Source organism: Psittacula echo (genome assembly GCF_963264785.1).
Source record: "Psittacula echo genome assembly, chromosome: 2".
NCBI lineage: Eukaryota > Metazoa > Chordata > Aves > Psittaciformes > Psittacidae > Psittacula > Psittacula echo.
Window position 1 is genome coordinate 24,574,614 of NC_137737.1, and position 288,358 is coordinate 24,862,971.

At 40.2% G+C, this 288,358-nt stretch overlaps 2 protein-coding genes across 2 annotated transcripts; one reads left to right on the forward strand and one right to left on the reverse strand.

Moving 5' to 3' along the window:
* The first annotated feature begins 84,362 nt into the window (after window positions 1–84,362).
* TGFBR2 (transforming growth factor beta receptor 2) lies at window positions 84,363–140,789 on the forward strand. Its single transcript, XM_080610915.1, has 7 exons — window positions 84,363–84,891; window positions 110,261–110,432; window positions 111,487–111,677; window positions 123,825–124,624; window positions 128,434–128,575; window positions 136,196–136,323; window positions 139,781–140,789. The coding sequence occupies exons 1-7, from the start codon at window positions 84,798–84,800 to the stop codon at window positions 139,958–139,960; spliced, it is 1,707 nt and encodes a 568-aa protein (XP_080467041.1). The 5' UTR covers window positions 84,363–84,797; the 3' UTR covers window positions 139,961–140,789.
* Window positions 140,790–155,601: 14,812 nt separating this feature from the next.
* GADL1 (glutamate decarboxylase like 1) lies at window positions 155,602–229,224 on the reverse strand. The gene is made up of 14 exons (XM_080609869.1): window positions 228,660–229,224; window positions 227,819–227,945; window positions 226,118–226,208; window positions 225,296–225,402; window positions 223,777–223,892; window positions 217,806–217,885; window positions 217,636–217,690; window positions 214,248–214,364; window positions 208,021–208,085; window positions 207,678–207,759; window positions 200,725–200,924; window positions 196,286–196,337; window positions 193,167–193,256; window positions 155,602–156,536 (listed from the first exon to the last, which is right to left on the reverse strand). The coding sequence occupies exons 1-14, from the start codon at window positions 228,804–228,806 to the stop codon at window positions 156,363–156,365; spliced, it is 1,503 nt and encodes a 500-aa protein (XP_080465995.1). The 5' UTR covers window positions 228,807–229,224; the 3' UTR covers window positions 155,602–156,362.
* Window positions 229,225–288,358: the final 59,134 nt, after the last annotated feature.

Sequence of the window (288,358 nt, forward strand, 5' to 3'; positions counted from 1 at the left end):
TGAAATTATAATCCAAAGAAATTAATAATGTGGAGTGCCAGTTCCATTTTCCCATTCCTCTGTTGTGAGGGGGACTTAGCTGACTCCAAGCTCTCCATTTTGAGGTCAGAGGCTCAGGCATGAACAAAGCCTCACTCAGGCTGTGCTCCATTCTTGCATATTTAGGCTCCAAAGAAGAAGATGGAAAAAAAATTAGCCTTCTAGATCTCCTACACCCAACTGCTTCATGAACGCTCTGAAAGGGCCTTGCCCTTTCCAATTCAAGTTAGCATCTCTCATTCAAAAGCCCAGACAAATGCACGATTGTTCCATAGATATGTCTGCCTTAGTTGAATGTCATTACTAATACTGGAATGCTGTCAGAATAGATATCCTGTAGTTTCCTAGAGCCAGATGCATTCTGTCTTTGCCAAATGTATTGGCAAACACACAAACACACACAAGTACACACTTAGGCAAATACATTTGCAAAGGGATCCCAAGCAGTATAACTGCTTGCATATATGAAAGATAGCAGGACATACAATAACCCTGGGCAACCCCAATGGATGATGTGGCTGTGGACAGCAATGAAATTCTCTGGGTCCCTCTACAGACGTGACACTTAACTGTGAGAAAATAATTTGCAGTCCTACAGATCAGTGAGGTTTGGAGAAAAGTGAAACTTGCACCTCCCCTTTAGCTAACAGTTTTCTGAGTGTTTTAAAGCCAAGTAAAATATTCACAGTTACAGACCTTTCAAGTTTCTTTCATGCAAAAAGTACTTTAGTAATTTCCAGTAGTCATAAACCAGTATGAATAAACAACCATGTGCTTGCTCCATAAGAGACTGTTGCAGTTCTGGTTTTGTATGTGTTTGGATTTTGAGAGGAAATGCACTAAATGGCCTTAGTTACCTCACTGTATTTATCACATGTTGCTTTTTTCATCCTGTTTCACATTTTTCACCTGTTAATTAACCTTGCCGAGGTACTAAACATGATGGGCTTCCCCCGGCCCCAACCGCCCCATTTGTGATTTCATTATGACTTAGCTTTTCGCAGTTCTTTCTTCCTTCAACACCATCATCATGATTTGATTTCTGTTCTTCTCTTCATTCCATCTTTCCCTTTAGTACCCACACATTCCCTGGATAGTAAAGAAAAGGTAACAGAAAGATTCTAGGCAGCTCTGTGGCTTACAGGCTCTGCCTGTCGTTCCAGGGTTCCTCTGAAGAAATTTTTCCTCTGGAGAGCTTCAACTAGTGTGAATTGCTGAAACCCTGTTGCCCTTCTAGGCTAGAACTGCAATGGTGTACACCAGCAACAGATCTGGTGGCCTTCAGCTTCTACTTACTTCTTCAGCTACTAAATCTACAGGAGGCCTCTACTGGGACATAGATGAAGTGAAGAGCAGCAGCTCTATAGTCATAATTTCATGATCCATTTTAACAAAACAGACTGGAGCCTCACTGTGGTATTAACATCAATCACATTGTCAATCTGGGGCTCCGTCCTGCTCCTGTAAACCAGAATCAAGCCCTAGCTGAGGATGAGCATAACTACCAGTCCAATCCTTCAGTCAGTCCTCAGACCATGACTATTTCAGTAGTTTCACTGATGTCAGTGATAATGATTGTACAGTCAAGAATCCCATCTGTAATGAACACAGCTCCTAAGTATGGCAGATTCATTAAAAATCAATTAATCTTCCTCACCAGAATTTTGTCCTTAGTCAGGTGACATAAATTACTTTTATGCTAGCTAGGACCTATCTGAGGATAGGTCTGTTATATGGTCAGCCATCTACAGCAGTCCAAAGAAAGAGGAGATGCATGGCTCATAGAAAAGGAAGATATAATTCCCATCAGCAATAAAATGGAGGGTAGATGTTAAATTCATGGAATGCAGTATGTTTCAGGAAAAGAAGTAAAGGCTAGAACTTTCTTGAGTTTTATGTTTGGAGAAATCTTAAAATTGTTATTTATTGTCCTTCAGCAAAACTGTCAATTATTCCAAATACTTCACAGCTACTGAGGAAATTCTATACATTTCTTTGACTTCAACAAAGGCGAGAATGGTACAACCTAACTCCAGAGAAGAGGAACAGTTTATTAAACCAGCTTCTTTTTCTGAATTGTCAAACCTTTGACTGTTACATGCTTTGAATGATATTTATAGACCAGATCTTTCTTGCTGCTACCCATATGAAAGGCTTTGTTGCTTCTACCAGTGCTTGGGCATAGATATTAGAACATGGTTGTGGATAAGGTGGTTCTGTGTAACATGCTGATCACCACAGTATCTGAAAGTCCACCTCCACTATTTAGCAAGATCATTAACACCTTGCACTGGAATTCTAAAGGTTGCAATACCAACATAGTCAAAAAACACAGGTTCTGTTACCTTACCACAGGCAGAAAGCTAGAAAGCAATGCATCTTAACATAACCTCAGGAATGCACAGCTTTATGATTTTTCTTTCTTTCTTTTCTGTACAAGAGAAAAACTTCTTAATTACTTGCCCACAATTGAAAATCAACTTTTCTGTTAAGTTTTTTGCAACAGTGGTCTCATTAATGTCATGAGCAGTGGCATAGCATAGCATAGAGGTGTTCTGATCTATTATATCTCAGAATACTTTCTGGCACAAGTAAGAACAAAGGTTTTGTGGGTTCTTCAGTTTGCAAGCAGCATCCTGGATAGCTATATTGCTCTACCTGTTTTGCAGTGAACAGTAAAGCTTTAAAAACTCTCTGAGAAAAGTTTTCAGTTTCTCAAATATCAGTGCTGATTTTACTAAGCCAAGGCAGGATTCATTTCAGTGGTTTTGTGTTGGTGCTCATCTTTTATTGATTTACATTTAGCATAAGCATTATAGCCACATTACAAAGGGAATTATATACCACACAAAGGTTATTGGATTTACTTAAAGCAGCTGTAAGGCTGTTCAGTGCCTGCTTCCACACCATGCTCCTGCCTCTTGCTTCACTTCATAAACGAACATCCACGCTTAACTTCTAGAGGTCTCATTCAGTGGCGAAAGTAACTACAGAGGCTTCATGTTCTTCATTACAGAGCTGTCTGAGAAAGACTACTCAGATTTTTCTTCTCAGCTTTACCTATTCTGTGTCTTGCAATCAGCACTTGCAAAAGTGCAAGTGTTTCACAATATCGTTTAATTTAAGCGTAATAGAGGGAAAAAAAAATATTTTGCAGTCTGAGAGTTTGGAGAGTGCAGAGACTGGTAGCCAGCAGCTGCCAACAGCCCAGACCACTTATTATGTATGTTTTAGATCAAAAAATTAAACTCCAATGAGAAAAGCAAGGCTTGAATTTTCCAGGTTAGTCTAAATAACCAAAAGAACTAGAATGCTCAGCCTCACTAAATATACTACTTTTCACAGTCCTCTACTTTTACAGACAGCCCTGGTTACTACATCCAAACCCACAAGATCTTGGTTACTTAAATCATAACTATCAAATTGTATTTCATTTTTTTTTTTTGATGAAACCTCAATAAAGTACACAGTCCTAACTGAAAGAAAAGCAGGTGAAGAATGATGATACAGCTAATTTTTACCACCTGGAATCAGAGAACTCTTATGAAATTTTTATGTGATTTGTGACAACTGAAGAAATAACTGTCTGTAAAATTGAATCAATACATTAAGATCAGTCAGTGAAGTTAGTCTACATGCAAAATAAGCTAAAAAATAAAACGACCTATACTGCTTCTGTGTGGATGTTTGTATTAACTGCTTTTAGGATTAGGGAGAAAATTCTCTCTGCATAAGTCAATATAATTCCCTAGAAGCTAACTGAGCTTCCCAAAGACTGAAATCAGTCCTCTATGTTTGAATACGGGGCTCAAGTTTTAGTCTGGAAAGTACTGGTAGCTACCACAAGGATTTTCCATTTGCATATAGCTGCCGTATCTCCTAGCCTGTAGCATCTGATAGGGCCCGGCTGTGACTCTGAGGTCTGAACTTGCCAAGGAGCTGTACTGTAGGAAAAGCCCCAGGGAGAGTTCTGTCTGACTCAGATAGGAAACTCTTTAGCAGCATGTGCTGCAATGATGGCTCTGCAGCCAGCACGTTCCCTACAGGCACCATACATCCCACTGGCAGCCCAGGAGCCTACACTCACTCAACAGCCAGGTGAGGAAATCCCGAAGCTGTTCTCAGTTGGAGGACTGAGAAGGTCCTCACGATCTGACAGAGGATGTTCAGCAGTTCAGCCTTTAAGTTCCACAGGGAAAGTATTTGTAAATTCAGCGGATGAAATGGGCTGTTATGTGATAGTAAGGCACACTAATAGTTTTTAGAATATCAAGCATACATACTGCCACTTTCCAGATGTGGACTGTAGAAGAAATAGAATATTAAACTTATTATGTGAAAGCTTCTTCATTGCTGCAGTGAGATCTCTTCCTTTCCGTTCTGTCCACTGTGTAAATTCATGAGTTTCCAAATACTTTCAATGCCTCCTTCTCCTTAACTCTCAAACCTAATCTCCTTAAACTATCCAGAAGGTATCCAGGTGATAGCCTCTAGTGATGTGCAGTGATAGGGAGGTATGTATATTTGTAACTTCATGATCTCCTCCTAAAGCAGAAATTACTACTAACTACTTCGCGCCAGCAGTTTAGACATCAGTACCAAAGGATGTGAGGCAAATTCCTCTTCACCTGTCAATGGGAGGATCATCTATAAAGTAAAAAGCTGTTTGAAATGAGCAAAATCAGCAGCACTGATGAATATGGAGTGGACAAACACATTCTCTCATGAAAATTCATTGTAAAAGATGAAATGCCCAACACACATCAGAGTCAATGTCCATTAATCACAGAGTACAAATCATGTCAGTTGTTAAATGTATTGGTATACAGTGCTTATTTTCTGGGGGCCTCAGCACTGTAGCATAGTTTTTATGCCTCCGCCCTGAACTTGCTTCTTTTGTTCTTGCTACTTACAAATTCTATTTTAAGCTACATATTTAATCAGCTACATCCCCTCCAAAGGGATTAATGTGCAGCTGGAGCAGCTGAGATAGTAGGACAAGCAGTAGAGCTAGAGGAAGAGAGTACATTGCAACCAACAAGAGGCCTGTATTGACACACCCAGATTGCCTGGGGCCTTATCCCTCTAGGTCTGCCCCTTCTCTAGTGCTTAATTATCCTCACAGTAAAATTACTTTCATTATATCCAGGAAAAAAAAACAAACAAACAAACAAACCTTGTTCCAATTTATGATCACTGTCTCTCATTCTGCCACTATTCACCTCTGCAAAGAGCCTGACTCTGCAACTTCTATACGTACTGGGGGCAGCAGGTGCCCTGAAGCCTTCCCTTCTCCAGGTTGAACCATCCCCGCTCCCTCAGCCTCTCCTCACTGGGCAAGCCATGGCTGCCTTGGGAATTCTCTGCTGAAATCACTGCAGCTTATTGACAACCTTCACATACTGGGGGGCCTAGAACTGAACCCAGCATCCCAGACATCTTCAGACAAATGCTGAGCAAGGAGGAATAACTTTCCTTCATCTCCTGGCTGTGCTCCTGCTTATGCAACCCGGGGCGCTGTTAGCCCTCATCACTGCCAGGAGCCTGCTGGCTCAGGCTTACCAAGCTGTCCCCAGGACCCCCAGGCCCTTCTCTGCATAGCTGCTGCCCAAACAGACATTCCCAGTCTGTTTATTGTTGGGTGTTGGTCTGTCTCAGACACAGGGCAAGGCTTTTGTCCTGGCTGAATTTCATGAGTTTCATGTCAGCTTGTTTCTCCCATCTAAGTCCTTGTGAATGGCAGCCCTGCCCTTGAGCGTACCAGCTACACTCACTCCCATCTCCTTCCATTTCAGATCATTGAAAACTTGATGATGTCTTCTTCTCCAGACCTGGGACAAGCCCCTGAACAGCTCCACTTGTAACCATTTATAAATATTTGTGTGTAACTTTTTTCCATCCATACTTTATTAAAAGCTAAAATTGTTGCAAGTTGTGCGCTAGAAAAAAAAACCAAAACAAACAAACATTAAATCTGTCTAAACATGCTGTTTCCAGCAAACTTGTTGCAAGATGGTCTAAAGAAAATGAAATTAAGCTGCCAAATATTTTGTAAGGCAACAGGAATTGATGGAGTAATTTTTCACATTATTTTAACATTTCCCTATCTAACAAATTGATGGGGCTGGTAAGAAGTGACTTAGAGACTTCAGTTATGGCTTAGCTCCAAAGTAACTCCAGAAACAAATATATAGGAGTACCAGTATGGTCAAAACTGAATTGGGGACCAATATAACAAAAGGATAACCTGTGTGTATGGCACAACACTGTTCAGGAAGCTAACATTAATTTTGGTCTAATTTTATTATTGCTTATCTTTGAGCCCAACTCTCTGATGTTCATGTGGCCCTGACCTCAGAGTTTGTTAGCAGGGTATTGTACTACTAAAAGCAAAATGAAACATTCTTTAAAGGTAGGATTTCTTTTCACTACTAAAACATACACACACAATGAGGCAAAATGCCAAAAATGTCATATTTAAAGCAAAAAAAGATTCAGATCCAGAAATTCCCTGGCTTAATTAGAGGTGTGAATATTACTATGTAGTTTTTACTCTGAGTTTTGGCTCTGTTCTCACTCAGTTGTCGTCTTTATTCATAAGCTCAGAAATTCTGTTGGGTGTATCAAACTCCTCTTTTGCTGCTGCGGCTGAACGTGCATTCTTCCATTTTTGGAGTATTCCTTGCAGATCTTATCTCTGGCAATAAGTTCTTGTACATTTGTTGGCTTGATTTTGCTGAAAAGGTGGGACAGGTAAGCTTGCAAGGAAAATAGTCCTTGCTCTTAACTGTTCCATAGTTTTGCATTTGCTATCTTACCTGCATGATTAACAGATTAGCTGATATGATAGTTTTTCCCTTTTTTAATAGCTTCAGGCAGAATTTTGTGACTGTGTCCTATTATTCCCACTTGAGTGTCTGTCAGCTTCAGTGCAGTTCTCTGGACTTCTAAACCATGGAATAAAGTGCTGTGTTAGAAACTCCTGCCTATCATGAATGACTTGGTCTGTACACATTACACAGCTCATCTCTGAGCAAACATTAACTTCAGAAATGGAAGCAGCAGAGCTGCATCAGCCCAGCACTAAGCCCAGGTAAATTAGCCACCCTCGCCCCCACATGAAGCTTACCTAAAGCTTTTCAACATCTTAGGTTACACCTTGTTCTTCCTTCTCTAAATATGCGGTATGGCTGCATGATGTCTGAGCAGCACTCTTGAGCATCACTCCATTGTGTTCTCATTAATCATAAGTACGGAACATCTTCCTGACCTTTGTAATGTAAAACCTCCCGCTCTTGAAGCCCCTTTGCTTTTGGCACATGGGTTGTTATTGGAGTCAGTGTACTTAGCAAGAGAGAGACAAATTGAAGCCATTGTCAAAAGTATAACAAGAACAGGCCTGTTATCTGTAGATCTGAATAGGAAAAGTATGACACCTTTAACAGTGAGCTACTACACACAGAGTACCAAAACTACCTTTCCCAAGGAGACTTGATACAACACCATGTGATGATGACACAGGATTTATTTGAAGATATCACCATCATCACAAGTTTCCAGCTTGTACACTCTGTCTACAAGCATAATAATGTTTAATCATTCATGATCTGACAGGTCCAGGTATTATCCACAGTGACTTTAAGAGCAGGATAGGAGGAGGGCAAAACTGGAGTGTCCAGTGTGTTTATGGAGAAAGAAAATATTACTGTGAAGAGGACTCAGACAAAGTGCAGAATTGAGAACATAGGAATAGTATTAAAGTTTTGTGTCCATTGATGTGAGAGAGACCCTTGAAACAAGGCGTTTAGCTCGCTTATCTATCACCATGTTACAGTGTCAGATGCACACATCCTCCAGTTTTAACTGATTACCTCTTTTTAAAAAATATTTAGGGTGAGCAGACACACTACTTACTTAAGTACTGCAGAAGAAATCATTTATCAAAAAGAAATAGGTGCCTTTTGGCACCTGCTGTAATTGCTATGATGGAAAGAGCAGTACATAACTATCAGAAGAAAGGGTGCCACACTTTTAAAAAGCTTAGAGCTATTTTATGTATTTCTAATGGCCAATGAATAAATAATGTGGCATATATTTTACATGTCTGTGAAGTAATGAATTTGAGATTAAATCATACATAATGATTTTAAGGTGCTAGACACATTTAATATACTGAGGAAAAAATTGCTTTGATGTGAAGTATGAATATAATTACAAGTATGTTGAATAGTTTCTGGAGGTACTTTCTATACCTGAAGAAAATTATTTGGCTCCAGCAGTGGACCCACCATAATACATGAAAGGCAGACCTATAGCCCTCATCCCAGCTGTTTAGCTCATCTTGCAGATGTCCAGTCATTAAATACAAGTTCTAAATATACTTGATTTTACCTGATCCTGCCACTGCTTGCTACTGTAGTCTTCAACATGAGCCATTACAAGGGACACATGAACACAGCTGAACACGTCCATAAATGGGTGGGGAGGAATTAAAAAATAAATAAATAATTACAATGAACCAATTATATTACCTTCTTCCTGCAAAAGAAAAACCCTCTGTTCATCAGCTACAAGTATTGTTCAAATAGTAATAAAAAAGTATATATTTTTTTTCTTCCAAACAAAATAATGTCTGTTTGTTCTGTTTTTTCGTCACTGGTAGGAAATAATATTTTAATCATGGATTTTTTTAATAATTTGTTTTAACTCTTAAGGAGAAAGTGCATTGTCTGCCAGGCAGATGAATCTTCCATCAAAGAATTTCAGATGTGATACTTTTTCTTAGTGTAATAAGACACTATGCATTTCGCCCTGTTCTCTGGAAGGAATCTCAAAGAAGCAATTAATATCAAACTGAATGACTGACCAACCGTCTGCCAATTCCAGCACATTCAATACAACTGATGCTTTATTCAAACACAGAGTCAGAGTACGGAATCTGCCACCAGAAGAATTGATTTAGCTCAAATAGGAAGGCAAGAATGATATGTAATTATACACACAGTGAAACCTGCTCATATAAGACTTTGATGCAGGAAAAGTCTTTTTCTGCTACAGTAAAGAAGAGATAACAGGAAATATTCAGTAACTTGCAATGCATAAGATTCAAGGCAAGTCATACCAAATCTTTACTTGTCAAGAAGTTGTCTGGGGAAGGGGAAGAGTTGCCTCATTACAGGAGGTTTTGCTGTTTAAACTCAGATATTCAGAGATGCTGAAAGGATTAAACACTCAAATCTGATTTATTTTGGTGGACTTGGGCAACACAATTCATGTTTTGACATCACAGAAGGCAGCTGCAGGGACAGGAAGCTATCCAACAAAGGGAGAGGAAATCCTGGGTTTGGTTCAATAGAATATAAATGAAGAAGACATGATAATGAATAAGGAATCAAAGCTTGCAGAAGACATTTTGTGTTAGCTTCTGCCCACTGATTTGGTGACAGCCTATAAATCAACTGCAAAGTCAGATGGAAAAGCCATGTGAGTTTTTCTACAACCTTGGGAGAACCTGTAGGTCTGAACTATTTTTTTCTCAACTAGATTGCGTAGCTACAGGGGACAGGTTAGAATCTTGTCTGGAAACAAGGGCATAAAATCCTCACATGGGTTACCACTTCTGTGTTTACACAGAAAGTGTCCTCACGTCACTGTGCAGGATGCATAATGAATTTAGAAACAGGACTTCTCAAAGTAGGACTTTCATAGCTAGTTTTAGAGATTGCAGAGAAAAATATCATAATAGGGATCAAAAGTAAAGAGGATAGTTCAGAGAATACCTATTTTTCCTTTTTTTTTTTTTTTTTTTTTACCCTGTTAAAATAATGCTACTCTGCTACGTGACAGAAATCAGGAAGGGTCATATCAACCAAGCTTATCTGTACAGCACGGAGTTCTGGCAACAGGCACAAAGTGCTCAAACTTTTGCAGAAGTGAAAGTGCTAGTTTATTTATTCTTGAGACTGTTAGAAGCTCTGCTTTGATATTACACAGAGCCAGTCATTTAGGAGAAGTTGATTTTGAGTCACAAACAGCTCTAGGATATGAGTAAGTTGCAATTCAGGCCTTCTATGAGTAGAGTTTGAAATAGAGCTTGCTTCTTGACCCAAATGATCAGACTTTTGGATTAGCTAAGTATCTTCATTGTTGATCTGTTAATTCCTACATGAAGCACCCAGAGAAAACACAGTTTGCACACTTCAGATATCATAGATAATCAGCAATTCCTCCTAAAAAATGCTTCTAAAATTGGCTGCTCAAACAGTGCATGCTTTGCTTGTAATACAAATTGAAACTGATTAGCAGCATGTGAAAATGCTTGCTAGCAGTTAAGTCACAGTTCATATAGCCAGCCATATTGCAAAGCTGTCAGAGTAGGGTTCTTGTGGTTATCTGTGGGAGAGTGATATATTCATTTTTAAACCAGACCTTTGCCTGTTATATTTTGCATTTTACAGGTCAGTGAGGATTTATTTGTTTGTTTAAAGTAAGGAAAATGAATTGACATTAATTTTCAGTCTCATTGATTTAATTTGGTGTGGGGGAAGAAAACTTCCTGGGACTGAACATCAACCGCTTCTGTGTAATCTGAGATTCTTGTTGTATCTACCATCTCTTTTTAAATATTGCTGCTGACATTTGTCAACCTATTGAGCGCAAGGAAGTGAAACCTAGTAGATTTAAAATAATCCAGATTCCTTAGCACTTTTTACAGCTGCTGCTATTTTCTGCCACTATTGGGAATAAGGGTAGAAGATTTCTAGACCGGTGTCCAGCTTGTCCGCAGTCAAATCTGCTTCCTATTCAAGGTTCTTGCTTCACTCACTCCTCCAAACCAGTCTGCAGATAAAGGTACTGTGGGAAAGTTGGTTGGAGTTCTTAACACTAAACTTTACTTGCCCTGTGTACAGCTGCCTCAAAGAGAAGCTCTGTTTTGCTTTCTCAGCACCTTTGAGAGGCAGCTGCAGCCACTAAGTTTAACCACCTTGTTATATTGACAGAGTGATATCTTTGATGGCTGTTTACAGGTGATGGGGTAATTCTGTATATATGCCTGTTTTCGCTGCATTTCTAGATAGTGTTTCCTCCTCTGTGCTACTGAGTGTGTCTGCTCAACAACGTACAGTGTCTGGGGAGGAAGTTTTAGTTGTTTCTATGGGCTGCCTTGTGCAGTTTTGTTGTAATATTGAGACCTGCCTTGATTGAAGTATAGCCGCTATCCAAAATGATCCACAGCACTTTTACTCTGTGACCCCAGAGGGTGCTATCACAGGAGGACTTGCTATCTTGGAGGGAAACAAGGGCACAGGCAAATCTTCAGGCTACTTTCACTTCTAAAAATTGAGTCAAAATGCAGATAGAATAGATTTCTCTGCTCCAGTTTCTTTCCAGCAGCAAAGAGCTCTGTGCAGACTTAATGATTTGGCTGCCTGCTGAGAGATGTAAGATATGCAACTATCTCCCAATAGATTTCTACCCTAAACCATACTTTTTTCATTTCCTTCTGCCACCTAACATTAAAGTAGAAAGGGCAAGAATAATTTTAAGAGACGTTTCTTATTGCAGATGTGAAACTCTTAGTGGCCCTAGTAAGTTAGTACACACCTAAATACATAATCAGACCATCAGACCCTGGGTATCCCAGGAACAGCTGGTGTATTGGCTGCTAAAGGCTAATCTTCATTTAAGAGAATCTGATTGCAGTTGAATCGAGTGAAAAGGTATGACTCTGAAACCCCCTGCTGCTCAAAATGTTCTGTTTCTATTCCTGCTATTTGAGGTCTCAAAATTGAAAGGCAACACGTAGCTTTATGAAAATTAAATTTTTATTTTATCTTGATAGTGCTAAAGTTAAAAAATATTAACCTTATGTTTCTAATTCTCTTATCTGAATTTCTGAACTTTGTTATTTATTATGATTCTTTGTTAAATAAAACATGAAAATCCTGTATCTCCTTCAGCTATAAAGATGCTTAATCATTTCTGTTGTCTCAAACTAAAACAGTAAAAAGTACAAACTGTTTTCAGAAGACAAAGAACTAAATACCTCTGGTAATCCAGCAAAACAAATTGCTCAATATATTTCTTAACAGCTCTGAGCTCTGTGATATAAATTTTTACTTTAATAAAAAAATCACAATTTCTTTAAACAATTTATGGTATTTATTTTATACTTAACAGTTGTATTTAAATAGCACTCTTTGAAAACTGCTTCCTTTTATGCACTTTTCCTCAAGAGGCTGCATTGTATCAGTATTTACCATGCTTATAGGATAGGTCTTCAAGTGTTTTTACTGTTTCCTAATATCTGTTTAGTCCTTGTACTTTTTTTTTCTGTTTTTTTTTAACTAAATATTTTAAACTGAAATTTTAAACATTTTTTACATTTGTGCAAGATTTTAATCAAAAATATTTGCCAAACTTTGTGACTAGTAGAATACTTTCAGTTGTCTCATTATTATTTTCTTTGATAATGTCATTATTCACAAAAAAAGATGTATATGAGTTCTTTTACAAAGGCTACTTTGTAGATAGTATTACAAAAATGCAGAGAATGATTTGGGTGAACTTGGTGATCCTGAATGTTCATTTATGGGGAAACATAAAGACCAGAATTGTTTCAGTGGGCTATATGTAAAACGGAGCTCTAGGATGCACTGAGAAAATAATAGCAATATTATTTCATCTCAAAAGGAAATGCCACTGTAGGAAATGAGAAATCATGCAGACAAATGATAAGTCAGTGCAGGAATGCTTCACTGTAATGGAATGATGAAGCTGAATACATTGTGAAACATTTTATTTTATTTTAATTGAATGTTGTGGTTACTGTTTCACAGTCAATACCACAAAAAAGACTATCTGTATATAATTTGGAAACGCATTTAATCACCACTTCCTTTGCAGGCTTGAAAACATGAAAAAAGTATTTTTCAGGTATCTCCTGAAGGAATAGGTTTTCCCCTGGTTACACACAGGGATATCATGGCAACTTGAATTAAAAATTAATTTTAAGGTGATTAAAATTTAGTACATTTTGCTGGTTCATGATATGCATAATATTAGAGTAAAATAAATATCATGTTTGTAATTTCCAGCAGAGTACAGTTGCATGTTCAGTTTCTTCAATTTTTAGGTCATTAGCATTGAAATGGAGAGAGCGAAAAAGGCTAATGATTGCCCTTCAATCTCACCTCAGAACCCCTAGCCAGAGCCTGAAGAATAGCCTGCTGCTCTACTAGCATTTACAGGACTTCATGCAGTACTTGGCATCATAATAGCTTAGTTTGGATAGTCCGAAGTTTATTGTAGCACTTGTGAAAAGATCTCAATTGACAGCTCTGTACAGTGAAGTGATCTGTTATTTGGTCCACAGAAAATTTGCAGCAGTTGGTGTGAGGTGTCTGCGCATGGGAACCACCACCCTACAGAACTGCCTGGGGGAGCAGAAGAAAGAACCTCATTTCTCTGCCAGTAACATCGCTGGGATTAAAGGTTCTGATAGTTACAGTTGTGTAAAAATCGTCAGTGTGCATAAAAGGAGAGCAAAACTCTAAAGCAGAAGGAACCAGAAATGGTATATGCCTTAACAAACCTGCTTTTTAATTGAAAGCAATTTGGCTTCAGTGTGAACAGTAGTAAATTACAACGTAAGACTCCTACAAGAATGTTGCAGTAAGCAGAAAGTTATTTATACATGCATTTTTAAAGCCCAGGAAATTGAGAGGTAAGGTTAAATTCACAAGCTATAGAATGCTTGAAAGTTTGAAAACTCATAGTTAAGGTGCGCAAACTTACTTAGCTCACTCTCATAAATGATAAAAGCCCCTATCACCCAATTCTTTATCTGCATTGTAGTGAATAATAGGGTTTGATCAAGCATGTTAAAAAATATTTTAAGTAGTCAGCAAATCTGTAAAAAACATTGCACTTGTACTTCGATGGAAAACCCAGGAAGGGTTTGTGTGTGTTTATATTTTTGGCTGGCTCTTCTCTGCTGATGAGCTAAAATTAGAATGTCAGGATGGGTTGCTTGGAAGTAATCACTAGTAAAATCTGGTTCTGTGCATTTAGCTCTGACTGAGATATCCATTGAATCATGATGTATGTTGCTTTTTTGTCATGTTTTTGCTGTGAGATGGTGAAAACTGAGGGTTTCTTGTTTTGTCTCATAAATACTGACAATTCTGAAAAACTGCTTGTCTTTGAATTTCTGGAAGGCACAGAATATTAGAATAATTATAAAAATCTCTATTCAACATAACTACAAGCTTAGGGGAAGTTATATCTTACCACTTGCTTTGAAACTTGACTTGAAGATGTGGGGGAGTAGATGGGTAAATTATAGAACAAGGGCAAAATAATAATTAAAATCATAGATGAGGCATTATTAATGCATGGTGTCCAGAATGATGTATATATAAATGAGGAATCTATTATGTGCATTGAAAATACAACTTATCATCACATAAATAATTTATGCAGTGTAGTGGTGAGCATTTCATTTCCAGTACCTGTGTGTTGTTACTAAGCATGTGTGCCTCATGCAAATCCCAAAGTAACAGAGGCACACCAGAGTTCAGAGTAGAGCTTCCAGAAGCTTAAACAATGTCAAACTTCACTGATGCCCTTTCCAGTCATGTGGATCCTGCTAGCTTTTCTTCTGGGTACAAATCAAATATAGAAATGTAGAAATAATGGAGAAATACATTACCAGTGTTTGATTTTAATTCTCCTTGACCTGGACAGCTTATGAACAAATTTGGAAGCCTAATTAAAATTATGCATTGAAAGCTGTCACTAGATTTGAACACAAAGGGAAGAGGTAGTGACAGGTTTTTGATTTAAAAACAAAGCAAGTTGGGAATCAGAGAATAAAATCCTCCCTTTATTCGATGTTTCTCAGGGATTAAAATGTGAACACAGTGGAAATGTACGGAGAAGTCTCATGTCTCAGTTTTCCATTCCTCCTTCTTGCGTATTGCAAACACTTTTATACAAGAACTGCAGATAACATTGGCTCTAGGAAACAAATGGCTGACAGTTTTCCAAGCTAGCAGCAGAGTATTCCTTACACTGCTGGCTGGTGAAGAAGACCAACGTGTTTTTAACAGCTTACAGAGATAGATAGCACTGTTTTGATTTAGAATCAGCACAGAGTATGCCATTCCCTGCCTATCTACAACACACATCTGTTTTAACATTACAGTACTTTCTATAGAGCTGAAAAAATGTGTTGACATGCTGTAAACTAAAGGGAGGTGGAGCTTTCAGTGTGCTCACACAGGATACTGCTCCCACCAAAGAAAAAAGCAAAGCTTGCTGTGACTTCATGTACATGAAGGATTCAGTTCCAATGTCTGAAACAAATACCATGAAAAGACAAGGGAGAAAATATAAGGGTTGTGTAATAACCAAGTCCTGAATCAAGTTACTAAGAACAAAGAGTCAACTTCTGACCCTTGCCAGCCAGCCAACTGTTTGCCTGGATGTAAGCAGTTTCTTACTTGGGTTAAAGCCAATTTAGCCTTCTCCCATGCCACCCCTTTTGAGGAAAAGGAAATGTTGATGTCAGCATTCAGCTCTGTAGGCCTTACAGTGAAATGAAAGTGGGCATATCATGATGCAGTTTGGCTGTGAGAGAACGTATATAAGTAAGATGATCCACAGCCACCAGCCTATTGAGATTTTCTCCTAGATGGGTCTCTGTATTAGTATGCTTTTTTTCTGAAACAAGGATTTCTTATTTGATGTTATTAACATGATATATGCAGAAACACGTATGCACACAGTTTACTGTATGCTGTGGAAGGAAATACTAATTTTGAACCTTAGAATACCGAAGATCAACAAGGAAAAGGTTATTTATTTTATTCTTAAAACTCTAGGTTAAATTTAATAGCAATTAAAAGCCTGGTGATTCGCCTGTTTTATTCTGTCCTGAGTTCAGCTGTAACAGTAATTTTTCTCCTTAGTAGCATATTCCTTTAGAAATAACCACTGCTTTATAGTTCTCTATCCCATCAGTTCTGTATTTTACATTTCCATTTTTGTAATCCTGAGTACCAAGTAGACAACTGGGAGTGCAGGGAAAATTTCTCAGAGGAATGGTGTTCATTTCTTTTGGAAGGTTATAGAAACTTTGAAGGGATTTAGTAGTGCCTTTCAATCACTGCAGAAACAATCATCTTAGTGTGATCGAATTTGATTATGTGCATTTATATTCTCTGATTTGAGAATGTCTGCAGAGAAGTTTTTGTAAGAGGTAAAGGTAAGCAGTAGTACGCTCTTTGTTAAGAAACTAATTTAAATGGAGCAGTTTCAGTGCAATCAGTTTAAATATGAAGGTGCTAGCAGGTATTACTTGTCAGTTGTAGTTTATAACATAAATATGCATAGTACAGAATTGATAGAAATTAAATCTTCCCTACTTTTCTTTATTTAGTCTTAATGCCTAAAGATATTGAAAGTAACATTCCCCCAAAATGGATTATAAGCTTATTCCAGCTCACAACTCAGTAATTTGCTCTCCTCCCAGCCAAGCCTAAAAAAGCTACCTCATTATGTGTTATTTAGCTCTTGGACTGAGTTCCATGTGATTCCACTCCTCTTGTCTTTTTGCTTTTGTAACTGAGGGTCTATAAAGATTGATGCAACTTGAAGAGGAGAACTGGCAAAGTCGTACCTGCTGGTAGCTTGGTAGGGTGCTGCTGAGCAATCTCTGTTTCAGACATCAGTATTAAACCTTTGCTTGTGATTCCCCTTTTGTTGTAGTTGGGAGTAATGGCTGCTTCTCAGATTTCAGTTCCTCCAGTGTGGCAAGTTTGCCTTCCTATTGTGAAGAGTGAATGTATAAGTATGAAGAGACAGCTGTTAATGGTAGCCACAAGTAAAGTGGCTTTACTGGTGATTGTGGCCTCAGTCATGGTTTCTGAAATGCCCCACACAATAAGTATCCTCATTATTTTTCTCTACAGCAAAAAAGACTTTTTTTTTTTTTTTTTTTTTTCCTGTATGACTGATAGAGAGGAACAGAACTGGGAGGTAATAGTATTTATTGACTGAAGTAACAGAAATTTGGCGCACAGGGAAATGTTGTGAATAATATTCCCTTATTACTTCCTTGACTGAAAAATCTATACAAGAAAATACCTTGACTTTGTTCAGGCTGTAAAAATAGCATGTGTTCTTACTGAGGCTGCCACACATGTTCTGTGAGACTTGCAAGTTCTGATAAAGGACTACAGATGTGAGAAAAGCAGACCACATCCATCAGCAAGATGACAGAAAAGGAAAGGGGGTTTTCCCACTGTTACATCCAGTGTTTGGTTCCTTGAGGCTTCTCTTGATGTGTCTGTCATGACTAATTACATAATCTAAAGATTTAAACCACATAGCATACGGAATGGCAAAGCTCTTATAAAACAATAACCAGCAATATATAAACTCCATATTAATTACATCACTTGAATTAAAGCTACTTGCATGTAAGCATTAGCTGGATAATACAGCAAATTGCTGCTCTCTGTAAGTGTTAAACCAACCCTAGGAAATCTTGCACTGTTATGAACTCTTGTGATTTATATTGGCTATTAAGAAATATTAAAAATCTCTAACTATGCAAAAGTGCACTATAGCTGGAGGGGGACCTGGAGATGCTTATACTGTGAAGTGATCCCTTATAAGAAAAGCGGGTTTGTTTTTTTTTTTTTTTTTACTTACAGCTGTGTTATTCACCCTACGATATGCTTCCAAAATATTTCAAGCCATGGATTAGTTGCACTGTTGTAATTACTAAATGCAGACTTTTTTAATGAACCATGATTCTAACGCCTGAGGAATTTGGCCAGTCCTTTGGTAAATGTTAAGTCTTTGTACTGAAAGGCATTTGAAGAATAGCTCAGTAGTCTGAGGGCTAAAGAAAATCCATATAAAACAAAGATATGTTTTCCTTTTTCTAGTTCTGCATATGAAAAAAAATGCTGATATGCCATAAACTATGTAGCCTTCTGCCATTTTTCTAACCCTTGGGGAATGCAGTGCAGAATGGACACTTGTTCGGTTACTAAAACTTCTTTTTACCCTCACAAAGACTTGGCTTCCCAACCTGATGAAAACATTCTTAGGAGTTTATATATAGCACTGATTCTTTGAGCAGTATTGTTTGGTGACAATAATAACATTATTGTTTTAGCTTCTCAAAAGCTCTCTTCACAGCAGTAATTGAATAGTAGCAGACTGAATGCCACAGTACAGTCCTATGTGTTGTACCATTTTCTTCTGCACCCACAGACACAGAAGATGCAGGTGTTGGTTTGTCTCACCAAATGCATATTGTTTCATAGTATCCATGGACATAAAAGTGTTACTGCATGAAATATACTTTCACAAATATGAATACAATTTCATGTTTCATAAAACAGAAGAACAACTGTGATTTTGGGGGGGCAAACTCTCAGCTGATATCAATTAACTCAGATTTGCTGGACTCTTTCTTTTGTCATATGCCACCATATAGTTTAAGGGAAATATTTCAGCAGTCATGTTATCCTAGCTTAGGATTCATCTACCTAGAGAATGTGATAGCCTTTTCAGTGATATGAAGTCAATACAGAAGTTGAGTGCTTCTTCTCCCACTCCATCAGGGTGCTTTTGTTTAGAAGCAGACTACTTTTCATTGCAATTTACACAGTAGAGTATTTGAAGTGCTCTAAGGATTACTTTTTTCAGCTTCAAACATTAATCCTAAACTTCCAGAATGCCTCTGGATAGATAAGCAAAAAGAGTTATTGACTTGCTTAAGCAGTTTAACTGTGTATTTCCTTGGTTCCTGTGGTTTCTTGTGGTACCACAACTCATTCATGTAACAGTAATTCATAAACCAGGAGATGTCTAGTTTTCTAATTCACTGTTTAGCAGCCATTCTTGTAAAGTTTCCATTTTGCTTGCCCACAGTTGTGAGAAAACCCTACTCTCTCAACCCCAGTTTTACATTATGCTCACAGATGTAGCATAACCTCATGCAATTGATACAGTCCCCTGTGAGAAGTTACAATAGGCCAGCTGGTTAAAGTGGAATAATGAAGAAACATAAGTAACTGTTGATGTCAAGATAGGACTGATGTGAATGTTGTGTTCTGGCCAAATCCCAAATTAGAGCAGAAACCACAGCCAGCTGAGATAGGTATGTTTTGGAACAGCATTCAAAATGTTAACAACCCATAGCAATGTGCAAAAAACCTCACTATCTCACTAACTTTCAGAGGAACTGAGGATTCTCACCACCTCTGAATGAGGCCCCTTCCTGAAGAGTAATTTAGGGTAAAGTCAGAAAGCATGAGAAAAGCTACTCTGCAGAAATCCCTCAGCAAGAACAGTGGTGCAATTTACATCAGTCCCAGCCGTACTTTCTGAGAAATCATATAATTTTACAACCCAGGCTTTTGAGGACGTGGGCACATTCTTACAGTATTGCTCCAGAAGCATTCAGCTAAATCATATTGGTAAAAAAGAGCTGTGCTTGATTGATTGTGCTGAAAGATACAGGATGTGCACTGGCAAAAAAATCACTGTAAGATGCTTATCACACTTGGTATCTTGGGAACAGAGCTACGCTTGTATGTACAGCTGGTCAAAATTCTTTTTTTATAAATGTTGACTTGAGCACAAAAAATATTGGAGTTTCTTCTCCAGAATATTCTTGAAATAAGAAGGGGAGACTTCATTATCTGAAAGAAGAAACATTAAGAAAAAGAGCCATGCTCCACAAAAACTAGATTTCTTCCTCCCCTATTTGCAAATATTCCTGGTTAATTAAAAAATCACTTTCTGTTTTTACTTTTGCCTTTTTTCTTTGTTTTTTTCTTTGTTTTTTTCTTTGTTTTTTTTTTTTATTATTATTTTTTTATTTTTTTTTCTTTTTTTATTTGTTTTTTTTATTTGGTTTGTTTGTTTGTTTGTTTGTTTAATGGTGCTCTGACTTGGAACACACCAAATTTCTTGCCTAGCTTAGTGATAATGTTACCAGCACTGGAAGTTAGAGCAGCCCACTGGGAACAGTAACTTCTTACATTTTTCAACTGGTGTTTAGAAACAACCCTGAGACCCAGAATGCTCAAGGTTTTGCAGCTTCTTTGACCTCACTCCTGTGCTAGTCTTCTAAGGGAGTAGCTTGAGGTTTCACATACAAGTGTAGCATCAATCTTGCAACATGGAAAATTTACTAGGAGGCTACTGAGATTCTCTTACATTATTGGACAAGTTCAAAATCTGATCTATAATGTTTGATGGGAATCTGAGTATGAGTGTGCTCAGAAATGTTACTTGGAGTTTAGACATTTTTTCACTCTGAGTTCAACAAATAGAGGCTCTATCTCTTTAACCCTGATTTTGTTCAAACTACTGAAGATTAGACAGTTTCTAATTTGGAACCAAACTGATCTTGTCAGTGGAAATAACCAAGTGCTTAACATGTTCAAATAGGACCTAGTTTCCAGACATAAAACTTCGTAAGCATTGAAAAGTGAAACTCTTAAGTCAGCTGTGTAGCATCCAAAGCACAACTTTTTGATGTAAGTTTAATGTTTGCCATATTTCTCCATTTCTTAATGGAATAAGATGGACGAAAAAGGCAGAGATAGCTAAAATTTGATGTTGGAACTGATTCTTTTTTTTTTTTTTTTTCAAGTTGGAATTGACAGGTGAATGTGCAGGCACCCAAAGCTGCAGTCTTGTGGCCCAGGAGAGAATACAAAAGGTACCTTAGGGCAAAGAGCAGTCTCCAGTTACTGTGTAGTTCATAAGGGAAAAGCTTTTTAGATGCTTTTATTACTAGAATGGGGAAAATAAATTAGAATGTTGCATACAAACCAGCTTCAGAAAGTTTCATCTGATGGTGGTGAGATGGTAAGGTCAGCTGGAAGAACCTAGAAAGCCTGTATTTCAATAGAAAATACCTGCTTACTTTTGAGGAACTGATCATTCACTTTGATTTACCAAACTGTGTAGTTACCTCAGCTCTGCAGTCAGTAACAGGATAAGGTGAACTCAGTGTTTTGCTAGGGAAAAAACTGACTGACTACAGGCACAATGTGGATCTGAATGACATGCCTCTGTTCATCTTGGTCATAACCAAGTGAGTGGTTCTCAGTCAGTTCTGTGGAGGAGACAAGGAGAAAGTAGACAGAGATGTTGTCAAATTACAGAATTACAAAGATGACCTTAAGCATCCATGTATAGAGAAATGAACAAAATGAAACAAGGATTTTCCAGTTCTAAGAATGTGCCTTTAAGCAAAAATCTCTCAGCTTACACAACTCATTACTTTTCCTGTGTAATGGAAGAAATATTTGCCTACCTCAAAGGAATTTATGAATTGGATCCTGATTCTGATTTGATGGTCACATAAAAGATAATTTTACCAATGAACATTTTGGCTGGTAAAAGGACAGGAAAAAAGTCTTTTTGCAAAAGAGAGACTTTTGCGGGCGCAAAGCAGCAAGCATAAGTATTTCCTTAATAATATTTGACACCACATAAAATTATAAATAGATACCAATCTCTCCAGATTCTCCCAAGCCACTAGTAACAATGATATAAATAAAAACTCTTTTGTGTCATGTTTGGAATTGGTAGATTGGGCTGTTAGATCGATCTGGAAATTTTAAAAATAAATAACCTTAATGTAGTAATATTGTTTTTTCACTACCTTGACAATACTGTCTGGATTTGAAACAGGATTTGCCTAGAAATGCAATGCATACATCAAAACAGAAGTTTGCATCTAAAAAACTAGAGGAAAATTAGTGTAATGGGGTTCTGAGTTCCTTATCCTCTGGGAGTGAATAGCAAAACTCTTGCTGACTTCCAGGGTTGCTTTAAATGTCTGACCATGTCTGGTAAATTAGTAAAATTTATAATCCAACACTTCCTCAAGCCTCAGATCCTTGTAAAGTTGCTGCTTCCTCTTTCCTTCAAGCCTTTTTCCTTATGATTCTTTGTTGCAGGTTATGCTTCCTTGTCTGTATCTGTTCCTTAGATATTTAGGGTGGCAGAAAACAAAAGCAACTTCAGATATATAACAGTCACTGCTCTGACTTAAAGACTGTTTTTGCTGTTATATGAACTGCTTTCTCCCTAATGTGTTGGTATATTCCCTCTTCATGAAAACGTGAAGATTTGAAATTTTAAATGCTTCATTGTCCCAGACTTCCTGCCACTGGCAAAGGAGGGAAGACAGTGTCAGTAACCTTTGTGGTTTTTTTCAGTCAGGCTTTTTCAGTAAATCCAAACACAATCACATAGATTTCAATATAAAAACTTTACAAGATTGCCAATTCCCTCTCAAATCACTCTCAGTGATAAAGTAAATTATTTGATTGCATTGCACATTATAAATTATTATGAAGGATGTTTCCAAAAGGTCCTAACTTCTAATGTATTTAGGAGCACAAGTCATGACCATAGTTTCCTTCCCTGCTTTTACTCCCTAATGTATAAATTGGTGCTACCAGATTGTACCATGTTGGCAGTTCTGATAAAGGATGGGTCCAGGCATCTGTGCCATGACTTCAAGGAGGCCAGGAGTCTGCCCTAAAATTTTCTTCAAGAAGTCCAAGATGCAGATGAACACAACAGAATCCCTTTCTCATGTAGGCAGTCCAAATGCAGTTGACGGTTGCTTCACTTTTTGAGTTCTTAATCTCTTACACCATTACCCTTAATTAGACATGTCAAAGCTTTAGTGTCTTTGAAACAGCTGCATCTTCTGTCCTTACATCAGAAGATTAAGAGATTCTGCTCTTAATGTCCAATTCTGTCTGGTTACGGTAAAATAAGTTCTGAAATTAGGGATTCTGGTTTCAGGTTACTTGAAATAAAAAAATCTGATAAAATTACATCAGCTGTAAGTTTTCTTGAGTCAAAATAAACATATTTGAATGGAAGAAAGTGACACATTTCCTTTAAAGGGTTTTTCTGGAATTCACCTTCTGTTCACACTGGCTGTCGCACAGCGTATACATTGCTTCCTGTTCATACTCTCTGTGGTTCACATGTGCATTGGTAAAAATAGTATCTTAAACAGCTTTTTATTTGTGTACTAAACTCCATGTGGAACCATATGTACCAAATCCTAAGTGAAGTAATGGCAAAGTTTGTATACATTTTCCCCCTGCTTTTCTGCCTGTCTTGTAAAACAGCTCATTTTTGCTCAGATTTACATGGCTACTATTTAAATCATCATGTAAAAATCAGTTTTCTGAGAATTTACAAACTACTAACCATTTGTAAAAACGCACACTAAGGATTTACTAATTATACTGCTAATTAAAATTAAATCTCTATAAATTATTCGCCTTATGCTATATGCCTGAGAAGACTACAGTTTCTCTTTTTTATGGGAAAAGAGTTTGAGTTTATTCTAAATGTTACAAAGTTGATAGAAAATACAATTTAAAATGACATTTTGATCATAATCATCCTTTCAGATATGGTATGTAAAAGAAAGGATATAGTTAGTAATGGATCATTTCACATAAAGGCTTAAAATGTCATTGCTAGCCGTATTTTCTACCTTTGCCCTGTGTGTGTACATAATCACTTGTTCCATTTGCCACCTACACACTGATAAAGCTTTAAGCCCCCTTCTCCAAGTGAAAGGATAATCCAGTGGTTAGACTGAAATTTGAATTTTATGAGCAACCTTGCTATGGACCTATATCTGATGACCTGCCACAAATCACTTATTGCCATAACAAAAGGCAGTAAATGCTGCAATATCAGGTCTTTTCTGGTGGTTTCTGGCTAGTGCAGACTTACCAGGCCTAGACAGGATTGCAGGACCCCTTACTTAGAGAAAGCCACCTTGAAATGGAGGAATATTCAGTCTGAGGGATCAGGCTAACTCAAGTCTGAAGTAAAAGCATGCAAAAAAAATTAATTGCACAGGATCCTCAGTATCAACTGCTTTCTAGTGTGATTAACTGCTATGTTTCATCATCTTATTTTCCTGACTGCATGCGCCATCTACTTGCTGGATCAATTCTGAAATTTCACCTGGGATGGAATAACTAGGTCTCTTTCAGGACAAAATTAGCAACTACATAGGGTTTGAACAAAGATTGTTCCACTGGGCAGGAGAGTCCTCTGGTGCACGTCCTCCAATCAGTCTGGTCATCCACTGTCATTCCACAACAGCACATGACTTCCTACAATAGCATTGAGAGACTGATGCTTAGAGAGCCTTTAAAAAGTTTTTAAGATGTCTCAACCCAAAAAAGGGACCATGAGGGACTAGGAGGAGAGATCTTTAGACCAATGTTCCTCAAGCCACATGAGGTAAGTGAGTTCATGACTGTGATAATGGGTCACCTACATGGATGTGAAGTGGTTTCACCTAGAGAAGTTTAAAAGCAGCATTGAAACTAAATGTGATCTATACTATGGCCCAAGGAGCGAAACTGCTGTGTTGAGCACAGGCCAGACAACTACTGAACATGGCATGAGCCATGTGCTAGAAAAGCCTTTGACAGAGTTAAAAATGGAGGTGCATGGATCAGCTATAGAGCCAGGGTTTGCATTAAGTGGTGCGCAGTGTGGAACTGACTGGCTGGCGCTGGTGTTATTAGGCAAAAGCAGTGTTGACGTGAGCTACTCTGAACCCCTTGGCCAAGGCAATAGGCCCACCCATAGGTGGAAACTACAAAAAGGGGAAGTGTATATTCTTTAGTTCTCCAGTGATAGAATGAATATTTTGCTATCAAGTCTGTTGTGAAGTGAATGATTCAGAGGCACTTGGACACTATAAAAGACAGTTGTATAAGCAAATACTAGATACACAGTGGATACCATCTGGCTGTTGAGTCAGCAAGACAGGTGTTTAAGTGTTCTACTAAGCAAGGATGGATTTAAACAAGAGCATAAGGTCAGACTCTTCATTTTGTTACTTTTTTCTCTTTGGTTCAGCCCTAGCAACATCTGCTGCACTGCATCATCCTGCTAAGTACATCAGAACAGTCCAGACAACACTTCTTAAAAAAGCCAGTTGTCATTTCATGCTAATTTCCTGACAGGGATGAAGCTAAATTAGTTAAATTTGGGGGGGTTTAAAGGAACATCAGCATTTGGCAAAGAAGGATGCATAAAAATTATTGAATATACTATACATTTCACTAGAGCAGGCTCAGACAGTTCTTGCACTAAATTACATATGTGAATCCCACTGTTTCATCTGAGATATCTCAGCAGGCATGACTATGGAAATGCAAATTTGCAGTGCTGCTGAGTACTTGCAGATTTTACACTGTGTGTCAGTAATTTGCTGAAGGATCTTGGAATGGTTTGCTTGCTTTCTTAATGTTTAGCAATTCAAACATTCTGCTCTCCGAATTAGATGAAATTATTTAAATCATAATGGTCTTTACAATATCCACTCTGGGCCTCTTCTCACTTGCTGTGGGGGGTTTCTGGCTTCCCTGTTTCTCCTTTGTGCAGTGTATGAGTATGTCCATCACTTCATCTAAAATATGGAGATGACTTTGTGCCAGAAGTCTTTCAAAAAGTGACAAAATGTTCGGTTTTCATATAATTTTTTTAATGCGTCAACACAGGTGACAATATTGCTGTTCACATAAAATCCTAGTTATTCTGCCACCTATTGTTTTTACAAAGCTTCCTTCAAAATCACTTGCAAGCTATGTCAATGTAAAGACTGATGAAGCATTTTCTGTATGGAGGTGTTAGGTATATTATTACACTGACTGATAGAGTTGTTAAAAGCCAAGTTTTTGCCTGTGTGAGCTGTTTTCACCTTGTCTCACAAAGACTTGTCGCAGCCAGATTGACTTAAAGTCTGTAATTATCCAAAACTGGCAAACTTCTAATTGCATCAATGCCTGTAACTAAATGAGAAATAGCAAATGACCAAGACTGATCTGCTAAAAGTTGGGGGAAAAAAATAAATCTCCTAATAACATTGTCTTGCTTTCTTGCATTAGTAAAGTCCAGTCTTTCCGCAAGCATCAAAGGGAAGGAAACTTACTTTCCTACAAATTTATTTTGGTGATTGGCTTCACAGCCTAAGATGCAAGGTCTTACTCAAGCCCTATCAACAAGGAAATCATTTAGAGGGGCTTTTGATATTGGGCTACTTGGTATCTAATAAGCACCGCACCTTTTTCCTTCATGGGAGGCGCTGATAGCATAACTTCTGTCCAGCTTTTATGGAACTGCTAGGAGCTTCATGTCTCTGAGACTGCCATCACTCTGTCATGCTTGCTTGAGCATATTACTGGGAACTGGATAGACAGATAAGCGCAGCACTTAACAAGTCATATGAGGGTAGGTACCCACTAACAAGGGTAGAAACCAGTGTTTGTTGTAGCTAGTCAAACTCACATTTTGGGGCATACCTGTTTTTCAGATGATCATTATCTTTCTTCCAGTTTACTGTAAGACTGACACATGCTTCTTCACCTGCAAAAATTCAATTGCAGAACAAATTTAGGGTTGTTTAGAAAAAAAACAGTCATTCTCAAAAGTAAACTGTGTTTGAATGAATTCTCGTAATATAAATGGGTCTTTCTGTAATCTCTGCTCTTTAACTCTCTTTCTAAGGGAAAAGATTTTTGGCAGTTGCAGAGAAAGGGGTAGCATGTTTGTGTGGAAGTGCTTAAAGGTGCTTTTAGTGTAAAACTGGTGGTATTCCTTGAAATGAGATACGCGTGGGAAATGTGCTTGGAGGCCTGACCAATTGAAGCATGCTGCTCTGGGCTCCATTAGCTGTGGCACGTTTTGTCGCAGGTCAAAGAACAAGAGGAAGTCTAGTACGATGGAATTTCCACGCATTCCAAGAATAGAATGGGTTGGATGTTCTCCAGTCAAACCACTGTTATTTTTTTGTCAGAAAATGAACTCATCCAGACTCATCACATCTGGAATGGTTTGTGGGACTCTGTCAGTTTTACCAAACTCACAGCAAATCGCAAAGAGGTTTTCATAATTTCATGCTTGTTTGCCTGGCAGGAGCTTGAGGACCCCAGTAACAGTTCACTTCTTCAGCATCATGGGACTTTTATGGGGTTTTATAGCTGCCAGGAATTGTCACAGGCATTTGGATGCCAGAAGCCCAACAAATTTTTGGGTTGCTTGGAGTTTGGCCTGTTGTTGTGCAACTGAGAGCTCATGCTGGGGGCCTCTCTCAGGGCTTTCATGTAGACACTGTTGAAGTTTTCCAGACGTAAACTGCTTTATCCCACCCTAAAAAGAAAATAGCTATTTATATCAATACGAGTAATTTACAGATACTTTGAGTGAAAAGAGAGTCAATGCATTTCTTTCTTAAATTGACTTAAAGTTATTAAAAACCAAAACCCACCACAAATTCTCAAACTCCAACATTTCATTCTGCTCAGAACAGTCTTCTTTCCGTATGTGGGAGAAAGAAAGACTGAGACATTGTTTTCTGGTTTTTTGATGGTGGTTTGTGTGGAAAGGAGGACTTAAATAAGCCAACTAAAAAGCCTGCTCTGTGTAAAACCCCAGCTCTGAACACCTTTGCCAATGAGCTGGAATATTCTCGCATTCCCAGTCTGCTGCCTCAACTATGAACTCCTGGGGCTGGGGCTTTACTGTCTCAAAGTCCCTGTTGTTACCCTAGGGGGTGGGCATTAAGCTAGAGTCTGTCAAGGTCTTCAGTTTTCAACATTTTTGAAAAATCAGTCATTTTGGCTATTTGGAAACAAAATACTTGGAAACTTTTCACTTTCATGGGAAACTCTTGAAATTTCTATCTTTTTATTCCAAACAAGGGAGAAAAAAAGTCTTTCCTACAGAGAAGAAATGTCAGCTTTTAATGTGGTATTCTCAAGGATATCCTTGCTAGAGTCCACAGCATTGCAGCCTTAGGAACAACGGGAGCTGGACAGACTACGTGGAGGCAATCTGAAGTGCCTGTTTTCTGTGATGTCATTTTATTTTTATTGGGAACAGCAGAGTGCTAATGCCTTGACAGCCAAAATCACAATAAACTCTAGCTGTAACGTAAGTAGGGATGCAGATTTGCTTGCAAATCATAAGAGGTGTGAGGCTTGGATGCAGTCATCTGTACTGCCAAACCTTGCCCACATGTTATGGTGTTCTCTCATTGGGATTTTTCAACTGCTACTTCTATTAAAAAACAGCAGCGCTCTCAGAAATTACAGAAAAGTATTTGGGGAAAAAACAGGGCATTTTTGAAATCTTATCTCTGCCATCCCATTCCTATCATCCTATTGTCACCTTTTCCTACCATAAATGGCTTGGAATAATCAGAGCTTTATAACAAATCTGAAATTACCTGTTTATCAGTGGCACTAGAGCTCTTCAATAGTGCTTATTCGCAGCGAGATGTTGATTAGCTGGTCATCCACAGTTTCTTTCCTTTCTTAATCTTGGGAAATGATTCTAGCGAGATCAAAATGATATTGAATATGCTGTTTTCTAAAGAACAGGCTTTTGGTTCCATGGAATGAGAGTTGTCTCTTTCACTGTGCTGCCAAAGTTTTTCCTCTACACTTTCAAATTAGTATGAGTCATTTTTGCAGAGCTGTATATCTGCCTGCTAGTGGAGCTGCAGGTGTTGGATGTAATTCCAAAAGTCCTCTTCACATTCCATGCATGCTGTTGTGTTCCCCCAGCACTGCTCTTGCCTTTTTGCTTGTTTGTATTCAGTTCTTGCTAGGCCTTTGTTGCAAAGAAGCTCTGATACTGGTCTTCTTCAGTAACCCTGACAATGAAGTTGTCTGCATGTTCTCTTTGAAGCAACTATGAGCTTGACGGGAGAGGCCATAGTTTGCATTAGATCAGCTGAAACACTTGAACAGAGACAAGTCTTCATGCTTTCAAACTTTTCTTCAGACAAGCAGAAAGCAGTCTCACGCCAACTAATATTGCTCAGTTATCGTAGCTACAGAAACATCACTACTTGTAATACTTTCTGCCAGAGAAATAGAAAACAGAAAGCCAGGGAGGGGTACTTTAAGTTTTTAGTATTCTGCATGAGAAATGGTTCCTCAAACTAAAATAATTTTGTTTAGCATTTTTCCTAGATCTGTACTTGCACAAATCTAACTCCAAAGTGAATATGATCACTTAACAGGGTCACAAATGTATTTATCATTAGGCATCTTTAAGATTGCCTTCCTCTTTTTACCTTGTTTCAATTGCCAGGCACTATTCCCTCAGCCCAGCAGAGTTTCATTTCCCGTGTAGCCTGAAGGCTGGTTCTCTGGTGTCTATTCATATCCATAATAATGCTTTCATGTTTACCAAATCTTAGGACCAAGCATAAGATTTTTCAGTTTGCAAATAAGAGCAAAATATATTAGGCAAGCAAGGAAGTAAGAAATCATCATTTAAATCCCTGATTAGAAAATAAGGTTATAAAAACCTGCTTGAAACTCTACCCTGCATTAAAAAGAAAATAGATCCTGTATTTATTCACTTGAATTTACATTTTTTCTTTCATGCCAGAAGTGGACTTCAATACGTAGGTCATATTAATTGCATCTTAACTTCAGCCATCTTAAGGCTTGCTCTTTAATCTACATGAGTTGTTTTTGTATTGTCTGGAGAGGACAGAGGCAGACAGCTCCTGAGAGTAATTCAATTCACCTATCAAGAAAGGACAGGTAGCCCTGTGTGAATGTCCTGGGTTGCCTTTCTTCAAGATAGCTGAAGCTAGGTGAGATAAGCCCTATTTCCCAAAGTGAAACCCTAGATTTTTCCCTGTCCTCTCTTTCTATTAACAGATCTGTTTTTCTCAGAAGCACTAAAGAGAAAAAAGCATGTATAGATTCAGTTGGCAGGATCCCTGCAGACTAATCCCTGCCTCTCTTCTTATCATATATGTATTTTATATGAAAAACAAAAACAAAACCTGCATGATTTTGTACGATAATATGAAGCATTTCTGCCTATATTGCAACAGGCCATAGAGCTGCAGTAACCAACAATTTATACAGCCAACGAGGCATTCTAGGAGACATGGTGTAAAGCAGAGCCAGATTCAGTGGCTATGCAATCCCGTGTCTGTGGTAACATTCATAAAGAGGGGATCATTGTTCTGCAAAAAGGTTTGGATATTTTAATCCTGGTAATCCTAGTGGTAAAGACAATATTTGTTTTAAAGCCTAGAAGAGCATTCTCCATGCTGACAGAACCAGTGGGGCACAGGGAGGCTTGTGTTTTGCAGAATAACTCCTTTATATATAGTTCTAGTTTATAAAGAAAATGGTATGAGATAAACTTCCTTTTTAAGGCCAGTGAAGTATGACCAAAACAGTCATTTTTGAGGGGAGGATTGTCTTTCAATTCAAAAAAATATTTACTATGATGTGGCCTCATCCTAAAGTGAACTAGGGAGCAGTGTCTCTTCAGATTATGTGGAGGTGCCCTACGTAGAGCTCCTGAAGGGGTGCTCTCTCCATGCAGATTGCATCGTCACCTAGTCATGGGACTCTGCAAAAATGTTTCCAGTCAATACACAGGAACAAGCTTTACTGGAGAAAAATGCAGTCTTGCAGATCCCATCAAAAGACCCTTTCCTTCAGCTTATATCAAAACTGGGGAGTGACTAATTTCAGTACTAAAGTAGAGCCTATTCTGCATCTCTCAGTCATCTAACCACTTTCTAGGAGCCTCAAAACCCACAAAAGTAATTTCTGGGTAAACCTTCATCTGGGTATTTTGAAAAAGATGTTTTCCCCAAACTAAAGGTGCCATTTCCACTGATCATTCTACCCTACATTTGTATTTCTCTTTTCCTTAGAAAAGCCTGTAACTGCAGTAATTACACTGATGCTTTTAAGCATAAATTTACCTGGAGCCACTTCTACAAACATGAAGTCATTAGACTTTGGCCTTTGCTCCAGATTTTGCCAGGAAGCCACTTCTTGTAGTCATCTCTATTCAGCCAAAAATAAAACTGTTATATAGAAATACTATTCAGCTGGATGGAGTGATTGGAGTGTTTATGAGTTTTGGGCCAATTTTCATCATCAGTGAGTACTTCATGTCACTCTATTCAATCTAATGGAAAAGAGATGGATCTGGTAGAAGCTCTACTTATGCTTTCAAGCTAAGGCTACAGGCAACAAATCCAAAGCATGTTGATTTAATGTATACTGATAAAGCCAATGTCTTGGCAGAAGAATTCAGGAATGTGCTGAAGTGAGCAGGACTAGTAGGCTAATATGTGCATGGTGCAGTAGAAACCATTGTACCTTATACTGGCAAAGTATGATTAGTAGGAATAAGAAATCTGAATTCTGGCAAATAAATACTAACGTTTGTTTCACTTAGTAGTTGTGCAGCAACAGATATGGAAGAAAATGTTATCCCCTGAGATGCTCAATACTAGTTTTGTTAAATTTCAAGCACTTGGATGCCATGCAACTGAACATACTGGAAATACTAAACATTTGGGAACTACAGACCAGTCAGTCTCACCTCTGTGCCTGGCAAAATCTTGGAGCAGATTCTCCTGGAAGGCATGCTAAGGCACATGAAAAACAACAAGGTGCTTTGTGACAGCCAGCATGGCTTCACTCACGGGAAATCCTGCCTGACCAATTTGGTGGCCTTCTATGATGGGGCTACGGAACTGATAGACAGAGGTAGAGGAGCTGACATCATCTACCTGGATTTCTGCAAAGCATTCAACACTGTCCCACACGACATCCTTGTCTCTAAATTGGAGAGACATCAATTTGATAGGTGGACCACTTGGTGGATAAAGAACTGCCTGGATGGCCACACACAAAGAGTTGTGGTCAATGGCTCAATGTCCAGATGGAGACCAGTAACGAATGGTGTCCCTCAGGGATCAGTGTTGGACAGGTCTTGTCCAATATCTTTGTCAGTGACATGGACAGGGGGACTGAGTGCGCCCTCAGCAAGTTTGCCAATGACACCAAGCTGTGTGGTTCGGTTGATACGCTGGAGGGAAGGGATGCCATCCAGAGGGACCTCGACACACTTGTGAGGTGTCCAATGCCAACCTTATGAAGTTTAACCATGCCAAGTGGAAGGTCCTACACCTGGGTCGGAGCAATCCCAGGCACAGCTACAGGTTGGGCAGAGAAGAGATTCAGAGCAGCCCTGCAGAGAAGGACTTGGGGGTGCTGGTCAATGAGAGAATGAACATGAGCCGGCTTCAGTGTGCGCTCGCAGCCCAGAAAGCCAACTGTATCCTGGGCTGCATCAAAAGGAGCGTGACCAGCAGGTCGAAGGAGGTGATCCTGCCCCTCTACTCCCTCTCTCTCTCTCTCTCTCGTGAGACCTCACTTGGAGTATTGTGTACAGTTCTGGTGTCCTCAACATAAAAACGACATGGAACTGTTGGAACACACCCAGAGAAGGGCCATGAGATTGATCAGGGGACTGGAGATATGAAGATAGGCTGAGAAAGTTGGGGCTGTTCAGCCTGGAGAAGGCTGTGTGGAGACTGGAGGTCTTCCAGTATCTGAAGGGGGCCTATAAGGATGCTGGGGATGGACTATTTATCAGGGACTGTAGTGACAGGACAAGGGGAAATGGGTTAAAACTTAAACAGGGGAAGTTTAGATTGTGTTTACGGAGGAAGTTCTTTACTGTGAGAGTGGTGAGGCACTGGAATGGGTTGCCCAAGGAAGCTGTGAATATTCTGTCCCTGGCGGTGTTCAAGGCCAGGTTGGACAGAGTCTTGAGTGACATGGTTTAGTGTGAGGTGTCCCTGTCCATGGCAGGGGGGTTGGAACTAGATGATCTTAAGGTCTTTTCCAACCCTAACTATTCTATGATTCTATACCATAGAATATGTGCAAGCATCTGAGTAGTCACGTGGAATTATTAGTTCCATTGCTTTTTCTCCAAATGGATAATCAGATTTAAACCTGTACCTCTTTTACTGGCTGACACTTTGAATCTAACTAAGGTTCTGTGTGCCTCTGCCTGTATAAGTGGTTAAGGACTTCCAAAAGGCTATTCACTGAACACAGGTGGTAAATATGCTTCTAATTTCAGGCTCTCACTTAAATGTCTGGATTTGGATGGAAATAATACCAACCATAATCTTTTCAGAGGAATATCAAAAGCCAGTTACATATAGTCAAGAGGCAAATCTCTTTTTTTAAAATAGGTTAAAATAGGTGGGGAAAGCACAATGAGATATCATCAGCGTTCATGACATGCATTTGGAATTTCTCATCCAGAAACAAAATCTGCTTCTGAGGAGGAGAATAGTGCTGGGAAACCAGACTGCAAAACTACACAGCTAAAAGAAGCAGTTAAGCCCCTATGTGGCCTGAAAGGCATTTTGGAGCAAACGAAATGGGAAGGCACCACCCATGAATGTCTTAGTGTTAAGTCTGAAGTTTTATGATTGCAAAGGAAGGAAAAATAGACTATGTAGACCTCTTCACTATGATGGTAGCACATGTAAGAGGTCAGCTTTCTGGAAGCTGGTCATTTGAAAGTCATTCTGATCTGCATCTTCTCATTTGAACTTTACTTCCTCTTTGTCTCCTGAAACACATGAAGTTAACATAAAATAACATGAAGTTAGTTTCCTAAACAGAAGACTGATCAAAAGCTCCAAAAAGCTGTTGTCACTTGATTCTTTCCACTGGTAGATTTATTGTTACATAAACATCACAGAAACACAGAAAAAAAGATAATTGGGAAGGGACCCTTGAAAGTCAACTGACTAAACTGCTGCTCAAAGAAGGCTAATGAAAAAGCTGAGAATTTCTAACTCCCAAATCTTTGCTGGCAGTGGCACAGACCGTGTTCTTTGATTTCAGCCACTGTGGTTAGTGTAGAGACTGGGGAAAGAGAGACAGATTTTAAACCACCTCTTTGTTTTTCCTGTATTTTTGTGCTCTTAGGTCTGCCTGGCTCCCACTGTAAATTAAGACCTCTCTAAGGTAGACATCTAAAAGATGAGGCAGGAGATTTGGGTGGAATAGGGTCATTCCCACAACCAGTGCTGATGGGGGAGGCTCCTTTGCCTAGTCCCACAGCACCTTTCATGCTTAAATATCAAATGTAAACCTTTCTTATGTCTTTTGCTGTACTCAAAGAGACAGCACAAAGGACTGATACTTTTGGGTTTCAAATAGCCATGTTTGCTAATACACAGGGCCCAGATGCATACAAACTTCTGCTATGTGGAGAGAGTTGGAATCTGTCTACATTTGCTGGATTTCAAATTGGTGCTTTATATGTATCTCTCAGAAAAACAGTAAGAGGCATGTAAAGAAATGAGATAAATTTTCCAGTTCGGAATTTCCCTGTAATTAGAAATATTTCAAGTCCTCTTTTTCTATTTCAATAATCTAAAATGGAAAAACTCATCATAAGCAAAAGGCAAGCAATTTTTAATCTGCATGTGAGACATTTATCATTAGGAACTATGAGAACATGACAATTATTTTTTTCCCAGGTCTGTCATATCTTGTATTTTTTAACTCATTTTTGTATTACATTTTTGAATGATAAAGTGTTCAATTCACTGCTTAGAGATTGTTCTCAAACTCTTTAATATCAGCCACATACATACAATATTGAAGAATCTGACTTAAATTAAATCTACAGAAGAAGGCATATCCAAAGTTCTTTATTTTTATGAGTGTGTCATTCATCTTCATCTGTCACATCAGTGTCTCTCTGTACTGTAAGACTGTGCACTTGTCCATTCAAAATTGCTTGGATATCCTTGAAAAGCCAGAAAAAAAGCAGAAGCAGTGTGCATTTTGTCATCAACTTCATGGAGCTCAGAAGTGAGCCTTTAATGCAAGGAGTAATACTTACATGGAAGACTCTGCTCAGTCACTGCAGAAAATAAAGCATCAGGTGCGTGAGAATATGGAAATGATGCTCACCTTAGTTATACAAGTGTTAATCGAAACTAAGCAACATGGGTTTAAATAGATGTGCAGCAAGGTTGATCAGCTGGCAGACAAGAGCCAGGTTCAGTAAGTGCTAAGGGAGTGACTTCCACCAATTTTCCAGACATCGCATTTTCCCGTATCATTGCAGGGTGAATGGGAAGCTATAAACAGCAGTAAATACCAGAAGAGGATATGATAAAGTAGGTGGGAGGTTAACCGTAACCTTCCAATGAGTTGTTTTCCTGCTATGCATTGCTTTCCCCTGTAGTTGGTTTGCCAGCCCACAGAATGTCAAAATGTTGCAAAACAGTTTTAGCACATCTGTTAATTCTCCAACCAGTGTTTACTTGATATATGTGTAACCTGGCTTTCACGTGCCATCTAAGAAGGCATATGAACATGAAATGTTGTTCATGGAGACTTTAGGTGGTCTGGCACGTTTGCAAACATAGTAAATTATCTGATATCTGTGCACCAAATTGTGTAGGAAAACTTGCTCCTAAAAACACTTTTGGTAACAGAGTTTCAATTCTAAAATTTATCCATGATCAAAAGTAGGCTTGTACAGTGTCTGCTACTTAAGAGTAGTTGTGCAGTGTATCTGCTGTAGAGAACATTCACATGCTTTAGATTCAGTTTAGAAACAGATTGTCAGAACAACATATAATCCTGTATAATCCATGATAAGCAACCTGGATAATCGTAGAATCATAGAATAGTTAGGGTTGGAAAGGACCTTAAGATCATCTAGTTCCAGCCCCCCTGCCATTGGCAAGGACACCTCACACTAAACCATGTCACCCAAGGCCTCATCCAACCTGGCCTTGAACACCGCCAGGGACAGAACATTCACAGCCTCCCTGGGCAACCCATTCCAGTGCCTCACCACTCTTACAGTAAAGAATTTCTTCCTTATATCCAATCTAAACTTCCCCTGTTTAAGTTTTAACCCATTACCCCTTGTCCTGTCACTACAGTCCCTGATGAATAGTCCATCCTCAGCATCCCTATAGCCCCCCTTCAGATACTGAAAGGCTGCTATGAGGTCTCCATGCAGTCTTCTCTTCTCCAGGCTGAATAGTCCCACCTTTCTCAGCCTATCTTCATATGGGAGGTGATCCAGTCCCCTGATCATCCTCGTGGCCCTCCTCTGGACTTGTTCCAACAGTTCCATGTCCGTTTTATAATATTATAAAATATTTATATTTATAATATAATATAATATAATATAATATAATATAATAATATTTATATTTATAATATAAAATATATAATTTATAATATTATTTTTATAATGTTTACAGCTTAAATGCTTCTTCCATTTTTTAAAGTTCAAAGACTAGATTCACTTCTCTATACCTTCTCTCATGGAGAAACACAATCATGCATAAGTCATACTACCTCAGCTCACAGTTCCAGGAGCATGCATAGATATACATCAACAGTATCCTTAAAAATAACTATGTCTCTTATGAGCCCTTTTAAATGAATTTGTTACTATTTATTATAGGGACTGTATTTATTAAGAGATTTTATTGAGAGTTTTGGACTTTCTAGTTAAAGCAAATAAAAATGTTATTTCCTTTTCTTGTGCTGCTGTAACTCATTGCTTTTAGTGTTCCAGCAGCCAGCACAATTCAAAGGACAATCTGACTAGGTTTTTCTCAGTGATGTCCAGTGGTAGGACAAAGGGTAATGGGTGTAAACTGGAGCATAAGAGGTTCCATGTGAACATCAGGAAAAACTTCTTTACTGTGAGAGTGACAGAGCACTGGAACAGGTTGCCCAGGGGGGTTGTGGAGTCTCCTACGTTGGAGATGTTCAAGACCCAGCTGGACAAGTTCCTGTGTGATGTACTCTAGGTTACCCTGCTCTTGCAGGGGGGTTGGACTAGGTGTTTTTTTGAGGTCCTTTCCAACCCTTGGGATTCTGTGATTCTGTGATTTATGTTCATAATGAAGTTAATATGAAATTTCATTTCCATTTCCCTAATTCCCAGATGAGTTGTCATGAGAAAATAAGTTCAGGGCAATACCATTTGGTCACGATGTATCTATGAAATCCAAAAGCTCGGATTTCAAATTGAAAAAAAATCAGTAACCACAAGTGATTTTTGTTTACTCTTCCCTGCCACGTCACTGTTCTGCAGTGGACAAGTGACGGTTTTTAACATTCTGGTCTAGTCACCTGCAGCTCCCATCTTTGTTAACAGCTTTCAGGACTCCAAACCTCCATCAAGGAGAAATGTCTAGTTGCAGAGCTGTGTACTTGCTGCCTAGCTGATGAAAGCTCTGCTTGACTTTATCATCTGCCTCCACCAAGTGCTTTTAAGAACACCATGCACTGGGGTGACTAATGGGTGAAACATTCTTGTGGGAGGAGTTAGCACAAAATACAAGGAACCTGAAAAGAATGAACTCACTGTGTGGTTAGGGGGGTGTGTATGCACGCATGAAATTCAAACCAAATGTCTTACCGAATTAAGGCTGGTTTGCAGAGAGACCTCCTGTGTTAAGATTGTAAGTTGATCATGTTCTGCAAACAGAAAGAGACGAAAAATGATTGCTGGGGACCCTGCAGATTTGTAGTCACCTGGGAACTTGGGCATGTGTGAAGCTTCTGACAAATAAGCAGCTGCGCTGAAGTCAGTGCCTGCGATTAAGCCTCTTCCTGAATCGGGACCTGGTTGTGAATTATTGGCTTAGTTCTAATTCTTGCCACATGGGCCTGCTTTTAGATCTAAATTCATTCATTAATGTTTATAAGGCACACTGAGATCTTCCAACGTGTATGGCACTATTGAAATGTTAAGTGTTGTTATAACTCATGCTTGCAAAAGCAGCTGAAGATGGATTTACTTTACGTGGCAGACAGTAATGGCTCACTTGGAACAGTTACACGTTCTATTGGGTAAATAACAGGAGTGTTATAAATTGTAGTAGTGATATGTTTACATAATAGATGGTAACCACTCCAGAGGAACCATAACAGTCAGCTTAATAATATGCATTTTAAAAATTATGTAAATAGATGTATATGTGAGGAAGCAAAATGGCTACAAAAGAGAGAGCTGACAGTTCCTGGTAAATGCCACGTGTTTTCAATGCTGTTTTTTAGTGTTTTTATGCAAACATGTCCATCCAGTGGCTTAACATGATAGCAGAGCAAAAAATTAGTTGTATTACAGGGGCTGTCACTAATGTATACAAGAGTGCTATTAGATGCATTATAGATGTGCTATACAGTGGACTGCTGACTTTGCAAGTCATGTGGCACTGCTAAAAGCTTTCAGGCATGTTTGTTCCCAGGACAGCTCCCACCATCTTCTCATCCCACTTTTGGCTGTGTACCTTCACATAAGGTTCCTCCCACATTTTAAAAAATGTGACCACTTCGTTTCTGCCAAGCACGTTGACTGTCCTCCATCTCCACAGCGTCTCGGGGAAACATAGTCCTCACAGCTTTGTTCTCTGCCTCTGTAGCATTTACCTGACTGTTTCTGACTTATTTGCCTTAATGTTTAATATTCTGGGTAGTAAAGTTCTGGTAAGGACTGTTGCTCTATGAAACAGTATGAAATTATATCTTCCATATGTTATAACCACTCCGATAATGGCTGTAGTGACTAAATTTGAGGGGTAATAATGTGGTAGTATTAACTGGAAGAGTGCAACCAAATTCTTGACTGGGGCTATTTTACTGGTGTTTGTGAAATAATTTTACAACAAAGGCAAAATTTTTTTTTCATGGGAAAAGCGTATTTTGATCACAGTCATTCATTTTGGACAGGAAAAAGGAGGGGGATCATACAAAAAAGGCATCTTAATTTCTAAAAGAAAAAAAAAGTAAGGAGGAAAATCATGATACAACTTTTATTTTTCCTAAATATCCTGTCAAAAAAGGTCATATCTAGCTCCTTTATTCCAGAGCTGTGTGGATACACCTACCATTACAAAATTCATATAAGAGCTTTTCCCATATATCTTTCACCATTTTAAGAAAAATACCTGGGCTGTATCACTCGCTTTGTGTGTACTGAAATAATTTTTGAAGTATTAAGAATAATCTAAGGACACTTTAAAACTTCTTTTTAGGATTGAAACTTTTTTAGTACCTTAAAATAACAAGCCTAAAACCAGGAAAATTTGTTATCAAGGAGCTCTGTTAATCCCTTTGCTGTGGTGGCTGTTTGACAGACCAGGAGAACTGTATTCTTACATCTTCAGCACAACCCATGCTGGGGGTGCACGGCAGAAAGCCCTGTCACATGTGAAGAAGTCCTCCATTCCTCGTTGCCCCATCTGGCACAAAGAATGTAAATCCTCCCTCCCCTTGGCTCATCTGGGGTGACACATGAGAAGGAGGAAGCCTGGTGGAGCTGAAGAAAGGAGAGTTGAATGAGTAGTCCTTGGGCAAACTGAGATCAGTTTGTCAATTATGGCTAGCAGCAAAAAATTGAAACATTTTCTTGGCTGGGGCTGAGAGGAGTGCTCCACTCACATAAAAGTCTTGTACATCCAGTTTATTCATTAGGCATCTTTCTTCACCAGAGGATGAACTTGGACTGCAGTGTTAATACCCCTTTGCAGCTTAGCCCCAGTGCATGCTCCTTGCCCCCTCCCCTCTGCTGTGCAGCTCTCAAGACTCTTCCTCTACATGTATAGCAGGAAGCCAAGGAACATAAAAGTCTGGGCATGAATCCTGTGTCAAAGGTGAGAGAGAGAGGGGCAGCTTTGGAGATGATATGGCTTTCCTAATAAGGATTGTTTAGATTTAGAATTAAACTTACAGTAGAGTTTTGATTTGTTTGGGGGGGTTTATCTTATTGGCTTTTAATAATTTCTAGGAACTAAGCAGATTTCTACTATTAGCTATTTCAGATGCCTTTTCTAAAATCAGATATAATACTTTGATCCATATTTATCCATGATTTTATAAAGATTTTGCTTCCTTGAGGATTCTCTTCCCAACATACAAGTAATATCTCAGTGCTAGAGAACATGGCAGATCTAGAGGTTTGCAGTCATTTAGATGAAGCCTAGGGGAGGTGGGAAGTTTGGATTTCATTCTTATCTCTGTGTGCAGCAACTAGGTTAGCATTAGGACATGTTCAAAAGATTGATTTTCTTTTCCTGTAAATACAATGAAGGGATGAGTCTTTTCAACTACAGAAAAACCCCACCCTGCCATAACAGGATCCCCACCCTGTCTCTGCTCAATCCTTTTGGTAACAGCCTTGTGCTGTAAGCAATACGAATTAGTTTTAAATGAAACAAGCTGAAGAGGTAAGGATGGGAGGTGGGGGTGTCTCTGACATACAATGTTGTTCATTCTAGCTATCAAGGAAAATGTCTAATGACCACACCTCATCTTACCCCAGCAATTTCTAAGAGCTGTGTCTCATCAATGTTCAGTCCTGCTGTGGGACTGGGACATTTTCAGTTTGCATATGAAATGGGCTTAGCTATTCTGAGGCACATGATTTTAACAAAAATGTGGTATTTCCAGTATATCCTTTTCTTGTTTATTTTGCAATATCAACTCTCATTAGAAAAAAAAAAAAGGAAAAACAAAAAAAAAAAGAAAAAGAAAAAAAAAGAAAAATAAAAAAAAAAATAAGATACTTACAGGAAATATTAGGGGGAAAGGCGAAAGTACAAGAGTTTCCATCAGCAAGACACTGGGAAAGTGAGAGATACACAGACCAGAAAGGAAAAAGGAAACTATCATGCAAAACAAGTTGACACGGGTTGGCATTATTCTTCCCAAAATCAAAATGTCATAGCAGTAGCAAGGAGTGACATGTATAGTGCGATATTTTAACTGGGCTGGTTTGTTGTAGACTCACAAAAGTTGCAGAGAGACAACCCCAGTGACAAAGAAATTTAAATCAAGATGCAGGTCTTTCTCTTTCTGTTTTTATTGTAAAGACGCATCATTAGCCAAATTGATTTCTTTTTCTTATTCAAGCAGTAAGAGAAGGTGCAAAAGTTCTTAAAATCTGGATTTTGAACAACATATATGGGAGTGTTAATTGGGTGACAAACCATTACAGTTTTTTCCCTGCAAGTTCTTCAAGGTCCAGTCCAGTAACTCCAGTTAAGATGTTCTGAAGAACAGTTTATCGTGACCAGAAAGTACCTGTCTTAGTATCCAGTGAGGAATGGGATTGACTCATGTGCATTATATCTAAACACTTCATCTACCCTATGTCTCTCTCCTCTCTTCCTAATATGCATTTTGTGATGAGGACTTGATTGTAGCCTATATTTTGTTTGTAGCATTTTTGGTTGGGAGTTTCAAAATGCTTAGCAAATCCAATACTTCAAGCCACCAAAATGCAGGGTTAACTGGGAATCATAACTATTTTTTATTAACTTCAGAAATTTGGTCTTTTATTTTTCATCTGTTACTATTTTTTTTATCAGACTTGGTTTTTAGAGGTGTGGAAAAGACAGACCAATTTTATTGGGTTTTCACCTGCAGAACTTGACTAAAAAAACATCTTTCTGCACGGAATACACTCAGGTTTTGACACAGTGGTTGGAGAACTCTTTCAAATCCTCATGTAGCAGGAGACAGATTTAGTACACAATCCAGATTTTAGTATGTAACTTTTTTTTTTTCCAAGCTGTAACACTTTCTAATAGTTTTGGTGGCAGCATTTGTCATCGAAAGAAATATATACATATATGTATATGCATGTGATTCTAGTGTGTGAGAGAGAGCATGGTGCTTTATGGAGTTACTTTATGAAGAGTACATGCAGACATTTTATATGTCTGCATTGTAAAATGTGAAAGAATGTAAGCTCACTATTGTGACACTGAGGGAGAGCTGGCAAATGAATAACTACTTCCTTGCATGCCAAGATGTACAAGGGCAGCAGGGCTGGTGGGCTGTGAGACTGGGTAGGACCCTGTGGTAATGCTGCTTAGTTCCTAAGACATCTCTTCCTCTCACTGCCTTTCCTTGTTTCTATATTGAGCAAGACAGTTTCAGGTTTGTATATTTTGGTTTCTTCCTTTCAATTTCTAGAGGCATTTAAATAAGCCCCTTTTGAAGAAGCTCTTTGGCCTGGGTGCAGGAATTGTTCCATAGAGGAAGGCAGCCAGCAAAATACCCTAGAAACAAAAGAAGAAAATGAGAAAAACAGTCCTGATGGGAATGACTTACAGGCAATCTCAGTGAGATTAGCAAATGGAGTAAAAGCCAAGTCTACAAAAGAAGGCAATGCAGAAATGAGATACTGATCTCTCTGCAAGAGACACTTTCCCAGAATTTGGGGTTAGATCAACTGATCAACAAAAACCAACCAACCAACCAAAACCCAAGAAAGCTTACAATAGCTAGGAGCATACAAAACTTAAAACCATTCTGAAAGCCCTATTAACACAAAGCTAACAGGAGAAACGCAAAACTTCTGGGTAAGATACAGTATACTGCACAAGAAAATTGTTACTTCCCCTCCACAGTATCTAGCATGAATATACGTTATGTTACAAGATCTCCTTAGCACCAGCTGACCACATCTTGGTATTTTGCAAAGCACGTTGCATGCTGGGCCTTGTTTCTGTTCAGCTATTTCTATTTGTAGGTGCTTATATTTGCTCTTCATCCCCATCCCTTCTTGAGAAACATGGAAACCCAAATCCAGTGTCTCTGGTCAGTTCTTGGTGGTTTGGGATCTTCCACTGATTTATTTTTTTTTCTTTTTTATCTTTTTTTTTCTTTAATTTTGGGTCAAAAAACCACTGAAACTAAAGTTTTTAAGGATAATGTATCATTTATAACAAAATTTTAATTGGAAAGTTCCAGGAATTTGTGGTTGAAGTGTGAGAGTAACAAATTGTTTCAGCCTAGGTTTTACTATCTCCTGTTTGGAAGAGATCATAGGGTTTTCCAGATTTAAGGCATGGTATCTGTTTTGTTTTCCTGATCTGTTGGAGGAACCTGACGATGTATTTGGAGTAACAGAAAACTTGCTGTAGACCTCTTGGTGTAAATGGTGAACTAGAATGACCATATTAGCGAAGTGCAGTCAAGACATCTAAAGCAATACTCGGTGCAGCACTATGGTGGATATTTCTGAGCTAACAATCTGCTCCAGCTCTGGGAGCACTGCACTGCATTGTACAGCAAAGGTACAACAAATTCAGGCTTTAAAGATTTTGCTGTGTTTCATATCAATTATGTTTCAGATCAGATTTCTTCTCACATTAATAATGACTGCTCTTTTATTACTGATGGAGCCCACTCTTGAATGGTTCTAGTGACTTGCCGAATCCCTATTCATAATCATGTAGCTAAACTTCTTAATTCAGTAAAAATAAAATCAAAACACATCCACAACTTACAATCAGCACATCCATTTTGTGTTTCAAGAACAGATTGTTCAGTGCCACAAAGTACTATTCAAGATGGAATAGCACGGAGGCATTTCCCATACTACAAGCTGCGATCTTTTAACTAGACTCAAGGGATTGTTATTCCCTAGCCTGCTTTTTCAGCTCAAGAACATGATGGAAAGAAGTTCAGCCTGAGAAACTCATGTGGCGCCTTGCATTCATTGGAAGCTTTGAAAGCCTCACCTGCAAGGCCAAAACCTGCACTGTCTTGGAGTCAGTCATGACCTCTCAGTTGACATGTTGTCTGTGTTGATAGAGCTAGCTCACAGAGAATTAAGACATGAGGCATAAAGGCATCCAAAATCCAACTTGTTCTGCTTTGTATAGTGGGGAAGCTAAGAGCAGTCACCTGGGGAGGTAAGATGGAGAAGCTACCGCTCTTCCTGTCCTCATCCCTAACCCCACAACATTCCAAGAGAGCTTGAGGAAACAGTGTCAGGAAAACTTGCTGCAATGCTGTCAGAATTCAGTGTTTGCTGCAGAAAAAGGCCTTTGGTCTGCAGCCCTGCTCCAAGCCAGCAAGCATTCCATTCACTCCAAAAGTGTTTAAATTCTTTTTTTTTTTTTAAGGAAGATAAAAAATATTTTATGTAGTGAGTAAAGGGGAAAAAGAAAAGGGGCAAAAAAGAAAAAAAAAAGGCATAAAAGTTAACTAAACATAATTACATAATTTGTGTGATATGTACCTAAATGATAGAATTTTAAGAAATCAAAACATGCATTTCTCTTATTTCAGACTGAAACTACAGTATCCAGTATCTGGAATCACTAAATAATTGTGAATCCATGTTGGAAGTGATTCTGAGGTTATTCGAAAACAAAGAGAAAAATAAAAATCAATTAAATAGAATGGTTTAGAAAGACTTTTCCTGGAAGAGAAATATACCTTTTAGGGTAGTCACGATCCAGTGGGACAAGTTCTTGTTCTACTGCTTTGATAAATGACCTTTTCTGCTGCTTCAGACTCAAAGGGAGAACTGCTTTCCAGAGTGAATGGAGCTGGGTGAATCACATGTTCTACCGCAAGCTTCAGAGTGCTTAGCAAATGAAGTCATCCAGACAGGATTAAACAAAGTTATGTCTCCGTAGCAGAGCCTTGTTTATGGAAAACGAGTTTGGGTGATTGGCTTAGCCCAAGCACATACTGTTCTTTTTCACCTAGGCACATACAGCTTTCTTCAATAAAGTAGTCCTGTCCCAGGCAGCAAACGTTCCTGGTTTTAGTTCATAGATGTGGAACTTGGGAGAAGGAGGCTGGCCTATTCTGATCCTCTGATTTCCCATAGCTTTGGCAAGCACCTCAATATATACAGCAGCCTGTGCTGCTCTTCTTTTTTTTTTTTCTTTCCTAATGAAATGCTACACTTTTTGAGGTCCCTGTATCTTTTCCAAATGAAGCCAAGAAACACATGAAGCATACATCAGCTGCAATTTGAAAATGGTGGTTTAAAATCATGTCGGTATTTTAAAGCACAAATATTCCTATTCATACGCATCTAAAATGCATAAACGCACCAGCTGTGAGGTTTTTCCTTTACATCAGCCTATGAAAAGCTCCAGGAGATCAGGAAATTTAGAGCACAAGAATGGTTTATTTTTATACCCGTTTCCCTTGTCATTTCCTTTTCCCATTCCAGTCCCTCTGAGAAGAACCAATTAACTTGAGACATTTTCCACATTCATTAGTATCTTCATTAAAAAAAAAAAAAAGACAGAATTGTTTCAGGACTGGTATTTTATGCCAACTAAACTCTGATAATGTTGCCTGTCAGAGTGCAGCAAACTGGGGAAGTGCTGAAGATGTAAAATCTGTGAATAAATAAACTGTTAAATTTTGCATCTGCACTGGTATCAGAATGGAAGAGACACCATTACAAAACAGCAGGTTGCTAAACAAAATGTACTTGTTGCTAAACAAAATGTAAGAAAGCAGGTTAGTGGCCATAAGCAAAAAGGTGATTGTTGATGCTGTTGGAGCTTGTTGCTGGAAAAGAACCTGATTCACACTTTTCAATAGAAAAACAAACTGCTGTGACATCAGCAAAAATCTTTAACACATCATCCATGTAAGGAGTTACCAAAATGTCACCTGGGCTACATGCCACAATCAGAGAGTGCCTCGTTTGAATGCCATCTAGGGAGTCCTGGACCCAGAAGGCATCTGCTGCTGCTACTGCTACATGTTGCAGAATCACAGAATCACAGAACATTAGGAACTGGAAGGGACCTCAAAAGATTATCTAGTCCAATCCCCCTGCCGGAGCAGGAACACCTAGATGAGGTTACACAGGAAGGTGTCCAGGCGAGTTTTGAATGTCTCCAGAGAAGGAGACTCCACAACCTCCCTGGGCAGCCTGTTCCAGTGTTCCGTTACCCTCACTGAGAAGAAGTTTCTTCTCAAATTTAAGTGGAACCTCTTGTGTTCCAGTTTGAGCCCATTACCCCTTGTCTTACCATTGGTTGTCACCAAGAAGAGCCTGGCTCCATCCTCTTCTTCCTCTCCCTTCTTCCCTTTCTCCTCCTGCCATTTAGATGCCACAACCACCCTGCCGTGAGCACAAGTAGCAGAGGCAGATGATGGGGAGAGGAGAGGATCACAGTACATGGAGGGGGTGAGAGTTGGTGCTTTCACATGTATGGTCTTCTCACTTGATTTGGCTGACTGGGGATATTGCTCTTGTCCCAGAATGCTCCTTAGATGTCTGCTTTGGTTTGGACCTCATGCTTTGCTCCTTTGCTTCTTGGCTGCAGTAGAAATACACTAGGTCAGTAACAGTGTAGGAGAGGGTTACTTTTGCTGTGTATATACAGTTCCCTGCTGTTTATCACTGTATGTCTATGGACTATAGTAACATCCCATTTCTTACATTATTATTATTTCTAGTGAAAAAAAGTAACAGGCTATTTTCCACTGCTGTTTTTGATTTTTACTACTAAGGGGGCTGGAACTGGCTTAAGATGTCCAGCCAAAATTGTATATAACATTCAGAAATCTTCAGATGGCATAAGACCAAGGTAACGAGTTCTTACACACATGCATCTTAATGTAATCTTTTGTGAGGGAGATATGAAGTCCAGTACAGCTTTTCATGTCTTTTGAAGATTTGTCAAATGATGTAGGGTGAACTTTAGAAACCAAAAATTAGTGTACATTGGAGCAACTCCAACAAATTTTTGGTTTAGGATTAGAAAAGCCTATGCATAAGCACTATGTCACATTTCCTCATGCTACTCTCTGTATTCTTTCCTTCTTGCCATGCTGAGCAAGTTGTCGTAGAGCTATCAGTTCTTGACAGACTGTCGTGGTTTAAGCCCAGGCCGTAAATTAGAACCACGCAGTCTACTTCCCCCCCCCCCACCCTTTCTTCCCCCCGCTCCTGGAGGGATGGGAAGGAGAATCGAAAGAATGCAACTCCCATGGGTTGAGATAAGAACAGTTTAATAACTAAGGTATAACACAAATCACTACTGCTACCAACAATAATAATGATGATAAGGGAAATAACAAGGGAAGAGAATACAACTGCTCACCAACCGGTACCTCGCCTCCACCCTGCCATGATCCCGCCCTTCCGGGTAGCTCTCAGTTACATCCTGGGCATGAGGTGCTGTGGTATGGAATACCTCTTTGGCTAGTTTGGGTCAGGTGTCCTGTTCCTGCTTCCTCCCGGCTTCCCCTCCTCCCTGACAGAGCATGAGACTCACAAAGTCCTTGGTCAGGGTAAACATTCTGACCAGCAACTGAAAACATCGGCTTTATCAGTATTATTCCCAGGCCGAAAGTGAAAACCACAGCACTGCACCAGCTACTAAGAAGGAGAAAAACTGACTGCTGCTGCTGAACCCAGGACACAAACTGATAGCAACCCTGATCTGACCCAAAGGGCTCTACAATCTACAGTGACAGTTGCCCATCACAGACAGGTCTGGCACTGGTTTTGCTGAAGTTCCCCCAACTTGCCCTATAATTCCATGCTGAATCTGGTTTTTTCGTGTTATTAGGGTTTTCAAGTTGCCAAGCTCAGCCAGTATTTCAGACTTAGTGTTTGTGGCTAAAGTCAAGTACAATCAATTGTGAGAGCAACTAGGGTCTAGTTGCTACTTGGATAAAGTGACTGAATCTTCAGTAGCTCCATCTGAACTATTACAGTTAGAGAGAAAAAAAGGAAGGAAAATAAAAGCATTTGTGATGGAGCAGAACTGGCACCCTAGAAATAAAGTGCAGCAGCCTTTCACAATTCTTAAACTGATCTCCCTAAACCTCTAGTAAGGTTAGAGAGGCTTTTTGGCCAGATGCCTTTAGTTCTCAAGCGCCTGTTTTTTCAGGACCCCACTCAGAAAATTCAGTGTGCTGTTATGTGAAAGATTAAAGTTTTTCTGACCAAATTATCCAGAAGGATTAAAACTGCCTTCAATAACTGCTTCCAAAGTATTGTTCCTCTGGGATTAAAAAAAAAAAAAAAAAGTACATTTTTGAGGAAAGGTCTTTGAGTGCACCTGCAGAGGTTTAAAGATAGAAAAGAGAATTTTAAAAGCAGAATTTAATATGAGAAACATAATAGCTGTTTGAGTTCTTAGTGTGCTTAATATGACATCACAAACAGCACTGAATACAGCCTCTAGTTCTCAGTCATATTTGCTGAAGTAATTTAGTATCTGTTGTCATGTTGTCTAAAAGGTTTAGTTGCACAAAGAAGACAATTCTGAGCCAAGTATCTCAAGCATCTTTCAAGATTTGTTAGCACAACACCTTAGAGTCAAAAGCATTTCAGTGTCAGAGTGCTGCAAAAATCTCATGCTCAAGAATATTATGCATAGGACAGTTCACCTGGGAAATTATGTTTAGCTTTTTAAAATAACATTTTTCCAATTTTAATAAGCTTAATTCTTCAACCTCCTGTACTTAAAAATACAGGAAACACGAATTAGACAATGGATAAAAGAGCTTATAATAACTAAAACAAAATTTCCTCCCATGAAGTCAGAGCTCTGAACCATGCATGAGTATCAAAGTACTGCATATATTTTCTGTGCACTAAACTAAATATTTTAAAATTCCACAGAGGTTTTTAAAAATAAATACCTTCCTTAGAGCACTGTTCTCCCTAAAAATATTTTTAAGAAACACAATTATGGTTTTGGTTTCTATATTTTTTAAAAGAAGAAAGTCTGATGAAGCAGAAGACAGAAAACACAGCAAATGCTGGAGTGTTCTTGGAGAAAAATAAACAAACAAACAAACAAACCACTATGTGGGGAGATGTACTGAGCTATTCAGGGCATGATTGTAATAGCAGTGAAGGGAATCACATACACCACATCAGGAAACCAGATGTAAAGTTAAGTCTATATAGCTATATAGAATAAAAAAGATAACCTGAGCATACACATGCATTCTGTTGGCTTTACTTGTCCCTGCCACACATTCTATGGATTTTAATGGTTTATTTAGGATTTGGAAGGTTTTTACATCTTCATGGGTCTGCTACTTTCTCAGGAATATAAACTCTTGCTTCAACAGTACTGTGTATGAAAGATGTATGTTTGCAAAAAGAAATGTCAAACATCCTCAAGCCAAGTTTAGAGCTCTGCATTTCAGTGTTGTACAAGGATCTGGTTGTACAATACTCATCCTGCTCTAGTCATTAGTCATATCTATGCCTGTGCTATAAAGAAGATGGAGTGTTAGAGCCATAGCACCTTACATGAAGATGTCAAAACATTTGTGAATGTTTTCTAAATGTTCTGATGGTGTAGGTGCCTTTACAGTGAAAAAATCATCAATAAGTGTTACCTAAACCAATATCTGATTAGTGCAGGAATAGCTGCAGCTAAATTTTGTGAGCCTTTTGTCTCACAAATTATGACTTTGTGTTTGATTCAGCTCCTACTGAAGTCAACAAGACTTTCCATTGACATTCAAGAGAAGACAGACCTACAAAGTCCGTAGTCTTCAGACAAAATTCCTTTGGCTACAGCTGGAGAAAAAGCAGCTCAAAAAGGCTGCAAATATTTCAGGATGGAGTTATATACTTGTGGTGATGCAGCAGACAGTTTCTTTTTATTTGGACATGCAGACTATTTAAGCCAACTTCTGGATTTTAATTGGTTAGAGCAGTTTGAAAATTCACAGAATACTGCATTACAAGTGGCAGATGTATTCCTCACTCCTGTGGGTCAATGTGAAACAGTGGAGAAGTAAAACAGCTTGAGAGATCTTGCCGTGTGCTGTGTTGATGGACGTTCACTGACTGGCTGCATGTTAGTGGGTGTTATCATCAACTTTGTATTTGAACATTTGGCACATCCATGGGTGAGCAGAACTCTAATGTAGCCTTTCTTGGAGTTATTGCATGATTGGACTTGTGCGGTGTGAATGATTAATACAGACAGGCTGCGCCTCGTCCCTATGCCTGAGAGGATCCTTTAGAGAGCCGTTTTCCATGTTTGTTCAAGTTTCCTGCAGAGATTGAATTTGTGGAGTGAGGCTGTTACTGCAACTAGTGGCAGAATCTTACAGATTTTCACACCCAGAAAATTGCTACGAGCTTCAAGTTCTCCAGCACAAGGACATGTCAGGAACAGGCCAAAACCAAAGGTGTGAACAGATCTCTGAAACCTTCAAAGGGTCCATATGGGATCTGAGCAAATGAACACTGAGCTACCCACATGTGGAAATAAACACACTGCATGGGGGAATAGAAGTATGTGCAGGATGGGGATGGCAGGAAATTCAGTTTCCCCATTAGAAGATCTGGCATCTGTTGTGCATTGGCTGATGTTAATGAAGCAGACTATATTTTCATCATTGCCCAGTAACTCTGGCCCTTCCAGTGTATCTGTGCATGCTAAGTCTGTGTGTGTAAAAAGGACATTTTTCTCTGCCTTTTTTCACCTCTTCCCTTCAGTGGACAAATCTGGCAGGTGGTGACTGCCTTTACCCTTGCATCTGTGTGACCTCTCTTGAGAACAAACACTGTATGTGAAAGCTTTGGCCTGCAAATTTTTATAGGTCTACTAAAAATATTGTACATACACACTTAAAAAATGTCTTATCAGCATAAAATAATGTGGAAACCCTTTTAGAGTAAATTACCGCAGGAAAAATATATCCTTCCTCTCCTCACACAACATCAACACATACCACTATTACGTATGTGTTCCTGTCTCGAGTGCAACCACGTGTACTCTACATATTGAAATGTCCTTAGAGAGTTACTTACTTTGAGCAGCTTCAAAAATTACAAGCAAATTTTTAAGCACATTCTGTGCTTCGTCCTTATGGCCCAGTTCCCATTATCCATCAAGTCTGTTTTAAAATAGGACACGTTTTTGGTACTGCAAAGTCAACAGTGCTGGAAAGTTGGCAGGTACTCTTGTTTAAACAACATTCCCAAGTAGTCTCCTGGCAGGTGTTTCCAGAGTACTTTGAGCACAATTCTTTGGATGGGATATCTGCCAAAGTACATAGCAACAGAGGAAAAATTGTTTTCCTTTTGCCACAGTTGGGACAGTGCAGTGTTTTAGATGCTGCACTGTGCATCCATTTCAGGAGCTTATTTTGGCACAGGATCAGAGCCTATACAATGGTATACACAGCATCTTCCTGCCTTTTTAATGCAAGTGAGTTTCAGAATACCAACTGGTAGGTTATCTTCATGGCAATGGGCCAGCCTTCTGACATGTCTCTCTCACCGATTTCAGCTGTATAGAAACCCTTCACCTCGGAACTACTTACCATAAACTGTCATGCTGCAAGGGTGTCTGCAAGTTTAGAGCAAATGTTCATTTCAAAGCTGGCCAAAAGGGCAAAATAGGACCAGTGGGTGACGCAGGAGAAGGATCAGAGAAGGCTTGTCTGTCTGGCACTGACTTCTGTTGCAGCTGAACCTAACTTTGCTTAATTGAAACCTGTCCTTTAGATTTGAAAAACACACAACTGGTTTTATAATCCTGCTGGCAGCCTGTCCACTTCTGTGTTCCAGACCTAAAATTATCCTCTGTATTACCCATGCAGAAACAGTCTTTTAGATATATGTACTCTTAGATACATACAAATGCTCTCTGACCTGAAACAGAAACAGGTATGTGGTACAGTAAACAGTCATCAAAGGTTAAAGGAAACATTAAATGAGGGATATGCTGTTTTGAAATTTAGATTTCAATATTAAGCTGAAATAGTTCATAATACTATGAAATAGATCATAATGCTATGCTGACCCTGTTCAAAGACATGGTCACAGCATGTTTTGTTGTTACACAAGTACTTAGTAGTCTCACACCAGAGCTGCAGCTGCAGGTGACCTGCACTCATGCAGCCTTGGCACAGGTTATAAGGAGTGTCCTATGGTATAAAACTGTTTTCCAAAATAAGGTCTTTTCTCTCAAATCCAATTCTAGCTCTTGGTTATAAAGAAAAAGACCCAGGTCAAACCAAAGCACTTGCATTTTCCTGGGTGTGTAGCCAGACTAAAGCAAAAGTTTCAGATGTGACCTACTCCAGTCACTTCAGAACCTTTCACCATTGAAGCAACTGTGTAAACATCCATACTGCCAGTTACTTCACTTTGAGCTGTTACTGTGCATGTGACACACTCCATACTGCCTCATTACTCAACCCGCTTCCTCTCCCCTTTGCTCATCTGTCCCACCAGCTATATGGGGACTACTAATACCTTCAGCTCTCTCATTTGTAACTTCTGCAAGTTGGCATAGGTGCAGAAACATGTAGTACCCTGTAAGCTGCAAATGACAACATTGTATGGTAAATACTGCAGGAAGGCAAGCACTGTGGGTGGTAACTTTTTTCTGTTTCATTTTGTAAAAAATCTCAATGTCTCTATTGAAATTTTTTGGCACAGTATTTTCAGGTTGCTGGAGCAGGCTGCCATAGAATCCAGCTGGCCTAGTTATAAAATGTGTGGACTGGCAAGGACCATCCTTTGTCCTCTAACTGCCAAACTTCCTGTTTCACTGAGCCTGTTCTGTTTCCCACCTAGAATTCACCTTGGCCTGGACTCTTCTCTAGGGGCTAGGCTTCTCTAGAGAGTTGTGACTCCACCTGTCTTCAAACCTAACTTCAAAGCTTTCCTTTCCTGAAAATTTATAGGGAACTATTTTCATTACTTTTCTTTGCCTTTTATGGGTAAGTAGAAAGGGGAGTTTGGTTTTATTATTGTATCTCATGTAAGTTAGAGATCCAAGACATATGCATATGGACAGGCATGCTGTGGGACTAGGCACTGTGTGAACACAAGACAAACACAAGACAGCCCAGCATCAGACACCTCCTTGTCCAGGTTTAAGGAGTGGATGAGCATGGGTGCACAACCAAATGCTGCAGGGTGGCATGGTAGGTCTCAGCAGCCCTGCTCTTATTACACTGTGCCATTATAAGCATTGAAGCAAATTAAAGTTTTCAGCAAGCTTTAGAAGAAAAAATTACTATCCAAAACAAAGCAGAAGTCAACACTTGAGGGGAGCCCAGTCCAGATAAGATACTTAAATACTATTATTCTGGGGAAAAGTACACAGTATATTCTTTCTAATAACTAATGAATTGCTTAATATTACTGTGTTTAATAACTGTTTTAAAGAATGGAACAAAGAAACACGAAACAAAGAAAATATGTAACGGATCCAGGGGAATCACACATTTAATTCCTAGTTTTGGTGTTTGACTTACAAAGCCACTTCTCAGTGGCACACATAAATACTTGAGTCTGATTGGAGCATTATAGTCACATTAACTAAGCATCCTTTTCTCTTGCTTTGTAGACGTAACCTAGCTATCAATCATTTAATATTCTTGGAGGATGACATTCACCCTGATGCTGGCTCTGTCCCTAGGGAAGAAAGTAACCCAAGAAAATAAATAGAAATGCTTTAAGTCTGGATGAAGCAAAATTTGTGTGAGTATCTCCAGAAATGTTTATAGTATTTGCCAGTCTACATTGTTTGGATTAAAAATAGAGTGAAGCATACTAGTACTAGTACTGTTTGTAAAAAAAGCCATATTCTGAGTCGTTATGGGAATCCTAAGCATTTCCAGGTGTTGTACATGGTTTACAATAGTAAGGATGAAAATTTTCCCAGCCTCCTTTTCCTTTTTGTTTTGAGTTTTTCTACAGTTGTGAAAGATACTACAGTGACAAGTCTAGAGAATAGTCATTTGTCTTGCCACAGATCATATGCAGTCCTGATGTTTGGGCTTTTCCACTCTGATCTATGATTATATTTATTGTTTGACTTGATTTCTTACATCTGCCTACTCCAGATAATAGAGACCACCACCATTTTTCATTAAAAAACAAACAAACAAACAAAAACTTACTCCAAGTTGCATAAACTGACCATGGACATCAATATGAACACAATCACTTTCACTGATGATAATGATTTCTTGTCATTACCAAAGCAGGCCAGATGAAGGCAGTGACCTATAGCCCTCAGAATTACTGTATTAATCCTATATGGATTCTTCAACCAGAAGGTAGACTTGCTGCATCTGACCAGTGGTCAGGCTGACAGACATGCCTGTTCAAGGCAGTAAGGAATTTTTGGTTTCCTAATAATTTGGACTAGTCATATATTTTCAAACAACTTGCCTTCCACTTCTGGGGTTTCCTGAAAACTATTATTTTTGAAGAAGCTTCCTTTAGCTAGTAAGTGCTCCTGTTGGAAAGGGTGCGTTTTTGGTGTGGTTTTTCTTAAGGAAAATCTTCCAACATTCTTTAAATCTCTTTAAATCCTTAAAATCTCACAGATGTGCATCAGTCAGACAGGGCCTTGAAGAAGGATCTTTGGAAACTGTAACAGACATTTCGGAAGAAGGCATTTCAGAGGTTTTCCAAACCTTAAGAGACCCTGACTGCCATTCTTACAAATATTTTTTGAAAGAGGAATATTTTACTTCCCTCACAGTTCTGGATGTAACTTAACTCCAGTGCTGGCATAGCTTTCTATAGAGTGGGCAAAGGTTTTGCAACCGAAATGGAATTTCTTTGAGTATGGTTACTATGTGCTTCCTCCAGAGAACCTGACAAGGAAAACAGGAAAGAATGTGCTGAACAATCAGTGTGGGAACTGAGAATATTTTTTTTTGCCAAGCATGCTAATGCCTGTCATTCTTATTGAACAGTTGCATCTGAAATTTGTAGGTGTTTATCAGTAGCACTGCCAAGTTACAAACAAGGATTCAGTATTAAATTGAATGTTCAGACTGCAAAGAAATTACCATGTATTTTCCTCTGCTGAGTGCAAGGTGCATAATAATAATTCAGTGGATATTTTCCTTTAGAAAATAGAAATCACTAAAAGCTTTAGAACAAAATGTTGCCTAAGTCTAGCTTGAATGGTCACCAGATTGCCAAGGTGGAGCCAGTTTCATACCCCTGTTTATTTGGAACTGTTTAGGCACAGTTTCTAAATCAGCTTACCAGCACACCTTCATGGAACAGATCCTCTGTCTAGTATCTCTCATCAGCATGTGCTGCCATGGCATTCAGCTCCCAGTGACCCAACTATTCAGTTCTGACACCTCCCATTTCCTTTACTCATCTCGGTGACTATGTCCAGAGCTCTATTCTTCAGATTTTGTGACCAATTAAGACAACATTAGCTTGCTGATAGTCTGTTCCATTGTAAGGATCACAGACTTGGAAATCTCAGCCTACACAGGAGAGAAATATGGAATAACAAAATCTAAAACCAGGAAGGGCAAGAAAGGAGTAATGCATTAATACTGCCTATTAGGAGGCAACTCACTTTCTAGCAAGACATGAGGACAAGGCTAGGAAGGCAAGAGAAAACCTGGATTCTTTGGAAGGCTACTGTGGTAAAGACTTTTAAAAATGAATCCTCAGTGAAGACACTAGGGAGTATGTAAAGAAGTATGTAGACTGTTTTCTCATAGGCTATTGTCTCCTGAGCTTTGTCAACAAGGCATCTCATTGTAACAGTTGTTACAATTGTGTTCTGTTCTATGAACCACCTAGTTCCAACTATTCTAGCCTTGTTTTAAAAATAACTGCAGGACACAAAGTTTGTTTGCCAAGCCAAAACCTGAAATTATCTTCAGACTTTAGACTTCTATATACAAGCAAAAATTGAAAGGCTTGAAATGGCCACTTCCTTTTAACATCTTATAAATACCAGAGACAGGCAAATGATTGTCCATATTTTCTTTCCAAATAAATTTACTTCTTTTAAGGCAAAACCAATTTAACATTTCCTTTTTTTTTTTTTTGTAAAACCTGTTATTACTTCAGTGTTAATTTTCAGCTTCTAACTGGCTGAACAAAAACAGTGAATATATTTCCAATATATTCTTCTCCTTTACACAGTCTGTTTTGCTTTGTTTTGTTTTTTTTTTTACTCCAGGAATATTGTAGCAAATAAATTCACTAATAGCTTTCTTAGAAACTATGAATTTTAAGTGCATACTAGGACTCATTTGCAGAAAATAAATTTTTGACCTACAAAACCTAATTTTTAGACAAGATAATCTCAAGCAATCATGTTTCAGCAGTTTAAATAATTCCATCTAAGCTCAAAATGATTGCCATGCAATCAAGTAATTGTAACGGACAATCACCATGCTTTTAAACGAGTGTTGATCAGAGCCAAAACAGTTACTAGCTGTTGTTCTGTCACAAAACAGGAGAAATACTTTGTGGTCAATGTATCCAAACCAGACAAACTCACAGTCTTTGAATTTTAAATAGTGAATATCCTTGCCCAACTGTCAGCAAAGACATAATCACTGAATTTGAAAAGCATTGGAAGAAATTGCACAGAGGTTATTTTTTTTTTTCCCCAGAATTTTTATTTCATTGAAGTATGTGATTTGTTGCAAATTATTTAGCAGTTCCATTAGTGAGAGAGTGAAGAAAAGGAAAGTCAACAGCTCCAAATTATGAAAATGGAAAATGGAAGTAGTATTGAATGTCTTAGGCTACAAGTGTAAGGAAGAGATTCATGCACACAGATCAGGCTTCAGCTGATGCAGCAAACCATGTAAGGTGGAATTCATACCACATCACTTCAGTCATCTGGAATGCAGACGTTTCATCTAGTAGAACCCTCAGTTCATTCTGTAGCCAGTAGTAAGTAGGTACCTCCCGGAAAAAGTCATCTGCTTCAGATGGGTTGAATACTTCTCTACGCTATTACATAGGAAGCCTCAGGAACCAGCTCAATAGCTCACACAACTATCTTTCAGTAGATTAATGACAGGTGGGATGAATTCTACGTAAAATAAGGCTTAGCTTCCAGTCAGAGCCAAAATTGTGAGTCAAAGGTTATCGTGTGCAGTAAATGCATTTACATTATGCAAACATTATGCAAGGGTCTCCAGCTGGTGAGGGCCAAACACATTCATGACACAGTTGTCCTGTCTCTGGAGTGGTTCTTGCTCTGTGAAGCACAACACCCCTGGTGCTGGCAGCACTGGAAAAGAGCAGTTCAGAGAACAAAGGGCTCGTAGCTGAGCCATGCACAAATGAGAAAAGGAAGCCATTTATCGTCTCTAGGCCATAATGGAGAGCCACTTCCAATTAATTAAAGAAACGGAGAAATTGAAAAAAGAAAACAAGAAACTTATGTTATATGATCTCAGAGCTGGCTGATCTACTAATGTAAAACACAGGGTGGAAAAAAAAAAAAAGGCTGATAATGTGGAACAGTAGGGCATGACTGCTGATCTCACAGAAAAAACATGCGGAAAATACTATTCAAAACACTGGCAAAATGACTTCATGTGAAAGGCAGATTTCTTCTCTTCCAGTGGGCAGAATGTTCCAAAGGAACCTGCATGTGTCTGCCTCTGCTCTTTCCATTGGCAGGCACCCAGATGGCTTGGATATTGCAGAGCCAAGTAGGCAGTGTTTGGTGCACGTAATGAGTGTATCTTTGTCCTAGATTATGAACCTGTTAGATTGCATTTGAGATATTTTTTCCCACTTGAGCCTTGACTGTAAAGCTAGAGCATTTTCTGTGGTTTTGGGGGTTTGAGGAGCAAAAGAAAGTTCTTTATCAGATAGTCACTCACCTCTAGTTCTCTAGACCTGAATGGTAACAGAAGCAGAATTAACAGCAGGATATGGTAACAGAAGCAGAATTAACAGCAGGATATGACCACTCCATGGTTTTTAAAACTGGAGTCTGGAGCAAATGACCCAGGAAAACTCACTACTACTTCAATTTAGTAACCACATACACTTTTTATTATCTTTGTAGTAGTTATGACTGAGATAGTATATTGCAGTAACATAGGAGATGTCCAGTATTTTGCTTGGAAGGTGTTATTCAAATTTTTTGGTAGCTCCTAAAATAATTTCTCCATGTGCTTATGTATTCTAGCTCCCACTATTACTCACTCAAGCACTACACTCTTTTGCTTGGGAAAGGAGTTTGACAGGAGTTGATCAGAGGCTTGAGAAACAGAATTGCTGGCCTGTTTCTCATGCTGTTTTTCCTGCCCTCACAAAATTTATAATAAGCCTGGGCATTGAATGAAATTCCACACATGCTAAGAAATGATCAGCTAATAGAAAGAGACCCCAGATGTCCCTTTGGAGGTGAACATGATCGTCTCTTGAACAGGTATCTCTCCATCATTTGACTGGAGGTAGACGTGCCACATCAGCACTAATCATGTGACCACAGTCTCTGAAATCTCCTTCCTTCCTAGCAAACCTATGCTTCCTATCTTTGTATTTTTGGAAACACCAGAAAAAGGACAAAACTGAAGTTTTAACCCTTGCCCAATACAAAAAAAGCTGTGGGGTCCTTTTACTCTGAGTACTAGGTGCTTGTTTGAGCATTGGTGTATTTTTTTGTCTTTAGTTGTCAGCTTCTCTGACACATGGTGCTGTGACACACAGGCACCTCCTAATCCCTTGACAAGCTCAATGGCAAAATGAATTATTTTATTGCTCATAACTATGGCATGTACCATCTTGCCTTGGTAGTTTATCATCTGACTTAAACTAGTAGGCTTCATGTAAAAGCAACTAGGAGTGCCCAGGTTTAGGCAACAATATTTTGGTAGGTCAGGCACTGAGCTGACTCAGATGCAGCTTATATTGGCTTTTGGTTCTTTTTAAAGAGCTATGCAAATGCCATGGCAACTGACCCAGTCTAAGAGAGGCAGGCTGGGCATTACTGAGGCTTTGAGCTTTTTAGTGCAGTTCACTGGAGAAAAGCCTGAGCTTAATCTATATGGCACTCAATCAGGCTTTTAAAGTATTTTATTTCATTAAGAAAATGGTTTTGCATAATTTCTGTCCTTAGGCAAACCAGCCTTGGCATTTGAAAAGGCTCTAAAGATTGTTAATATTTGAGTAGTTCCTATCACTTCAGCAAACCAGGCATAAGAATGGCATAAGGGATATGGATGGACTAGATGATCTTTTGAGGTCCCTTCCAACCCTCGGGATTCTGTGATTCTGTGAATGTATCAGGAGTTTGTCTTTTTCTGTTATTCATATAGGAAACATACACAGTGTATAATAGAACTTCATTCTGTGTCATTTCATTTACCAAGAATAGATCTAAGAGCTGCAGTAGTCCACAACAGAGATCAGCAAGAAAGGCAGGAAAGCCAAAGATGGCACACAGGCATTTTTTCATGCTATGTGGTCTAGAGCTAGGAGCAATGTCATAAAAGAGAGATCTATAAAAGGTAGCACCTCTATGCTTCTGTTTAAATCTAAATTGAGCTGGAAACCATTGTCTCATGAAGAAATGAGATACCATCAGTAAAACCTTCTCTCTTAGAGGTGCAACATGTCCTGGATTCTGATGTAGAACTAAGGCAGGTTTTAATCTCTATTTTTGGGAGAAGAAAATTACTTCCTAATGCAAACCTTTAAGATGGGTTGTTGCTTCATGGCACAGAGCACTGAGCAAAATACCATACTGCCTATATAAGGAGGGGTTTGTAATGTAAATTGTGCCCCACATTCTCTCCTAAGAAAACTATCTTCTCTCGATCATTTTTAAAACAGATGAAAATATGTCATGTACCTTAATATAGGGTTGAAATCTTAATCCCAGTTTTATGAGGTCCATTAAAATGATATGTATTGTGCAACGTGGAAATTAATCCCAGGTGACCACTAGGCAAGCACAGCGTCTCTAGTTATCAAGTACTATACAAGTATGCATGTGGTCTGTGTTTTTTCCAGTGTGTGCAGTGTATTCTGTGTTACAGTGTAATGAGATAAAGGCAAGTGGATTGTGCACACTTAATCAGTTCAACTATAGCATTCCCTAACCCACATCACCAAGAAAGGATTGCAGCTATTCAGGCTCATTCTGGTGAATAGCTTTCAAAGAAAAATGAACCACAAAAAAAACCAGCAGAAATCAAAATGTAATTAGAAGCAACTGGTAACCTTTGTGTCTTAATTAGAGCACTGCAATTGTCCTTACTTCAGAGAGAGGAAATCCTGTGAGAATTTTACCCACTGGGTTGTCCAGGGGAAAATATGAAATTAAAAATATTGTCCATTTCCCTTCTGTGTGGTTTCTCTCTTTATACTAAAGGCTATCAGGTTCATGTCCTTTTAATTTCATTTTCTGAGAAGATGTTAGCTGTGGTATGGAAGTGACAAAAAGAAATTAAGGGTTTCTGAAATCTTATGGAATATTTAGGAAAAGATTTAAGAGAGCATGCTATAGAAACCGGTGATTTGTCATTTTCAAGGAAATACGTTTAGAAAGTACTTGAAACTAATTTGATGGCGTGGGGTGTATTACTTCATCTCTTTTGAACTTGGTGGATTGTACATATTTCTCTGAATTAGATCCACCCTCTCCCTTTGCTCCTCACCCTTCATATCCCCTTTCCAGGACAAGTTTTTCTAATGCCTGGTTTTGCTCTTCACCTCCACTGTTATCTTCTCTTTTCTTTCCTATAATAAGCTGCTTAATCCTGTGGGGTTTCTAGAAGAGATTGTTGTGGGTATACCCTGTCTTCTCTAGGACTTGTCCTTCCATCTCAAATGTCTCTCTGCTCACCAGATCCCTCCTTTCCATTGCTTCATTTGACTGTGAAGGTGGGATTCGCTCACCTAAACATAGGTGTCCAGAGACATTTCAATGCCTTAGGTTATTCCCTAAGGCCTTCACTTGTCTGTCTTGAAACCTCTCATAGGGCCCCTGTTATACAGGCATGTCTTAGATACTCTAGGACATCTAAACTGCATTTGTTGACTGTGTTTAGGTAACTGAATTTTTTCCTTTCAGCTCCTCTTCCTCCTGAAGAACAACATTCTCTGTGACAAATACACTGTCTGCAGGCACAAGGCAGCCTGTCAAATGGCTCCTCTCTGGCATATAGATTTCCTGGGAAGCTCCAGCCATGGTTCCCCTTGAAAAATATTTGCATAGTATCAATTTCCAATACTTGAGAGTTATATAAAGATGAGTAAGTCACTGTGCCACATCAGGCTTTATCCCTTGACAAACCACATTTACCACCAGGATGTTGAAGAAGGACAGTCAAATTATTACCCATACTTGAATCATATTGTGGTTTATCTCACCATATTTTTTCATAGGAGGCTTGACAGAGGGAAATGCAAGATTTTATTCCACTTGTAACACTAAATCCTTATTTCTCAGTTTGTGATTTTCACTTCCTAATCTCTGACAGCCCTGTTTCTCTTTTCCCACAAGTTTCAGTGAAAATACAGCCCAGTCAGGAGTATTGGTCCCAAGTCTGAAAGACTGAACAAGAGCACCACCAGGTCAGGTTCTGATACCTTTTTTATTGACCCTAACTCCATACAGAGCCTCTAGAATAACTGTGAAGCTCAGCACTACTACAAATAAATAGGGCTTTGAAAATGGTAGCAACAGACTAATTCTGCACTCACTAATATCTTCAGAAACCCCACTGAATTCAGTGTAATTCTCCCACAAATTTGGCTGGCCTTTTTCTTTTCTTTTTGGGGTAAATATTTGACTTTAAATGCCAGATTATGAAACAAATTACAGAAAGTGTCATGTGTTTCTAAGAAATTAATCCAAGGAATAGAATACGCTTTGTCAGTCTGGATTCTATCACCCTGGGATTTTCTTATATGTGCAAGTATTACTGGAAGGAGTCAAAAGAACTGACCCTTGGGAGTCCTTTCTTACGGGAAATGAAAGTCAGTCAGCACCATTTTTCTGAGAGGGTTGAATGGTGTTTCTGAAAGACATTCTTAAGTGAGGTAGAAGAACAATTGTCTGAAAATCAGTTATTTTGACAAATTTTGTATCTCCTCCTCAATATCTTTGTAAAGTCAGACTGAGGCAGTTGTTACCAGCAGTAGTTTTGCTTACTTTCCTCTCCAAAATATCCATTCATTTTAACCTAGTTTCTTGCCTTCAGACAGACACCATTTTAATGAACACTGCAGTACACTTAACCAGTATATAATGCTGTATATATAAAACAGTATATAATGCTGTTCTTGTACTTCGCAGGGCAACTAAGATGATTCAGGGAGTGGAGCATCTCCCTTATGAGGAAAGGCTGAGGGAGCTGGGTCTCTATAGTGTGGAGAAGAGGAGACTGAGGGGTGACCTTATTAGTGTATATAAATATATAAAGGGGGAGTGTCAGGATGGAGCCAGGCTCTCCTCAATGGCAAACAATGATAGGACAAGGGGTAATGGGTACAAACTGGAACACAAGAGGTTCCACTTAAACTTGAGAAGAAACTTCTTCTCAGTGAGGGTGACGGAACACTGGAACAGGCTGCCCAGGGGGGTTGTGTAACCTTATCTAGGTGTTCCTGCTCCGGCGCGGGGATTGGACTAGATGATCTTTTGAGGTCCCTTCCAATCTCTAACATACTGTGATACTGTGATACTGTGATACTGTGATACTGTGATACTGTGATACTTGTGTGTGCAACAGGAGTCCCTCTTGATCTCTCTAACCAATAGCTTATGCCCTGAACAGTGACTATGAAGAGAAACAATATTTTTAGGTCATAGGCTGATCTTGTGCGGCAGTAACACAAGTTGGTAGAAAACAGGCACTTGGCTGTGGAGACAAGTAGTCAGGCTTCCTTTTAGTTGCTTCCTTCTCATTTTCCTTTTTTTTCTTTTTTTTTTTTTTTTTTTTTTTGTTTTTCCCTTTTTTTGTGTAATTGTGAAGTATTAATCACTGTTTTGTCAAGCACTGTCAAGGACTATGATACACATTTTTGCCATAGAGTCTGGGAGCTTGGATCTTTTAACTTGTGCTAACACAGGGCAAGAATCATAGAATCATAGAATAGTTAGGGTTCGAAAGGACCTTAAGATCATCTAGTTCCAACCCCCCTGCCATGGGCAGGGACATCTCACACTAAACCATGTCACCCAAGGCTCTGTCCAACCTGGCCTTGAACACCAGCAGGGATGGAGCATTCACAACTTCCTTGGGCAACCCATTCCAGTGCCTCATCACCCTAACAGTAAATGAGAAAGTACAATTTATTTATTTTTTAGCATAACTGGTTATGAAACAAAAAGTGCTTAATTAAAGAAAGAAAAAAAAAGGAAACATTAGGAAAGATTTTTGGTGTCTTCCCATGGCAACATGAAGAGCTGAAGTGAGAGTGAGCCTGCCTCTGTCCCGCACCATGCTCAGCAGCTACTTGCTATCATCACAGAGCATCTCCCCACTTTCCAGGTGGCCAGCAGTCGGTCAGCTCTGTCAGAGGAATGACTGAACTGTGCTTCTTTGCAGGGTTTGACAACTGAGACATCCTTCAAAAGAACCCTGAACTATCATTGCATTTATAAAGCAACCTGAATCATTTCTTTGTATTGCTTTCCCAGGCTTTTCCAGCCACACAGCTCTCTTAGACCACTTTTCCTTCTCCTTCATCTTAATTTTCTCAGGTGCTTCAAAAAAATTCTTTCTGATTTGCAGGGCTTATATCCCTGCCCATAGTACAAGGCCAAAAATCAGTTTCCAGTGAAGGAGGAAGGCTCCCCCTTAACTGCCTTTTAACCCTTTCCTTAAATAAGGAAGAAGGCTCCCCCTAAACTACCTTTTAAACCTTTCCTTAAATAAGGCTTTAAAGCATAAAGGAGATATGAAAAACCAGTTTCAAAACTCTTGAAAGGATAAAGAATGCAACTTTGCTGGGAAAAGCATCCTAAATACTTCAGTTCCAAGTGCAATGATTAAGAATCAACAGTAGGTTTTTATACATTCTTACACCAGAGTTAAGCAACACCATTCAGCAGGAACTTTGATGTCAGTGATTGTTGAGTCAAAATATTTTCACTGACAGGTCACAAAATGGTTTTGCAGCATTTCCACACAGCTGGAGAAATACCATACAAGCAAAAGGGCAGCAGCTGTGAAATTTCAGTCTTACCAGGAAAGGAATTCTGGAAATGTAACAACTATTTAAAAGTGCCCATCATCTGTCCAGTCCCCTGTCTCTCTTCCTTTCTTTCCTACGTATGTCTTTAAAACCAAGTAAAAGAAACTATTGATATGGTGTAGTTCTGATTTCCAATTTATACTATCTAATATTTGCAAAAGCCTGTCCATAAATAAATGAGAAGCTTTTTGTCTTAGGAGTTGGATATCTCAGCTTTAGGAATTAAATTGTTCTTTAAGAACCCATGAAGTGTGGATACCTATTTGGATCCAGTAATTCCAGTCTGTGAAACAAAGGCAGAAAGGAAACGTCTAAAACTGGAAGCACATGGCAGCCATTGACTACCTTTCAGCCCACCAAACAACTGAACATACATCTTGCCTTTTCCAGCATACTTCTAAGTCTCATAGAGAATACTGCTTACATGCACTGTGGAATGAGCAGTTTCTTGAGCAGCAAACACTGACCGTCCTGGGACTGCAAGTTTGAAGAATATGGATGAACTGCAGGAAGAGAAAATTAAGTAGTAGGCAAGTGCACTCACTGTAGTAATTTTAGGGGCAAATTTTTCAGGGACTTGCTCCCTGAAATAACCTGAGTCTGCAATAACCTGAGTTTGTGTGGATTTTCTTGAATGATTCCAACCTTGACAATTTTTTGCTCACACAAAAGGGACACTATCTTCAGTCTGCAAATCTTCAACTTAAGCAAAATAAGTGTTTATTTAGTGCTCTTGAACACTCATATGTATTTCACACGCATCCTCTCAGCAATAGTATCATGCAGAGAAATACTGGCCAACATATATTTAGTTGTCCCTAAACCCTGATCTTACTTCTTTGATTCAATACGAAGCAGCTTTGCACTATGGGTGTTCAACTCACCATCTTCTGTAGGTACATTCTCTGTGGCCACCTCTAACAATAAACTCCTCTTGACCTCAGTGGCATGTGTTAGGCAGAAACAAAGAACAGCAACCAAGCACTCAGAAAGCAGGAACACTGGGCAGACAGCATTCTCAGATTTACAACCAGATTTCATCAATATCACATAAATAGCTAAATGCATCTGGTGGTGATTTTGTCATACCTAAGTATGGGGCCGCAGCAATGAAGGATGTGTCCTGGAAGGACTTAGCAGCCCTGTGTGAGGACATATTCTTGGAGCTCAGATCTTTTGGGCCATTTCAGTCACCGACTTTCCAAAATTTCTATTGATTTCATGGGTGCCAAAGTGGGTTTTGTTTTATTCAGTTCGGAAAACTTCTTTCTGGTTCCTGCATGGGTGCTGAGGCCTTTGAAAATCTGGTCATTTATATGAGATGCTCAGCCCTTCTAAAAGGCAAGCTTGTACTGCAGTGTTTTGCATACATATTCATACAGGACAGAAGCATGGGGAAAAGCTTCTTTTAGTTAGCACAACAGTTAGAAACCTACCAACAACACAGGGTAGGCATACTACTATACTAAAGCAGAGGGTATCTTCTGATGTATTTTGTGTCATGAGGCGTTATGCAGAAGGTCTCCACTAGGAGGCTCTGCCAATTCATGAGCCCAGTTCTGCTTCAGTTTTCTCTTGTAGGTGAGCTCCTACTAGGATGCAGGGGTTGGCACATTTTGCTTAAGTGTTCATAGTACATGGCATGGCTATAGATTTTGCAAGGATGCTAGTGAAATACCTAGAAGGGAATTCCGCTTTAATGTAAGTTACCTCACAGTTACTGTGAAATCTGTCCACCCAAGCTTACCTTGTCTTGTTTGTCTTCCTGTACATCCACTATCAAGCAAAGCAACGACCATCACTTATACCATGTCAACAGGCCTACTACGAGCTATCTCGATGAAGAGCTCAGCTCAGGCTGAATCCAGGCAAGACAGAAGTGTGTCTGGCTGAAAGGGGAAACACTTTGAAGAGGTGGCCAAAATATTGTCACCACCTTTCATCAAAGGTATACAGCCCTTATTCATTAAATTATACTGACTCCTCACTAGACTTGGATGACCAAATTTGCAGCAGTTCCCAGAAATTCTTTCTCTCACCTTCAGCGCACTAGGAAACTCTGTCATTTCCTTGTAGATGGGCATCTCACTCCAGTGATTCATACAGTTGTCACCTCCAGCCTGAACTCCTGTAACAAAAGGGGAATCCAAAACCTGTGAATGGACACAGAAGGTGACTGCTGACTTTTTCCATAGTATAAAGTGCTTTTAGCACCATATGTCTGAACTCAAGTCCCTCAGCAGGTTTCCACTTTCAGTACCTGCTTACAGGTTTGGCCATAATATTCAAAGCAACTGAAGAAATGTCAGGGACAGCTGCATACCCCAGATGTGCTTTAGATCATGAGGTTCAAAAAAAAAAATGTCAGAACTACTCACAATATGAATCTGTTTCTACTTTGCTATGTCTGCACCTCCTGCCATAGTAATTCTGCTGTGGAATGCTCTGCTGGATTCTGATCCTCTTCATGAAATATTACAGTTTTTCCTATACGATTGGGTAGGTGGAGAGGTGGAGCTTATTACCATAGATGACATAATTCAACAGCTGGTTTTATTCCATAGCCCTTTACTCCTTTCTCCCAGCTTCCTCCCACATAAAAAAAAAAAAAAGAAACAACCCAAAACTTCATGAATGTTGATCCTACAGATCATATGCAAAAAATACCACTGAGGCAACCAAGGACTTTGCTATTGGGTTTGATGTCCCGTGGAAGGCATTCAGATAGTACCTTGTTCTGTTTAGGATTTGAGTCTTTGTAGCTATTTTTTCCACCTTCGAGCTCTTTCCAGCTTTGGTTACTTTTAATTCGAGGAAGGCTATACAGGTTTTCAAGTACAGAGTTTTAAAACAATTTGAATTCTAAAGTTCCATGAGTGAGACCTCCTGAGGGCAAAAGTCAGTTCATGTGGTTTATTCACTTGCTATCTGTGGAATACAGTTTGTTTGAAAATGCTTAAATACTGAGATGTTCTCTGGTGCTTCAAACTTGATTTGAGGTTGTTAAGATATTCTGTTTCTGATGTAATAATAAAAATGTTGGAATTAGTCAAGTAAAGGTAACTGTTTCATTTAGTATGAAAACACAGGAGAGTGGAAGAAAGTAGTATTTACAGCTTGCTTCTAAAACAGTGAAATAGTTTGATATTAGGATTATTTTGATAAGTGATTAAATCCAAGGGTGTACAGGTCAAACCACAGTACAGAGGGTAGTTTTCATATGATAATAAAGAATGTGAATAAAAGTAAACTAAACTAAAAGGAATACTTCATTAAAAATGCACATTTCTCTTTGGAAAAGAAGGGCAGTAAGGGTTGATGCAGAAGGCTTGGATGGAAGTGAGGATAAGCAGACTTACGGCACTGAGGTCAAGACTTCAAAAAGCATGCAAGAGTATATAAATTGCATAGCCAAAAAGCCTTTGGTCTTTAAAGTAGAAATCATCCTTGAGTCAGTATTCCCACCACAAGCAAAATTCATGGGCAAACAGGCTTGCCTCCATCCTTTTACATTTTAGAATACCTTGTAGATTTATAAAGCTCATGACCAAAAGTTTTACCTAGCTGTATGGACCAGACTCAGAATTTGGAGACAAGCTTGAGCCCAAGTTGTGAAGCACCAGCTGGGAAACAGGGAGCTGCTTTGAATTAAACCAAGCAAGAAATCTGTCTGGAATTCACACAACACAAAGCCAGCTGTAAATTTGTGGCTAACGCAGATTTATATGGAGAAGAAGATTAAAAACTCATTCACACCAATCAGGGGTTGTTACCTTGGTTGTTCGTATAGCAAGAGAGTAGTTGTGTGTCTGTAAAGCAATCCCCCAGTTTCTTTTTCCATCACCATTCTGGCTGCATTCATATCTGGCTAAGAGATATACACTGGGAAAACAAAGACTTGTTATGCTTGGGACAACCTCACAATCTAAACTGAATATCTGATGAATGTAGTTAGTTCACAAAGTAGAAAAAGTAAAAGCTGGTAGAAGATATGTATGTATGTATGTATGACTGTCAGTGTTTTGGTTCTGTGTATTCAACTGAACTCCGTCAGATGAACTTTTGAGGTCCCTTTCAACCAGGGCTATCTGTGGTTCTGTAATTTAATGAATGGTTGCTCTACCTCATGTATGTCACAACTGCAAAAAAAAAAAAAAGAAAAAAGAGAAAAACTCATTCCAAACTGTCATAGTTGTAGAAAAACTGGGTGGGTAGGTAGGCAGGCAGGCCTACTTGTGGGAGCCATTCATGGAAAGAGCGATTTCTCATTCACAGTGGTTATTTATGGGGAGAATGGGCAGCCAAAAGAGTTTAGACAAGACATTTGATGTGAGGTTAATTAATAAAACTCACACAAATAATTCAGCAGCAACTTCTGTTTCCCAACCAGACTGAAATTTTTTGTCCCAAGGCAAACCCCGTGAAGCTGAAGCCACGGCTCTTCCTTTCTGCAACATATTTGGAGGAATTTCTACAAGAAATTTCTACATGAAATCCAAATTTCTACAAGTTAAAAGAGCCTGGTACCAATGGCAGAGAAGTTCACAGAGAAGAAAAGATTAGTCTGACTCAAGAAAGCTAAAGAATCTCACTTTTCTATTAGCTAAGGATTAGAGAAGTGTTCAACCCTGAGCCTGCAGCTGGTGAGAAGAAGCAGCTGGAGCTAGACAGATAGAGCTGCTGACCACTCTCTTTTATTCTCACACTCTTTCAGAGATTTCTGGACTTTGTGGTCAGAAAGGACTATTAGTTCATTTAGTCTGACCCCTATTTCTTTTATTCTTGCTCCAATAACTTCTGTTCAGTTGCAACACATCTCAATCAAAAGACATCAAGAAATGCAGAATCCACCACTGCTTGTACCAGTTTGTCAAATGATTGTTAATCCTCCAGGTTTTTAAAAGTCATCTTCCTTAAGTTTATGGTCAGTATTTTCGTGGTCAATATATTCTGGTATTTTCTGCAGATTAGGCTAAGTAATGGAGATGTCTCAGTCTTATTCTAGGTAGCCATTTCCCACTTGTGAGGGTGACTTCCCACCTGAATTGATCTGTAACATAAGCCAGGAGTAAAGTTATCTAACAATGTCCCTGGAGACACAACATTGGTTTAACTAAAATAATTCGGTTTAGGTTTGTATTTTGCTTAGCACAGAAGACTCTTCCCCATCACCGTCATTGTGTGGAGACTTTGAACATGTCTACAATACAGTTAATGCATGACCATGGACATGTCATTTTGTCCCTCTCCATTCATCCAGCCTTGGGAGACTTTTTTTAACAATAGCTGTGCTTTCACTGTACTTACATTTATTTTTGTAGAATGGATAGCATTCAGTGTCCTGATCTCATTTGTATGTGTAACAGTGAACACTGGTAATACATGAGAAAGCTCTGAAGAGAGCAAGGAAGTGCCACTGTTCTTCATTCTCTGCAGGGGGGAATATACAGCAGTTCCAATGCTTTGTAGGCGCTTCAAATCTGACCACTGGCCATACATTTCATTTACATATGATCACTTTTATTGGATGTGGAAAACATCAACAAGAAAAATAACTTAGGAAAACAAGCTAATGTGGCAAGTTGTTTACAGTTATCTGTCATTCTTCCTATCTCCAGCTGTTCTAATTTATCTTTTGAACCTTGTCACAAAAGCTGCTGTGTTCCTTATAGCAGGATAGTAATAACAGTTACCACAGTTATTGCCAGTACTTCTAAAACCCCCAAAAGTTAATGAAAAAATAAATTGCATGTTTTCTTTAATGAGAAAGTTGAGTTATTTTGAAAATTATGTTTGTGGGTTTTTTTAATTCAAATCTGAAGAAGATACTTCAGGGCAGTCTGAAATTAAACTTTAGTGGTTTTCTAATTATTCCTCCATTCAGTCATTTTAGGGGCAAAATGGAGTGTGCAGGGCAAAAAGGAGAGGCAGCAAAACCAGAAAGATCAACACTCAAGAAAATTCTAAATATTTTTCCAAGATTTCAGAGGAAGATGTTTCCCTTTCAAAGCATCCAAAATATGTATTTCTTTAAATTTCCTAAAAGGTCTTTGCCAAATCTCAGTCCTTTCTAATATTATGGACAAGTGGAACCCCTGGGGAATATAGGGCTAAGCTGGTTGATCCAACACATCCTCTTAGGGAAATCATAAAGAATGTTTCTTCTGCAACTTCCTCAGATCAGGGAAATCTGCTATATTTGCTGCTTCCGTGTTTTCCTTCCTTTGTGCAACAGCAACACAGAGGAGTCATTTCTCAGGGGTGTCACAATAAATGAATGCACGGATCCAATGGCTATAGCTCACACTGAGGGAAAATAACATTCCTGATCAGCTGAGCCATATGAATTGCTTATGCTCCCAGTGTGAGAGTTCTTGCTACCCAGTAAGACTTCAGTCATTTAGGATCACTGACATTAGAAATTATAAAATCACCTGGAGTAAATAACAGTAAAGTAGTTACAGGCCCTGGGGAAAGGTTTAGTATTTTGCTTTAGTATTAAAAGCTGCACCTTGCTAGTTGTGCTGAAGGAGCACCAATATCTTCACCCTTTCCAGAAAAATTCGCACTGAGCCCCGATTGTCCAATGTAGATTGATATTAGCAAAAGTAAATAAATTCACAGATCTCTCTCTGAAGACACTGATTTAATCTATTTGGTTCTGATTACAATTCAAGAACCTCTGAGAAAGGCATGGTTTGTTCAAGGAAGAAGGATGAACACCTTTCAATTTGACTGCCCATATTTTATTCTTTGCCACAACTCAGAGGAGACCCAGTCACCTGTGGAATTCACTGTGCTAACAAACTGCAAAAGTGCTCAAACTTGAACACGAATCTCATTACAGATATCAGTTAGTTTTAAACAATGCATTTGTGCAGTGCTCCATCAGAACAAGTCATATGCATATAACACTCTCCTCCAAAGAGAGGCCAGATGGCATTGCTGCAAAAACTCTTGCTAACTCTGCTAATCTGCTTGTGTAAACTGGTAGTCCTTGAAGAACTGCTTATTGTCACTGGTGAGCCATTTCTTTCTAGTTGTCACCAGTAAAAATTGCTTTCCTGGCTTTAATCTCTCTGTGAAACCATTGTAGGTAAGTCTGCAACCACAGCAATCAAACAGAATATTGTACAGTGCCAAGACGTTATGCTACGAATGAAGTCTCAGCACATAACTCTCCAAGAACATCTTTCCACCCAGTTAAAAAGGGGTGGCACTTTTCTCATTTCCCTTGGCAGTCTCTCCAACAATTCTGTACCTAATTAAAAAAATTCCATTGCAGATTATTCTGCCTGAACTTACTTTACTGAAAGAAATTCTACATTCTAAGAATTTCAATGCACATTTGGAAGGTACTGTATAGAAAAGAAAATACATGTAATGAAGAGGCAGGACAAAGTAGTTTGTGAAAATAAAATGAGGTAAATATCAGCTTGTTCCCAAATATCCAGCAGCTCACAGAACTTTTAAATTTGCTGGTTTGTTTGGGTTTGGGTTGGTTTTTTTTTCTTTTAATTTAAAGAATGGGAAAGGTTTTTCCATTAATGGGTAGCATACTGAAGTATTGCCATCAGCTTGAATAGTCTTTTTGTGGTAGAAGAATTAGATACACTAATTCTCATAGAAAAGGCAATATACAACTGAAAGACAAGCTTCACTGCCTGGAAGAGGGTCACCTCTCCCTCTGCCCTGTGGTGCTGGCAGTTGTTCTCCAGAGGTTATCCAGTTCTGATAACTGTGGAAGGGGCACACAAGGGTGTGCTCCTGTTTTTCTTGAGGAAATAACTCAACCCTCTTAGTTTTTACAGAATTCAATTCTTCTCTTATTTAAGGACTACTTCATGTAGACAGTAAATATACTAGTCCCTTGAATGGCAAAGAGAGTCCTCATCACTTTGATAAATACCTACTTCACTTCTGCAGGCACTCTAATAAGCCTGAAGCATTTCGCTATGGCTAGGGAATTTCTGCTTGTAAAAAAGCTGATATGTGGAAAGGTTAAAAACATTGCCTTGCTAACAAAGGACTTCACTTTATCCAGGTAATTCTCTGACCACTTCCCAGTTGCTGGAAAGTGTCCTTAGTTACATGAGCTTCACAACACTGGTATTGTAAGGCTGACCCCTTCACAAATGCTCCCTACCCCTTTCATAAATGCAGAAGTATTCTAAGTGTCTTATTTTCCAACATGAACACTTAATAACTTGTTCCTTGCAAAATCTTTTTTTTGTGTATTAAAATCTTAAATGTCTTGCTTGTACTCACATGGTAGGAGCAGTAACAGAACTGAGGCATGACCATAAGTAACCACATGAATTTATTGTTCTTTCCTTCCTCACACAGCCTAACCTGCATGCATAGTAGCTTGATGTGACAGGTGCTGCTGGAACTGCAGATTGTCCCAGAGCTCTGTTCTGGTCTGTAAAGTCTGATAGAGTCGTTTTGCTCTTGCTGATTTTCTAAGCACTTAAAAACCAGCTGTCATTACTAGGCATCTAAAACAAAACTCAGATATATGATTTCCTTTGTCCAACAAGATGAAGTTTCATACAGACTGAACAGAAACCGCTGGTGTGTTTCAGGGAATGTCAACAGCCCAGAAGCACTGTGCAGCATTGTGGAGGAGTGCTAGGCTAGTAACCAGAGATCACTGAGACTGCTGAACAGTGACCACAGACACCCACTGCTATTGATAGTGTTTCTTTCTACACAGCTGGAGAAGAGGCTGTTTATAATCTTTATCATTCTTTTACCAGTAAATTGCTTACCATGTATCTGAAGCTGAGCATGTTTAAGTTGAGCTCATTTCATTTCAAGGCAGCTGCAGTTTTTGTGCTGCTCAGTGAGCACAACCCGTTCAATTTTAATTCTGTTACAAACAAATACAGATAAGTAATAACATATGCTTTAAAAAGACTTTTTTTTCCTATAGCAAGATGTCTTCCAAAGCCCTTTCCGGTGCAGGTCAGAGCAACAGCTGTTCTAAAAACTGCTGTGTGAGCCTCAGGAGTGCTGTGTTCTCTGTACATTGCTGTTCTCTCCTTTGGACAACCAGTGTTCTGAGCCATTCTGTGCATTATCAGCTCTCGCCTGCTTGGATCGGACCTTGGGTTTACACGACGGCAGAAACGTAGAAATCATTGCCATAGAATAACTTGGCAGTCAATTCTCATCTATTATCCCATCTCAGTGCTAAATCTGTTGGAGAAAACAACTCACCACCCCAGAAGAAACTACTAGAACGCATGAGATCAAACCAAACAAGGACTTTTTTTTGAACATGTTTCTTGAGTTAATTCTAAATGGAGAAGGCCCTGTGTCTAATGAAATAAAATGTAATCTCAAATGGAGATTTCTACAGATCTAAGGTGTCTGATGGGCAACAAAACATTAGGTGTATAGCAAAATTCCAGAAAATTCCAGTTGGCATTGATCTTACTTATGATCTAAATGACTTTTTTAAATCAGTGTCAAGAAAGCAAAACTGTACTGACTTCAACGGGACAAAGGTCTGTCTTTAACTTTTCTACGTATATGTTTTTCAAAAATATCTAGAAATGGAGCTAAACCAGAACTACAACCCCAGACCCTAAAGCTTTGATGGAGTTTTGGTTGGAAGACAAGCTTTGCAGCTGGGCTTTCATCTGAATGGAGCAAACCCAAATCTAGGATGAGATCTCCTGTGATTGCTGAAGAAAATTGTGTTTGGATCCAGATTCAGACTTCACAACTTGGGGCCCATCTCCTAAAGTGGTGTAGATGAGGGCCAGAAATGGCTGCCTGCTGCAAAAGGAGGCAGAAAGCCCCCCACTAGCTGCATACGCTGAGCAGCCTAGCTGCCTGTGTACAATAGTATCAACACAGCAGGGGTAAGCCCACAAGGAAGTCTCTGTGGTAAGCTGGTTTGCAGAAGCTAAAAGTGGTGTGCATCCTTTGTAGCACAATAGCAGATGGTTATTCTGTGGCTGCTGCAAAACAACCTCTAATTCCTCTCTAGGGCTGCAAATGCAGCCTTTGCAAATGTGCGTTAGGCTTTGAAACCAAAGTTCACACTGGTTCCTGCTTATCGCGTGTTGGCTCACATGTTTTATCAGCACCTGCCAGCTCTCAGTTGTCACCACTTCTTTCACACCTGGAAGCTCACATTGCTGGTCTATGACTAGCATTGAGTTGCAAACAGTAAGTGTGATGTTAGCATGCCCCAGATGAATCAAATTTGATACTGCAGATGTCTACTTAAGAGTCACCAACACGAACACTGCAAAAAGAATTGCACCTGAAAGGCCATGTAGAAGAAAACATACTAGAGTTATGAAGTACTCTAAATATCATCTAAAAATGAAGTAAATGTAATCTAAATATGATGCACATATGTATGGTGCTTTCCACCTGGGGAGTAAAGTCTGCCTTATATGCCCAAATAGATAAGTCTCATCCACACTATGGGTTAGTAGTTCTTACTTCTATGTAACACATGAGAAAAAACATGTCCACAGAAGTATGAGTTATCCCCCATCTTGTCCCTTCAGATACCACACACTAAAGTCAACAATAGAAATAATAGATATACATCCTTGCCTAAAAATCTACTCAATGTTGTAAGCACTAACATTTTTGGATTTTTATTTTTAATGTCATAATGATCACTCCTGAGAAAAGAAATTTGCCTATGCTTCCCAAGGATCTCTTCCTCCACCATGCATTCCAGCTGAGGATCTTCAAGCACTTCACAGGGAGTAATATGTCTCTCACTCTGTAAGAATCATTGGGTTTCCTCTTAGGATTCTTAGAAAGCTTGTATGGCTCCCTGAAGAGAAGAGCAAGCTGTTGGCATGAATGGTGCAACTCTGCAGCTTTAGTGGTTTATTCTGATGCGAAAAAACACAGTTTTTTTGGTGAAAATCAACGGGGAGGGAAAAGGGGGGGAAGACTTAGGGCCCTCTAGTGGTTACTTCCAGCTGTTTTCTCCAGTGGAAGATTTTAAGGTGAGTTATACTTACAGTTACGTGACTTGCAGTTCATTGAGGTGAAGGTCTACATGTCTATGTAGGATAGGCAAAATGGTACCTTGCTCTCATCACCTCCATAAGCTGCCTGCTTTCTGGTTGCCAGTGAAGCCCCTTCAAAGACACGGCTTCCTTTGCCATGAGGTGGGTGAGCAGTAAGCAGAAAACAGGAAGGCAGGAGACCTTGGCTCTGTGCTCCAGCTATATCATACAATACAAGCACAGCTGGCACCATTTGTTATGGTATGTGGAAGGAATTGTGACTTTCAGGGGATGTTCTGCATGACTGAAGACTTTGAGGGCCTGTGTGCTAGATGATTGGGCTGACAGCTGTGTCTGGCTTGGTATGGGGAAGGGAAGGAAAAATACTTGAGCTGTCTGTATAAATTTGTTCTTTACCGATTCTTATTGTTCTCACTGACACCCAAGAGGACAAACATCAGAACTCATCAATAAGCAGCAGCCAGATATTCAAATTTTTAGAGTCCGAGACAGCACTTACTCCACATTTTCTGTGTAGAAATTCAGTGATGAAAAGCCTCGTCAATGATTATATGACTGTGGCACCAGCAAACTTTAACCGAAGTATTAAAAGCAATTTAGTTCTAATAATCATATTTGCCTTTTAAATTCTCTTGTCCACAGCAACTAAGCATGGAAAGAAGTTAAACAATGACCTAATAGGTGTTTCAGATTACAGATTGATGTTTTTCTTGAATCCTTATTGTTTTTAAGAAACTGTACATGAAATACCACGTAAAAGCTTCCACAAGAGCCATGGAGGGTGACCCATACAGGACGGGCAGGGACACATCAAGGGGCACAGCAACCCAAAGCAAGTATGTCAAACCTTGCCAGCTGGTGCTGCTGCCCAGCAAGCCAGGCTGAGCAGGCAGTGGCAGCAGCAGGAAATCAGGGAGGCTAGAAAGAGCATCAGTGAGACAGAGATCTCAGGAACTGGAAAGAGCAGGTGAAAGAATGCACTGATGGCAATGGGAAAGGCAAGACAGAAAAGAGAAGCTCTGAGACTGAAACACCCTGCTACAGCTCTGGGTTATTGTAAAAATCTGCTTGTGTTTAAGCTTCAAGTTTAGTTACATGGAAGGTAGGTCTTCGCTGCAGTCAGCATAGGCACTGGTAACCTGGATCTGGCTTGTTCGTTAGTCTAATCTACCTTTGTCTCCTCTGGGTCTCCTAGAAGACTACCAAGCAAGTCTGGGAGTAGTTCTCAGTGCAGTGTTCATCTGAGCTAACGATCCAGTCCCTGGGAAGGACTGAAGAGCTCACAGCCAGGGCAAACTGTGGGACAACACTGGAAGATGTTTGGCGCTGTCATGAGCCAAATGCCCAGTTTTGCAGTGAAAATAGGATCTCTACTCCCCAGTATGCTTCATGAGCAGATTAGAGAGGAGTGGAAACAGTTTCTGTACAGGAAGCCAAGCTCACTCTGCAATGCCACCCCCAGCTCAGCTACACTGGTAGAAAAATCAGACGTCAGTGCCATGGCTTTTTTCAGGGCTTTACCTATCAGCTTATCAGCACATCTGACTATAATTAGAAGAATTGTTGAGTGCAGTAATGGAATGAGGACCAGCCTGGGCTAGGACTCTTCACTATGGTTAACAGGACAAATAAAAGAGCTGTAAAGTATATTATGCCACACCCATTTCACAATGCCATTTATTCTGGGCTTTGACTAAAAGACACTATATGACAGCCACAATTTTTACCACTGATAAATTAACTGAGTGGTGGTGTTATTGCTAGTTGTGAAAGTAACAGTCAGAAATTTCTCTTCTGAATGAAATGTTAATGTGCACCCAGAAACACACAAGCACTTTTTGGAGAAATAGCTTGCTAAATCTATCAGTACCACAGTTTGAAACAGCAGTAATTGCAAAGACATTAAAGAAAATGATTGATTTTTAATAGCAGTGTGTAATTGACACCCTGAGGACAAGTTAATGGAGATAGATTAAAACGCTCAGATTAAACTGAAAGAAAAGAAGGAAAGATATATTAGAGTATGAGAGAAATAAGGAAAAGGAATCCGAGGAAAGAAGGCAAAAAACCCGCAACAAAATGAAGAAAGGAAAGACATGCCAATTCAGAACAGCATGCCCTTTAAAGGAAAAACACTGAAAATAATGCAAGAATAATTTCATGCAGACAGCTGTACATTACTTTTCATTTGTGATGAAGGTTATTGAAGTTGATTTTTCAATCTTTTCTTATTTTGAATCACAGTAGAAAATCTTCAGAAAAGGACAGAGATGAAAACCAGGCCAATATTTATGGCAAGCAAATACATGGATCAAATAATAAGTACTATAAAAGCTTTTCAGAAAATTCAGTCTGACTTCAACAGGATCTCCTCATTCACTAATGAGCATCACTAAATTTCTCTTTCCAGCATCCCACCCCATTGCCTGGCTGTCTTGTTTACCTCCTCATAAAGCCTAAAAACTCCTCAGTTTCTAAGCAGTTTTTATATTAGATGGGCAGTGGTCCCTCAAGACAGGAGGGCTCCAACTGCTGTATCAGATCAAACTGTGGTAGCACTGAACAAGATGTGTCCTTATCTATACTTCAAATCATGCAAATAGACAACTATTCACTCACATTCTCATCCCTTACCAGTCTCAATTGCATGTCAATTTGTAGTAGGCAGGGGAATTGCCAAATCATTTTCTCCAGCCATAGGTCACCAGAGACATGAAAAGCATTCTTACAGACTGGGCAAAGTTGAGCGAGAAATGTCATGCACCTTTGTGTAGAGAAGACTGACTTTAAACCAGCAATGCTTATTTGTTCCATTACTGCAGTCAATGTCTGGACATAGAACCTGGGGAATTGACACTCCAGAAATGTCAGATTGACAGAAAATGCATAGTGTTATTTCTCCATAGACAGTGGATTCAATCATGCACCTTTTATTAAGTGCAAAGCATCTAATTCTCAGTTATGTTAAGGACTATTTAAAACACTTTAATATTGTAAAAGGATAATAAAATCGGTGTAAATTGCACTAAAGCTTTCCCTAATAGCCCCAATATTGTTATAGTAATGCAGAGAGCCTTGAATATCACTGAGGCTGTGGATTAACAAACTACCTCTGATTCTTGCAGAAGTCTTTAATGCCCCCAAGACTTGTACCAATATACCAGATGCAACCGGCATCCTTCACACCTACTGAGAGTTTCAGGTGAGCACTATGTAATATTCACTGTCCAGTATTAGACAACTTTAGACAAGAATCAAAACTACTGACAGTAACCTGGCTAGTGTAGCCTGAGTTGTGAAGGGAAATGCCTGCCCAATGTTCAGAGCCAGCAGGATTGCATGAAGAGCATCTTCCAACTGGGGACATGGCATACCAGCTGGAAGATGCAGGACACTGTGTGTGGAAAGCCTGAAAATGGGGCTCACAGGCTATTTTGGTGATGGGCTCAGTCACAGAAAAGGAAAATAGCAAAGTGAATTATATTAGCCGTGTTATTTGCAATCCACAGTTACCCCATTTGTTCCAGGGTCAGCTTTGTTGGAAAAACATCCAACTCCCAAGGCATTGTGGAACCTCCTGTACTGCTTGCTTCTGACCTCTAAAGCACAGTAGCCACTTTCTGTGACCACAGATCATAAAGTTGCCTTGCAGACAAAAATTATAGAACCATGCATTTCCTTCCTGAGAGGAACAGCTGTGTTATCTCAAATAAATTTGTTTAAAGATCATGGTCAAATAAGTCAGTTTAACATCATCAGTGTACTGAATTCCTGAATAACACAGACATGATCCTGTGCTTGGTGGGGTTGGAGGATACTTTCCTCAGTTCTGGGGCTTCGTGGTTGAAGTATTGGGATTCTTTCAGATTAGATTTAGGGATATAGTCTATCATAGAGTCACAACTCCCTTTTGTTCCAGTAAGAAAAATGAAACAGAAGGGCCTCTGTGTCATGCTACTTAGGTTCTTTGATAGCTTCAGATATTTTCCAAGGCTTGGCATCCCCTGTTCAAATTTTTCTAAGGAAGAGCCTAAAATAAAAAGCTTTGATGACAATGGATACTACAAATTATGTGGTAATGGAGACAGGTTCCACACGTTGCCATGTTTTTGAGCAACTCAAATTATCTCACAAGTGTATCTGTAATAATTTGGTTCCATGTCTTTTAAAAATGCCACTTCATCTACACTTAGTAGATGTTTTACTAGTAAAAAAAAAAAAAAAAAAAAAAAAAGTAGTAGTTTTACTACTTCTTTGTACGTGTAAAACAGTTAAGACAAAAGATAAAACATGCTTATGGAAATGTGCAAGTTTGCTCATTGTGAGAAGTACAAGAAACCTTAGAAAACTGTATAGAATTATCCAATGTAATTTGCTTTTGAAACATCAGAATGGAATTCTTCATGTAAAAGGTTGTGTGGTGAGATTAATGCTGCTTCCTGTGAAGCACTGCAGGAATGGTATCTCTTCTGACAGTAAGGTACTTCTGGTTTCACTATTAGGGGTATTTATACATCCACAGTAAACCCAGAATAAGTCAGTTCAGTGAAGCTTAAAATGGTTGATTTGCATTACAGCTAAAAGTCAGAGATCATGTGAACAGCAGTGCCCTGAGAGTGTAGTGCTAATCTGAATAATATTTCAAAACTTTATTTTCCTAGGTATCATTCATGAGATTTGTACAGAAAGCATTACTAAGATAAATCTTGAAGATAACATTATTCTTGCTGCCTCTGATGTATGCAGGAGTTGATAACAAGCTGATTGCCTTCTTCTGACAGATGATTACACACAGCAGATGTTTTAATTTGATTATATCTGTGAGATAAGCATAATGCTGTGTTAAGTCCAAACACTTTATATGAGTCTTTCAAAACATTTTGCAAGGAATGTAACCTTTTGTGAATGCCCTTGCTTGAAGCTGTGTGTGTTCTCATAATGCTGTAAATTATTAGTAACAGGTTGAAAACAGTGATTATGCAAAAGAAGAAAACTGCATTTAACAGTAGCTATAATTCTGTGCTCTATGATAACCTAAATTAAGAGGGAAATATAATGCAAGCAGTGATACAGGGCACAATAGTTTAACACTACTCTAAAGAAGACTATGTGTTCTTCAGTGAATTACGCACAAGACAGGCAGAACTTTTACCAAGCACACTGAAAGGCCAATACTCCATGCCAAGCACCCTCAATTTGAAAATTAGCAGGCAAATGTCAGCTTTGTGAACAGAACACTGTGGGGTACAGAAGTTTCGGGCTGCAAATAATACAAGGTTACAAAATTTGACTTTGATTTGAACTGAAATACCAGAATTTCCCTGAAAATAAACCTCTTCCTTAACTGCAGTGAAATCAAAGTGTTGTACATTGCTCCCATGTTTTGTTTTTATATGTAACAAGGAGACAACAAAAAATTTTCAAAACTAAATGGACTGCTTCAAAACAAAATCTGATCTATATCATACCAAATACATCAAAATGGGAAGTGTCAACTTTTTCAAAGCAGATTTCCTATTTTTCTTTTTAAAGTAAACAATGACAAAACTTATTCAGTTATCAAGGTTTTTATTTCAGTCAAACTCCTTATTCCAGCTACATTGTTAGTAGTTTTGTCAAGGTAGTATCGGCATACTATGTACCCAATCGCTGTATTTCGTTCACAACAGAAATCACAGGCAGTAACTCCAATGATTGCCAGTGAGTAAACCACCTTGTAGCCTACATTTTATGATGTACACAATTCAAAGAACATTTTCTTTAGGATTCATGTAATCTAACATCAGATACCTAAAAAGTAGATGTCTGAGCTAACTATACTCTCTGCCGTCAGCTCATGTGTCTAGAGGTTTTTAAAATACCTAGACTCTTTTCCATTCTCTGGTGACTGAGGGAATGTAAGTGACCTAATAGCTTGCTGCCACTGTATTGGCAGTTCTATTCATCCAGCCTTCATCCTTTGGCCCTTGAACCTGATCAGGGACTAACCCACTACAGTCAAATGAAACTGTTCCTTTAGATGGCAGGAAAGGTGTTAGGTTGTTGCAGTCATATCCTGGAATTTCGATGGCAGGAAAGGTGTTAGGTTGTTGCAGTCATATCCTGGAATTTCACTCTAAAGCTAATTCATAGACAGCTAAAGTAAGGTCTTCACCCTAAACCACATATGTCAGCTTTATATAGGCACGAACATTACATTCTGTTAGTGCAGCTGTATAGGCCTTGTTTAATTTTGAGTCAGTGGACCTGGGAAGTAGGTTGCTGTAGAATTCTTAAAGAAAGCAGCAGTGGAGCTAATGAACTAATCAAAATAATGGTTTTACTTCAACAATTCTTGGCTGTAGGTAGAATGATTTTGGGCTAAAAGTGCATGTTCAGTACAGTGAAATACAGACTTTTGTTAACATTGCAAGTTTTGTACAAGCTTGAAAGTGTTCTTCATATGAAAATAACGCTGTTGTTCACATGGGATTTTGACAGAAATATGATACTGCAAGCTGAGAAATGGTTGGAATAATAGAGAGATCATTCATAGTCCATAGTTTTTATGGACTGTTTTAAAAAAGCTGTAACTGAAACTGCAGCAAGAAGCACTTAGCTTGTCTTCGCCTGGAGGCCCTGAGGTACAAGAGGTGCTAGATTGTTTGCATAATGGGTATCTCTTTCTGGGGGTCAGAAAGAAAATACAATATTCAGTGCTTCAATATTTTGCTTTTCTAAGGAGCAAACTGAAATTAGCTGACCCTTCCTTACCTTGTAAGGCTGGAGTTAATTATTTGCAGCTTTAATCTGTGACTCTTTGAAGCCAGCTCCTTCTTACCTCAGGATGAGGTTAAATATTCAGAGTTTCAATCTAGAAGTCAGAAACTGCCATCTGCAAATAGGGATCTGGGATGTATGAACAAGGAAATGAAAAGAAATGACCAGCTTGGTCTTGTTCTATATATTTTGGTTGTCCAGGAAATCCTGATTAAGCTGCATTTTGGCCTCTAGCAGGGAAGCTTGTAATACTCAAAAAGGCAGGACGTGAGCTTTTGTTAATAAGCCTTTCTGGGACATATCTGTGAACCATTTTGGGTTTACTTCAACTTCCACCTTGATCTTGGTCACACTAAATACTACAAATCATATGGATATCCAGGTAAGATATAATCCTTCCATGCAAAAACTTTCTAGTAGCATCTATCACTCTCAGGGGCTCTTTGAACATCCCAAGTGCAGCTGTAGCACAATCCAGCATGATGTCTTTGGAAATAAAACCAATGCTTATATGGAGATATCAGACTTCTGAAATCCACCTGTTATAGACTCCTAACTTACTGTGTAACAGGCACCATATCCTCTCACATGAGAGAGAAACTGCGATGTCAGGCTGCAGTCAGGGATGTGAGACTACTGGGGACCCAAGTACAGCCCTCCCCAAGGCCTCCATATCCTGCAAGTCCCTCTCCTATAGCCAGACCCTAACTGAGAGGCTGGTAAAAAAATGCCTGTGTGGGAAAAGAGCCATGGCATTCATGGAAGGGAAAGAGATGTAAGCGAGGCGGAGGCCAGCTTAGCAAGTCACGCTTGGATCATGACAGGTTTGATTAGTGACATTAGATCTGTATTTAATGGCTTTTAAGCTTCTTTTCATTATTGGAAGTCAGTCACCAAAAACTAAAAGGAGAGATCAGTATACACAGACAACTTTCCAAGCAAACAGCAACTCTTTGGTACCTGCAGCTTGACAGCTACAAGGAGGGAGAAGTGTATACAGCATACAGAATATACTGATGGAGGCTGAGAAATTCTTTCGCTTAAGTGGATTACTGAAAACACAGCCAGCTTCTAGCACAGAGCTGGTGCACAGGAACTGATAAGAACACTCTAGTCTGTGCTCAAAGGGGAGTCCAACATTTTTCTTAACTCTAGAAGGTGGCGACTGTGTTTAAGCGAATATTGACTGTATTTAAAGGGGGTGGAGAGAGGAAAATGCTCTTGGAGAGGTTTATGAGAATTTGCCCCATAAACTGGGACTGCACTGTGAAAATAAGCATTTAGGGAGTTTTTAAACCTAAATTTACATAACATCACAATGAGGGTTTTTTTAATGTCTGTTATAGGCCAATCAAATGCATTATGCAAACATTTCCAAATTCACACAGAGTTGATCTGGGACATTCAGAGCATGATTACATATATTTCCCCTGAGGACTTAGCCTGTTTTCTGAAATAGCCAGTTCGGTATCTCTAACTCATAGAACCATAGAATCATAGAATCGTTAGGGTTGGAAAGGACCTTAAGATCATCTAGTTCCAACACCCCTGCCATGGGCAGGGACACCCCACACTAAACCCTGCCACCCAAGGCCTCATCCAACCTGGCCTTGAACACCGCCAAGGATGGAGCATTCACAACCTCCCTGGGCAACCCATTCCAGTGCCTCACCACCCTAACAGTAAAGAATTTCTTCCTTATATCCAATCTAAACTTCCCCTGTTTAAGTTTGAACCCATTACCCCTTGTCCTGTCACTACAGTCCCTGATGAACAGTCCATCCCCAGCATCCTTGTAGGTCCCCCTCAGATACTGGAAGGCTGCTATGAGGTCTCCACGCAGCCTTCTCTTCTCCAGGCTGAACAGCCCCAACTTTCTCAGCCTATCTTCATACAGGAGGTGCTCCAGTCCCCTGATCATCCTCGTGGCCATCCTCTGGACTTGTTCCAACAGTTCCATGTCCTTTTTATGTTGAGGACACCAGCACTGCACGCAATACTCCAAGTGAGGTCTCATGAGAGCAGAGTAGAGGGGCAGGATCACCTCCTTAACTCATACTGCAACCTACACAAAAGCAAATCATCAGAATTTTAAGACACCCTCAAATTATCCCCAGGTGCATCAGTCTGCCTTTCAATCAATGCCCAGACACTTAGAGAGGAAGGAAGATTCTGAATCTCAAGACAACTGCTGGCTTTGCAATGGCTGGATTTATAGTGGCAGAAAGCTCAGGCCTTATTCAGATTGAGAGTCTAGAGGTTCTGTCTGGGCCACGCAAAACTGGCATCGCCAGTCTGGTCCTGTTCCCTGAATCCTATGTGCAATTTCTCCCTTCTGGAGAAGGCAAAATCTCTTGTAAATCTGCTCGAGAGAGGGTTGGAGAAGAACTTGATCTTGTCCCAAGTGCTGCATATGTGACCAAGTGCTGCATATCCAGCCCATCTGGGAGCAAAATGCAAAAAAAAAAAAAAAAAAAAAAAGGTGACAAGTTGTCTCAGTCAGCTTCAGCATGTGCAGGTTGAGTGCCCAGCTAGTCTGTGTGAACATTTCCTGTTATTACCCTGACTTCAGCCTCCCCTGGCCTCTGCTTTTGTTTATCTGGGGCTTATGTCCATCTTTCGATACTACGTCTGCAGAGGGAGAAACAGGCTGCAGCAGCATCCGTAAGGTCGGGAATACGGATGCAAGGAAGAGCCTCCATGCCCTATATGACAAGACTGGGCCCTTGTCAACTGGTCAGGAGGAGGAACCGTTCTAGCTGACGTTTTTCCGTGGACCCTGAGCCCCCTCGCAAGCGACGGAGCCACTCCGGGGCCCGGCAGCGCAAGCTGCGGCTGTGCCAGGTCCCCGTCTCAGGGCGGAGGGAGGCAGACAGCCAGGCGCAGGGCTGCGGGCTGCACGTCGAGGCTGGTCCTGGCGTGCTTGCAGGGGGAGAGCCGGACCTGAGAGGGGCTGGCCTCTGGCAGATGATTGACACCAAACTGGGTGAGGTTTCATGTTAAATAAAAAAATAAAAAAAAAGAAAGAAAGAAAGAAAAAGGGCGAGCGCAGGGGAGGGGGTGGCTGTGGGAAGGGGGAGAAGGAACTACTGCAAGAGTAAGAAAGTCCTGCCCAGCTGTTTGCGAAGTTTAAGATTTCCTGTTTCCCCTGCAGCGCCGAAGTGCCGTGTTCAGTGAGTCACCCGCGGTCCCGAGTCGCGGAGCCGCGCAGCTCGTTCCCAGCCCTGCCGCGGCCTCCCGCTGCCTGCCCAGCCCTGCGCCCCCCTCCCGTGCCGATCCGGCTCCGCGATGACTCCCTGTCTGCCGAGGAGCCTGCGGCGGCTGCTTCTGCGCCTTTCCCTCTGGGTCCTCATGGGCTGCTCGGTCCCCGCTCTGCTTCGGGGTAAGTGCGCGCCGGGCCGGCGCTCCCGCTTGACAGTTGCTGGGGCCGGAGGCAGGAGGCAGGCGTCCGCAGCGGAGCAGTGGGGAAACGCGGTTGCTAAGAAAGTTTTGAGGCTGGAAACGTTTCGAGAGGATTGAGCGTGTTTGTTTATAGCCTCGCTGGAAAAGTAAGCGGGGAAGAAAGACTGGGAACCCGAGGGTCCGTCCGTGGAGGGAAGAACGGGGAGAACACAGAGGATTCGACAGGAAATGCAGCAGAGTCTGGTCCGGCCGGAGGAGCCCAGGGAGGGCAGCTCGGAAGCTGGCTACTGCCCCCGAGGTAGCGGTTGCCCGGCCCTGCAGCTGCGTCTCCTCACCTGGTGCCGGCCGCACCATGTGCCGGGGGGACGGCGGGCCCTGGGGAACCGGCCGGCCTCGGCCCGTGCTTCCCGCCCGCTCTGGTGCGTGCTTCTGGTGCAGGATCCAGCCCCCGGCACAGCTTCTGCGATGCCCTCTGGGATGGGGACCAGCTCTGCCTGCCTGCCTGCCCGCCCGCAGGGAGCAGGGCGAGAAGAGGGTGTCACCCGAGGCACCATGGCTTGAGCCGAGGCCACAGAGCTGACTGCTGTGCGGGTCAGCAGTTGCTCACCAAAAAGTTGTTTTACATGGGAGGTTTTGCCTACGGTGTAATTAAGCCATGAGTGTGAGCAGCTGGACTGAAAGTAGCATTCATTCGTGTAGCACTTGGTGTTCGTGTTGTTTGATTCACTTTTAATGACACTTCACAACCCTTATTCTATTTTTACCAAGACTCCTTTAAATATGTTTTTGAGACTGTCTTGTGGTATTCTTCATAGGATAATCTGGAAGGTACCAAGAATTTAAAGTGCTGCTGCAAAAATAAGGTCCCTGCCCTGAGGAGCTTTCAGTCTCCATCCTACCAGTACTAACCCACATACATGAACTAACATCTGTAGCTGCGATATTAGGCCCTAAATCGTGTTGCAGCTCAACTGGTGAACCTAAAAAGAGAACATCAGATTGTAGCAAAACTACATCTGCAATCGTTTTGAAGAATTAAGGAGATTTTTGAGATGTCTTGTGACATCACATGACTAGTTTTCATCTTCAGGTAAGAAGTGTAGACACCTGAGCTTCTACAAACTTTGCACTGTGCCCTCTGATTCTTCCTTGTTCATGGTCAATAATCTCAAAATTGCTGCTGGAACATAGCAACATAAAATGGATAGCTCGCGTATAGCTACTGCCAATAGGTCTATGCAGTATGAATAACTTCATGTTTCATTCATGATCCTGTCAAAGTCAACAGATTTTACATACCTGCAAAGTTGCTCATGGAAGCATGGGACAGATAAAAAAGAACAGTTTGAGAATAAGACACCATGGTCTAAAAATATTATTATGTTAAATGAGGTGTGCAGCTTCTTCTTGATTTTGATTTCTATTTTTATTATTTCCTATTAATATACTCAAGTAGTGATGGCTTGTCTTTTGATCCTAGTCTAATTTTTTTTGCAGATTCCCATCACAAAAAGCTTTAAATGAAAAAAATCCATTTTTGTTAATATGGTGTTATTTATTATTATGCTTTTTTTTCACTCAACTAGTATAGACAGTCTCAAACTACAGGTAGATTTTAAAAATGGACATAGTTTAAGAGTTTGTTCTTCATTCTTGTTATAGGTCCAGTGAGGAAAAACTACATGAATTGCTTACAATTCATCATTTTTCATGCTGATCTTCATCTACACCCTAGGATAAAACTGGGTAGACCTGCTGTCAGATAATCTATAGCTCCTAAAGTTGTTTTAATAATCATGGCAGGATTCTGTTACATGTATAACAAAAAGAGTTGGTCAGAAAACAACAGTTCTGTAGGGGCAGAAAGTGTGAGGTTTGGGTATTGGTTGTTATTTGGCTTTGAAATGAAAACTAGAGCTGCCAAATATTTTGGGGAAAACAAAACAAAAAGAGATCCTTCGTAAAAATCAACAGCTCATCAGTTCAATGAGAAGGAAGCAGTAGAGATACCAGTCTCAATTCCCAGGTATGCCTACTAACCAGCTGGCTTTTGTTGGTGAAGAGGTTAATAAAAGCCTAGCTAAAATTTCATTTTAATATTCTTCACAGCAAAATATTAGATATGGCACATTCCCATAGAGATTCTGGACAAACCCACAAACTCATGAGCAGGTCCAATAGGAACGATCTACTTTGAAAAATGTGTTCTCATATCCTGTCCTACACACAAGTAATTAATTTTTTTATTCCATGGAGTAAAGGGACAAGGTGCGATTTTTCTGGAATTATTATGAATGCTGTATTGAGTGTTTAATCAATCAATGGCATGCAAACTAGCAATTGTCCACATAAGAAATTGACACTGTTGTGTCCAACTGAATATGTGGGTTATTAAAACCAGAAGTTTGTTCCTTGGAATGATCGGTGTAATAATAGTTCATTTCTCAACACCAGGAACTTAATTTCTCCATTCAGCCAAACTCTATTTGCATTATTGTCTCCTTATTTTTTTAAAGCCGTATCATAGTTAATTTTATAGTAACAAAATCAAAATTTAGAGCTTCAGATATTTGCAAGAGGGACATATGGGAACAAACATCTTTGTAGCATGGTGGAACATGTTTGTAACAGAATCGAATAAAAAATTTCTGCCCCCATCAAAACTGGCAAATTTCCAATTACTTCAGGAGGGAAGTAGGGATAGAACAGAGATATTACTGCATTTCTTCTATTTATGGGGTATCCTTGAATTCCAAGACTTTTATACCTGAAACTTTGAAAATCATTTTTATTTGATTGCTATTTTGAGCTCTTTGGTATTAACATTCAGCTGGTGAATTCCATATAGGAATAGTTTCTATTAAAAAATGATAAGCCAGATCTTAAGCTGCTGCAAATGAATATAGTTCCATTAGCATCAGTAAAGTTATACAGAGTTATCGCATATATATTTTCTGAAACAGTTTCAAAAGTAATTTCAAAAAAGGGCAATGGAATAATTCAGATTTTTTCATATTCATAATATTTTTTACTTATATTTTATAAATACTATTATATGACCTACATTTAGCCAAAAAGCATTGCTTTAAAATTAAATACTTCTTGCTGGGATGGCAGTTTCAAAGACGTAGTGTGCTATAATGGTGACTGATAAAAGTTGTCATTGTGACAACGTTACTTCTGAACTTAGGAGAAAAGATAGTGTCAGGCTCTTAGCAGAAAGAAAATTCTTCAGGGTTTGGTTTTCAGGGATGGGGGTTTGTCTTTTGAGGGGAGAAAAAAGAGGGTGGTATCACTGTAGCACCAGTTGTTGGAGTTTCCTATGGTTATATTTCCTTTGTAGGATATTTTTAAGCTTACATTTTTGCATTTATGGCATACAAACTTTTTTGTCTTAGTAAGGTATGTCTATGGTACAGTATTTTGCTAGCATTCACTGTGTATCGCTGTAACTCCTCTAACCTCAGAAGACCTGTGACTCACTTTCTGGTATAGTAAGAATGAGCAAAAACAACTAGTTTTTGGTCATCTGTTACTTTCTTGGGTACTACATAACAGGGTGGATTTGTATCAGCTAGGTATGAAATATTATCACTAGTGCTTGATCTGAAAGTGATCCATGCAGCCTCCCCACTAGCTGGCACAGCTACAATTGAGCGTTGATGGCACAGTGAAAGGCAGGGCTTCCAGCCATTTTTGTGTCCCCATGGTGCTGGGATCAGTAGGAAGGTGAGTTGTTACAGTTCTGGTCTGCTCGTGGTCCCCACAGTGCCCCTGGTACCTGGTGAGCAGAGGAACAAAAAGATGTCCTGAGGCATGTGGGAGACCAGTGGTGCAGTGTCTCCTTTGCCATATAGGGGCCGTTTGACTCAGGGGAAATTACCAGGTAGGCACATCCTAGGGACATCAGATAGTTTGTATTGCCAATGCGTTGCAAACTTGTTAAAATGGACTAAGGTATCAACCAGTCTGTGCAGATATTGAAGAATTACAAGAGATTTCCAGCATGGAATAGTGAGAGCCAGTCCTGTTATGAAATAGAAAGTTGGCTGAGTCCTTCACTCTTGCTGAAGACATTTAGCACTGAGATTTTGGTTTACTTAATAGGTCTTTAGCCTTAAATTTTATTGTGGTTAGAGGGGATTTTGTTGTGTTGGTTTTTTTTTTTTCCCATAGGATATTGGAAACTGTTTTTTAAACTCTTATAATCAAGAATAAAACAAAAGGTTACAACAAAATACTCATGCTTTCTCAGGAACTCTTATATTTGAAGGTTAAAATAGACCAAAATAAGTCAGAACGAATATGCCTTGGTTTTGACAGACTACTTATAACTCCTTTTGAAGTTTAACTTCACTGATAGGTGGAAGTGATAAGAGTTGTATTAAGAAACAGTGGAGAAACCTCTTAGTACAGGAGATGGATTGTTTTTACAGCAAAGAGTGAGCTTACATACTGGGGCATGGCATTGTAATTGTGGCAAATGCCACTGATCTGTATGCCACTGTAAGCAATAGTTAATAATAAATATTTGCAATATTGGGTTCTCAATGACCCATCTTCCACACTTATTTTTCACAGCACGTCTTCATTCTGGCATAAAGACAGAGCAGCAGCACCGGCATTGGTTGAGTACAACCATTTATATCCTAATGCCTGAAAACATAGATTTAGTTAGTGTACAGATGTTTAGGGTAATACACGTATAGAGCACGAATTACTTCAGACACCATTCAGTGATGAAAAACTCATCCAAAGTAGTAGTTAGAACTAACAAATTTCACCAGGAGTTGCTTAATTCACAAATTGTTTGTGTCCATTAACTTCTAGGGATTTAAGCAGAATTTAAATTAGAGGGGTCTGCCCTGCAGCCCATATGGATTTCTGAGTCTAATGTCTGTTTGTTTGCATTGCTGCAAGATTTAGCAATTGTTTCAGATTTTATGGAACAGTGAAATTGGCAGTGGCAGGAGAAATACTAGTTGCTGATTTGTCCATGTTTGTACGTATTTTATTTTTTTGCTTAAATATGCCATTTCCTTGCCTTTCTTTTGCTCTGAATGCCATTGTGGTTGCTACAGCTAGAACTACCTGCCCCTTTTTTTAATTTCACATGTGTTTAAAGCCTTTTCACCTCTGGGAGGATCGTCTAAAGAAGGAATAGTTTTCCTTTACTCAAACAACTGGTATTTAGCAAGAACTTCCTGCTGGCATTCATCCCTGAGTTAATCTGGTTAGAATTAGAGCTGGTTGAGAGTTTTTGACACTGTTTTTCATGGGAAAATGCTGATTTGTCAAAACTGAAACAATTTGTGGAAATGTACCAGTTTCCATTCAACTTTCATCAGGAAACTTTTTTTAATTCCTTCCTTTGTAGTCCACAGTGGAATTTCTGATGTAGGAAGATAGAGAGAGGAAGAGAAATCATCATTAATCAATAACTAGAATAATCAGCGGTGGAGGACGGTAGAAAGGCAGGATCAAGTGCCTGGCCTGACTCATAGAATACACATTTGAACCTGGAGCTCCCCCTATCCACTCTCCCCAGGATTTTGGAGGGCTGTCACTGTTGTGCATGTACAAACACTCTCACATCCACCTCTTCAAATAATTTTGGTTTCACTCTCGTTGGGAATATGAAAATCTATGAAATGTTGCATCACTTTGTGGGCAGGAAAAGCATTTTGCTGATAGTGATTTTTAGGTCAACCTGTAGCCATGTGTTCATTTTCTCCTTGCTTGATGGGAATGACAGTGCCCTGAATGACTGATTTCTTCTGATCTTTGTTTCATACCATAATAATAAGCTGTATTCGGAAATTGCTGCCATGAAAAGGAACCACAATTTTGATTATTAACAGTCCTGATAGTCTGATTCCAGTTCTCTAGTCACCTAGAGTAGTATTTTGGCAAAAACTTGACAAACACTAGTGGACTTCAGGAACAGATAGAGGAGTCTATTTCCTAATGCTTAAAGCATCTTTCGGTTTACAACCCAGCAGATGACATGACTACAATGACACATAGGGTTAATATTGTGCCTTTGAAACTAATCTGGAATTGAAGGTGTTAGAAAACTGTCTTCTGTTTCCTACATACCTTCTGTTTCTACCCAAGGACTTTAGCCCACAGCCTCAAAAGAGCTGTTGCCCTGCTCTATAAGTAGACATCTGAGGTTTAAAGATAAAAAAGAAAGATGTATCAAGCAGCCAAAGCTGTAAGCTCAGACAGTCATTTGGAAGTCACACCACATTCTTTCCAGCTTGTCTGTAGTCACCACTAATACAAGTTTTGAAGGATAGCCTCTGCCTTTTGTGCAGTTCATTGGTTCTTCCAAAATATTGCATTGGTATATCCATGGGCTTCATTTAATTCAGTGTTTAAACTCAGTTAAAAAACTGGTCTATGCAGAAGACATTAGAAAATTTATCATGTGTACCCAAGGTTGCGATGGTTTTGTCAGGGCTTAGAGGCTTCCTTCTGTTAGAAAAGCAAGTGAATCTGAACAGTACATACTTGGAGAGCAGCGGGAAGGTTTCACACTCTTACTCCTCAAAGGGACATTTTCCAAGTAAAGACCCAAGAGGTCTTCTTACGTGCCTGCTGCATTTCAATTTGCCTCTTTAAAAACTAGCATTGTGCAAGTGTAATGCATGCAGGGCCAGATGGTCAGCTGGCATAACTCAGCTTTACTTGGTTGAAGGCAAGGAACCTTACCTGATTTATACCAGCTGAGAATCTGGCCACAGAATAAATAATAGGCAACTGTATGTTATGAGGCTGTAATTCCCTTGAGGGAGGTTTTGTGATACCAGTCTTACAGAAGCCAAAGTGATACGGTTCTCTTTCTTGGAGCAGGAGTAATATGACTGCAGTATTTTTAACTCCTCAGAATGATAGGAAGGAGAGATTTCAGACAGTTGAGGGAAAGATGTTTCCACACTTCTGTAATGTATCCTTAAGGATTTTGCCCAGGAAGAATCACGGGAGAAGAATTTGGAAGTATGGAGATGAATTGGTTTGGGATAGGTAGTCCCAAGGAAAGAGAAATGAGTAAGAAGAATGATTTCTCATTGAGACCAGGCCTTTCCTTCAGAAACACTTGTGTATATGTCCCAGTCTGTATGGAAACTGAAGCTCCCTCATCACGGATAAGCTACTAATGTTGATTTAAATAGTAAGGAAGCAAAGTGGAGAGTGGGAAATGAGGGGCAAGCTCCTCCTTAGTATGTGAATGTGGTTTTTAATTTTAACATTTCACTCAGAAGGGTCATAAGTGAGCTGGTACTCATTCTATTAGCTTAGAAAGAAAAGGGGGTTCAGTAAGATTGTTCAAGAGTTAATCTGTAGTTCTCCTGGGTCTAAATATTTTAGGCATGAATTGCAAGTGAGCCACCTCCCTCTGGTTTTAATCCTGCTGTGGATTCTGCAGCCTAGAACAGGAGTAAGCACATCATGCATATACATCACCTGTTGGCATGGTTAGGTGATGCCTGGGGCTTTTGGATGATAATGTGGTAATTTTGTAGATTTCATCTCACTAACTAATATAAGCACATTTTTAATGTTGCTGTACAAAAGGGTGAACTTTGAAATAGACCACAGATGATTAGTAATGGATTATGACTTGTGGTTATTTCCAGGGAAGGAAGCAGAAGCAGCTGTCCAGGATTCTTGTGTGTCTTGAGATGCTGATCTGGTCTGATCCTTGAGGTCTAATTAGTAGCTCAGATGCTATTGACAACTCACCATATAAAGCTTCAGAACAGCAGTGGTTTGGATAGCGTGGCTTAGGCAACAGTGTAAGAAAGGTCTTAGCACTCAACGGGGGCTGTATTTTCTTACCATGTTGACTGCTCCCCGGTTCTCAGTGTTACCTAGCTGTCCTGACCAACATTGATATGCTTTGGAAGCTATATGGCTGGAGCAAATCTGAAGTCATAGTTACATCAGGTCTTAGCACAACTTGTGCACTTAGAGTGCTCCAGAGGAGCGTAAATAACTTCTGCCTATTAAAGTGCATGCATGGGGAAATATGGTAGATGTAACTACACTTTTCCCTTCGATTTTTTTTATCTCCAACTGTCTAGTCTCTTAAAATATTCCTTCATTAGGCAGTATCCCCAGTGAAATTTCAGACCACTGCTAAAGGGAGGTCTGTAGCTACCATGTTTATTTTACTTCAACTCACTATAAAGCTGCTAATTAACATGGAGTAGCACTTCTCTTTTATCCTGAGCAAGACATTACATAGGCTTTTTTAAAAAAACTTTTTATCCTAAAATGCACTGCATTGTAGAAATAGAGATAAGAAAGACTGTATCCTTTTTTTTATGTTATCAATAGTGATAAGATGGAAAGACAATAAAATCGCATGCGGGAGTTCAGCATCTGATCAGTACTGACTCGCTTCTGGAGTTCATATGATAGTTGGTTACTTCCTGCTCTCAGGATGCTGCCCTCTCAGCTCCCTATCTTAAGCTTTCCTGTAACATGACTGAGTAGTGACTCCAGGGTGTCTCATTCTTCTTGAGAAACTCATAGAAAGAGTGCAGGAATCAAGAAGTAAATCTTTGTGTGTTTCACTAATGCGAAGAATTTAATGAGGTTCTGAACAGCACAAATTTGTCAATTTGTGATCAGGAATGCATGAAGATTTCAAGAGAAGAGCTGTCATATGCAGGTGGTGATTGATCCTTCATTTGGCTGGTTCTGCTCTCAAGCATGCAGCAATTACCCTTCACATTTGTCTCCTGCATACAAGGAGATCTGTGACCACACAGCACAGTGACTGTGCTGTGGCAGGTGGCCAGCTGCCCTGCTGTATACCTTCAGCCTCCTCACAGATCCCGTTACCGATTTTCACGGTTGCATTGCCCTCTATTCCTACAGTGGCTGGAGCCTTTGCCCAGAAATTGGGAGGCCCATGGTCACGTCATTCCTCAGCCTGAGAGCATCTAAACTCCATCAGAGGTGGGCTCTGAGAGGAAGGATCCTTGCTGGCTGAATCTGTGCAGGGCTTTCAAGGCAACACTCTACAGAGAAAGGGTTGACATGTGTGCGGGTGGTCCCCTGAAGCATGTCAGAGGAGAAGAAAGCCTGTTCCCTGATGGATTCATTCATTATTCCAGCCCCTGCAGGGTGACTGATACTCTCTCCAGGGAGTTCACAGCACAACAAAGAGAGACTTTACATACAGATTTTTTTTTCCTTTTTAAACTGAAAACAGCCGTTTCTCATCCTCATGAAAAGATCAGAGAGGTCCATGTAATAGTCATGACTTCGTAAGGCTCTTTGTTGAAGCTTTCACAAAGTAACTAGGTCAGGAATATGTGCTTCTGGGCTATTGAATTTCCCCTTTTCTTCTCAGTCTGTTCTTCCATTTCCTCACCCAGATTTACCACAAAGGAATGCCTTAAGTCAAAAATCTGGGAAGCTGATCCTTTTATTGCATTTGTAGTCTTCTCATCTGGTATGACAGTGCCAGGCCATCAGGCTTGCAAAACTGGCATAGCCCATGTTTGCATGTAAACAGCAATACCACATTGTCTGGTTGTAACTAAAGCCATATCTGCTCTCTCTTTGAATCTGGATAATAGAAACAGGGAGACATTCAGCAGGAGGAGATTGATGAACTATTCTGGAAAAGAGAATACAACCAAAAAAGTGTTTCTTCATCTTTGTTTTCCTTTCTCCATCAACTCCTTTCTCACAAACTTCTTTCATCTCACATTTTTAGACTTTTGCCTTGAAGTTTCTGCCTGTCTTGGGGGGGTTTTGCTGTTCCCACTCTGAGGCCACACTGATACTGTGACTATTAGTGCAACAGGGAGCCTAGAGCTTCCTATATGCACGTCACCTGCCTTTAATGTGTATAAAGGAAGATAAAAATGTGATTCAAATTAAATCACCAAAATCCAGGAACATGGGATTCAGAATGAGGACTCAGGCATATCCCATGTAGATTTTGAATTGCTTAAAAAATAGGCACTTGACCCTAGAAGAAAGATTTCAAAGTACGTGTGTTAGGCAGAGAAGCTCCTCCTATATGTGTCGGAAGGGGTTAGAGGCTCATTCTTTTACATGGGAGGAGGAGGAGGCAAGACTTGTTGGTGACTTGTAACTGACAACAGCTTTTGCATCTTGACCTATGGTTAAAGCATTGAGTTAAGAAGTGAGAAGCCTGGGCTCAGTCTCTGGAGACCCAAACCCAGATCTCCAGCTTCCCACTATTTCATCCATTGTCTTTTTGATGCCACCATTAAACTTCAATGCAGTTATTTGTATAGAATTTCCACAGCTTCAACTAGTTCTACTTAACATGTGGCAAAAATTTAATGCAATGATGTATTAATTACAGTTTCTATAGACAATTATAGAACTTGTGGGAAATGAACAGAGATTGTTTCAACACTCGTCTGTTGTGATTGGGAAACTGAGATTCAAAGACAATCATAACTGTTGTTATTTCTCAACAGAAAATCTGGATTAAAGCCCTCAGAACAACTAGAAATTCTTGTCAGCCTTAAATGCCCTGCCAAGTTCAATAAGTTGCAATTATCATTTTTTTCTCCCATTTTTCTCAGGTTAAGAGGCTGTGTGCTAGGAGCTGCCAGGGAATGGTTAAGGCACAAAGAAGCTTTGGTAGCTTGCTTGATTTGACCATTTAAGGCCTAACTCTTCCCTCAGTTGTCTACATATATATTACTCACCATTCAGCCAACTTGCACTTCCCCTAAATTTGCTTTTTTGTTCTGGTGACTTACAGTATGATTGTCAGGCACATACCTGCTGGTGGTTTGAATTCAGAAACATACTGGCCATCTCATGGGTGAAAGTGGATAGCAAATGCTAGAAGCAAACCAGTAATTATTTGAAGTGAACTGTTAATCATCAGCTAGTATAATTCAACATAGCAGCACTCAGAAATCACAGATTAGCATCTGCTGAAGATCTTATCCATATTAACTAATATATGTGACAGTAAATATCTTTTGTCCTGTGGTAGCAGGATGAAGAATCTTATGCTATTGCCAGAAATGAACTGCAACATTTAAAAGTTTATGAAGCGTCATCATATTTTGCTTTTCGTAGTTCTCAGTTGTTAGAAAAAAAATGTTGAAGTAATTGAATGAATTTTAATTCAAATGAAAATTAAAAGGCAATGGAAGGTTTGCTTCTGAACTGCTGCTTCATGTGCTTGATCTTGTGTTTCTGTCTTATCTCTTCTCAGCTTTCTCCCTGAAACAATCCTTTCAATAGACATAATTGTTTCATAGATACTTAGAGTAGTTTTTTCTTTGCAATGTTTCTTCTAAACAAGCTTGTAAGTATAGATGCTGCCAGAGTGCTGGTGAAAGATTATGCTCTTGAGAATGATTTAAGATCTAGTTTGAACACTGAAATAGTGGGTTTACAGAAACGCCGACTATAACTAGAGTAACTGGGAAGGGAAACCCCTAGAAAGCCAACTCCATGTGTACATTTCACACTTACAATTTTGTTCTGCCTCATCTTAAACAAAATGTAAGAGCCTGCTGTGTCTCATACATCTTCAGGCAGGTAGGCTAAACATTTTAGGCTGGTGAGTTCCTCTCCACTAAGCTGCAGCTAATATAGGAATGTCACTTCATTTTGCAATGGCAACCCTGCTGGGGGCTGGCTGCTGCAAGCAGTGAGTAATATATTGTCATATGGAGCAAGAATTGTTGCATTCTTACATGCAGATTTTTTAGTGTCTAATTTTTTTAATGTGGGGGCTTACCTGCTCTACCATGCAGACATGCATGTACAGACACATGTCCTTAAAATACTCGGTTTCATAGTATAGTAAATGAATCCTTCACTCATGTTTTAGAAATTATGGAAAAGATAAGGACCTTTCAATGAACTTTCAAGAGATGTGTTTAAGCGTGAAACACCTACTTATTTCAGAACAGACAGGTTTCACCCATGGCTTTTATTTTCCTTTAAGCCTAGTAAAATTTCAGCCTCAAATAGAAATGAAAGTGCTGATTACTCTTTCCGTTCTTTCAGCTGGATGGTATTGCCAGCTAATGATTCATAGTCTCAAAGGTAACTGGAGAGAGTAATTTGCAAATGCATTAAAAGGAACAGCTAATATTGGGGGGATATGTTAGCAAATTTAGCTTTTACAGATAAAGGAGGTACAGCTTTGTGGATAGAGATACTTCTTAAGCAAGAAATCTGATAATTTTCAAACAGCATGAAACATGCCTCAGCAGTAGGATTTCTGCAACATAAATCAGCAAAAGAAAGTTTTCCGAAGCTTGAATATCATTAGAAACGTGCATTTTTATGCATGTGCCTTTTTCTTAATACTCAGTATATAATTCCCATTAGCAGTTGTGGAAGTTAGACGCATCTATCAAGAGAACATATCCCCAGGGTATTAAATTCTGTTATTCTGCTTCTTTGCATGTAACTTGACAGAGACAAATATAACCATCCAAGCTACAGAATTTGAGAAGGATGTGTATTTTTCCCTAAATCCATTCAAAGTGATTCTACTCCCAAGGGATTACATTTGAGTCTAACTTTCCTCTGATTTACTATTTTGGCTGAGCTGATGGATTATGAAAGAGAGTAATTTCTTTTTCATACTGTTTTCCCAAATCTGTCATTCAAAACTTGCTGTGTGGGGATAGAATGGCTCATAAACATTATTTTCCTGGAGGAAAATGGCTTCTCACAGTAAAAAGGAGCTCTGAACAGAGCTTCCGCATAAACATGTTTGCCCGTCAGTGACTGACAGAGAAGCCTCTGTGTGTGTTAAGGATGTGGACTTGTTAAATGAGAACTCTTATTTGGAAACACTTTTTCAAATAGACTAGGAAAGATGGGTTATATTCAGATCTAGAGAAAGACATTGCATAGCATTCTGTTTTACCAGAATCAGTAGACTATATTATGAACTAGTATCATAGGAGGAGCATCCTTTGGTTAGAGGACGTGCCTTATCTGAAATTCCAGATCTCTCAAATATTCCTCAAGTTCAGCGGTCTTCAGAAATCTAAGAAAAATCAGGCCTTTTATGCTCCTTACGTTAGTAAGTTCTCTTTTTATATTAAGTTTAAACCAAAACTCCCAAGTCTTACATTGTGACTATGAATTTTACACCCTAAACATATCCTTGTTTTTATTTTGTTTCCTTGATTGTTTGTTTATGTCAGGGAAGGAGAGACAGTGGCAGTGAGCACACTTTAAAAAATCCAGCTAATACTGTCCTTTTATCTGGAAAAACAAATATTTATAAATCCCTCAGAATCACGTAACTGTATAACGATTGCAAGTTTGAAAGCACAGTTGTCTAGTTAATCCATTTAAATGCTTATTTTGATTGGGCAGCTGTGAGCCTTTGTGTGCACACAGCTTCTCCCCATACTTACTAGTGTGCTATAAAATACCATGGAAATTCTGGTTGGTTCTATAGCAGCCAGCGTACACACATACAGTTATCTATCGTGCAAGATAGAGGCTCCCCACGCAGAGCACATCCTTGCTTAAGGTGGACTTAAGAGCTGTGGCTGAAGCCATTTTGCTCTGTCACTTCCAACCCTGGCTGTATATGTTGCTGAGGTCATGCTTAAAAAATGTGCGGGTCCAGGTCAGAGGCAAAAATCACCCCCTAACTTGAACTTGCTCCAGGAGTTGATATAAAAGGTGCACTTGTGAAGGGTCCAGTTCAGAGGCACAATATGGAGTTGTGCATGGAAAAAGATGAGGCACTTTTGTTTGAATTCCTGTACCTAGGTAAAAATAAAACATTGAGCAGCAGGACTACAATTTATATACTCTAGACCATGTCATTATACCTACAATCTTTTTTGTCTTTCTTATGCTATTTGTGCCCTTGTGCATCATAATTATAAAGTATTTCCTACTTGTGAGTGTGCCACATAAACCGGTATTTCAACAGATACAGCCCGTTCTGATTACTATATAATATTTTGAGACTGCTTTTGAGTATATATTTTTTTAAATCCCAACTCCATTATTTAGGCTTGGTTTATTTTGACTAAAAGTTTTGTACCTTGGTCCCCAGGGTATTACTTCCAGTTTTTAAAAAAGGAAGTGCAGTCAGAATCAGGCCCTTTGAAATTAGAGATGGTAATTACAGTTCAGCAAAAGGTAAAACTCTGGCAAGACTTTCGTCTGGGTTCACAGAGCATTTTCCCAGACTAGTGGTAGCTTCAGTTAAATATTCGTCAGACTTTTCCCCTGAAACAAAGCAGAATTGGGGTGACTGGCCAAATCTTATTTTTGTGTTCACATTACAGATCTGCGGCAAAATCAGATGTTTCCCTTCAGATACAGGGTATCTGTGCTTCACAGGTATCTTCTTCATTTGTCCCTTTCGTGTAGTCTTTTCTCTTTAAAAGAGTGTATTCTAAGCACAAGACTGTTCTGACTCTTTCAGCATCATGTGAAGCAGAGACATCTGCTAGGTCTGCGTACTGCTGAGGAAAACAGTCACAGAGAGTAATACCTGTCATCTCAGATGACTCCCATAAATGTTGTTAGTGACTTGAGACACCAAAAGTACTTTCTCTACACTTCAAAGTCAAAATATCTTGCTATCTACTTTCATGGTGGATTTAAACAGCTATGGGCCCATCATGAGGTGCCTCTGCAAATATTTCCGGGGAGAAACATCAATCTTTGGAGTACTCCCCTAAGTGTTGTAACACATGCGGATGGATGAGACCTAGGCAAGTCCCATCTGCCCTTGCAGCGATGATGCCTGGCAGAAAAGACTAACTGCAGAGCCCTTGTTTCCCCTCCTAGAGGGGCTGTGACATCTGTCTCAGAGCAAGTGGCATTTGAAAGCAGACTGCACCCAGGTTGGAGACAGCAGCAGACAGCAGGTCCCACATGTCCCTGGTGCCGTGGGCAGCCTGACCTTGCCTCAGAAGTCACTGCAGCCACAAATCCAGAGAGACTTTTTTTCTACCCACAGCAGCGCTGCTGCACTGGAAATACACAGCTTTGCATTACCCTAGCCGTGTGTTCCCACTCCTCATACCAGATTCTTTTTTGTGTTTGCATAGTCAGATGGTAGTCTAGACTAGAGAATTGTTCTGGGTCAACCTGGCCTATTGGAGGGGGAGGGAAGAGGGTTAAGGTGTGGTCTGGCTCCACTGTGAGGGAGGAGAAAGTGCAATGAGGGATGTGAACAAATAATCAGAGCAGGGGAGCCCTACTGCTGAGGTTTTTTGCAAGCTGAAACTGTTTGTGTAGGTATTTTCTGTATGGTCTCACTAGAAAGGGAAGGTAAAAGGAAGATCTTTTGTGTTCACTGTGCTTAAGAACTAAATTAGTAATCTTTCTTAAAATATATCTGAGGACTTCTTCATGGAGCAGACAATTGTTGTTTTCAAAATATGTGTTTCCTTGCATCAGAAAGGAACAACATTGAGAATAAGATGTCAGAAAAGGTATGTGAGTGTGAAGGTGGCTCTGTAGTGCCACCCCCAAAGGTGCATTTTCTGATTCACCAAGCAGCCCACCTGTATCAAAGGGAACCTTTGTATTTCTGATTTTGTGATTTGTCAGTCTTAATGTTTGTGCTTCATTTTCAGTACTTTAAAAAGCAAGCAAAATTCTTTCTCCAAACTAACGTATTTCGTAATCTTCCCTGGAGGTGGTTCTCTGGGACCAGAGAGGGTTTGCAAGTGCCTGCCAGTCTCCTGAGTTAATAAACAGTATTAATAAACATCTGCTTATCTGTATTAACTCTTCATAAGGCACAGCAGCTGCTTTTAGGTAATATTTACACAGTTTCCTTTACATTTTAGTTATCTTAATCTGCTTTTTTTGAATACACTAGAGTCCAGCGGACATACATTAGCAAGGGTGTAACTGTAGCAAGAGTTAAGTGTACTTTCAGGAGAAGGATTTGGCTTTTTGCCAACTGAGTTGCTGCATGCTGCCGGCATAGAGATTGGTCTTTAAATCATTACCATTTTGCACTTGGAAGAGATGTTTTTCTGCCATCTCTCTAGCCTTCCTTGTTCCTACTGAAAATGCTGCAGGCATATAGTCACGTAACATGAAAGCTTTTTCCACATACAGAATTCACACCTTTTGAGCTTATAGTTGATTTAGAAGTACTTAAGTAAATCACAACTACTTTGTGTGGGGTAATTCTCAATTCTGACACTGGCTAGACTTGTTCCTAATATAACTTATACTGAGATAAATCACCTTTAAAAGGATTTGAAGATCCACATGCCGAACTGTAAAACCCTCCACCCATTTAATTTAATCAGTTAAACTCACGTGGTGGTGTGTGTATGCCAAGCCAGCACACTGTTACTTGAAGCCATTAGAAAAGTTAAACATGACAAGGCCATATACTAAATACAAGTACTGTAAGAGTATCATTTGTGTGTTTGGCCAAGCAAGTATGTTGCTATTTTTGATTTCTGTGTGGCTTTGGTTGTGCAGTGATCTGTGCAGAGGTTGTGCACAGTGGTTGTGCAGAGGGCTGGGCTCCCTCTGCACAGCGTGCCATGTGGCTGCCCACTCTGGTGTCACAGTGGTGAGTAAGCATGACAGTTATCTTTGTAAGGGAGAAGGAGGAACTGTAAGCCATGGGCCCATCTACTCTGTCCATCCCAGGTACCATGACTGCAGTTCCCAATAGGAAGGATGGCAAGGTTTGGGAATACAGTATAGCAGGAAGCTTGTAACACTTTTGAAGTTAGCCTCTTTGCCCCTACTATAGATCCTATTATGTTCTGCTGCCCAGAAGTTTAGCAGGAGATGCAGGCACTTTCTCTGTCACATAGCCTTCAAAACTTCTCGGCCTTCTTCCTATCTGTAGCCTGTCCAATGAGGATGCTCTTAAAAAAAAGACAAGATTTGTCTTTGTGTTAAGTAGCTCTCACAAGACAGACACTTAGGACTGCTAGTAAGCAATAAAGGAATGCCTTTAGGTAAGCAGCGCTGATACCTGAAGAATACAATCAATTTTTCAATGAGCTCTTGGATTTTCCAGTTTCTATGTGGCAGTGAGCACATTCAGTAGCCTTGCAGCTAAACTGAAGAGCCGGAATGTGTTTCCAGGGGGTACTTCACGGCTAATAGAGTTAGCTTGGCCATATTAGAAAATGTCCTAAAGTACTGTTCCACCTGTATTGGGTAGACTCCTGAGTTTCCCTGTTGGAAACTGGTAGTTTAATAAATAGGCCCTTGAAAACAGGGTTTAACAGCTCTTGAAGGTGGACATTCCTCATTTCTATTGTAGTAAGAGAAATAAAGGGAACAAATATAAACTAAGATTTTGGAGGGAATATGTGCCTCTTTCAGGACAAATGATTCACCTTCCCCAATGCTATTACAAAGAATGAAGAGCCTTATCGTATTTTGAAGTAGGTTGTTGGTGGTGGTGTGACTGTTGAGGGGGCAGGAGTGGAGAGAAGCATGTTACTATAAACAGGCTTTCTTAATTACCTGAAGGGAGAAGCATGATGGGTTCAGAAACTCCATTCAACCTACTTAGAAGATTCAGTTGCATGGGTTTGTTCTGGTAAAGCTCTGTAGCTCAGAGTGGAGGCAGATTTGTGTTTTTCTGAGTCAGAATTGTTCCTAATTGTGTATGTGTTAAATGTTGGAGGAGGTGCCACAGAGACTCTTCTGTCATGAAAAAACTTTGCTTCCTTCTATATCACACAAATAACTGTATACTGCTTGACTGGCTGCTGCCTATTTTCAGAGCATATAAGTTGGAAAAATAATATTTTTACAAAGCTGAAGTGTTTATACTCTTTCAGCCCAATTTCAAGTGAAGTAATGGCAGCTTTCATTGGGCAGGCAAGAATAGAAAATGTGGTTAAGCTGCAGAACATGGTTTTTAATGGACAGAATTAGCTATGCAAATGTCAGTTCTGAGCCATGAATCATACTTATTCCAACAAAAAAGAAAAGCTGTTTTTCCTAATCTTGTGAACCAGATGAGCATTGCTGTAGTTGATACTTGCTTAGTATCTGAAGTCACAGAAGGAGTTAACCAGCAAAGTCAGCTTCTAGTAAATTCCAGACTGAATGTATTATGCAGGAAAAAAATAGACCCTGTAGTAATAGTTGAATAAATTGATCATCATGTTGTATCTCATACACTTCTCCAGTGCTGTGTGCTGATTTTGGGCTGTGTTAGGGAGGCTGCGGGTTAAAGTCAGGAGAAGATGAAAAGTCCCTTTAAGTGCCCTATGGGAAGCCATCATTTAGATTTTTTTTCAGGCTTTTTGCCTGGAGACAGTATTCTTTTGTTCTGCCTGCCATGGAGTGCTAAACAGTGGCCAGAAAATGTGGAAGAGAGCAGCGAGTTGAAAATCCACAGGTAAAAATCTGTCTCATTATTTGAAGCATCACAATAATGTTACTTTTATTCCCTGTTTTCAGAACATGTTCACACTTCTATTGTAAGTAATGAGCTGGTACTTACACCTGCACTAATGTCAGTCAGGAGTCACAGCAGCAAGCTGCCTTCTTAGGCATGTTTAAAGCAGTTCGCTGCCATGCCCTGTACCAGAGAGAAGAGCCCAGCCCATGATTAAAACTGCCAATGCTAGCTCGTTTTGGAAGTAGTGAATAAAAACAGTGTTATTTTAATGCTTTAAATACAAGAATGATTTCTGTCTTCAAGATCTCCAGCTTAATATGCTGTTCCCTCCCTTATTTTCTCTGGTTGTGTCCCTCCCCCCAGCTCCTGCCAGATGTGATTCTGTTTCTGTGTCAGTGCCTGCAGCAATCCCTAAAGCAAAGTTTTTCCAGTTCCACTTGCTGTTAAAAGCCAGGCATTTCCACTGCAAAGACAAGTTCAACAAAGTTTTTAAACTCCTGCTCCTTTTCCTTTTGTCTTCTCCCTCTGCATGTACATATCCCACTCCTTGCTTGCTGGTAAATGGGAAATAGTGGTTTCCCACATTTCAGTGCAGTTCATCAGTGCCCTTCTCACTGTGACCCAGTTCTTCTGCTTTGGCCTTCCTTCAGTTGGGGTAGCCAAACTGCTTCTGGCTAGGTCTAGTTTGTTGGAATGGCTTTACCTAGTCTGCCCTCTTCTTTCCTAGCAGACTTCTCAGTCATGGCTGAAGAGCAACTGATAGCCCACACAAACCATACAAAGGCCTGTAAAATTGTTCTTTCCTCCATCTCATAGTGGCTGCTTTGTGATAGAGTGTGTTATAGGGTCGTATGTGTGTCTCATTGCATTCACAATTGTATTGTTGCCATCTGATAGGTGTGACTTGCGGTTTTTTCCTATGATGGGCAAAAGCCATTACATGATAGGGAGAAGCCATGACATTCATCTTACATGTACTTCATGTAAGTACATGTACATGACATGTACTTCAGAAAGAATGTGCTCATAAAAAGGAAGTTATTTTGGTCTTTATACTTTGCCGAGCCCCAGTGAGGTTTGATCAAGCACCAAAGCAATACAAAGTTCCCAACCACTTTGCAAACAAAAGTGCAATTGGTACACTTAAAGCTGTGTCTTTTAGTATTGACTAAGGCAGCTGTTGTGCTAGGCCACAAGACTGAAGATGAAAAGGAAATCTAAGAGGTAAAACACCTTATTAGGGACAAAAAGAAAGTAAGCTGCTAGGGGCAGACATCAGTGATCTGTGATTATATATGATACAGATTGAGTCAAAGACTCAATGACTCAATTGAGTCAGAGACTCAATTTTGCAATTCTGCAGAAGAATCTGCAGGAATGTGGTTTTCTGGCGTCCTGCCAAAGGGATAGTTAAATATCTGGTGAGCTAAACATATAGGGAACCTGTTCTCCTCTGATATATTTTAGTTGTATGCAAAGGATAGCTCATATTTGGCTTTACAGAGGCTGTCTCACCACTCTTGAAAATCATTGTTCCTAATCTTAATAGAAATAGTCACAAAAGTCCTGTGCCCATGATAATGCTACTGGGGTAAATCGTAGTTGAGATAAAAGACTGCAGCCCAAAGTAGCATCCAAGACAGTATAAACCATGTGAGTACAATACTCACATAGTAAGTATGGAGGATATATCAGAGCATAACACTCCATTTTATCTCATGATAGCATTAAGCTCTGACTGAACAATTGAAAATACAAATTTCATAGGGTTAACCCTGGAGGCATTGTCATGGGAGATGCTAGGTGATTGACAGTGTTGCCAGCTCCTGTGATTATGAAGAGTCATATGATAGCTGTCTTTTTTTCATTTTTAAAGATCAAGCTCCTGGATTCCAGGGATTTATTTTGGTTTTGTCTTTTCCATTTTGCAAGTCAGACAGTAATTCCAACCTTCCTGCTCACAGCCGAAGTTTCAAAACATGACTCCAATGCACTCTGAGTCCAGGTGGCAGTAGCAAATAAAGGAGAACCCAGTTTTGGTTAGGTGTTTCGGTTGTTTGGTTAGGTTGGTTTTTTTTCCCTTCCTTTATTTCTATGATCTCTCTGGCTAGTCTTATGATTTTTAACTCATAATTTTTTAATCTTTGGGGTTGATTATGGTTCTATCTCTTCTTCCTTGTATTACTACACTGAAGATAATCAGTATAATTAAGAATAACCATTAGGATATATCCAGTGTTAAAAGTAATGCTTGGATCACACATTTTTCTTGACTTCTTCCCTCCTGCAATTAATTAATCAGTATTTGTAAGACAAAGAACGTGCTTTTGCATCGTCACCTCTCCACTTTCATGGTGCTGGCAGTGTCCCCATTACTATCAAAGTTCTACTAAGTTTATAGATCGTGTGCTGGGGGTGGTAGGCAAAATAGAAAAAAATACTGTGTTTAGTATTGTTCCTGGCAAAATCTGGTGTCTTTATTTTGAATAAGAAGGTAATACAGCTTGGATGTTCTTCACAGCTGCTACTGTGCTTTACAGTCACTGAGATATAATGCTGTGGAGCTGTGCTCTTTGGCAGAAAAAGGACAATCTTCTTCAAGGCTTTCTGATAGAGGCATCCTCTGTCTTGCAGATTTCCATGATGTAGTGAAGTCTTAAATTCAAGTCTCTCCCACCAGGTGGAATTACTTCACAGCAGCTGAATAATTGAGTTCCCATCCAAATGTCTCCCTCAGCAATTTTTATTTTAAGGGATGAGATCTATCTGTTCAGCAATGATGTTTTATATGTATACATATGCCAGAGGCACTGGATGAGAGAATAGAAATGCAGTAACAGTATTTTTTACAGGATAGGAGTAAGAGAAATTGACTGCTGTTCCTGAAATGCATCCTAAGACATACATAAAGTTTTCCAGTATAGATATTCCCAAAAAGACAGCACGTTGTTTTGGGCTTTATTTAAATGTTTTTGGCTTTTGAGAGTTCTGTAGTGATACTGAAAAATAAGAGGAATGCAAACTATAGGCTGAGGCCTCAATTAAAATTGCACATCTACAAACAACAGAAACAAAGCAAACAACTTCAAGACTGTCAGTAGACTTTGGTTGAGGTGTACTGTTTATAAGATCCTGCAGAATCATAAAGAAGACATGAACCGTAGAGTAAAAGCCTTGTCCTGCAATCCTGGCTTCACTAGAATCCATGGAGTTTATCATAGAATCATAGAATAGTTAGGGTTGGAAAGGACCTTAAGATCATCTAGTTACAACCACCCTGCCATGGCAGGGACACCTCCCACTAAATCATGTCACCCAAGGCTCTGTCCAACCTGGCCTTGAACACCGCCAGGGATGGAGCATTTGTATTTCTTATGTGGCTGCTCTGGTGTCTCTTCCAGAATACCTAGCCCACGTGTTGGCTTGCATGTTCCACGCATTTTAACCGCAGTGACTGATCTGTGCTGAACTGGTTGGTTGAAAGCTTCATAGCCAAGAAACCACAGCCTCTGTGGGCCTTCTTCATGACATGACATGGGGCCTTCTCCATGGACAAAGAAGCAAGGAAAGCTAGAATTAGGCTTCCTGTAGAAGTCAAAATAAGAAAACTAACACTAGAGAGTAGAAGGCAAAACTCAAACTGTAGGAGACAGGCACACATTTTAGGATGGCTTCCTTTAGATGTGCAAAATCTGTGTTTTCTCCATTGACTTTCCCGTTATATCCATTTTTGTTTTTGTTTTTCATGTAAAATGAAAGGTTGCTTCTGTGCACAGTGTTCATGTGACTGGTTGTCTGAACAGGAGAAAACCTTGAGGAGTTGGCTTATGGGCTATGAAGCGTGCAGTAGGATAGTCAAGCATTTTTAGAGGTAGACATTCAAGCGACTACAAAAAGAGGAGCCATGTTACTGGTAGTGAACTACTTGTGGCTTGTGGGCCCCTCAGGGAATGAGTGAATACACTACCTTGGGGAAGAACCCTACAAACTTGTATTCTCCAGGCAGGATTTTGTTTCTTAGAGATAGGTCTAAGTTCATGTAACTTGGAAGCAGACTAGTTTTTCCTGGATTTTAAAGTCCCTAGAGTTTAGTAGCAGGCTGTGATCAGAAGAGTGATGTTGAGGTTCACATCCAACTCCAGATTTCATCTTGGGCTCTTTGCAGAGGTTGATTTCAGCAGCAGTCTGATAGCAGAATTTCAGCATCAGCCTGATAGGAGAAAATCAAATGTGCCTTTAGTTTAGAACTAGACAGTTTATCACAATGGGCAAGGCCAGGCTGTATTAATGAACAACACTCCAATACCTGCTAAAGCAATGTGACAGTATTAGGGAAGGTAAACTGCAGTCTCACTTTAAATCGGATGCTGGAGTGTGGAAGAAAGTTTGTCCACCTGGACAATTTATCCAGTACTTTGAACTACCAGTGGCATGAGCAGAGAGGCACTACACTGTCAACCCTTATTACAAGGATTCTGGGGAGAAAATTCAAAGGTATTCAGTTCTTGGAGGCCTAAAACCCCATTAGATTTTTGACATTAATTTAACCTGTTCAGAAATTAGCTGGCCCTAACTACCCAGCCTTTTGCTGGTAATTAAATTAAGGCCTACCACTGTAACATAGAAACATAAGGTTTGTGACCTGGCAGTGGATTGCTGCTTCCAGATAGTTTTGAGATCCCTCCTTGGAAGGGGTCCAAACATATTTTCATTCATTTGTTCCAGTGGGTGAGTCTTGGCAGTACCCAGCATGGCCAGGGATGGCACAAGAACGAGCCCTGCCTCTCAACAAACATATTGTGCTTGAGCTAGTTTACCTAAGGACCCACCTTCCTGTGGCTTTTTGCTCCAGTGCTGCAGGCACTAGAGAGGATTGAGTTGTGCCTGTGGTGGAGTCATCCATTGCCACATAGCTGCCCAGTGAAACAAGGAGCTATATGAGCTCAGAGCTGAAAGCAGTCTAGATGTAGCTAGAGTCTTTGCAGTTTGAGCAGCAGATGCCTTTCCCCTGTGCTCAGTTGTGAGCTGCTTGGCACCCTGCCACAGATTTCCTCTGCGAAGTTGGGTGAGTCACTTCATCTCTCCCTTGATATTTGTCTGTATTGTTCATCCAGGCTTTTAGGGCCAGAAAGTGCCTCTTACTGGGTAGGGAGGGACAGTCCCTCATTATCAGGTTGTTTTGATCATTACTGGAATCTAGATATATCACCACAGCTATTAGTTTCTCTTCAGCATGTGGTAAATGAAAGGTACCATCCAGAAGAGAGGAGCAATTTGCCATAATGATGATTATATTAACACGTATTTTATAGGACACTACTTTTGAGTTCCTCCCACACCTACTTCAATGAGGCTTTTTTCTTCTGCATGGCTTCTGGGAATAATTAAGAATAAGAAATGTCTACCTGGGGCTTAAAATTCAGCTAGCCTGTAACATATTGCCAGCATTCTCCACCCATGTGCTCTCAGTGAGCTCATCATAACCCTCCCCTCTGTTTAGGAGCTTCTTCCATACCAGTGAAATCACTGGGAGTTTGACATTGATTACAATGACAGTAAGATCAGAGACCTAGGGTCAGTACCAGAGCATGCTAGTGATGAAAGGGATTTGTGATTTGGATAAAGAGGGAAGACTTGTCTCTCAGTCCCTCACAATGGCTCAGATATCCATTGAAAATGTTAGCAAGAGGCCTTTTAAGTTCCTTCTAGGAAAAGCATATATATTTAATTTCTGTAATAAAACATTCTAATAGTAGTAAATAGTGAAGTTCTAGAAGAAAAAAATTCTTTCTCAGTTAATGCACGAAAGAGGGGGAAATTACAAATCCCTTGTTGCCTGTTATTGATTGCCTAGCAACACTTTCCCACAGAGAGCAACATGAATATAGTTTTAACACACAGGTGGCTACAAGAGAAGGGCTGTGCTGTGTGAAGCCCGGTATCTCCTTGAAGTGGTTCAAGCTACTTTTCCAAGTATATTATAAAGTGAGTCAGACTGAAACTGTTGTAGATAACCTGCTCCACTTCAGATAGTTGCATATTCATTTTAGCATTAGAAAAAAGTTTACATTGGCATTTTCTGTTCCTTGTAGTCATGCTGGCTTTTCAAAAAAATTTTTGAACTAAAAATATATTTCCTAAAATTCATACACGGGGGCAAAAAATAAGTCTTCCCTGCCCCACACTGAAGTAGATGGTGTGTACTAAGATTCGAAACCAGTAAGCAAGTAATTCTTCAATGCCTGGGAGCAGAAATGTAGCTGTTGGGTCAAAGTATACTTCTACAAGGTGAGTTAGTTTGAGTTCAACCCCCCTTGAGTTAGCTCAGGAAGACTCCGGGAACAGTTTACGTGAGCTTCACAGATCCCCTATTGCATTTCCAGCTTGACTTTCACCCACAACCTCTTGCAGACCATCTACCTTAGGTTGAAAGTAACTTCCAGCTCTGTGTTTTTCTGTGTGAACAGTAATCACATTAGGGACAGCACCTATGTAATGCCTCAGATTAGTTAACACAAACTGGCACAATCATCATAATCCATATCATAATGCCACCCGTCTAATGTGCATTCCCACTCTGCTATACACAGTTACTTTGGCACACAGACCATGATGCAATATACTGTACATAGGAGACAGATATGTTGCCTGTGAATAATGCAAATGGGTGGCTGCAGAGTAGTTGTTTCAGTGCAAACTGGACTCACAGTAAGCTTGATTCTGCAAAATGCAAAGCAACTTTTGCTCCTTGTGAAGTCAATAGAAGTTGACTTCACTTTTCAGATTCACTTTGATTAACCTGGTCTTGACACTGTGGCACTTGGCTTGTTGTAAAGAAAATTGGCAATGAAAGATCAAAGATTTTCCAATTTAAGGTGTGAGGAAATGTTTGCTACTGCTGAAAATGTTATCTTCGTAATGAGCAATAACACAAGCTGATAAACTACCATTATTGAGTTTCTTTCTCTTTTTTTTCCTTAAGCTGAAATTATGTCACCTGTAGACAGAACTAAGGAAAATGGATTGCAAATGCCAAACCTATGCAAATTTTGTGACATTAAAGTAACAACCTGCTCAAACCAACATCAGTGCAAGAGCAACTGCAACATCACTTCTATTTGTGAGAAGAATAGTGAAGTCTGTGTTGCTATATGGTAAGTTATTTCTTCATACAGGTGCAGAGAGGAGCATACCCTCATTCATCATTACTTAGTACTTTCCTCGATTGCTCTGATATTCATAATGTCCCTGCTACCTCACAGGGCTTTGCTCTCTCACTTCCAACTCATATCTGTGCTCAACATACTGAGAGTTGTTTGAAGTTAACAACAATTCTGTCACGAAGTGTTGTTTTTCTTCTAAAGCATTTCTGTTCCAGCTTATGCTGTTATTGGAAAAGAGGCATGGTTTTGTTCAAACCATTATGTTGCATCTGCCCACAGCACTGAGAGTAGTTTTGAGAGTCAGAGAGCATTACAGTAGAATTTGCTGAAGAAAGACAATTGTCTCTGAGATTTCAAAGTGAACTACATTATGTATATCTATCACAGTAAGCTTAGTCAATATGTATAGGTAGAAATACTCGTTGGTAAAAAAAAAAAACAAACTGTCTCTGTAATGACTCTGATATAGGAGTGGTTCTTTTTTGTGTTTAGATTCAAAGAAATCAAAAGTATATAAAATTGAGCTGTTACACTTTTTTTCAGATTCATTGACCCTAAACTTGCATTCCAGCCTAAAAACTGGGGTGTTACTCTTCTATAAATGGTAAGCCAATCCTACCAAAGAAAGCCAGAAACACTCATAATAAGTTCATGGGTGGACGAAAGGAACAGAACTGAGTATTTGCAACATTGCTGCAGATTTAGGAGCAGAATTAGAACCACTTAATTAATTTATTAAGGGATTAGTTGTGTTCATTGACTTGAAGAGATGTTCAGCATAATTGGAAGTAGACACTTGAAATGTAGGATCAGTCCAGCGTGCTGTTCCATATTTGTCCTGTGCCCCTTTAGTAAGTGGTCAGTGCCTATTATTGACATAAGAAGTGCCTGTAGTGCAATTCAGGATATATTCTGGATTTTTCATGCCAGAATGATACTAATTTGAGTTCTCAAAAGAGGCAAATTTGGGGCAGACACAATGCTGTCTGCTCCCTTTCTAAAATATTTCTTCCTTGTTTTCAGTTTTCTCTTTTTCATTTTTTAGGAGACAGAATGATGAAAATGTGACATTAGAAACAATATGCCATGATCCCCAGAAAACACTGTATGGTCACATGTTGGATGACTCCAGCTCAGAGCAGTGTTTGATGAGGGAAAAGAAGGAAGATGGGGGATTGATGTTCATGTGTTCCTGTACAGGTGAAGAATGCAATGATATGCTCATTTTTCCATCAGGTACGTTTGATAAATTACTCTGCATTCCTAGGCTATACCTTGCAAGTTAATATCAACTGTGTCATAGCAGTGGAGTTTGGAATCTCATTTTGTGGAGGAAAACTTTTAGTGGCAGGAGCTATTTTGGTCTCTTCTGAGTCTTGCCAAACCTCAGCCTTTCTTTTCTATGTTCAGAGGATATTTCTTCCTGCCAGCCTGTCCTCCTCCTTTTGAAGTAAGTCTGATATTCAGCTCAAGACACTGCACTTAAAAGTTGATGACAAGAAAGATGAAAGCAAGGTGTTTAGAGCTGTTCTGTTGACACATCAAAATATAACATATGCTAATTACATTATAAAAAAAATCAAAAGGCAAATGCCATATTTAAGGTCTTGCCTCTTCTAAAAGGCTGTTTTGCCATAGTGTGACATCTGTTTATACAGATATGGCTGAGTAACTTGATTGGATGTGAATTTGAAGTCAGCTTCTCTGTTGTAACTGACCATTTGCACTTGTTCTGTGGGGGGTGTGAAGTAGCTACAGTGTTCCTTCACTAGTGGCTATGTTACCTCATGCTTACTATGGCATAAGAACGTGTATATGATTTCAGTTAAAGCAGTGAAATCTGAGTATAGACCAATCACAAGTGTATAACCTGTCCCCTTTCTGCTTCATGAAGTAAAGACTATATAGACCTATGTAGACCACTGCAAACACAGTAAGGGCAGTGCAGGTGTGTACAGTACTGATGGACTACATGCTGCACACAGACGTGCATGTGTGCACACACACACCTCACTTTATTTCTTCTACCTGCTGAATCCCACAATGATTCTTTTACTGAGACTAAGTCAGGTCTCTTGGAGGCAAGTGCAAGGCCTCCTGTGGAGAACTTTATGTGCACACACTTCTAAATGTGCCTGCACACAGAACCCATCCTTATCACCTGTAAGTTCCTCAGAAAAGGATATAATCAAATCCTCATTACCTAAGATAATGAAGGGCTGGGAAGCTGTTTCTACTCCTGGGAAACGTGATGTGTGACTGCAATGAGGCGAACAGCTATATAAGTGCTTTCTAGCTCTCTCTTCCCAGCCCTCCAAGAGGGCAAACTAGTTTTGGTTGCAAAACCACACCAGATTAGTCAAGAGCAAGCTAGCAAGTTTGCCTCCCTTGGCCCAGTCTATCCATATCTGATAGCACCTCCTGCCCTCTTCCTCATCCAGTCACACTCCAATCTTTATTTGAAATCAGACAACCTGACTACTGATCCATAGTTATATGACTAACCCTTACTTGGGTGGGCTTTAAAGGAGTTGAAGTAAATACTGGTATTGATGTGAGCACAGGTGGTAGACAGAGGACCTAATTCTAACAGATTGCCTTGATTTTATTGAAGACAACATGTTACCAGAGAAAAGTTCTTATTCCATCAGCTGTCTAGAGTTTTTATACAAAGTGAACCGCACCCTTGTGGATTTTGGCTGATTTGTTATAAATTAGTCATGTTATAGCTGTTTCTCCTGAAGCTATGTGGATGTATGCAATCATTCTAACGAATGCGTGTCTTCTTTGTGTATGATTATGAAAACCATTTTATAAATTCAACACCAACTGCCTTCATTCCTGCAAATCTGCAGCACCCCTCACACTTCCAGAGCAGCTTTAAAGGGGCTGTAGTATAAATTAAACCCCACTGGTTTTACTCTAATTCTTTTCACTCCTTGGCATGGAGTTTTTCCTCCTATGTCACGTGCTTTAAACACTGTAGGTGACTCATGAAAACTGTATTACATTCACATGTAATAAGTGAATAACCACAGATAAAAAAGAAAGTAACATAAAATTTCAGTTTGTAACATTTCCAGTTCATTCACAAAATACAAGCATTAACTTCAGTTGGGAGGGGGAGAATTGAGGCTTTGTCATTCTTTTTTTATTGTTGTGCATTAGTGTTTCTTTTAAATGAAAACAGCCCCTTTGGGTTGCTTGCCTGTTTAGCCATGGCAGGAAGACAAACGATTTTTACAGTATCAGACATGCGGTTTCCTGTCTGTGTTTAAGTTTGAGCAGAACATCACAGCCAGCTGGTCCACGGCTCCTCCAGACAACCAGATAATAGCCTGTAATAATTTTGCCTTTGGAATGGCTGTCAACCAGATCTATTCTGTACATTGTTCTTGCTTTTTTTTCTCTCTTCATTTCTTGTACACCAAAGCAGGAATTTTTGCAGTGGTTTTGCACAGCCTATGGTTTTGGAGAGTGTACAAAAGCTAGTCTAAAAAAGCCTGATCAAACAGTAAGAGTATTAATTTATTAAGCTAATACTGAGACGATAAAAAAGATTGTAATTTTTCACCTGTCAATCACAGCCTTTTCTTTCAAGCTATTGCTATAAATGGTCAGTGCTCTAGCTCTTCTCCTCTTGGATGCATACTTAAGGCAGACCAGATTTAGTTTGTTCTTGTTTTTTCTGAGGTAAGAAGGAAAAGTGGGCAAGGCAGTAAGTTTTAATTTCCACCAGAAGTTAGTCACTACGTTCCAGTGATTCAGAGCTGAGCTGTTATTGTTTATAGAAGAATTGTTTTACAGCACTGTTGGAGTGCATCAGTCTTGACTGTGATGGATAAATCTCCTGACTCCATTTTTAGACACAAACATCTAACAGTTTTGGGTAGTGGGAGGTGTTGTGACTCAGCCAAGAGTAGCTTTGGAAATGTTTGAGGTAACTACATCCAAATCAAGTGCCTGCTTCTTGTATGGACTTTCCTTTAAATTGCCCATCTGAAAAATGAGTAAGGCACAGTCAGACGTGTGCCTAAACATGCCTGTAGTTCTGCTGCGTCAGGAGGCTGACCCTGATTCAGATCCCTGGCATTTCAGGCCACAGGCAGCAGGTGTAAACTGCTGTGTGCAGAATGACTCCAAACAATGTTCTGTACTTCTTGGAGAAATAATATATAGGAGACAGTTAGCCACTGCAAATCTGACTACTCTGTGTTTATTTTTTAATCCCTCTCTTTTTTGTCAAACAAAATTGTGGATGACTGGCAAGCAGCTTATACTCCTGTGGTGGAAAAATGCTTCTTACAGCAAAACTGAATGCCAGTGTGTTTTAATTATTAGTTATTCAAATGTCTAATGTCAGTGTTACCAGCAGGCAAAGCCAAGGAGCAAAACCACTGGAAAAGATTAGCCGAAATCATGGGGGGAAAGGCCCTGGCTGGCTAAAAGCTGGCTGGGTGGTGGACAGGAGACTTCTCTTGCTGTCATGGAAAAGATGAGTGCAGGACTGGACTAGCAGGGTTTTTTCCTCCCTAGTGTCTTGTTATGTCTGGTGGATCTTCTGCATCTTGCTTTGCCTTCCTATGTATTGATCTGTTGTGATGAACCAGATCTGTCTGTAGCTGTTTGCACAGTTCCAGGCCTCCCTTGGTGTTTGGGCAGCTTTGTTCATAAGCTTTTCCTTCTCCACACCATCTGCCAGCCTCCATTCGTCAGCCAGTACAAGCATGACAAACGTCTAACAAAGTTCTTCTTGATCCTGAGCTATTTGGCTGAGATCAAAGCTTGTTTGTCCAAAGAGACCAAGTGGGACTGTGCTCTTTTCAGCCTCATGTCTGACCTGTTCTCTGTGAGCAGAGATGACCAGGCACTCATTGTAGCCTAGGAGATTGGATACCTGCGTTGTACACAGTGTATGACCTACCTTCTATGCAGTGCAACTTCTTCCTGTTTTGCAGGCTTATTCAGATGCATTCATTCAGCAGTGTGCAAAAGGGTGACCCCAGCACTGGAGACTGCAGACAGGAAAATAAACCCTTTAAGTACTGTTGTCATTATATATGCGGTTGTTATCCTGGGCATCAAGTTCAAATCCAAGAAAAAATGCAGAAATCTCAAAATTTGGAAATATGATTTGCAGGTCTGTAGCACAGCTCAGTTTGGTTTAGAGTTGTTTCATTCTGATAACTTACATGGTGATCATTTCTCATCCTCACTCGTCTCGCCCTGCAGCTTGCAACCAAGGTTCAAACAACTCAGTCTACCTGAACAACTGTGGGTTTGTTTAGGTAGACTGTGATTATTCCTTATGTACCACAAGGTGAGGTCATTATTTTGGATATTCCCACCACACCCAGCCATAATATGGGAGAAATGTTTAGCAGCAACAATGTATACAAGTTTTAATGACTATCTGGGTCATACAAGCGGTTGTCTTAAAATATCAAAACTTCAGTGATAAAGATCACTGACAAGTCAAAAAAATTTATGAGAATAGTGAAGCTAATTGGGGAAGAGGAGATGTGCTGCTAACAATCTTCACGTTGATTATGGTTTTCCTGAGTTTGCTAATTGAGAGTGTAAGTGTTTGATTCATCAATTGTGGCTGAGTCATTTGCCTGAACAAATTCCAGCCGGTAGATTTGCAGTGTGTCAATTGCTGTGATTGTTCACTGTGTACACTTGTTACCTGGGAGACCTGGTATTGTTCTGCTGCCTGAACTACCACAAGCATGCTTGTATGATGCCTTGTCCTGTGCCCAGATCTCAGGAGATCTGGATAATGTTCTAAAGTTTCCTTAACTTGATATCTCTCACTTGTCTCTAATATGTTGCCCCTGTCTTTTCCTTTCTTTCTCTCCTCTTTCTCTCCTTACTAGACTCAAAGCATTAGTGATTTTACTTGACTACATAGGAAGATCTCAGACTTAACAGCAGACTAAAGATCTGTGCAGAAACAGCCGCCAGGCCATAAATACTCATGTGATGAGTTATCCAGTGCTCAAGGAAAAGCAGAAGGGAGATGATTACAGCTGGACTGCTTCCAAGTGGATTTTAACAAAGGCTTTCATTAATCTGTTTTTCTGTTATCCAACTAACATGTTCAGAAGGTAACTGTCTTCCAGCTGCCCCATAAAAGAGGTCAGTAGCATTACATAACGTTGCACAGAGCCTCTCACCACTTGTATATTGGCATTGTTCTCTATGTTTCCTCTTAGGTATTTGCAGCCACAGAGTCCCACCCAATGCCTGCAGCTGTATGTAACCAAAGGAGAGGCTGTCTAATACTGAAGGTCTGATTCACTTAGTGGGATAGAAAGGAAATTGAATGGAAAGAGGCAAAAGAAGCCAGAATTTTGTTTTGCTCTGTATTATTTATATTGTTTGCTTCCTAGGAAAATAACCATGCAGAGCTCAGTTACAGATCTGTGTAAAAACAAAGTAGGCAGCGCTCTTTCAGTCTGGTTGGCATATTTGTTACAATTTGCATCATTTGAGAGCTTAGTAAGTGTGGGAATGTGGCCAACCTTTTATCAGGTTGTCATGAAAGAGACTTTAATAATTACAGACAGAAACAAACTGTAACTAACACTGACAACGTAGTATTTTGAGAAAGGTCAGAGGGGTGAAACTCAGTCTGAGAATAAAAATAGTGGTTAATGTGTGGCATCTGTTGTAACATACTGAAACTGGAGAGATTGATCTGTTCCAGAAAACCACCACCAAACAGCGGCAGACACTGAGTTGTGTAACTGAGGCATGTATCACAGAAACACAGTGACATCGTGTAAAGTTAGAATATGTCAGCTTTCCTGTTGCTGAGCAGGAAAGCTCAGCTTCGAAAGTCAACATGTGTGAGAGTTGCTGTGTGCACACAGTGAAGTGACCTGTTATAATGGAAAAGATAAGAAGGGAATGCATCCAGGGGTGGGAGGTTTTAAACAAATGAGTACTGTGCTAGCAAACCAAGGAATTACACTTTCTAGCCAGCAGTGAGGGAATGAAACAGCAACAAACTATTTGTTCTGCCTTAGAGTTTAAGAGTTTCTTAAAACCTCCTGGGTGCTGAACAGCATATTTGGCAATCAGTTGAAAAATGAAATTCTGCTTACAATAGCTGAAATATCCATTACATCATTGCTGCCTAGCCTCTACAAAAGTAAGCCACCCAGAGCAATTAAGTTGCCTGCCCCCCACCCCTGTGACTGCATTCCCTTCAGATGACAGATGCATGTGCATGACTCTTCAAATATATAACACGCATAACTGGGTCACGTAACTGGGGGATTTTCCCTGAGTATAACACAGATGTCTTGAGTCCTGGTCATCCGATCATGGGTAGTCATGTGCCAAGGGCAAAGCTGCAGGCCCCTAGGGGAGAGCAGCAGTTTGTGTGCTGATGCTCTCCAGAAAAACTGCTCACACTTTTGCCTTACTCCCTCTCAGGAAAATAGGTAAGTGGTGGCACTGGGCAATCACCTGCACTAAGTGCTGTTTTGCCAGCCATATGTTGACTGCTGAGAAACATTCAGGCTGGCAAATAACCAAAAGGTGAAATGAATGAGTTCCCACACATCTGAGCAAACATTCTTAGGGGCCCAAATTCTGAGCCATGCAGATCGCAGTGCTTTAGAAAGACAGCTTTAGAAACAGGCTCTAGAGGTGGCTTTACCTTGTCACTTTCACTGACTTTGAGGGAAAGGCTGTAGATTTAAAGTCTGTCTAGACTTTAGTAAAGCCTTTGATGTAATTTCCTACAGCATTCTCCTAGAGAATATGCCTGCTCATGACTTGGACAGGTGTACTCTTTGCTGGGTAAAAAATGGGCTGGATGGCCATCCCAAACAGTGCTGGTGAATAGAGTTAAATCCAGTTGCCAGCCAGTTACAAGGGCTCAGTAATGGGGCCAGTTCTGTTTAATACCTTTATGAACTATCTGGACAAGGGGATCGAGTACACCCTCAGTAAGGCTGCAGATAACACCAAGGTGGGCAGGAGTGTTGATCTGCTGGAGGGTGGGAAGGCTCTGCAGAGGGATCTGGACACATACTGGATCGATGGGCCGAGGCCGATGGTATGAGATTCAGTGATTCTAAGTGCACTGGTGAGGCTGCACCTCAAATCCTGTGTTCAGTTCTGGACCCCTCATTACAAGAGAGATACTGAGGTGTTGGAGTGGGTTCAAAGAAGGATAACAAAGCTGATGAAGGGTATAGAGCACAAGTGTGATGAGAAGCATCTGAAGGAACTGGGGTTGTTTAGTCTGGAGAGAAGGAGGCTCAGGGGAAACTTTATCACTCTCTACAACTACCTGAAAGGAGGTTGTAGTGAGGTGAGGGCTGGTTTCTTCTCTCAAGTAACAAGTTGTGTCAGGATCAACTATTTTCCTAGGGAAAAAGCACACACCGCATAGTAAAAAAGCTCTTCATCCCCCATTCACAGAGCCCCAGAAAACAATGCTAGTAAAATTAGCAGAAGTTTTAAAACACAAAAGGTGGATCTACTTTCACAGCACTTTTATCCTCAAGTTAGGGGTTCCACAGAAAAGGACAGGAATTGCCAAAAGCAGAATTTTTTTTCTGAAAATCAACATTTCCTATCTAAAAATGTTTTGCTGAAGGTTTCCAAGCCATTTAATTTTAAAAGGACCAAAATCAGAAGGGTACATGAGATACTCCACTGAACTAAAGAATTTCATTCTCACATGAGGATTCTTCAATAGCGATAAACTACATTACCTCAACAGCTGCTCAGATTGAAACTTCATTTCACTGAAAATGAAGCATTTTATGGAACTAGTTTTTATACAGAAAGTAGCACTAAAGAGATGGGGGACTTTTCCATATTTTATTGCCGAGTGTCTTGCTCAGCAATTGGTCCACACATAAGTTTCAAACTCTCATTTTGCCTAATTCAGAATAATCAGAGATGAAAAGCTCTTCTGCAAATCAGAGCAGGACTTGAATTTGGAGCTTCCATACCCCTGACTAGTCTCCTCACTGATGGGGTTTCAGCACTCACACCTCTTGCCAAATTGCAAGATTTGAACAGAATTCTGTTTTTGCAAAAGCATTCAAAAAGTGTTAGTTTTCATTCCAGCATGGAATTGAAACCAAACTTTGAAACTTCAAAATTGCTGCAAAACAGAGTTCTCCTCCAGTGAGCTCAAAGGGCTACTTTGTGTCTCAGAAGCTTGCAAAGTAACTAGATCACACTTCTAAGTCCAAGCCCATATTTTGTGACTCTGCATTTCTGGAGATTTTTAAGATGCTAGACAAGCTTGCAATACATCAGATGCAATACATCACCTGAGTTCTGCCAGTATCAAATATATTCTTGCCTTGCTATGTGGCTTTGACTAGCACTTGAACAGGAAGTGACTTTAGAACTTGCACAAGCAGCAAACAGCACTGAAGTAGTTTTGTCAGTACTGGCTGTGCAATTCTACTGCCCTGCGCATTAAAGCGCAGGTCCTTAATTTTAGTGCCATTGTTTTATTTCTTGTTTCCAAGGTTCAGTGACATCAAAGTTCAAAGGCACCCAGTCTGACCTCAAGAATTTGTAGGCTTTTGTGCTTTGAAGCTTCCTGACTGAACAGGGGCTGTACAGTGTTTCCATTTTCCTTGGCACCTGAGCCCTATTCCCTAAGGGCTTAGGTAGTGTTAAGGATTGTGCAGATGGCTTGTGCTTAGTTTAAACCACATACAGGAAGCTTTCTTTTAGCTCAACTTCTCTATTGTTATGCTATATTAATAGGCTCTTTTGAAGCTTAAGAAAAGAGTGAGCCACCTAAAAAATAGTTCTGGGTGGGGAAAGTTATCTAAGAGCACATTTTCAAAACTTGAAAGACTGTTTCTTTTAACTATTTCATTGCCTGCCTTTGCAGCCAGGTTTTGCTCACTCCAGCAGCACTCCCATTTTTGTAATTACGGGGTTTGAGTTATAGGTATTCATTTATAAGCAAACGAACATATTTATTCTTAGATTCTTGTAGTTAAGCCAGAAAAATGATGGCTAGCCACTATGCAAACATACAGATATGCTCTGAATTTTGATCTTGCTCTTTGTACACAGATTCAACAGAATTATGCCAACCTTAGCTTGTGCTAGAAAGGCTGATTAAGTTCTGCTCAAATTAGCAGTCAAAATCAAAAGCAATTCCAGAAGTGCCTTGCTCAGACCAGCTCTCACTGCCACCAGCTCTTTGCTGCTGCTATCCCCTCCTAAATTTAGGGTTCACCCTTGTCAGTCCTGACACTCAGTTCTCCCTGTCGGCTACTCATTCTTGCGTATCTCAAGCCTTGAGTGGCATTTCTCTAGTGTCTTAAAATCTGAAAACAATCATGTCCCTGCTGCTTTAGGTGGGGGTGTGTGGCTGTATGCTTTTCACTCACTTCCTCCAAGGGACAGTGCCAAAGTGGATGTGTCACTTTGCAGCAAGGGGTGCAGGACAATGCAGTGCTCAGGGGAAGTGGCCGAACTGCTCAGCTTCTGCTTTGATTAATTTTTTTCTTTCATTCTTTTTTAAGTGACATTTGCGACATCAACAGTTTCTCCCTTCCACCCAGAAATCCCCCTGCACCACAAGCAAAGGTTTCTCTTGTGCAAAAAGAGGAAGAGCCAAAGGGGCTCTGCGGAGACTTCTCAGCTGTAGGCCAAATAAAGACAGCCTGCTTTAAGGCATTATAGGGTGATCAGAGACCCTTAAAAAGGTAGCCATAACAGTCAAGGAGTGGTGGCTTTTGAGTAAGGTTCTCAGTTAGAGCTGAGCATGCACCCAATTACCTTCAACTGCTGCGACTCGTGGAGAAATTTGGAAGAGAACTAATACCTATTGGGTTTTTTCTCCCTCATTAAGAAAGACTTTTGTTTTTCAAATATCTAGGCTATATACTGCAGCTCTGTGGCAAAGAAAAAGGGCTTAAAGGGCCTGAAAGAGACATGCATGTTCATCTCTGTTAAAAAAGTATACCGTATGATAGAGATGACATATCACTCAGTTCCAAGAGCAGAGCCAGAAGTTAAAGCATGCTTTTTTGTGGCAAGAAAAACAAAAAAAAAAAAAACAAAAAAAAAAAAACACAAAACAAAAAAAAAAAAAAACACAGAAGAGAATCCAAATGTTCATCAAAACTATTTGGCTGATTGTTACAGTTCATAGCTGCATTCATGCAGTTGTAGTCTGCTTGCAGCCAAAAGTCCAAAACAGCCATCCCACAGTGTAATCAGTCCTCCTGCGCCGTTGTTTCCCAGTTTCCTTATAAAGCACATTTTCTGAGAGCAAAGAATGCACATAGGAATAAGCAATGCAAATCTTCTGTTTACTGACAGTGACATCGGTCTTTCTAAATATATTCCTCCAGTAAGGGCCATTAAAAAAAAAAAAAAAAAAAAAAAAGAAGTTGGTTTTTTTTTCACTCTTCCACATGTTGAGAAGCAGAAGGGGTCCCCACGATCTGTGACTCTTTTAAGTTTTGGGGGGTTTTTTTGTTTAACATTTACTAACATTTTTTTGCCAAGGGAAATCTCTTGAGAATAAGGATTTGTGGTTTGTATATATGTGGAAGACGGAATTGTCTTAAACTGTCCTGCATAAATGAAGGAAAAACATTCCTTGTAGGTGCTCCAATGAATGCGACTAACCTGTGCTAGCCGGGAATGTCAGTGTTAGAAAGACACTTCTTTTTCCTTGAAACCCTTTGAGAGAGGCTAGGATTGCATTACTTGCTCTACTTCTGGTTGATGAACCTTTCAAGCAGAGGAAGCCCGTACTGGTTCAGGATTCAGGTCTTTCTCCAAATAAAAAATACACCCTTCAGATATCACATCACCTGCCTTTGAATAGCTGATGGTTCCAGCTGCTTTCTGGCTAACTTTTTTAAATGAAAAAGTGATTACCAGTGGAATTGGAGGGCCAGAGGCATTGCTTGTTCTAACTGGAAACTCTTTTCCCTCACCCCTTTCAGCATTGCTCACCTTCGTTTCATTCTGAGAGGCACAAAGTAGGGAAAACAGAAGCTTGTGGCTAATGAAGGTAGTGGCAACTTTCCTTCAGAGCTTATTAAACTTTTCCTTTTCGTATTGACTTATTTGGCCTGATACACAGAACATGAGTCAGTGACACTACTGTAAACATCTGCCAGGGTCATGCTGCCAACACAAGCTACTTGCGTAGTTCTGTTTGCACCTTCTGTTGTTTTAGTCCATTGAGGTGAGAATCCCAGGGCTTCTTCTAATCAATCCCCTCCTTCATGGAAAGATAATGTAGTACATTTGCTCTGACTCAAAGGAAGAAATAGACTGGGAGAGTACATTTCCATGTGTCCGATCAAATCAGGTTCAAATAAACTCTGACCCTCCTTCTTTAATCTGTTTTCAGAATAAAACTGTTCCCTTTTAAATTGTTTATCTTCCCTAAGAAATGCTGAACAAGAAGGTCACTTCTGGAGGTGATGGGGCAGCTCCCACCACTAGAAAAATGATTGGTACTGTTCCCATTATGTCTCCCTGTTTTAGAATACGTCCCTGTGTGCTTCTGTGTATTACACATACAAATGTGTTAGTGTGTGGACTGCACCAGCTATGGAGTTTGGAATAAGCCATCTACTGCTTTACAACAGGACAGCCAGAAAGTGACACAAAAAGAAAGTTTTCAGATACACTAATCCATGCAAAAAGTACATGGGGAGGTGACAATTCCGATGTGCCACACATGCCTGATTGTGCCTGTACGATTCAAAGACCTGTGTACATGCAGGTGTGTGAATTTGTTCTAGGAACTCTCACATCAAAGTATGAGAATGAGGTTTGCTTTTCAGATGTGTATGCAGGCATACATATTGTGCTTGAATATTAACATGTAGTAGTTGCGTGTGGGCAGGCTTCCAGAAGATGTCTTTACATGGATCCCACTGAAATATGTTGGATCTGGAGTGATAACCAAGCAAGTAGGAATTCGCATAGTGCATTGTCTGTTTATTTATCTTAGAAAAATTAATGTGTTTTAATAATTACTGGATAAAGGGGCAGATCTGTTCAGAATACATTGACAGAGTAAATACAGGAGACTGGCTATTATACTGAGGAAAATTGAGGTTTCATCCATAATAATAATAATTTTTAAAAAGCTATTAAATTACATTAGGTTCTTGCTCATTCAGTTCTGCCTTTTTATAAAATAAACAGGGAAGTCCTGGTAAGTGGAGGCCTGCATCCAAAACAATATTTTAAAGTAAGAAAGCAGTGACAATTTTTATTATTTACTGTCAGTGGAGGAGATCATGTATCGCACTCTAAATAGAAATTATAATTATTAACAGCCTCCTATATACATAAAGCTATGATATTATTTAATTTATGCCTTTCTTCTATTCTTCTTTACAGATGACCCTCATAAGCCGGAGGAGAAAGATGAAATTTCCAAAGTTACAGTCATAAGTCTTGTCCCATTACTGGTGATTTCTGTTGCTGTCATTGTTATCTTTTATGCCTACCGCACTCATAAGAAGAGGAAACTCAACAAGGCATGGGAGAAGAATGTTAAGCCCAGGAAACATAAGGACTGCAGTGATGTTTGTGCCATTATGTTAGATGATGACCGCTCAGACATCAGTTCTACCTGTGCCAACAACATCAACCACAACACAGAATTGCTGCCCATTGAGTTGGACATTGTTGTTGGCAAAGGAAGGTTTGCTGAAGTGTATAAAGCCAAATTGAAGCAAAACACATCAGAGCAGTATGAAACTGTGGCAGTCAAGATTTTCCCCTATGAAGAATATGCTTCCTGGAAAACTGAGAAAGACATTTTTTCAGATGTAAACCTCAAGCACGAGAACATCCTCCAATTCTTGACAGCAGAGGAGCGTAAGACAGATCTTGGTAAACAGTACTGGTTGATCACTGCATTCCATGCTAGAGGAAACTTGCAGGAGTATCTCACACGGCACATTATCAGCTGGGAGGACCTCTGGAAACTGGGTGGGTCCTTGGCCCGAGGGATTGCCCATCTGCATAGTGATCACACACCCTGTGGTCGCCCCAAAACACCTATTGTGCACAGAGACCTAAAGAGTTCCAACATCCTGGTGAAAAATGATTTGACCTGCTGTCTCTGTGACTTTGGGTTATCCCTGAGGCTGGACCCTTCTTTGTCTGTGGATGACTTGGCTAACAGTGGACAGGTAAGTTAAAAGTTTGAAGAGGGGGTTGTGTCTCAGTTCCTGGGCCAAAAAAAAAAAAAAAAAAGGAGGAAAAAGGCCCTCAAAATCATTAAAAATTAATGTGAAAGTGTTTATAGACAAAGACACTCTAAACTTAACATTAAAGCAACAGCAGTCAATGCAAACAGACATATGATAAGGATGTGCTTCACATAGTAAGGTTGTGCCACAGTTTTCATGCCTGATGGCATTACAGTTTTGTGTGAGTAGACCCACTCCTGGCCTACCCCAGCATGTGTGAAGTCTGTCTTCTCTCCTCAAGAGGTGTAAGCAGATAACTAAGTGATAGATAATCACTTTGAAATGCCAAAAATAAACTTGTTTATTTAAAATAAATAAATTGGTTTGGTACATTCTCTACATACAAGCAAATGCAAGAATGTCAAATAACAATAATTGCCCTTTTGTGCTTTTTGAACTAGGTAGCATGGGTAACACTCATCTATTTCACAGGGATGCCAGGGGAATGTTTATGAATGCTTCAAAGATTAATTTTTTCAAGTACATCTCTAAATATTGGCTCTTCTGATGAAAACTCATAGTATAAATTCAGACCATTTGTTAATTGATTCCTAATTATTCAATTATACATACATACATGGATTTTTATATTTTTATTCATAGGTCCCATCAAAGCCTGTTCATTTAAGATGACTTTTACTTCACATGGGAATAATATTTTGTTTTAGAACATTTTCAGGGACAGCTCTTCAGTCAGTAGTGCTCCGCTGAGTTCACAAGAGCTTTGCTGTTGTTTATCTAATGAAAATCTGTCTTTGAAAGCCTCTTTAGTGAGATACAACTGTCCTGATCTCATTTTGAGTAGGTTTATTAACCAGAGCCAGGAATGAATGATAACCAGTGGAGTCATATTTAAAATAATAAAAACACCACTCTCAGTTACATACCATTTCTCACCAGACCTTTCTGGAGTTCAAGTGAAGTCATACCATATTGCCAGCCTTAAGACTGGTCCCATTTGGAATAAAGTGAAAACAGAGTATTCAGCAGTGTAAGGCAGGGGCTCTGAAACTGAACCCCACAAACACTTTGATTGCTTAAAGCTGACCCTTATTTCAAGTTGATTTCTCTGGCATCACTCACAGACACTTGGAGTCTATCTACTATGATATTCTGTCTCTATATATCTATATATATATATCTAGCTATATCTATCTCCTACTAGGAGAATAGTGTTGATACTGCCACTTCCACCGTCTACACCTACACTAATGACAAAGAGCAGAGCTGCTCTAGCAGGTTGCTGCTTTGGTGCTGGTGTCCTTGGGCACCGGTGTTGAGGCCCACTGTTTCATTTTGTTTAGCTCCAGTGAATCTGAGGGTGACCCAGCTAGTGTCATTCTCCTCTGTGACAAGTAGTATGATGATGTTAAGTGATTCTACTTCGACCTCCACCTTGGTTCTTCTGGGCACACAAGTATTACCCACTTAACTTTCCCAACGTGCCAATGGCAGTGCTGTAGCTTTTACTGAAGGGGCCTTCATGTTATGCATAATTTCTAAACTTTACCCTTTGACTTAAACCCTTCCCACCAGGAGGTCCAATTTTTTAAAGTATATAATGGAGCTGACCCATTTTTAACTCAAGAAAACCTCTTACTTCGTATGAAATAAATAAAAGAGTGTATTTTACCATTTTTCTGGTGAGTCTTAGTAAGGCAAGTTGTTGGGGTTACAAAGCCATCTTCTTTCTGATCTATCCATGTCATGCAAATACAGCCATTATTGACTATACAATACTAGTGCCCTTAGTGACTGGCTGGAACCCATCTTTTCCCCCATTAGAACCTTTGTAGTCTTTTCAGTTTGGCCATCCATGATGGTTAATCTTTGTAAATATTTGAATCTTAAAAGAAGTGTAAGATCTCCTGTAAAAAATATTCAGAAGTCACTGCGGGAAGACAGACCCTCACTAAAAGCTTTGGAGAAACAAGAACTGAAAGCAGACTGGTATTTGCAAAGAGAAAGAATATCCAGACTCTAGAGGGATGTACCAGCTCTAAATTGTTGGAGTTTAGGTACCTAAAATGCCTTTGGGACTCAGGGGTCACCTTTCCTCAAGATACAGGAAAAATATCTTTGACCCAAAGACTTGATAATCTAAATGCAGATAAAAGGACATATGCAGAGTGGAATGGTAAATCCTAAGGATGGAAATAGGATTGGCTTGATAGCATTCTTCAAGTAATTTTCTCTCTGCATTTCCCATTGTACTGTTCAGTTACAGGGCTTCATCCTCCATTGTTCAGCAAAGCTACAGAATCATTGTTTCTGCTGCAAAGAGAGTGTGAAATGTCAGATCATAACATCACTTTGTGAAAATGTTATGAATCTGTATTTAGGACCCATTAATTCTTGCTAAAATCAGCAGGGATAGAAGGTATGGGACTGTGGGCCATGTACAGGTAATCCTTCCTAAGCTTTGGATGAGATCTGCTTGGGGAAGAAGTTATGTGTTGGGGAATAAACAGGGGGTAGGAACAGCATCTGCTGCAGTTTCCATACATTCATGTTCCATAGAGGAGGGAGATGCTGATCACCTCAGTGATGCTCACATGATTGGCTTTGAATTCATCAGAGAGACCACTTAGTAGAGAATTTAACTTTGGGACTGATCACACAGGTTTCTTTCTGCCCTCTCTTTATAAATGTTTTGATCCTACTACCATTTGCATATTTTTGACAGAAATTATCTGCTGTTGCAGAGTCCTGTGACAAACCCATGTCGTTCGTCTCTCCTGTTGCCTTCTTATGGTACATTGCATTTTTTGTGGAACATCTTCCCATTTGCCCTGAGCCTGGGGTGATAAGACGTGCACAAAAACTTGTAAAATTGATGTCGTAGGTCTCTCAGAAATGTACCTTTACTGCGTGGCTTCTTGCGACTGCAGACCCAGTTACTGGAATGATCTCTTGCAGTTCTGCTTGCCACTGGGCAAGGGGTAGTGCAAATAGCTCGTATAAATCACAGGTCTTACTTCATCACCCACTTGTGCTTGTTCATCTCTGCAACTAACCAGACACCTTCCCTGTGAAGACTTTGTCATTTCAAAGCAACTGCTGAGTGATCCAAAAATTCTTCCCTAAATCCTTTCTTGTGATAAAAATAGACGTTTAAACTTTGTCTTCTGTAATGCAAGGTCATAATCTAGATTTCAACAAAGCAGCTAAAATCATTGCTTAAAATTCCTCAGTATGAATAAAGTTTATGAGAACAGCTTTTCAAACAAAGGGGCTGATCTTTGGGTTTGATTCAAATGTGTGTTTCTACGTTCAGTATTTGTGTATTTGCTTTCTTCTGCCAGGCCTGCATTTACCACTTTCCTTTTAAGCCTACCATGAAAAGAAACAGCTAACACTGTAATATGCAGTGCAAAAGAGTACAATGTGTTTTTTGCTCATCAGGAAGACAGTCAGCAGCAATTGCTTCAGGCCTGAAGGGCAGAGTTTATCTGCGAACAGCCAAAGAATGAGAGAGTTTGTCAGTGTCAAAATTATTTGCTTAAGGAACTAAAAAGGGCTTTTTTTCTTTTCCTTTACCAAGAGAGAGGTGCAAGTAAGTTAGTAGTCAGGACATTGCCAGATTCCCCTGGCAGCAGAAAATACGGCCTGTGCCAAGTATGGCCAGAATTTTTGGATACATGTCAAATGGCACCATTTCTGTGAAAGTTGAAGTTAAATCACAGCAGAATCCAAACCACGATTTACAATTTCAGCTCCTGAGCTTTCCCTGATCTCCTCTCCTGTAGGTTGGCACAGCAAGGTACATGGCCCCTGAGGTTCTAGAGTCCAGGATGAACCTGGAGAATGTGGAGTCCTTTAAACAAACAGATGTGTACTCCATGGCTTTGGTCCTCTGGGAAATGACATCTCGCTGTAACGGTGTTGGAGGTAAGTGCCATCATTTCCTTTTTCTCTTTAAAAGTATGTTTAGACAGACATGCTGTTGCAGTTGTCTGGGGAGGAGGCAATTCTTTTTAACTCTCACCAGTTTTTTTAGTGTATCTGGATGCTATAAATTAACAGGCCTTTAGCAGCAAGACACACATGTGCATAAGCAAGATTGAAGGGCAAACACCTGAGTGCATGAGAAAATGAGTCCTTGATGGGTGTAAGGATAAATCTGTTGTTAGGTAGACGAATTTTAAAGATTATTAATATCTGGGGTTTTTCCTATAACATCTTAAGTACCCATGGATTGACTCAGTCTGGTTGACTTCACCCAAAATGATTGGAAACATAAGACAATTTGAAATATTAAGACCAAGAAGTGATAATTGCCTCCCATTTACTTTCATGAAATGCTAATTCTGAAACCTAACGAAGGCCAGTTAAGTGTCACATTTACTAGCTGATCATTTCAGTAAAAGCCATCATAGTGATACAAAGGCCTTCTTGCTTTCCCAAAATCCCCAGCTGCTATTCATCATGTTTTGTGATGTTGCAACAGATCATCCTTATGAGAAATCAAGGGAAGTTTGTTGTATAAAATTCAGTAACAAAATAAAAATGATTGGAACTGACTATCAGAATAGCTCCAGGAAAAGCTGCTATGCTTGTTCATATTCAGAGTTTGATCACTGAAACAAAATCCCCATTTCTGTTTCACCTAAAGCTGCCCCAGGATTCCCAGTGTGCAGCACTGGTATGTGCTAGAAATCAGAAAAGTTGCTGTTGAGATATCTGCATCACATGTTGCCATGTTTGAAGATTTTGACCCTACTTCAGGGACTAAAATGAGGCTAAAATTGCATATAAAAGTCTTCAGTCTGCTGGAATTCTCTAACAGTCATTATAAAAATCCTGCTGCACAGTCCAGGGCTTTCACAGGCAGTCTAAGGAGTGGGGCTGTAAAAGGTAACACTAATGTGGGTATTATAGTAGATACGCAACCATGATTTGATTTGTTACCCTTCTTCCAAAACTACAGAGGCTCCATTTTCATCAGACCTGGAATGGTTCCCTCTTGAATGGCTGCCACAGAGCCAGGGCAATCTTGTAAGCTACAGCACTAAAATATGAGGAACAGCATACAGGAGGGAAACCAGTGTCCCATGGGAAGATGTGCATAGCTGCTCCTTGTTTCTCTGCTAACATCTGTGGGATACTACAAGGGTGTCCATGGAGGTCTCTACAGCCATGCTGCACAGTGGCTGTGTGGCTGCATCACAGTGCCCGTGTGCAGGAGGGGAGGAATGCTTCCACCTCAGATTCCTCCTGTGCCTGACCAGCATTTTATCTTGCTGTGTGGGCTGCATTGTGGGCAGCAGATTTGCCCCTGTTTGCACTCTGCTGGGAAAGCTACAAAGCGAATATGTGTGCAGAAATCTAGTGCTAGCATAAAAGCATGAAAAAAATTCTTTTCTGTTCAAACATTTCAGGGAAAAAACATTTGGTGCTTCAGGAACTGAACCTCAGTCTGGCATATTCCAAGGCAAACCTATCCACATTTAACGGTCGTGGTCATGCCTGTTTCTAAGTGCATTAGCACAACCTTAGCCTTTCATTAGCACTTTGTAAATGTGGCTGAGGAGATTTAAAACCTGAGAAAAAGAATCTTTGTCCTGTCTCTTGAGCTCTCTCTGTTTCTTGCATTTAGGAACTCACCTTATTAATATAAATATGAGCTGTTTGCTGTGGAGTCTTTCATCTTTGCTTGATGCCTGAGTCCCTTCCTGTTCATATTTGCCAAGTACGGTGAAATGGAGATTGTGGCAAAAGCAAACCTTATTGCTGCTGTTCTCAGAAGGCAACTGCCTAAAAGAGGATATAAAGGCAGTTTCATAAGGAAAGAAAATCACCAGCGTGTTTAGCTAGAGGGGGCTGACCCATTATAACCTTAAGAAGAGTTGAAGTCATTTCAGGAAAAGGAAAGATTTATCTGGTGCACCATCCCCTTTGCTTTAAGGGTGAAGCTTAATGCCTGCTTACATCCTGATTTTCCCTGTTCGTTTTGTCCCTCAGTCATCCTCATTGCCAGAAACACATTTCTTGAATTTCATTTCTCTATTTCAGTTATCTTTCCAGGGGTGAAGTCCCCAGCAAAACCATGAGAGTACTTGGGCCAGTCTTAGGGGGTGGAACCTGTCTTAGTGTCTCCATCCAGAGCAGTTAAATACTGGGTGTAGCTCCCTTGTGACTGTTAGTGAGATGCAGCAGCAGCACTGCACAGTGTCTCTCATTTCCTTCTTAGATTTTCCTCTGGTTCATGCAGCCCGGCTATCTTTGCAACCAGCTGGTGAAATACCCTTACAATGATTCATGACTACAGCTCCCCCTCTGCTTGCCCTCTGCATCTGTCACTCATGAGACTCCCTCCTCTCCTCGCAGCCTTCCCGAGGAGCTGCCTCTGCTCACGCAAACCCCTCTTTTCTTCCTAAACTCTTTAGGCACTGAGGCAAATGACTTCATGTATAAGCTGGTGCAGGCTGACCTGATTGCAGCCACCCTTTCCAAAGAAGACTAAAAGATGTAAGCACCATCTTTGCAGGGCAGGCTTGATCATGGTGTCAGCTAGAGAAAGTCCATGGGGCAAGTTAAGAGGGCAGGAGTGGCAGCCTAAGCCAAGGCAGCGGCATTAACAACTTTCATTAGGGAGGAAAGCATGGGGCAGAAGGGCTAATTGCTATTCAGCCACGTAAAGATACAGTCACTGACTTCTTTCACAAAGGGAGTTCTCAGGATTCATTTGTCAGTGTGCAGGTGTTTGGTGAGTGTGGGAGGCAATGGAGGCAGGTCCTTTCACTACAGCAGCTTTGTCAAACACAGTCTCCATGCTGTGCCAGGCCTTTTCAGTCAGCAGACGTTTAAACAAAAATACCCAGCAGCATAATCCATACTGTGAAGCTGCTGTAGTAAATAAGCAGGTGGGGATTGGCTTTTGAGAAAGGCCATGCTGTTCATTGTTACTTTGTTGTGCTAAATATGGAGAAGCAGAAATGGGGCACAAGGGAAAGGGAGACAGAGGCAAAGATCGAGTTTGACTGATTTTTCACTGGAGTGTAATTTAGGAGGCATAGTTAGAAACTCAGTAATACTACTTTGGGGAGAACTTGAACTGCTCCACGCTGCTGTTAACTTGGTATTTCATTCAGCACAACAGCTGTGCACCAGATGCTGCACGTTGCAAGAAATATAATTGCCATCTCAACCACTAGCTTTCAGAGCAACACAGCTTTGGCGACTGAGGCAAGTGTAATTTCTCTGACAGCCTCCTAGAAAGAAAAGAAAACCATCTGTTTTGTGTCGGAACTGTTCTGGGGGAGGGGGGGGCTGTTAGGGTGGCAGCTATTTGTGCATTCTGCTCCTCATGAGATGCTCAGCTTTCATCATATTGATGTGGAGAGGTGACAGTTTCTGGTGGCAGGGAGTGTTTTGATAGCCTGTACAGCCTGGGGCTGTGCCTGCACATTGGGCCCTGAGATGGCTGCAGCTGCAGTCTGATTTAAACCTTTCCTTCTGTGGGGCGGAGCCCATTTAGGGCATGTCTGCATTGTGCTGGCTTGTGGTGGCATATAACCCCGAGCTGGTACGTCCAGACAGTGCAGCATCACCCCATAACAGTAATTCATGCCCTAGAAATTCTCAAAGTGTCACCACCATACTACATGTAAGATAGCAAGAAGCCCAAGATAGCACTACACTGATGTCTTCTATGTTCCTCTACTTTCCCACCTTAGGATCTAGCACATACAGACTAAGCAGCCTGTAACCATACACTGAAGGCAGAGCTTGTGCACTCTCAAACCTTTGAAAGAGTGGCTGTGTCTTTGATCGTCAGATATGAAGTCATTTAAAAGATACCTGTGCAAGGGAAGACGCACAGTGAGTTCACCCATTCCAACACACCTTCACCATTCCCAGCTAGCATCTGTACTCTGAAGCATCCCTGCCCAAGGCACGGGGGGTTGGAACTGAATGATCTTAAGGTCGTTTCCAGCCTTAACAATTCTATGATTCTATGAAGGGCGAACAGGGAAACCTAGGGAAAATGTGAAGTAAGCACTTGAACAGCTCCTTAAACATGGCCATGAAGTGGCTTTCAAGCCTCTGCTTTATTCATTATTATCTCTTTGTGCAATGCTAAACAGATTCACTGTCCTGATTCCTCTGGCATGAAGAAAGACACAATCTGCACACACAGAGGTGTGTGCATGAGCTGTCACAGTAGCTCTACTATTGATTGATTTATCCCTTATGTGGCTCTCCCCTTGTAAACTCTAAATGGAGGGGTATTTCAAAAGGATCTAAAAATTCCCAAACCACAGCCCACTGCTGTGGCCTGTGCTTCACAGCTGATTTTTGCTGACTGCCTTTCACCTTACTCCTGCTTTAATTCTACAAGTGAGCCTCCCTCTTCCATCCTGAGCTGTCCTGCAGAAATCAGCAAGAGAGATCATATGAGGGAGTGTTGACAGGGTTTGTGGGTACGCTGTTCTGACCCAAAGGAAGAGAACTTCACTGCAAAGAGCTTAGAGTAGAAAAAGAACACATGAGCAAGGCATATTTTTCATGAGGAACCCACAGCCAGATTTTCCAAAGCATTCAACAGGCACAACAAATACATCTTCAGTAATGTCTCTCTTTGGGGCTAAAAATCCAATCCCAGCCTTTCTGGGAGTTATGGCCAGGCCAGTGTCAAAGGACACCAGAGATACAGCAATTATTAGTGCAAGATAGCTCACAAACATAAAGATTAAATGCTGGAGGTTAAAGTTGAAAGTACTCTGCCATTACTGAATACTAAAAGGTACTGTATTTCACGGTGCCTGAGGTATTCATGGTACTTCAGCCAGTTGTCATTTTTAGTGCCTGACTGGCATAAAAACAATCAAAAGAAACATATAAGGTATGAAAAATAGATTCAGCATCTGTATACAGCCATGCACAAGCAGCTAGGCACAAACATCTTAACGTGCCTCAAATTGACATTTGTTACATCTACTGTAGCACATCAACATGATCCATGAATAACCCCAGCTATTACTGCAAAATGATGTGTCTGACACCTGAGGTTCCACAGCATCAGGATGATTTACTGCAAGAGGATTCAGTGGGCTTTTCTTTGTAAAGGAAAGAGAAGGAAGGAGACCCTCCATGCTTTTCAAACTGAGGGAAGGCATGACTGTTACTACAGAGTCATTACAGCAAATTGGCATCTGGCCTCGATTTCTCTTTCTTTACCGTAAAAGAACAACAAACAAACAAACAAACCCAAACCAAAACAAACCTAAAAAAACTGTTCAATCTTTATATTTGGAAGAGGAATGCTTGTATCATAGAAAGAATTTCTCAAACAGGGAAAATGTAATACAGACATCAATTTTTGAACCATCTCATAAACCTGAATGGCCTTTGAATTAACCTCAGCAAGAGGAACAGGTCAGCAGTACAGCAACAGCATCCCTCTGTTGGGTATTGTGACTCCTCTGACTCCACATACTGCAAGATCTCAGAGCCTTGGCTGCTGTCCATGACCACTACCACAATCAAACCATGGCTGATGAAGATGTTGTAGGAAATGGACATCTAGGTCATGCCATTTAAATTTTTCCAGGGAACATTAATATTTTGGTTAGCTGTGAAAATAAAGGCATCTGCTTTGTAATCTTTGTGCATTCACTGCATAGTAATCCAGGTCTCACCAGCAAGATGGCAACTTCCCAATTAACTTCCAGGGCTAAAGTCTTGTAAATTTACTTTGGCTGAGTAATCTTTAACTGAGATTAATGTGGGTGAAAATGATATGCCTTCTTGTAGAGGGAAGAAAGCAAAGCAGACTTTGACCCTTGAGACTGAAAGAAAGTTATTTACGTATGAGAAGATAGGAGTTGTGTTTTGGGATTATAGCCCCTCTCCAGAGCATTGTGTGGACAGTGGCCAGCACCAAATGGTTCAGGAGAAGGAAGCAGAGCTCTGCAGGAGGCATCTGTGAGGTGATCTGTTGCACTACACACAGTTGTTTGCAGCTGGATCTCTAAACACTGAATGTGTGAAGCACAAAGCTGAATATCCTTTCCAAAATGTTTGTTATAGAAACTTGGCTATTCTTTTTAAGCATTAGGAATTTTTTTTCTGTAGCCTGATAAAGTCTTCATCCCATGGCCATTGCACAGAAATCAGAATTATAGCCTAACTCTAAGACTTTAGAGAAAAGTCCACCTTTTAGTTATGTTCCATACTATCTTGTTTTTATCATGAGACATGTCAGAAAAATCTGACCTATGTCATCTTGATCATTAGTTATTTTCGTTACTTTATCATATGACACCTTCTTTCCTTTCCCTCTGAAGTAAACAAAGCCAAGCTTTAGAGTTTCTTCCCATATTTTATGGGCCTTTAATCATTATTATCACCCTTCTCAGAGCTTTTTTTTACCGTAAAACGCCCCTTGAGAGTAGTGAGCAGCTTTGGACACTGCATTTGAAGTTTGGTTGTAACATTACATAACAGTACTGTGTCTCCCATCTCATTCATCTCTCTTCACACATCTTCTGGGCACTCACATGCATTCCCCAGACTGCCTTGTAGATTACACTTCAGTTTTTCTTGCCCTCAATTTATTCCTAGAAAGAAATAGGAGGCAGCAGAACAAGCCAGCTTCATAAATCTTTATCTGGTACTAGCAAGTCATTAGGCCTGCAAGTAAAGTCTCCATCTGTTCCCAAAGAAACCACAGCATTTTCTACAGTGTCAGCATCTGCTATAATATTTCCGCTCTCAGAGATTTCTTGAGTTTTCTCCAAAGGTCCCATATGTCAGCCTCTTCCTTTCTCTCTCCAAAGAAAAGTGAAGAAAATATGCAACATGCAAACAAAAACTAGAATGGCAGCAGCCCCTTCAGGAAGCCGTGCCCCTACATCATGGGCCAAAACTGACCCATTTTGGGAAAGAGGCCTAAAATAAGAGCAGACTACTACTTTCTATAAATGAACACAGCTCAGTGATAAACAAGGGCAGCATGGCAGCTTCCAGCACTGCTCTTCATTGTATCTTTGTCCTTTTCAAGCAACTATTTCATCCTAGCAATCTGGCACATTAACATCTATCATGACCTAGATAGATTTCAGTTTATATTGTACCTGGTAAGTGTGTGTGAACTCCGGGGGACCTAGGGGCAGCTAATTCTTGCAAGCCTGGCTCAAGCAAAACTCACCTTGAAGCTCCTGTGTGTTTTGTCTCAGCACAGATTGAAAGTCTTGCAAATCATTATAGGTTATGCTGCTGCTCTGACTGTTGCTAATATGATTATGTACTAAAGGGTTTGAATGAAAATTGTTTAGTTGTCTAGGAAAGAAAAGGGCAGGGAGGGAGCATGTGGGAGAAACACATCTGAAACATTTTTGAAAATGCCAACTGGCTTTTCTTTGTTTGGAGCTGGTCAAGCAGAACAGTAGCACTTGAGCGACTAATCAGTAGCTCCTACTCCTCCAGAGAACAGCCAGCTCCCTTCACACTTGGCATCAGTGCAGTGTAGCTGAATACCCTTGTGTTTGCTTATTTTCTTGGCAGAAGTGAAAGAGTATGAGCCCCCATTCGGCTCTAAAGTGCGAGAACACCCCTGCGTGGAAAGCATGAAGGACAGTGTCCTAAGAGACAGAGGGCGACCTGAGATCCCCAGCTCCTGGCTTCACCATCAGGTAAGAACATCACATGTGAGCAGCCGGGAGCTGCACTGTACATTTGACTGCTTCCAGAAGTCTGAGCCTTAGATCAGTGCCCTGCTCAGCAGGCTGGACATCTCTTTTGCACAGATTAGAGCTCTATCACATGGTGACACTGGTGCAGCAGTGGTTAAGACACCACAGTGCTCTGCATCACACCTACCCCCAAGCCCTAGGATTTCTGCTGCCCACCAGTGCAATCTAAAAGCGATCAAAACAAAAAGATTGAAAACCTGAGATCTGACAATCATCCAGACAGCCACAGAGTAATTAGGGCTTTATAGCACACTGTGTGCAGGCTCTGAAAGGTCAAAAAGAACAACTTCGCACATGGGCCCCTTCAGCAGAGAAAACAAATTTCAGTACTTTATCATGGAGATCAGTCATAGTTGTATCCCAGCTGTTGACAAGTTTAAGAAAATAAGAAATGAGTCTTCAGCAAGCCAGTCTGGTTTTATTCAGGTTGCACATTTGCAGTCTGTTTCCCTTGCAAGTCATGAAGCACTCTGCCAGCTTTTCCCCATTCATGGACACCATGGTTGCACTTCCTAGGCGATAGTAGGTTTCTCAGTAGATGAAACTGAATGGAAACATGCCAAAGGCATGCATTTCTTCACCTTTGCTATAAGCTGTTTTATCAGCAGAGATAAAATGAGAATTGTATCAGAGAAGAAGCAAGGCTTCGTTGTTCCACTTTTCAGCGAAATATGTTGAGTGGTCCTTACAGACAAAAGACATTGTGAACATTTATAAAAGCCCAGGAAGACAAGATCAGCTAGTATTTCCATCAGGAGTAATGCAACACCCCCTTTTTCTTTCAGTTGAGATGTTAAAATCATAGTCTAACACCTACTTAAGGAAGGCCAAGTGGGGGGCCAAAATCAATCATCTTTCCAAACAAGAACAGTGCATCTGCCACCTGATGACTATAGCAGAGTGCAGCCCCTTCCTGGACCACAGGCACTTCCTCCTTATGTAATCATCTGTGATAAGTAGGGTTATTGAGGAATGGCTTTTAACTGGGGAGGAAAGCTGTATTTTGAGGGACAGGTGGATATCTGATATTAGCAGCACTAAAAATCTCTTTACGTTTTCAGGAGCCATAGATCTTATTAGGAGCCAACTATCTTCTAACAAGTTGAGCTGGGAAGGAGAGGTTATACAAGTGCTCATCTTGATAGAAAAGAACTACTTGCAGAAGTTTTATAAAAATTCTGGATGACCTAGTAAAATGAATCATGAGTTGACTGCGGTTGTTTGTTTTCCACAAAGGAAAAATGAAGTCTAAACTAGTAATCCATATGTGGTAGTTTAGAAGAGCCCAATTAGCAAAGCAGAAAGGAATCTTGAGCATATTCATTTGAAAGAAAAATAAAATAAAATAATAGAAAATGTTTAAAATTAGGAACAGTGTGAGAACATTTCTCAGGATATTCGAAAGACATGGTCTCACATGAGAAAAATTAAAGAAAAGAAGGGTAGATAACTGCTTAGGGAAACAGAAGATCAATAGGAAGATCTCTGGACAGCAAACCTGAGGATAATCAGTTTTCTCAAGAGCAAAGGAAAATCTAACTTAGTACCAATCTGTTGCTGGATATGAAAGATACTGCATACACTAATGCAAAGGCAGAAGTGATCAGCAAATATTTCTTTTCTGCATTTGAAGAGCCAGGTAACCTGCATGTAATAGAAGGTGATGAAGGCCCCTAAAAGCACAAGTCATTGGCACCTAAGCAGGCCTGGAGCAGTTTAGGTGGGCCAGAGAGTTGTCTGCACTCAGGACAGAGCCCCACTGCAGTGTGGCACTGCATTATGTGGCAGTAAAAGTGGGCAGTACCACTGGTTAGGCCTTGCAGAGAAGTGTCCAGGAGTTCATTTCACGCACAGCCAGTTGTAGCAGCAGGTGTAGGTGTGTCAGCATGCCCAGAGTGCCTGCATAGGGAAGTGCTGGGCTCAGGCACCATGGCTGCTCTCATAGCAGCAAGCCTGAGTGTGTGCTCGAGGTACAGGAGTAGAGCTAAACTTCATCGCCTTTGGGTTTACATAGCAAACAAAATGATTGCAGATTGGGACCTAAGTGTCCTGCCTTCAACTTCAGATTTCTTCCCCGTGTAAAACCCAGACCTCACTCTGCCTCCAGTACAGGGCACCCACCAACTGGGAGGACCATGCATCTCTGCTTGTGTGTCACCAGGATGGGCAGAACTGGCTCCAAGAGGGTTCAGCTAAAAGTCTAAGGCAGGAAATGGATGCTTGATAACACACTCGCAAGATATTTAATGAAAGTGGATTTAATACCCTTCATCTAAATCCCTTCAGGGTTTCACGTTGTGCTGTCTAAAATGCAGTGATGCATTGGCTTCCGCAGGGCTGTGACAGTTTACAGCAGCTGAGGATCTGCTTTAAGCTCCATAGAAGTTGACCTTACTGTAATGGCTCTTCCATATTCATTTCCTTCTTCTGCAGTCGTGTTTTTATAATGAACTCATTGTTCATTGTGGTGAAATTCTGGAATGGATTTACATATTACAATTTCCCTTCCCCCCCCCCAATGAGATTTGTTGCACTGCTGATTTCAAGTTAATGTTTAATATTTAATTTAATTTACTGCTTGTAATTTCAATGTCAGCAGAAAGCTAATGTTATTTGTACACAGACAATAATGTTCCGCTATTAACATTGACATCAGTCAACATCACCAATTAGGTAAACTATCCAATTAATGCAGTCTTCTGGAATGTTATTTTTTTTAAATGGGATGTTTTAGATAAGTCCTACTTAATGAGCTTTTAGTGTCATAAAGCAAAGCACACAATTTCCTGGCAAATACCTCATGTTTATAAAATGCATTACAGAGATGCAACTGTGTTTTGCTCCTGTAAACATATGCATCAGTATTGAAACGAAGGTTAAATAGTTACATCTGTGAGTGACGTGTGTAAGTGTTTGTGGGACTGTGGCCCATATTTGCACATAGACTTAGTCTGCAAGAATTTCATAAAGGGATTATGTAGGGTTCAATATTGCTGACAAGCAGAATTTCTTTTGAAAAACTCAAACAGAATTCACACACACAAAGGCATGGATTAAGTGGGAAGTCACGTTATCCAAGAATTCTGATCATATTTATTAAAAAAACCCAAAACTACTTGATTCTGTAGCATCAGTCCAGAGCATCATTGTTCTTGTTATAAATTATCAGAATGTACATTTGGTACCAACTGAAGTGCTGAAAATACTGTAGTAGGGTTTCTTTGAAAAAAACCCAAGAAAAGCATGCCCCCATATATGTAGCAGCAGAGCCTATAAAACACTTCCAGGGCACACATGTATAATGCCCTGAACTTCAGAGGACACTAACACAACTAACACACATGGGCTTTGGCAGTACCTGGCCCTATCATGGCTGCTCTCTCTGTGCTCTCTGCAGGGCATACAGATGGTGTGTGAAACTCTTATTGAGTGCTGGGACCATGACCCCGAGGCCCGGCTCACGGCGCAGTGTGTTGCAGAACGCTTCAGTGAGTTCAAGCATCATGACAAGCTCTCAGGAAGAAGCTGTTCAGAGGAGAAGATCCCTGAAGATGGCTCCGTGACCACTGCCAAGTAGTGTGCACCTGAGAGCTCCGAAACGGAGGGAAATCACTCCTAGATGCATTCACCTTGGCAAAGGAAGAAGTCTCAGTCGCTAACTTGACTTACTTCCTGGAGGACTGAGGCTGTCACTACTCCCTGTAGGCTCTGGCTCTGGACAGGGAGACGTATTCATGGGAATTAAAAGCCGGGAGTAGGTGTCATACCCTAGCACTGGCTGCCAGCATCATGTCATAGGAGGAGCTATGTATATTAGCACTTCCTTAGGAAATGGGATTTGAAAATAGCTAATAACATTATGCACTTTATTAATGCCTGTATATAACTATGAAAATGCTATTTATATATATACATATATATATAAAATGTGTGTATGTATATATATATCTATCTATATATCTATAAACAGCCATGCTCTGAAAAAAAAAGTTAAAACAAAAACAAGTGCTTCCAGGAAATTACCAGTGTGTTAGAGATCCCTCCGCTTAGAGCCTGGGGAGACTGGCATAGCACAACACCAGCAATTGTGCACTAAGCGCTCTGCCAAAAGATAGGAATAATATGCAATAAGAAGGTGGCTTTCAAAGCATGTGCAGTAACCAGCTGTGGGCCTTCAGTTCACAGTTGCAGGAGCAGTCTCACATAGGACAGACCAGTTTGGCTTTGCAGTCGTAGCTACATGGTCCAGTCTGCAGCACATCTTGGAAGTTCAGGCATGCCTTCACCCTCTCTCCTTAACCCCAACATCCTCAGTGTCCCAGAACGGGAGTGCACAGAATTGTGATCCCTCCCAAAACTGTTTTGATATCTGTTTTGATACAGAGGTCATTAATGTTACATGTTTATTGCTTTGAACTCAAGCTGCTTGCAAGCAGATTGCAAAACATCAGCAGGATGAATTTTTCCCTCCTCCCATCCCCACCCCCAAACCATACAGAACAAGACAAGGCCAGGAATCCAAGCAGATGTTTTATATTTTCTGTGCTTTCTGAGTGCAGGCAGTACTATTTTTTTTTTCCCATTCCTTTTACCTTGATTGTATTGCTGTAAGAACAAACATTTTTTTCCCTATACATCATGTCTAATTGCTTGACACTTCACAGTCTGAGTGTCCTCTGTGTTTTCTAGAGAAAAGTAAAGAAAATGGCCAGTGCCTTTTATTTTTGCAGAAGGACCTCAGAGGGAGGGGAAAGCTCCATGGCATTAGGTTAATGGCATATCCTGCTGTCAGCACTGCTTGCATGTAGGGCAACTCAGCAGTTAAGAGAAACAAACCAAAAACCCAAGAAAGACAATTCATTCCAAAAGCATCTCTCAGACACTGCTTGCATTCTTTCAGTTCTCCAAAATGTTTAAGGCAGTTGACATCACATTTGGCCTATATAAAGGACAGCAGTGTGTTTAATAAGTGCTAATAGTTTTGTCTTCAGGAGTTTTGCAATGATTTTTCCACATTATTCTTCCCTACAGCATGTAAGCAGGCCTTGGAAATTAGAAATTCAGCCAGCGCAAACCAGCCCTCTACAGATGTAGCTGGTGTAATTTATTAAACACAAACAGTGATATTTCTCTAGAAGACATTGCTGTGTAAGTCAATAGGAATCATACTTATTCAAATAGGAGTTAAGGTTTATGTTGACAAATATTTTATTTGAAATGGTTTTGTATCTGCTTTTTTCTTTTCCTTTCATTTTAACCAAACTACTCAGAAATATTTAAGCAGAGCAGGGCAAAACCTCAACAACTACAGTGGAATTCAGAGGATATTATGTCAAATTTTATAGGGGGGGATGTTTTTGATAGAAATAGTGAAGGGCGGGCAGGGGCAAGAGCTGTGGGCAGGGGCTGCAGGAGTGGGGTCCACTGCCCTCTAGCCATGCACCTCGGCTGCCCGGACTGCAGCCCGTTTCTCTTCCTTCATCGATGCTGAAGGTCAAGGCATGGTGTCCGGTAGTTCCTGACAATACTGACATTTTATGGGGGTTTTGTACAACTACATGTAAAGGACAATTTTATTCTTTTAAGGAATATTTCACCTGTACATCATGTATGAAATAGGAATGTGAACAATATATACTCTTGTATATTGAAAGTTTCAAGCACTTAACTTGCTTTGTAAACTGTTTGGGGGGTTTTGGTCTGTTTTGTTTTGTGTAAAGCAAATGTTTATTGGAGCAAATAAAATAACACAGACTCCAGTTTGTCCTTCATCTCTGGAACATCCAGAATAGGAAGAAGACTCTTCCTAAAATGAACCCTGTCTTAAAATGATTCAGGCCCATTCCTTCCCACCAGAGGCCTGAATGTCATGATCAGTGTGTCCACTGGCTTTTCCATGTGTCTTTTGCTGATGACTCCTTCCCCCACTCTCCATCCTGCCCTCCAGCAGAACAGCACTAGCAGATACCCAGACTTGCTGGCCCATTAGCCCCTGTGCTGTAAAACCTCCACAAGTCTCCGGGGGAAAGGGGAAGGGAGAAGAGAATTCACAGATGATGAGCTCGTACTTTTAGGTTCCTCAGTTCTCGCTGTAGGCATGGCACTTAAGGACATCGTTTAGTGGTGGACTTGGCAGTGTTAGGTTAATGGTTGGACTCCATGATCTTAAAGATCTTTTCCAACCTGAATGCATCTATGGTAAGGCTGTAGTTAAAGCTGAGTCATTTTGTTGCTGATATTAAAGTGAGCCAGAAGACAGCCCACTAAATCTGTGTAACTGAGAAGTGTATGATTTATATGCCTTAAGTAGCCTTACAGATACTGCTGTCCACTCAGAGCTTTCATCTTTTTAAAGTGACACCCCTCCCATGGAATACATGATGTAGGCATCTGAGACTCTCCAGGCATTACCATTTTTTTCAGGGGTTGTATTTTGGTGCCAAAACCTCCACCAGAGTTTATGCTTGACTGCAATTAATATCTCCTTAACTTTCATGTATGGATTCCCCAAAACCAGCACCCAGGTGTCTTCATTCGTGAGTTGAGCAGAATCACAGATAACTGAGCTTGGCAGGGACCTCCAGACCCTAGGCAAACCTAGCATCACTGTGGTCAGCCCCAGCATTTGCTGGTGCACTGGTGGCACTGGCCACCCCTCACCAGTCCCCACCACTGGCCACATGGGGATCACGTGGGGCAAAGATCTTCAAGCCCTGACATCCCATTTACACTGGCTTAAAGTTTAAGTCCTTTGGCATAACAAAGCAAACTAGTGTTGCAAAACCAAATATAAAATGTATTAAGAAAATGTAGGAGATGAACTTCACAGACCTTGCAGTCTTGAAGTACACAATATCCTTGAAATAAAGTACACTATATCCTTTCAAATATTTTTTCTTTCAATTTTGTCCATCATTCTTAGCCTAAATATGGTATTTAACATCCTTCTGTAAGCAGCTCTTTATTAGCATGTCAATCAGCCTTTTATTGACATGGTACACAGCAAGTGTACCATTCCAGCTGTGCAGTGCAGAAGGCAATCCTTGGGTGAGCTACTAAACCATGCAATGGTCTAAACCGGATGGCAAAGTTTCCTGGCACAACCTGTCTCTGTGCTAACCATCCACATAATTCCCAGCACAATGGGATTTCACCCCCTTTTATGGTATTCTCAACTGCTACTGGGGTAGACATAAATAACAGAAGAAGAAAAAATCATGACCCAGCTCCCTGGGGAGAGAAAAAGAAAAAGAAAGGTATTAAGACACTGTTATTCTGAATGCTCCTGGAAACAAAATGAGCCACATGTAGAGCACCTGCAACATAGTCATCTTGTCAAGCCAGCTGTGCTGGGACCCAAGGGCTTCCTTGGCTTCGAGAGGAACATTGATTAATTTATTTCCTGATGCTTAGCTCTTTCTCTCTCTTCTGCTTGCTTTTCCTGCTTTTCTTGCCTTTTTCTCTTCTTTTTTTTTTTTTTTTTTTTTTTTGCCATTTCATTTTTAATAAAGCTCTGCCTAGGGCAATTTTTCCCTCCACCCACAAATAAGACGGAGTGAGTTCTCTTCCAGACTGTCTGCTTGTTCCTGAATGCAGTTTGGCTGCGTTCATGCTGCTTATTACTTGGCAAACATTCATGCAAGTCGGTGCACACCATGTGCGTGTTCAGAAGACTTTTTCTGGGAGAGTGCTAAAAATTCTAGTCTCATCCTGGGTCGGTATAAATGCTGCAACTCACTGCAGGATTTTGAGGTTTGGGTTTTTTTAAGTCACCTGTGTCCTGCTGGGTTACATTTCCCAGCATGACCCTCAAGATCCAGTTGGCCTGAGCCCATGGTGTCTCAGCCTGGATGTCTGGACCCTGTTTCTTCACTGTGTCTTGACCTACTGGCAGCTCCCACATATTTTTGACCTCTATCAACCAAAAAGCCTTTCTCATGGGCTGAAAGCTAAGGGGAATGTCAGCGGTTCGTTTAAATATGGCCAAAATTGTGAGGCACCTGGATGGACCAAGCCCAGGAAAGAGAATTAAAACTCAACTAATGAATGCTTTGAGCATCATCTAATCACTTCATGAAAAGGCAAAGGCAAAAGGCAAGTCATCTGATGTGAATTATTTGCTCAGTTATAATGGTGATAAACCAATCTCTTCAGAGAGTCTCATCCACTTTGTTAAATGCTTAAAAAATCTAATGGTCACCTGATCAAGTCGGCATGATTAAAATCCCACTGCTGACATGGCCATTTCACAAACGTGGTGCCACTTGAAAGCAGGTAGAGCAAAGATCCCTGGAGTTTCTTCCCCAGTTAGCCATCTCTTGTTTGTCACAGGAGGGACTACTCACAGCTGAAAACACTTCCGCTCTTCCTCCTCTGCTGCAGCAAGGCATACCTGTGAAAGAAGGAACAAAAAGCAATTAACCTTGCTCTCTTTTTTCACCCATCTGTGGCTTCAATCCCAGGCTGCTGCCTTTCCCTCCCTGCTACTTCTCTTCCCACGTACCTTCAGGTGCCTGAATGGGGACTGTGCAGTGCTCTCTCCCTGTGCCCTCCCTCCTTCCTCCTCTTTTGGATCAAGGCGCTGGTCTTCCTTTCATGAAAGCAACTCACTGTATTTGTGTTTCAGAACAAGACCTGCATCAGAGCTGTATGGTGAGCTACAGAAGTGGAGCTCCTCACTCCGCTCCAACAAAGCCCAAACCCAGTGCTTTCTGTCTTGCACAAAGAGCTCCAGAAATAGACTTCCTTCTGCTAGAAATATGTGAGGGTCTTCATGTTTCAACCTTGCAGGAGACCATTCAATGTTAAAAAATGTTTTACAGAATATATTGATTACATCTAATTTCTGCTTTTGCTTGAAGTGAAAACTGTCTTTCTAGTTCTCAAATAGAAGACAGTATAAACTTCTCCTGAGATAAACATCTGTCTGTGGCTGCAAATGTTTAGCACTTAAAGGCTGACTTCCTCATAGATTTATGTGATTGCTGAGAGGATCTCTGCACTCATCTTGCAAGGCTGTCTATACTATGAGTACCCAGTAAACCAAGATTATAAAAAATATTGATATTAAATAGGGATTACATCATGTGGCAACATATAAGCATTGCCGCCCCAGACTCAGAAGTGGCAAGGGTTCTTGCTTCAGAGATTGAGATGAAAATACAAAGCCTACTCTGGAGTTTTTCGGTGCCTCATTGCAATGATTGTCTATGAATCATTTAAAGTAAAACACTATTTTTTTGAAAGAGCAAAGCATTTCGTACAGGGTATATGAATGCCTGGAATGTCAAAAACAGTGTTTCATCTTTGATCCAACAAAACTGAGCTAAAGACTGTCAGAGAAAGGATCCAGCAGAAGAAAACACAAAGCCCATCTGCTCACATCACTAAGAAAAACAGCTATGCGGGTGTTGCCACCAAATTGTAACTTGCAGCACATGGGTTCACAGGCAGTGCATTCAGGAGTGGCTCATCCATAAAAGAGGCACTTAGCAAGTGAAAGATGATAACTGCTGATACTTGAATCCAGCTCTAATTCTGGAAAAGTGATGAAATTAAAGCCAGGGTACCAATTCTCTTCAGCTGATATATTCGTTTTCCATACACTATCCTGGAGTGCTCCTGGAGGCAGAAGCAAGTAGGCCATAATTATAATTAGCTAAAAAGGTTTGGAACAGGATATAAATAATAAGACTTTTAATTTTCCAGTTGTTAAGCCTTGTACACTTTTACACAGATTTGCTCATGAGCTTTGGCTGCAACCCCTTTTGCTCATCTAATCCCCACGCGTGAAGCAAGAACAGTATTTCTGTAACATGACATCACCTGCACTTCAGCCTCACCACTGAGGAGGAGTTTGCAGAAGCAACTTGCAGAGGATTAGACTGAAAGTTTTCTTGCAATGCTTTGAATGGCATAGCAAAACGGACCTATATTTTAAGGCATTAAGGATATTTCCCATCAAGCAGCAGGTTGTTTAGTCTAAGTAATTCTGGAAAGGACATGCAAGCCTTATTAAATAAGGGGAGGGGGAAAAGGCAATTTTAATGTAGGAATGTTAACATTTATTTGCTTGTCTTGAAATAATTTCTGGAATGGTTGCTTTAAGAACCTAATCTTAACAAAGTCATAGGAAATGGGAGGAAGAATTTAAATTAATTTACTTCATCCATTTATAAATTGTTTAAGTTAATCACAGTAAACCAAACAGGATTCAGCCATACTTAAACACAGCCTTTGCTCAAATATAAATTGTTTATTATATCCGTGACACACAACCAGACAAAATTGATTCCTGATTTGGGGAAGAGTCTAATTTGGTTTTATTAGCTCTAGAGGAAAACATTTTGGCAGAAGGTTAGCTTTTCAATGCAGAACATTCTCAGAAAAAACAGAGAGTGAGGGAGTGATGCAGCAGAGTCTCACCACATCTTCATCATCTTCTAGCAGGTTGGCCTAACATTGGCTCCTATGGCAGGGCAGGCCCTTCCGTGGTGGAAGCAGGGCTGTGCAGGGAGCCGTGAGGGAGCCTGAACACTGGCAGTGAAGAGTCAGGGAGCTGAAGCTTGGGGAGATGAAGCCTTCTCCTTGTGCTCTCATGGGCTCTCATTAAGACCATCCTTCTACCCCACTGTAGCACTGCTGAAGTCAATAGGTGTGACTTCAGCAATTTGACCTATTATGTCTACGGAGCGTAGGCAGATCTTTAATATGGACAATGTGCTTTTTCCACCAATATATGGTGAGTGCTCTTAGACTAGCTTAAAGGCTGGATGTTCTTTTCATGTCTTCACCATAGTGCTAATGATACAAAGTATTTGGCTTAAAAATCCTACCAAGAAATACAATAGATTTTTAGAAAGAAATTTTTACCTTCCATTTTTCCAATGGGCATCTTAACAATCCTTGGTGAGTCTTGATTGCCTTGTGGGTTGGCGAGGCTGATGCTCTATATTTTTGCACTACTTGCCCACTGTGCAAGATCAAGCATATTAGCTTCAAGAGGAGATGGAGATGTATTTCAGGAACAAATGCATGAACTAATCTTTGGATACAGGGTCAGACAGGTCAAATGATGATGTTTGTTAATCTTTTTTCATCTCCTTTTCTGTACGTGTAGCCAATGCGTTAGCAATTGGATTGCATGAATGCCAAAGAACAAATGACTCACCATCATAGCAACACATTTCTTGCCTGAACCACACATCTTGGCAATAATAAAATTATTAACTTAAGGAAATCAAATGCTGTGATGAATATCTTGCATATGCTTGTGACTATTTTGCTATACTTCATGGCAATAACTGCATTTTTAAATACTTGCTGTAATTGTCTAGCAGGAGTAACTAAAATTAAATTATAAGTATTGTGAGTGCTTTCATTAAGACAATAATTATGCGGGAAGGGCTCCTAACTGGGCAGGGGGAGGAGCTCTTCTTTGAAAATGTCTTATGCAAGTATCTCCTACATGATTGCCTCATCAGGCTCAATAATCCAAGCCCAGAGCAATGTCTTTGTCTTCCAGGTCTAAAGAAACCCAGCAAACTAAATACTAAGGGTATTCTTTATGAAGAAAAATATGGGAGAGAAAAAAAAAGATAGCTGGAAAGGACAAAATGTTTAGTACTTGTTTGGTTGTATTAATTTTCTCTCTAGCTACAATCAGACAATAAAAGATTAATTCTCAAACTAGCATGGGATAAGAAAAAAGTGGAAAACACTTAGTGTATTATATTGTTTCAGCCTGACTGGTCTGAATGAAATTAGCCTCAGAATCTCAGATCCACTTGTGCTTGTCTTTGACTACTCTCCTGCATAAAATGGGAGTATGTGTTCAGCCCCAAGTCTAAATTCACATCCCAGCCACATCATGGTTCTGTATCAAGGCAAGACTTTGATGCTCCCTCATCTTCCCCTTCCTAGACCCCTATTTGCCTGCAGTCAATCAGTCATGTGTCCCAGACAGGCCTTTCAGCACCCTTCAACTATTTGAAGGCAACCAGAAAACAATGAGAAGAGGGTAGGAGTCAACATGGACTCACCATTGTTGTTGGTTATTTTTTCATACAGAGTAGTACCTCTTATAAAATTGAGAAGATAGATACAGTACATATAATGTGTCTTGAGCTTAGAAAGGCTTTTGACATCACCTCAAGTGATATTCTTGTTAGCAAACTAGGGAAATATTGCCTAAATTCAAGTATAGAGAGGCTGCAAAGCTGGCTTGAAAGAGATAACAGTTACGATGTAGATCCCTAGGAGGCATTGAGTGTGTTCCATAGCAACCTGAGCCTAGCTCCTATTCAGTATTTTAAATAACAGCCTAGGTGATGGACAAAAAAATAGGTGTTTATTTAATCTGAAAATTGTATCATGCTGTGAGAGGCTGCAAGTGTGCTGCAAGATGGACTGACAATACAAATTGTTCCTGACAGACTGAATGACTGTTTTGAAAAAACATGATCCTTTTTAGTGGGAACACTTACAAAGGAGTAATTAAGCATTTAGCTATCTAATGGGGAAAATAGATGTAGAGCAGTTGGCCGAAGAAGCTGTAGTGCTCAGAGCGGATCACAAACCTGACAAGAGTCAAAATAGTGTCTTCCTGTTATAAAAGAGGGTGATCACCACACTGTGATGCATAAACAGCAGTGGTTGCTGAGAGATGTACAAAGTGAGCCTGCCTCTCTTTTAAAACCTGGTAAGGCTCTGCCTTACTCTGTCTTGTTTTGGGCAGCAGAGCTGCTCTGTTTTGTTTTGGGCAGCAGAATAATAAGATGACTTTCAAACATGGTCTCTGAGGAAATGTGGGAGCAATTACTGCAATGCAGGACTACAAAAGAAGATAATTGAGGGGCAATAAGATAATAATCTTTGAACATTGAGAAGCTGCAAAGAGGAAAAATGTGTTGGACCTAATTGTGGTGGATAGATCAAGCACAGCAGAGAACATCTAGATAATTCATTAAGAAAACCTTATGGGAAGGCTGAAGGATGTCCAGCATGACTAGACAAAGGTTAGACACCAGTTCTCTGGTATAACTGATCCTGTAACAGAATGGAGGTCCTAGCATTTTGGTGACATCTTAAGATCCTTTCTTGCAGGGGTTGCAGTTCTGTGTTGTTTGTGTCTCCAAAAGGTCTGTGTTCAGGGTGATGAAGAAGCTGGAAATCTAGTTCAATGGGAAATTCCAAAATGTGCTGGGGCATGGGGGCAGGACATCCTCCTTTTACAACTCACCACAGAACATCCATATTTCTTATGGAAAGGAAAATATTTAAAAAACAGGCATTTAGATTGCTTCAGAATGTATTCAAGCCTGGAAACTCAGCACTCTGAGGTCATACAGCTTAAAAATGTCTTGCATGCACCTGGCTCCATTTTTAACCTTGGTAAAGAGCAAACTTAAGGTATTGCTGCTCTGCTGAGAGGCTCATTTTTCCTGGCACCCTGAGCTACCCACTGCTCAGCTTGGAAGCTCCAAATACGCAGTGTCGTCATGGGTTACATCGCACAGAAACATATTCCCGTCACTATTAGGCAAGACGACAAGAAATGATCACAGGTTTGCATGCATTTCCCTAAAGTCCATTGAAAACCAATGTTTTCACAGGAAGACTGCTTAAAACAAAACATTTTCTGACAAAGCATTTTTGTCTGAAAAATCCTAAGATGTTTTAGTTCAAATTCCCTCCTCTGCCACATATGAGACATCCAGGAGAGACATCCTATGTTTGGCACAGATTGGTTACCAGAGGACATACCAGTAGACGGAGCACACGACAAGGCAGTGCTACTCTTTGGCTCTGTAACACTAACTAGTATTCTCACTGTTCGCTGCGCACAGCTTGAAGCAACAGAACTGGGGGACAGAGGCCTGCACCAGCCACCGAGTCTGCTGCTAAACTAGGGTTTTCTTGGTACTATGATCCAGATAAGAGGCTAGATCTGCTTTAATATTTGCCATCAAATTTTTTTGGCTGGCTGACTTTATTTATATGGCATTTAGGTTTAGCTCATACACTGCTAATTATGCCATCGTTATCCGTATCCCCACAATTTTCTGTTTCCCAAGCGATTAGTACATCCCACCTCTAACCAAAAAGTTTTTGCAGCGTTTTACAAGTCCCCAGAGATTTTGCACTTTTTTTGACTGAGTATCTAAAACTCCCAACATAGCTTCCTCAGCAAATTTCATAAACTTATGTCTGATCTTTCTGAAATGGTTAGTGATGTTAGTATGAAGCTGGAGTAGCTCAGAATCAATACCAGCATTTGAGTGGTATCTTCTTTTCACCAGCACTTGTTTTCATCTTTCACTAGCTAGACCTACTTGCCTTGTACTTTTCTGTCCTGCTTCCCATCTTATGTAGGTTTCCTCAAACAACACCACATCAAATACTGCAGCAGTCCAGTCCAGAAAATGTTTTTTTCCAGAAAGGTCTCTGGTTAGCACCATCTCTCTCTGCTAAGCCCTCTGAACAGTATGTCTCTTTTTCATTCACTGCTGTCTCCTAGTAGTGACTCTTTCAACAGTTTTTTTATAAACCAGAGTGTAAGTTTTCACAAAAAATAGAAGTTTTAAGCCCTTTGTGGATAATTCTTTTGTAAAACAGTACAACTTACATTTCTTTCTCCCACCCTTTGTCTTATTTAGTTTCCCAAGGCCAAACACACTGTCCAGGGCACAGTGAAGTCATGATCTTGGTGTTGCCACAGTTCTGATAGGAACAGTGAGTGATCATCAGCTAAGCATCTAGCCAAATCCATTTGCTGAGAAAGGCAAGGCAAAATGCCACTTCAAGGTGCAAAACTGAGTGCTGCTTTTGTTTCAGCTTTCAATCTTCCCCTTTCTGCTACTCTGACATTTTCCTATAGTGCCAAAAACTGAGTATCTTCCTCTGTCCTGGAATGGGAGAGGGCACAGAAACAGAGCAAGAGTAAAAATCTTTATCACCTTGGCATGAAAGGAGCAGGATGCCAGTGCCAATGCTTGCCAGATTTAAGAAGTCACTTCCCAGAATGACAAGCTGGGTGAAAGTTTCTTGGGAAACAGTGTGGTGCAGAGGTCAATACAGACTGCACAGTTCCAAAGGCAAATGTAATCTCCACAGGCCTCTGCAATTTCATGGCAGTTGCTTTCATCATACACTCCTTTTTTAAATACCTCTGTAGAAATTAACATTTTCTGAATAACTTACAAGAACGAAATTACTTCATCAAAACAGAACAAACTTTGACAGTTTGACAAAACTATTAAGGGTCCATGTCCTTCGCTTTCTATTGTTTGCCTTTATCCTTCAAAAATAAAGATTTTAGTGGGGTTTTTTTGTAAATTAATTTAAAAATGTGATTAATTGCACATGTGCTGCTAAGACTTCAAGTGGTCATCTCTGTTGGACTCTTTTGAGATTACCTTTTCAGTATCCCTTTTATTATTGAGACTGCTTTTAAACAGACTTTACCCTGATAGGCACAAACCTTGTTACTATACTACAAAGTGTGTCCTGTCTTCTGAAAGGGCTTGTCTAGGATTAGTGGATGAACCATACTATTTTGGGGCAGATTGCTCAGGTGTCAAGGTATACACAAGCCCTTTGATGACTCCATGACTGGTACTGCTTCACTACTCCACTCCTGCAGCACAGCCATATGGCGCATTCACATACATGAGATTTAGCAGAGGTTAATCATTTGCATGACCATTGTTTCCATCTGTGTGTTTTCCTTGAAACTTTTGACGTTCTCTTTATTGTACCTCTTGTTGTGCAAATTTCCTTGTTTTGTTTTGCTTCTGAAAGTAATTTTTGGTTGATTATTGTGTAGTTATGAAATTAGAGTAATAACATCTAATTGTACATCTGAAGCAAAAACATGTAATTGTGGGAGACTAGATTCAATTTAAAGAAAGAAAACCCCTCCACCAGGGTTTCTCGTGGTTTGTACAGTGCATTTGCCAGGCAGTGCTGCTTTGATTGCATCTAACCTGCAATTAGCATGTGCAATTAAGTCATAATTAATGTGTGCAATTGCATTATTTCCCTGTTACAACAGTGGCAATATTTAGGAGTTAGTGTAACAGACACAGTGTTTATAAGCTGAAACAATTTGTCAGTATTTACCAATTATGCCACAGGAAGGAGGACAGGTGTGTGAGTGGGCCTTACCTACAGCCAATTTCCAGGATGAACATGCTTCATTCTCCCGTGGAAAGCCAATGGAAGTAGCCAACAGGGAAGAGAGGCTGAGCAGATTTAGCACTGTTGGAAATGGGGGACTCAATTGACACTTTCAGCTTACTTTCGGTTTGTTGTATTGCTCGTATGTGACATAATAGGAGAAATCAGACTTAGCATTTCATATTCCTGAATTATTCTCTTCTGATTCAACATTTAAAATAGTTTTGTAAGCCAAATAATCCTACCCGAAGATTTAAAAATAAAGATTATCTGAGCATGAACTAATGCTGTGATCTGTGTGTATGAGGAAGCCTGATGCACATAACAGACTTTTATGTGCTCTTACCTGGCATTCTGGAATGTAACCCTACCAATTCTACCAGGCTTTTCTCAAAGGGTGTGTCTCATCCTTTAAGGGTCAAATGATACTTGAAAAGCATCTTAATGCATCATTGAAGGATAAAATGAAAATAAATTTCAATTCAGTTTCACAGAAATAAAGATAAATCTGAATTTCTAGGCACAAACCTTGAGTAGATAAACTGGGGTTTTTTTGAGTGCCAAACTGCTGGTGCTAAAATGAAAGACCCCAGTGATAAAACCCAGGGCACAATCCAGTTAAATCAATGTGAGTTAAAAGCACTAAAATCATACATAACAAAACTCTATTGATTAGTGTTAATCTATCACACAAAATACTATTAGAAGTCCTGAGACAAAGATGACCTGATCCAGGCACGATAATTTGTGTGAATGATTTTGCATATGGACTCAGTACAAAATACCCGAAGTTCTCAAAAGATGCATCTACACAACTAAGAGCAAAACCTGCCTCAGCATCCTTCCTGTCTAAATATTTCCCTTCCTTTCCTATTGAAAAAGATTAGAAGTAGACACTAGAAATAACAAACAGCCAATTGATCAGCTTACACTGATTTATACCTGCATCTCACTACTTCCAGAACTTGGTCTAGCATCCTGAGAGATGGTGTTTGTCAGTAACTAGAAGGATCCCATGGGCCAATCCTATCTAACTAGAAAAGCAAAAAAAAAAATAAATAAAATGCCCACTTCTTCAAAGAAAATTTAGCTTCTCCACTTGAAAGGAAGATAAGTTGTGACATATTTTGATACAAGATGTTTATTAAAGATGATAGGGGCACAGCACACCAGTAAACCACATTCCGAAGCAGGGTTAAATAGGCTTCATATTTTATAACTGTGCTGGCAGTCTGTTGTTTCTCTATCTCTAGTGCCTATAGGTACCTTCTTTATACATATCTCTGCATGTTTTGATTGACAAATGACAAACATAGCCTGTATTTATCAGGTGTCATTTACTTTACTTTTTATTAAAATCACCAGCTACAAAATAGACATTTTGTACACACTGGTCCTAAATAGGCAACTATGAGAAAATGACATTAGTCCTGACATGAGACCATTATATAGCACACCTGGGACATCAAAAAAAGTCAGATATAATAGAAAATATATGGAGATTAGATAAGGAACTCGCATCACACTGGAAGGTTAACCTACACTTTTGAAGAAATCAGTGCACATGTTGATCAGAGACCCATTTTCTGCAAACATTAAAAAAGTTCCATTTTGCTCTCATTTATATATATTATAGCCACTACTGCTACAGCAAGGAATTGTGTTACTTCAGCCTGACATGCGCTGTAAGTGTCACAGTATCTGGAAATAAAGAAATGTACTAACATAAAGAGAAACAAGGCAATAACACTTTTTTTTATATAGTAGTGGTGTCACAAAATACCACGGACCAAATTCTTAGCTGATGGGAAATGACATACCTCCCTACGAATCAGCAAAAAATCCAGTACTCACCAAGAATCTGAATCATGAGCAAAACATCCTGCCGCTGTCTTCTGTCCTGCACTTCAAGGTCAAAAAGGAGAAGGAGGAAGGGCCCGCCTTGTGTGCTCTGCACTCCATCCGGCCTGGCTGGGAGGCTAAATAAGCTCAACAGCTCTTAATTGAGTTCCAATCATGATAGCTGGTGTAGCCAGATGCATAAGGCAATAAATGATACAGTGATCTGTGGGTATTACAGTGCAAAGGCTGGGGCCACATTGTGATACTAATTTTTATACTAGTATCAGTATGGGTTTTGGGTTAAAGTCCAGTGGATCACTATAATAGCACAAGAATATTAACTTCCAGGACACTGTTAAAGGCATCTGTCAAGTGCTGCAGAGTGACTTTTGCTCCTATCTACTTCTCTGACAGCATGACCTTTTTGGTTATCATGACCTTGTTAAATTTTCCACACCACCATCCTGGGGATTGGAAGTACGAATTTCATGCAATGCTGGATCCCAGTAGAACATATGACATGAAAACAAGAAAGCATTGTGTTTGAAGGCATCTTTCAGCAGGACAGAAAACATCATCGTAGAAAGGTTCATATTGGTCAGTGCTACCTCAGATACAGAATAAGAAACAAATACCAAATCATTAAAGTTAAATAGGTTTGACTACAAGGTGCAAGATATAGTTATTTCCATTAGTTTGCTGCAAGAACTTCACCCCAAGGAATAAATTTCTATCTTTATAAAATGGACCTTTTTATAGAATAAAACAGATCCAAAGTATATTGTAATCTTAACACAAAGTTTAGAACTTAATTTTGCAATTTAGGATTGACCAAACCATGTTCAAGCTACTCATATTGTAAAATTACAGATAGGCCTTCTCTGATCATCAACACGTTAATTTCAGCATCAAAATATAAATTATACACTGATAACATAAGATCAAGTCATCCCAAATCTGTAGGAAAATACAAACAATGATGAGGAAGTAATTTTGCTATGTTCTTAACATATAGTCAACATGCATATCTTTCAGGTAAATATTCTTTTTTCTCTAATTTTAAAGTGCATCTGAAAGCTGCAATATAAATCTTTACACTTTAAAAATAGAGGAAAGTGAATAGCAGTTCAGAAATGATAGGTAACTCCTGTTAACAAAAAGGTTAAGAATTTCTAAGTGCTCTTCCAATATTCATAGCTCTGCTAAAGTGGGGGTGATATTTTGGTTGGGAAACACTGGCAAACACTGACTGGGCCCAGTGATTGTATTTCATAGAATCACAAAATCCTGTAGGTTGGAAGGGACCTTAATAGGTCATCTAGCTCAACCTCTTCAAAGCAGGGTCAACATTGGTTGCCTGGGGCTTCGTGCGGGAGGGTCCTGCCAACCTCCCTGGATGGCAGCTGCACAACCCTGCCAAGCTCTATTGTACTGTCTGCCTGTGCTCACAGCAGAAAATCTCAGCAAGCCATCTAGTTAGAGCCCGTGAAGTACTCATCTTGTAAGTCCACAATTTCAAGCATTATCAGTGTGATTACCAACCAGACCTCTAACCTCAGTGAGCTAAATCCACTCGTAACAGTTACTTCAGAGGAGGATTGCTCATGTACTGAGTTTGAGCTACACTGTGAATAGGCACACCATAAATAGCTGCCTTCTCTGGGACATAGACACAATTTTCAGAAGTGCTCCCTTCCTGAGGAAACACTTCTCAGAATGGCAGCAGGGGTGCTGCAAGCACCAGCCTGTTCCAGCCACTTTCAGTCCCCATCAGCAAATACTTTCCTGGGAATGGGTGTTCTACCTGCAAAGCTCTCAACATCACTCTGTAAAATTATAGTTTCCAAAATATATGTCAATTTTTTCACTACTTTTCACAAAATAGTGCCAGAATGCTGCTGCCATTCTCTCTCCATAAATATCACATGTGAGCAGTGCCTGGTGCTGTGGAGCTACAGCTACAAGTCCTTAGCAAGCAGTTCAATTTCATCCAGCAGGAAGTCCATGTCCTCTCGAGTAACTTGCGGGCTGATCACCACCTGACGGAAGAAGTTGACTTTGCCCTGATGAGGCTGGTACCCAAGCATCATGCTGCCCTTCTTCATCATCCTTTCTTTAATTATAGGAGCAACCTGAAAGTAGATACAAAAAGGCCTGATGTCACACTCAGAAATACAGCAGACTTGGGCAAGAACTGTATTTTGTGACTGATGAAGGTTTTTTGAGGTATCTTGCCTGCCTTCTCACTGCCTGCCCCAAGAAACAGAAAAGCTCGGACCTGCAGGTTTAGAGGGAGACTGTACCCTAAGAACCTCAGAATCAGAACAATATCTAAACCCCTCAGAAGCCTGCTGCTCGAGGCATTCATCTGTGGCATGGAAAATCTTGGGTTAAGGCCCCTAGTCTTCCTGATTTAGGTCATAGTTTTGAACACAGGAAGAACCTCAACTGCAGCTGGCTAAAGGCATGCTTTCTCTCCTTGTGCTAACTAAGTTAAGCCTGACAATTCACCCATGATGGGCTTTCTCCCACCACATCTGCAAAGCAGCTGTCCTTGAAGGACATGCTCCCTGTGGAACTTAAGCTCCCAAAGAAGTCAGTGTGATGCAATATTAAGGGAAAATGCCTGGAGCTTAAGATTTCATCTCTTAGATTGAAGACGTAAGTAGCATACACCACTCTTGTATTGAGTGGGATGAAATCTCACAGGTGTCTCACTGCAGAAAAAAAAGATGACTAAGACTAGCAGAGTCAGGTCCCTATAGCTAACACACTATCTCATCCCAGCAGGACTTTTAACCTTGTTCAATTAATTTTGTGCTCAACTTTAAGTGTGTGTGTAGTTTGGCATTCTCATCCTTGAAATTAGTCATTAGCTTAAATGCATTGCTGGATTAAATATCTATTCCTTGGAAGACAGAATTCAACATCAGTAAGTATTTTGACAGAAATAGTATTTTTAAAAATGCATTGCATTTTAATCTATTACTAATAACACCAGTGTATTTCAGAACAGTGGGTTCCTTTTCTTCCTTCTGTGATGGTTTGACTTTGAAATAAGCAAATAGCTGTATCACCTAACCTTGGTTTCTACATTAATTTATTTCAGCTCTAAAAGTTTGTGTTAGAAACTTCCACCTGATCTGCAAAAGAAATATGATGATGCCAACCTTACCTTAATAGATTTATTTTACATGGCATATTTTAGTAGGCAAGTCCCATACATTTTGCTTAGATAGAAACAGCTAAGGTTTTCAACACTAACAGCCGAGCTTTCCCATATTTAGTGGAAGATACCTAAATTATCATTGTTTCAAAATGTATATTGAATTCAGAGAAGTGTTTATGGCTCTAACTTAATCTGCCTCTCTGATTATGGTTTGTCTTTGTTATGAAGCTATGTGGTTTATTTAGTGTTTATTCTTTAAAGTATGAAAGTGATGGAGTCAGAATTGTAATGAAGTCCAGAGTGTGACATCAGTATGAAGTATGCACATTAAAGCAATTAATATCCTTCCAGACTGCAACATGCAACCAGAATTTGAGGGTTTGCATATTGCTGAAAGCATAAATTGAGAAATAAGTTGCAAAAGTAGTTTTGATAAACATTTGGGAAACAAGAAGTCAACAATAATGACAGGAACACTCAGAATTACAACAGAAACGTGTAAGAGGCATACCGTGATACCTTCATTCAATAGAACCTTTTCCCATAAAATCTAATGTGGAGCTCCAGGTGTGCCTCCTGCATAAAGATCCTAATGAAAGCTACCAACAAAAACACAATTCTGCTGCATATCTGCAATACCTCATTTAAAAACAGAAGTCATCAAATATATCCCTATAACATCACCCACCTGGGTTTCTGTCTGCCTAGCAAATGATTCAAGGATTTCTCAATTTTCTTGTTTTATAGCTCAGAATTACTTCAGAGAAATTTCATTTAGTCCATACTCAAGAAAAAACAAGACAAAACAAACAAACAAACAAAAAACCCACTAACCAACCACTTCATTTCTGCTTGGATAGAGATGGTAGCTATTTTGCATAACAGAGATGCTTTTTCATTCCCTGAAAAGAATGTATGCAGCAAACAATCCTCTGCACTGCAGACCACATATTCCAAACTGCATCCTAACAAACCACTGAAGGCAGCACTGAGCAGCGCTAAAGCTGGAGCAAAATCTGGGCCTTATAATTGTTCTTGCACAATTTGCCAGTGGTGGAGTCAAATTGGAAGACTCTTGTTTGGCAATGCTCCTGGTTACGCACACTAGTGTATGGACCTGCAACACACATTCTCTTACATAAGGAATAATTTTGGCATGATAAAAATTCTCCTACTTCTCCTACAGTTTGCATGTGTTGAACCCTTTAACATCACACAAGGTTATTAAGAGCTCTGCTCTTCCTTTTTTATTCAAGCCAGCTATGGCCTGACAGCAATGACGCTGTGACAATTCTCAGAAGACATTGCACCCAGGAAGCATTTTGCTGGGCACCATATACACATGGAAAGAATAAATTCCTTCACTCCTGTACTTGACAAGGACCCCCAGGCAACTTCTGCTTATGGAATAAAGACACTACAAGCGCAAGGGGAAAAGCAAATTTTTCTTAATATAGTTTCTCAAGCTCTTCTTCAACATTCAAATCCCTATGGAAACTTTTAGGCTTTATTGGTGTTCCATCATATTTATTTCATTTTTTGCATCACACTATTGCTTCTCTTCTTCTCAACACACAGTGCTCCACAATCCGTTATCCCAAAATGTGCAGTAGCACAAATGGAGGCCATGAAAGCAAAATCATTTAGAGCTTCTGTAATTTGAGGACTGTAAATATACTACATTACAGTAGGTCTTCTCTCATGGAAACGAAAGGTAGAAAAATCTCACTTTCACCACCTCATTTATTACCAAATTTACCCTCCATGCTAATGAATTTGTCCTCTTAATTTGAAGTGCATTCATCCTTTTGTAAAGGCAAAACTAACACTTCCTACTTAAAAAGAAACAACACATAAAACTCTCATATGAGCTTTTGACTGGATTATTTTTTGAAAGATTTTCCAGTAAGCATTTTGCATGTTCTGTTTGCTAACGTGATGCATTGTAACAGAACTATCAGGGGATCCCATCCACAGAAAGCAGTAAGGAACAGAATATATGCACAAATACTTAAGCACATGTTTCATTCAAGAGCCATTAAATAACACATGCATGCTAAGGATTGGACTTGTGGAGCACAGCGTATGATGGCAAACTGAATGTAAAAGCAGCAGAAAAATTAGAACCTACAGAATTTGTCTATTGAGGAGTTCAATTAGGTTAATTCCCACTGAAGTCAATGAGACCTGAGGATGCTCAAATATCAGAAAGAGCTGCACAGCTCCATTCAGTATAGGCTCCTTGGAAAGCAATTTAATGACAGTGAGATTGCTTCACCAGTCCAATTATTCTATTGCAGGACTTACTTCAACTTGCACATCTAATTCTTTATGTGGCCTGTCAGTGGAGCAGTCTCAGAATTTTAAGTGTAATGTATCCTAAAACTGAAATCGTCTTCCTGCCTTTGCTCCTTTCTCTTCCTTCCTACCTCTGGCCTCCCCTGACAATCCATCCTGGAGATTATTTAAAACACTCACTACAGGAGCATATTACCTATCAGACATGCCCTCCTTCCACCTAGCAAGGTGGGGAGAAGGTGCAATGCATGGAAGGCTGCCACAGATCTGCATACATTGCATTGTGCAACCAGAAGCCCAGGGAATGGTTTTACCTGAGGACTGATGGGTGCATCACAGTCTCCCCATTCAGACCTACACAGAGGCTGTAAAATCTCATGCTTCCCTTACTATTAATAGCAGAGGTTTTTAAACTAGAGCAAAAATTAAATGGTAGTTTAGCTCCTTCTCCATCTACCTGGGTGAAAGGTGACTCTTCTCCCACTCTCAGCCAGCACTCAGCCACACTACAAACAACAGGAAGTTTTAGCCGTAAAGTTTAAGCTGTTTCTGTCAAGAGTTCAGACCACAGCTGACCCTCAGATATATTCACATGGAAGATATCGATGTTCCTTACGAGCAAGTACACACAGCAATGTGATAAGTAGGCAGCTTGAACAGATGAAGTACTCAGTGCATCGGAAGGGTCAGGAAAGCAGTATCTCTCTCCATGGCTCAAGTATGCTTGAGAAGAGTGATTCTGCACAATCATACTACAGGCAATACCTTAAAAAGCACTGTGTTCCCCAACAGACTGGTCAATGCCATTCAACACAAATTCCTCCAACACTTCAAGAATTTCCATCAAGGTCAGGCTGTGACCACATAGCACACTTCAGCAAACACTGTTAAAGACTGACTCATCAATAGAGTTGAGCACATTCTCATCAGAAGCAGCATGTACCTAGTGTTTCCAAGAGCTAGTTTCCAAGTTAACCGTTAAAATCTTTTCAGAGGACTTGATGAATCACCAAATTGACATAATTTCTTCTTCTTCCAGCTAGCAAGGCCTCCAAAACCATTCTCACAGCGGTCAAGCTGTTTTTTAAGCCTGTTTTTTAAGCTAAGAACAATTTCCTAGCACATGAGTTTCTTGTGTAAAGTGAAATCTCTAGAGCAGCTCTGTTAAATAGGTGATGTTCCCACCCCACAGCATGGCATTACGCTTTGGAATTCATCTACTGTAAGCTGCTTCCAGTTGAACATTTGAAATAAGAATTGGTTTGTAAAAGTTTATAGCAACTACTGAAAAAAAACCCATAAGATAGCCAGGTGCCTAGCTTTTTCGAACCACACAAGCCCATTAACTTCTAAAATACATACCCCACTATTACCAGCCTATAGTTTGAGTCCCGTACATAGACCAAAATGGCTGATGTTTTCTGATGAGGGGACAGAAAACAATAATGTAGCTCTTCCGTTCATATGAGGTAAATCCACTGAGCACCCAGCTGCACTAATGCTGCTGGGTATGGATAGCCAAATAAGTTTTCCTAAAGAATAGCAGAATTTCTCAACAAATATGCTACCTTGTTGCTCTTGCTGAAATAAAGAACCTACTGGTTCTAATTTACCTCTGATTTTTCTGCTCTGATGTTGTCTCTGACAATTGCAATTAACAGGTAATGCTGGAAGTGCAAGAAAGCTCAGATTGGACAACTGCAGAATAGCTTGCTGATAATGGAAGACTATGTTCAATCTTGGTTATAAATTTCTTTCTCTGTGCCCTCCCCTAATCTGTAAGGGATCTTATTTTAGACCTAATCCAGTATTTTCAAACTGTCTTATCACAACCGATTTTCTATGCCTCTGACACTGTACCTCTGTTACCTGAATGTTACTTGTACTGCTGTCATTCTCACAGACTCTAATTGTGTTAGTCTAGTTATACCAGATGTTGACATACCACAACAGCTTTTCTAAACTGTACGCTATAGGCTATACTCTTTAAAAGCAACATTCTGTCAATTTTGTATTTAAAAACTAAGGCAACATGAATGAGCTGCAAATCAATAACAATGCAGGGTAAAAATATTCTGCTAAGCAATGAATTTATGAAAATATATTGCTGAAGGTGTGGTGGGGGATTGCTAATTTCACAAAGAGCCCCAGTGAAAAGATAGCATTAGCCAGAAAAATAAACAGAACAGGCTGAAAGTTTTCGAAATTTTTGAAAAAAAAAAAAAAATACTTTTGAGTATTTGTTTCAAAACACTGTTTTCAGTTAAAACTTGAAATTTGATTGAAAATTGACCCATTTTTATTACAGACAGTAGAAAAGGACTAAGGAAACCAAAACAGAGCTAACTGCTTCATTTTAGTTTGTCTGAAAACAAAAAATTCTTTCTGGACAACTAAAACCAAGAATTGCTTCCAGTTTCTTAACTCAATGGCCAAACCAAAACTCCATTATTTGCACATAATATGTGGCATCAGAAGTGCTGACACTGATTAACTGAAATATCTTTAGAATTTTTTGGCACTCAGAAAAGACAACGTATGAAAAAATTCATGAGACTGCCTCTTTTGATGGCAAAACTTGGCTGAAAATCCCACATGAACAGCTTCAGGTACTGTGGATGACTCTAAATGTGCTAGCCCGGCAAGTATTACAAAGTCAGAATGCCTGCAAAAGCTGGTGTTAATACTGGCAAAGGCTATCAGAAACATTTTTCCATATATTTTGAACAGTTCCCAGGTCACTGAGCATCTATGCAACGCAAAGCTCAAGAGTAATTCCAGCTGCTGGCAGCAATGACTCCCAGTCACCAGACCCCATTCTGCTCCTCCTGAAATTAATTTCAGAATTGCCATGGACTTCAGTGGAAGCAAAATGCAATTATCTAAATTTCCTCCGTATGTGTCTGCTTCAGGCGGCAGTTTGCAAACAGCCTTCAGCTTTTACTAGAGAAACTTACACTCGCAGTAAATCAATAACCTTTCTAGGGATCCACAAAAGCAGACTAGACAGTGTTGGAAGGACACGAGCATATTAGCAGCTCCAACTATTTCTCTTCCTCAAATACAGCCTTGATGAAATTTTCCAAGGCACTGAATACTGCACTAGAAATTGGCTGCAGATTTGTAGCTAGAACACAAAGAAAGTTGCCCTTTCGACAAAGTGGAAAGATCACATTCGCATGATTTCACAAAAATGGAAAACACATTTTGTGTTCTTTCCTCAACCATTCCTTGCAATGGAAGACAAGTATATACTCTCCCATCTGAGCACAAAAATCTATTTTGGCTCCCCCATAAGGGGCAAATTTTCATTTGGAAGTTCATGATTTTTACTTTAAAAAAACTTATTGCCTATTTGAAATCTGTGAAGTTATGCTTCCTGCAAGAATTGACCAGTTTGGATTCATATATGTTAATAAGGAAACAAGTATTGTACATCAATTCCGCCAAAAAAAAAGGTAAATAAAACCTCATTAATGAAGTATTTTGACTCAGTTTTAAACTTTGACATGTGGGCTATTAATTTCAGTGTGTCTTCACAACATTGTTTCTTACCTTGCTTAAATGATAGCACAATGATTTAAATACTGAATACAGACTCAAATAGGACTGGTCTCTAACCCTGCCAGAGGCTGTTTGGACCTTTAAAGATCACCTGGTTCCAGCCCCCCTCCATGGGCAGGGACACCTTCCACTACACCAGATTGCTCAAAGCCCCATCTGGTAACATGTTTCTCTTTCCCTTTACAAGAGGTATATAATCCTTCAGGGCAGTGAAGCCTCTTTGTGTTCATGCATCATCCATTGGTGTGTGTTGGTCTCTTCTCCCAAGTAACAAGAAACAGGACAAGAGGAAGTGACCTCAAATTGCACAAGGGAAGGTTTCGATTGGATATTAGGAAAAAATCTTCACCAAAAGAGTTCTTGAGCATTGGGTCAAGCTGCCCAGGGAAGTGGTTGAGTCGCCATCTCTGGAGGTATTTAAGAGACTTGCAGATGTGGCACTTACGGGCATGGTTCAGTAGTGGAGTTGGCAGTGCTAAGTTAATGGTTGGACTTGATGATCTTTAAGCTCTTTTCCAACCTAACCAATTCTGAGATTCTACAATTCTATCTATTGTGATCAGCCCAGATAGCCTCATGGGTGCTCTGTACAGTATTACAATGTATATTAAATAATTTCTGTGTCAAATAGGTCTCAAATATCAGTCACAAAGTATCTGCAACATTTCCTAGTGTGACTGCAGAAGATAAGTTTGATATCAATGATATCAGTCAGTATTAAGTAAGAACAATAGCTGAAATTTTACTGTTGATTACTGGCTACAATGCAAGTGAACGAAACACTTTGCTTGGTTGGTTGTAATATAAAACTAGCTAAATACTATAAATATTTGGACATAATAGTGCTTTCAACATATTATAACACTGAGAAAGTATATCCTCCATTGTTAAATATCTTTTCTTGCCTTTTGCTGCAACATCAGTTGTTGGCTTTAAAACAACAGGCTTTTTTCCTTTTGGTGATAATTAAAAACAAACTCAGACCATTTGTCAGCTGTCACCCCAGCCGGGACAATCGCAATACCAAATATTTGCACATCCAATCACAGCTTTGTTCCTGTAGCCAAGGCACTTTGGAAAAACCAAATATGTTTTTCTTTTGTCTAGGATTTGTTCTGGGCCCACATCCCTAAACCACTAATAAATTATGGCCATACACTATTGCGCCAGTGTTTCCCTTGTGCCACACCAGGCAACAAAAAGAGAAATAAGCGCATTTGTCAAAATAGCAGTAACCACTTCCACATTCTTCAGAGCAACTAATGTATCAAAGGAGAACAGATGTGGCTGTATTTTTATCCCGATACCGACATTGCCCACATACCTTCAGTTCAGGGATGCGCAATATGTCTGTGCTGTACATCATCTTCACACCCACTGCTTTTTGCTAGAAGATACATTAATGAATCCCACAAATCACTGAAAATAATCTGACTAATACGGGATGGCAGAATGACTTTAGACTTTGATTACAGTAAATTACTTCTTTAGCCAGTCATTTAGGCAACAAAAAATAGCAGTCAGACAAAGGCTAATAGTAAAAGTTACACTAACTGTAAAAGGAAGAGTGAAGACAGACAGCATCCAGAACAGAATCAGCACCTGAAGATCTTTGTTTTCACTTACAGCTAAAATGTACAGTTGTGAACAACAGATTTTTCCAGGTGCACAGTCCCATGTCTCTGTCTGAGCACCTATGGCTTTTCAAGCCAATTCATGTGGATTTCTTATTATTTTTCTGTCATCTCTGTGTTGTTTTAGAAAAGTCTTATTACAAGCCATGTGGAAAGTGCAGGCGTTAAGAAAACTCCAAAGGCTAGTACACAACAGTCTGAATCCAGTGCTCTGATCTATTTAAACAAGACTTAAAACACTATTAGTTTTATAAAAACAATTATTTTAAAGGCTTTCATAACATACACAAGTTTCTTCTGTGCAACATTTGTTAAGTTCCCATTTTAGTGACTAGGTTTGCCAGTCTTCCATCCCTCCACAAAACAAGCTACCCTTCTACATCCAGGATGAAAGGATTGCTTGTCAGCTTGAAAGCAAGAGTAACCAACAAAAAAAATTCTTTTTGAGTTTGTATGCACAGGGATTAGCTTCTGTTCTACTCCACTGAGGGAAAAAAGGAGTCACAGTGCAATGTGAATGTCTGTGGCTGGGATGTGAACTTTACAATGGGAAGATTATATTATTTCGTGACACAAATTCAAAAACTTTACTCACTTCTCATGTAGAAAAAGAAATGTCACTTCAGAAACTTGGAATTATTCCCAGCTATTAAGATCTTACTTACAACTCACACAAATCAGCTTCTGGCATAATCATAGAATCCTAGAATAGTTAGGGTTCGAAAGGACCTTAAGATCATCTAGTTCGAACCCCCCTGCTGTGGGCAGGGACACCTCACACTAAACCATGTCATCCAAGGCTCTTTCCAACCTGGCCTTGAATACCGCCAGGGATGGAGCATTCACAACCTCCCTGGGCAACCCATTCCAGTGCCTCACCACCCTTACAGTAAAGAATTCCTTCCTTATATCCAATCTAAACTTCCCCTGTTTAAGTTTTAACCTGTTACCACTTGTTCTATCACTACAGTCCCTGATGAATAGTCCATCCCTAGCATCCTTGTAGGCCCCCTTCAGATGCTGGAAGGCTGCTATGAGGTCTCCACGCAGCCTTCTCTTCTCCAGGCTGAACAGCCCCAACTTTCTCAGTCTATCTTCATATGGGAGGTGCTTGAGGCCCCTGATCATCCTCGTGGCCCTCCTCTGGACTTGTTCCAACAGTTCCATGTTGTTTTTATGTTGAGGACACCAGAACTGCACACAGTACTCCAAGTGAGGTCTCACAAGAGCAGAGTAGAGGGGCAGGATCACCTCCTTTGACTTGCTATTCACACTCCTTTTGATGCAGTAGCAGCACCTTCTGTGTTTGCATTATAGTAAGAATTAAACAACAGTGTCTTCATTCAATCATATTGTTTAACCAGTTCTAAAGAAAAAATTGTATTTTAACAAAACTATATATAATTTCTGTCTTGTTTGTTTGTTTGTTTCTCTTTAAAACATCATGACAACTTTCTTAGAAGGTGCTTACTATGGCATATAGTGCTTATATGCCTATATGCTTAATATGGCATATAGGCATGAGGGTGAGTGGATGAGGGGATTACCCAGACTGCTACCACAAAAGCAAGGCTGCTGTCTGATTGAGCACCTCATTTAAGAACGAAAATGATCCCCTTTCCCCTCCATCCAGTGAAATATAGGACCAATAGCTGTCAGTTAATATAATGGGTTTGCCTTCCTGAGACTCATTTATGTAGAGCCTGATATGGCCATGAAGGTCACCAAACCTTTCCACACAAAGCTCTATCAAATTCAACAACACTTTTCCCAAGTACATTTTGTCCCAGGACAATGTTAACTCCAGCATGTTTTCTTTTTTTTTTTTCTTTTTTTTTCCTCAACTTAAATGTAACACGTTACAAATCGCAATGCTTAAATGCATGGACAATTAGGAAACTGAAAGAGCAAAGCAAGATCTCTACAGTTTTTTTTCTTGCAGTCTGAAAAGGGTGGGAAGTGAAGGCAAAATAATGATTTGCACCTACAAGTATATGCAAACTAAAGAACCGAAATATAGGTAATAACAGTAAATAAAAGTCCTAGCTAAAGCTAGGCTGCTGTCAATCCCTAGATAATTTAAGGGCAGTTTGGAGAGGAAAAGGCACACTGGGCTAAAAATTTAGCATCAATTTTGCAGAGATGTGCAAAATTCTCAAGAAAATACATGGAAAAAGAAAAATTGCCACCCTCAGGCCTACCCTATGCCCCTATAGATGTGGCTCAGCATTCAGAGCCACACATTAAACCCTCTAATCCTGTACTCCGAATTGCTTCAAGAACCATATTGCTCCTCCAGTCTGACCAGGTATTCACTCTGGACCACAGCAAATACTGTAATTTCCTTTAGTGTCACAGCTACCTCCAAATCACACCAAAAAGATAAAAATGGTACAATTAGAAGGAAAAGAATAGCAGGATGAAAAACCTGCACATTTCTGTCAGGCTCCCATACCATCAAGGATATTTTTATGAGAGAGCACAAGAACAATCTTTTGATATTTGAAAGCAGTTACAACCTACAATGTAAAACTCATCCATTAAAGTGTGCTAGATTTCACTTCCTTTATTTAAAAGTTTCCACAGAATTCAATAAATACAAATAATCTTCCTACAAAATTAATGAAGTCTCCAATTGACCAGTGGCTCTGGAAAAGATTCTCATTAATCAACATTCACCTACAGACGTCTGCCATTGAAGTCATGGGGAGTTTCATAGCTGAATTCACGTGCAGTAGAGTTACACTAACACATTTACTTATAACTTTATTAAATTTGAAAGGAAGGTCTAAATATTTGCTGAACAGATATCAATATCAAGTACTTGCTACTGCTTTTAGAGGAACACTTCTGATTTATAAGAAACTTTGTAAGACTTGTAGATATTTCTGACCATACTGACCCCTTTGGAGAGGAACATGAAATTCCTCCCTTGTAGGCATGAAAAAGAAACATATTTCATCTCAATCCTCTCAAGATGCCTACAGATATAAAAGAATCTGTGCTTAAATATCTGAAGCACAAAATGAAACCTGAAGTCCGAGAAAAAACGTTTTATCTCAGTACACGTGAAGGAGCTGGATTTCCTCCCACTCGCCCCCCACAAACATTTTTGACACCACTCACAGCATTATACAAAATATAAAGACCACTTAATTGAGCAGATGATGCAAGCTACACACTTTTACTATGACATTACCAGTAACTGATATTTTTCTGAACGTTTCTGAAATTTCTCATCAAGCAACAGTAAGGAAGGGCAGTTTCACATGAAGAAAGGATAAAGAATGTAGGGACCAACCCTTTTTCCCTCTATTTACAAAGTCAATGTTCTCTTGCAATTTTGTAAGAGAAGCGTTTGATACAGCAAGAGGGAAGTGAAGCTTCCCTATCCTCTCACTGAAGTTGGTGACAGGAAACAGAAGAGTGTTAACTTAGTAAGTAGATACTCATTTAAATGGAGACAAGCTTAAGATTTATTGACCTGAGAGCAAGAGGCCAATATTTATTCAGAGAACATTAAATCTTCATACTTGGTTCTAACAGATGTTAATCCAATGTATTATTAAATCCATCCCATTAAAGCTAATTAGACTGTGTGTCCTTGTGAGCCTTGTTGCCAATAATCACTAGTCTTGCATGGGTCATAATTACTGTGCTTTGATAATTAAATCATATAATTTCCAATGAAAATAAATATCTGGGGATAGAAATATTTTTCTCTACCATGAGTGTATTACTGTGTATTGGGTTCTTCCTTCACGCTGCTGTAGACCTTCCTTCCATTCTTCTTCTAGGACCAGCACAGGTAAGGAATCTAAAGTTCTGTTTTCACTATGCCATTTTTTAACTTTTCTCATTTTTCTTAAAAATCTGATAGTCCTAAAGCCACATCCATCTACTATTCATGCACTAGGCAGGTAAGGAGCAGGGACACAAATCAATAAATATCTGCTGTCAGGAAAAAGAAAAGGGAAAAAGAAGTCATACTCCTAAGCGAAAAATTGCTTCTATTTTGGAGTTTTACAGTGCTTTCCTCTCATTTCAATCCACCTCATAGATAACAGGAAATAGTATTATCTCCATCTTAATTTCTGGAAGGAACTGAATCACACAGAAAGGAAATAATGACCAAGATCTTAATCACAACTCTATGGCAAGCTGGATATCACTCAGGCTCATTAGTAAGTTAGTGAGCAGGACAGGGTATTTTTAGTGCAAATATGTCTTGCAAATACTCTTGTGGAATACAAACTTGCCACAATTTGGGTCAACATGGTTTTCTTCCTGGAGAAAACCACAGCTGAACTCAGGCATCAGGGTGCAATGAAGAGTGCTCCAGTTGCACTGTGGATGACAGCTCCTCCAGTGGTCAGCACTCCATGCACTCACAGCTAGGGCTACTCAATGTGTGAACATCACTGTTGGTGAAGACTGTGTGAGGACATGAGGGATCACAGAAAATCCTGGTTGCTTCATCCTCTTTATGCCACACACATCAGTACTATAGACTACAGTCCCCAAGTCTGAGCTCTGTTGATCCTTTCAGCATTTTTCAATCAGGACCTGTGTTGTTCATACACAGAAGTTGCTTATTTTTATAAAAGTCTCACACTTAAGGGGAGTAATATCTTGAGAGGAAGTGTTAGGCACATCGAACTACAGACCATGTGCTACCCAGAGACACGGCCTCGAGCACTGAAGGTAAAATGGGGAAAGTAGACTTTAACTCCCATCATTTTGGCAGTCCAGCAGTTAGACATCTATCCTAAGCTAGTCATCTAGGCTTTGACTTTAATGGAGAAAAGGAGGCACTACTAAGAGTGATTCACTTCATGGCAGAATAGGCACCTAAGACACATGGGCTCAGTTTGGAAAAGCTTCTCTCCTCCTCAGTGGGTTTCAGTGGAAGACCTCTGTCTAAGTCTTAGATGGCTAAAGCAAGGTAAGATAAAGTCTATGCTGACAGTTCACCTCTAAGGTATCTAAAATCCACATTCATCTGCTGTTTTCTAGGCTATGGAACTGCTGGATAGGCCCAAATATTGCACTGGTCATAATGTAATAGGGAGGATATCCAGAGTAGAAGCAGAAACAAGGGGAACCAAGTGCTTCTACAGCAACATGGTGCACGTGCATTAGGTGATGTGATTAAAGGCTAACCACAGAGAACACAAAGACCCAGCAAGGATCAAAGAAACACCAACAAGCAGAAGAATCCTAGTAACCTCAAGGTACCAGCAACTGGATAAACTCAATTTCTAAGACCAGCTACCAAAGAGACCATAATGTGCATGTATTTACTCCGCAAGATTTCAGTTCTTACCAGCTGAAGAGAATTTGGTTGTTCATACTGTTCATGTCTGTATGACTGCTATATGTGTTTATGGGGGTACCAGTAAAGACAGTGCTCTCTGTGTTGATCTGTTCAGTCATCTGTGCGTATATCATGCATTATGTGTGTGTGCATGCACATGTGTGCACCAATTGTATATGTGTACCCACTGAACCTGTGGATAGGCAGCCACAATGGCCTCATACTTTGTTGTGCTGGAAATGGAGCAATGCTCCTGGGTCCCAAAGGTGCCTGGATTCAGCCACCTTCTGACATTGCACTGAATTGCCACTGCTCTGAAGTCTTTTCTGTGGTTGGCAATTGACAGTTTTCACTGAACTGGTGGGGGCATGTGCTTTGAATCATTTTCTATATTTTCTATATATAAGAACTCATTTGCATTTTTTGATCCCATTGGTCCCACACATGCATACTGATCATGAGAAAACTGTGTTTGGGGTGGAGGTTCATCTGGCATGAACTTAAAATGGAACTTCAAACTAGGATTAAATCCACATATGCTTTTACCTCATTATCCTATCATATGTGAAGTTCTTTAAGATCAAAAATTTAAAATGCACAGAATAAGACAATGCGAGGCTTGCATTTTTGATTCTGTTTGAGGAAGAGCCATCTTTTAACCAAGAACAGTTGTGAGAATATGTGCTAACACCATACTAAGGGCGTGCCTCAGCTCTCTTGATGCTATTTCCCTTCTATGTTCAGAGCCAGTTTTTAGAAGTTTAGTTCATACCAATCCTTTTGGTGCTCTGCTGCCAAGATGGCTATGTGCACATGCAAAGATCTATTTTTCATCTATACACAGATTATTTGCATGCATATATTACATTCATGCAAGTGCACACATGTAGCTGTGTAGGACCAATTTAGAACAAAAGCTGGAGTTGCAGTGGACTCCTCCAAAAAAACAAACCACAAAGAAGGAATAAGCCAAAGAAAATCTCCATCTAGTATGTGGCACAACCTCCATCTCTCCAATGTGCTACAGAGCACTCTTCACATTTAGCATGGCTGCAGGCTACTGCCCTCCTACAAGCTTCAAGCTCTTGTTATTTTACTTCCCTCAGATGATTCTCATTATAACCAGGCTGAGTGATGAGTTAAGAAGTCAATGTATGAATCATATCATCAACTCAGTTGTATGGAATCTTGTTTTTCCATGCTATTCCTCATTGCTACACAGATCATCAGTGTAAAAGATGTTGTAGCTGTATTCAATTTCCTTTGCTCTTTTTAACCCTAAAATTGCCTGTGAGCAGATACTTATTTACTATTATCCAGCTTACTAACCACTGATGATCTGTGTCTTCACTCTCTGCCTTGCAGAGGTTGCACAGAATTACAAATATTTAACTTGAGATTATTGCCCAAGGAGGATCTCTTTATCTAGCTTCTGGGATAAGGCCTTAGCATTGAGTGCCTGTGTTTGGCTCAGGAAGAAAAAAGACAACTCTCAATTTAAGACTAAATTAAGCCATATCGCTCCATGCACCATCAGATCTCCACCTTTCCATATACAAAGGTGGTCACACAGCACTGTCTCTTTCGCCACAGCCATCCCCCATGGGAGCCCCTCCTATCAGCGATAGGGTTGGTTCCACCAGCTTTTAACCCTGCCAGAGAAAGTATGCATGTACAAGAGTGGCTCTGAGCACTAGTCTTGAGACAGGGTTCTGCTGCCTTGCTTACAGACGTATACAAGGTACAATGAAAAAACAGCTCCCAGTTATTAAGACTTACTATTTATGTGACACTCTCAACTGTTTATTTGAACTATGCTGTTGGCCTATAGTAGCTATAGTAAAGTCTGGCATGTTGTACAATAACAGGTTTGAGTTCCTTGTGTTGTACCTCCCCGTACCACTGATATTTTCTACATACCATCTCTCTATACAGTATTGCACTACCTTTCCCCATGTCCCTAATCTGTCAAAGTCCATCCATCCACCTCCATCCCTGAAAATTATACTTTGATTTTTTAGTAAAAGGAATATTTTTGACTGATTCTCTCCAATGGAATGCATTTTTACAGTTACAGAATCCGAAGTCTTGCAATGTTTTCCCTTTGAAGGCAGTAGTATTCCCAAAGTACAGGATTAGAACAGCTTTTATACTTTCAGGTGGGCAATATCAAAATGGTTCCTCCTTGGTTTGTTTTTAATCTTATAAAAATCTCTAATCAATTTTTCAGAGTAGTACTTTCTCTTTTCCATTACTACCTTGTATTAACTGCTGATAATCAATTTGTACAGTCAGAAACTGGTTTCAGTCTGCAACAACTATTTTAAGAACTGATATATTTGAATTCCTGCATTGTGGAAACAAAAGTAAACTCAGCTTGAAGTTATGGGCAATTTTATGAATATTTTCTGATTGCACAAACAGAAACATTTCCTATATGTTTTTCAAACCACTGATTTCAAAATCACAATTTCAACTGAATTTAGTAGTGCCACTAAACACTTTCATTTCTACCTTAATCTTTAAGAGGATTCTTCTAAATAGATTTATCATTCATGGACAGAGAAAAAAGGTTAAAACTTGGCAGGAAGAACGGTCAGTCTCGTGCTTTCATTCCTCACTGGCAGTTCCGATTTGGGAAGCAGAGGAGAGCATACAACTTTGGCTGCTTTTGATCACCATCTAGTGCATGAATCGAGGAACTACACAAATTTAAGGAGTGACCGATTTAAAGTTAAGCAGCAGCAAGTTGAACAGTTCTTTTCGTCATTTTTAGAAGACCACAGATAGGCTTAGTGAACATGAAAAAGAGGGAAATTCCAGATGCCCATTGCTGCCTGATGAAAGCCAGATGTGTCATCATGAGACACTTTTCTAGTAGTCTGTGATTGATGGTTTAGGGGTATAAAGAAAGCAAGACTTGCATAGTGAAATAGTATCTTTCTCAGGCCAAATTACTTAGAATAAGCAAGGAGTCCTTTCATCAAAACTGTGTTTTTTCAGGTGTCTAAATGTTATATTCATTTCATAGTTGTCTGATTTTTGTCAAGACTGTCAGAAATACTATTTGCAAAATTTTTCATTTACAAAAAAGATTTGTGTGTGTTGTTATAACTAAAACCCACATTCTGATTGTGCTTCAACATTCATCCATACAATGGGGACTTCAAGGCCACTAAATCAGTGAGACAACTGCATTTGTCCATCCCCTGGGGATGAAAGTCCATGGCAGCTTCATGTTTTGATCATTGCAGCTAACTCAGAATATCTTGGGACAATGCTTTCGAATAGCACTGGCCAGGCAAGTACCCTTGTTTTTCAGCAGTGACTCAATATATGCTGTGACTCAACAACAGAAACTCAGTATCTTCATACTGAGGAACTTAAAAAGGCTAATACAAACAAAATCCACATCACTACTGAAACAGGGTCATACCTTCAATATTACATAAAAATACTGCAATTTTCAAAGATTAGCAGGAGGAATTCAGGAGACACTTGGAAGAATCCTTTTCCTAACCACTGATGATCTGTGTCTTCACTGCCTGCCTTGCAGAAGTTGCAGAGATACAAATATTTAACTTGAAGTTATAGTAGACAGCAGAAAAGCCTTTTTATATAGAAAAATACTACTTCTCTCCCTCCCCCATTTTGTTGTGAGGCCAGGTCAAGGAGCAGGCAAAGACAGATCAACACCATGACTTACCAGTAGCCTACGGTCACTGTTATACAATATCTATGCCTATGCTAAAATCCACATAGAGCAACTAGCCAGAAGGGATGCCTTTATATATCACTTCACATCTGAAATCCAGACCATCAGCTTCATTCAGAGATTAAAAAGAAAAAAAATCACAACAAAACCCACACAACTGCTGTTAAAGATGTATATCAACTCCTCAAACGTTACTGGTTCAGATCCCAAAGAACATACGGTCTGAATACAGGACGCTCAAATGCCTTGGAAAGACAGAACTGTAAAATCTTTGTAAGTAATTTTGCATTTTATTAGACACTGACCTCTAAGTGATAATTATTCAAAATATCTTATTCAAAATTACTTTCTGTGTAAACCTTGTAAACAGTAGGTAATTTTATACAAAGGAAGGAAAGGAGAGGAGAGGGAAGGAGGGAAAGGAGGGAAGGAGGGAAGGAGGGAAGGAAGGAGGGAAGGAAGGAGGGAAGGAAGGAGGGAAGGAAGGAGGGAAGGAAGGAAGGAAGGAAGGAAGGAAGGAAGGAAGGAAGGAAGGAAGGAAGGAAGGAAGGAAGGAAGGAAGGAAGGAAGGAAGGAAGGAAGGAAGGAAGGAAGGAAGGAAGGAAGGAAGGAAGGAAGGAAGGAAGGAAGGAAGGAAGGAAGGAAGGAAGGAAGGAAGGAAGGAAGGAAGGAAGGAAGGAAGGAAGGAAGGAAGGAAGGAAGGAAGGAAGGAAGGAAGGAAGGAAGGAAGGAAGGAAGGAAGGAAGGAAGGAAGGAAGGAAGGAAGGAAGGAAGGAAGGAAGGAAGGAAGGAAGGAAGGAAGGAAGGAAGGAAGGAAGGAAGGAAGGAAGGAAGGAAGGAAGGAAGGAAGGAAGGAAGGAAGGAAGGAAGGAAGGAAGGAAGGAAGGAAGGAAGAAAGAAAGAAAGAAAGAAAGAAAGAAAGAAAGAAAGAAAGAAAGAAAGAAAGAAAGAAAGAAAGAAAGAAAGAAAGAAAGAAAGAAAGAAAGAAAGAAAGGAAGAAAGATGGATGAAAGGAAAGAAAAATCTAGTACTGTCTTGCAAAGTAGGAGATAACTCATGCTTGCTACAGTTGATTCTTTAACAGCTCATGCCTCCAAAACAGAGCTGGTAGTATTACTGAGGAAATTATGTTGATTTAAGGACTGGAAGAAATTTCCTCCCTTCCTCAAACATAGGTTTGTTTTTTTTTTCCTGACTGCACCAAGTAGACCAGCAATGCTCGCACAAACTAGCAGTTCCACCCTATTACTGTTGTTCTGGTGCCCCCAAATGGTCACCTGGTTTTACTACTAGCTACGGCTCAAAAACCTTTCTGAAAGCGACGCTCCAGATGAAATCCCCAAACGCTCGTATATCTCTTCATCTGGCTGGATCTGAGCTATCTCCGAGCCCTGACACAGCTACCGACACTTCAGATTTCCCGTACCTGGTGCCCTGAGTTGGGCATGCAGAGCAGGTCCGACATCCAGGCACTCACCACCATCTGAACCACTGTCAGCAGAGCACTTTGCGTACGAGCAGCAAGCCCTCCATGTCCACACAACTACCTTACAGGTACAGCTGATTGCATAAATCAGCCAGATTCACAAGCACAGATACTACTGCCAGGATCTCTGTAGAAAACCACATTATATTAATCAAGCTGAGGCATTAATCAGTCAAGAAGCAAGACACATAGATACCCAGCACTGGCTGTGCCTTCCCTCCCTCCCCTGGTCACGGCATCCTGTTATCACATGCACTGACCTAGCATGTCTAGACAGTCCCCATTTCATACAACAATCAGTTTCGCACAGCAATGTATCCTGTCCCAACTCACCAGCACAGACCAGTCAGTCTCACCTCTGTGCCTGGCAAACTCTTGGCGCAGATTCTCCTGGAAGGCATGCTAAGGCACATGAAAAACTGTTGTTTTTGTTGAAGTTTTTTTTTTGTTGAAGCATGGCTTCACTAAGGAGAAATCCTGCCTGACCAATTTGGTGGCCTTCTATGATGGGGCTACGGAACTGATGGACAGGGGCAGAGCAGTTGATGTCATCTACCTGGACTTGTGCAAAGCATTCGACACTGTCCCACACGACATCCTTGCCTCTAAATTGGAGAGACATCAATTTGATGGGTGGACCACTCGGTGGCTAAAGAACTGGTTGGATGGCCGCACGCAAAGAGTTGTGGTCAATGGCTCAATGTCTGGCTGGAGATCAGTAACAAGTAGTGTCCCTCAGGGATCAGTGTTGGGACCGGTCTTGTTCAACATCTTTGTCGATGACATGGACAGTGGGATTGAGTGCGCCCTCAGCAAGTTTGCCAATGACACCAAGCTGTGTGGTTCGGTTGATACGCCAGAGGGAAGGGATGCCATCCAGAGGGACTCTGACACACTTGTAAGGCAGGCTGATGCCAACCTTATGAAGTTTAACCATGCCAAGTGCAAGGCCCTATACCTGGGTCGGAGCAATCCCAGGCACAGCTACAGGTTGGGCAGAGAAGAGATTCAGAGCAGCCCTGCGGAGAAGGACTTGGGGGTGTTGGTCGATGAGAAAATGAACATGAGCCGGCTTCAGTGTGCGCTCGCAGCCCAGAAAGACAATTGCATCCTGGGCTGCATCAAAAGCAGTGTGACCAGCAGGTCGAAGGAGGTGATCCTGCCCCTCTACTCTGCTCTCATGAGACCTCACTTGGAGTACTGTGTGCAGTGCTGGTGTCCTCAACATAAAAACGATATGGAACTGTTGGAACAAGTCCAGAGGAGGGCCACGAGGATGATCAGGGGACTGGAGCACCTCCCGCATGAAGATAGACTGAGAAAGCTGGGGCTGTTCAGCCTGGAGAAGAGAAGGCTGCGTGGAGACCTCATAGCAGCCTTCCAGTATCTGAAGGGGGCCCATCCAAATCTGATGAACTTTACAAGCCATCTGCAGATATTGGGATGTTAAAGATCTATTGAGGGCAAATTTTTAGAGCTACATGCCTGGATGGCTTTTACCCAAGATTAAAGAAGGCTCGTTGAATCTTTGGATAATTTTGAGGATACCATGGAAATTTCAGAAAACAAGCACCAGTATTGGAAGTGGTAAGGAGAAAGACCTAGTGAAATATGGATGCTTAAACAAATATGAACATACAGTTTAAGAAATACTAAAGAAATACTCATACAGGATTTAATTTATAATGAATTAAAGGGTAAGAATATATAGTCATTTTAAAATTGATAGAAACAGATTAAATATTTAGTCCTTTGTGTTCAGTTACATTTATATCTTTGACGAACACCATTTTTTGGGTCAAGTTGTTTTCATTATTTTGCTGATATTACGAGTTTTCTTGATTACTTACTTGCACTTAGAGCATTAATTAGAAAGCTTTACACAAGCCATTTAGATGAAAAATAGCAGGAAGAATTCACACAGCAGCAGCACAAAAAAAGTTAGGACCATACAATAGCAATACAGTAAAACTAAGCAAGACTTTAAAACTGGCGTATCTTCGTATGTAGTAAACAGGGCGTCAATCAAATGGTGCTGCTAGCAATGCTCCACAGAGATCAAGATTAGCCTTGATGATAATCCTCATTGTTGGTTTTCTGGAAGTCAGTGAATGACAGCTGATACCATTTGCAATTGAGAGACTTGCAAAAGGAGAAAACAGAGGGAAACAAGCCACTGCACAGACCTGGAGGGCAAAAACCTGCTCAAGCAATAGCTTTTTCATGCAGCCAAAATGTGAGTTGTGCGTATAAGAAAAAAAAACACAGACAGTTCAAAATGGATGAGTATGCTATAAACAGTGACTCGGAAAAGACTGTAGCAGTCAACAGTAAAACAAAATTCATATGAGCTTCATTCGAATCACGTATCAGAAATCAAGAATCCTTCCTAGCAAGAAACCAATTTTTCTGCAATGGCTTTCACTCTACATCAGAGCCAAAATCAGCTTTAAAAAGTTCTATCAAGAGACAGACTACAAAGGTTTATAATTAGGTCATTTATGTAGACACTTTAAAACAGTCAGGGCTGCTCTTAAACACATATCCCACATCCTAGGACCACTGGTTAATCTGGGACATCAGTCTGTTTTCTATGTGTCAGCGGGGAAAAAATAAAGAGCAAAACCAACAACAAAAAACCCTCACAGAAGATGTTTTGACAATTTATTTTGCTTTTGTAACAACCATTTACACACACAAGAGAAGTTTTCGTTTCAGCATTCATCGTCGCAACACGTGTATTTTACAAAGCCCCATCAGCTTGAGCTCCCAAAGAAATACAGTGGAAGAAAAAAGTTATTATGTTCCATAGTTTTATAAACAAGTGCACAGGCATTAAAGAGGCAATTTCATCTCCACATGCGGAAACTCAGTTGTTGGCAAACAGTACCTGAGTTCACTTCTTTTTTTCATACATAATGAAAAACTGTAAGGATGCTGATGACAGCCACAGAAATGATTCAATGGCTAAGGAAGATTTAAAGATGTGAATCTGTTTAGTTTATCAATAAAAGAATGAGAGGTGACTTGATGATAGCTTATATGCATGTGAAAGGGGAAAAACAGAGTACAGAAAGCTATTTTTGTGTGGAAAGGTATTTTCTCACCACCTTTTTTCCTCCCTTCTCAATCAATCTCCTTTCATACAGGAAGTCTAATTAGCTATTAAAAAAAGTGCCAAGGAAAATGGTAGTTTTACTGTTCCTTGATATTTTCCAGTCAAGAGTAGATGCCTTTGCTTCTACAAATAGAAATTTGCTTCTACAAAAGTCCCCTGACTACCAAGCGAAAAGTCCTCAAAATACAGAGGTGGCCATGTAATTCCTTTTGTCCTTACACTCCTTGTAGTCATAGGCTTCAGTTTTATGGCTAGATGCAAATCAACTGCAAACATGTAACTTTGTTTATTTTCATAAGTCAGATGGAGCAACCTGAAGCTTTTGTTAAACAATGGCTAAATCATTCCTGTCTAGCAGGCACAATTCAGTTTCAGTGTACTTTCAAAAGGAAAAGGTAAAGCCAGCTGATGCCTTCCCACAACTCCAGACTGACTGCAGCTGGCTGATCTGGTCTGCTCAAAGGAGGGACAGCGGAGAGCTCCATCCCCTGTTGTGATGCATCTGTCCCAGCACGCTTGGGTCTGATTAGAGGGTAAGAGCACAAACACTGTACTGGCAAAGAGCTACTGCTGCAGGAAGCAGGACGAAAGGACAGAGAAAGACGGGAAGTGTTAACAGCTTCATTGGTCTTCTTTGGCAGAGAGCATGCTTTACTCTGTGGCACTTGCAGTCCTATTCCAGTACCCAAAAAAATGCCTTTTGGAATACCAGGAACAAAGTAAGGACACTTCCATGCACTACCATGCTTTAAAAAGAATCTACGTAAGCTGTCCAACATAAGCAGAAGTGTAAAGCCATAATGTTTCATTTGTACCCTAAGGAATCCCCACTAAACAAAACAGTTCTTTGATCAAATTATTTGCAAAACCAGATATATTTGTCATTCTTTTCTAGAAATGCTACATATGCACAAGTGCCCACATCCTTTGCAGCTCCACCCAACATAGGAGTTTCACACTTACACCTGATTTAACAAATACAATTAAATATTTCCCCAAATAGGTTAAGCCTGCGTTGAAATTGTCACTGATGTTTACAGACTACAATAGAAGTTTACCTTTCCTGGAAGGTAAAATAAAGATTTCAACTGTTAAGTAGCTTCTGTTTTCTGGCTGATAAGGCAGAAAGATGTCATATGTTGTTTTCCATCAAATATATAGGAACTCATGCTGCAGGGGTCCATTAGTTAAGGGTGAAAGCCAAAGATTTTATTTTCCTTCTGTTCATTTCCACATAAAATGACCAAAAAAAAAAAAAAAAAAAAAAAAAAAAAAAAAATCACTGTGCTATTTATCTTGTCATTGCTATTATTGCACTACAGCAAATTCATTGCTGTTATTTATTAAACATGCCAAAACCAACAGAATGCTAGGAAACACTTGGTTCATTCAGAAACCCCAGCAAGTACCAGCTGGCAGGCTAAAATGGTCATGATGCCACTAGAAAGATTTGTAGCTGAAGGAAACTTTATGATGTAGTATAGAAAGGGTTCATTTAAAAAGCCGTCACCCACAGACCACGCTAGCACTCATTATTCATTCATGAGATAGTCATTTAGCCCACCTGCAATTTCCAATATTCAAGTACCTTTGTAAGATATTTAAAGCATTCAGAGAAGCTCCTGTTACCACACCCTGCAGATGGAGAGGCTGCACTAAAAAAGCTGCCAGCCAAGAAGTGGTGGCTTCCATTTCACATTTCAGTTTTGCTGTGTACAAAAGCAAAAAAAAAATCATTCACTAACAATGACACAACTGATGAAAGTAATTTTTGTTTGGCTAAGTTCTTTGCTTTCACTCTCAATGAGATTAATCCTATGCAAAGGACCAATGTGAGAGGCAGATGTTAACTTTTATACTAAACATATCCTTTAGCATTGAAATATCAATTATTAGCATGGTTTAGGAATATACTTAACCATCATATATCAAGCCAGGGGCTCTTCTGGGCAGTCACCTCATCAATCCCTAGTGCCCACTAAAATGTTCACTGCAAGTGCCCATGTAAGAATCATCTGTTATTTCCTCATTTGAATTCCTCAATCACCCCATTTAATTCAAACTTTCACTATATAACAGAAAAGATAAAACTCCTGATTCTCTGACCTGCATATCTAAATCCTCACAGCTCAGAGAGCTGCAGGAAGGGCAGCCCTAGAAGCATCTTACAGGCACAAGGTGAAACAATATGTTGAAACAAGGATGGTTTTCAAGGAGCACCACTGCCCACCAGGAGATGGGACTGATCTGGGCTGCATGGCTGCCTTGCTATCTCTGACCCCAAGGGCTCCACATGAGACAGTGCTCCTCACACCACCACAGTTACACCATGCAGCCCTGGCACAGAAGCCCCATGATGACATCCTGAGAAAGGACCAAGAGTCTCAGTTTCGTCAGGCTTCCTACAGTTTCATTCCAATATTTTTTTCTGTCAGCAGGATGTTGCAAAAGTCAACCTTCCTTTCACCATCTACGCATAGGAATAGAATTTATCCCTTGTTCAAACCACAGAGCACCAAGTCCACAAAAAACTTCTGTGACTGCTTTTTTCCTGAGACAAGACTATATATCCTACCCATACCTACACAATACCACTTGTGCAGCCCCTGGGTTGCAAATTATTGCATTCTCATCACCAAGGGACCAGTTAGGATCCTTCAGAGAGCTCATGGGCTTCTCATATGTAAGAAGTAAATTCAGAGCTGGCTTGCAGACCAGCTCGATAGACACAGAGAACACATTCAGTGCCCCTGTGGGACCATTCTGCAAGCACCCAGCAGACAGGAGATAGCAGAGAACTGAAAGTACTAGAGACACTCTGAAATGCTAATGCGTCTGAATGACTGTTTTTCTCATTTACAGAAAATTAGGAGATGGAAGGCCAAGAAAAGGAAGTTCATTGTTCCCCCAAATGCCAGATAAAGTAATTTAAGTCAGTGCATTAAAATATGATTACCATTTGTTAGAAAAAGAAATTATGATGGGGGGAAGAGACAGCTTTTATTCAGGTAAAATCTGAGCACAGAATGAAACTTTTAGTGACCTCAAGACTCCAGTACTTAGACATTCCTAGGATGCTTCAATTATTGAATTCCCCTGTGATGTATATTAGGTTTCATTCTGATCCACAGGCTATTAAACTTGATCTATGACACTTCCAGAAAAAGCCACAGTTTGGAGTTCAGCCTGTAACTCAAAACTTTTTTTCCTTCCATCATTGCTTATTAATGTGAACTGAGAGAGCACAATGAAGAGGTGCACACATATGCAGAAGCACAGTGCTGCTTTAGATGAACATAGTCAACAGGGTCAACCAGAACTAAATTAACTGTGCTGAGTGTCTTCAAATTGTTTTCTTATTAAAAGCAGTTCTCTTCACAGGCAGGCACAAAAGGCTATTTAAAGTATTAATCAATATGTTTCAACTCCAAAATGTAGCGAAGGAAAGGAAAAGTAATTATTCCTATTTATGCAGAGAAAAATATATACTGTTTGGGCAAACAAGTAGCATGTAGACAGGAATCTGGATGAACTAGCTGAAACCAACAAAATACATCAAGAGGATAGCAATTTGCTGTAGCACAGAATGGAAAATATTTGACTGCAAATAGCTAATAATAGATACTGTATTTTTTTCAGAGAATAAACCATAGATTTAGAGGTCACAATTTCTTGGAAAGTATGTATTTGCAAGCAATAAGGTTCTGTTTGCTTTGTAGGGTTGTGGGTTTGGGTTTTGGTGGGGTTTCTCATTTTGATGTTTTAGGGATTTTTCTTACCTAAAAGTATCCAAAGGCTATTCAGATAACAAAAATGTTGACCATGTTTAAGAGAAATTGGAGCACACAGACAAGAGAAGCTGGAGAAATGGGCTGACAAGAACCTAATGAAGTTCAAAAAGAAATACCAAAATGTGCAACTGAGGAACAATCCCCTGCACCAATAAATGCTGGGGGCCATCCACCTGGAAAGCAGCTTGGCAGAAAAGGACCTGGGGGTCCTGATGGACACCAGGTTGACTGTGAGCGAGCAATGTACCCTTGCAGCAAAAGCAGACTGATGGTATCCTGGGCTGCATTAGAATGTCGCCAGAAAGCTGATGGATGCGACCCTTTCCCTTTACTCAGCACTAGAGTACTGTGTCCAGCTGTGGGCTCCCCAGTACATGAGAGACATGAACTTACTGGAGAGAGTCCAAGGGACACAAGGATGGTCAGGGAACTACAGCATCTCTCCTTTGAGGAAAGACTGAGAGACTGGGAACTAGGGACGAGGGACTGGGGCCTGTTCAGCCTAAAAAAGAGAAGTCATGGGAAGAATCTTAATGTATACAAATACCTGAAAGGAGGGTGCAAAGATGACCCAGGTTCTCCCCAGTGGTGCCCAATGACAGGACCAGAGGCAGCTGGCACAAACTGAAATACCAGAGGTTCCCTCTGAACATCAGGAAAACTTTTTCATTTAAGGGTGAGTGAGAACTGGCACAGGCTGCCCAAGGAGGTTATGGATTCTCCATCCTTGGAGATATTCACAAGCTACTTGGACATGGCCCTGGGTAACCCACTCTAAGTGCCCCTGCTTGAGCATAGGTCATAGGACAAGAGGTCCCTTCCAATATAAACTGCTCTGCGATTCTGTTTAGTTTTTCTGAGATTCTAGTTACTTCAGTAATACTATGCCTTATTCCACCTTCTCCAAAAATAGTTTTCATTTACATGATCCCAATATGTAAATACATAAACATATACATGCGTATGCATAAGCATACACACATTTACATTCAAAAAATTGCATATCAACAGTTCTAAAAAGTCTCACAATGTTTCATTACATTAAAAATGAAATTTTTAATTTCTACAGCAGTAATGAACAAAAACGCACATGTGGCAACATGACTCCAAGAAGTGCTTATTTTTCTTATGCTACTGGGAAATGACAAGCGGTACACGTTGAAGTTTTCTTAATGCAAAAAAAAAAAAAATAATTACAAACTCTAATATCTATGCCTTTTTTCCTTATTTTCTTTAACTATAAAATATTGATAATTCATTAAAGTGCTCCAAATTAGGAGCACTTAGATCTTACTTTTTCAGTTCTTCACAACACAAGAGACGATTTTCTGAGGTTTGTCAACTGCCTGACTAATTTATATGAATTCTGCCTCTTTGACTGAATCTCAAAAAAAAAAAAAAAAAACCATGTGGGTAACACGCTGTATCTATTTGAAAGCCATACAAATAAAACAGTACTCTTCATTCACACAGAAGTAGCAAAAAGCACCTTTTAGTCAACTCAATTTGCAGCAATAAAGCAGAGAATGAGGTCCCACTGAATCTCCACAGTTGATCTTCCAATTAGAAAATGAGGCTTTTTAGATGTTTCCTATATGTAAACACAAAGATTTATGATGTGTGAAGCTTTTAACAATGGAAAGGTTTGAAATCAGCTTGTTTGTTTTCTATATTTGAACTGAAAGCTAGAATGACCCTCAGGTCATTTGCAAGGCAGTATGCAAAATTTTTAAGACATTGGACAAGTGGAACCTATGCTTCCCCTGCAAGAAGGGAGTAGCTCTACACAAAACATACCCTACTATTGCAGGTGATCTGCTTTGGTCCTGAAAGAACAGTCATGTTACTTAACTAGTCTTTGTGAGATAGTTTTTAACCTGAATTAAGTACCATACTTACATATGGCCATACCACTCCTAGAACCTGAGCTAGCTAAGGTACCTTCACAGCGCATTACATACTGTGATGAAAATTCATATTGCATTGGTATCCCTAGAAGATCTGGTCCTTTACTTTGAAAGTGTCGATCTCTCATGATTTTATTTCCACACGATATTTTTTCTCCACTTTGTCAATATCCCCAGTTTCATTTCATGCCATTGTGTGAATTACGACAAGGAGAAATTATTGGACCCTCCATTACCCTTAAAAGGATTTCAAGCAAGAAACTGGTCTAAAACCTGCTTTGCCTTTGGAGATCTGAGCAATCTTGCTCTGCAGGTGGCTCAGGGAAGACGAAATTCTTGTTCAGCCTGAACGCAACATATATGGAGCTGCAGCAGACTCCCTCCTCATAGCTCTGATGGTTTCTATAGGTTGAGCACTAGGGATCAATAGACCTCAAGTCCCCAGTGAGCCTCGAACATGTACAGTTCAATGTTAAGTCTCTGACAAAAGTTGCCCTGCACTCTCATCTAGTAAACCATACAGCAGCAAGGTCATTTGAGCTTCTTCTCTTTTTTCCAAGAATTGTCTTTTTTCCAAGAATTGAATAGTTTTAGCAGCTGTGTAACACTGTACTTACAACAGAGATGTTTTCCTGCCAGATGTATTATTATTGCTGGATGGGATGCAAACATAATTTCAAGATATCATCTGGTGTTACTAGTCTGGGAAGAGACTGAGGGGTAGAACAGAAATAGTAAACTATCCAAAGGACTGAACTTACATGGTTGAAACAAAGTGGAAGGTTATTTAGTGATGTTGATTCTTGCCTATTTGCCTCATTTGAAACTGTACCACGGACTTGAAAAAAAGGAAAGATTCCTGAATGAACAGGGCTACTTCTAACTGGAGCCCAAGTGTGTACTACCCACTTCTGAAAAGCCAGTCCAGAAGAGGGGCAAAGCAGAGAGCTAGAACAGAAATCCCTACCATGGCCATATGATTAATTACTAAAATTCTTAGAACTACAACAGAAAGCATGAAGTGGAAGCAGTTCACATCTCTGCCTTGTCTTACTACATCTACTGTAGTTACAATACAGTCATACAAATATACCTTCTTTTCTATTCCCATACGTATGTCTGATATGTCAGTCATCCCATGGAAAAGCAAGCATTAGATCAGGTCACTCTCACAAATCATTATATGTCGCTGAAAGTTAAGCACATGTATAACCCCACCAGTGTAAAATATATACTGAAGTGATACTAGGACACTGTTCAAGGTAAAATGCATTCATCTCTGCTTCTCCTGATGGAGAATTTGAACAGTGAATACGGCCCCTTAGTCTAGCACTACTACTTTAGTACTCATGCAAGAATAAATATAACAGAACAAGGACACAAATTCCAGATATGAAGTCAGAAACCCAAGAATTCTATTCTGAATTAACCATTTTTCAAAAGGTGTGTTATTTTTGTGTTCTTACAACTCAAATCTACAGAGGACTTTTAAAACAGTCATGTTAAATATCTTTTTCTTAATTAACAGCTACAGCCACTTTTGTACTGATGAGTTATATAAAACTGCAGGATTAAAATATATTAAAAGGGAAATAGTACAAATCCCTCATTAACAAGGTAATGAAACACAGCTATGATTTTTCTCTGCTATTATATTACACTGTACTATTCTCATTTATCAGAGCTCAGATCTTCGTAACAATAACAGTCATTTATATACAACTAAACTACAAAGAATTTATTCATTCTGCTACTGTATATTATATAATAGTAGCTGCAAAATAAGAAATGTTACTTTAACAGGTAACTGCTTATTTTATTATTAAATTTCTGAGCACCATCCTCTGCTGAGGAATGGTCACACTACAATATATGTCCTGGTCACTAAGGTATTCCTCATTTTCTGTTTTTGGGGTTTATTGTGCTTCACCCCGCTAAAGTCCTTGCCTACAAGCCTTGTCTTAAGTGGGCCTCTTGCTTTTTAGTGTCCAAGAATGCTACATTTCTGCCCCTCCTGAACACAATACTGAGTATTCAGCTGGGCCCATTGAATCACGAGGATATTTTACAGCTCTTCACTCCAGGAGCTTGTGAGATAGAGGCCTATAACAGCACACAGCCTGCTGAGGATTCTGGGTTCTTCTTGCTTGTGTTTATGAACTAAAGCAGCTGAGCTAGGATCCTGGCATCCCTAAGGCTCTCCTCCTGTAAGTTGCCTAAGTTATGATGTGGGAGTTCCCCTTCAATTCCTCCACGTGACGGAGGGAAAATGTGCCAACTCCTCAAGTACCTTCCTTGGGTAACTGTCTCAAGCCCTATAGGATGAATCTGGAGCTTCTCTTAATGCTGGAGATTTCCCTGACAAACCAAATTTCTTTCGAAAACCCCTACCCCTTTTGAGGTCCCCATCTGATTTGCTGAAATGACAATCCATCCACCAGGGAAGGTCTTTCTCTTAGACCTGCCAAATCAATCTCTTCCCCTTACAGAACTACTTTTTTTCTTGAAGTCCACAACAGATTTGTAAGTTGTTTCAAGAGAAAGCAAAAGTTTAAGGGATGGCACCATCTCTTACACAATCCTCAAAGATTGGAGGGGGAGCGGAATGTGAGGGAAACAAAAAACAAACAGACCACCACAAAACCAAACCAACAACAGAACCTGTCCCACTTTCTCTTTCTGTTCTTTTCCAAACATATTTTTACATGATTATATAATTTCAGTGCAACAAGAAATCACATGGGATCATAAACAATTAGACCAACTTATAGTATGCAGTATTCACAAAGGACTGATGAACAGCTCCACATCTGTCAGCCACAATAGTGTCACAGAACATTTTGGTTGGAAAAGACCTTTATGATCATCAAGTCTAACCACTAACCAAGTCCACCACTAAGTGCCACATCTTTTAAATACTTCCAGGGATGGTGACTCAACCACTTCCCTGGGAAGCCTGTTCCAATGTTTGACAAGCCTTTTGGTAAACAAAATTTTCCCAATATCCAATCTAAACCTCCCCTGGTGGAACTTTGTCTTCCTCTTCTCTTATTGCTTGTTACTTGGGAGAATAGACCAGAACCCACTAACATATTATGTATGAACACATACACACTTCACTACCCTGAAGGATTATACACCTCCTGTGAAGGGAAAATGGTTGCACTTGGTCCCCTTCTCCAGATCATTGATAAAGATATTAAACGGGATCAGCCCAATACTGAACCCTAGAGAACACCACTTGTGACCAGCTGTCAACTGGGTTTCATTCCATTCACCACAATATTTTGGGCTCAGGTAAACAGCCTTTTTTTTTTTTTACACAGCAACAAGTACACACATCCAATTCATGAGCAGTCAGTTTCTCCATGAAAATGCTGTATGAAATGGCATCAAAGGTCTTACTAAAGTCCAGGTAGATGACATCCACATCCTTTCCCTCATCCACTACATGGGTCACCTTGTCATAGAAGCTAATGGTTTAGCCAATCTAACTCCCATGTACTTCTGTGTAAATCTTACTATTGATTTTCCTGTCACTTGATGTGGCCCTCCACAGAAGCTCATATCAGAGCTAGATGCTAGAGTCAATAGGCTACTTGTTACTATAAAAATTACTTATGTAAGCCAAGTTCACAGAAATGGTTCTCTACCATTACTCTTCAAACACACACATTAAAATACTGTTTAATTGTTTTGTTGTCCAAGTGTCAGAAAAACTCAAAGTACAAGGATGCCAGGCATTCAAGTAACAACATTCTGAACACAAATCCCAAGTGGAAAAACATTTGCAGTGATATGTTGGGGACCTTTCTTGTGCATAAACTTGGGCTCTCTGCATTTAATACTGTGGTTATAATCGATGTTATTTTTCTCTTATTCTTCAAAAATATAGAGGCCAAACATTATTAATACAGCCAACTGGAGGCCTTGTTCTCCCTTCACATTCAAACCTCATACCACAGTCAATAGAAATTTTGAATGCATAAAGAATACTGAATCAGGTCCTTGATTAGTGTTTGATTTATACCACAAAGACCACAGGATTCAGAGGTTGCTAAGGCAACACCACTTCAACCTCTTAACATTTCTGCTTTGATATGAAACCTCTCATTATATAAATGTATCACAACACCAGTCAGCATGACAGGCTATTTTACAAATATGCCTTCAGATAGCAGACAGCCATATTCTTCTCTTGGGGAAGGGCGGAAGAATAAGATTACCTTTTACTAAGGGGAAGAGGGGAGAGGCAAAAATGGCATTCCAAACTATATGGGCTTTAGCATGAAATTATATCCTGAGCCTTCTAATACTGCCAATAAACTTTGTATTATTTGGCCAAAAATCCACAAAAGGACAGAAAGCAAACAAAACAAAACACCCCAAATTACATAAGTAGTCTGTCACTAAGATGCTAGAATTTTGAGTAATTGAAACGAACAACTGTGTGTAAAAGCTGAACTACTGAAACTAAACTATTGAAAATCTGATACTCCAGCATATATTATTTAGAAGTACAGACCAGGCAAAGTTTAGTAAAGCATGAAAGATGTATCAGGAACCTACTGACACTTTTTTAACCCCATTAACATTTTGAGGTCTAAAGTGGTACTTGCCAATATACCACTATCTTTCTTTACTAAGCAGCATTCAATATATAGTAGTCTACCTGTAAGTTAAGCTCCAAGACCCTTTGGCAAAGTCAAGCTCCTGCAGGAGGAGGATTCTGTTAAAGATGGTTAATTCTTTGTCTTCTTAGTCTTCTAGACTACACTGTTTGAGGAGACCACAAGCTGATCCAAAATGCACGAGGCATGGCTGGCAGTCTGGGTTAGCAACAGGATGGCAATAGTTTCAGATGCATCCCTTCAAACCCTTCCTTGTGCCCTAGCACCCTCTGTGCTGCCATGAGGCTTTCCAGACACTAAAAATCAGCTAATTCTACATCATCTGGAGACACTTTGGCGTAAGCTGAGAAAGATGACTTTTCTAAAGAGAAGATTGTTACAAGTAAGAATATACATAGATATTAGTGTTTATGGAAAAAAATATGAAAATTGGAGTTTTCTGGACTCTTTTTCCTTTTTTTTTTTTTTTAGGGATTTTTGGGGGTTTTTTTGCCTTTTTTTTTTACTTCCTTCACTTCCATTTCAAGCTTGCAATTTCCAGTTACACTTTTCTCTCTGTGACATACTGACTATCCTCAGCAGTAGACAAAGTAAATCTTCAGGTGTGTCACAAGAGGAAGAGGAGAAAAAATACCACCAAGGGGCATATACAGTATAAGCAAAGCCATTGTTCCCTCATCCCTCAGTTATGTCAGATCCAGGTCAGTGACAACTGCCCCCAGTTTGCAATGACAAAATAACACCACTTACAAATATTTCTGGTTGAAGGTATCAGCAGCTCCTCAGTTACCACAGAGTGACCATTTGTATGGTTTCTACAACAATTAACCCCTCCATTAATCCCACAATTAATTGTGAAGAATGTCACTGGAAAACACCCAACACTGCAGGTTCCTTTATGGATTATGCCATCTGCTATGCACACACTGACAAATGTTCAGGGCATGGACTATCCTGGACCACTCAACTGCATCCAAAGCCTTGCTGTACTGTCTGTAGAACCAGTTTAACTTCATAGCCAATGTCTGCAGTAATCTCAAAAAATGAGAGTGCTGTCAGACTGTGGGAGTGCACAGAATTCCCAGTTTCACTAGGTAATGGAGTAAAGTACATTTATGCTGTTATTTCCTTCCCCACCATCACATTGTTCCTCTTATCCTAAAGTGTTTGGGTGATTAGTCAAATGACCAGCTAGTGGCTGCTTCAAATCCTTCAGGCCGCTCCTTCCTACCATCTTTCTGTTTTGCGTGTTGGAGACTCTGAATAGGGCTAATTTTATACATAAAGTTCAAGTCTCTGGAATTTAAAACAAACAGCCTACCACAGTAGGGTGGGGAAGCTTCTGAGAGACAGAGCTTATGTAGGACTGACATCAGAATCAAGTATCACGCTGCAATCTAGTCAGCCCTGACACATTTCCACATAAAGTGGGCCACGGAAGCTGGAGGGGAGCCAGGACAGCAGGAAACCTTCAGGGTTATTTTGCATAAGACTACGCAAATTCTTCACGAAGCTGAGGACTTTAGATCAGAGCTACTTGCTTATCAACTTTGACCAGCACTACAACTCACATAACTAACCTCAGGAGACAACATGTTATTCTGAGCAATATTGCTGAACAAGCAGTTCAATAAAATCCATTATTTGCTCAAGGGATTTTTAAGACATACATTTCCTTAATTATTGTCAGATACGCAGCTCAACAAAAAGGAAAATTGATTTCTGGATAAACAGAATAACTGATGTTAAAATGTTGTGTGAAAAGACAAATTGTGAATTAAAGCATTTTAATGCTCGTTTTAGTGAAATGCTAGGAATATTCAAGAAGCACTTGCACTCAAAAAACTGTACACATCCTCATATGCCCATCAATGACATAATACAGAAACCTCTCCAGTCTTCATCTTCTTAAACCTTGCTCATCAGAATGCATTCCTTCTTGCCCAGACATATTTTGTACTGATTAATGTAATATAATGATAATGCTGTTTGCATCAGCAATGTTAGAACAAACTGACATCAGCTTGAAAAGTCAAGTCAGTCTTATTTTTGGGACCCACTGCTGTTATGTCATCTGCCCACTGATACCTGTTGCGCCTCAAACTGGCCCTCAGTATCCAGAAAGCAAAGTAACCCCAGACCTATCCATGTAGAGAATAAGGGAGGTGAAATAACATGGTTTTTTTCTGTAACAGGCTCATTTCTGTAACAGGCTCATTGCTAGAACTTTCTAGCAATGCCTAAAGCAACACACCTAGCAACCATAATCTGTTGTTTCCTCTGGGAGAGGAACTTGTGCCGTTCAGTACCTTGCTTTGCTAGGGAGCTTTGGGCTGGTTTGTGGTAGATTTCTTTTTTTTCAGGCTTTTGTGAGGAGGAGGAAAATAGGTTATATTTTAGGATTTGGGTTTCTCAGTGCTTCATCAGAGGCAGCATAAGAATCAAGAGAAAAGTCACCTTGCCTATAAAAACTGTGGTTGAGATCTGCAGAGGTGCTTGGTTCTTGGGAGAAAGTGCACACAAGCTCCTTTCTCCCAGAGTTCTCTCCCACAAAACCAGCTAGGAAAAATCCGCATTTCCAGCATCAGTCTACTTATATAAGTACATAAAATAAAGGCAGTTATCTACCCCCCACCCTGACTGGAAGCACCATAGAGCAGCAAAGCGGAGTATCAGTAAGTTACACTCAATAAGCCACTTACAATATACATGCTCAAAGCCATTCACTGTGCTACATCTCTTCCCTCTCAGTCTCTTCCATAGCATACATAACACAAAAGATGGCAGTTGTAGTATTAGTTCTTCCATGCCTTCCCACTGCTCTTTTCCCAAACCCTCACTCCTCCACAGGTAGATGAGCTGTTATACAGCTCCCTGTGCACATATATACATATATATATATAGGCCTTCCACTCTAACTCTTGGAAGGAAAGCCCCATATGAAAAGATTATGACCCATCCATGCTTTGTGAAAACATAGTAAATGCAAAGCCCTTGTACCCACACAGTGGCTTATGCATGTCAGGGTTAAGTAAGACCTCACCATAAAGACACCAGCATCCATCATAAACTGTGTGTGTGGATGTATGTACCTATACATATATACATATATGAGACATATATGAGATGGTATATTGAAAAATGTGGGATCTGAGCATGATGTGAATGGTATGGAATAAGGGGCGGATACTGTCCTGGGTTCAGCAGTAGCAGTCATTTTTCTCCTGTGTTCCAGTGCTGCGTTTTTGACTTTCAGCCCGGGAACAACACTGATAACACCAGTGTTTTTAGTTGTTGCTAAGTAATGTTTACTCCCACCAAGGACATTTTGAGTCTCATGCTCTGCCAGGGAGGAGGGGAAGCCAGGAGGAAGCAGAGACAAAAGAAGCAATTCCTGTGAATACACATCTATGTTCTAGCTTAAATTTCTAATAGCAAATCCTAGGAAAAAAGAAGTGCAGAACACCAAAGCTGCTACAGAGAGGAGCAAACAATGAGTTAAATTCAATTCCTCACAGAATAGTTTATTCAGTAAAACATAATACCATAGTGTCTACTGGTTTCTTAATTAAATCTTAACTACTGATTCCCTACTAGTAACTTCAAATTTTACTGCTGCTGTTTTCAAGACATTAATGATTTTCTACCAGGGTGGCAAAGAGTTACCAAAAGATTCAAAGAAGTTTTTCCCATCGTATTCCTGTTATCACTTACAGGGCTGTTTAACATCAGAAATGTATTCTTAAGCACTTCGTCACTTGCAGTATCATAGATTACCATAGATAACTAAAGACTAAAGTTCCAAGGACAACCTTAAGTGTCTGAAACAAGTAATGAATAATCTGTCCAGATGAGAGATGCAAACACTTTGTCTTCACTCATTCTGCCAACTGCTAACAGCTTTGATAGTAAGATGAATACTTGTAAATGTCTTAATCTCTTACATTAAGAAAAAATATTAATTAGCCTTTTCTGAACAGACAACAAGCTTAAATCTTCAACACGTATTTAAGGGTTAAATCCCGAACCTACTGATAGGTTGATGGTGAGCAAATCCAAGCGCTATTCTACAGTCTTATCTGGCACACAGATAAATCAATAAGCTACAGATAACACTGCATGTGACACTCACCTGGTGTAGCTTTTGCCAAAATTCAGGTCCATCCTCCAGTTTTCTTAAGCTAGGTGGAATGTACCAAAAGCAAACGTTTGCATACTCGGGCTAAACAAGAGAACAAGTGATTGCTTATAAGATATAACAAATTGTACAGGAATATATATTATAGCTCATCAAAGAGTTCTGCTTTGTTTTGGAGGGGAAGAAGGAGGGGAGAACCTCAGAGCTTATACACTTTTCATTAGAACTTTCTTCTCCAACTCAACTTCTGTTTTCCTTTATTAAAACTATAAGTAGTTCTATAAATATTATGGTTTTCATATCATCCATTTCTTTTCCTGCTGCCAGAAAAAGGAAACCTTTTGGGGCTCCTTTTTCCTTTCTTCTTCCTATGTACATATTTAATTCTTTGTTCACTTACACTTTTTTCCTAACCAAAGCTTTAAGAGAGGCATAGAGAGGTAACTTACAGATTTCAAAATTGGAGCAACAAGACAAGAAAACATTTTCTCTTTAGTTTGTTTTTGGTTTTGTTTTTGGTTTTGTTCATTTTTGGTTGGTTGGTTTTGTTTGGGTTTTTTTCTAATGAAGTTTCCTTCGATACATTTTGCATAAACAAATTCAATTTTTGTCACCATTTAACACTTGCACACCTAGTCATTTTTCTACTGAACAATGCCAACTTCCTTTTATATCATATCTCATGCAGCATACTACACAGTGCTGGAGTTAATGCCAGCTTTCTTAATTCCCACATTTTATAAGAATCTCAGGACCCCTTGCAACATATGTGCCATAACTTGGATATACATATTCCAGTATCTAAATAGACCTTTTGAGCAAAGACTAAGACTCCACATCTCTGCTTCCCTCCAGAGAAATTCTGCCTTTAAATTTTGCCAGGGTCTCTATATTTCTTGCTAATTTGGAACCTTTTTTTTTTTTTTAACCTGTATAGATAGCAATAGCACGAGCAATAGATGTGCCTCCTAATCCCACTCAACACCACTTGTAAAACCACTCAGCAAATCTTGACCTACATTATTAGCAACACAATATTTAACTGCAGTCTAGATTATAACATGGATTATAAACTCACACACCCTTCTCTTCTCCCACATGCCATCTTCATTAGTACTGGTTGAAAGAAAGAAAGTGAAAGGGTAGCTCGGTCACACCATCTCTTTGCCTCACCATGAATACACCTGCTATTATAATCCCAGGCAACCTCCTGAACAAGGAGAGCTCACCAGCTGAGCAATGTTTTTTCATGAAAGGGTACTGAGAACTGCTTATATCATTTTCTGCCTTGCTTCAAAGAATGCATTAAATACAATTTAATCATCAAAAAGAATAGCATTGTCAGCAGGAACAGAGCTGCAAACCTGCCAAGTGCTGCCACTGAATGAAATAAAGCTCAGCTTTTTAAGTCCCATTTCTTTCCCCCAAAGAGCATGCATTGAGTACACACATAAACACAGACCCTGAAAAGGCAGCAGCCTCCTCATGAGCGCAAGCACTAGCTTGCTGTTACAGGGTTTATTTTAAAACTGTTTAAAATCAGATGGCAGGAATAGACAGATGGCATATATTACCATATTGCCATTGCCTATATTACCTTTTTGATTATCTCAGTTTCCTTTCACACATCAAATATATCATCCCCCTACGAATATTTCATTCATCCTATAAAAACTTAACTACCCCCGGCCATGCTTCACTCTATTTCTGGTTATCTTGTCACAGCTCTTATCAAAGCAGGTAAGCAGTTATACCACAGAAGAGTTCAAGATGATGCAAGCTTGAATAGTATTTCCAGGCCACAGAGCGGTTCTCATTATTGGACTTTCCTCACTGCACGTATCAGAGAATCATATTCCTGAGCTTCTTGCCTAAAGTCCAATTTCCACTAGGAAAGAGCTCACATAACTGGGCCTAGCAGCCTCCCAGCAGTCTTTGAATTCTCACTGCCTGTTGCCCTGCACTCCTGAAAACTTTTTCTTAACCCTAGCTTAACTTCCTTCTCATAGCCCACACTACGTACCCCATACTATAGCACTCCTTCCAATCCCTCTTTTAATCCAAGTGTCCTATTCCTGCAGGAACTAAAAAGCAATCTCTGCTCTCACTAGCATCTTTCACATCTACAGTAGGTCTGGGCTGTCTGCTAAGCTCTACAATAGCAGAAAATGGAGAACTTTGAAACAGACTTGCTACTTTAGTAATCCCATCATGTGCTGCTGGCCCAAAATTCTTCACTCCATGTAAAGTTTCCCACTATGCACTTTCAAATTAGCAGTTTTCTAAGTTAAAGGGAAAAATTTATATTGTATGAACAGTATAAAATATGTTTTACATTTTGTATTTCTGCTAGCCCAACTTGGAATGTTCTTGGCATCAGCAAGTGTAAATCAGATCTGCATCATTATGGTTTGTCTGTCTGTATGAGTGGCACTTCCTTATTTTTCCTTCCTCCTCCATGTGCTTTCTTCCTACCCATGCTACATACCCAGTTTTCACACAGATACACTTCCAACAGTGCAGAAGTTTTTTCTAGAAATGACAGGTCTTTGCAACATCACAGATATTAGCCTTATTAACCAAAGAGCTGAGGACAGGTGGAAAAATAGCACTTTAGTTGTGCCCCCCTTACTCTTCCCCAGGCAAGATCACCAAGTAATAAGCTGACTCATTTAGTGAACCACTGATGAGCGAAAACCCTAACTTTTGGGTAGATTTTAGGAAGATGGGTGCAGAAACAGAGTTAAGGGAAAAATATGGACTTTAATGATAAAAAAATCCATTTTTAGGATCAAAATATTTTTCCATCCAGCACACAGTCTTATCTGTCAAGTCTGGCAAGCACTGCATTTTTGCAGCTAGGTTCTTTGCTTTCAGAGAAAAGTGCTCCATCTATATCCCCTGAGGCAATACAGGCCCAGAAGCTAGGAAAATAGAGCAATGGTAGGGAATGCAGAGCCTGTTATGTGTGCTCCATCATACATATGTATCTTCAATATTTAAAATTATTATATACTTCAAATACAAACTGGCAATTGCTAAAAAGAACAAAATCAAACAATAGACACCCCCCCCCAAAATAAAAAAAACAATTCAATTCCATTTTCATTTACCTCCAAAAGAAGCTGGAATCCCTCTCTCTTCTTAATTTCCTCAACTAGATATCTGCAATTAAAAATGCAGTAGTTTAAAGCACAGAAAAAAGAGAACAAAACAATACATACAGACAACAAAGGTCTTGAACTTTCTTCCTTCTCCCCTAAAAGAAACCACAGAGTTAAATCTCATTTCCACCTGCTGTGAAAATGCAGTAGCTATTAGTTCCTGGAAACAAACGAAGGCCACAGCCAGCCAAGGAGCACTGAGGAGAGGCCAAATTCTGTCCTCAGGCACAGATTTTCAGTAGAGCCACATGGCACGAATTGATCCTATTTGCATCAGGCTGTGAACTTTCCCAGGACACATTTCCATTGATGTTGCTCTCTACAAATTAATTCCTCCATTTCTTTCTCAAGTACTGATGCTGTGCTGCAATATTATTTTATGGTCATGCTGACATCTCTTGCACTACTACTGTTAGAAGGACCTCTCAATCAAGCCCAGAATTTGAGTTCCACATACTTCAATTTTCTCAGAAATGTCCTTGTTCCACACTGTACACAGAAGTGCACATTTCCATTCAGTGACTACCTCTGATGCACAATAATCCCTGAGCATTCTATGCTAACAATGCATTGAAATAAATATTTCTTTTCTCTTTCACCTGTCAGTATGAAAAACAGAGAAGCCTTCAATGGAAAATAGGTTTGAATCAAAAGTTTGAATCAAAACAGCTTCAATTTATAACTTTTTTAAAAAACATGACCTCAGCTTTGCCTTGGCACACATCACACAGGAATTCTGAAGCAAAGAGGGCACTTTGACATAGCTGGGACTTCTCTCTTTGACATAGCTGGGACTTCTCTCCTGCCCCGCCCCCAAAGCCTTCCCAAGAAATATTCCAAAGATATCCCCTCAAATTCACACAGCTTTTCCATTTCAACAGAATTTTAGTGCTCTACATGAAGGACTAACTGCCTGAGATCTAAATGAAGATTTTGCTGTCTAACAGTAATAAAACTGAGACAGAGTGTATACAAATCTGGCATTTTGCAGCATTTATTGGAATTTTTTCTGCCTGCAGCTGCATTACTGGTCATTACACAAATAATTCTTTTGCCCACCACTTGAGGAAGAAGAACATTGTCAAAATAACCTCCCTTGGTACTACCTACATGCCTGAAACGGGAGCCCCCAGGAACACCTCTAGTTGTATCTGCAACGAATGCCTGCTATTCAGCAGAGGAGCTGCAGAAACAGGCTGGCTAGGGAGGTAGTGAACAATACCCTAGATGGAAAACAGTTTTCAGAACAGAGCACTGGGAGTTGTCACACTGTTTATCATTAACAAGTATTGTGCATGTGGCTCATTACCTCTTAGCATCCACCCCTACAAAATGACTGCTGGATAGAGTGCCAGTTCCCACGACACACAGCTCTGAGTTGTGCCACACTGTGCACTGTTGAGATATTTCCTCTCACTAGAACAAGTTCCACTGAGACCTAGACTAGACCCAGATTCTGGATCTTTTCTGCCATGACCATTTAGATCCTACTGTGTGCATTTGCTTGTTATCTGGCTGTTAATGCCCACACTAATGTTTAGGTTGCAAGAGAGGCATGCTGAAAGGTAAGGAGGAGGCTAGATACCATGTGAGAGTGTTGTGGGGAACCTCCTTCTATAGGGGGATTGTCTCAAATAAAACACACTCAGTGCTTTTGTCCTGTTGATTACAAGATACTTGTCTGTGCCATAAGACCATCATTCAGCAAAATCAGCAGAATGTTCACAAGACAGTGGCCCTCAACCTTTTTAATTTTTTTTTAAATAAATCCTGTAAAAGAAAGCTATGTATGATCACCCCTTCTTATTTTTCTTTTTGAAGTCTTTAATTGTTAGAGAGATTTTACAATACTTAATACCCTCCTCTCTTACCAGAAGTGACTTTTTTTAATACCACCATCTGACACAGGATATCTGCTGTCAGTCAAGCTCACAACGCTGTTTATCATGTTCTTAACTACGTTGCCAATAGCCTAAGAAGGCAGCCACTAGAAAATCAGTTGCCCATGGTTTATCTTGCTAGAACCATTGGATGGCAGTGGAGCAGTTTACTTTGCTCATCTTTCCACACTTGACAGGGGAGTTTTATTATTGTATCACTGTTGTAGAACATAAAGGACTTGAGTCTCAGTGAAGACTGGAGTGCACAGAGAAGTAGTATTTGCTATGATTAAACCTTGCAGAAAATTAAGGGTGGAGATCTGTTGTGAAAGGAGACATATGTCTGCTAAGAGTGGGTGTCAGAAGAGGAATCAGGCAGAAAAACTGTGAAGATGATGAAGCATAAAATGCAGTGGTTGTTACAGTTGTATTCTAAATGTATTGCATCTTTTTTCTCTTTTCAAGTACTTCACAAAACAACATCCCTGCATCAAAAATAACTGGGAGGGGAAAAAAAAAAAAGAAAGAAAGAAAAAGAAAGAAAAGAAAATTTGTGAACTGATCAGCAGGATGCTCTACTGTAGGATTTTTAAAATAAGCCTTTCCAAATAGGTAGCATCACAATGTTCCTGGCATATACAATACACTGAAAACATGATTCATCTCCAGAACAAGGAGAAATTAATGGAATAGCCAATTGCTATAAAGTTTGCTGCAACAGGAATACAAGACTGCAATTAGCTTTAAAACCTTGGCAGCTCTCACTGGTGATGGGGAAAGAAAAGTAACCTTGCTCTTAAGTTCTATAGCCAGTGGACTAGTTACAGAATTAATTCAGGTATGCATTCAGGAACACTGAAATACTATCTTTGGAATATCTAAGTAACACCTACTGTAACAAATCAGGAGAAAGGCTGCACAGCTGCTGAGTAGTTAGGAAACCTGGCATAGTGCCAATGCCCATGCAGACTCACGATAGCAATGCAGGTACTGTAAAGAATATATTTCATCAGATAATGACTAAAAATTAAATTTTTGTTAAGGGAGAGAAGAAAAAATATGAATTAAAAAAAAAAAAAGAGACAACCCGGTCACTCCTTAGAAGCGCTACCAGCTGAATCCAGCGTTCAAAGGGAATATCGATCCCAGAAAGGTCATTAATCACTACACTTCCAGTCAAATGACCTTGGCCAGTGACCTTGATAAGGCTGAGTTCTCCCACTGACACAGCAATGAATTACTTACTCACACAGAACAGTACAATGCTTTGGAACAAAAACAAGGTGCAATTTAACCAGAAGATATTAAGGAACATTTAACTGGCCAAATAATGAATGGTTTAAAGAAATAAAGTGGAGAAAAAAGCCACAGCTCATTTGAGCTTTTCTGGTTTTCCTGTCTTCATTCCTTTCCAATTCCCTCTGGGTTTAGGTCATAGGTATTTTTACCTGTTCTTTAAGTGACTTAATTAAAGTGAGGTTATTCCTTCAATTTTCACTGTAGTAAACATTCAATTATTTTCAACTCGGTAGTTCATACAAAAAAAATAAAATGGCAATATGTTATGGGTGACTGTTTTGCAATATTAATTATTTGATTCATGGTAGTAGCTGGCCCAGGAACTGGTAAAGATTTCATTGTGGATTCTTTTGTATAAATTCCAAACATACATGACACTTCAAGTGAATTGTTTTTAATGGGCCGTTGTCTTATTTCGACATTATTTCTTCTCTGAGAAGATAAAGCAACCTGTGTATGGAAGTTTCCCATCACTTTAGAAACACCATCTAGCAAGAATTTTGCAGAACTCAGCTGTGAAACTCAGATCTGCAAGACGAAAAACTGAGTAAAATTTAACTGGGCAGGTGAGGGGAAGATAGTAACAAAAAGGTGCTTCAACCCCTAACAGAACATACTGTAAACGTTAAGAAATTCTGCAAACTTGTGGAGAAAAAAAACAAGCAGCATCTCAGAACAATATGCCTTCACATACTTCTACTACATCCTAACATTAACAGGATGACCTCATACAAATTTTCCTACACCATCAGCTTTCTGCATTTCCTCAGTCATGAGGAATGAAGTAAACAGAAGAATAGCTAATTCACTTCTTGCTAGACCCCGCTCAGAGCCTGGCATATAGGACTGCTTCTACATTAACACCAAAAGACACAGTTAGAAGAGGATATATGATAAACCTGTTCTGCCTGTTCTATGTCTGGTTCAGACAACATAAATATTAAATAATGTAGATTGATAGCATAATTTGGACTTCTATGTTTACCAATATACTTGCTGCTAAAAATAATCATTACTATTAAATATGGTAGCAAATGTAATAACACTAATTACTATTGCTATTAGTTCCTCCTATTATACACAAACAAAAGGAAAAGGGGGGGGGAGGGGAAGTAACAATGTGGTCTCTTCCAAGATATGGAGTATCAGTAATGTCAACATTTTGGTCAATTACACAGACTAGACATATTCAAAACTGTGTGGTGGTACCTAGCCAAAGCCAGTGCTCTGTTTACTCTCTCCTCGAGGCCTGTGGTTCCCAATGCTTTCCACATCAGCCAGAATTTGAACGCATCTGGACGTCTGCTGCACTGAATGGACTTGTCACCAGTGTCATAGCTGACATCGTAGAACTTGTCCTGTTGGAACAGGTAGGCGGCCTCGGCAGAGTAACACTTCTTCAGGAGGCCCTATTAGGAACACAACAGAGACATAGATTGCTGATGAGCATTTCCAAGCCTTTGTAACTTCATCACATGCCAAAGCTTTTTCTTCCTGTCTGTACCAACAGCTTAGTAAAACAGAACTGGATGTGCAGGAAACCATCCAAAGCTAATGGTGTTCAGATGAACTCAGTGAAGTCAGCTCTGAAAATAAAGAAGCATCTCTCTGTTTATTATTTCCTTCATAATGTCAATGAAAAGTTGCAGGTTGAAGAGGAATCCAAGAAATCACATCTCAGGAAACCGTGGGAGTAGGTACCACAGAAACAGGTGCCCAAAGAAGTACAAGAGAAAATGCATAGCACTGGCCATTAGCTAAAGAATGAAATATCAAAGTATAGTCTGTAATACTATGAAGTAGAGAGAAGGGCTGCAGAACGCAGGTTATAAGTGCAGAGATGAGGGTGACTTACAAGAGCCCAGGAGACAGAAAAGATTGGAGATTTGTCAGCAATATCAGAAGAGGGTAAGAAACATAAACCACAATCAGTAAGATAATGCTAGAATAGATATTCAGATGAGGTTAAAAACATGACTACAACATCTAATTCAGATCTGCAAACATGTAGTTAAGTGACAGTTGAACCAGAAGTCTTTGATGCAGAACAGACCAATGAACGTAAGTGGACAGCATGACAAACTGCTGAACAGTAGCCCAAAGAGCACAATTCATTTTCCAATTCAACATCACTCTTCAAACTGAAACAACTGAAAAAGCATTGCATATTTCATCCTTTCCTCTGCATGCGTTGTGACTCTGATTTTAAAATGGCAGGGTCTGACATCACTGTTAAAGTGTCACTTTCCTGTAACAGAGGTACAGTTCTTGATCTACATTACAGTACATGACTGGTAACTTTGGAACTGGCAGTAAAATAGAGAAAAAAGGTGAAGACAAAAAAATCCAAGGGAGAAATAATCCACTGGCATACACAGAATAAGTCTCCCTCTCTCCCAGCTTTTTCAATTCCTTCCACCAATACTAAAAACAAAGCAAAAAAGAAAAACCAGCCTGCACAAAAGGAGAACACCAAAGATTTCCCCACAACTTCTGTAGGGGTTTGAAGATCCCACTGTAATATTGTTGGTTTTTGAAAACGACAGGATTCAGCCTGAACTCTTTAGCACAGGACGAACACATTCAGCCTTGTGAAAAAAAAGTTTATGTGACAGCTTGGGGGGCAGTGGCTGCTCTCCTTCTGCAGCCATCAGTGATAATGTGCTGCTGCAGCACACAGAAACCATAGCTGAAAGCAAACACTGTATGCAGCTTTTTGTGGTATATAAGATTCTCACACGTACTTCCCAACTTTCTCAAAAAAAGGCAGGCAAGAGGGTGATATTAGAAACCAAAGAAAAGTCAAGCACTTGATCTACACAATTCACCTACTTTTTGGATTTTCAGCTTTGTGTTCTTTGGCTAGCAGTTGCAAAACAGGAATAGGAATCTCTGTCAAGCCATTGTGTTCTATTCATTTAGATCTCCATACCCTGACTTCAAGGAGAAATACAAGCTCACTAGACATTGTATTAAAATGTATATATAACAAAACAAACAAAGGCAACAACATCCACAAATCTAAGTTAATTGCTTCAAATCTTACTGACTTCAAAATTTTGCAGTGTTTCTGCAGTGAGTGGATAGGAGGGCTGATCAATGTGGAACTATCTTCTGCCTTATCAAAATGTAAAACAGCTGCACAACAGAGTACATCATTGGATATTTGTTCCCATCACTCCTGTCATCTGAGAAATAATAACTTCTGTTTGTCACAAAAACCCTAAACTCTGTTGGCAATATTACAGAAAGACTGAGTTCACTTAAGCTCACAGTACAGCTGCAGAGTTTCATAGTTTAAAAACAAATGCTTTAGAGTGAAAACTCAACAAGAACAATAGTTCAATATCCCTGAGTGAACTCAAATGCCTGGGAACATATTTCATTTAAAAAAAAAAAAAAAAAAAGGTTAGATACTGTCCTACTCTCCTGGTGCATCCGAAGCTGACATGATGTGCCGGCTTGGTGATCCTCTCCCACCTGCTTATATTACTAATAATGAAACATGCTCAGGAACTCCTGCTGCAGATATTGCCTGTTGTCAGTCTCCAGAGGCAAGTACAATGACATCCTCCAGCACATCACTAGAGCAGACAGGAGAAGAAATAACAATCATGCTTTGTGAGAAAGAGAAAAAAGTGAGGAAGAGGGAGGAAGAAGAGGGAAGGAGAGAGAGGGAAAGGGAAAGGGAAAGAAGGGGGGGGGAAAGAAAGAAGGGGGGGAAGGAAAGAAGGGGGGGAAGGAAAGAAGGGGGGGAAGGAAAGAAGGGGGGGAAGGAAAGAAGGGGGGGAAGGAAAGAAGGGGGGGAAGGAAAGAAGGGGGGGAAGGAAAGAAGGGGAGGAAGAAAAGAAGGGGGGAAGGCAAGAAGGGGGGAAAGGAAAGAAGGAGAGGAAGAAAAGAAGGGGGGAAGGAAAGAAGAGGGGGAAGGAAAGATAGGGGGAAAGGAAAGAAGAGGGGGAAGGAAAGAAGGGAGGGGGAAGGGAGGTGCCAGACCAATGCAAGAAGCAAGATGGAGGAAAAAAAGAATAATGTAGAATAGAGTTTGGTCAGGGAGGACAAAAAAAGAGGAAAAAATCCAAAATACGCAAATGACAGAAAAGCAGAAGAAAAAAAAAACCTGCTTTCAAACTCAACATTCTCAGTCCCAAGAACACCCCAGCAGTTTTCCACATAGTAATTGAACTCTTTCTTCTGTTCAAAGGAATTGTAAAAATGTCATTGCCCCATTTGACAAGTTTGAGATTTTCTTCAGCATCTTTTATTTTTTTCTACCCTTTGTACACAGACTAATAATAGTGCTCTGTCTTACAATAGTGCTCTGTCTTACATCAGGGCTCTTAAAGTTTAGAATATGGAAATACTATTTTTATACAGGCTCCAATCTACTATGAGGTTTCAAATAGCCTTTGTTTTTGATGAAGTCTGTGGGTTGTCACTGCTTGTTCTAATTAATAACAAATAAATGAATAATTATTGATACTGAAATCAACATATAAGAGTTCCAGTTTCATAATTCAACATTTTTCTTATTGAACACACTCACCTACAACAAGGCTTCTGATCTCTTTCCATTTCCACTGCTAGTTAAAAGTGAATTTCAATTTCATTAACAAAACATCTTTTTCCCCAAGTTTTTTTCCCCCAAGACAAACATCTCCCTGATTCACCTTATCAGAAGCAATAGGGCCAACATTTCGAATGTCATACTTGAAAATTCTTAAAAGCAGTGCAAAAGGCCACCCCTGTAATTCACTTAAAGAAGTCAAAATGAGCTCTCAGTTGTACTAACCTGAAGCAGAAAGCAATGGGAATAAAGTATTTCCTACAGTTGCCCTGGAAAGGAACCAGGGAAGTAGGTATCTTTGTGATACTGCTAAGGATGAGGAAGAGATTACTCTGATTTCATTAGCTACATTCTTTGAAACTGTATTTAATTGTTAAGTGAAAACTCTGCTCATTACCTAGAACTGATTGCTAACTACCCAACCTACTGCTACACTCTAATGAGTCACAGAACTTTGGCATTGGTGATAAACATTAGTTCTCTATTTATATGGTGATAATATTCACATTCATATAGATTATAGGAAGAACAAATTAGAGTAGCTCTGTGGTCTTAATGTGCAATCCAAGACTAATTCATAGCATTTCAAGAACATCAAGAACAAAGCTGGCTCACTAATGTTTTGAGACTATCAGTCCATCTAGCTTTGTTTTTAAATGGTCACTGCAATTCACACCACAGCAATACAAGTGTTTTCTAAGTCGATCTTACTACAGACATGATGAAAGTTACTCAGGGCATTGCCGCGAAAAAGGAATAGCTGTGTATTTCCTGAGTTTTTTAAGCATTAAGAGCTACTGTCATTGTTCTTGAGCTTTTATAGAGAATTAAGCAATCTCTCTTTCCCTTTGGTGAAAATGCTCCTCCCTTCTAATCAAATGAAACATATTTCCCTTTTCTATCTCTACTTTCTTTGGAAAACATTCCAATTTTTTTTCACTAAGGCTGGAAAATACTCTTTTATCAGCATTTCATTGCAGTTTATTTTTTTCTTTAATCTATCTAGGAAAATATTTCAATACAATGTTTCATTCTAATAATCTAGCTGCAATGTTTTAAGCCTACTAACACTACTAAAAACCACATAGCTTTATTGATGCTATGTAGCTAAAAAAGGAGAGAAACCACAAAACAAATAAAACAAACCCAACAAACCAACAAAGAGAATGAAAAACTGAAGGGGATTATTTGTCCACTTATAATTACCTAACCCTAATCCTAAATCCTAAACCCTAAACTGTGGAGGTAGTCCATAGTTCCAAATGGACCCCAAATGGGAAGACAGGCTAACAAAACTTCTTTAATCAGACTTTCAAAGGGAGGTAGGGCTTGATTCATAAATAGGACTTAACATCTGTGTTTAACATTTTGTTGCTCTGACTTCCTGCAGAATTCACCACTTCAGAAATTACCTGAGGCTCCTTGAATATTCACTAGCAGAGCAGTATGTGTCAAACTCTTCCAGTTCCCACCTCAGCATCCAACTGCCACTGATGGATCCTAACCACAGTGTGAAGGAATTACGTTCACATATAAATGTGTGCTTTATCTGCAGCAGTAAGTAATGCAGCAATATAATTTAGGAGCAGTGGAACAAGCTTCAAAGTGAGAAACCAATACACATATCCTTTCCTTCTCTTACTGGTGTGAAAACAGCATTTTTAATGGGAAACTGGATTCAGATGCCTGTTCTGGAATGGACAGAATTAAAGTGAAAAAAGGCCTTTCTGCCAAAGTGTCTTCAATATGCATTTGATCTTTTTTTCTTGAGAATTTATATTCCAACACTTTCACAAAGCTGACACAAACGCACTCAAATTTGCATGTGTATCTGTTTGCATATAAACACTACGAGCACATACACAAAACACCTAAGTGCCAATTTTCCAGGAATTAAACAGAGTAAAACACCTTCTCCCCATACAGAGAATTCTTGTACTTTCCATAATGTGTCTCACTGTACAACAGGATCTGACTATAGAAGTGGAATAGGATTGCTCTATCAGACATTACACTCCAGGGAAGAAGAATGCAGAAAGGGTGCCAGAGCCCTGATGTTGGAACAGTGTTTGTAAAGTGACTTTAAATTCCAGGGCAGCTAGAATATTTCATTCCTCTCCATTTCTTCCCTTTTATTACCTGAAAAATTTCCACTATGTAGCCAAAGTAGTCTAATCATTACCTGGGGCCTCTTTAGTTAAAAATATAGCACTGAATTCTTCCCAGCCCTGCAATTAAGACACCACATTAATCTTAGTCAATAACGTCATTCTGCTTGTTTGTCATCCTGGAATAAAGATAAAGTAATGGACAGGCAGTCCTGGAGTTTAATTCTTACAGCCTGCCCAGGTCCCTCAAGCTGTCAACTGCACCATTCAGCTTGGTGTCATCTGCAAACTTGCTAAGGATGCACTCAATCCCACTGTACATGTCATTGATAAAGATACTAAATAGTATTGGTCCCAGTATGGACCCTTAACCACTCGTTACTGGTTTCCACTTGGAAACTGAACCATTGACTGCAATGCAAATGCAAGCCCAAACTATCCAGCCACTTCTTACCCACTTAATAGTCCATCCATCAAACCCATGTCTTGCTGTCCTGTTATGTCTCACCCCTGACTCGGAGCAAACAGTGCCAAGAGAGCACTGATTAGCATCTACGCTCATTCGTTCTTACTACCAGAAGTTAGTAACCAGTTACATGGATAGCTAACTACTAGCAGCTGAATAGAAACTGTCAGCTGTTTTGACAGTGATTTATAAAAGTGACCGTGATGAACCATGGCCACAAAATAGTGATGTAAACCCTAGGGGTTCCATATCTTCATAATGTCATTCACTCCTATTAAATTCCTATTCAGTCATTCATAACCTATTAAATGTAAGCTAAAGCTCAACCCTGATGGTTTTAGCAGGGCTGAGTTTGAAGTGGGGTTTGAAATAATTGACCTCTTACTGGTTTCTTTATTAAGATAGAAGAATTCCACAGAGGTATAAGCAGGGAGTTTTACCACATTGCAGACTCATCTCACTTTTGTGTCACTTGAGATCACGTGTCTGTTGTTTGCTTGCTAGACATTTTAATTAGTCATGGCTTTGGGAAAGCCTCAATCACCCTGGCAATGAGGAAAAACTAGTAGAGGCTAGTAAAGGCTCAGCACCTTTACCTGCATATGCTCTGTCTCTTTCTCCCCTTTCCCACTCTGGTGCACCCACGTAAAGGGGATGCAAAGGCAAGCTCTGTCTACTCAGTTTGTAGGCTCAGCTCTGTCCCAGTGGATGACAGCTATTCTGAGGACTTTAATGAGCTCAGCATTTAAGTGCTGCAGGCCTAGGTAACAAAATACTCAATCCTGAATGCAAGTCACGTACAAAAGTTGACTAGCAAGGGCAGCAGCTGCAAAGTTTGACCACTGGTGAGTGCAGTGACTTGGACTGGTTTGACCCTGCTCTCTTATTCATCATTTATTAATTTTGTGGTGGAACTCAAAATTCTATCATTCAGCCTTTGCACTTGCAGTTCTTTTCTAATTATTTCCATTTCCATATTACAGCAATGTCAGCCTACTGCATTTTAAAAAAAGACAGGACTTACAGAGTCGTCTTTCACCAGAAGAGCACAGCACTGGATTCCTGCCAACAGCATTTTGTGGGGATTCCAGGCAACGGAATCTGCCCTGTGAAATTTATAAATGAAGAGAGGTGGAACTTGCACCTATAATCATGAGTACTAGAGAATCAAAAATGGCCAAACACAATCCAAGTCAGAATTCCCTTTCCCCTCACACACATCCCCACTCACCCCCCCACAGGTTCTGAAATCTCTCCAATTAATAGTAATGTGTGTTTTGGAAAATGTAGCTGTCATAGAGGTCAAGAGGCCACACAACTTCCATCTCAGTCCCTGGTAAGGGTGTCCATCAACTGTACTGACATACCTGTGAATGCCATGAAGAAGTCTGCAATGCTTCCTCGATATCAAAGCTGAGCCACCCCAAGAAGCCTGTTGGAACATTTATAGAACCAAGACAATATTATTTGTATAACGTTCTTTTGATAATGCTTCAACTTGTAATTTCTGAAGATGCTTTATCTCACTTAAAACTTAGTTTACTACATGTCAATGGGCTAAATTTTGCCTTTAGTATCACATACTGAAATAAAGATGGCAACCTGGGGCTATGCTTAAAATGGAGGAGCTGATGGGAGAAACAAATTACACTCTCTTCCATATAAGCAAGGGCATGAACTGATATACTTGCTAACCAGAACCATTCCTGATACTAGATCAGAAGTGCTTCCTTTCTGCCAGCCTAAACCTAAGAAATAAAAACATAAAGCCCCATTTTGCACATCTTCTTCCTACTAGCTGTTTCCTTTCTGAGACACAAGTGAAACAGTAGAGAATTATAATCTCTGCCAATTGCAAAGTCCAGGTTCAGATTTTCCACAGAGTTTAGATATTAAAAGCAAAGTCAGTGAGTAGGCACTAGCAGCATTTCTGTTACCAACTAACGTTAAAATGGAGTAAGATTCACCACATCTCCCTGAGGTCAATATAAGAACTAAGTGTGGGGTCTTAAAATCATTTAGGCTGCCTCTTTAGTGAGGAGATCTCCACTGAAACTCCTTCTTGAGTGTCATCCCATCTATTCTAGATACCTGTCTTTGGGCAACACCTTTTGCAGATACCATGGACTATAGAAGGAACTCAGGCAACTAGTTTTATATTACACAGGTTTAATTTATGGTCAACTAGCGTTAAGAAAGCTGATTCACATCCATGAATTCTGCAAGGATCAGATTTCACGCACCAGGCACTGTGAATCTTCAGTGCTCAAACAACAATATTTGCCCCACGGAAGGGGTGGGAGAACACACAAACACTAGACATGTCATACAGTGCATTTGAGAAATTATTACTAAATATGGAAAAAGTAAAGAAGAATTTTCAATGTTCATGCAGGCAGAATCTACTTAAGCAAAAGAAAAACAGATGTGATAGCTAATCTTTGAATTCAGCATCAGTATTTGCTTCATAGGCCATAAATTAGGAACAAGGTCTGCTATCCGGCAGACACAAATTGTAAAGTCTCACAAGGGAAATGTAAGGTCAATAACTTGTCTTATCATGCCATTTTCATTAACACAGTACGTTAATGCACCACATCATATTTTATGTTGTTATGCTCACAACATCCTTGCTGAGGAAAGGGCTGTTGCTCAATCTACAGGTAGGACTTCAGGTAGGAAATTATTTGCCTCAAACATCACTGTACTCCTGTGGCAGAGCCATGACTTGAAACCAAGTTTCTCTAGCTAGCCCAAATTTGCCATGCTATAAGAAGACAAACTATTCATAGACAAATTTCACTCTTCTCATTATATGATTCAATAGTCAAAACAGTCATAGAATCATAGAATAGTTAGGGTTGGAAAGGACCTTAAGATCATCTAGTTCCAAACCCCCTACCATGGGCAGGGACACCCCACACTAAACCATGTCACCCAAGGCCTCATCCAACCTAGCCTTGAACACCGCCAAGGATGGAGCACTCACAACCTCCCTGGGCAACCTATTCCAGTGCCTCACCACCCTCACAGTAAAGAACTTCTTCCTTATATCCAATCTAAACTTCTCCTGTTTAAGTTTGAACCCATTACCCCTTGTCCTATCACTACAGTCCCTAACAAAGAGTCCCTCCCCAGCATCCTTATAGGCCCCCTTCAGATACTGGAAGGCTGCTATGAGGTCTCCACGCAGCCTTCTCTTCTCCAGGCTGAACAGCCCCAACTTTCTCAGCCTGTCTCCATACGGGAGGTGCTCCACTCCCCTGATCATCCTCGTGGCCCTCCTCTGGACTTGTTCCAACAGTTCCATGTCGTTTTTATGTTGAGGACACCAGAACTGCACACAATACTCCAAGTGAGGTCTCACGAGAGCAGAGTAGAGGGGCAGGATCACCTCCTTTGACCTGCTGGTCATGCTGCTTTTGATGTGCCTGGGATTGCTCCGACCCAGGTGTAGGACTTTGCACTCATCATGGTTAAACTTCATAAGGTTGGCATCAGCCCACCTTACAAGTGTGTCGAGGTCCCTCTGGATGGCATCCCTTCACACCAGCGTATCAACTGAACCACACAGCTTGGTGTCATCAGCAAACTTGCTGAGGGCGCGCTCAATCCCACTGTCCATGTCACCGACAAAGATGTTGAACAAGACTGGTCCCAACACCGATCCCTGAGGGACACCACTTGTTATCAGTCTCCAGCCGGACATTGAGCCATTGACCACAACTCTTTGCGTGTGGCCATCCAGCCAGTTCTTTATCCACCGAGTGGTCCACCCATCAAATTGATGTCTCTCCAATTCATGTTACATTATTCCCTGACCTTCATAATTCATAAGAAACTCACTGAGATATAATAATTCTTTACAAGATTTGCTTCCAAAGCTATTTGGGAACATGGACATTTTCACACTATCTCTGAAAAACAGGACTAGAAAGGCCCTCAAGTGGTCATTTCAACAGTGTGCCAACCCCAAAGGCACAATCAGTAATACTCATTTCTGTCAAACACTTGCCTTTTCTAGAGGTTATTAATCAGTGAACACACAGCTTGTGATTAGCACTGAAGTGAAAAACAAGGTGCAGAGAGACATCAGCAATTACTGCTTCTACATTTTTACCCAGTTCAAAAAGACCAAGTTCTTAGAGATCCAGGGTTGGTTAAAACAAACAAACACAAATCAGAAGGTACCAAAGAAGTGTCAGAATCACTGGCTCTGCCTGGTTTTAAAGGCCTCTAATAATGGAAGCTGCACAAATTAACCACTTAATTTGCATTTAACAGTAACCACCCTATTAATTTAAAGTGTCAGTCCTAAGCAGTGTTACCTCTTGTCATATCTGCAATGGTCAGGGGAACAGATTATTCCTTTTCTTCTTTTCAGCAGCTCTGAAAGCACCTGTAGACTATTACATATTTGTCTCATTGTCTCTTCTTGTTTAAGTAACACCACTGCTTTCAGTCTTTCTTCATTGGTCATAATTTCTAGATATGTTTCTGCTTATCCTCACTGCTTTACTCTTTTCTAATCTTTCCCCTGTAGGTCCTTAACCTTCTTGAAATAAAGCTTTTTATTTGGACACAATCCAGATCAAGCAGACTGAGGCCCAAGCAGAAAGAAATAATTATTTTCTCAATCAATCTTCTTCATTCAATTCTGAAAGACATTTAATCCTATTTAAAAATGCTTACGATCATTGATTTGTGATGTACTGCAAGCTTCAGATATTTTTTTCTGAAAATCTGCTCTCTAGCCAGCAATTTCCAGCCTGTTCGTGCAGTTGATTATTACAGCATAAACTCAGAGCTCTATGTTTATTGAACTGTAACCTAATTTTTCCACTTTTTTTCTCTCAACTACCAAGATCTTTGATTTCTAATCCTGTCCTCCCACTGCCACTTGCAGCAATTTTATGTCATTTTCAAATGTATTCAGTGTATTCTTTTTCATCCAAGTTATTAATGCATATACCAGATAACTTCTAACCTAGGATGGGCTTTTGTGGAATCCTGCTCAAAATCTACTCCCCTGTCAGCAGTGGACCCCTGGTAACGGCTCTCTGGCTATGATTTTCCAGCCAGGTTTGCACTCACTACCACAGCTGCAACTTGGCATGTTTCTCTGGCTTTCTCATGAGATATGGCAAAAACACAATAAAGTTAACTATGTCTCTTCCATCCATGAGACTACAGAAGGAAAGTGTATTGATGAGACTAGACGGACACATTTTTTACGATAAATGCAGCTGAGAGCAATGCATGATAGCTCAAAACCAAGATTATCACCTGTGTCCCATGCACTGTAATTGGTAACAAGGTATGAGAAAATTAGTGTGCTATATATGTAACAAGCCACTTACAGCTGGATAATGGGAATCACAGTGTTCGCAGTGTGATTAAACTAACTACCTAAGCACTGGCTAATAGGTCAAACCTGATTTTCTGTACTGATCTGTCTATAGGGGGTGGGGAGGAAAAAAACAAAGTAAGGACCAGCAGGGAAGAAATACTCATACCTAATATTTAAAGCTAAATGAACACAATATATTATATAGGTATGTGCTGGATCTTGAGTGCCTATTGGTGGTGTAAAACAAGTCCCAGACATATGTCCTGGGTTCAGCAGTAGCAGTCATTTTTTCTCCTTCTTAGTAGCTGGTGCAGTGCTGTGTTTTTGACTTTCGGCCTGGAAACAGTGCTGATAACGCCAATGTTTTTAGTTACTGATCAAATGTTTAGTCTGACCAAGGACTTTCTGAGCCTCATGCTCTGCCAGGGAGGAGGGGAAGCCAGGAGGAAGCAGAGACAGGACACCTGACCCAAACTAGCCAAAGAGGTATTCCATACCATAGCACGTCATGCCTGGGATGTAACTGGGAGTTATCTGGAAGGGCTGGCTCACTGATGGGGGCTGGGTATTATCGGTCAACGGGTCGTGAGGTGTTGTATTCTCTTGTTATTTCCTTTATGATTATAATTATTGGTGGTAGCAGCAGTGACTTGTGTTATACCTTAGTCATTAAACTGTTCTTATCTCAACCCGTGGGAGTTACATTCTTTTGATTCTCCTCCCCGTCCCTCCGGGAGTGGGGGAAAGAAAGGGGGGGAGTGAGAGAGAGACTGCATGACTGATTTATGGCTGACTGGGTTTAAACCATGACAACGTATGATAGAATGCAATAAGCAACTGGAATGCATGTATGAATACTGTAATGCACACAAAAGGATCCTGGTTATAGTCTCTGCACTTAGGCTGTTGATGGTTTAACTGCTGAGACAGTTTGGGCTTATTATTGGGCTTTATACTGAGTTTATATTCTTAAAACAACTTTTTCCTTAACTTCCCTTTCCTTTTTAGATCTGTCTACATGTCAGAGCTTATCTACTATTTCTGACTTTATTGAAATTTATCTTCCTGAAGCTTGCTGATTTTATGTTCTCCCTTTTGCCCTTCCTAAGAATCATGAGCTTTATCATTTCGTGTTTAATGAAGAGTCTCCCTAAGGCAAATATATCAATTCTGGGGATCAGAAAATATTCTGAAATGAGATACATCAGTGTAAATCTGGAAACAACACCACTGCTTTTGTATAAGATACTCTTATAAACAGCTCTTGAGACCATTTGCAGTAGGTAATCCTGATTCCCAATAATACACAGAGACCTGAATTAGATAGAACTTTCCCTGGGTTCTAATGTTTGTTTTAATTGTACTGTATCTTTTTTTCCTCCAAGGTTACAGTTGGAAGAAACAGCAGCAGTCACTTGCTATAACTCAGTCTGCAAACCATGTGAATCATTTAACAAGAAGCCAGGCTTTTTCTTTAGATTCTCAATATTAAACAAACTCCTAAAAAATTTAGAGGAAGTCTAAAAATCTCCATTAATGTTGCTCCAGATTCTCTCACATCTCCATGGCTTTTAATCTGGCCATTCTGGATTGGTGGCATTGCAATTATAAAGAGAATGAAATTTTAGAAAATATGAAGAGATGCAGTTTTAGAAAAATACATTTACAGCTAACTCTTTCTGGTAATAGAAAGTCTCAATTACTGTTCCAAAAAGATTCATGAATGGATTTTAATATCCAAACTTAAAATTATGAAGAAAGAGGAAAAGAAAAAATTCTGAACAATTTAGGAAAACATGGAGAGGTCTACAGGAAACTCAAACGTGTATGAAAATATGAATAATTTGAATATTTTTATTTTAACCTGTATGAGCCATACACCACAATTATAATGCATCCATTTTGCGACAGAATGTGGAAAGAATCTTAAGTTAGATTTATATATAATCACCCTTGAAATATATTTAGGAGGTAGCAAGAAAAATAAATTGATTTTTAAATAATTTTAAATATAACCCAACAATGACAAAATCTTTTTGACTGCTTGTCACAACCAAGCTATTTTTCAGCGCATGTAACAGAGACAAACCAGAACTCTTTGTTTCCAGTCTCTATGCACAAAAAAAGGGGAAGGAGGGGTTATTAGAACCCACCTTGCTTCTACAAAGAAACATCAACAGTCAAAGAAAAATAACAATTATAAAAAAGCAATGCTAAACAAAACTGCACAGTATACACACTCACGTCAACATGAAGCCAGAGGCCATGCTTTTCACAGATATTGGCAATTTTATCCAGAGGATCAAATGCTCCCAGCACTGTTGTGCCTGCTGTAGCACAGACAAGAAATGGTGCTGACCCCTGCAATAGGATTCAAAACAAAAAATTGTCATTTGCACAGCTCATCTCCCCAGTATACCTGTGGAGTTAGAGTATAAAAAGGTCTAGGAATGTAGGACAAAGACACAACAGTCTACGTTATAGTTTCCCAGCAGAAGGCATTGCACTTAAAAGTGCTGACTCTTCTTAAAAAAGGCATTTTCCATTTCCAGTTAACACCATCCCAGGGCAGACTTCACCAGCTGTTTTGACAGATGTTAGTTTTGTCAAGATCAAAACATATCAGATATTTGACATCTCTCTTTATACACTGCTTTTCATTTCACATTTTACTACCATATTTGCTGCCATTCTGCTGAATATAACAAAGCTACTAGCTCAGCCAGCAGGCTACCCATGCAAGGAAACGGCTCATCCCTCTAGGGTTTCCACCTGAGTTGCCTCTACATGCTCCTTCTCCGCTCGGTGAAGAGGAACTTCAAGTTAGGGAGAATGATTTGCCTTCAGCAGCACTATCACATACTGCAACTGGGACAGTCATCACTGTCTGGCCCCCATGCCTGATCTACAGCAAAGCGCTATTCTCTTGCTCCTACCCATTTCTAGAAAACATAAAGGGCTGTAGAATGTTAGGAGAGACATCACTGACACTCAGACAGTTTTAAGGTTAAACAGTCAGGTTGTAGTGTCACACAACCATCATAAGCCATCCATTTCAGTTTCAATGGCTTTGCTCATTGCTTTCCCATTCAACTAATAGCAGGGGTGCAATTACAGTAGCAGACTAGGTCACATAGCCTTGCAGATGTAGGTTCCTGTGCCTGCTTAGAACCTGAAACTGAAATAATGGAAAGAATTGATGGAGTCTGTAATCTCCATGAAACTGAGGGTACCAGCCCTAGCAATAACTGTGCAGTCTCACTTGTCAGTAGCTACATGTTGAAGGAAATCGCCTGCATTTCAGCTTCTGGCCCACAGCATAATGCTGTTACTGAAGAGGCACTAAAGTTGTGATGAAATTGTACAGTCTGGGATACCTGGAGTTCATTTGCAGTGAACTAAATCTCTCAGATGATGTGTCTCTGTTGACATAACTCAATGTCCCTTCACTGAAATTAGACATCAGCTGAAAAATCAAGACTCTACACAAGTCTTATGTATCTTCAGCTGAAATCTGAGCCCTCTTTTAAACATCTGCTACAGAGAAGACAGACAGGCTTGAGTCACGTTTACACATTGGCAGTTTTATACTTCTTTAACAGAGCACTGTTAGAATGGCACATAATTATGATTTGTTGGCACCTTAAAAATTCTTTACAATTTGCTAAAGCAGTGAAAAATAACCTTGGAATGAATTTAATTTAATCCCATACATTCACAAAGAATTACCAGCCTATAATTCACTTCTTGGTCATTCATTCCTAGCACAACATACCACAAATGTCAATCAAACTTACAAACCAGCCTGAAGCTCAAGTCCAAAACTTTTGCAAGTGAGGCAAAGATGTATGTGCTTCACCTAGTTTCTGTTAGCGTTCTCATCAATTTTCTTCCACAAAATACATCAAAGTCAGAGGTCCCCCAGCAGCCAGTAGGTAACATGACTGAGTATGTGGACAAATCTAGGATCTCTACAGATTTCAAAGATTGGTACCATTACATTTTTCCCACAAAGAAGGGAATTAATTTTTTATTCTTCTTGACAATACAGTTATATTAAACTTTCTGACTAAATTCTCTAAAAAGAGGCCTTGCTATTCAGAGTTTGTAATCATTTTGTGTTCCTATCACCAGCAAATATATCCTCTGTTGTCTAGAGTAATTAGAATATTTACTGTAATTCACTCAAGTGTCTTTCTGTAAAAGTTGTAAAGTAGCACTTTATCAAGGACAGGCACACTTACTGAAGCTCTGATGAAATTAAAACCTTCCAATACACCTGTAATTTCCATTAAAATGCAAGTGAAATTGTTTTCCTGTAAGCAGAGTATTTTAACATAGAACATTTGTTTTTAAATTGCAGAGCACCATACTGAGATTGACCTTTTTTAAAACCAGAAATGCCAGAAGATTTCTTGCAAATAACCATTAGATTTATTTTATTAACAAACAAGAATTACATTTTTGCAAAAGTAAAGAGCCCATTCTCCTGACAGCCTGCTTCCTCTTGCTCCATTTTATTTCAGTCTTTCATTTTTTTCCCTCCAGCTTGCTCAAGTGAGTAAAGTACAGGTTGTCTCCCACAGATAACAGAAAGCACAGAAAGAGGCAAGCAAGAGAGTTTGCTAGGTCACTAGAGCCACCATGTATCAACAATTATGCTGTCTAGCATGAAACTCAAAGAAGAGATGGTTGTTTGGCAGAAAATAGATCTAAATCTGATCTTACTGAAAGGTGCTATGACCATGCAAGTGCATGACAGGAATGCCTTGCCTTTTCTATCAGCCACTAAGTAGGTTTCCCAAGGAAGGTATCAACAACATCACGGACATTGCACTAGTTGCTTGGTGTTCACAGATTGCAGAATAAGGGCTGAGCTCTGAATCCCACTACTCTGATGCACAAACCACAAGTGAGAAATAAGGTGAGCCTAACCAAGCTAAAAGAAGATGCTCTGTACCTTAGAATTCATATTCAGTTCTCCAAGCTCTCTAAAATAAATTATGTTGACTATAGTAACTGTTATCTTACAGACTATGGGAATGTATATTACAATGTTGTCCAAATTCACACATCACTGTATAAACACTGGCCTTTGACTTTCTACCTGGCAAAGCCCCTGGGGGAAAAGAGACATGGGACGGAATCTCTACACTCTTGCTACAATACTAGAAAGGACCCAATTTAGCATTTGTAGCTTTTACGATAGTTTTAGAGACTAAGCCTTATGTTACAGCTCTTGCTTACTGCAGAGGATAGAGGAATAGCTGCTGTAATTAACTGAAAAGCCTACAGTTTTCATTTACTGCTTACGGAAAACAAATACTGCATCCACGTAAAAAAGGATCAAGGGCAAAAGAAATCCTAGAAGAAATGCGCTAAATACTTCAGCACTGTCCTCTGGACTTTCATTAGTACTGAACAGGCAATGGAATTTTTCTCCCTCATAAGAGTATAGCACTTAGAAGTTTGTGGTAAATGGATTGCACCTGCAAGAAACACACTGTTACATTAACTACCCTATTTTTTAAGGCTTCATTCACTCTCCATTTTCTTTCCTTTCACTCAGGCACACGCACACAGTCTGCATACACTCTCCGTCTCTCCTTCATGCCCCCTCTTACTCTCTCACCTCTTTCCTGGCCCGTTGGACTTGTTTCTCCAGTTCCTCAGGTATCATCTTACCTCTAAGGGACACAGATTTAAAACTTTTTCAGTTACATTCAAATAGGCTGACTACGTAAAGAACTACTGCATTTTTAAAAAGATCAGAGATCACAGCCATGGCTTTCGCTTGCTTACCTTTCATCTGTTTTGACGAAGTAAACATTCTCTGCACCAATACCCAGGAAGGAGGCTGCTTTTTTCATGGAGTAATGACACTGTAAATGAAAGAGACATGAAAAGAAAGTAGTAAGCATGCAATTAAAATGAAAGAAATTTCTTAGCATAGAGAACAGTGACACTGAAATTAACAGCAGCTAACAGTCATGACAACAGCATATCCTAACACACTAAGCAAACTGACAAAGCTACAACACCTTGCATTTGACAATGACACACACTGGAGAGAATAAGACAAAAAAAGATGCGCAACATGTTTAAAATGTGGGTTTAAAAAAACAAATATCTATTTCATACTTTTTTTATTTTAGTTTTGCATTAGAATGAGAAGTAGAAATTCTGAAGTGTCATCAGGCAAGAATTATTAATTGCTTCAAAATGTTTTAATAGAACTAAGTCAAAAGTATCAAGTGTTAGGAAATGCATGAGAAGAATGGTCTATTTGAACTCAACAGTCAAAAAGTAACTGAGAGGTCTGAGAGTCCAAAAGCACCATTCTTGGAAACTGGACCCTTAATTAGGATGTATCTTTGGACACATCTATCCTTGTGGTATCCAGAGACAGGATACTATGCTAAACTGACCCTTGACCTGATCCAGACACTCTGTTCAGAGGGTCAAGGAGCTGAAGTCCTTTACTTCAAGGACTGAAGTCCAAGACTTATTAAAGCCTTTAAATGTGGTACAACTGGGACTTCCAAGGCTTTCAAAGCCCTATCTCTGCAAAAGGATCTGAAAAGATTTTTCACATGAACATAGAATCTTATAAACCATTATGAAAGTAAGCAGACTTTAGACAGGACTTAGCACATCTTCAAAAGTTAATACGGATTTTACACAAGGTTCCACTCTGCATTTTCCAGAAAATGAAGTTACCATTTCAGCAAAGAATTTTAGCTAAGTTTCATCAGAGGTGTCTTTGAATGAGGATCAATACATGCAACCCACTTCTTAATTTGCACTGAACAAAGGGAATTAGCATTATGAAGCCTGTAAAGTGAGTGCAAAAGTTGAGGTCCCTTCACTGGCTCAAAGGATGTTAGAAATGGGTGTTTATTCAATCAGAATGTGGTAACATGGCTCTGGTGGGAAGGATACTCAAGCACCCACAGTCCACTCTACTTATTATAAGCGTTTTTTTCTGTCAAACAAATATTCATGGTATATCTTGCCATATTTCCAACATCATCTACCTCTATAAGGACCTACTCTACTGTGGATACTGTTACTCTATCTTAAGAACATTTTGTTTTATTCTAGAATAAGAGTATGCTGATCTCATCTTAATCCATCTTCAAGATTAGCCTAGGAATTCAAGATACAGTAACCTTCTTAATCTGAAGATTTTTTTGATGTCAAAACCATTGAGTAACCTGTAGTATGTCAAGTGCCTACCCAATCATAGCAATGGAGTCAGTTTTGAGAGTATGCAACATAAGTGGACTATACAGTTCTTCGAATCAAGATCATCCAACCCTTGGATTAGTACTGCTCTTCTCAAAAAAGAAAACTGGTTCTTTTTCATATTACTGAAGAGTTAAAATAACACATAATCCAGCAACCACAAACATGTCTAGAAAAACTACTTTTCATACAGGAGCTGAAGCCAGGTGGTTAATTAATTCCATTTTCTTCCAGAGAGTTCACACAAATACAGTTACTGTAGAACATAATTATGAAAAATGTACAACATTTTAATGTGTGGGCATGAATATATTAAGGGTATTAAGGGCTGTCATGCTTATTTTGATGAGATGGATCGTCTCAAAGGGCTCTTTCTCTTTTTGATGAAAAGGTTTTCTCTACCATCACCCACTTTTTACACACATACAAAGACATTACCTGATACTATCAGCTAGTTTCAAGAAAGCTTAATTTTTTAATATGACACATCCACAAAGTCTTTAGGGCTCATTCATTTAGACTGCTACAAAGATAATAACATACATAGGTGGATAATTAGTCTTACATTGCATTAAATTACATCAATAATGGTAATAATGATTGTAGAGTGGCTGTGTGTTGTTCAGTAGAAGTTCAGAGACATTTTCAACTGATTACTGAATCACTTGAAATACAAGTTGCCTCTATCACTGATTTCTATCCATTAGGTTCAAGTGAAAGGTATGAATCACCAGGAATAATGAGATTGCTTTGAACTGAGAAAGCAGTAGACCTGCAAATTCCGTACACTAGTAATCAGGTATTTTATTACAAAAAACTGTATGGGAGACTGGGATATAGATAAAGGGGCTTGAGCACCTGAAAGATTATACCAAAAAGCAGAGGTAAAGAGAAAAACAAAGGTAATACCAAAACAAAACAGGATGTGAGATACATTATTTCTTGCCTCCACAAATACTTCTGTTTCCTCTCGGAAAACTTTGTCAGGTCTTCAGTAAGATGAAAAAAGGACAAGATTTATACTACTACATAGACTTGAAATATGCTTTCTTTGAAAAAAAAAGTAATCTTCTACTTATATTGACTGAAAACATACAAGAATGTTTTCTCCCCACTATCATTAGCAGAAGTCATTATGCTAAACTACATGTATTATTTTAAGAAAAAATATACCAGAGAACATATATTATATGTTTATTATCATATATATATATATAACAACAATATAACAGAGAACCAGCTCCAGTCACAGTGTCAACTAATTCACTTGTTCGTAGTTCCCTTTCCATAAAGGAAAAAAGTATCCAGGTGAAAGGTATTTTTGTATCTACATTATAAATGTAATTTTAAAGAATGATTTTAAACACTGTGAGTTCAGATTAATCTTGCCATGTCTTTTTCAGTTTTGTTTGTTTGGACACATTATTAGATCTGTAGCCATTTGTAGTAAGAAATTGATGCCCTTGAGCACAAGATCAAATTGGAACAGTTCATTTAAGATGTGCTGCTGTACTGTTTTAACTAGAGCTAGACATAGCCTGCATTTCCTAATAACCTTAGCAAAGATAAGGTACTTTCCTCTTGTGCTCATTAAAACAGAAGATGAATTTATATTTTCTTGATTTTGAAAAGTTTCTAGAAACATGATTGCATAAAGCTATTATGTTATTATGAGACTGTTATATTACTCATTTTTGACTGTCGTAATTTCAACAGGGAACAACATAGTGAGTTAATGTTGTATTCTCTCATTTTATTACTTTCATGATCAAGTTGCACTGGGGAGGAATTTAGTTTCATTGCATCTAAAAACCTGCTCACATCAGCATGCACATTTCAACTGTTTACACACTCCTCTCCTACCCTCAGTTACCTCAAATTTAGCAGATTTCTGTCTTTCAGATCAATGCAACACATTCTAGGGTCAGAGTAAAGCTCAGATGGGACTCAAAGAGCAAAATATGATAAAAAAGTTGGGTGACTACAACTGCATTCAGCTCCCACAGAGACACAAATCATGCCACAATAAAGTGGGATATAACAATTTCTCTATTACTGCTAGTGTATCAAGAGGAATCGCTCTGTAATGGTCCAGCAAGAGAACTACTGAGTAGTAGCTTAAGCAATGGTCATTGTGTATCAACATAATTTTAAGCAGCTAAGCATCCTACTTGCAGGAACAAAGAGCCTTTTTATTCCTGAAGGCCAAATGCAGCATTTAAGGACCTTGGGTGGGCCATGCATTAAACAGGTTATCCTAGAACATACAAAAAATACATAACTGCAGATTACATAAAGTTAAGTGACTGACAATGCATCCATGCATCCCCCGTGCTCTACAGCAAGGCAACTCTTTCAGTCTGCTAAGTGCCAGACTGAAACTTTGGGACTTGGCAACTCAAGGCAAAAATCATTTCATTTGAACAGTGTTGAAGCCAAGCTGTAAAATGACACAAGTGTCTTGTGCAGCGATGTGTTTTAACTCCTTATCAATACTCTCAGTTTGTTATAGCTTCATGGCTTCTCCATGCCAACACCATTTGCCTGATTCAGGTTGAAGATGTTAACAAGATACTAACGGTCAAAGGAATGAACACATGTTACTTGCTCCAGGATAATTCTTAAAAAAGCATTTGCTTCTCTCTCTCTCTCTCTCTCTCTCTCTATATATATATATAAAAGGTACAAAATGCTAAAAAAAGGCTCAAAATAGAAACAAATAATAAAAATAGTAAGATTATGTGACACAAGCACTTGTGTACTTTTCTTCAGTGTAGGCTGTTCATTATATATATTCTCAATATGACATATCTGAACTAAATGAACTTGCAAAAGGTAGTATAACTTGGACTGAGTACAGGGGGATCTAAAATAAGTAGATATGAATATGACACCTAAAAACCATGAATAAACACTGGAGGAGTTTAAAATTGTGAATAAACACTGTGTGGAGCCACAATTCTAACCACTGAAAGTGGCAGGTTTACAGCAAATTGTTATCATGTACTAAAGACCACATGGTTTCGTGAATCAAGGAAAGTATCAGAGACCTAAAGCATTGCCTTACAACTAATTTACTAGTTTATTTTTCCTGATCAGTTCTATGCTTTATGATTTTGGTCTTTCTGGTGAAGCAAAGACCAGTAAATCAAAATAAATGCACTGAGAGTCAAATAAAATTTCTTTTATCATGAAATTAAATGCTTGTTTGTTTTATGAAAGTATACATTTTCATTAAATCTTGCAATGAAAAAAAATTCTATTTCATGGTAAAAATTCCACATACTTCACTGCAAACGCATTAACAGAACATGTTTCAACCTCATTTTTATCTCCATAGCTATTTTTAAGATCTAATATGACAGATTACTATGAACTGGCATGCAATTTCATATACACACTTTTCAGAAAGAAATAAACCTAAATATATTTTGCCTGGGGAAAAAAAAAAAAAAAATCCCTTTATTTAGGACATTTGGATTCAGTTCCAATATATATGTGCTGTCTTGGACAACTTACGCAATGCCTCCACATCCATCAGGCCTTTTCAAAATAAGCCTCTTGTCTATTTACACTGCAAACTGTTTGGAACATAACCTTAAGAGCTAAAATTATTCTAGTAACTACATACTTTCTAGTACAACAAGGTTCTCATTTTCACTGGGACCTTTACATAGTGGAGTCAGAATGAATAACCACTCTGTACTAATCAAATGATAAACTCTTAAAATTGGAGGGACAACCAAAAAAAAAGGCCTCAAAAATTAGCTTCAGAATACAAGTATGAATATAACTCGATTTCCCACAGGCAGTCTGGACAGATATTATTCAAGAGCTTTCAAGTAGCCACATAATTTTAAGTATTTAAAGAACCGTTGCTCTCAGTTTCTTCTGAAATGCTTTATGGTGCATTTGGCTCTGTGCCGCAACCAATCTGTATTCAGTCATAGGGGAGAGTGGGTGCGAGAGCCTTCTCACAGGTCCACAAGTGTTCAGCTTAGTACAAATTAAACCTGCTGGAAAAAACCCTTGACATCCATAACCTACCTATGGTTCCTACTACACTTTATGCTTCGAGAACTCAAATGCTGTAGATCTCCACATCACACCACAAGCATTCTGCTTCAGGTTTGTCCCACCTACAACCAATTCTTTTATCAAGTTTCCAAGAGCAAGAACATCTGTGTTTGCTTTCCGAAAGCAAGGAAGCTTCTGCAGGGAAACCTACCATCAGACTTCTCCACTTAGCTCCAATATTCCATATGTATGAGGCACAGAATCGTAGACTCACCGAATGGTTCAGGTTGGAAAGGACCTTAAGATCATCTAGTTCCATTCCCCCTGCCATGGGCAGGGACGCCTCACACTAGACCATGTTGCCCAAGGCACTGTGCAACCTGGTATCAGTGTATGATAACAAATTTATTGTACCAGAGCCCCATCAAATATACAAATTATATCAATTTTGCAGACATTTGGAAAAAGAAAAAACTTTAAAAAAGCTTTTGCTTTGGTTTGTTTTTACCTCTTCTGATGTGAACAGGACTAGTCTTGGCAAACCTGAAAGCCCTTTTTCCTTTATCTCAGGACAAAATTTGTATCTTGCTAAGTTCATGGCATACATATTAGAAACAGAGCCACCTGCAGAAAGAGGCATACAAATATCATGTTAGCCACAGTCCTGTTTCCCCTATTAGGGGAAAAACAAGAAATCAACCATACTGTCCATACTGTTAGCCTATAGATGCATCCATCATAGCTTAATTTCCCCAAAAAACCTTACAGATATAAAATGAACTTTGGGCTTTGCAGCATGTTTGGAAACACAGCGTGTTTAAATACTCTTTGGGGATATTTCCTGAAGAATACTAACTGTGCCCAAACAGTCCTCCCTGATAGCAAATACCCTGCAACAGTTCCTTCCCATTTATACTGAAGCCATGCCAGCTCAGCTGCCCACACCAAGTCAGTCTGTGGCTGCACCATATAGAGCCTAGGAGTTCCCATGGGCAATCAGGCCTTACGTATTCTGATGGGAAACTGGGGAGGGGGGGGAAGCTATTTGTTAAAAAAACCCACAGTGAGTGGCAACTGGAAGATCTGAAAGGTAATATCTGGAAAGGTTTTATTCTCTGAAAAGAGCAAACCCAAATCAATAAGAAAAACCTTTACATAAATCTAGCATCAAAAAGTACAATTCATTTCTCTTTTGACACAGTATGTTTTAGTTATGCAATTCTGCCATAAAAGCAAGGATTCTACATGTCAAATATGATGTGGAGGAAAAAATCATTAATTAAAAAAAAAAAAAAAGGATGTTTAGTTTGTTTATTTTTCTACTACTCACATGTTAAGCTAGAATTACTGACCTTGTTTTGCTTTTGGGTGGATTAAATTCATTTACTTATTCCTCTTCTCACCCCTAAATTAGATATAACAACTTCCTATTGAGCCTAATAATTTGTTACCCAAATAATCTGTGGGATAACATCATTATGTTTCATTATTTCAATACAGTGGTCTGGAATGCTGCTTTAGAGAACACTTGAAAACTGTGGCTTAACAAGAAGCTTAAGGAATATTTGATTGGTTGGCCTTATCGTAAACATTTAATAAAACCATCAAAACTCAATGGAGTTAAGCTCATGACACTCCCACTATGATAAACTCTGGTTCCCACAGTTGATAGGCAGGATACATAGACCAGTGCGCTCAGGCACCACTATTTGGTGTCCGGTACGCAAATCAGCTCCCTCTCTGTCAACCAATACGATTCAGTCCAATGAGGCTGTTGCTACTGTTGATAATAAGGTCAGGAAAGGCATCAGTTACAACCAATTTCCACATAATTTTATTTAATGTAGAACTGATCAGATTCACATAATTATTACTAGAAATATGTAAAATATGCCTGGATTAAATAGCTGTGTGTGTACATCACTAGATTTTTACATGCATTTTCAAATATTCAACACAAATTCAATATGCATGGAATTACTGATATTAGTTGGTTTATATCATCTTGAAATTTGAACTGTTCCTACCTGGATTAAATATACCATCACCTTCTTCCCAGCCTATGAACTCAATCATTTTCTTGATGACTGCTTCTTCCACCAACAGAAACACAGGGGATACTTCATATGTATATCTGAATGAAAAAAAAAAACCCACCATGATTCATATTAAGACTACAGAACTCATGCCACAGGATACTGGTAAAACTAGATTAAGGTTTCTTGCACCTTTCTCTTATCTATCAGAAGCTGACCGCTATCAGCAGTAGAACTCTAAAAACACTGTGGATCTGACCCAGCAGAGCAATTGCTTAGTTTCTGACAGCATCGCACTGAGCTTCAGTTCTCAAAGTAATACATCAGGGTTTTCTTTCAATGTAAGTCACATGGTTAGATTTCAGCTATAATAATCTATTGCAAAGCAACAACTACTTTTTGTTTAGGCTTTACATTTGCAAGTAGCAGTAGACAGGTAACCACTTGCACTCAACTCCGTGTAGAAGGCTTCAAAGGAAATGAACAACTCGGGAAGTCCTATTAATTCATTTTTATGCACCAAGTAAGATGAAAGTCTAGGTTTAAAAGCATTGAAAAACTAAGATCTCATCTCTTAAACCCCACTTTACAAACCAGAAAAATAAGGCCTCATCAGATTAGCCAGCCTCTTGAGCTAATCATCCAATCCAGATTGTTTTCTCTCCCACATTCGTGCACAATTCTTACCTCCTCTATAATACTGAAAACAGAAATCAGAAGTGGGGAAAAGGGAAGGAGGGAAACGGGGGAAAGCTGTTATTTCAAAAAGCATGCCGCCAATTCATCACCAAGAGGACAAAGAACTATACTTACACACTTGGGTTCAGTGCTTCTGTAATGAAACGAGCCACTAATGAGTAATAATCTATTCCAGCATACAGCTGATTGAAAAATCTTGGGTGACCTGAAAACACAGGTGAAAAGCAAGCAGTAACAGTATATACATGAAAAGAGAATATATCACAAGCCTTTCTCAGTTGAACACAGATCACTGCAAACCACAATTCACTCAATCATTCTGTCAGTGTTTTCAGATTTACTATCCTTCTTTTTTAGGTTAGACAACCCTCTGAAAGCAAATTTGATGAGCACTTTCAGGTCCCAAACCAAGGTTTGAGAGATGTAAGTAGTGCACAGAATGAATGTGGGCTGTTCACAAGGTTTACAAATAAAAAAAAGAAAAGATTGATAATTAAGTATACACAGTGGCTTTTAACAGCAGTCTTTAGAGGCTGCGGTGGATGTTCAGCCAAATTTTCCTAAGCAGCAGCATACAGGAACCTGCTGATCCCAGGCAGCCAGAGAGGTAACATAACAGCTTGGAAAATCTTGCTGCAGACTTCAAACAACAAGTTAAGAGAATTTGTTTACTTGCCTTGAAACACTAAGATATAACTAACTATGAGAAAATTCTATATTATTGCTGACTATAAAACAGCAGTGGTATCACCACCTTAATTTTAATCCACAGCGTAGTACTTTTACATGCAAAACCAGGTAAACTATATGGCTCCATTTATATTATATCTGAGGCTTCAATGAATGTTTGTACTTGAATTAAAGACCATTTGCACAGCATACTTTTATATACGATATCCTTTCTAAGGTGATACAGTGTAACAAATGGAAAGTTAAACGCAATTTGCAAAAGTAAGATAAACAAAACACCTTCCAGTTACTCAGTAATTATATCTGCATATTATTAATGCACTGCCTCTGTAGATCAGTACTGCTATTTTTCTATGGTTTTCAAATGCATGAGTTCACTCAAAATTATTTTACAGTTTTACTTTGTAGCAGAGAACATGCCCTGGAAATGCACAAATAACTCTATCAAATGTCCCTCTCACTTTTCAAAACATTGCCCAAGCTCTGCCACATCTGAAATTCTGAGCTACTGAACCACAGCTCTGTGTCCTGAACAGATGTTGTTCATCCATTTTCACTAAGACTGAATTATATTAGACATGATGCAGAAAGGTTAGCCACAGAGAACTAATCCTGCAGAGATGTGGTGTTCTGTTCCAGAAACACTGCAGGCTTTCTTCTCAGTGCCTGGAACAGGAATTACTGCCTATCAGCAAATTAACACCCTGCAAGGCTATTGCTCAAAAACAATAGTAAATGTACGGCAATCATCACTAAGAAGGTATGAGGGCAATGTCAGTAGCTCCATTCCTCACCACTCAGACTGTAGGAAATCACACATAAAAGTCCTTCTCCTGCCTGATTGTTGTACCAGTCTAGGTGACTTTCACGAGGCTTCAAAATGACAGAATCTACCATTAATGTCAATGACATTACAGGAATTAGTCTTTTATTAGTTTGCCACAATTACACACTTTAGTCAAACCTATGATGACCAGCAAAACAAAAAATTCACACCCTTGGTTTCCTGAAAACTGACAGAATTTCATAAACATTATCCTGCCTTCCTTAAGTCAGCATACAAAATATGTTCACTATTTCACTATATATTTCACTATAATATTTCACTAGAAATCACATTCCTACTGGTTTTGACGCTGTACTGTATAACATCCCGGCAGAGCTGCAAGAGTTTCTGATGAGATTCTCCAGTGTCCCTCATTTCCAGATCAAGTATCTGCTTCAGTGTTTCAGGGTCTTGCCATTCACAAACCTAGTGATGGAAATGGGGAGGACACCAGCAGTGAACAGGTTAGCCAAGAGGAAGAGGTTATAAAGGTACAAGGTAAGCACCACATTCAGCACTGTGTCTTGGGCATTGCTTGTCCATAAACATTAGAGTGGGGAATGCTGGAAAGCAGTAAAGCAACAGGCCTGCAGCTCAAATTCTGTCCTTAGCTAAGGATTTGTAATAACAAGATTTTCAGAAGCTGTTCTGCTAAAGGGTGGGAGCAACCAGTGCACACCTAAAGGCAAGCATGATCCATTTGCAGCTCCTCTTCCCATACAGCTTCTTAAACAGAGGTTCTGTGAAACCCACAGAAATCTCAGTATTGCCTTTTCACAGTGGTACCACATTCACTCTTCCTCCTTCTCCAAATCAGTGCCACTGAGGAGCAAACAAGTAACTCCCCCTACCCCGAACAAGAAAAACACTGCACTCGTTTGTCATCTGACAAAAGTGACCATTGTACTCTGAGAGGAAAAAAAAAAAAAAATCATAATTTTCTGCCAAATATGTAAGTTAATTATGTTATTGAAAGGTTTTGTAATATGACCTTTCTTAATTTGTAAGGCTATTTCAGAGCCAGGGGTAGACTAGAAGTAATTGTGAGGCTAAAGTGCAATAAAATAACAGCTTAGACAAAAACTGATTTACTGTTCATTATCTCTGTTACGAATTCTCAACAACACTGTATGGATTTACCTTTTCTGTTACATCATCAGCTTTCTGGATGACTTCTTCTATTATGATCTTACAGGCGTCTTCCACAAACTTCTCTCCTGCTCTTGAGTCCATTATTGGACCATTTAGAATGACCCCATCCACCAAAATAGCATTCTTCTGGAGCATCTCCAGTTTGCAAATATCAACTGTAAAATAAATAACTCACCATCAGAGCAAGGCCTGAGCAACTAATTCATAAACTAAAAAAATACTCTTTCATTGATGAAGGTTTAGTCAAGGAAAAAAAAAAAACCCACATCGACTTTTACATATACAAAAATCCTAGATTTTGGTGTAAGAATCTTTGCAGACGAAAAGCCAGATATGTTACTTCAAATCTAAACTGTTATTATGTAGTTAGTAACAGGCTACTGCATGGTATCTGCCGCTTTCTGTAGCCTACAAAAGCATGCAAGGCATTTTCCAACCACAGAGGAAAACACAAATACAGTTCCAGCCCGGAACGTGATACAGCTGGATAAACAGAAATAAAGTGCAAGATGATGGGCATTTTTCTTAGCTGACAATATTTCCTTCCATATGTCATCCCTCCTGCTCCCCTTTTTTCATTAAATAATTTTTATTTTAATTTCCCATATGTTTATGCTGCTCCTTCCCACCAGCCAGTCCTATTGCTCAGAGTCTTCTGCATCCTTTGCAAACTGTTTCACTGACCCACACTCCATGAAGATAAAACCTTTTGAGATTGCCGTCAATATCACATACCTGTACTTCTTTCTGCCCTTATTCTATTAAGTGCCCTCAGTCACTAATTATAGTAATTTGCTGTGCGGATTTTCATGTTTATTCAGTTCAACGACAACCTCTTTCCTCTCCCTCACCTTTATCCAAGAGACGTACTTTCCTGATGTGTTCCATAAACACATTGCTACTTCTTCCTTTACATCACTCTGAAAGCACATCCAAGATAGTTATAAGACACTGGCCAACATCAGCAACCACGTATCTATTTCATGTATTGATTTCATATGGCAAGATCAGGACTCCAGTCTTAACGCAAGGATAAAGATGAAAGTGAGACATTTGGAGATACCAAAGGAACAGATGTATGGAACAGTATAGTGCCAAAAGGAGAAGCAGTAACTACCATATCCAAATTATCTAGGTTACAGACTGCATCTGTCCATTGATCTCACCTTAGCATAGCTAAGACCTATGAAACGAGGCAGCACTGAAGGATCATCTTCATCTACAGTGAGGATGGGGGAAGGGTAAAGATGCACGGACAAAGTTCTATGCCCAAACCAACTTCATTTTCTGCATTACATTTTGCTCCAGTTTTGCAGTACAGAAAAAAGGTATATTTTTAACAGGTCTAAACAATGAACTGAGTTTCCAGAAAACTGCCAGACACGGCAGTATGACACATTCATCATGCTTATCATCATTACAGTTCCTCATGAGCAGGAGGATATAGAAGAACAACAACACTGCCTAAAGAGGTGCATGATTTTAAGGTCCATTGATTGAAAGAAACCCTGTCAATCCCATGAGCTTTTATTTACTGATGACTCAGAGAAGCTATTCAGTTCACTATCACTTATCAGAACAGAACTGATAACATAAAATTCTAAGATAAAATGGAACTTCAGGCTTCCCATAATGCTTATAAGAAAAATTAGACCCTCACCCTCTATTTCTGAAATTACTCTATTTTCAATCCAAAGGGGCAATATACTAAGTTTTGCTGAACAGAGTAACCTTCAGCACATTTTTATAAGATAGGCATAAATGTTCTTGTGGGACATATATAGAACAAGCAGGTAAACAGTACTACATCTTCAACAGGCAAAGAGGGAAATCAGATGTCAAAAACATCAATTCTCATCATGCTTCCCAGCACACAACAGCAGAGGCACTGTACAGAAACTGCAGCTTTGAAAAAGTCTTAGAGGTTTCTCTGAAAACACAAGCTAGTAGGTCAACTTCACAACACTTAAAACATCAGGTATTGACAAGGCATCAGGTTTTGGGGCAGAAAAAAGAGGGGATATTTTTGGATTTATAGTTGTTTGATGTATAAATAGCTGCCTTAGGTATTAACGCAAGCTTAATGCAAACACAAAAGAATCTCTGACTTTACATCACCTGGAGATGCTACCTGGAAATGACACCATATCAAAGTGTTTGTTTCTATGGAAAAGAAGACAGGATCTAAAAAAAACTATACAGGAGATTATTATCAGTCACAGAGCACAGATGTTGATGACTCCTTTGATTACAAGAAAAACAGACAGTGGAGCACTAACTTTTTTTTTTTTTCCCTCTCTCTGCTACACCTCTCAGGTCTCTGCTAGAACCAGAGCTGTCCAAAAACTTTCCATTGGTAATTCCATCCACCCTATTTCTGACAGTTTTGCATAGAGATGTGATACTAGTGCTTCTATGACTTTACAATGGCCCCTTCCAGGGATTCTTTGAAAAGCAAAGGCATAACTTTACATTGCTTTTTCTACCAAGTCTTTAGGAAACTGTGTGGTAGGTCTAACAACAGCTCTGTTCACCTCTACACACAGTTTTACAGTCTTCATAAGACACTTTGTAGATCCCAAGGAAGAAGACATCCTCTGGAAAATAGGTGATAGTCTATCGCTAGTCCCAACACATCTGTGTTGGGCCTCAGGCATAGCAGAGGGGTCAGAAGGAAGGGAGTGAAAAGAGCCTTTGTTTAAACAGCAATTTATCTGCATAAGGCTCCAGCAAAGGTTCAGGACTTAGCCCACATTATAATTCATTAAATAATTTACTTTGCAATTATTTACCATTTTCTTAATTTTTTGTTATCACCATTTCAATCTGAACTTGCTGAGCTAAATTCTGCCCTGGAACCATACAACTATCACTGGAAATTAATAGGAGCAACTATTTGACAATCAGTAACTAAATCAAGACCCAAAAATACACATTTTCTGAAGAAAAGGTCTTCAGGTTTTGCAAACCACTGTTGGGTATATACATTATTCCCATCTGTCATGATTTTACCGCAAATCCTGTGATACTTAATCTTCTGCTTATAACTGTCTGACTTCTGAAGCTCTTGTGAGAATTCCCAACTCTACTGAAAAATAAAAGTGTTTCCTCTTAGTTGCAGTAAAAACCTTGAAAAGGAAAAATAAGTAGATGATAAAAGTCTGAATTTCCATAACAATTTTTTTATCACATTTTTTAAAAGATCCTATGAACAATTTATTACATTTCAGATGGGTGAACCTCCAGAAGGATTCAAGGTTCACTTTTTATGTTACTGCACCCAAGTTAATTAGTATGCCTTTAGCATCTTCTCAGAGCTCAGCATCCAAGTTAACTCATAAACTACATTCATGAGCTGACAATCTATGTTGTCTCTAAGAAAAAAATCATACCTCAAATGCTCAAAATATTATTTTCCAAGAATTTAAGGTAAAAACATGTCTGCCTCAAAAACCCCTGATAGCACTAAAGGAATGGATTCCACATTGAGCTCACTTCACAAAAACAGCATCTTGTTCATATACCTTTTCTGTTTTCAAACATGATAGGCAATCAATATAGAGATGTGGCTGCAATAAACGTATTATTTTCTATTGAAGAATACAGAAACAGAATCCTAAACAGACTCAGAAAACAGACTTGCAGAAAGTACATCAAATGCCATTTCAACCGAATGGCTTCAGGCTTGAAACAGAACTAAAACTTTACTAAATGGAAGTGCTTAAATCAGAGATTAAGGATTATTGACTTTTCAAGATACCTTTCTCCAAAAGAGAAGATTCAAACCCGCTCCTATTAAAGGGAATTGGGCATTTAACCACTGGTTCAATAGCGGCAGAATCAAGCCCATAACTCTCACATTTGATACTGAATGAAATATTCTATTACAGAAGCCTAAGGATTTCCAACCAACATTTCATTTCTACGGTCAATATTATTTTCCCAGCAGAAAGCATAAATTAAAGCTGTAATAATGTACAGAAAAATAAATATTTTTTCAGATGTTTCTATATCATTATGTAAGCACAACCAAGAATTCTTAAAGCTGCATCTGTGTTTCCATAAACAAACAGGAACTTTCACTGCTACATTCTTGCACTACAAAAAGAAACTGGAGCTTTGTACTTGGCACGTTCTGACAACATTTGGGAGTGTAGAATAAAATGCCCAGAAGTATTTACTGCTTGCAAGGAAAAGACAGAAACAGAAGAGGGTGGCTGAGAAAGAGTAGCTTGTGCTTGAATGCCAGAGCCAAATCCTATTCAGTTTACACTGTACTAGCATCACTGAGTATTTCAATGAGTGCAAAAGGCTGGCTATGACCAAGGGCTGATTTCTGCTTTGTAACAGATGCAATAATAATTGACAGCGTTAATCAGAAGCAAATTTTACATTCTTCATTCTGCATGATAGTCATGGTTCTTCTTTCAGAAGACCTCAGTATTTTCTTTCAGTGTGTCTAGCAAAAGAAAACAAGTGAACTTCAGTGTCAAGACTCCATGCCACCATGTTTAATGGATTATTGTAGTGCCATATCATATATCAAAGTGTCAAAACACAAACCTGTCCTGTGCTATGCAGCTAATTTAGTCCCTTGGAATACGTAATCTTTAAAGACAATTTTGTTTCTTTAATCACCACTCTCTATACCTATGACAGAAGTAAAGCTACTCTAGTTTTAAGGCAAAATACACGGTTTCTTAGTAAACTGACCTCCCAGGCTTGTTGCCAAATAAAGGAAATGCAGGTTTCTTAGAATCAGTATATAAGTTAACTCAGTGTCCTGGCAAAACCATCTATATAAAAACAAAGTAGGCACAGGTACAGTAGGGCTCATGCAACTGCTCCTGTACTATGTGTTCCTGTTTTGCAGGTTTACGGACTAGGCCCGTGGACAGGGAACAAGTTGGGCACTTCCCTTCAGAAAGTCTGCAACAGCCACCACCCACAGGAATCCTCCAACTGTTAAAATGCAAACATGACCTTTACAGAGCAGGACCAAGCGAAAAAAAAAAGTGCCTGTGTCCAGACTCAAAGGCTCCTCAACTCAATTTGAGCACACTGCTAGCACTGAACAGCAACAGTATAAACAATGGGTCCTATTCCCCAGCCCACACGCAAATTTCCCATTCTGAAAGGAAAGGTTGGGACAAGAGAGAGAAATTGAGGGAGGGGTCCTAGGGATTACTATCTGACAGCGATTGCAAGGTCCACACTAGGAGAGTTTCTGCTTCCAGACATTTTTCTAGACCTGAGGGGCACCCTTAATAGCTGAACGCCCATGACATGTTGTGCCCATTCACTGCATGCCAAGCACTTTGTTATACACAATGGTTTATGCTAAAAAAAAAAAAAAAAGTAAGTAGCAGCCAAACGTTAAGAAAGAAGAATCAGGAATTTTTATGCAGCCAAACCTCAGGAACTGATGTTAATATTTAACAACAACTTCTCAAAGCCCTAACCAAGTAACTGCAGGAATGATTCATGCTGTAACATTTCCAATTAGGAAGAAAGGCTGTGGAGAATTCAAATTCACCTTGATGTGAAATCGAGAAAACGGCAGATGCCAAATATGAAATGGAAATCCCAACTCCTTGACACCAATGAGATTCTCTCGGCTCACACGTTCTGATTTTTAACATCTGCCAACAGTGTAGGAAGCATCTGAGAAACAAAATGGCTTTTATTTTAATTAGAAGTTTCATATCAATAATGAACATTTAATGACTGTCCCTTTTTCCATGGGAAAGTGAATATATTTCACCACTCAAGTCAGTCAGAGGCAGTGTGCACAGGATAGAAAAGTTAACTTCAGGAGTCTGAGTTCAGACAGAATTGACAAATGTACATGTGACCCACATAATATAAAGAACCCCTGAGATTTCTCTGCTTCCCACTGTAAAAACTTGAAGTGAAAATACAATCGGGGCTTTTTTCCAAATGGAAATCCTGCCATTTGATTTAAGAGAGTCCACAACAGCCTGTAATTTCATGCAAGGACTATATTTTGGGTCATAATATAAACACAATTTCTAACTCCAGTCTTTTCAAAAACCATCTAAGAAAGTAGTAATTTACTAAAACTGAGTTTTCTGGGATTCAACGCAAGTTAAAAATGCAAAAAACAGATGAAAAGTCTACATTTTGTTTTAGGAAGTTTTACCTCTACATTCCAGTTACAGTCAAAACAACTTTTTTCCTCTCACTTTTTCTTAACATTACTTTCTTAACATTTCCGTATTTTTTGTTTCCTACAGAGGATTTCCTAATACTGCTCACTAACTTACGTCTACAACATTGATCTAAGATATGCCCTCATTTACTAACACAGGGAAACTAGTGCATAGTAAATCGGGACACAATTTTCCAGCCCACCAGGTCATCTGAACTAGCTCCTATGTAGACATTCATAATTTATTAGCATGTTATGTATAGCAAAGTATTTCAATCCACTTTCAAAATGAAACAAGCTGCCTTGCACAGACTATTATAATGTTGCTGGTCAGATCAGCAGAGATCAGCCACAAATGAAGGATCCAGGCTCCGGACCCATCATTTCAGATCATGCCTGCCTTGGTTTTCCTATCTGGCTTTGGGAAACCACTCCTGAGCTGCAAAAGGCCAAGCTGCTGGGTGACCGTGCACATTGGCAAGTGGCAGCTGAAGATACCAGCAGTCCTTTTCATGGGCAGCAGCCCAGATGATGCCTGGTAGAGGCACAGATCTGACCATGCTATGCACACTAGGGATCACCAATGAGACTGTGTGATCCCTGCCCAGGCTGCTGAAAGAGTCCCAGAGACCCCACACCACCTGCAGTCTGACTGCACCCATGTCTTCTGTTTTTCCTCTAAGGCAGACAGAAGATGGATAACTTATTTTGAGGCTTTTTTTGACCATACCAAAACTTCAATCAGTCATTTCAGATCAGCATCAGCACTGCAAACAAATACCAGGTACATACAGCATTTGTTCCTTGCTTTTTCCCCTTCAGGAAGGTGTAATACCTTTTTAACATGATACATTAGTCCCAAAGGGGGCTCAATAATCCCTGAACAATGGAGTACATTTGCTTGAGAAAAATAAGTTTAAGCAGCTCAATGAGACACAGATCTTCCAGTGTAACTAGTGGAGGGACACAAAGCCGCTTATAAAAAAACCTTTATGATTGAAATCCTGAGATTTGCCAATGGATAAAAACATATTTGTTAGGCTTTGTAGCTTACATAAGGCAAGACATGACAAATGGCAGAAATTTCCAAGCTTTGGAGCCAAAAGCTCTTCTGAATGATCTAGATTTAACCAGCTACTTCGTAGAGTTATTGCTACTTTGCTGACAAAAGACCTTGGCCACTAAGCACCACTTTCTCCATCATATTTATGGCACTGAAAAATCTCTGATACAGTGATGTTCTCTTTAAAGACATCTCTATTTGCTGACACTTGACAAGGTTTTCAATTTAAAAAAAAAAAAAAAAAAAACAAGATCACATATACTCAATAAACAGTAAGAGAGATGGACATCCATAAATTTGAACTACGTCAAAGCCACCTTTCATTACCATTAGACTACCCCTGACAATAATCATCAATAGAAACAACCTCCACTGACATGCCACAAAGCAACAACCATTTGCCTTTTAAATTCATTATTCCTTCATTGCACATGTAAAAACCTCATTATGTTAAAATAAGGTAACTTGTGTGCACAGATGGGAGGGAAAAAAAATGGGGAAAATGGCTCCAATTTACCCATCTCCTGATGGCTATCCTCGAGCTATCTATGCTCTACAAACTACTTCTAACAACGTCTATGGTTTGTGTAGCCTGAAGAGGTAGCTTCTGTAAGCATTAGGACCAACTATCCTATCTGACTGTGGGGAGAGGAGGAGTCAGAGAAATACAAAGACATATATTTCAAAGCATCTATTTTTTCTATCTTGAACATGTAACAAATGCTTATGGAAATACAAATGGTCTTTAAAAAAGCAGGCTGCTTAAAATATTCAAGCGCAGGGAAATTAAGACATATGAAATCTAAGCTGGTTAATACGCAGTAATAGCTGAATCAGTATGCAACAAGATCTCCCAATGCATTAAAAAGTGACAATTCTTGGCTGTATAAGTGACAGGTTAAAAGATGTCTTAATCAAGAAAGAAAAATTATTTATTGAACTTCTCCAAATGTCAAATTAAGCTTCTTCACCAAACGTTCATTAACTGCCAAGAAAATTCTTATTAAGTTTAAAGCACAATGAACGCACTCACACAGAATGGCTTTATTTTACGCAAACTTCATTTCTTGCAAACCTATGTTTCCCTTCCTCTGATGATGAAGTGATATTAGCAAAGATCATTGTATCTTTTTCATCAGATCAGATTTTAAGGCACAGGAGAGATCCTATCCCTCTGTTCTGACCACAATACTAATCCGAGTGTCACACTACCAGAGCCTGTTTTACCATGCTTCAAATTACACCTGTGTGAGAAGGCAACACAGCAACACCCTACCATGAAATAAATGTTTGCTGACTCATCTCCCCAGTCTGCTGGCAGATGCAAACCACATAATGCCCCAAAAATACCATACACACACCAAGCATCCAGCAGTTCATAAGTTAAAAAGCAGCATATTGCATAAATGCTGGTTGCTTCCCTCCTCTTGTGGTTTCTAGCTCTGATTCTGTTTATCGTACTTGATGAGCTAGTAACTTGCTTGAGACTCTCACAATAGACTCAGGCTTTATGCCCCACAAGAGAACATCTCACCTTTTTTTTTTTTTTCTTCTCTCCAAACACAGAATTCCCCAGGCTTTCTACATGCCAAAACAACCTTGGAGAACTGCCCTGATGACAAATGACTGAAGGATATACACAGTCAAGAACCATTTCTGCAGCTAGGAATGGGAATCTAGAACTCGATCCCTTCAATAATGGGATTTTATCTTTTGTGTTAGTGGAAGCATAGCCTAAAAAATCCTCTTACTCAGCCCTGCACAGTCACTGAGGTTGCCCTTGTGGGTAGTGGTGATAACGTGAGAGAAATTAGGCTCAATTACCAACAAGCAAGATGAACCTTACAAATGCTCAACCAGTGTCACCCTGAAGAATGCTCCCACTGCATTCATCACAGCAGTCACTGCAAGGGTAACACTACGCACATCCAAGTTTCCACTCCAACTGTGTCCACTTTGCCAGCTGCTTCAGCTGTGCAAAGCAAACACAATGGTACTGCTACAACAGGCAGGTGCCTTTAGTCTTTTGTCTCCTAGATGTTTTCTCATATAACTTTAAATGGTAGGAGCACATAAAAAGCAATACTGAAAGGAGACTGCCCACAAGGGCAGCTTTAGTGACTGTGCAGGGACAAGTAGGAGGATTTTTTAGGCTATGGTTTCACTAACACAAAAGCTAAAATCCCATTAATGAGGGGGCCAATTTCTGGATTCCTACTTCTAGCCGCAGAAATGGTTCTTGACTGTGTATATGCTGCGTATTTGCTAAGCTTCTCCAAAAGCCTCATTATTATATTAGCCACAGGTCTGCATTCCCAACTATTATAAAGATATGGGCAACTTTTTATTTTTCATTACTTAATGATGCAAGATCCTCCTGTCAATGTAGGCAAACAAGTTAACTTGAGAACACATTTATAAAAGGGGATTAACTTCTCCCTTCTTGAGACCTTTTGCTCCAAAGCAAATCACTGTACCACCATGCCTTATTCTGGTGCCTGGGAAAAACAAATAAAGATCATTTATTTCAACAAAAATACCATGCTGCAATGCTTTCATAATAATTGTTGCAAACACTATACCCTATTAAACTGTTATGGCAATGTAATGCTCCATCATGGTTTGGACTGGAAAGGACCTTAAAGCTCATCTAGTTCCAACCCCCTGCAAGGGGCAGGGACACCTTCCACCAAACTATGCCGCTCCAAGCCCCATCAGCCTGGGCTGGTCACCTTAAAAGATTAGAGAGAGTTATTCAACAGGCAGCCCTTCTGCTCATCTCCACACGCTACTGGGCAGGTTTCTGAACCGGGGGAAAGCCTTCTCGAAGGCAGCGTTACCCCCCCCGCACCTCGGCTGCGAGCCGACCCTGCCTCCCTCCTGTGCCCGAAGTCCCTCTGCTCCCCATCCCGGGGGCAGCCACGGAGGGGAGGCTCCCGGAGCCCCCGCACGCCGGCGGCCGGCACAGGAAGGGGTGAAGAGCCCCCAGCGGGGCAGGCAGCGAGGGGCTGCCCTCCGCCCCCCTCCCCTGAGCCCTTCGCCTGGCCCCGCAGAAGCCGGGAAAGAGGAGGGAGAAGGCGGCTGTGGCCCCGCCGGCGTTTACCCTCCATCTCGCCTTCGCGGTGGGAGCTGGGTTGCTGAGCGGAGGCACCTTCCGGCGTGGCCCTTGCCGCTCCCTCGCCGTCCGGGGCCAAGCGAAACCCACAGCTTTCACCCCAAGCTCCCGCAGCCGCTCGGCTGTTGCCGTCGGGCTGCCTATTAATACCCGGGGCGCTGCTGGCCGCCTCCTGCGGCGGGGGGGCCCTGGGCACGGCCGGGGCGGGGAGCCGCCGGCAGGGCTGCCCCCAGGCGTGAGGGAAACGGCGGCGTCCGACTGCGGTAAACGCGGAGAGGCGTTCTAATGCCCGGGAGTTGCCCTTATTCTGGAGTCGGGAGGTTCGTTGCTGTCGCTGCTTGTGACAGTTTGTTCCGTTGCCTCCGATGCCTTATAACCCGGCTGCCAGACCCGCGATGCCCTGCCGGCAAGCTGCCCATCGAGCAGCAGCGCCCTGCCTGGCACCGCCGGCCGCCAAGGGCTATTTTAAAGCTTCCCGAGTGAGTTGTGGTTGACATCCTCATTCCAGTTTATTCGGGCCACCAGCCTCATTCAACGCGTCATAGGCCTTCTTCATGCTCATTCTTTATGTCCTTTAAATGGAAAAGACGAGCTTTATTTGCTTGTCATTGCTACCTCTTTGAAAAAACAATGTTTTCTTTTTGACAAAAGGTTTTAGTGCTTTTGTTACATGAAGCCTCCAAAACTTAACTACCAAAATCCCCAGATGCTTGTGTCTTAAGTTAAAATTCAGGCCTGGTTAGTCTGGCAGCGATTTTTGGAAGCTGGTGAAATATTCTGGTATGATTTAAGCATTTATTCACTATGAGAACAATAAGGCATTGGAATAATCTCCCCAGGGAAGTGGTGGATTCCCCAACACTGGATGTTTCTGGGACATATAATGTAGATCATGCTTTGCTAAGAAAGATTGGACCAAGTGATCTTTGTGGTCCTTTCCAACCTGGTATTCTATGATTTATTCACATGTAGTATCTGAATTTTCCATGTTTGTGAGGAAGCAAGTGTAGCCCTCTTTTACCTTCAGCTACAGGTTCTGCTAAATCATTAATAACTTCTACAACTTGCAGAAGGTAATTTTGTGGCCCAATAGATATCCTCATTATGGTAGATAAAAGTGATAGATATCGCTAAATTAAAAGTCTGTAGTTGCCTGGGAACAAGTGATCATGGCCTGATCGCATTCATCATGGGTAAATGAAGGACAGCCCAGATCAAAATTACCTAGCTGCTTCAAAGAGCTAATTTCCACAAAATAACAAAAACAAACAAACAAACAAAACAACAAACAAGAAAAAAACAAACAGCAAGGGAACTGACAGGGCAAAGCACGTTCAGTGAGAACTCCAAAAAAGAGGCTTTCTTAAAGACATTATTAAATGTCCAAAAGACTATGATTTTGCAATCACAGAAGGCAGTAACTTTCCCATAAAGGCTCAAAGGTGGCAGTTAAAAATAAAATGGAAAACAAAGAGAAATTATACAAATTAGAGTTGCTATAAATTGCAAGTTACAGTATCAAAAATTGCTAGGAGAAATCAATAGGCAAGAAAAAAATCTGAGGTTGTAAGAGCTGAAGACAAATGTGACAGTTTAAGTGCATTAGGAATAAAAGAAAACCCAGTGGTGATATGATTCTGGCCCATCAGTAAATGTAATTCGTAAGTGGGTTTGTGCTGATATGGAAAATGTAAATATGTTCAATAAGTACTTCTGTGCTACAAAAGAAACAAGTAGATGGATCTCAAGGGGGTTATGAAGAACTGCTAGAGAACGCTAGTAATTAAGAAAGATAGGAATCATGGCCATTCTTCTATAAGCAAATGTAGATAACTTTTACTCCCAGTTCCAGAATGGATACTTGGGCTCTTTCACCTGTTTTAGCAAAGTTTGGAATACTTGTCAAATTCCAAAGGGGTGGTAATGTTATGCTAGTAGTCAAAAAAGGGCAATTGCAGTGACAGAAAAATACAGGCCAACATCGGAGCCCCAAATAGTAATAGGAATAACAGATTTAAGTTTAAAAGATTTCAAAGAAATTAATAGAAATAACTCCAGTGTTTTTAATGAAGACTGGGTCTGATGAAACTTCTCTAAATTCATTCTTTAATGAGATTGCTCATTTGGTTAAATGCATATTGATCATTTAGACTTTTAAGACAGTCTGAAAGAAATGTAGTATCCCATGATATCATTACAGGAGATGCTAAATCGAATAAGACTTGCCTAAATGACTAATGACAAAAAGTATCTTGACAGGAAGGAATCTTCATTAAATGTGTGTGCTTTTGTGAAAGGGGGTCATGTCTGAAAATGACACAAAAAGGAGAGAAATGGTGAACACAATAAAGACTAAGCAACCACGTGAAGTAGGCTGAATTGAGCAGCAATTTCAGTCTTGTTAAACAAAATACATCTACTATAACTAAATCCCTGTAACAAGCTTGAAAGATTGTAGATACTGTGTACTGAGAGGGAGGTGGTACTTACTGAAAAAGATTTAGAAGCTGCAGTCACCAGCTCATCATAAATGCTCACTCTGCCACTGGTAACAGGAAGGATTAACCTGCATCAGGGGAGTAGGAAGTAGGGGAGATGATAATTTTATCTCTGGATATATCACTGGTGAGACCAATGTATACCGTGTTCCTGCCCATGTTTTGAAAAAAATGTTGAAAAATTGGAGAGGGGGCAGATTAAGAGCAGAAAATGTGATTTGAGAATTGAAGAAAAACGCTGCTAAGTGAGACTTAAAGATCTCAATCTGTTTATCATATCAAAAAGATTGACTTGATTACAACATATAAGTACCTCTATGGAGAAAAAAACCCTGGATTCTGAAGGGCTCTTTAATCTAACAGAGAATGGCATAACGAGAAGCTGTGGTAGAAACTGAAATCAGACACATTCAAGTGAAGCACACAATTTTTCTTCTTAAGGTGACAATACATCACTGGAACAAGCTGACAAAGGCACCAATTTCTAATGGGTTTATGTACCCCAGCCAGGACAAGATATCATTCTGGAAGACAGGTTTCAGCCAAATGCGGGTTACAGCCCTCAGTTGCTTGTACATGTGTGAAATTTGATGACACACGGATTCAGAGGAGATCAGACCAGATAACTAAATGGCCATTTGTGGTCTTACTTCATTATTTCTTTTTATACTAAGTAAATATAAGATGGGGTGGCTAGTGGTGAGCATCTGCTCAAGATGACATTCTTTGTCAACTGACTGCAATGAGTGTCTGTGAAAAACATGACTACCCTGAGTGTGTAGGTTTTTAAATAATCGCAGTACATGAGACATTCTTGGCAAGAAAAGTATGGAATATCAAAAGACAACATTAGCCACCTATTTTCATTTGTCAGTGCACTAAGCTGACAAGATTTTAATTCCCCTGGGTCACCAAGGAACCCAGAAGAGCTTAGGGAGAAGCTGAATGAACAGGCAGAAGCATGAATCCGTTAAACACACTGGCCATCAGACTTGGGTAATGTGATAATTAAACTCCAAGTTTTGAAATGCTGGCAGAAAAACCAGACAACTAATTCTATATGCAATATTACACTAGTAAATATACATCAGTTTTAAATATTCATGTATTTCTTGCCCAGCTTGTGCATAGATGAATCAAGTTACCTTACCTGAAGCTATGATCCCCCATAATGAGCTGTGGTATGCAGGGAAGACTAAAAGGTTTGACACTGACATGTAGTAGCTACCTCTCTGAAAGCAGCCAGGACCACAAAACTTAATTGTGTTGCACATAAACTATTGAGAACTGCATTTAAACATTAATGAACTAACAGTCTTCTTAATTGTTCTATTTGCCACAATGTGAACTTGCATCTTCTCTCTTCTGCTTACAAAATTGATATGGCAGTGTTCATCTCCATGCCCTTTCTGTTCTTATCATCTCTCCCCCTCTCTGAAATTTATTACATGAAGGCACAACCTTTTCAACAAATAAAGAGCATCCTCTAAACTGTGCAGAAAACCAAAGGCCATAAACAAATAGAACACTAGAGTAACAATACATTCCTTATGGAAGGAAGAAAGAATACAGTTGGAGACGGAGGGTTCATTTTGGAGTTAGCATGTAAATATTTTTCCATTATACTACCCCAAAATTCAAAACAAGGGTCCTTTCCAAGCAATAAAACAATTTTATCCAAAAGGCTCATAGATTTTGAACTACCTAAGTTTGGTTTGCAAACCCAAATACCTTGCAAATGGTTTTGTCTTCCAGAAATTATTTAGAAAAATTCCAAGCCTTCTAGATGGTCTTAAGGATGGAAGCCTTCAAAATTACCATATAGTTCTGCAAATACAAGATGGTGCATAAGGTAAGGTCTCAGCTCTTCCCCTGTCTTTTCCCCAGGAAAAGTTGTGGGCTCCATTTGTAGAATTAAAAAGAATTCCCGACTCCATATGAAGTAAACAAAAGCTGCAAGATCCCTGCACTTATGAAAATCAGATTTTGGGCACTTCAATTAATAATTGAAGTGTCATAGCTACTTCTATTGGTATCAACATCACCTGTGGAACTCAAACATTAGTAGTCTGGTGCATGTAACTGAGACAGGAAAGAAAAAGCATTAGGAGGTTGAAGGGCATTCATTACCTTTTTGATGCCTAGAGGAATAGCGTTGCTGTGCTACTGGAGGCCAACCAAAGGTGAAGACTGATCATTCTATACAGGAAAGAGAAGGAGTAGTTAGGCTCTCAAGTTGCAGCATCTGATGCCTTCAAAGTAACACTATTACATTAGCTGGCTGGCAAAACACATTGTTCAGGACGTCAGGGCTCAAAACATCAAAACATCAGCTGGTGAGGCTTGGACCCTAAAAGCATTAGCAAAGACAACACACACAGCCAAAACAATACTGAATTTAAGAGCAAAATATGGCTACAGGACAATTCCTGGAGATTACATTCTGCATATCAGAGGTGATCAAATGCCATTCCCTTGAAACACACATAGGCCACATCTTCTTTCAGACAGCACATCTTCAGATGTCTGAAGGTCACACGTACTATGAAGAGTCTAGGTGGAGGAAAACACAGGGAGCAGTTCAAAACCAGCAAAAGCCTCTGCATTCTTTGCAGGCAAGGCAAGGACCTGTCAAATACCAAATCTTACTGCTGCCCCTGCCAGGAGCTGGATGAGCAGGAGACAACAGCAGCCTAAAAGAGTCACAGACACTGAAAGGACATCCCACCTCTCCACTGCCAACCTGGGCTGGTGTCGTGGTTTAAGCCCAGGCTGTAAATCAGAACCACGAAGTCCACTCCCCCCCCCCCCCACTTTTCTTCCCTCCGCTCCTGGAGGGACGGGGAGGAGAATCAAAAGAATGCAACTCCCACAGGTTGAGATAAGAACAGTTTAATAACTAAGGTATAACACAAATCACTACTGCTACCACTAATAGTAATAATGATAAAGGAAATAACAAGGAAGAGAATACAACTGCTCACCAACCGGTACCTCACCCCCACCCTGCCATGATCCAGCCCTTCCGGGAACTCCCAGTTCTACCTCCTGGGCATGACGTGCTATGGTATGGAATACCTCTTTGGCTAGTTTGGGTCAGGTGTTTCGTCCCTGCTTCCTCCTGGCTTCTCCTCCTCCCTGGCAGAGCATGAGACTCACAAAGTCCTTGGTCAGGGTAAACATTCTGACCAGCAACTGAAAACATCGGCTTTATCAGTATTATTCCCAGGCCAAAAGTCAAAACACAGCACTGCACCAGTAGAAAAAATGACTGCTACTGCTAAACCAGGACAGCTGGACATTCAGCTCAGGCCTGTGGCAACCACATGTTGCTAGTTTTAATCCCACTTGCTTCTCAAATGGAAAATCACTCAAATTGCTGTGGTTTCATAGACCCAGCTTAGATCATAGAATCATAGAATCATAGAATAGTTAGGGTTGGAAAGGACCCTAAGATCATCTAGTTCCAAACCCCCTGCTATGGGCAGGGACACCTCACACTAAATCATGCCACCCAAGACCTCATCCAACCTGGCCTTGAACACCGCCAAGGATGGAGCACTCACAACCTCCCTGGGCAACCCATTCCAGTGCCTCACCACCCTCTCAGTAAAGAATTTCTTCCTTATATCCAATCTAAACGTCTCCATGTAAGTTTTAACCCATTACCCCTTGTCCTGTCACTACAGTCCCTGATGAATAGTCCCTCCCCAGCATCCTTGTAGGCCCCCTTCAGATACTGGAAGGCCGCTATGAGGTCTCCACGCAGCCTTCTCTTCTCCAGACTGAACAGCCCCAGCTTTCTCAGCCTGTCTTCATACAGGAGGTGCTCCAGTCCCCTGATCATCCTCGTGGCCCTCCTCTGGACTTGTTCCAACAGTTCCATGTCCTTTTTATGTTGAGGACACCAGAACTGTACAACATTCCAAGTGAGGTCTCACTTGGATGACCATGTTGTTTATTTAAGTCTATTAAATTACATTATATTTTCATGAATTAAAAAGTAGGGTAGTCCAAATAGGGCTATTTATAAGCCTTGAACATGCAACCCTTCAAGACTGACTTTTGTTGATTCAAGTCAGTAATAATAATTACAGATCTAACTGTTATTATTCCCATGTTTAATAAAAGAAGCCTTGCTACATACTTTAATAAAAGGTAGACTGTCTGAGGTGGCTGATATCAAAATTGTAATACTCTTTTTGAATAACTGATACGTGTTGTACATTATCCTTTAATCAATGTTGGCAAAGCAGGTCACGTTATATCCTTCTAATGCTCATTTTGGTGGGAGGTGAAAGAATTTTAAACCTCATAAGAGGAGGAACCTTGCAGGATTTAGGAAACAGCATATTGTTTCACCCGTTATGTTTTAAGCACATAGTTTCTTGGGGTAGATATGTGCTTTAGGAAAGATCCTCATGATAAAGTAATGCTTAATGAATCTCATTACTCAGGTTTATGAAGCCGTTTGCCCATTCTGTAATTCAGAGAGATTAAATCACTCCTGCAAATTAAAAACAGAACGATCAGAGCAGTGCTTCTGTTTGCTGTTTGCATTAGGCAGACAAAAGAGGGAACAGGAGCAGCAAGGAAATCACATTCAAGAATTTTAACAAATATATGAGGATATTTCAAATCTCAGACTTTAATTTTATCTCAAGATCTTGTTGATTCCAAAGTAAAGGTCTATCTAAGCTTTATTCTTATGGTTTATAATATTACCAAAATCTTTCGATAGCCATATAATTCCTATTTGCCTGTTTCATTGTGTTTTAGACAGAGAAGCCTAGGGGAAAACAGCTAATAGAAGCAAGGTGTTTTCATCCTTATTATGTGGCACGTATGTGTACTTGATGGTTTTTAATAAAAAAAAAGATACTAAAAGTGCATATAGCTTTTTTTCCTGAGTGTTTTTGTTTAGTTTGTTTTTGAAATGGAGGAATCTTTATCTTCTAAGCATAGAAAGGGGATCACAGCGAGAGATAGTGAAAAATTAGAGAATCAGATACTGCTCTACTGTGGTCACGGCAGCTAGTGTGGGCACGTATGAGCTATCTTTAAACTAGCAAGCTTGGATGTTGCTAAAGAAGTAGCAAAAGTAATAAATGCTCATCAAGGCAAGCTACAGATTCTTTATCAAGGCTGGGGATTTGGCGTGTGGCTCAAATGCTGCTGCAGTCAGAGTCCTGTCATGCACATGGCTATAACAGATGATCGTATGTGCTGGCAGAACAGAAATCAGTCCTTGGTTTATCTTGGAAGTTAGGAGAGAAAATCCATGCATGAAGATTACCAAAGTTGAAGAAGCAATTAGTAAAAAGCCTGGGCTTCGCTCATCAGCCAGCTGCATCAATTAGGTCTTTTTCTAAATCTTTTGTAGAAACTTTTAAACCAAGCTACACTAGATATTCCTGAAACAATAAACTCTGAAGAGCACAACAGTAGAGGTGACAAAGCAGAGAAGGGGTGAGCTCCCCACTTTCATATTTTGTAATGACAGGAATGTTAAGAAAAACCTATATGCCTGGTTTTCCTCAAAAAAGTAGCTTTCATGGCTGTTTCCCACCTGAAAAAAAAAAAAAAAAAAAAAATCTCCCATGATTTTCCAAAAGAATAAAAACTAGGAAATTTTTAGCAGACTAAGTATATGGCATCCTGAAATATCTTTGTGGCAAAAGCTGTATTTGTAATACTGGCAAGCCATAAAATAAAAGGCATTAATATTATTTCTCAAACTAGGATTTATATTCTTTGTAACTTGCAGCCACCAGAAGATAACTTGAGCTCAAGAACTGCACTCAAACAAGTCTAACGCTCCATCCAATGCAGGGCATTGTGTGGTACCATTTGGAAACAGATACAGATACCACAGAGTGTAAGTGGAATACATCTACATTGTCTTCCAGAGCATGTAACCATGTGAAGTAATGCATGAGCAAGTGTAGAATTCTGTGTATAAACAATGTACACTAAGCATCATGAAACTGCTTTCAGGGAAAAAAGGGCTTCTTTTAGCCGTCTTCATATCTAATGTGACCTTGTGTATTTCACTGCAATGAGCGCTATTTCTTGTATCTGTGCAAAGACCTGTCATGGCTAAAGAAGTTTGAGGTAAAATGAAATTGCTGTATGCAGGCACTGTAATAGTTGATGTCATGGCTGGGACACAGAAACTAGGCACAAGCAAGAAGCAAACATCCCACACAAAGAACAAAGTATTTTTTTAATGGTAACATGTTTCAAATAACGTAAATACTGGGAGTAGATTAGAGAGATGGTTTCAGTTAGGTGGCTTACTACTTCTCTGTCTTCAAAAAGAAATGAAGCAGCAACAGGGACTAACTTCTTCGGGACAATGTTAGCTATATGAAACCAGAAGGCACTTCTGGTCTATGTCAGCTCTCTCATTTTAGCAGAGGCAGAAATTAAGTATTTCAATGGCCCTTTTGTCTGTCTGTACGCTGTTGGTTAAAAAGCGCAGCTATGCCAAACATTGTTATTGTGATAACTGGAAGCAGTTTTAATACCTAGGTCCCCATGCAGAAAGTAAAGCAACTGGTTGCCTCTAATGGACATGCATTCAACTACAATTTGAGTCTGTCCTGATGCATCTGGGTTTTTGTATACCATCTCAGTAATGTCATCAATTTTTCAGTATTTTCTTTTTTTCAGTTTTATCTCCAGCAACTCTTTCCTAGTGAGAAAAAAGGTTAGTTTGTGACAAAGCATTTTTTCTGAGATCAAAGGATATAAATAAGAAATATAAGCACCTCTCAGGACAAGAATTGTGCTAAGCAGCTCACTCTTCTTAGCATTCTCAGCTCTTACATAACTCTAAAAGTCCCTTTTGTTAGATTGAAGAAAACAGCTTGCCTACGGATAATAAAGTGTACAGAAAGGCCAAGTCAAAGCCAGTGTGTTGCTTAAAGCTACCTAGCACACTCCTGAGAGAGTAAGGATCTGAAATCTCGTCTCCTGCATCCAGCATGGTGCCGTGCACATGGAGTGCATTTCGTATTTGGAAGTTGAGAATGAGCCATTGTTTTAAATTTTTTACACAAAAAGTTTTTATGCAAAAAGTGGAAGTCCCAGCCCCTAACTAGGATGAAAAAGGAGAAAAGCCTATCCTTGCTACTGAAACAGTGTAATCCCTGTTTCTGTTTCTTAATGACTCAAGACCACTTCCTCCAAAGAAGACACCCATGAAAAGCACCAACTGTTTTTGTGGATAGAGCTGAGGCAAACCTAGGACAGTTTTGAGGAAGGAGCTGATCGAACATGAGATGTGGCACTTAATGAGCTAGCACAACCTTTACTCTGGAGTAGAGCTTTGATGGGGATACCTACAGATCTTTTGCAATATGATCAGTATATGAATAAAAAAAGAAACTAGAGTTTCCACTGTAGAAACCACTGCGTGTAAACAGATGAGAGAATGGAACTGTGAACAAGAATGCTTTTTGACCATTTTCAGACACGTTTTCACTTTGACAAAGACATTCACAACTGAATAGCTGAATTGGAGCCTGAGCGCTGCTATTTCTTTCGCCATCAAACACTTCAGGAGCACTATTAGATATCAGGACTGTGTGAATTGGTCTCTTGAAAACAGCAATTCACACAGTATTTTTGAGATTGCTTTGAAGGAAGAATATTAGAGAAAAGCTTTGTCAGCTGCAAACCAAAAGTTGCAACTTGAGGGAAATGGTTTGAACCCCTGAATCTTTCAGTTATGTAGACTCATGAGCTGTGCTGATAGACTTATGAGCCGTGCTGCCAAGGCAGAAAGAAGGATTCATTATTTCCAAGAATATTCTTATTTAATCATTCAGAAGATATTTTCTTCTGGGACACCCTCCATTCAAACTTTCAAGGCATTCTTTGCCAAGACATCTTTTCTCTTGGGGTCTCTTTGGATTTCACAGGTAAAGAAATGCAGACTTTTGATTGCTCGCTCAACCAGTTATAGTAGAGATGAGAACACCGCATAGTCCTCTGTACTTGACAACACAGAAGAATACAAAGACTTACTCTATAGGCATATCAGAAAGAATGAAGCCAAATGAGTCACAAAATACAAGGCCTGCCAAAAGTGCAGTGTAAAGAAATCAAAACAAACTTCCACCTTATTTTAGAAAAGAGCTATTAGGGAATATCTGACAAGTACATAAACCTAAAATGTATAAATATACATACTAATAAAAATTAAATAAAGAAAAAATGCATCATTTTAATATGTTCTTTTAGTGCTTACTTACATAAAGCAATCCAGAATGGTACGTTTAGGGATAAGGATGCCATTAAATTATATACTTCACAACCAACTGTGGTCCATTAAAATTAGTTACATTCCCTCCTGAATCATAACTGTCTTCAAACATTTAATGTCAACAGCAACATAAACCCAAAATGTGTAATTTTACATCATCTGTATTGCATCCTGTACATAAGCAACCCATTTCTAAAGGTTTGTCTCAACACATTTTTAGTATCAGTGTAGCAGTTCAGCCATATCAAAACTAACACAGCCACTGAAACACATTCTTACCACTGGTATTTAGAAGTGTTAAATCAGTAGCTCAAATCAGCATATTGCTTTTTAAAATAGTGCTACTTATAGAATGTATATAATTCTTCTTAATTGTGTAGCCATTTGATTCATCTTCAAAGGTTAATCCCTAAAGTTTAGAACTCGTCAATAAAATTTCAATATAGTACCCTAACATAAATTGACCCACCATAGCAAAATTAGGTATCTCAGATTACTTTTTAAGATGGCCCTTTGCTTTTTATTACAGTCGTTGGCCTTCAAAAGACAACACTGCTCTATTTTTGACCCTTCTCTGTAAATCCATTCACAGAATTACAGAATCCCCATATGTTCTTTAAGCCTAGTCACTTGTTAGTTAGTTCATTTACAGTGGCAGATTGGCAACAAGGGCTTTTGTACCACTCCAGAAGCTTTGGTTTCTTTTCAGATATCAAACAATTTCTAGTTATTCTTAGTAATGGAAGTAATAATTGTGCCATTATTTTCCAAGCAGAAACCTCTGTTGATAGAAAATGGGATTTTTTTTTGCTTAACAATTTTAGTCCCGAGTATCTTTTACACTTTACTGTTCCCATTTTCTCAGAAGCTAGCTTTAAGAACTGGTGTAGTAAGGGGACTTCAAGTATCCCAAAGAGTGCTCCCTTTTCGTTTTCCTTTTCAAAGAAAATGGAAGTTGCTAGGAAGAAATATGTGTCTGACCCAGTCCAGAATCATTAGAAAAATCTCATATTTTTAATTTTGTTACTCTGAGGCTTTTTTTCAGTATTCTAATTCTCACAACAATAAAAGTCAGACACTAATTAGTTTTATAATAGTGCAAGATATCAAAAATTGAGAGAGTTAATTAGAATTTCTCCCTTACCAGTCTAAAAAAAAATCAATCCAATAAGAAGGTTAAGCAAAATGGTAAATAACAGGACTGTATTCAGGGAGGTTCCAGAATCTACTCAGCACTGAAAGTAATATGGAACTTTTAGCGTAATAAGGCATTATAAACCCAATCTTTCCCAGCTGTTGGGAACTATACATGAGACTTTCAAAAGTCTGCAACTCAGAGTTAAGTTTGTCTATTTGAAAACTACCTGGTGATCTGTGTGCTGAAGTGACAGTTGCTGCCCAGGGACAACATAACTGCTAATGGACTCTTTCACAGCTCCCTCTTTGCTGTGTCTTGCTGCAGAATAATATGTACAAACTCTTGGTGTAAAGAATGGACTGAAGCTTTCACTTGATTTCTTTTTTACAATGTCTGCACATCTGCTTTCTTCTGTTTTGTTTAAAGGCTAGAAGCATATAGCCCTTAGTGGCCTTGAAAGCCCATAGTGTAATTTTAAGAGACTTTGTCTAGGATAAAGAGTCTAAAAGTTAACCTAATTTGACAGTAGTCCCACCTGGAGGGGTTTAATTTATAAAAATGCACAGGAAAGGCCAGGTTTTCTATCTGATCCTTGCTATTCTAGACAACAACAGTGAAAAAGAGAACACATATGGTAGCAACATAGGAAAGCAAATCAGCAAGACTCCTACGCTAGTATATGAGCCCTTTCTCCTTCGTGCTGCAGCAAGGTCTAACATGGAAATAAATATATGCAAAAAAACCCAAACAGCTTATTTTCAGATTTTAATTTTTTTACAAGATTTCACAAGATCTCTGTAATGGTGGGTTGAATGGTCAGCATAAGGTGGGTCTGAAAGTCTGCGTCCAGACAGTTTCTAGTGTGACTCACTATCACTATATCCATAATTGATACTAACAGAGAACCTCATTAGCTGTTTTCAAAGATAGAGGCCAGTGAGAAAACTGAATGGACATGGAGGATAAACAGCTGTCCAAATCACGATGCATCTTGCTCAGGCATCAGGGGTTAAGCTGGTCACCAGGTCTGGGGCCAAAAATTTTTTTCAGAGCAGATTGGCAAGGAAGTCTTTGAAGGTTTTGGTCTTTATCAATAGCATGAGGGATTTTCACTTTGTAGGACCTTCTAGACTTCTTTAGTGGACAAATGCTTCTGATCCTTTAGAGTCTGAACACACTGGTAATGCCTCAGTCTCTTCTACTCTCTTCCTTGTGGTGTGGTGTGCTTTTGTGGTTCTTGCTTTTGTATTATGGTCTTTAATGTTATTACAAGCTTAGAGGAAGTGCTCTGTGGCTCCAGGGATACATGGAGAGTAGCCTTTCTGTTGACTTACCTGTACTAAGCATGTGCCAGAGGTCTGCCTGCTACTTCAGAGGTCTAAATTTGATATTGGATGTGATGCCTTCAAGATGCTAATCAAGATGTTAAAATAAACAGCAAAAGAAGAGATTTCTCAGTCTGACTGCAGCTGCTGCTGCTTCAACCATCTCCTTTCTCACTCCAGGGAATCAAACTTCACACTGCAGATGTTTTCACAATACATCCTCCTGCCCGGCTGCCTGATATATTAACACTAGCCTCAAAACAACACAGGTTTTCTATTTACCTCTTTCTCTAGCTGATTGTAATCGTTGGTCCTTGCAGATTTTAGCCATTTCCCTCCTGAAATTTGTCATCTTATTTTAGACAGATTTTCACCTAAAGCAACCTAATGTCATTGCCACATACACAATTCCAGAGCAAATAGTAAACAGCAGTGCTGAGGACAAATAGCGTAAGCAAACTTAGACCATGCCCTAAACTAGTTTAGGAATTACAAAGAGAAGTATTGTCCCCGTATGAGTCAAGATAGTAATCCAATGTAACGGATTACTATTAGCTGTAATAGAGTCAGATTTTTCAGCCATAGTTACTAAAGCTCCAAGTAAAGCACTTTATACTGAAAGCTACCTCTACGGCTACCGCCAGAGGATCTGAATCCATCAGAGAGGTATTTGGATGGAAATATGGAGGCAAAAGTAGGTCCACATTTATACATGTGCTCACACACCCCCTTCCTTTATCCATTCTCCTTCTCCAATTCATCAATATACCTGACCCACTTTCTAAATCTCTGTTGTTGCAGATGTTGCTGATGCAAAGCATGTTTCGACTCATTGGGAAGATACAGTCATCAGAAAAATAATGCAGTGTAGTAGTGTCTTCTGTCAAAAGCAGCTGGAATTACTGCTTACTTGGTCACCCCAAGGCATTTATAATTGGGAGGCAGGAGATGCATGTGCCAAGATAAGCTGTAAAAGACACATTTTATGCCAAAAGCAGGTTGGGAATGTCTTTGTAAGTACAGCATATTATTTCATTTATACCTTAACGAAGGTAATTTTCTTCGATTTGATTTTTGTGGTTTGCATAGAAGCATTTGATCTGGTGTAATAAAGATTCAAGTAACATACATTTCTGATGGCGCAGTACCAAAACCTGCTTTTTCTGTCTGCAACATATTCATAATTCCATGACAAATAAAAGGGATCTCCACTACTCACATTTCTGAGCATCCAGATACGAATCTGAGCATTTAACTTGACAATGAAGTAACATCAGTTTAGCCAAAAGCATGATTTTTCAATTAATTTAAAGACACTTAAAATTTAATATAAGCATGAAATGTGCTAGTGTAAACCCTGCTCACCAAGTTTAAAATGAAATCGCATTATCTCCCAGTGCACCTGATAGTTTGCTGTAAGCATGAAATGTGTTAGTTTAAACCCTGTTCACCAAGTTTAAAACAAAATTGCATTATCTCCCAGTGCACCTGATAGTTTGGTATACCAAACTTCCACTTGGTATACCATATTTTCACTAAGATGACAGGCTATGAATGGGAATGGCAGAGGCACAGGTACACATTTCTCTTTGCCAGGTTTCCTGGCAGCAATAGTAACTTCTGGCAGAAGAAGAGTAGAAAACAGCAAGGAGACTATAAGAGCTTAAACCAGTTCAGCTGTTTTCTAAGCAACTCACTTAGCCTTAAATGCAAACACAAAGTTCTAGTGGCTCCACCAAGTGGGTGATAAATTGTTATCACTTGTCACATTCCCTTGCTTGGCCATAGTCTGAGTAGAGCTATCCGTGATGAAATGAAATTAGCAGTCTAGCTCCAGATGAAGAAGGATTGTGGGCAAGGTTGCCTCTTTCTGCCTCTTCAGCTGTACTGCTTCCTGCATCCAGCTCAGGTTCACCACCAGAACTGTGTTTTGCAGTTTCCCAGTGGGGCACCCTCCTGTTCTCTTCCCTTTTCTGACACAGGCTGAGTAGAGCAATTTGTCAGTCTCTGAACCAGCCTCCCCCTTGTCAGAAGGAATTATTACTTGCTACTTACTACTATTTATTACCTACTACTAAGCTGTACACACTCTGTGTATGGATGGAGAGTAGAGGAGGGACCTTTGTTTTCTGGCTGAGGAGGTCATGTCAAATCCGAACCCCTTTGCAGGACTATCCCCATGCATTTGACAACACTTTGGCCACTCCTGTGAACAGCTCAGGTGGGAAATGAAAGTGTAACAGAAGTCTTCAATACAGCACACTGTAGACCACTGGCTCTCAATCCTGTTAGTATAGGCCTCACTTCAGTGAATACTTTTGCACTTTTGCAGCTGATCATAACCAGTGGCTCTTTGGTAGTACCCCAGAGGTCTGCGTGTTGAGTTTCATTACATAATACAGAAACACCCTCCAGTGCCTCTACACCTCATTCAGGCAAGTCCTTTTGCAAAAATCAAGTAGCAGAACTGGGGCAAAGACAATTTACAGACAAAGCTGTACCATAATAAGCTCTTTCTTCACATATCTTCCTGGATACCACAAAACGATCAAATATTACTACAGAAATACCAACCCACATATTTCACTGGTATTACTAAATTCATTGTTTATCAGAAAACATTTTAACTGGAATTTTTCAGAAAAAAATATTACCTGGAGTTCCCAGATGGCTTTATATTTTAACTCAGGTGAATGGACAATCATTACTCTTATGAAAAAAGTAAATTAAGATAACAGTCTCAACATAGAGGAAGAGAACACTGATTCATTTTGACATGACTTTCAAATCAGAGACCTATGAAAACAGTACTGTCTTGTCAAGACTTAAGTAAATGAACTAGATGAAAATCACCTACAGAATGCTGATTAGGCCTGTGCTTCTCCGTCCATCCTTGACATGCCACGTGTTGAACTTCCACTTCTTCCCTCTGCAACTGAAAGTGAAATTTCTGACATTTGTTGCTGGGCTGCACTGACCATTAAACAAATAGTTGAGGTTGCAGGAGATATATTTGTTAGATCATCTTACAATTGAGCTGGAAAACCTCCTTTTTTTAGGAATGAAAAGGAAGGATTTTACTGAAGCACAGAATTACAGCTGCATAGAATCACAATAATCATCATTACAGTATGTTATAATGGAACTTAAAATGTTCATGAACTTCATGAACTTCATGAAGTTCAATCTCAGTAACTGTATATTGTAAACTAACCACGGCTGGGTACTAACTTGAGTTCTGGACTATTTAGGTGTTAACATGCTCCCAGACCAGTTCTTACCTCTGCCAGCTCTCACTCTCTCATGTCCTACTTGGGCTCAGTTTTGGGGTGGAACAGTATTGGTGTGTCATCATTAAGCCATTTGGGCTCAGTCATCATGCTTGAAGAAGGAAAGAGAATTTAACTACGTGAACATGAGCTAGGCTACATTTACCAGACTTTCTGGCCCATTTTATCTAGCATTAGAGACACTGGCCCTACACAATATTTACAGTACTGTGAAGCAGAGGCCCGTCTTAAGGGCAAATTGCCACACTAATTGCCACCTGGAGAGCCATCTAGATAGCTTTTTATTGAACCCATTGGTAGTCAGAGAGGGAAACCGACCTTGAATGAGTCTTAGGCTTCACAGTACACTTTTAGTTGTACTTATGTACCAGCTGTACTTATCTAAGGGCTCTGATCTCACTTTGAGCTCACTGAAGCAATTTTAATAATTTAATAATTCATATGTGGTCAAAAGGAGTTATTTTTTCTAATGTCCTCTGAAAAAGAATAGGTATATATTCAGTGTGATAATATATATTCAGAATATATATATTCAGTGTGATAGCATATATTCAGTGTGACTATTCATTAGGGACTGTAGTGATAGGACAAGGGGTAATGGGTTAAAACTTAAACAGGGGAAGTTTAGATTGGATATAAGGAAAAAATTCTTTACTGTAAAGGTGATGAGGCACTGGAATGGGTTGCCCAGGGAGGTTGTGAATGCTCCATCCCTGGCGGTGTTCAAGGCCAGGTTGGATGAGGCCTTGGGTGGCATGGTTAGTGTGGGGTGTCCCTGCCCATAGCAGGGGGGTTGGAACTAGATGATCTTAAGGTCCTTTCCAACCCTAATTGTTCTATGATTCTATAAAACTAGAACATTTTCCAACAGTGAAAGTCATTTCACACTGCTCAGGAAATCTATATAACTTTTACTGAAAGACTTCAGATCATCACAGCTTAGAAAACCAAATCACATTTTTTTCCAAGAGGAAGGGAAATGAAAATTAAATGTTATATTTTGGAGTCACTAATGATCTCATGTGAACTTTTTCTATGATGTTTCATCTGACAAGGACATTTTCAGCTCCAGAAATCTATACCAAAGTGCAGTGGATGTGAATATTCAGTGTTTTAAAACAACAGTAAGACAGTTTCTAACTATTATGGTTTGATTCCTCTTCAGGGAACGTTGTCCATATTGATATTTTTTGTAATGTTACTACTAATTCAAGACATTTTGAATTAGTTTAACATCATCAAGTAGATGAGATGCTCTGAAGTGGGCAAACTGTAAAGTTGATTGAGATATTAAGTAGAAGCCAAGTGAAAAACAAAGGTGCTAAGGTTGGTACTTGGGAAAAGAAATTTAAATAAAAAAAAATTAGAATATCAAGAAATCCCATTCCCTGCAGCATCAGTGACCTTTGTGAATCACAGCTAGATCAGAATCTTTGCAAAACCAGAGGGCAAAGGATGGGAAAATTTCAGAGTTCTCCCAGACAGCTAAGATGAAGACAGGTCTCAGGAAAGAAGAACATATCACTGCAAAGGCTAAAGGCCAAAGGAAGCAAGCAGAGGGCCAAGATCAGGTCCCTCTGCCAAGAATCCAAAAGAGCAAATTCCAAGTCCCAGAAATATTAGACAGGAATCCTTAAACAGAGATACCAGTCCAGAGCATATAAGGACGTAGCACCCATTGGGTATGTGCACACAGATGGAGAGGCCAAGACTGTGAAGTTCAGAATCAAATTCCCAGAATTCAGTGCTTAGGTATCAGTGCTCAGGCATAATGGGAAAGAGACATAGTCATGAATCAGAGCCTGGATTTAATTTCTGGCAGCTAACTGGAGGAACTTGGGGTCCCAGCACTACAGTCTCTGGACCTGAAAAAAAATATTCCCTTTTGAAAGTATATACGTCAGATAAATCTTCAAGAGGGAAATAAAAGCTATGTTCTCTATAACACTGACCATCAACAGGGCTCTGCACAGGGGACACTTGTAATATTCTCAAATTCTGTGATTTATACAGACAAAGAACCTGTTTTCTGTGCATTGTGTTTTCAGACTCTTAGCATAGTAAACATTCAATATCAGAGTCACTTCTGGCTATTAAGGAAGGTATTCATATAGCCTTCACTGAAGGAGATTGGTTTGTTTTGCTTTAGGTTTTCTGTAGTCTTTGCAAGCTGCTTCTTTCCTGATATTCAAGTCCCAGCACCTTCTTTGTGTGATAGTGGAGTGGATCTAGTAATCCTGTGACAGGGAGGGGTCTTGGCAAAAGGCTCCCACTGAAAAAGTTCTGAAAGTCTCTTTCGAATACCGGATCTCATGAGAGGGCATGTCTATGCTTCATGGTAGCACCATGGCCTTCTCCCTTCACCAACCCATGTACTAGGTGCCACTGCAGGCAGATTTCAGATCACATCGCTCATGCACATCCTCCATCATCAGGTTTCACAATGCAGGAGAAAGGGCAGGGTGATATATACTGGATGGGTAAGACAAAGTCAGGTGAGGAAATGAGATGTGACGACATGGCAGGAGCCTTTAGCAATCATGAGATTTGACAGGTTTGTGATTTTCTTAATCTAAAATGGAAAGAACACATTATCCTTTTAGGAGGAAAGGAGCTTGGGGCTCTTAATTTTAATGAAAATGATCCTAATAACATCCTAAAAATAATCCTAATAATAACCCACAATAGCTGAAGGGTCAAAGAAGGATTGCTGTTAGGTTTAGCTGAGGAAATTCACTTACAGTTCTAATTAATGATATCCAATCACCTTAAACACTGTTCTTTGGGCTCTCTTGAGCACATCTGAGAAGGTGTTCACTGGACCTCCTCATCCTAAACTGCAGGGAAGGAATTAAAGATAGTCACCCCAGAGTTAAATATGCAAACACCAACATAATGAGTCAGCCTGAGCTGCCTAAACATGACTGTATTCCTCATGTATTTGCAGCTGTGAATACTATGGGGACTAGTTCTTAGTTTCTCAGACCACTTGCTAAGCAGGAGACATTTTTAATGAAGTAGACAAATATGGGAAAACAGGACAAGACGATTCCTTGACGGAAAATGTCTGATCAGATTTCTCCAGTATCAAAAGCGCTATACAAACAGATCTTTCCATATTCATCTTGTAAATAATTTAAAGTAAAATTAGCATATACTTAAAATCTCCTACACATAGATGGACTAGAAAACTTCCATGAAGCATTACACAGTCAAGAGGGTAAGTGCGTGTTAGATGCAAGAGACCAGGGGTCAAGAGCAGGAGCTGCAGCCAGTACAGACAGAATGTTCTAATAACCGATCCACACTGACATCGACTGAAGCTTCAGCTATCAACAGAGAGCAGCATGAAGCCACCATTCAGTGGAACTTGCTTTCTGATGTTCAACTAAGAAAGGAGGCAGCTGAAAGGTCTGAAATGGATACTGTCACAGTTAAGGGACCAACTTTATTCTCCCACTGTTGCTATAAATATTCCCTTGGTTTAACTGGTTTCCAGCAGTAAGTGCGCAAACGTGTCAGAAGAGAGATACAGCCTTTTTTAGCAGGATTTCAAAATTGTGGTCTCAGTGGTTCTCTTTTAGGGGGGCATGTAGGTGCCAATCTAGACTGGAAAAATTTGTTTTTAAATGGCCTCCTTTGAAGCCTCACACTTGTAGGTCGCACATCTTGACAAGCAGAAAAGAGTTATGGTATTTACCAATGTGCAAAAATGCACAGTTCCCTAGATATATGGATACCAACATTTTTGCTTTATAGTGTATTGACAGAAAGTGAAAAATATTGCCAAGTGCTCAGCTAGCCTTTTGCACTGTGAAATTCACTGTGCTTTGTTTCGCTTTCTTGTGCATAGTAGGCTAACAGCTCCCCAGGCAAAGCACAGAGATGTTTGTTGGTGCTGCATGTGACATTCTCATCTGCCTTGTATATTTGAACATACATTGTGCGGAGCCTGCTACAACTAGATTATTCAAGATTATAGTAAAGGTCATGTAAATTTCTGTAGTGACAAGTTCAAAAATAAAACTGTTGCAAGAACAAAGAGAAGTTAAATCCAAGCCTTCTGGCCCACAACAAAATGGGTTGCAATATCCAAAGCAGTGTGCAGGGGCTGGAACTATTTGAGGAAGTGCTGCTGGATTTCTAAACAACTGCACTATATCATCAAAACTTGCATATGTAAAGCATCCCATAAAAAGCATATGTCTCAATGCAATCCAACACATTTTCAAGCACTGCACTGATACAGTCTGGAGTCCTACTAATTAAGCCCTGCAGGTGAAAAAGAATCCCCTGCAGAAATCATTCAGATTTTCTAAACTTTAACTAGCTTTTTCTGTGCAACTTGTACAGCCAGCCTCAAACATAAATTACTGTGGTTTTCTTGGCATGAGGTTGCAATGGCAGAAAGCCATGTTGTTCAAGTGATAAAGCTACTAAGTACCAGATACACAAAAAGGCTAGGCCAGCTACATTTCACTTGTCTCTCTATTTACTACCCAACCCTGAAGCTAAAACACATCAAACTGCTGGCTGCCACCCTCCCCAGTTAGCACGTAAATCCTCAAGTCCCTCAAGGGACTCGTGTAAACGCGAGTTTTCCCCAAATATCTAGACTATTTTGGCTATGATAGAATCATAGAATAGTTAGAGTTGGAAAGGACCTTAAGATCATCTAGGCAGGGACACCTCACACTAAACCATGCCACCCAAGGCTGGCCTTGAACACTGCCAGGGATGGAGCATTCACAACCTCCCTGGGCAACCCATTCCAGTGCCTCACCACCCTTACAGTAAAGAATTTCTTCCTTATATCCAATCTAAACTTCTCCTGTTTAAGTTTTAACCTGTTACCCCTTGTCCTATCACTACAGTCCCTGATGAACAGTCCATCCCCAGCATCCTTGTAGGCCCCCTTCAGATACTGGAAGGCTGCTATGAGGTCTCCACACAGCCGTCTCTTCTCCAGGCTGAACAGCCCCAACTTTCTCAGCGTATTTTCATACGGGAGGTGCTCCAGTCCCCTGATCATCCTCGTGGCCCTCCTCTGGACTTGTTCCAACAGTTCCATGTCTGTTTTATGTTGAGGATACCAGAACTGCACGCAATATTCAAGTGAGGTCTCACGAGAGCAGAGTAGAGGGGCAGGATCACCTCCTTCGACCTGCTGGTCACACTGCCTTTGATGCAGCCCAGGATACGGTTGGCTTTCTGTCAACCTGGCAGAAAAGCTTTCTGCCAAGCTAGCGCACACTGCCAGCTCATGTTCATTTTCTCATCGACCAACACCCCCAAGTCCTTCTCCACAGGGCTGCTCTGAATCTCTTCTCTGCCCAACCTGTAGCTTTTCCTGGGATTGCTCCGACCCAGGTGTAGGACCTTGCACTTGGCATGGTTAAACTTCATAAGGCTGGCATCAGCCCCCCTCACAAGCATGTCAAGGTCCCTCTGGATGGCATTCCTTCCCTCCGGCGTATCAACCGAACCACACAGCTTGGTGTCATCAGCAACCTTGCTGAGGGCGCACTCAATCCCACTGTCCATGTCACCGACAAAGATGTTAAGCAAGACCCGTCCCAACACCGATCCCTGAGGGACACCACTCGTTACCAGTCTCCAGCTGGACATTGAGCCATTGACCACAACTCTTTGCATGCAACCATCCAGCCAGTTCTTTATCCACCGAGTGGTCCACCCATCAAATTGATGTCTCTCCAATTTGGAGACAAAGATGTCGTGTGGGACAGTGTCGAACGCTTCGCACAAGTCCAGGTAGATGACATCAACTGCTCTGCCCCTGTCCATCAGTTCCGTAGCCCCATCATAGAAGGCCACCAAATTGGTCAGGCAGGATTTCCCCTTAGTGAAGCCATGCTGGCTGTCACCAACCACCTCCTTGTTTTTCATGTGCCTTAGCATGCCTTCCAGAAGAATCTGCTCCAAGAGTTTGCCAGGCACAGAGGTGAGACTGACTGGTCTGTAATTCCCCGGGTCATCCATTTTCCCCTTCTTGAAAATGGGGGTTATCTTTCCCTTTTTCCAGTCGTCAGGAACTTCACCTGACTGCCATGATTTTTCAAATATGATGGCCAGTGGCTTAGCAACTTCATTCGCCAGCTCCTTCAGGACCCGCAGATGGATTTCATCAGGTCCCATGGACCTGCCCATGGCAGGGGGGTTGGAACTAGATGATCCCAAGGTTCTTTCCAACCCTAACCATTCTATGATTCTATGACTTGTGTACATTTAGGTTTTTAAGATGGTCTCGAACCAGATCCTCTCCTACAGTGGGCCTAGGGTCTTCATTCTCACAGTCCCTGCATCCACCTTCCAAGACTTGGGTGGTGCAGTCAGAGCCTTTGCCAGTGAAGACCAAGGCAAAGAAGTCATTAAGAACCTCAGCCTTCTCCAAATCCAGGGTAGCCAGCTCTCCCAGTAGCCTCCGGAGGGGGCCTATGTTGTCCCTAGTCTGTCTTTTATTTGCTATGTATCTATAGAATCCCTTCCGGTTATCCTTAACATCCCTAGCCAAGTTTAATTCTAACTGGGTCTTAGCTTTCCTAACATGGTCCTTAGCTTCCCGGACAACATCCCTGTATTCTTCCCCGGCCACCTGTCCTTGCTTCCACCTTCTATAAGCCTCTTTTTTCCTTTGAATTTTCCTGAGCAGCTCCTTATCCATCCAAGGAGGTCTCCTGGCCCTCCTGCTGCACTTCCTTCTAGTTGGGATGCAACACTCCTGAGCTTGGAGCAGGTGATCCTTGAATAACAACCAGCAGTCTTAGACCCCCTGCTCCCTAGGGCTGTATTCCATGGAACCTTACTAAGCAGGTTCCTGAAGAGGCCACAGTCTGCTCTCTTGAAGTCCAGGGCAGTGAGCTTGCTGCACACTCTTTTCACTGTCCCAAGGATCTCGAATTCGACCATCTCGTGGTCACTGCAACCAAGGCTGCCCTGGAGTGTCACATTTCTAACCAGCCCTTCCCTGTTGGTGAGCACGAGGTCAAGCATGGCACCTCTCCTTGTCAGCTCCTCTATTACTTGCAGAAGGAAGTTGTCTTCCACACAATCGAGGAACTTCCTGGATTGTTTGTGCCGGGCCGTACCTTCACTCCAACAGATGTCAGGGTGGTTGAAGTCCCCCATGAGAACAAGGGCCTGTGAGCGTGAGGCTGTTCCTATCTGCCTATAGAGCACTTCATCCACAGATTCCCCTTGATCAGGCGGTCTGTAACAGATCCCCACAGTAATGTCCCCCATAGCTGTTCTACCTTTAACCCTGACCCACAAACTCTCTGTCAACTGCTCACCCGTCCCCAGACAGAGTTCCATACTCTCCAGCCTATCTCTAACATAAATAGCAACTCCCCCTCCCCGCCTGCCAGGCCTGTCTTTTCTAAAGAGCCTGTAACCTTCCATTCCAACACTCCAGTCGTAGGAGCCATCCCACCATGTTTCTGTGATGCCTACTATATCACACCCCCATAGACGTGCACACATCTCTAATTCCTCTTGTTTGTTCCCCATGCTACAGGCGTTTGTATAGAGGCATCTGAGCCAAGCTCCAAATGAAGCTGGCTCATTGGCTGGAGCGGCTGGAATATCTCTACATTGTTCCAAGCATTTATTATAGGTGCTGGCAACTGACTGGGTGTGTTGGGATGGAATGATGCCCCCAACACATCTAGTTTAAAGCAACCTTGACCAGTCTGGCAAGCCTCCTACCAAAACCACTCTTCCCCTTCTTTATCAGCGCAGCTCCACCAGCCCCCAGTAGACCTGGCCTACAAACTTGGATCCCGTGTTCAAGACACCTATGCACACAGTTACTTAACATCACTTGGCAATCAAGTGCCAAGCTCTGCTGCATCCCATAGGTTGGTGTTCCACTGCAGAGGTGATCCTGTCTTCCACTGGAAAGGTAGTGTCTCAGCATGTCTAAAGGAATTCCTGCCATCTGAAGGACACCTAACCAATGAACTACCGCTCTCCCTTTTTTATACCACAATCTGCTGGTAAATTCAGCAAATGAAGCAGCAGAAAACACACATTCAAACTCATCTTCTGCTTAATTGGATTCAGCTGGCCTTTCCAAAAAACTGCTCTTATCACAAGTGTTTGGCTATTTTATGGGGCAGGAGTCCTCTCCCTCTCTCTGGTTGAGTTTGCTTCACTTTGCATAAAAATTAAAAGCTCATTTGGTGAAGGAAAGTAACCTGACTCTGTCAGTGGTCAGGATTCTCCCCAGAAAGCTTGCAATCCCAGGACAATAAAGGTGGCTGCAAATTTTGCAATGAGAAGTTACAATAAACAGTGCAATCAACATTGGTGAAAGGATGATTCCCATGGGGGAATCACTAAATACAAAGCATACCCCCCAAATCTTTAATTACTTACAAAAAAAAAAAAAAAATGAAGGGGTGTGAAAGTAAAACTGTCCCTTATCCTCAGATCAGGGCAGTTTCATCAAGGGAGATAGGTTAATAAAGTGCCTATGGGCATTATAGTCTTTATAGGGAGATAGAGGAGAACAAAGTCCCTCAGTATCTTTGTATGCGGGTCCTAGTCCTTAAGCTGTTGTGCTGCTGCATCATTCTTTAAGCAAAAAGAACCAACACAAATTCAGACTTAAGAAAAATGCATACTGCAAGCTGAAGGGTGGCTGAAACATAACAAATCTCACACTCGTACAATATACTGATTTGTATTTTAGCACACAGGAGTCAGTCAGCTGATCGGAGCTAGCCCAGCTAGAGCCGGAGCCGACACGCTTCAGCGACCACGAGGTTCAGCAGAGATTAGGAAAAGCAGAGAGCATACCGCAGAGACTTCCCGATTCCCGACATCTCCCGATCCCCGAAGCCCCAGCAGCCCTTGCGAGAGAGCGGCTGACGTGGCAGGGGGCGTTCCCGCGGTGACGGCGACCACAGCCCTGCCCCTTGCCTTGAAAGAGCCTCTGGGAGGGCAGCGACAGGTCACTGCCCACCTGGCGCAGGGAGGAACAAGCAGGTCGTGTTGTGAACCCTGTTGCTGGTGTCCCAGACTGCTGACCAATATGGTCGCCTCCAGAAGGAGCGCTTGCACTAAGGAGACTGTAGCAACTCAGACAGAGACCCCGTCCCAAACCGTGGCTGTTCAGGTCTCTGGCTGCAGGGAGTGCCAGAGCCTGCTGCTGCTGAGGGAGGGAGGCCAGCATTCCACCTGCGTGAGGTGTGAGCAGGTAGAAGATCTGCTTAGCTTGGTGGCAGAACTTAAGGAGGAGGTCGAGACGCTGAGGACCATCAGGGAGTGTGAAAGGGAGATCGACTGGTGGAGTAACTCCTTGGCGTGCCAGCAGGAACGGTTCCAGGGAGATACCTCCCAAAAGGGGATGGACCCCCTGTCCTCTCAGACAGAGGGGGATGGCCCAAGACAGCCCCTGCTCTGTAGCTGTCGCGCAGAGGTAAGGGACCAAAAAGACAATGAGGGCTGGAAGCAAGTTCCAGTTCGGAACCGTGGGCAACCCTCCTCCCTTCCTGCCCTGCTTCCCCAGGTGCCCCTCCGTAATAGGTTTGAGGCCCTGGATCTTGATGGAGAGGTAAGTGAGGATGTGGTGCAAGGCCAGACTACAAGGTCACATAGGAAAAGGCGGTCAACTTCGCACCTCAAGACTGCCTCTGACAAGAAAGAAAGGTCATTGTTGTAGGCGATTCCCTTCTGAGAGGAACAGAGGGCCCGATATGCAGAGTTGACCCTCATCATAGGGAAGTGTGTAGTCTGCCTGGAGCCCGGATCAGGGATATCACCAGGGCGATCCCCAGCCTGGTGCACCCGACAGACTACTACCCGCTGCTGGTCTTCCAGACAGGTGGGGGGGAAGCTGCTTCCCGCAGTCTGAGGGGGATGAAGAAAGACTACAGGGCCTTGGGGCGGATGGTGAAAGAGTCTGGGGCTCAAGTGATCTTCTCCTCACTTCTTCCATCTTCCGGTGATGATGTGGGACTGAATGGGAAAATTCAGTCCGTAAACAATTGGCTACGAGACTGGTGCTTTAGGCAGGGCTTTGGGTTCTTTGATAACAGCTGGTTTTATAAGGCTCCAGTCCGGATGATGGCACATGGGAAAGGTTTATCTCACCGAGGCAAAAGGATGCTGGGGCATGAATTAGCAGGGCTCATTTGGAGAGCTTTAAACTAGATTCGAAGGGGGATGGGGTTGTAACTGGGCTTGCCCCAGTGGAGCAGCACTCTAGGATTGATGAAGACTGGGAGGCCTCCTATAATCCTAGGGTGAAATTGGTGAGCTCAGCTCCCTCCTTGAAATGCCTGTACACCAATGCGTGCAGCATGGGAAATAAGCAGGAAGGGTAAGAGACCTGTGTTAAGTCAGGAGATTACGATCTAGTGGCAATTACAGAGACATGGTGGGACAGCTCACATGACTGGAATATACTCATGGAGGGCTATGTCCTTTTCAGGAAAGACAGGCCAGCCAGGCGGGGTGGTGGGGTTGCTCTTTATGTGCGAGAGCAGCTGCAATGTACTGAGTTCTGTCCAGGGACGGAGGACGAGCGAGTTGAGAGTCTGTGGGTGAGAATTAAGGGGCAGGCTGGCAGGGGCGATACTGTTGTGGGTGTCTGTTACAGGCCACCAGATCAGGGTGAGGAAGTTGACGAGGCCTTCTACAGGCAGCTGAGAGCGGCCTCACAGTCACAGGCCGTGGTCGTCGTGGGGGATTTTAACTTCCCTGATGTTTGCTGGAAGGACTACTCAGCAACCCAGCCACAGTCCAGGAGGTTCCTCCAGTGTATGGATGATAACTTCCTCATGCAAATGGTGGATGAGCCAACCAGGAGACGAGCGCTGCTGGATCTCATCCTCACTAACAAGGAGGGTCTGGTCGAAGCAGTAAAGGCTGAGGGCTGCCTTGGTTGCAGCGACCACGAGATGGTGGAATTCAGGATCTTGTGTGTTAGGACCAGTACAATAGGAAGTAGAATTGCAACCCTGGACTTTAGCAGGGCAAACTTTGGCCTTTTCAAGCAATTGCTAGGGGAAATCCCATGGGCAAGGCTGCTTGAAGGTAAAGGGGCCCAAGATAGTTGGTTGGCATTCAAGAATTGCTTATTCCGAGCTCAAGAGCAGAGCATCTCAACACGTAGGAAGTCAAGGAAGAGGACCAGGAGACCTGCGTGGCTAAATAAGGAACTGCTGGGTATGCTCAAGTGGAAGAGGAGAGTTTACAGGTCATGGAAGGAGGGGCTGGCCACTTGGGAGGAATATAAGGCTGCTGCTAGAGGATGTAGGAAGGCAGCTAGGATGGCTAAGACCTCCTTAGAATTAAATCTGGCAAGAGGGGTCAAGGACAGCAGAAAGAGCTTTTTCAAATACATAGCTGATAAAACTAACACCAGAGGCAAGGTAGGCCCACTGGTGAATGGGATGGGTGCCCTGGTGACAGAAGATACAGAGATGGCAGTTATTGAATGCCTTCTTTGTCTCAGTCTACTCTGCCGGAGGCAGTCTTGAAGAGCCCTGTACTCCTGAGACCTCAGATGAAGTCAGGTCAACGGAGCAGTTTGCCTTAGTCAATGAGGAATGGGTTAGAGACCAGTTGAGCAATCTGGACATCCATAAATCCATGGGTCCAGATGGGATGCACCCACGGGTGCTGAGGGAACTGGCGGAAGTCATTGCTAGACCACTCTCCATCATCTTTGCCAAGTCTTGGGAAACGGGAGAGGTGCCTGAGGACTGGAGGAAAGCAAATGTCACTCCAGTCTTCAAAAAGGGCAAGAAGGAGGACCCGGGTAACTATAGACCGATCAGCCTCACCTCCATCCCTGGGAAAGTGATGGAACACCTTATCCTTGATGCCATCTTAAGGCATGTCAAGGATAAGAGGGTTATGAGGGGCAGTCAACATGGCTTTACCAAGGGGAAGTCATGCTTGACCAACCTCATAGCCTTTTATGAGGAAATAACACGGTGGATGGATGATGGCAGAGCAGTGGCTGTGGTCTACCTTGACTTCAGTAAAGCATTTGACACAGTCTCCCACAGCATCCTCACAGCTAAACTGAGGAAGTGTGAACTGGATGGTCGGGTGGTGAGGTGGACTGTGAACTGGCTGAAGGAGAGAAGCCAGAGAGTTGTGGTCAATGGGGTGGAGTCTAGTTGGAGGCCTGTATCTAGTGGAGTGCCTCAGGGGTCAGTATTGGGACCAGTATTATTTAATATATTCATCAATGATTTAGATGAGGGAATTGAGTGTACTATCAGCAAGTTTGCTGATGATACTAAGCTGGGAGGAGTGGCTGACACGCCAGAAGGCTGTGCTGCCATCCAGCGAGACCTGGACAGGCTGGAGAGTTGGGCAGGGAATAACTTGATGAAATACAACAAGGGGAAGTGTAGAGTGTTACATCTGGGTAGGAACAACCCCAGGTTCCAATATAGGTTGGGGAACGACCTGTTAGAGAGTAGTGTAAGGGAGAGGGACCTGGGGGTCCTAGTGGATGGCAGGATGACCATGAGCCAACACTGTGCCCTTGTGGCCAAGAAGGCCAATGGCATCCTGGGGTGTATTAGAAGGGGGTGGTCAGTAGGTCGAGAGAGGTCCTCCTTCCCCTCTACTCTGCCCTGGTGAGACCGCATCTGGAATATTGTGTCCAGTTCTGGGCCCCTCAGTTCAAGAAGGACAGGGAACTGCTGGAGAGAGTCCAGCGCAGGGCAACTAAGATGATTAAGGGAGTGGAGCATCTCCCTTATGAGGAAAGGCTGAGGGAGCTGGGTCTCTATAGTTTGGAGAAGAGGAGACTGCGGGGGGACCTTATTAGTGTATATAAATATATAAAGGGGGAGTGTCATGAGGATGGAGCCAGGCTCTTCTCAATGGCAAACAATGATAGGACAAGGGGTAATGGGCTCAAACTGGAACACAAGAGGTTCCATTTAAACTTGAGAAGAAACTTCTTCTCAGTGAGGGTGACGGAACACTGGAACAGGCTGCCCAGGGAGGTTGTGGAGTCTCCTTCTCTGGAGACATTCAAAACCCGCCTGGACACGTTCCTGTGTAACCTTACCTAGGTATTCCTGCTCCATCAGGGGGATTGGACTAGATGATCTTTTGATGTCCCTTCCAATCTCTAACATACTGTGTGATACTGTGGTACTTGTACCTTATAGGCACTTGGAACATCTGAGTTTGGTTAGCTCACCATCCAGCAACCATTTTGCAGGTGAAAAGGGTACCTGAAGAGTCACTGAGCTGTTTAAACAACCATCTTCTGCTTGTTTTCTTTCACAGAGAGAAATCTCTGAGTCATCAACATCATTACTGCCTCCTTTTTGATCACCTAGCCTCATTAAAAGGATTAGATAGATCAGCAAGGGGCAACAATTTAACCAGTGCATACTTTACAAAGCTTCAGCAATTTCTTCCACCTCCTCTGATATTTCTGACACATGAAGAAACACTGTGGCCTGATCTTCCCCACCTAGAACCTCTGTTCTTGAAGAGGCAGTATTTATTATTTGCTGTTTCAAATACAAAATCTGTACATGTTTAATCCTTCCCATCAGCCTAACATCTCTAGCTATAGTAAGTCTAAGATTCTTACCATTGTATTGGCTAAGTAACTGCCCTGGATGTGGCAGAGAACATTTAATGCTCCTTAAATCCCATTACAGCCAGAGAAGATGATTCACTGAGTGGCAATTAAAATAACCATGAAGCATTGAAGTTGTTTTCGGGGACTATTGCACAAAAGTCTATAGAAAAATTCAGGATGAGTGACACCAAGAAAGAAACTATTGCCAAAATCTGTCTCTTTTCAAAATAAAATAAAAACAGTGGCTGAGATTAATGATCACAAAACTAATGTGACCACAATGATAATGTGATTAATGACCACAAAACGCATATATGCTTACACAGAAATAAGCTGCAAACATCTCTGAAATCCAATGAAAGGCATTTTGAAAAGCTGTCATATAGTAAAGAGTAACATTAGTGGTCACAAGAGTCTACTTTTCTCATGCAGCTGAAGAATAGATTTGGCCAGGCAACATTAAAGGTGAGGCCCATTCTATCTCAAAAATAAAACTAATGCAACAGCTATGGGCAGTGACAACCGTTCCATTGAGTAGAGAATTTTGTTGTTCTGAGGAGCCCCGTACCCCTGAGGACCCAGAGGAAGTCGGGAAATTGGAGGAGTTTGCCTTAGTTGATGAGGACTGGGTTAGGGAGCAATTAAGCAATCTGGACATCCATAAATCCATGGGTCCAGATGGGATGCACCCACGGGTGCTGAGGGAACTGGCGGAAGTCATTGCTAGACCACTCTCCATCATCTTTGCCAAGTCTTGGGAAACGGGAGAGGTGCCTGAGGACTGGAGGAAAGCAAATGTCACTCCAATCTTCAAAAAGGGCAAGAAGGAGGACCCGGGTAACTATAGACCGGTCAGCCTCACCTCCATCCCTGGGAAACTGATGGAACACCTTATCCTTGATGCCATCTCAAGGCATATCAAGGATAAGAGGGTCATTAGGGGCAGTCAACATGGCTTCATCAAGGGGAAGTCGTGCTTGACCAACCTCATAGCCTTTTATGAAGACATAACAAGGTGGATGGATGATGGCAGAGCAGTGGCTGTGGTCTACCTTGACTTCAGTAAAGCATTTGACACAGTCTCCCACAGCATCCTCACAGCTAAACTGAGGAAGTGTGAACTGGATGGTCGGGTGGTGAGGTGGACTGTGAACTGGCTGAAGGAGAGAAGCCAGAGAGTTGTGGTCAATGGGGTGGAGTCTAGTTGGAGGCCTGTATCTAGTGGAGTGCCTCAGGGGTCAGTATTGGGACCAGTATTATTCAATATATTCATCAATGATTTAGATGAGGGAATTGAGTGTACTATCAGCAAGTTTGCTGATGACACTAAGCTGGGAGGAGTGGTTGACACACCGGAAGGGTGTGCTGCCATCCAGCGAGACCTGGACTGGCTGGAGAGTTGGGCTGTGAAAAATGGGATGAAATATAACAAGGGGAAGTGTAGAGTGTTACATCTGGGTAGGAACAACCCCAGGTTCCAATATAGGTTGGGGAATAACCTATTATAGAGCAGTGAAGGGGAAAGGGACCTGGGGGTCCTGGTTGATAGGAGGATGATCATGAGCCAGCATTGTGCCCTTGTGGCCAGGAAGGCCAATGGCATCCTGGGGTGTATTAGAAGGGGGGTAGTCAGTAGGTCTAGAGGGGTTCTCCTTCCCCTCTACTCTGCCCTGGTGAGACCGCATCTGGAATATTGTGTCCAGTTCTGGGCCCCTCAGTTCAAGAAGGACAGGGAACTGCTGGAGAGAGTCCAGCGCAGGGCAACTAAGATGATTAAGGGAGTGGAGCATCTCCCTTATGAGGAAAGGCTGAGGGAGCTGGGTCTCTATAGTTTGGAGAAGAGGAGACTGAGGGGTGACCTTATTAGTGTATATAAATACATAAAGGGTGAGTGTCACGAGGATGGAGCCAGGCTCTTCTCAGTGGCAACCAATGGTAAGACAAGGGGTAATGGGCTCAAACTGGAACACAAGAGGTTCCACTTAAATTTGAGAAGAAACTTCTTCTCAGTGAGGGTGACGGAACACTGGAACAGGCTGCCCAGAGAGGTTGTGGAGTCTCCTTCTCTGGAGACATTCAAAACTCGCCTGGACGCCTTCCTGTGTAACCGCATCTAGGTATTCCTGCTCCGGCAGGGGGGACTGGACTAGATGATCTTTTGAGGTCCCTTCCAATTCCTAATGTTCTGTGATTCTGTGAATTTAGCCTAGTTCTCTTTCCTACCCTGCTAGGGCACTGTTTGGTGCTGACTTGGAAGGGGGAGTACCACCTATTGCCTTGAAAAACAGTTCTTCATTTCAAGAGAAATTTTTTTTCTTGCTAGTTTGCTATATGAGCAGGCAGCCTCCCTGGACTGCCAATCTACCTATAAGCAGCTTGTAAGTGTGATGTGATACTAGTGTTTCGTAGTCGAGGATAGCAGTAGAGAATTCTTTGTCTGTGGGTTTGACTAAGCTGAAACTAGCTTTTCTCAAGTGAATGCTGAAGTCCTATACCTTTCATCTCAATGGGATCTCTGCCAGAGAAGTATCAAGGCATAAGGATGCAGCTCTCAGGATTTCTGCTCTTCTAAACAGCATCTCAAAATTCTACAGCTATTGATAAAGGAAAACTAATGCGTAAGATTTGGCACAAAGTAACAGGGCAGGCTTTAGATTTTCTGTTTATTGCATTTCATTTAGTGAACTTCCTTGCATGGAATTTAAAATGTGACTTTCTACAGCAGCAGCAAGTATTTTGATTTCTAATTAAAAAAATCATGTTGATTATTCAGGCCAATGGATCCACAGCAACCGTGACATTACTTGTGACAAGTGATGGGAACACTGGATAGAACACTGGATATTTTTCTCCAGAAATAGTAAATAGGAAGACAGCTAAAAAATGGAGGCAGCACTGGAAGAGATTAATGAGAAACTAAATGATTTACAAGTACCATGTCCTCATTTGACTGGGAATTAGATAAATTAACAAAAAAAAAAAAATCAGTACTCTAATGAAGCTGAAAGCTTCATAAACACATCAGAAATGGACTTGGAGACAAAGGGAGGAAGAGAGACCAGGGAGAAAGAAAGCAAAGAAAGAAATGACAGCTTACATTTAAAATGTGCTTAGCAACCCAACAGAACTGGTAACAATTCAAGCAGAAGCCCGTAATGTTTCCTGAGGGTGACAGGCAAGGGAAAGAGAAGCTGGTATATAGTAAACTTCATGTATGACAACTGACACAACTATTAAAAAGAGGATGTCTTGTATGTGGGGAAGTCTCGTAAGACAACTGGGACATGCTACCCAAAATGCTAGCAGAAGTTTAATTATAAACATAATAGGCTGGCTGGACAGAGGAGATTTGTAAATGCTAAAGGCAGAGAGAAAATGATCCTATTTTAAGGAACATACTTTTGGGGATCTTCCAGGATACATTCCTCTAACTACAAAAAAAGCAGAAGCCATGTAATTTTTCCTACTTCAGCAAATTTCCATAGCCACAGGATGAAAAGTATTGATTCTTCACCAGAGATAAAGTTCTGTATAAAAAGGAACACTTCTTGGGAACCTGAAAAATGTTACTGCATAGCAGGATTTTAACAAAGGAAATAGCATACCTGGTTTTCAATAATTATCATCACTAGATTCATTTCTCAGGCAGTGAACTCTATCTTGTTTTTGCCATAGCCAGAAAGGGGCTACAGCTGCAATGGAGAATGACCAGCCATTTACATATTAACGGTTCTCCCTCCAGCCTCTTGTTTTAAAGGCAGCATTTTCACTGAACCTGAGCAGAGTCCTTGGTTTATCTTAATTATTTTAATACACCCACTTCTTGGTTTGTTTATTACATGCAGGTTCCTGGAAAACTGGAAAACGATTCACAAAAGGTTTTTACAGGACAGGTCTATTAACCTCACAGTCTATTAAGGTGATTCAGCTATATATTTTAAATTAAAAGTCTGTGAGATTTTACATCAGTTTTACCTTTGGTGGGAATCTGTAGCTGAAATAACTCTGTCTACATAATATACTCTATTTAAACTACTGCTTAACCTGCTTAAAGCTTCTTGCTTAGCACTTATTAGTGAACATTATAATTAATATGTACATTATTAAAAGCATATTCTTCTGAAGCTCTTTCCAGTCATCAATTAAAAGAAAATATATCCAACTTTCCTGGTTCAGACACCAAATCAAGAAACAGAAAAAATATTTTGACTCAATACTAAACTATATGGTTTTAATTTGAAAATCATCTTTAATACAGAGCATGTTGAAATATTTGTCTGACAAGAGGGGAATGGTGAGAACCACTCTGGATGGTTTCAGTTCCTACTTGTGAAGGAAGCTGTGTGATCTCTATTATCTGCTGCAGTAAGTGCTTATGTATTACTGTGCAGCAAAAATGTTACATCAGGAGGAGTCAACACACAATATTCTAGAGATGATCAACACAAGGTGTCCCAAGATATGAGAACCACTGTTGTGATTTAGGTTCAGCCTGGATTTAAAACTTCCTCATCTAAAGACCAAGCAAGAACCACTGGAATATGGGCTATTAATGGACAAAAAGAAGGTATCATCCCCTTCTTATTGTTGCAAGTGGTATCTAATCTTTCTGAATCAGCTCTAATGTTTAAATATCTGATATTTGGAAAATATCAGAACTATTCTTGTCAACAATTACATAACTTCTTTTTAATTTTTTTCTTTGTTTCAGCCAACGTAATTTGCTGGATTAATTGCAAATTCAAGAATCATTCTGACAAACTTATTACAGCCGATTTATTATTGAAGGAAGGTAGGAAGCAAGCAAGATGCAATTCTGCTCTGGGTAAAGGCATTTTATAGGTACTGTATGTGTGAAAAAGGTTAAGGAACATCACAGGGACCATGAGATGAGTTGCCCTTTCAGTATGACATATAGGAAATTTTAACTGCATACTTAGAACTACTGGAGAATGAAATTTATCTCCGTGTAGAAAATTACACTTAAACCTTGAAAAAACGGCTTTAAGTGAGACATAAATGGTCGTCTATACCTTTTCCTGGCTCTTGAATGAAGCCTTATTTGCTCCTGAGAGGTTAGGGTAAATATGAATGTGCTTCTGAAAAAAAATGCAAAAATGCCACATATAAGCAGAAAAATATTTGATTTAATGAAGGCTTTGAAGCAGAGGGGCATTGTGAATTCCTCTGAAGCCTGCCCTGTTGCAGAATTGCCCTTAGTGTACAGGATACTTCCCAGTAAGTTTATTCATGCTGTGCCTCTAAAGAGTGAACCAAACAGTGAACTGCTTGGTAGGCATAGCCATAAAAGCTGTGTGGATTTTTTTGTATTTACTCCAGAGGATTTCCCTTTACATTCCATTTGACTGCTTAGGTGGAGCAGAGTAGAAATATAATATCCCAAAAGTATCATGTGCACAGGGTTATCTATGCTATTTCAAACCACTATGGTTTAGGAGATATTCATATATGCTAACTTAGCTGGACATACAACCATAATCAATGCTTTCAGTAGGACATTATTAAAAGATTCATAGATCTTCTCAAAGTGAGATCCAGTTCTTGACCCAGTCACAATGCAGTAATATTTTTTTCAAGGCAATGTGCCCTTGTGGCCAAGAAGGCCAATGGCATCCTAGGGTGCATTAGAAAGGGTGTGGTTAGTAGGTCAAGAGAGGTTCTCCTTCCCCTCTACTCTGCCTTGGTGAGGCCGCATCTGGAATATTGTGTCCAGTTCTGGGCCCCTCCTTTCAAGAAGGACAGCGAATTGCTGGAAAGAGTTCAGCGCAGAGCCACAAAGATGATTAAGGGAGTGGAACATCTCCCTTATGAGGAGAGGCTGAGGGAGTTGGGTCTCTTTAGCTTGGAGAAGAGGAAACTGAGGGTGACCTCATCAATGTTTACAAATATGTAAAGGGTGAGTGTCAGGATGATGGAGCTAGGCTTTTCTCAGTGATGTCCAGTGATAGGACAAGGGGCAATGGGTGTAAACTGGAGCATAAGAGGTTCCATGTGAACATCAGGAAAAATTTCTTTACTGTGAGAGTGACAGAGCACTGCAGCAGGTTGCCCAGGGGGGTTGTGAAGTCTCCTACGTTGGAGATGTTCAAGGCCCGGCTGGACAAGTTCCTGTGTGATGTACTCTAGGTTACCCTGCTCTTGCAGGGGGGTTGGACTAGATGATCTTTTGAGGTCCCTTCCAACCCTTGGGATTCTGTGATTCTGTGAATGTGAAAATAATGTTGCCATGGAACAGCACCAAATAATATTTTTCCAACATGACATCAAGTGCCCATTAAAATCCAGTTTTGCTAAGCACTGAGTAATCTGATCAAAGCTGAACTTGTCTCCTCTTGTGCTTTGCAGAAAGGTTCTCAGTCTATAGCAGCAGGATCAAATAGAAGAAAAAACAACATGAAGATGATAAGAGAACAAGAAGAAATACATTACACTTCTGCTCTGCCTTAAATATATTTGCTATCAATGTCAATAATGTTGCAATGAAATTAAATCTATTCTACGATGTTGTATTTTCAAAGCAAACACATACTGATTTTTCTTCATATAAACAGTATCTAGCAGAATTGATGTTGTAAAAGGAGTCACTTCTGAGGCACAGGGAACTTATTATATTCTTCCTAGAATTCTCTGGATGTACACAATAATTTGAACTCAATAATCTGAACTCAGTCTCAGTAGGCAGGCAATGAAGTAGCACTGAAACCACTGCTCCACTGGTAAGGAAATCACTGATCTTTGCATGCAAGCACAGCAATGCTTTTACACTTCTTTCTGAAGGAGGCCATCCCACCCGCTAGGACACACCAGGGAGCAAGCAAACTATGCCAGCACAAACCAAGTGCGCACTTACCAGCAGAGTGCAGAACACATGAAGTGTTTGTGTGACTGCTGAGGGTATGAAATGCCTGCAGGAAAATGTGAGTGCATTTGAAATGGAGGCAGGTGGAGGAAGAGGAGAAAGGACAAGATCATCTACGAGGTCAGAGGTGCAAGAGAACACACTTTTGTAGCTCCACTTGGAGAGCTTTGAGGTTCTTCTTGCCAAATTCAGTGGGACCTAAATGATTCCTGGTCTTTTTAAAGATAAATTGGAATCTGTGAGACAAGCCTAAACATAAAATAGCTCTGTTAGACTAGCAAACTATAAATGAGGAAAATCAGGTTCTGAATGAATGAAAAGCTCCAGACGCCCTACCATCAACACAGCAGATGAGCTATCCTTACTACCCACTGGCCCTGGGACAAATGGCAGAGGTGCTGGCAGATTCAGAGGAGCTCCAGACATGCATAACATACACCTGAGCCTCCTTATCCTGTGGGTTACTCTGGGCTAAACTCTGGGTGACAGTGCTGGAACTTCATAAACCATTGCACCATAGGAAAGTAATTGTTTAAAACAAAAATGGAGATCAAGAGGAGAAAACCCCGAGGACAAATTATTTGAAGTATTGGAGCACCCCACCACTTGTATTATAAAGATCACAAACAACATTTGATGAAGCAACCAAAGGGACCAAAGTGTAAGACATTCACTTCACTATTACATTTTAAAGCTTTAATTATCAAAATGCCTGATGAACTCTAATTGACACCTTTACCTTCATGATAATGAGAACAAGGAGCAAAGGGGTTGAAGAAACTGAACTACTCTTTCATTTCTTTAGATCAGCCTTTTGGATAAAAGCAAAGGCACAAATCTTGTAATTAAGAGGGAATTTGAACTGCCAGTGTTTGAGCTAGACAAACTAGGTTTGTCTCGTGCGTAAGCAGGGGCTTATAAGTCTGGTGTGATGGACAGGACACACACTCATCAATGTCTCTCTAGATTCATAATGTGGATACTTCTTCACACATCTGTGTCTCATTCTTTAGTCACAGGCTTTGAAAACTAGCTTTTTTTGGCTTGCCACATGCCTCCTCTCATCCATTCAGGAAATCAGCTCACACTGTGGACTTAATGACAACTTCATGCAAAGGGCTGGCACATGGTCTATGGACTATTTGAAGCAGAAAGGAATCTCAGAGGATATACAGTCCTTGTACTGGTCTTCCGAACACACGCAACATCTATCCCTTGTGACTACACTTGAGTGAATACTGAGAAATCTTCAAGGTAGGTGGAATTCAGGAATGTAGTAGCAGTTGTGGCAAGTGTGACCACAAGTCCTTCCTGCCAGAATCCTCTTTCTGACAGGGGCCAGAACTGGAACCTTAAGAAACAGAATGAGAACATCAGCAACTTACAGCTTTCTGAACCATTGGTGATAAATTTTTATTTCTTAGTCCATGCAGTTGTCCTGTTACTTCTGCAGCCTGCACAAACTTGTTAGGTACCAAACAACATTTCCCTCTGGCAGGCCCCATGCTACATAACTTCTTGAATGTCTAGTCCAAGCCTTTTTTTCTATGTTTCTTCTATCAGCTGGGAGAAGCAGGGGAGTTTTCAGAGAGTAATTTCACTCATCCTAAGATTAGGTATTACAGACTTCAGGAGTAAGCTGTCTCCTGGAGATGCTGTTTCTTCCTCCATTAACTTAAGAAGGAGCTTGGTGAACTTAAATTGGCAACTTCCATAAAGAGTAATAAAAAAAGTTTTTATAAATATATCAATGGTAAAAGGAAGGGTAAGACTGATCTTTGCTACTTATTGGAAGAGGCAGGAAACTTAGTAACTAAAGATGAGGAGAAAGCAGAAGTGCTTAATGCCTTTTTTGCCTCAGTTTTCAGTAGGAAGACACCTTGCCCTCAAGATAACTGTACTCTGGGGTTGGTAGGTGGTGTTAGGGAGCAGAATGGTCCTCTTGTTATTCAAGAAGAGGAAGTTAGAGAATTGTTGAGGCACCTGAACATTTACAAATCAATGGGACCAGATGGGATCTATCCCAGGGTGATGAGGGAGATGGCGGATGAGCTTGCAAAGCCGCTCTCCATCATTTACCAACAGTCATGGCTGACTGGAGAGGTTCCAGATGATTGGAAGCTGGCCAATGTGACGCCCATCTATAAAAAGGGTAGGAGGGAGGATCCTGCTAATTACAGGCCAGTTAGTCTGACCTTAGTGCCGGGAAAGTTACTGGAAAAGTTCATACTGAGTGCTATTAAGCAGCACTTAAGAAGTGGCCAGGGTATTAGACCCAGCCAGCATGGGTCATGCTTGACCAACCTGATTTCCTTTTATGATCAGGTGACCCGCCTGGTGGATGTGGGAAGGGCTGTGGATGTTGTCTACTTGGATTTCAGCAAGGCTTTTGGTACTGTCCCCCATAACATACTCCTGGAAGAGCTAGCAGCTCACAGCTTGGACAGGAGCACTCTTTGCTGGGTCAGTAACTGGCTGGATGGCCGGGCCCAGAGGATGATGGTGAACAGTGTTGCATCCAGCTGGCAACCAGTCACCAGTGGTGTCCCTCAGGGGTCTGTGCTGGGACTGGTGTTGTTCAGTATTTTTATTGATGACATGGATGAGGGTATTGAGTCCTTCATCAGTAAGTTTGCAGATGACACTAAGCTGGGAGCTTGTGTCGATCTTGTGGAAGGAAGGAGGGCTCTGCAGAGAGACCTGGATCGGTTGGATAGATGGGCAGAATCCAATAAGATGAAATCTAATAAGTCTAAGTGCCGAGTCCTACATTTTGGCCATAAAAACCCTTTGCAATGTTACAAGTTGGGGACAGTGTGGCTGGATAGTGTCCAGGCAGAAAGGGATCTGGGGGTATTGGTGGATGGCCAGCTGAATATGAGCCAGCAGTGTGCCCTGGTGGCCAAGAAGGCCAATGGCATCCTAGCCTGCATTAGGAATGGTGTGGCCAGCAGAAACAGGGAGGTCATTCTTCCCCTGTACTCAGCACTGGTGAGGCCGCACCTTGAGTACTGTGTCCAGTTCTGGGCTCCTCAGTTTAAGAAGGACGTGGAAATGATTGAGCGCGTCCAAAGGAGGGCAACGAGGCTGGTGAGGGGCTTGGACCACAAGCCCTACGAGGAGCGATTGAGAGAGCTGGAGTTGTTTAGCCTGGAGAAAAGGAGACTCAGAGGTGACCTTATCACTCTCTACAACTTCCTGAAAGGAGGTTGTAGACAGGTGGGGGTTGGTCTCTTTCACCAGGCAGCAACTGACAGAACGAGAGGACACAGTCTCAAACTGCGCCAAGGAAGGTACAGGTTGGATATTAGGAAGAAATTTTTCACAGAAAGAATAATAAAATATTGGAACGGTCTGCCCAGGGTGGTGGTGGAGTCACCATCCCTGGATGTGTTTAAAAAGAGATTGGATGTGGCACTTGGTGACATGGTGTCCTGGTTTAGCAGCAGCAGTCAGTTTTTCTACTTCTTAGTAGCTGGTGCAGTGCTGTGTTTTGACTTTCGGCCTGGGGATAATACTGATAAAGCCGATGTTTTCAGTTGCTGGTCAGAATGTTTACCCTGACCAAGGACTTTGTGAGTCTCATGCTCTGCCAGGGAGGAGGAGAAGCCGGGATGAAGCAGAGACAGGACACCTGACCCAAACTAGTCAAAGAGGTATTCCATACCACAGCACGTCATGCCCAGGATGTAGAATTGAGAGTGCCCGGAAGGGCTGGATCACTGCAGGGTGGGGATGAGGTACCGGTCGGTGAGCAGTTGTATTCTTTTCCTTGTTATTTCCTTTATCATTATTATTATTGGTGGTAGCAGTAGTGATTTGTGTTATACCTTAGTTACTGGACTGTTCTTATCTCAACCCATGGGAGTTGCATTCTTTCGATTCTCCTCCCCGTCCCTCCAGGAGCGGAGGGAAGAAAGGTGGGGGGGGAAGTAGACTGCGTGGTTCTAATTTACGGCCTGGGGTTAAACCATGACACATGGTTTAGTCGAGGTGTAGGGCATGGGTTGGACTCGATGATCTTGAAGGTCCCTTCCAACCTGGTAATTCTGATTCTGATTCTGAATGCCTAGCTCCTGACAACTATAGTTAGGTGACACAGATGCATTGCCAAAAGTATGCCTCTGGAATGCTAGCATACCATTGCTGTAAATGGCTGATCCAAGAAATCCAGAAAATAGAGTTAAAAGGGACCTTAAGAGAGTCCCTTCAATTATACAGAGATTCTCCAGCCTCTGATCTGAGTGATCCCATTGCTCTTTAGAACAGATTTGGCTACTGGAATGACCTACTCACAGTATGTAGTTTCATAACTGAAGTCCAGGGCTGTGACAAAGGCAACTGAAATGAGCACAATATTTGACAACCTACTTGAAATTTCCAAGAGAATGCACTATCTAACAATAACAACAACAATAATAATAAAGTGTTTCAGAAAAGCTGAATCTGATTATGCAGTGAATTGCTAAACTAGAATCTGAACAGGTTTCTTAAAGGTGGGAGATAATTAGGCAAATGTTCAAGAAACAGACGCGTAAGAATGTCAAATGTCACAATTATCCATTCACTTGATAAAGCAAGTATTCTGTTGATTAAATTTTATTGCTCTCACTGCTTCCTGCTTGAAAAATTAAAACATCAGAATCAATTCTAAGACACCAGATTTGTTAGGAAGGGAGGGGGGAAGAGGGGTGTGCCTCTGTCAACAGAAGTCCTCGGACAAATTCCAAGCCACTTTGGAGGGTCTGTAACAGCCACTGCCTTTCACAAGCCTTAGTTTTGCTGCCTGCATTGTAGGCAGCACGTTTGCTGTCTGCATTGGTAGAAACCACAGGGTTTTTTTCCATCAGTTTCTCTTTTGGAACTCTAGTCCACCCAGCAGCAGCGGCTATTGAATGCAGTCCTCACTGGCCACAAAAGCTGGCCACTCTAGAGAGCAGGATAAGGAAGATTTCACTAACACTCTGCTTTTCAGTGGAACCAACTATCGCCTGGCTTTAAGCAAACACACAAAAGCCGTTACCATCTGTGCTCCAATCTGATTCACCAAGCATTTCCACTGCAGAGTAACTTTTATGATGAGTCAGCAGAAACCTGGGTGACACAGGAATTATTCCAGCCCTGGCTATTTAGAGCAACAGAGATGACCTGTGTGTGTTACAGTAGGTCTGCTTATGTAAGAGGGGGATCTTGTGATTTATAGCTCATGACAAAATTTGGAAAGGCCAGCTGCTTTCAGTCTGCCCTACACTACTGCTATCTCCAATATGGAACTGCTCACCATTTTTGGGAAACCCCTCTGTTTCTACATAAGGCTATTGCCACATCCTGCTAATCATGTAGCAACAACAGCTACTGTCTCTGCCACCAAATCCAGATACACCAACTCCAATCTTCTGGCCTGCTTATTCAGTGTCGTCACTGAGCCATCCCCTGCCTGATGTGGAAGAGTGCTGCCATACTATATGGTGTCCTAGCTTCTTGGCTCAGGCTTTTACTGGACTACAAGCAACTTTAAGCTTATCAAATGTCTTCTTACTCCATCTTTACAATGGAAAAGAAGAATGAGGACTATGCAGCAATACTGGCTCAATAGCAGCAACTGCAATGCTAATACAAGTGGGATGCCTGGAGAGATAAAGCAAGTGTGAGGAAGGGGAGGGAGAAAGTAGGAGCTCCTTCGGTCACCAGTTCTTTTGATACATACAGATGTATTGAAACAGGAGCTGAAGGATTCTCAGCCTGACATGTCAGCATTACAAAGTGTCTGCCAAAGGACAGTGAATACCATTATCTCTGTTCTGCTACGTGTTTTGTCCTTTGCAGAACAATTTAAAAAGCCCTGAAGACTTGTGCCAGGGCTTTTAGAAATAGAAACCCAAAGTTAGATCTACATTTAGACACTGGCATCAAACGGTCAGTGGTGGCTGCCTCATGCTCAGAAGCTTTCACAGTTAGCCCACCCGTGTCTCAACACAAACTTGGCCGCTCAGGTCTGCACTTCTATTTCTGAAACCCTTATGTGGTGAACCCACTTCCATCACACATCAGATCCCAGCCCTGCCTGCTCATTAGCTTCTGACTCAGTATCCTGCCAACTAGCCTTATGTTCAGATGAGCTACACACAATTCTTTCAGAGCCTGCTATCACCTTTCATTGTGATTTCAGCTGCTGGGCAGACTAACATTCAGAGGGCACAAACAACTACATTTTGCTTCATTACCTTTAAATACAGTGAATTCTGAAGTCCTCCCAACCTGTTCCTTGCTCTTTATTGCCTTGATATACTAAACCACAGTGTCCCAACCAAGACATATTTCTCTTACATTCAGCTTACTTCACCACGAAATTACTCAATTCAGCAAGATGGTTTGAAATATACACCAAAGGCAGTGTGAATCAGCACCCTTACCAAGTGTGGAAAAAGAAATGTAGTTCATAAACAGGGTAGAAAACATATTTAAAACAACTTCTTATGAACTCCAGAGACAGCAGAGCTCGAACCAGGTAACATACCCCTGACATCAGCATCAGCTTTCAAAAAATCACATTGTCCATGGGTCATATATTTCACTGCATCTCTGAAGAAATGTTAAATCAATAAAATACCTAAAGGTTGCCAATGAATCAGACAGTGTTCTATAAAAAGCCAACCATTATTGCTAAGGGGCAACAGAAGAGCTGAAGAAATATTTGCAAGGAAAAGGCCATCCCTCCCACCAGAGCCCATTCATATTCAGTCATCTGACACATTCCCGCAGACACCAAGGAGCAGTACCAGCAGCTAGAATTGAATGAGCCGGCTCAGTTTGCTTCAGCAGCTTTCCTTGATGATGTAGGATGTCTCGCACACTGTCAGGTTGATTTCTTGAGTGTTTCCCTTCCCTGAGCCTGGTTTTTATCAACATAATTTAAACTCAAGCTTGTGTTGGCAACTCATTCACCAAATAATGCTTGTAGTACATCAGTACCCTTTTTCCAGATTGCACATTCTATATTCAGCCTTCAAAAGGCCACAAAATTATCCTTACCTTGTAATTATGAAATCAAAACTGGATACTTCTTAACAACCCACAGTAGATCATTGGCTTAGTTTTTTATGTATGTACCACAGGGATGCAATCTTCTTGCTGATGAAAATATACAGAGGAGAATAAAATGCTCAGTGAAAGCAAGCTTTGATATTATGCTGTGAATCCAGAAACTTAGACTACTGGTGTCACAAAAGACTTTTGTTTCTTATTTCCTTCATATGCTGACATCCATCTCACTAGACACACTAAGAGTGGAGTCTTTAGAAAATCAGACTATCATACTCATCTGTCTCAGTTTTCACGGTAGAAAAATAAGTGTGTCTATTTCCTTAACTCCCGCAAAATACTTTGATCTTTTTAGGCTAGCAATTTTAAAAGAGGTCAAAGCAGTCTAAACCAATCCAGTGTTGATGGGGAAGCTAAGCAGTACTGGAAAATTATCTTAATTTCTTGCAAAAGCTGCTACTAGAAACTGTATCTCCTGATGTTAACGTTATACAAAGCTCTCTCTTTTCAGTCACAGTAGCACACAACACTGCAGTAGTTTCAGAAAATAGTAATTAGTTCCAGAAGAAGTGTAGATTATATATATTATGTCGTGGCAACACAGTTCTCTATCCTGTTTTTCTGTTGCTAAAAATACAAACTGTTCACAACCATGCTTTCAATATTCACTTAATATTTGCAAACAAGGTGTCTTCAAGAAAAAGGGTTTTTGCTAGGCTTCAATAAGCACTGTGTTACCTACAGCATCACAGCCCTTTGAAGATACATCCTCCCACAGTTGTCACCAACATAGGCACAAAAAAGGGGTTTTATTCTCCTAACAGTCACTCTCCTGCAAGCTTCACAGTTTAAAAAAGTCAATCTTACCTACCTTTCATTACTCACCTCAGAGAACTTGCCGGTTCGGGGGCATGTCAGATAGCTTTTAGGCTTTATACTTGTCTTATTTAAAAGTGATGTTTAAGTTTTACTCAAATCTTTTCCTCTCTCTCCCTACACACTTCCATGCTGGACTCAACTCTAATAAGCACTTATTTAGAGATATAGGCACTTAGCAATGCCAAAGACAAGACTTTCAAGCATGCGACTTTGTGGGTGACCAAATGATCACCAGCCAAATGTACATCAAAATTATTCTCATTAGTCTATATGAATGCAGCCCAGAAAGACTTACGGATTCCAAAATATTTGCCACCAACAAAATATTTGTTGTATTTCAACATTGTGTTTGCTGGCAGATGTTTATTAAAAGCATACTTTCACCTACTGGTTCTGTAGAACACTAGAACACTTAATTACAATAAATCAGGTTTTTTTTCTTTCCTCTGATAAACCCACTTAATTCACACAATTTATGGATTACAAATCTTCTCCATTTCTTCATACCTTTTCTAAATTAGACTTTGAGATACTGGGCAGTGAAAAGCAATGTCAGTCAGCATACTGCTAATGTCTTTCCCTGTAAAAACTTCAGACATTTCCATTTAGCATTGCAGTGATTTTTATCCCCTTAAAATTATCCTTTTGATTCCAATTGTATTCTATCATTTTCCTGAGTAGAGTATTTGCTTTATAATAACTTTTAACAAGTTTCTCAAAAGCAGTCATCGTTTTAGCCCTAATATTTATTAAAAAAGTATCACCTGCTACACAGTACTTTTTGTCATTACACTGTACCCCTTTTGTACTACACTGATTTCTTGCTCATATTCAAACCTGACGTAAGCGGTGTAAGTGGGAGGGATGATGAGCCAAATTCAGCCCATGCATCTTTTCAACCACAGGGAAATTAAACCTAAAATTAATTAGGCCTAAGTATAACGTTGTACTGCAGGAATGACAAAGCAGAGCATCTTGAATATTGAGTGTGTTGCTTAGGAGCAAACATTTACAAAAGATCAACAAATATACAGAATCATTTTTCTTTTCACAAATTCTAATTTCCAGAATGCTATTAATAACACCAACTCAGTATGTTTAACAAAGATAGGTGTTCTTGTCAGATCCTCATCAAATGTAATGTTATATCCTTCACCCATCACAGTCACCAGTATTAACACAATACCATAGTTCCACAAAATAACTGCAGATTAGTTTGAACGTGTAGACTTGTTCAACATTTAACAGGCTCTAAAATTAGCATAAATTATACGTGGAGCAGACTTTTCTCCTAAATTTCTGTTGAACACATCTTGTGGTTTTTATTGTGATAGAAGGAGAAAGCTATGGGGAACACCTTAAAAACTGTATTTTAGATGAGCAATGTCAATATGCACAAGCTTCTAACATCAAGGTGAATCTTGCCACTGATTGCCAAAGCTGCTAGGCAAGCCCTAAAAAGTAGGCTGAATGTATTCCCATTTCTTCCCTGTGAGTCCTGATAATGCTGGGCACAGCATGACTCCTCCTGTTAGAGTGTTAAATGGAGGCTGGGAAAAGCACCTGGCTCTTTGTTACTGGGATGCTGAGGGTACTACAGAGAAAAGACAGTTAAAGATCTAACTAAATCAACATTTCTCCAGTAAAAAAACCAATGAAACCATGATAAAATGCGTGCAACTTTTATAGCACTATTTGTGTTTCTTTTAGATATGGTATTGTAGAGATATCAACTCTCTATCTGAAGTGTGTCAAGTCTAGAGCACATAGGTTTTGAAAGAAACTGACCATTAAAAAAGATATTTGAATGGTGAAACCTTTAAACAGTTGATGACTATTCCTACATGACCTTTTTGGATGAAATATTATGGCACATCTCTCCATCTTTTTCTCCCCATACTATTCAAAATTCTAAAATTGTCTCTAATTATTATTTGAATCTGAGCTAGGAATATAAAGGCTGATCAGCTACAGCTGCTTTAGGGTGCTTCTCAGTGGGGGTATGTTAAGGTAAGTTAAGGTAATAGAATTATATTTTTTAGGCTGACATTTCCTTTCTATTTCCAGAAGAATGCTGCTTTAGCATTTGATGACTTGGAAACCTGCTCTAGTATCAGGATCAAGGAGAACAATGCTAGGCAGAGTTCACAATTGCCAACTGCCAAGGACAGTTGTCCTGGGTTCAGCAGCAGTCATTTTTTCTACTTCTTAGTAGCTGGTGCAGCGCTGTGTTTTTGACTTTCGGCCTGGGAAATATTTTTAGTTACTGCTCAAATGTTTAGTCTGACCAAGGACTTTGTGAGTCTCATGCTCTGCCAGGGAGGAGGGGAAGCCGGGAGGAAGCAGAGACAGGACACCTGACCCAAACTAGCCAAAGAGGTATTCCATACCACAGCACGTCATGCACGGGATGTAACTGGGAGTTACCCGGAAGGGCTGGCTCACTGCAGGGGGGGCAAGGTATCGGTTGGTGAGGTGTTGTATTCTCTTCCCTTGTTGTTTCCCTTATCATTATTATTATCGGTGGTAGCAGCAGTGATTTGTGTTATACCTTAGTTACTGGACTGTTCTTATCTCAACCCGTGGGAGTTACATTCTGTCAATTCTCCTCCCCGTCCCTCCGGGAATGGGGTGGAGGGGAAAGAAAGGGCGGGGGAGGGGTGGACTACGTGGCTAACTTGACAACAGGGTTTAAACCACGACAGCAGTCAAATTTTGTACCATACTCTAGGAATGAACTGCCTGAGCTCACACTGTGTTATTGGATTGGCCACAGAAGGAACTGGCTGCCACTGGACTTTCACATTAGATCTTTCTGATAGGAGCATAGAGAATAAAGTGCTCCAGTGCATTCAGTCAAGCAAGGTCAGAAAGAGGAAAATTAATGTCACATTACACTTGGTCTTCTCTGCTAAACACAACTCAGTGTCAGTCAGGTTCAGTTTCAAATAAAGTTGTGTCAGTAGGGCTAAGGCCCAACCACTGTTGTTGTCTGATTAATTTTGCTAATTATTTGACACCTATCAGTTATGGTAGAGCTTGCTGAAAACCACTGGCCACTGTGGTATAGAATAATGACTGTAATTTTGCCATTTCATATTAAATCTCAGCTGAAAACAGCTGTTCCCTGAGCCTATAACTTGCTGTGAATGTCTCCTTCTGTTATTTTTCTCAGTAGCTGTATTATTTAACTTTGTGAAGCATATTGGAATACAGTTTATCTGGAGAACACTATTAAGTGCAAAATGAAGTGGTACTCTTCAATCAGATTTCACTGATTGCTTTGAAAAGCTTCTAAAAATTCTCACTCAATGCTTCCCATGCAGTCATTCTTTACAAACCTATTCCATAACACGACATGGAAGGAATTTTAGGCCTCAGCCCTTCTCCTTTCTGACACTGGCAGCTTCTGAAAATCTTTAAGTTCAAAAAATAGACAATGGTTTGTCATCTTTGTAATGTTTGTAATGTTACATGTACCTTTTCTGAGTCACTGCATCTTTCCAATTAAGAAAGAATTTGTGTTGCCACAGGCTTGACTGGTCAGATAATGGACTGTAGTGAGATATGTCCTGAGCTTAATACTGCAACACGGTCAAAATTAATGCTGGGAGAAAATTGACATGAAAAGTAAAATTAAGTGAAATAATTGTAATGCAACTATGTAGTTCACTTCTAAATTGTGAGAAAAATGAGCAAGGTGTTAATCTTTTAATATTTAATAGGCCAAATTAATCCCTAATTTTTATAGTGTGTTAGAATCTAATAGAAAAGTGAATAAAATCTTGTGAAGACCATCTGATCAAGCTGCAGAACTTGGCTGAAAATTCTATCCTTCTACACACTACTACAGGATTTTTTTTTCTAGGGTATAAAAAGATTACATTTTATAAACACATTCTACTGTTGCAATGGCTTAATATTCAGGGAATTCTGTCCAATCCAGTCCATTCCTGCCTGGTTGAGACAGGATCACTCTTTTGGACCCTAACTGCTGGGTACACACAACTAATTCTGTCCTTTCCTATTCTTCAGATACCTGGTCAATTTAAATTCAAAGATTCCTGACCCCAGGACTGTCATTGTATGTATTTACAATAACCAGTCTACCGGTGTGCTCATTGTGACTTGATCTTTACTTGATCTTTACTTAATCTCCAGCAGGAAAAATAAAATAGGAGAAATACGGAAAATTGACTTCGGTTGCCTTTTACTTCAGCAGTGTGTATGTGTGTTGAGTAACTAGACTGAAGAGCAGGCCTTGGGCAAGGAGATACTGTTTACATGCAGTGTAACTGACCCAGAACAATCTCAATATCCCACCCTTAACCAGCATATCACAGCTGCGCCACAGAAAGGCAGGGTACCAAAAAATTCTGATAAGTTTTCAAGCTGAAAGCTGAAGTTCAAATTGCAATACACG

What these genes read in the sequence shown, in the direction of transcription:
- GADL1 (XM_080609869.1), bottom strand. Translation starts at nt 228,806, where the DNA reads ATGCTCCAGAAGAATGCTATTTTGGTGGATGGGGTCATTCTAAATGGT. An exon ending in CTGATGATGTAACAGAAAAG is followed by an intron (nt 227,946 to 228,659) that starts GTAAATCCATAC and finishes TTCCATCACTAG; the next exon opens with GTTTGTGAATGGCAAGACCC. An exon ending in CTTCTTCATGGCATTCACAG is followed by an intron (nt 207,760 to 208,020) that starts GTATGTCAGTAC and finishes TAAATTTCACAG; the next exon opens with GGCAGATTCCGTTGCCTGGA.
- TGFBR2 (XM_080610915.1), top strand. Translation starts at nt 84,798, where the DNA reads ATGACTCCCTGTCTGCCGAGGAGCCTGCGGCGGCTGCTTCTGCGCCTT. An exon ending in GAAGTCTGTGTTGCTATATG is followed by an intron (nt 110,433 to 111,486) that starts GTAAGTTATTTC and finishes TTCATTTTTTAG; the next exon opens with GAGACAGAATGATGAAAATG. An exon ending in GCTCCTGGCTTCACCATCAG is followed by an intron (nt 136,324 to 139,780) that starts GTAAGAACATCA and finishes TGCTCTCTGCAG; the next exon opens with GGCATACAGATGGTGTGTGA.